Source organism: Cupressus sempervirens, chromosome 2 (assembly GCF_028749045.1).
Source record: "Cupressus sempervirens isolate cs-2001-9-10 chromosome 2, ASM2874904v1, whole genome shotgun sequence".
NCBI classification, from domain to species: domain Eukaryota; kingdom Viridiplantae; phylum Streptophyta; class Pinopsida; order Cupressales; family Cupressaceae; genus Cupressus; species Cupressus sempervirens.
This window is the reverse complement of record NC_143119.1, coordinates 756,503,685-756,792,042: the sequence shown is the minus strand read 5'-3', so window position 1 is coordinate 756,792,042 and position 288,358 is coordinate 756,503,685. Positions and strand designations below refer to the sequence as shown.

The 288,358-nt window shown below is 33.8% G+C and overlaps 1 protein-coding gene across 2 annotated transcripts; it reads right to left on the bottom strand.

The window, feature by feature from the left end:
* Positions 1-228,473: 228,473 nt before the first annotated feature.
* On the bottom strand, positions 228,474-230,634 carry LOC149575625 (cytochrome P450 71AU50-like). Of its 2 annotated transcripts, none has more exons than XM_089815389.1 (3): positions 230,084-230,634; positions 229,506-229,884; positions 228,474-229,269 (listed from the first exon to the last, which is right to left on the bottom strand). In XM_089815389.1, exons 1-3 carry the CDS (start codon positions 230,599-230,601, stop codon positions 228,652-228,654), a joined length of 1,515 nt encoding a protein of 504 aa, XP_089671515.1. In that variant the 5' UTR covers positions 230,602-230,634; the 3' UTR covers positions 228,474-228,651. The 2 variants fall into 2 exon arrangements, with proteins under 2 accessions (XP_089671515.1, XP_089671516.1); XM_089815390.1 differs by having other exon boundaries at positions 229,506-229,833.
* Between the last annotated feature and the right edge of the window lie 57,724 nt (positions 230,635-288,358).

Sequence of the window (288,358 nt, the reverse complement as noted above, 5' to 3'; positions counted from 1 at the left end):
TCCTGGAACTCGGTAACCATTGGTGACTCGGTAGATATAGTGTCACTCGGCAGAAACTAACTTCTTTGCTTATCGACTAAGCTTGCTTAAAGTTGAGTCCTTCTTTACTCAGTTAATACTGCTTCTGTCTTCACTCGGTTAATACTACACTTGGTTAATACTACACTCGGTTAACACTAAGTGCATTTTCACTCGGTTAACACTAAGTGCAACTTTACTCGGTTAACACTGCTTCCATCTTCACTCGGTTAACACTAAGTTCTTAATTAACCAACTGAACTCAGTTAATACTGAGTTCTATGTTAACCGACTAAACTCGGTTAATACTGAGTCCATCTGCTCGGTTTGAACTGTTGTCACCGACGCTCGGTTTGAACTGTTGTCACCGACGCTCGGTTTGAACTGAGTCTTCAACACTTGGTTTGAACTGTGTCTTCGATGCTCGGTTTGGACTGTGAGAAAAGTGTTGTCACTAATGGCAAATAAATTTATGCCAACAAGTGTGTGATTTCCTAATGGAGCATATTTTTGTCAGATTTGGGGTTCCTCAAAAGATAGTTTCAGATAATGCAACTTACTTTTCATTTAAAGAGATCTCCTTGTTCTTCTATGAACATGGCATATCATTAGCCCATTCTTTAGACTATTTCCCACAAGGGAATGGACAGGCAGAGCCCACCAACAAGAACTTGATAGCTATAACCAAAAAATTGGTATGTGACAATCCCCGAGACTGGCATAAGAAACTTTATGAAGTATTATGGGCTGATAGGATTACCCCAAAAAGAGCTATTGGTATGGATTCATTTAAATTGGTTTATGGGATTGGAGCTCAAGTATCACTGCCTCTGGAGCTGTCTGTTGCTAAACTGCAAACTGTTGTTGAGGATCAATTCTTTCAAAACTCAAAACTAACACGTTTCGTCTGAAGTATCCAGATGGAATGGTTTTTCCTTTTACTTATAATGGATAGGACTTGAAGTTAATCAAGTTCTAAGTTTTGAAGTCCCTTTTCATGTACATAACCTTTTGTTTTGTTTTCTATTTTCCTTTTTTGTCATTTTCCTTTGTGTTAGTTTAGGTTTGTTCGTGCTTCTAGTTTTCTGAGTTCTTTGTGTACTCTGCGTACATAGTCCCCAATCAAAGCCCCTATTAGTAGTCCTATGAGTCACCATTTTATTTCAAAGGTATTTCCTTTATTTTTGTTTCCCAACCATTTATTGAAGACTTTCCCTTGTCACTTCATGTATTCACCATCTTTCAAAGTGATGATTTGAAGCCCCTTTTGTCCTCGGTCAATATCTCTTCCCTCAAACCACTTAGAACCACTTTGAACCTCGGTTCAAAGTGTTCAAAGTAGTTCAACCAAAGGTTTTGTACTAACATTTTTTGTGGTAGGTGATATGCATCAACTTGGCAGAGTTTTCTTTTGAATTGCTTTGAACCACTTCGAACCTCGGTTCAAAGTAGTTCAAAGTTGTTCAACAACAAAGGTGTTTTGGCAATATTAAATTATAGTGTACGACATGCTATCATCTTGTAAGGAAGTTAATGGTCATGTCAGGGAATAATGAATGAAAGGAAATTTCTATTCCCAATGTGGAAAGTCATCATTATGGGGAAAGTGGGAAATCTTCAACTAGAAAAGGGAATGGATGTCGCATTAAAACTAATCATTATCAATAAATCTGAAAAGGAAATCATTAAATGGAAAGTTTATGCAACAAGGCTTTCGAATGTGTGAACGTTAACAAGGAGTGATGTGTTATTAATGCCTTATAATAAGCCTGTACTTTTGCATGTAAGTACTTTCCCTTTAAAACTTCCTCGGCTTTCTTTTTCCATTTCTCATGTGAAGAATTGAAAGTGTGGAGAAAAAGTTGTTAAGGGAAACAAAGAAAATTGTTAATTTTTCAATAGAATAGAAGTGAGAACTTAGAAATTCTTTTTTTTTCTAGAAAATCTCTGTATTTTCCAGTATATCTATTCGAAGCCTTGTTGTTTGATTAAGAATGAGGTCTCTATTGCATTTCTTCGATAATCTCTCAAGTTTAGAATGTAGAAAGCCAACCATTTGTGATATGAATTTGGAGGGGGTTAAGTTGTAGAATTTATAGGAAAATTTTCTCGAATATGCTAATGAGGTGAATGGGTGTACGGAAGTCCTAACTAGTGGGTTAATTTAGGCTATTGCTTTTCCCCCAGCCTTTGTTAGTCCTAAAGTTCTTCAAGTTTGTATTGATCACTATAATGTTAGAAGAAAGAGTATTGTTAGTAAAAATGGCAACATGATACTATTTTGTTTGTTGGCCTTACGGACCCCTGGTTCTCAAATATTGCATATTTTCTAACATATGGTGAATGTCCCCTAAACATGAGCTATAAGGAAAGGTAAAACCTCAGGTTAAAGGCTGCTAAGTATGTTATTTGAAATGGTGTTCTAAATAAGAGAGGAATTGATGGAACCTTTTAAAGGTGTGTGGATGCAGAAAAGCAAGAAAAATTATTAAAAGCATATCATTTGAAGGCTTGTGGAGGACATTTCTCATCCATAGTAACTGGTTTCAAGATCCTTGGGAATTGTTTCTATTGGCCAAGCATGTTCAAGGATTCTTATAAATTTGTAAAGAACTATGAGAAATGTCAACTTTTTACTGGTTGTCCTCAACTAGCAACACTACCTCTTAGGCTGGTCATTATTGATGAGCCCTTTCAGCAATGAGGTATCAATTTTGTTGGACCTTTAAATCCTCCATCAAGTGTTGGACATACATACATATTAATAGCAATGGATTATTTCACCAAATGGGTGAAGGCTATTCCAACTAAAAAGGCCAACTCCCAGGTAGTGTGTGATTTCCTGATGGAGCATATTTTTGTCAGATTCGGGGTTCCTCAAAAGATAGTTTCAGATAATGCAACCTACTTTTCATTTGAAGAGATATCCTTGTTCTTCTATGAACATGGCATATCATTAGCCCATTATTTAGACTATTTCCCACAAGGGAATGGACAGGCAGAGTCCACCAATAAGAACTTGATAACTATAACCATAAAATTGGTATTTGAAAATTCCTGAGACTGGCATAAGAAACTTTATGAAGCATTATGGGCTGATAGGATTACCCCAAAAAGAGCTATTGGTATGGCTTCATTTGAATTGGTGTATGGGATTGGAGCTCAAGTATCACTGCCTCTGGAGCTATCTGCTGCTAAATTGCAAACTGTTGTTGAGGATCAATTCTTTCAAAACTCAAAACTAACACGTTTCTTCTGAAGTATCCAAATGGAATGGTTCTGCCCTTTACTTATAAAGGATAGGACTTGAAGTTAATCAAGTTCTAAGTTTTTAAGTCCCTTGTCATGTACATAAACTTTTATTTTGTTTTCTATTTTCCTTTTTTGTCATTTTCCTCTATGTTAGTTTGGGTTTGTTCGTGCTTGTAGTTTTTTGGGATCTCTGTGTACACAGTCCCCAATCAAAGCCCCTCTTAGTAGTCCTATGAGTCACCATTTTATTTCTAAGGTCTTTCCTTTATTTTTTTTCCCAACCATTTATTGAAGTCTTTCCCTTATCACTTCATGTATTCACCATCTTTCGAAGTGATGATTTGAAGCCCCTTTTGTCCCCAATCAATATCTCTTCCCTTGAACCACTTTGAACCACTTTGAACCTCGGTTCCAAGTGTTCAAAGTAGTTCAACCAAAGGTTTTGTACTAACATTTTTTGTGGTAGGTGATATGCATCAACTTGGTAGAGTTTTCTTTTAAATTTCTTTGAACCACTTCGAACCTCAGTTCGAAGTAGTTCAAAGTTGTTCAACAACGGAGGTGTTTTGGAAATATTAAATTATAGTGTACGACATGCTATCATCTTGTAAGGAAGTTAATGGTCATGTCAAGGAATAATGAATGAAAGGAAATTTCTATTCCCAACGTGGAAAGTCATCATTATGGGGAAAGTGGGAAATCTTCCGCTAGAAAAGGGAATGGATGTCGCATTAAAACTAATCATTATCAATACATCTGAAAAGGAAATCATTAAATGGAAAGTTTATGCAACAAGGCTTTTGAATCTGTGAACATTAACAAGGAGTGATGTGTTATTAATGCCTTATAATAAGCTTGTACTTCTGCATGTAAGTACTTTCCCTTTAAAACTTCCTTAGCTTTCTTTTCCCATTTGTCATGTGAAGAACTGAAAGTGTGGAGAAAAAGTTGTTAAGGGAGACAAAGAAAATTGTTAATTTTTCAATAGAATATAGGTGAGAACTTAGAAATTCTTTTCTTTTCAGCAAATCTCTGTATTTTCTAGCTTATCTATTCGAAGCCTTGTTGTTTGATTAAGAATGAGGTTTGTATTGCATTTCTTCGGTAATCTCTCAAGTTTAGAATGTAGAAAGCCAGTCATTTGTGATAAGAATTTGGAGGGGGTTAAGTTGTAGAATTTATAGGCAAATTTTCTCGAATATGCTAATGAGGTGAATGGGTGTATGGAAGTCCTAACCAGTGGGTTAACTGAGGTTGCTGCTTTTCCCCTAGCCTTTGTTAGTCCTAAAGTTCTTCAAGTTTGTATTGATCACTATGATGTTAGAAGAAAGAGTATTGTAAGTAAAAATGGCAACATGATACTATTTTTTTTGTTGGCCTTACGGACCCCTGGTTCTCAAATATTGCATATTTTCTAACATATGGTGAATGTCCCCTAAACATGAGCTATAAGGAAAGGTGAAACCTCAGGTTAAAGGCTGCTAAGTATGTCATTTCAAATGGTGTTCTAAATAAGAGAGGAATTGATGGAAGCTTTTTAAGGTGTGTGGATGCAGAGCAGCAAGAAAAATTATTAAAGGCATATGAATTTAAGGCTCATGGAGGACATTTCTCATCCATAGTAACTAGTTTCAAGATCCTTGGGAATTGTTTCTATTGGCCAAGCATGTTCAAGGATTCTTATAAATTTGTAAAGAACTATGAGAAATGTCAACTTTTTACTAATTGTCCTCAACTAGCAACACTACCTCTTAGGCTGGTCATTATTGATGGGCCCTTTCAGCAATGAGGTATCAATTTTGTTGGACCTTTAAATCCTCCATAAAGTGCTGGACATACATACATATTAATAGCAATGGATTATTTCACCAAATGGGTGGAGGCTATTCCAACTAAAAAGGCCAACTCCCAGGTAGTGTGTGATTTCCTGATGGAGCATATTTTTGTCAGATTCAGGGTTCCTCAAAAGATAGTTTTAGATAATGCAACCTACTTTTCATTTGAAGAGATCTCCTTTTTCTTCTATGAACATGGCATATCATTAGCCCATTCTTTAGACTATTTCCCAAAAGGGAATGGACAGGCAGAGTCCACCAACAAGAACTTGATAGCTATAACCAAAAAATTGGTATCTGAAAATCCCCGAGACTGGCATAAGAAACTTTATGAAGCATTATGGGCTGACAGGATTAACCCAAAAAGAGCTATTGTTATGGCTTCATTTGAATTGGTGTATGGGATTGGAGCTTAAGTATCACTACCTCTGGAGCTATCTGCTGCTAAACTGCAAACTGTTTTTGAGGATCAATTCTTTCAAAACTCAAAACTTACACGTTTCCTCTGGAGTATCTAGATGGAACGGTTTGCCCTTTACTTATAATGGATAGGACTTGAATTTAATAAAGTTCTAAGTTTTGAAGTCCCTTTTCATGTACATAACCTTTTGTTTTGTTTTCTATTTTCCTTTTTTGTCATTTTCCTCTGCGTTAGTTTGGGTTTGTTCGTGCTTGTAGTTTTCTGATTTCTTTGTGTTCTCTGCGTACACAATCCCCGATCAAAGCCCCTCTTAGTAGTCCTATGAGTCACCATTTTATTTCAAAGGTCTTTCCTTTATTTTTTCCCCAACCATTTATTGAAGTCTTTCCCTTGTCACTTCACATATTCACCATCTTTCAAAGTGATGATTTGAAGCCCCTTTTGTCCCTGGTCAATATCTCTTCCCTCGAACCATTTTGAACCACTTTGAACCTTGGTTCAAAGTGTTCAAAGTAGTTCAACCAAAGGTTTTGTACTAACATTTTTTGTGGTAGGTGATATGCATCAACTTGGCAAATTCTTCTTTTGAATTGCTTTGAACCACTTCGAACCTCGATTTGAAGTAGTTCAAAGTTGTTCAACAATAGAGGTGTTTTGGAAATATTAAATTATAGTGTACGACACGCTATCATCTTGTAAGGAAGTTAATGGTCATGTCAGGGAATAATGAATGAAAGGAAATTTTTATTCCCAATGTGGAAAGTCATCATTATGGGGAAAGTGGGAAATCTTCAGCTAGAAAAGGGAATGAATGTCGCATTAAAACTAATCATTATCAATACATCTGAAAAGGAAATCATTAAATGGAAAGTTTATGCAACAAGGCTTTCGAATGTGTGAACGTTAACAAGGAGTGATGTGTTATTAATGCCTTATAATAAGCCTGTACTTTTGCATGCAAGTAATTTCCCTTTAAAACTTCCTCAGCTTTCTTTTTCCATTTGTCATGTGAAGAATTAAAAGTGTGGAGAAAAAGTTGTTAAGGGAGACAAAGAAAATTGTTAATTTTTCAATAGAATACAGGTGAGAACTTAGAAATTCTTTTTTTTTTTTCCAGCAAATCTCTATAATTTTCAGCATATCTATTCAAAGCCTTGTTGTTTGATTAAGAATGAGGTCTGTATTGCATTTCTTTGGTAATCTCTCAAGTTTAGAATGTAAAAAGCCAGTCATTTGTGATACAAATTTGGAGGGGGTTAAGTTGTAGAATTTATAGGCAAATTTTCTCGAATATGCTAATGAGGTGAATGGGTGTATGGAAGTCCTAACCAGTGGATTAATTGAGGCTGCTGCTTTTCCCCCAGCCTTTGTTAGTCCTGAAGTTCTTCAAGTTTGTATTGATCACTACGATGTTAGAAGAAAGAGTATTGTAAGTAAAAATGGCAACATGATACTATTTTTTTTGTTGGCCTTACAGACCCCTGGTTCTCAAATATTGCATATTTTATAACATATGGTGAATGTCCCCTAAACATGAGCTATAAAGAAAGGTGAAACCTCAGGTTAAAGGCTGCTAAGTATTCCATTTCAAATGGTGTTCTAAATAAGAGAGGAATTTATGGAACCTTTTTAAGGTGTGTGGATGCAGATCAGCAGGAAAAATTATTAAAGGCATATCATTTGAAGGCTTGTGGAGGACATTTCTCATCCATAGTAACTGGTTTCAAGATCCTTGGGAATTGTTTCTATTGGCCAAGCATGTTCAAGGATTCTTATAAATTTGTAAAGAACTGTGAGAAATGTCAACTTTTTACTGGTTGTCCTCAACTAGTAACACTACCTCTTAGGCTGGTCATTATTGATGAGCCCTTTCAGCAATGAGGTATCAATTTTGTTGGACCTTTAAATCCTCCATCAAGTGCTGGAAATACATACATATTAATAGCAATGGATTATTTCACCAAATGGGTGGAGGCTATTCCAACTAAAAAGGCCAACTCCCAGGTAGTGTGTGATTTCCTGATGGAGCATATTTTTGTCAGATTCAGGGTTCCTCAAAAGATAGTTTCAGATAATGCAACCTACTTTTCATTTGAAGATATCTCCTTGTTCTTCTATGAACATGGCATATCATTAGCCCATTCTTTAGACTATTTCCAACAAGGGAATGGACAGGCAAAGTCCACCAATAAGAACTTGATAGCTATAACCAAAAAATTGGTATCTGAAAATCCCCGAGACTGGCATAAGAAACTTTATGAAGCATTATGGGCTGATAGGATTACCCCAAAAAGAGCTATTGGTATGGCTCTATTTGAATTGGTGTATGGGATTGGAGCTCAAGTATCACTGCCTCTGGAGCTGTCTGTTGCTAAACTAAAAACTATTGTTGAGGATCAATTATTTCAAAATTGAAAACTAACACATTTCGTCTGAAGTATCTAGATGGAACGGTTCTACCCTTTACTTATAATGGGTAGGATTTGAAGTTAATCAAGTTCTAAGTTTTGAAGTCCCTTGTCATGTACATAACCTTTTTTTTTTTTTCTATTTTCCTTTTTTGTCATTTTCCTTTGTGTTAGTTTCGGTTTGTTCGTGCTTCTAGTTTTCTGAGTTCTCTGTGTACTCTGCATATATAGTCCCCAGTCAGAGCCCCTGTTAGTAGTCCTATGAGTCACCATTTTATTTCAAAGGTCTTTCCTTTATTTTTTTTCCCAACCATTTATTGAAGTCTTTCCCTTGTCACTTCACATATTCACCATCTTTCAAAGTGGTTATTTGAAGCCCCTTTTGTCCCCAGTCAATATCTCTTCCCTTGAACCACTTTGAACCTTGGTTCAAAGTAGTTCAAAGTAGTTCAGCCAAAGGTTTTGTACTAACAATTTTTTTGGTAGGTGATATGCATCAACTTGATAGAGTTTTCTTTTGAATTTCTTTGAACCACTTCGAACCTCAGTTCGTTCAAAGTTGTTTAACGATGAAGGTGTTTTGGCAATATTAAATTATAGTGTACGACACACTATCGTCCTGTAAGGTAGTTAATGGTCATGTCAGGGAATAATGAATGAAAGGACATTTCTATTCCCAATGTGGAAAGTCATCATTATGGGGAAAGTGGGAAATCTTCCGCTAGAAAATGGAATGGATGTTGCATTAAAACTAATCATTATCAATACATCTAAAAAGGAAATCATTAAATGGAAATTTTATGCAAGAAGGCTTTCAAAATTGTGAATGTTAACAAGGAGTGATGTGTCATTAATGCCTTATAATAAGCCTGTACTTCTGCATGTAAGTAATTTCCCTTTAAAACTTCCTCGGCTTTCTTTTTCCATTTGTCATGCGAAGAACTGAAAGTGTGGAGAAAAAGTTGTTAAGGGAGACAAAGAAAATTGTTAATTTTTCAGTAGAATATAGGTAAGAACTTAGCAATTCTTGTTTTTTTCAGCAAATCTCTATAGTTTCCAGCATATCTATTTGAAGCCTTGTTGTTTGATTAAGAATAAGGTCTGTATTGCATTTCTTTGGTAATGTCTCAAGTTTAGAATGTAGAAAGCCAGTCATTTGTGATATGAATTTGGAGGGGGTTAAGTTGGAGAATTTATAGGAAATTTTTTTTGAATATGCTAATGAGCTGAATGGGTGTATGGAAGTCCTAACCAATAGGTTAATTGAGGCTGCTACTTCCCCCCAGCCTTTGTTAGTCCTGAACTTCTTCAAGTTTGTATTGATCACTACGTTGTTAGAAGAAAGAGTATTGTAAGTAAAAATGGCAACACGATACTCTCAATTTCAAGAGACACTATTGCCTCTGTATTGTGTTTGCAATAGAATACCTTTACTAAATTTTCCCCTGTTCAAGCCTAGGTTGAATATCAAGAAACCCGAAATCAATTTTGCAATACCCTGGCTAGGAAATGGACCAAGACCACATGTATGGTAGAGGTTCTAGGCTATGCAAGGTTATCACAAAAGATCACTTTAAACCTCATATCCATGACCTTGTGGTATTATTGCACAAAGTGGAAGGTTCAACCGATGTGTTTCTTTTTGAAGAATGGATGTATAGGTACATAGAAATCATCTCAAAGGGTGAACAATGGATGGATTGGGTAGAGATTATTGCCACTTCACTGAAGTCTCAACTCAAACGTGCTAAGGAATCCCAAGAAGATTTTTATATGGATTCCTATTTAACTTACTACATTGCCTATACTTGTGATCTTACCCCTCTTCCTCATGGAGTATGGAGTGAAGAAATAACATTTTTTTAGTATTGTCCTCTACTACAGAAAGATAGAGTCTTGGAAGATTTTAGGAAAGTTCATGACCTATTAATGGAGAATGTTTATATGTCTCTGAAGGAAGTGCCAATGCCATGGTTGTTTCTTGAAGCCCAAAGATTAATTTAGTAATATGGAAGTCACTTCATAGAGTTCCCTAGGTTCACTTACTTGAGGATAGGTGGATTTGAAGAAGAACCTACAAAGTTGCCACAATATGCTTGTGATTATTTTGTTTTGGCCAAGATATGTGAGCAAATTTTCTCTATTATAAGGGATAATTTACTGCAAGAGGATTGGGCAACAACTTTTCCTATCAAGTTGGGTTTGTTGGTTTGTAGTAGCATGACCAATGCTTCTATTATTGGAAGTAATTTCCTTGGGTTCAATTTCAGCTCTTACCATAGCAGAAGGAACTTTAATAGTAAAGGGTATGCAGTCTAGATTCTTGGCCTTGAAGTTCACCTTTTGGCAACTCTACAGTTGGAAGACCTATGGCAAGATTGTAAGGATGAAGGAGAAGTTTTGAGAAAAGATCATTCAAGGCTGACTTTGCAGCAAATTAATTTCTTCAGATTGAAGTTCAAAATAGAGGGAGTGGTTGAAGATGGCTCGAATATAATTGAACCTGGCTGGGAAGAACCTAGTGAATTGGAGTCTCTGACAGTTGATTGGAATAAAGATGAGGAAGATGATATCAATCTAATGGCTAGATTTATACTTACCTTCATAGATGACTGGTTAAATAAAAAGAGAAAAGGAATTATCAATGAACCCTCTTCAAGGGTGGTTTCTTTTTCTAAACCATCTCCATTTGATGTCTCACTTTCTCCTGTTGCAGGCAGTATATTGGCTAAGGATAAATAGAAGAAGACATCCCTTCATTTGAAAACTATAGCTCCAAGGACTAGATCTTAGTCTAAATCTGAAGCCCTAAAGCAACATAAAGTTCAGAAGGAGAGAATGTTGACTCAAGGGTAGGATTCGAATGACAACCTCAATTCCTTAGATGGTGTGGATGGTGATGTTTAGTTCATCAAGGCTCCTAAGGTAGATTAGCCCAGATTCCTAACTCCTACTAGAGATGCCCATGTGGTGTCTATGAGCCCCGCTATTCCTTCTTAGCTATCTAACACAATTAGGAAGAAAAGAAATTTGTAGCCAGTGTCCACACCAGTGAAAGACATCATCACTAAATATGTGGCTAGGGGTTCAAAGGTAAAGAAGTTGAAGATAGATGCTCACCTTACCAAGGACCTAGTAACAAGAAAAATCAATGCTTAAATAGCTACCTACAAGAAGAAGAAGGAGTTTGAGGATATTGATGATGAAGGTTTCCAAATTACCTCTATTGAACTGGGGACCATTAATAGGTGCATCGGTAATAATTTCTTTAATTTCTCTACTGATCATATGTTGACACAATCTGAGAAGGATAACAAAGAGAAAAAGGAGCTTAAAAGCATGGTATCAACAATGGATACATATATATCAATTCCTTAATGAACCTTTGTGCATTGTCGATTGTTCAAGTTCTACAACCCTTTGATCCTAATTTGGCAAGAAGTCAACAATTGATGAAGCAAATGCAAAAAGGAAAGTTGTTAGCTAATGCTGTGAAGGATTGGGTGGAAATCATCATAAAAGAAGGTTATAAATTTATTTTATAATTTACTAATGTTTATGCTGAGGGAGAATCATTGTTGGCAGAGATCTAAACTTTGGTTCTAGCTTGGGAAACAGAGCTAGGTCGATGTCAAGCAGTTGTTTTTCAAGTGGCTGAAGTCAAGAGGTTCGAGGTCCTCAAGTTCCTAAATGAGAACCTAATGAAAAATGTAGATCCCTACATGTTGTTAATTATGAAGAACAACATGGGATGGAAGGAGTTAGTGTACAAGGAGACAATTAAAGAAGTGCAAGGCATAGAAAATAAAATTATTGAAATGCATGAAGAACTCCTTAAGGATATGATGGTATTTAATCCTATAGGGATCCTATAGTTCAATGATGGGAAAATGGATGCCAAAAAACTAATGAAGAGCTTTAATGAAGCCATGGAACAAATTAGAGATGGTGAATTTCCAAGTGCCAATGATTTCACTGTGTTGGCAAGTATTGAATTGATGTTGTGTCTCAACAAGAACCTGATGCTATGTCAGAGTTTAAAGATAATGGAATTCAAATGTCAAAAGGATGCATGTAGAGCATGATTGTTGAGCCTAAAGAATCCACACTCCCATAGGACGTAGGAGTTTATGAATACTTTCCAAAGCTAGAAGCTAGTACATTAGACTGTTGGCGAGGAGGAGAAAACTAGCGACACTGCTTGAACTGAACCGTTCCTTTTCGTTACTTTTTGGTGCTTGTTTTTAAACTACTATATTAATTTGTAACTATTTCTTGTTTTAACCAAAATGGATAGGTTTTGATGGAGGCCTTTTGGATTTGGATGAAAAAACTATAAATGTTGGAGGAAGTGAACTGGTTTAAGGTTGGCAATAGATAGTTAGAAAATAGATAGCTAGAAACTTTGATAAGTAGATACTTTTATATCATAATCAAAGGATAGTATATGGATATTTTTCTTTTAAATGACTAAGTGCATGTATAAGGTTTAACACACACACACACACACACACACACACACACACACACACACACACACACATATATATCATCTTGAATCCAACTTGGAAACTTGGTGTTCAAAGTGTATAGACCATTGTTACTTTATGAACATTGGTTTATTGGTTCAAGATATTTAATTGCTGTTCTACTATAAGTTCATTTCAATTAAGGTGTTTGGATGATTGATATCATTTTATGGTGTTATTCATTCTTCTAAAGTAGATTTTATGTATAAGTATATTCAAATGGATGTTTCTTTGAGATTTTTGAATTAATTTTTACCTCACTACCTAATAGTAGTCGAGACATCCTTACATGCTTTCAGTTAAAAGTACAAAAGATAATTCGTATTCATTACAAATCTAATAAGGGAGCTATACCTTTAAAAAATTTAGAGAGAAAGTCAAATAATATGAGATTATCTCAACTGTTGTAGACATTTTGTAATTTTTGAACCTTCAGTGTAGAGTAAATTTATTAAAATCATTGAAAGGACAATCTGTTCACTAACACAATTACAATTTTCCATTTGCAAAGAAAGATAATTTAAGTAGTTTTAGAGTTTTCAGTGTATACAAATTGTTATTTCAGAGCTTTGAGAATAGATTCGATACCCTTTTTGTAAGCATATTGTCAAGATGTCTGATAAAGAGGTGGGAGAATTTCAAGCATCTGATATAGGAGTTGTAGAGACTTCAACTTCTAAAGGTGGAAAAACAAGATAGAAGAAACCAAATAGGTTTGTAGAAGAATGAACAAAAATTTTCCCTGGTTCTTCCAATGCCAATGCTATAGATGATCACTCCTTTATCGATCTATATGCTCTTTGTAGAGATGTTGTGTGCCTTGGTGTTACTAGTTTTGAACTTTTTAAATACTTCTACCATAATAGGGAAAATAATATTCCTATGTGTAACCCATGGAAGAAGAAATTAGCCAAGTTGATATTTCCAAAAGTTTTTGTAGATGTAGACTTGATGAAGGCCCTATTTTATTCTACAATTTGGCCACTAAATCCTTTCATAGGAAAGATGCAACCATCCGCTGCACACTTGACCATGAGTCATTCATTAAAGCTTTTGGACTGGATGGAGCTATGAGCTAGCCTATAGATTTAAAGGATTTACATAAGAAATTTGAGGCAAATAGCAAGGCCTATACTAGGAAATCTATGCTACAACATAGTCCCATGGATTTGAAGAATGTGGGTGATTACCCAAAAAAGGTAGAAAAAATGATGCCATTAGAGAAGTTTAAAAATTATTTTGTAAAGATAGTATATAGTGTCCATAAGGTGGTTGGAAAGGATGGAACTAATGTGGTATATGGAGCTGAATTCATATTTTTTAGAGATGTATAGGAATCCTACCATTGTGGGGAGTATGATTATGTGAATTACATTCTAGAGATGATGAGAGAAAATATTGTCAGGGCTTAGAGTAGAGAACTAAAGGATTTCAAGTTCCATCATTATTCACTGATGATATACTTATCCTCTACAAGAATGTAGGATATCTATGCTCTAATTTCATTGACGACACTTTTGATGCAAATGGAGACCCACCAATTCAGTTGTGGACATGGGTATGGGATAGCAATTATCATTTTTCTGATTCTATTTCATTCTTTAATAATTTTAGTGTTGTAATAATGAGAATGTTAGATCCAGGTTACTTTAGGGAACCTGATATTTTTAAAGGCCTTTTGAGACTAGACCTACTTCCAGAAGGGAAAAGATTAAACCATAACTTGGGGGACATTTTATTATTCCCAACCTTTTCTTTTATGAGAGTTTATGGTTGTCCTTAGCCACCCCATATATTACCAAAGTTTATTCCTCCTAGATTTGGTATAATTGAATTCATATGGTAATTATTTATGGTTAATAGGGAGAATTTGGGACCCAAAGTGCATAAGGGAACTTTCTTGTGTAGGTGTTTGAGGGTTGGGGATTTTACAATTGGAAAAGAATCCCTAGATCAAATCCATTCTTATCTCCATCATTATAATTTGTCAACTAGTCCCTATAAAATGTATGACCCTGCCAACTGGATAAACATCACCCTTAAGGAGAGGAGAAATTATGTATTGCTTAGCACCAAGGAATTACCCCATGAGGATGTTATTCCAAACATAGATGCAAAAGGTGAGGCAACTGATAGACTAACAAAGCTAGATGATGTCTTGAGGGTGGAGAAAGAAATGTAGAGAGTAGATCCCCAAATTTTGGGAATTTACATGGATATTCCCTATCCTTAGAGGATCAAGAAGATGGTCATTGACCATGCTAAGAGTATGGAAAAGATGCCTGAAGGACTAATGGGAGAGGAAGATAGGATATTCCCTAATAGTCTTGAACCAGATGTGACCCTGGAAATAGGAGAATATGATATCCCTAAAGCATCATGGGTCACAAAGGGAAATAAGAGATAGAAGATTCTCTATATCCCTATAGAGGTAAAACATAGGACATTACAGATCTTACCTAGGAATAGTCAGTATTTTTCTAACTTAAGAAAAAATTATCTCCAAGATAGGATAAATGAAGCTAAGAATACACTCACTGACATGGAATTAGCAGCAACAAGGCTGGATGATATGATCATCCAAGCCCAAATTTTTTTTTTGGAAGATGATGAATTCATAAAATCTACTAAATTCAAGAGCTTTTTATATAAGATAAAACAAAGTGAGATGGTACTAAATATGAAACTAGGGGAATAAAATGAGAAAAAGCTAGAAGTGGTGGAAAAGCTACAAGCCTATGATCCTAAGAGTGAAGTTATGACTTTGGAGGAGGCTAGAGATCTTGTACAATACAGTGACATGTTGTTGGTGCCTAGATGGGAGTTAAAACAAGAATTTATGCTTGATCAAATAAGAAGGCAAGAAAATACCATTTCATATGAGGCATTTGGTGCAGATGAATTATAGAGAGGAACTAGTTTTAACATTGATACCAAATCTTTGGTAGTTTGGATTATGGCTCCTTCATCCAACAAGCCAAAATTAATGGATGTACAGAGCACTGAGCAAGGTAACATGATTATGTGGAATCTATAGGGAACCTTTGGCACAAATATTTCTAAAGCCATAAAGTGCTTTTCATTTATGAATGAAGCCAAGGTAGAGGAGATGGAGACTAGACTTTCAAAATCCATACATGATTACATAGATGTGAGAAAGCTTTATGAAGATGAGCTCAGAAAGAGCCTTATATACAAGGAAAGGATCATGGAGCTTGAGGCCAAGGTCCAAGCATTTGAAAATGAAGTTTCATCACTTAGAGAGCAACTTGTAAAGGTAGAATAGGTGGTTACTATAGAACATAGAGAACAACATGAAGATCAACAATAGCTAGCCAGGAACATAGCAGAGGCCTCAACACAAATAGAAGATTTGGGAGAAGAGGAAACATAAAAAACTAGGAGGGTGAGAATTGATGCTCAATCTACTTAGTAGGGAGGTGAGATAAGGACAACTATCCTTAGGAGTATGATGAGCCATAGAATTGAAATTTTGAAATAAAATGTCACAACAGGCTCATAGTTTTTATATTGCTTTACAAAGTACTGAGCAATTTTGTAAAGAGGCACTTACATGGCTATCACCCATGTTTAATCTTTGGGGGCCATATACTCAATTCTTGGAGAGGCTAATTGTACAAATGGCTAAAAGGACATATTTTCCTAACAAAATAATCACAGTGAAGGAAGGCCTAGAGATAGTAAAAGAATTGATTGGTTTCTTCACTGGGAAGTTACAAATTATACAAGGAAAGTTAAAGGTTTTATCTTAGGGAGTACAACCCTGTATACCATCAATTTTTGATGCTACTAGCATAGTAATAGGCTGGTAAGAATGGTGCAATTCTTTTGGTGCCATTTTAACTTAGGAGGCTACAATATCAATTTTTGAAGATGCCTCTGATATTCCCTACAATAAGTTAATCGTTTCCCTTTTTAAGGCAGAAATAGATCTGAATAAATTTATTGTTGAATAAAAAGTAGTTATGGATGCCAGGTGGACCAAAGCCACTCAAGATTTGTAAGAGGACAAAACTACATAGTGACCCACAAAAATGGAAATTTATGTTTGGGAGGTGGTAGGAGAGATTAAGGCTTTACCAATAGGAGGTAGTTGATATATTTCTCATGAAGGATAGTGAAGGACAAAGAGAAGAAAAATCAAAGGCATGATATAAAGGTTCACTTACTATCTCAACTACTTTTCTTTTTCTAATTGATATTTTGGAAGAATGTTCTACATACCTTTTTGTTCCCATCTTCCAAGTTTTTGTATCCATTCTTGTTTTGACATGTGTCCTCCTCTCATTTGTAGCTTGTTGCAATCCCATATATGGATTTCCAAGATGAAGAGTAGAGGTCAGTTGTGTGTAGAATTTTCTCATTGTCATATATTATTTCGTAGTCCGTCCATTTGTTTTGCAATTATATGAATGAGTTTAGTTATTGCAAACTTGAATATAAAAGAGTGAACATTTGGTACCCATGGCTGGTCTCTGAGTTATATTATGAGTTTATGTTAGCATTATAAAGATCTTAATAAGAAAGAATTTCCCTTAATTATCATTGTCTTTGAGTTTTGTCTCCTTTCTCATATATCCTTAATCTTAGGACTGAATGAACAAGTTTCATTTAGTTTTATGCAATTTACATAAGTTGTAGATCTCTTATTGATTGTTGCCAATTTAAAGAATTAGGTAATTGCTTTATGTAATGGATAAGGTTTAGGATTTGCAAAAGGGATATGATAAGAATGAAACTTAGAGTTTAACATTGGCAATTTTAATCATAAGTTGATTAAAAAGGTCAAAATCTGCTAATCTTTGACTCTATATCCCATTGGATAAGACATTGGTCCATTTAAAAGTTAAAGTCTATACTAATAGTTCACTTAATTATAGAATATTCATAACAAAAAATCAATTTACCATTTCATGTATCAAGAATTAAAAGTGCTGGTCATTATTTATTTGCATCTACTTTTTGGCTGTAGTTAGCTACTATGTTTACAAAGTTTATCAGAAAATCATAGAAGAATATTGACCATTTTTGCTATAGGGGATAGTCTGGAAGAAGAAGAGTATCAAATTAGCAAGATCAATTCCTAAAGTTTTCTTGCCTTGGCCTTGCAGAGCCTAAAGTTAAGTGAGTCCTAATAACTTTGTTAATATTGGCCCAGAACTAAGATTTAGCCTTGTTGAATATAGGATTTAGCTAATCCTTAGGATTGTCCCTATCTTATGCTTCCTAGTATTAGGTTTAGATTCACCTAATATGTTCCTTACCAGAAAGAACTCCAACAAGATCTTCTTTCTTTTCTGCATCCAAGGAATTGTCAACATCTCTTTTCTAATGTTGCACTCTTCTCTTCTATAACTCAACTTCTAATTCTTCACTTGCTTCTACAAATCAATGAATGCAAGTCGCAATTCCTCTTGATTTCTTTCTCTAATTTTCTCAAGTCTAGGAATCCTCATAATCTACCCAATCAAAAAAGTCATCTTCTTCCTTCTCTTCTCCATGTTCAAGTCTTTATAAGACTAATATTGTGTAACACAAGCACCTCATGCAAACTACCTCATAGTTGGTGATCTGTCTACATAATCAAGAACTCCTTCTTGACAAACTTCACCCAACACAAGGTTTTAGTGCAAACTGTCTCACATTTAGAGATCTATCTACACACTCAAGAACTCTAGATTTGATACCACTTGATGAAGGGTGCTCCCCTTAATACCATAAACACATAATAAAAATAGAGAAGCAACAACAAATGCAAGAACAAAATATGGACTTCTTATTTGTGCCACAAATGAAAAATTAAAGAATTCATAAGTACAATATGCTAACCCACATGGGTGCCTTCATTATAATAATCTACAAGAGTAAGCTGCGAACTACCACCTAGAGCTATCATAGACAATGTTCTAGCCTTTCTTAAATAAGCAATTTTATGCCACCTAGGAAGGTTCTAGATGCTCAAACTTAATAGCTAGGGCTGATAGACCCTAACAATACATATAGAACTAGTTAAATACATCTTTGAAAAATTATTTTAGATATTTCAATAGGCCAACTTTGGAAGTCCATAACTCTCTAACTGTTGCTTTGATTGGCTATTATAACCACTTTTCAGAAATACTAGCTCCTGATCTACATGTTTAGAATGGCGCAAGCATCCTTCTATCAAGTTTCCAGACCCCATCCAAGAACTCTAAGGCCTCCAATGGTGAGCCTAAAGATTTTTCTACAATTTTTTCCATAAAAATTTGGCAATAACTTCTCCAATACTTAAGCTAGAGAAATAAGATTTTTATGGTAGGAATATAACTCCAAAATAAACCTTCATGTAGAAAATGAGAACATTCCAAGTTCATATGAAAAACTTACTAAAAATAGCAAGTTCCAATAAATAGTAAGCATCCTGTCTACTAGTCCTTATTAAAATAGAAAAGACTAAAAAGGAAATAATTTTGTGTGGTGCAAGAGCCGTGATGCAAGATTGCTCTTACACCTAGGATACCCCTACATCAAACACCTAGGGTAATTTGAGAAGTGATTCCATCACGTCTCAAGTGTTTAGAGGAAAACCAAGATGGTGAACCTCCTTTGCTAGCCATGACGAATCCTCTACTAGAATCCCTTTCCATTTGTCTAGGTATTCCTCATAAGTTCCATTCCTTGTACTTTTTCTAACACAATTGTCTAGTATCTCCTCAATCTCCTTTATAGTTGAACTCGCTACTAGAATACTCCACTACACTTCTCCAACTTCATCTCCATCACCTCCTTCATAATAATTTTTCAAATTTGATATATTAAATACTGGTGAAATATTTAATTCATCAGGAAACTCTACTTTATAAGCAATTCTAGAATCATGCCTTTTCACTATCTTCCACAGTCCGAACTTCTTCATCTTCAACTTATTATATGTACCCACTAGAAAACACTCCTTTCTCAAATAAACCATGACTTCATCTCCAATTTGAAATTCCTAATACCTCCTTTTCACATCTACCTTAGCCTTATACTCTTTATGATGTGCTTCCTCACCTCCTCAAGGATGTTCTTTAAATGTCGAACAAATTCTTCTACTTCAGTACTACATATCTCTCCTTTATCCAACTACCACAATTCAAAAGCATTTCTTGGAATACTCCCATATACAATCTGGAATGGTGATTTACTAGTACTTCTATTGATAGAATTATTATATGAAAATTCCACCTATGATAAAATCATAACCCATCCTTTTGGCTTGTCTCCAGCCAAACATCTCAACAAGTTTCCCAAACTACAATTCACAACTTCTGTCTGTCCAATAATATGTGGATGATGTGATGAACTAAACTCCAAATCTATCTTCAACTTCTTCCATAATGTATGCCAGAAATACCCAACAAATTTGGTATCTTGATCAGAAATGATACTCTTTGGTAGACCATGTAGTCTCACCACTTCTCTGAAAAATAACTATGCTGCATGGATAACATCATTAGTCTTCTTGCAAGGAATAAAATGTGCCATCTTTGAAAACTTTCACCCACCACAAAAATAGAATCATGCCCTCACCGTGTCTTGGTAATCCAAGAACAAAATCCATGCTGAAATCCTCCCATGGTTTCTCTAGTATAGGTAATGGCTGATACAACCCTATATTCTACTTCACTCCTTTGACCATTTGACATACTCTACAACTCTATACAAACTTCTTCACATCTTGTTGCAACTATGGGCAGTAATAATTCTTAGCAAACAAAGCTATGGTTTTATCTCTGCCAAATTGTCTAACCAATCCTCCACTATGCATCTCCTTGATGAGATTCTCTGTCATTAAACTTTTGGGAATGCACAAATGGCTTCCTTTAAACAACATACTATCCTAAATCATGAAATCCAACCACTTTATCTTGTCAAGTATAACAGGTTCTATACAAGCTTTCCATGCTTCACCAAAATTAGGATCATCTAGATACAATGTACTGAGTTCCTTGGACCCAACCACCTCTATCTTACATCAGTATCCTTTTTCAGAGTGTAGGTATTTGCATGCCTATCATGTAGAACATGCCTGTCAAACTACCATGAACTACCCAACAACATATGCAATGTTTCCATAGGTATTATATCACAAAGCACCTAATTCTAGTAGCTTCCAATCTTGAACTTCACTAGGCACTACTTATTGACCATGACCTTGTGGTCATCCTATATTTGGGCAATATGATATGGACATGAGTGTTTCTACCCCTTCAGAATAAGTTTTGTGACCATCAATGATCACATTAAAACACTTATCTTCACATTTTCACCTTGTGCAAAATAAATTCCTCCTTTGATTAGGTTTATTCTCACCATTGAGAAAGACCCTTTTGTTAACTAAAACCTTTCCTCTTTCAACATCTTTAGAATGTATTTATTTATCATCTTCATCAATATGCACTACTATGTCCTAGCCTTAAGTTCTCCTTGCTAGCATAAATTCTTATGATATTCCTATGGGGGAGTATTCTAGGATTGATGGAGTAGTGAAGAGACATTTAGCATGACTATGTGTTGGATTCATGACTATGTTTGTCATTGATGTCAACATAATGAGAAAATTGACAGAGTAGAAGATATAGAAGGAGGTTGTATAGATCAAGTATTAAAGAGGAGGTTATGTGAGGTTAAGGATGTGTTATACAGTGTGTCCTAATTTAGTGTTCAAGTGCACATTCAAAAAATCAAAAATTGGTGAGAGTTATTTGTGATTTATAGAAGCCAATTTACAAACAGACTACTAGAGAAGTGGTTTCTGGTAATTGAATTATATCTCCTAACTGGGATAGAATTTGGATGAGTGAAGTTAGATAAAGACATAAGAAAACCTGATGATGATGTTAGTGAGTAGATGAAGTTTGAGGTCACATGTGTAAGAAGTTATGAAGACTATGAGCCAATAGTATTTTGAAATTATGAGAAAAGATGTAATGAATTGTATTATCTTATTGAGGTCCTATTGTCATTATTTGGGAAATCATCAAGAGCAACTCAATGAATTATTTTGAGGACTTGGTATAAATGAAGGCTTGGTTCCTTGTTTATAATAATGTGTGTAAGAGAATCATATTGAATTTGTGAAGATTGGTAGATGTGAATAATTGATCAAAGGAATCATAGTAATGAAAAGTTGGAGATCTAGTATTGATATTTGAGAATTTTTTTGGTGTGGCAGTAAAATAGTAAGAGGAAAAAGTAAGAGATTGAGTTACATTTCTATTATTATAAAAGGAATGATGCATAGGCTAGTTGGAAAATGAGTTTGATGGTCTTTTTCGCTAAAGCTATTTGGACAGTGGGTCCTTTTCCCTTCTTAAAATTGTAACAAGGTTGGAATCTCCTAACAAGGATTGATATGTACTAAATGCATTTCATTGGATTCTAATAGACTCCATCCTCTTACAAGGGTATTATATATTAGTACATAATTTTGTGGGTATCATCTCCATAGGGGTTTTATTTTTGATCAATGGTTTCCCTAGTTAACATATCTGGTGTTATTGTGTATGTGTATCTTTTGATGAATTCTTTTTATATTGATCACATGTTTTAAGTTTAATAAGGTTGATAAATATTGTATTGATTAGATAAATAATTTACCACCCCCCCCCCCCATCTTAGTTATCTTGGTGTAATTTAAATTTTAAAAATTGGTATTAGAGCATTAGGTCCTTAAAGGAAAAACTTATAAGCTTAAGGATATCAATGACAGGTCATTTTAGAAAAGAAAGTAAAAAGTTTGATGGAATTAACTATGATAGATGGAAAGAGAAGATGAAGACACATATTCTATGCATGGGTCTAGGATATTGGCTAATGAAAAATAATGGAAAGATAATAGTTGAAGAAAACAAGCTTGAAGAGTGTAGTGAAGATGATAAAGATATGTTCATGTGTAACATGCTATCTAGAGAAGTACATTTTTTTAGCTCTTTGGAATCTACTTTTGAAGGTGATGAGCATGCTAAGAGAATAATATTGCAAAATTGGATATGTTTATTTCAAGAGGCTAAAATGATGGAAGATGAATCCATAAGAATTTATATTGGCACAATATTAGAAATTATTATAGGAATCAAGTCTTGTAATGGAACTAAAGATGAAGATGAGATCATATGGAAGATATTGAAGACTTTGATAGCACCATTCAAGTAGAAAACATAGATGACTAAGCAAGTGATACCTTGTACTAAGAAAATTTCCAAAGAGACTATAAGAAATTAAAGTCCACCAATATAACGAAGAGGGGGGGGGGGGGGGGGAGGGGGGTGAATCAGTTATCCAACTACTATAAAAATTATCAACCTTGTTAATCCTTAGCCATACTAGCAACCATAACAAGATACTCATACACAATAATACAAGATATGTTAACTAGGGAAACACTTGATCAAAGAGAAAAACCTAATAGTGATGGTACCCACTATTGGTATCTCTAACCACTATTGTTTATTAGTGTGAAACACTTAGTCATTTACAAGGCAAAGTCAAATGGTCATCATTGTGACTGAGCTACTAAGCATTGTGGAAGCCAAGTAAGTTTATGGTCACCAAGTATTTTCTATATGAGCCGAGCTCAACAATGGCCAAGGAATTTTCAAGCATACAATTGCCAAGTTACATAGTGTGTGTCAAGCACAATACATGCTGAGAATAACAAGAGCACAATATAGGTTGAGCAATACAAATGCCTAGCATCAGAAAATAGTAAAGACTGAGCAATGCAGAGTTTACATAAAAGTCAAAAATAGAAAAAAAATTGAGGTAACTTTTTTTCCAAGCTAACATGGAAGGAACATTTAAATATTGTAGAGTTTGTTATAGAACATTTAAATGATGTGGATCACATATCTCTATGTTGTGTGATCAATGACTAAGATGGAGAGGCTATTATGGAAGGATCTAGAAAAATGTTTACAAAACTCTTTAAATAAAGAAGATATTAACCTGGATCAAAAGCATACAGAGTAAGAGAAAGAGTAGAGAGGTGTATGCATGTGAAAGATTGAGATTAGATCTGAAGTAAGTGAAAGGGTTATGTTATCAGTTAATAGAGCAAGTGACCTATTTGTAGTAGTGAAGTGAAAGGGAAAGAAAAGTTTATCAGATCATAGGAGAGGATCAGTTAGTAAGGAGAAGACTTGGAATCAGCTTATAGAGCATATCAAGAGTTAGGTATTGAACCAATTTTAATCAACTTGAATTAGGGTAAAACTCTTAATAGAGTAATCCGAATAGATCTTTTTAAGTCTCCTAATAGATTCATTACTTTTTTATAAGTGTTAAATCCTCTAACAAGGTGAGACCTAATAATCTCTTAAGATTTTAACCGGCCAGATCCCTCATAGGGTAGATCATATATTATGATAAAAAATTGTAACCATCATAGGTTAATTTTATTATTGCAATAGTGAAGATTTGTGGGTGTCATCCCCACCTCAGTTTTACCTTTACCTTGGAGGGTTTTTGGGTAACAATTATTGTGTTATGTATTAATTTTCATGCATGTGTTAGATTATATTTGTATGTTACAATAGATTTACATTAGAAGTTTTACATACACAAGTTTGATAATAGATGTGAATGAATTGATGGAAATTTTAAGTGCTTAAGATTCTAATTCACCCCCCCCTCATTATCTAGTTTATCCTATTTATAGCTCTATCAGTCAACAAGTGGTATTAGAGAATTGGTTCTCTAAGAGAAGCTTAATCACTTGGAGATGGAGGCTTTCAAATTGGACAAGGTTATTCTGAATTAGGTGATTGACTCCAACACATACTATAGAAACTTGAGAAGGCAAGACAAGATTTGAAAGATTCCCTAAAAAGGAGAATGGAAATTTCCATCCAAATAAATTTTTTTTCCTATGAAGAAGTTAAGACTGAAGGACTATTTTAACCAATCAATCCAAATGAAAAATCATTTTTTGATCTTAATGACAAGAAAAAACTCTTGAATGAAGAAGTAAGAGGACTAAAAAGAGAACATGAAATCCAATCAATAAAAATATGTGAAGTGATTGAAGAAAAGAAGAAAGATGAAGAAGACATGACTATGGATGAAGAAGACAAAAGGGTAATGGCTACTAGACTTGAGGAAAGGATATTATATCTATAGAGGATCACAAAAACTCAAGTAGACATGATAAATCAACTAATGCTTTCAAATCAATAATTGAATCACAAGGATGTGTAAATTGTAAATTTCAAATCATAGAAGGACATACTAAAGAATGAATTGAAAAATGAGAAAGAATCCATGAAGAGATTCAAAAAAAAAAGAGAGGCAATGAAGTACTTTGAAGAACTTATGAATTCATTTAGCTATTCTGATGGGCTAGGACATTGATGTACTAAGAAAGGAGAATCATCTAGGAATGAAGAACTTAGGAATGCAAAGTCAAAAAACAAACCAACATGATATCATAGTGGAAAATTTGGTCATACTACAATTATCTATTGAAGAAAATATGATATGAAAAATTCTAAACCTAAGTTTACTAGTTACTATTTTTACTACAAGAAAAAAGGACATCAAATACATAAGTGTAGGTCAAGACTAAGGAATACAACTGCTACACCTAAATTTGAAGGATACTACTATAACTGTCAGAAGTATGGGCATAGAGAATATGAATGCAAATCATAGAAAAAACCTTACTAGATAAATCAGAGGAAGAATTATGCACCTAAAAATGCATGTTCCAAATGTCACAAGTTTGGACATCTAAGAAAGAATTGTAAGACTCAAGTACACTCAAAAAATGAGACAAAAGATAAAGGCAATGACAAAGTGGACATTGATAAAATTAGGAAGGAAATGAATAAAAAATGGAAAAGGAAAGTAGAAAAAGGAAATAGTGGAGCAAATGGAGCTAAGGTCATCCAATCCAATGGAGAAGGTGATTACATCATCTCAAACTAAGAAAGAAAGGTATGTATGGAACTATATACTTAATTGATATATCATACATTAGTTTTTTACATATAAATGTTCCAAAAGTTCATATTAGCATATGCAAAGATGCATAAGAACAAATTTTTAAAAGACCGCTAAGTGTCGGTAAAATTGTCTATCTTGACTTAGCATTGCAACATAGATTGAGCACTTCAAAAGAGGAATGATAGAGACCAAATGGAATGAAGGAGATTGAGCTCTAAAATAAAGACCTAGTACAAAAGGCATAACTATTGATTGAGACAACTGGCTTCCACTTATCTAAGTACTCAACATTAATGGAGACCCTAAATTAATCAAAAGAAGGTATATAAAAAATTTCAAGGACATTATCTCATACCTTCCACATATATTTTTGAGAGTAAAGAGAAATTTGGAAATTTTAGTGACTAGCAAAGATTTCAAGAGTGATTTGGATGAAGAGGCATCAATGGGTGAAGATCTGTATTGTGCCAAGTATCTAGAGAAAAAATAACTTCAAACCCTAACCATGAACATGGAAGCTTCATCAACCACTAGAATGAGTCAAGAGGTTATTAAAATTCAACTGGTGAAGAGTGACGCTTGTCCTCTACCATAGTTTCATGCAATTCAAAAAATTGCAATGAAAGGATGCTCAGTGGGTGTGTTATCTTTGATACCACCTAAAGTCATTATGAAATTAGGGAATCTTATGAGAATTTTTGCAATGAAGGAATCTTGAAGGACAAATTCAAAGTTGTTGAAAGAAAAGGGTTAACTCATGCCCTAAAATTCTTAAGAAATTTCAAGATTGAATGGATTAAAGTCATTTCGAGAAGAATTCATGACATGAAGTACTAGTTATAGAATGGATCCATGGAGATTACAAAGAAAATGATACATAGGGCTACAAGCTATCCAACCCTAGACAAGAACAAAACCATGCATTTTTTGAGCTGTGAGGAAGTTTGGGCTAGCATTGGAGCCAAGTTGAAAGAATGTGGTCTATCCATCACAAAAATTTCTAATCCACTAATTGAGTTGATAGTGAGAGTAATTAATCAAAAATTCTATCAATCAAGAAGATTGAATAGTGTGCCATGTATGGCTATGGATCAAGCGTGGAAGTTAGTATTGAAAGATCATGAGTATGATCTTGCCGAGCTACAAAGGCTACAACTTGCAGAGAATTTGTCATCCATAAGAAAAGTGGAGATTTCAATGTGTAAGATTGGATCCCTCAATATGTATATTTTATTTTATATATAGAAGTATTTTCCTAATGTTGGTAATGTTATATGGGAGCAAGACAAACTAGTGACAATGCAAATTAATGAGTACATCACTCAATTGGGAGAGAATTTTGAGAATGTAATGGATACTTATTTTGATGAATTTAAGCAAAGGATGAAAATGAGAATGAGAATACTTAAAGAGCTGGTCATAAAGTATTACAATGACATATGTTTTCTTGTGGATACAGACAACACTTTTGTAAGGCAATAAAGCCAAGGAAGGCTTGGTTACAAAGTTTTGATTATGAGATAGATAGTGATGTAGTGAGTGCTAATATTGATGCACTAATAAAAAAAGAGATAGATGTTGAGGCTAAACATTTTGGTAGATATGAAGAAGATAAAGAAAGAGTAACTATAAATATTAATATAGCTTCCAAGGAAAAGAAAAGGAAAACAATGATAGAAGATTTAGAAGCTAAAATAGGCACCTTAGACAAGGGGAAAGAAACATTATAGTTGACACAAGGTCTTAGTGAAGATGAAGAAAAAGACAGTGGTGATGAGGAAGAAGGAGAAGAAGGTGATAAGGGAAAAACCCTAGTTTTTGTCATGCCATCAAGAAAGAAGGCTCAAGGAACCAAGAAGAAGATGATAGTGACACCCCTCTCTCCTCCAACACCAAACAAGCCAAGGACCAAGGTAACTGCTAGTGTTGAACAGACTGCAAAGTAGAAATTAGTAGAGTCTATAGAGCCCAGTGCCCTTAAAACCAAAAAAAGGAGATTGGTCAGAGGACCACCTAGGAGGCAATCTAAGTCTATTGATGAGTTATGTGCAAACATAAGAAGCTCCCCAAGTTTATCTAGTTTCATATTTGTAAAATATGATACACTATATAATGATGATAGAAATAAAATTGAGGAGGCTATGGTAGAGATGATCTCAAACTTCAAACTATCTCCTAGTGAAATAGAGAAGAAGATACCTCAAGATCTATATGATAGATTGAAGATAGGATGGGAAGATGCAAAGAAGGAAGGCGAAAAGATAAGGACTAACACATTAGTTAGAGTAAATCTTGATCTATCCTAAGAGAAATAGGATACATTTTTCGAGCACTATAGAAGCATATTTTTTCCAAAATATGGAATTTTCTTTATCTTACTAAAGAAAGAGGAAGATGTGAAACAAAAAAGTGAGTTTCTTTGGAAAAACATTTCTGGGTTATCAATAAAGAGGTCAAAGACAGACACTGTAAACATTGAAGATGATTACTGTAGTGAAGAAAGCTTAGGTGTGCTGAGTCCATAAGGAAACATGTCACCTATACATGTCAAGTAGTCAAGGCTCACAAGTATAGAGGTAGATGGTGAAGAGAAAGATACAAGTGTAAATATTAAGATTTTTTCAGCACATCATATTGAGGAAAGAAAAGAATCAAATAAAGTTGAACCAAGTGTGACTATTTATTTGTCAAGCACATATGTACAATCACAACTAAGTGGTGATGCTAGAATTAACAAAGGGAAGTTAAGTTCTGATAGGAGTGGGGTGAATCAAAACTTAAAACTTTTACCATTAAAACATTTCATCTTAATCCATCTTATAACATGACATGTAAATAAAATATGTAACCCTTCATCACATCCAAATAATGGAATAAATAAACACATAAAACATAAGATTTTGGTTACTTAGAAACCCTCCAAGGAGAAGGTAAAACTATGTTGGGGATGACACCCACAAATCTTCACTACTGCAGTTATAAAGTGTGGCCTATTATTATGGCTACAAAGTTTTGATCATAAACTATGTTCTACCCTATTAAAGGTCCACCTTGTTAAAGACTTACAAATACTATTAAGTCTCACCTTACTAAAGGATTTAAACTCACAATGAAGTAAGCACTCGGTTAAAAGATTTACAAAATCTTCTTAAGACTACTCTATTAAGAGATTTACTCTATATCACCTATAAGAATGTTTCAACACCTGATCCTTTAGTTAGCACCTTACTGCTTGATGTAAGATCTCCTCTTTACTGGTTATCTCTTCATCCTCCTAATTAGATCTATCTTCTCTAACCTTTCACTACTTGTCTCTATTCTTCTCAAACTAATTCTTTATTGTAAAACTCTCTCTAAGCCATTTTCTCCATGTTTCTTTCACACCAAATACTCTCCTTAGTATCCCCCTTTGCAATATATTTTACCCTTAGGGTTTAATTCTTTTATAAACATCATGGAGATGAAATTAGGCTAGAATCAATAATTGTAGTTCATCTATATAACCACCTAATGCTCCCATCAAACTGATTGGTTGCATGCATAGTATAGGGATGCATAATATGACTCCTTCCTTATTTTTTATAATAAAAAATTCATGTTCATGTTGTCCAAAAATTTTTTACATGGAATTTTGTGCAATTACAAACATCTATGACATAGACTGTCACTTGGCGTCAATAGGCTCTAATTCACAACCTTCATTATGCTCTATATATTGATATTTGACTTTTGAATGGCTCAAAACTCACTCTTTCTTGACACTTGAATCACTCAACATACTATTTTTTCTTGGCTCCTATTTTCTCAACACCTAAGTGAATCAGTCCACACTGACTTCTTGACACATACTAGTGCTTAGCACTAATTGTCATATTACTTGGCATGTATTGTCTGGAGACTTATGCTCTACATGCTTTGTTTGCTCAACTTGCACTATTCTTTGTTAGATAATGACTAAGTGTTTTGTCACTACAATCTCAAATGAAAACAAGATTAACAGGTGACACCCCTTCAACAACCCCTAAAGCAATGCTAAGCAACAACAATCCTTCACTAAGAAGGAAAATAGCAATAAAAGATGTTTCACCAAATATTAAAGTTAGTCTAGATGAAATAATTCAGATGCCATAATTAGATCTAGAAAATCTCACCTTGGAGCAAACAATTTTTTTGCAAGAAGTTTTGGCAAAGAAGAGAGATTAAGATGAAGCATGTACTGCATGATGTAAAGCATATTTTTGTTGATGTTTTTTAATTTCAAAATTTTGATGAAGATGCACCAATCATCAACCAACTTGTAAATCCATGCTTGAAATATGGAGACAAATGAGAAACTAATAGATTGGTTAGCAAGAAAATTTGAAAATATGGTTGTGGAAAAAGTTTCCATAACCATTGCTGAGTGGAAAGTGCAACTATAAGAGAGAGTATAGGTTATGATTGAGCTAATATAGAAGGTACAACATTTGTACACAATTTTTTAAGATGTGCCAAGATTCACCAATAATGTTCAGGCACAAATAAATTAAATTTAGGTTGAGATGAAGAGATCCAACAACATTATTTTTGAGTCAATAGGATCAAGTATTGGTCATTATAATAATCTACTAAATGCTCAAAGCACATTGGCCAAGCTTTAGCTAGCTAACAAAAATATGTGATCCAAATTGATCTCTATTCAGGCAATGATGATACCTCATTTTGAGGTCATGCAAAGAGAACTAAAAATAACCTAGGATCTTATCATATAAGATCATAATCTTTTAGTGGTTGATAATTTAATTGATTTGGATACATGATTATAGTTGCAAATTACTATTTTGGAGGTAGCAAGAACCACATCGGATCATGCATTGTCCATGATTACCAGAGTTCACAAGGAATTAATTGAGACATGTGAATTACTTCAACCTATTCAACCCTATCCACAATGACATATAATGTTAAAAAACAAGAGAGAATGTTATGTAAAGGGGGAAATAAAATGAGATGTCAAATAAAGGTAAATATAGAAATATAGATTTGAATAAAGGTGAAATGGATGTATCATTGTTTTTTACATTGTTTATTCATTATTCATTGGCATAAGTCATATGACTTGGGGGAGAACTCATTTATTAGACTATGTTGTAAAGATGTTAATATGACAAAGTGTTTTATCCACTATTGTCAAAGGGGGATATTATTGGTATCTCTAACCACTGTTGTCTATTAGTGTCAAACACTTAGTCATTTAAAAGGTAGAATTAGATGGTCATCACTGTGACTAAGCTACTCTATAGAGGATGATTCATGTACATAAGAAAGTATTTAACAAGCTCTATAGGAGCCGAGTAAGTTTATGGTCACCAAGTATATTCTATACAAGCCAAGCTCAACAACAACTAATAAAGTTTCAAGCATACAAGTGCTCAGTTACATAGTGTGTGCCGAGTGCAATAAATGTTGAGCATCAGAAGAGAATAATACAAGTTGAACAACAACAATGCTAAGCATCAGAAAACAATAAATATCAAGAAATTTAAAGTTTACATAAATGTATAAAAATGAAATAGAATCTGAGGTAACATGTTTTACAAGATGATAGGGAAGGAACATTTAAAGATTGTAGAGGTTTTTATAAAACATTTAAGTGATATGGATCACATATCTTTATGTTGTGCAATCAATGATTCAGATGGAGAGGCTATTACAGAAGGACCTAGAAAACTCTTTATGAAACTCTTTAAATATAGAAGATCTTAACCTAGATCAAAAGTATGCAAAGTAAGAGAAAGAATAGAGAGGTGTATGCATGTGAACAAGGAGTAACATACAAGTGAAGGATTGAGATCAGATTAGAAGTAAGTGAAAGGGTTCTGTTACCACTTAACATAGAAAGTGACCTATTCATATCAATGAAGTGAAAGGGAAAGAAAAGTTTATTAGATTAGAGAAGATGATTAGTTATCAAGTAGAAGACTTGAAATCAACTTATAGAGCATACCAAGAGTCAAGTACTGAATCATTTTTTAACTGACTTGAATCAAGGTTAAAATCTTAGTAGAATGATCTTAAAAGATCTTTTTAAATCTCCTATTAGAGTCCTTACTTTGTTGTAAGTGTTAAATCCTCTAACAAGGTGAGAGCTAGAAGTCTCTTAAGTTTTTAATAGGGAAGACTTCTCATAAGATAGATCATATATTATGATAAAAAAATTTAACCATCATAGGTTAACTTTATTAGTGTAGCAGTGAAGATTTGTGGGTGTTATTCCCACCTTAGTTCTACCTTCACCTTATAGGGTTTCTGGGTAACAAATATTCTGTTATGTGTTTCCAATATGATTGAGAAGGGGGGGGGGGGTATGAATTTTTTATCCAACTATTAAAATACTTATTGACCTTATTAACCTTTAAGCATGTGAACAATATAATGAACAACCATAACAAGATACTCATACACAATAACACTAGATATATTAACTAGGGAAACCCTTGATCAAAGGGAAAACCCCTATAGGGATGGTACCCACAGAATGATGTACAAATATAAATGTTCCTTGTTAGAGGATGGACTCTGTTAGGAGTTAATGAAATACATTCAGTACATATCAGTCCCTATTAGGAGAGTTTGAATACTTGTTAGGAGATTCCAACCCTATTAGGAGTTGTAGAAGGTAGGTGGACCCACTATCTAAACAACTTTAGGGGAAAGATTATTGTACTGATTGTCCAAATGATCTTTGTAATATTCCTTGTAGAATAATAGAAATTTATAGCTCCTTCTCTATCCTTTGACTAAACTTATCCTCTTCTAATCTTGATACCAGATCACCAAGTTCACATCCAATAATCCCTTGGTTTGCTTACTCACATTCACCAAATACTTTCACATTTCACTTGAATTCCACACTTCACCAAAAGGAAAATAACCTTCCTTTATACCATATCCTCAAAATGATTCCTTGAGTCAGCCTTGGGGATTTCCTAATTAATTAAAACAATACCTCTTTAAGATAATTAATTATTTTACAATTACACAACACTGTCAACTCACACCCTTTACAACTTCTCACACGTGTGACCTCAGACCTTGCACACTCACTAACATCATCATCATGATATCTACTATTACTATCTAACTACATGTATCATGATTCTATATCTATTAGGAGATACAAATCAAACATCATAAACTACTTCTCAGGGACTTTGTCGGTATACTATTCTCTATAAATAAAACATATCTTCTACTTGTCTTCAACTCTTTGTATGCACACTTAACCACTTTATCATCAAATAGTGTAGAAAATGTCCTTAACTACACATAACATGATCATAATTACTTTTTCTATATGGCCTCATTTTCTAACTACTACTTTGCCAGTCTTCACAGAAAATGTACTACATTGACATCAATGACAAACACAATAATGAATGCAACATGTAAATCTCCCCAAGTGCTCTAGAAATTCTTAGGATACTCCTAAAAAAGGAATACCATCAACATTTTAGTATGAATATTGATGATACTACATTGGGGGAGTATTCTAAGCATTGAAGAGTATTGATATGTTGCATTCATGATTGTATTTGTCATTGATGTCAATATAGCAATAATTCTATTAAGACTTAGTAGTTAGTAATCTTAAGATGCATAGGAGCTGAAGAAGTTTCAAATGATGCATAGTGGAGGACATGTTCCTAAGGTTTTCCTAATGACATGGTTTAAAGCACTAAGTCTGATTTGATGTTGTATGGAAGTTACACTTGTTTTACTAGAAGCAATGTAGAAACAAAGCGTTGGAAAATAGAGTTCTACTGATCTATCACTATGTTTCATTTGAGATGTAATTAAGGTGATGTATAGATATTTGTGATAGAGGCTGATTGTGTGGTGATGCCAGTGTGTGCATAAGATGTGGTTTCACATGTTTAAAGTTTTGTGTAGACTATGAACCAATAATGTTGTTACAATTGTGAATTAATTAATTATCTTATTTTAATTAATTGGGAAAGCCTCAAGGCTGACCCAAGGAATTATTATGAAAATATGGTATAAAGGAATTTTTTTTTTCCTTGTTTGTAAAGAGACTTGGATTTAGAAGATCAAATAGAATGCAAAGTATTAGTGTACAGTGCAAGAAGGAGCAAGATGCTTGCTAAATGCATGTAAGCGATCCAAGGGATCATTGGATGTGTAGTATGAGATTTGGTTACAAGATCTAAAGGAGTAGAAGTCTAGTTGACAGGATAGAAACAAAGGAAGAAAGTACATTTTAGTTCTATTATTCTACAAGGAATAATATAGTGGTCATTTAGATAGTGGGTTCTTTGATCTTAGCCTTGGGGCCAGTTGTCTTCCACAAATCCTAATAAGGTTGGCACAACTCTTAATAGGGTTGGAATCTCCTAATAGGGATTCAAAGTCTCCTAATAGGGACTTGTATGTATTGAATTTTGTAACAAACCCCTAATAAGGTCTATCCTCTAAAAAGGAATATTTAAATTAGTATATCATCTTATGGGTACCATCCCCACCAAGGTTTTCCCTCTGATCAAGGGTTACCCTAGTTAAAATATCTGGTGTTAATTGTGTATGAGTATGTTGCTATGGTTTTAATTTATATTAATCAAATGGTTAAATTTGTTTAAGGTAAATGTTTGTGATGATAGGTGGATAACTAATTCACCCCCTCTCTTAGTTATATCAGTAGACTTTATATTCTAAAAAATAGTATTAGAGCATCAGGTCCTTAAAGGTAAAGCTTAACAACTTTGGGGGATTAGTGGTCATTTATTTTAGAAAGAATGGTCCTAAGTCTGATAGAGGAAATTTCATCATCTAGAAGATAGAGCTTCTTGATGAGAGATTAGAATTGTGTACAAAATTGAGCATTGAGCTTCTGGATAGAGGCACAAGTCAAGATAGATCGAGATTGGAAGAAGACATAAAGGTATTGACCTACTTATAAAAAGGAGCCAGAAGGTATGGGAATTTTTTCTTGTTGGACATGTAATGAGTTTGGTCAATTTTGGTCTAGTTGTCCTAAAAGAGTAAGAAAATATAGAAAGAGTTTCTTTCTGATAAAGATGAAGATGTTAGAAATAGGGATTACTAAAAAGTGGGGTGAATTATTAATATAAGAACTTTAGCTACCAACTAGATATTATTACTTACTTTAAACCATGCATAACAAAGCAATAAAGTAATGTTGGATAGTAACAATAGCAATGCACAACAATAACTCATAACACCATATTTCATTAACTAGGGAATCCCTGGCCAGGTGAAAACCCCAATGGGGATGATACCCACTAGATAATATACTAATATATATGTTCCTTCTTAGAGGATGGACTCAGTTAGGAGTCAATAAGAAAGTTTAGTATAAGTACTCCCTGTTAGGAGATTCCAACCATGTTAGGAGTTGTGCCAACCCTGATAGGAGTTGTAGTATAATGTATGCAAGAAGATCCCATTGCCCAAACATGCAATTTCAACTACACGAAGAGCTCACTACTCAAACAAGTAATCTGCTATTATTTTCCTTCCTTGTCTGATCTTTGATCTTCAACTTGATCTTAGATCACTAGATAAAACTTTCCATATATAGCTTTAAGAAAAGTTCGCTCACTTCACAATCTTAAAAGATAACACTTTGCTTATACAATACAACAAGATTGCAAACCTTCTTATTGCAAGAAGTCCTTTGCATAAATACCATGCCTTTACAAAAATTACTACTAGGTTGGCTAAGAACAAAATTCAATTTTCCAAGTTAGAGTAAACATCTAGGATGTCAGCCTTGATTAGACAAGTAACTATTTTGTAAACAAAACAATTCTTTCCTTCAATACCATTGTCCTACATTATCAAAACATCATTATCTCTTATCTATATAGTCCATACAAAATTCTAAGGTTATACACATCATCACCAGCATGTATACTATCTCCATGTAACTTATCTTGTCATAATATGACATCTACAACAGGTTATAGACAAAACAATAAATTCTTGTAAACCAAATTCTATACTTAGACAATTTTTTGATTAGCAAACACTAAGTATCTTTATTTTAAAGGTTTCCTATCAAAATGTGCATCTTGTGTTTCCATAAATGACAAAAATTACATATCACAATCAACCAGTTGTCAACAATCTCCTCCTTTGGCATTGATGGCAAAAAAATAAGGAAAATTGGCTAAGTGACAAAAACAAAAGTAAATAACATATGAACATTACATTGATTACAACTTGTTCAAATTTACATATATGATCCCCCTTACAATATGCTTCATACTTCACATGTATTTCTTCTTATTATATCTCTCCCAACAATCTCATGTATACAATTTTCAAATGAATCTCTCCCCCTTTGACATCAATGACAAAGGTCAAAGTGTCAAGATTCTATCCAAAAACTGTTGTCCATCCTTATACTCAAATAATCTTCATACGATCATCAAAAATATTCTTCAAACTATCCATATCTTTGTTCCATGTCTCTTTGGTAGACTCATCTAATGTGAGAATTGCACATAATGCATATGATACAATCTCAACTACATTGATATCTGAATACAAAAAGTTCATATATGTGTCCTTGGCCTTGATAGATTCCTCTAGCTATTTCTCAACAAAAGATAGTTTCAAAGTAATGGATTCTTTGAAATTATATGTTCTCTTCAAAATCTTCTCTTTCTAAAGTTCTAGTTTCTTGATCTCATTATGAACACTAGTAACTTGACTCTCAATATCATCAACTTTGCTAGATGGGTGCTAGATTAGGTTGGATAAAAGCCTCTAGCTCATTTATCTTTATCTCTATCTGACTATTAATGTCTTTAGTTAGTTTGTATGATAAGGTACACTTAACATATAAATATTTCCCTTCTTGCTGACATTTTTGAAGTTCTTTTATGCATGTATTAAGATTCACTAAGTCATTCTTGATATTTTGGTAGATGCTGCTAAACAAATTAGCATCATGAGAAATTTGAGCCTTTACCTCTACAACATTCAACAAGTTTTTGAACTCTTCATCGAATGACTTTAGCACTGCTTATGCTCTCAATTTGAGATTTGACTTAGTATGTTGAACTACTAATGTTCTGTGTAGTCTATCAATCACTTCCATCAATGTTCTTTGTAAACTCTTAACTATATTATTCTTCTATATGAGTTTGGATAAGGATGAAATCAGATTAGTTTGATCATCATCATCAATAGCCAAACTTGCAAGAGAGAGTAGAGTAAATGAACTAGATGGTTTAGTCTCATCCTCCCTTTGTTTCTTTACTACTTTAGTTTTCCTCTCTTCCTCTTCTTTCCTTTCCTTTTTCTCTCTTTCTCTCTTCTCTTTTGACCTTTTCCTCTCTTCTTCCTCTATTTTATTTTTCTTTTCTTCTTCTACAATCCTTCTCTTTTCTTCATCTTCCTTTCTTTTCTTATCTTCGTCAAGAAATTTCTACTTGGCTTCTTCTATCTTCTACTTTTCAACTTCAAGCAGTCTCTTCTCTTCCTCAATTTGTTTCAACTTATCCTCAATATCTTCAGTATCAAGTACATTTGGTTTAGAACCACCAAATGTATTGGTATCACCAATGTTGAGAGTAACATTGGTTTGATCAATATTCATGGTATCACCACTTACTCATACTTCCAAGGTTCTAGTAGCTAGAGGAGATGTTGCCTATGACTCTTACAACATCTTACTAATAGTAGTTGTTGTCATCTTTCTCAATTTATCCTTCTCACCAGCCATGAATAAGAATAGCCTCAACTTATTCCTCAAGTAAGGTGTGAGGTTATTCAATAATCCTTTTATTTCATCTTCATCATGAATCTTACAAATGGTACTTAGCATAGACTTCTAAAGTGCAAGGTCTTCTTCTCTTCTAGGAGTCTTCTTATGTATAAGTCTCTCATAGACCTTTTGGTTCACTACTCCTTTGATATCCTTCATACTTAGATTGTTTGCAATGATATGTTTCATAGTAGATATATCAATTCGATCCTTCTCAAAGTTATTATATAGATCATGAAACTTGTTCATTTGAACACAATTTCCCTTATTTGCAATAACTATGTTAATCTTCTCAATCTTCAGGTTCCATGGTTGACAAGCTTTGCTCATTGCTTGCTTAGGTGGAGTCACCTTTTCTACTTTCTGCACTTGATTCAATTGTCAACAATGTTTTCTACCTTTTTCTAGGTCCAGTAGCCATCTGTTTGACTCTCTTTGTCTTTGTAGACACTACTTCAACTAATCTCCCTAATTTTCTCTTTTGTTCACTAGGTTGAATATCAGACACTGCTACATATGGAATTCTTTGTCCCGAAGATGTCTTAGCAATAGATACTATCAAGGGTTGTATGTTCAATACACCTTGTTTCATTGTTTGTCTCACAACCTTAGATTTACTCTTTCTCATTTTGGTCTCAGATAGTGCCTTCTTCATGATTGACTCAACCTTCTTGTGAGATGCTTTCTCCAAGGTTTCTTGATGAACATGTTGTTTAATCTCATCAAATGTGCTAAATATATATTTAGCTTTCTCTTTCTCTGAATTTAACAAAAAATAAATTTAATCAACTGTAACATCATCATTCAACTCATAGCTCAAGGGATCCAAAAATGTCTCTGAAGGTTCTATTGCTTGAATGTAAGTGTGATCTGTATTAAGTAGAATACATATATCCTCTTTGAATCTATCCATAGTTGTAGGTAAAGTTCTAAATATTTGTTTCATCTCATTTTGGAATGTTTTCATAATCAAATTACTATTGTCCAATATCTTGTCTGTAGGGTGCCTTCTACATACCTTTGCAATCTTCTCAATAGTGCATCTATCATTAATCATTATATCTGTTACTAATAAATTGGAAAATCTCTTAAGCACATGAAAGAATATGTGATTTATTAACGATTGGAATCTAAACACACTAATCTTTATTCTCTTAATCTTTTCAAGGTTTTTCGAGAGTTGCATTCTCAGTATTTCACTCAAATTTACTTGCTCTTTCTCAACACATATCTTATATGTTGCATATATAAATCTTGCTAAAAGTTGATCTATCTTAGAACTTGCACAAATTGAAAAAGCATTAGTTCTGCTAAGAAATCTTAGATCATCTTGCTTGATGGAGTTGATTACAATAGCCTTCCCATCGTATACTACCTTAGTGTAACTTTCTGCTTTCTTCTTAACCATCTTTTCACCTATAGGTACACTGCCTTGTATGTTAAGACCAGTTACCTCATGAATAAGGTTGACCAACATGTCTACTATATTATCTTGCATCCATAATTTTCCATCATGTATCCTACTCAATATGATTTGAGTCCATTCATCTATATCTAGCTCACGGTAGAAATGATACTTAAACAAGTCAAATTCCTTTAAATTTTCAAATGTGAGCCTCATAGTTATGTCCTAGTTAAAGACTATTTCCATATCTTTATTCACATATTCACTACCAATTGACTCAAACTTGCAATTCAAATAATTTTCTACATCTTCAAGGTAAACTACATTTTTTGGAGTGATAGACAATGCAAAGTTAGGGTTTCCATCATTAGGTTTTATGGAAACTATCTTAAACTTAGGTCTATCCTCATTCTCAACATTCTATACCACTGACATATCCATAATTCTTATCAACATAACTTTTACCAAGAAAATTTGTGGAAAAAATGATAAAATACCTCTTTTTGAAAATAGGGTTTGCTTCAAAATCACTCTAACAAGTTTCTTTTGAAAGTTCTTTGCTTTGAATGTGTTTGCAATGAAATAAAATCAAATTTTTACTCTATTTATGCATCAACTTGAGACTTGCATTAATTGCATATTTCATAAATATGAAAAAGCTATCATTTATGTTATGTAATTACATAACTATTTAGAAACATCTATCTGATCTTCAAATGTTACCCAAGGTTTATTGTAGCCTCCTTCTATCATGACAATCATCCTCAAGACTTTGCATCACAAAATTCTCTACAAAAACATACTTTTCATCTTTTGTTATAGGATTAGCCTTTACTACAATACCAATAACTCTTAATTTCATCATAACTTGTTTAGATGAGCTTTGAATTACAAGTGAGCTTAGGTACCAACAATATATAACTGGATACACCTTTTCCCAAATTTTCTACCTCTAATTTAGTCTCTAAATGAAGTTCTCAAATACTGATGCTGTGAGCAAGCTTAATTCAACTTAATTGAATCAAACTCAATAACTAATTTCATTCTTTCTATTTCATCATCGTCTAAATTTTCTTTTGAGAAATCAGTTTTTTTGGTGTTTTAAAACCATTGAATCAAAAAAATGCTCAATACCAAAATGATATCACTCACACAATCTAAGGATTAGCAAATTCCTATTAACAATTATATGTGCAAACCATTTGTACCCAAATTTGACAAAACCAAGGGTGGTTTTCTACTCTTTAGGCTCTGCAAAACTAGGGTGGATATACCTAAGGATGATTCAAGACTGGGAAACTTCATCTCAAATCCTCAAACACATGCATAATTCTTGACAATTTGATAAACACATCCCATATAATAGATTTGGCCAAAATTCTTCTATAGATCTGCATGTGTTCTCAGCAATAGTGGCTAACTGAAGCTAAAAAATTCCATGCAAAGAAGTACTGGCCAACTTTGAAGATCTTTAGGAAATAAAAGTAAATTTGATTATAATTCTACATTTAAGACCCATTCATGACATACTTCTCTGTCAACTAAATCAATTTTGACCAATGCCTAATCCATTAGGGTTCAGAGTCTACTACAAATCCTTAGATCTAATTTGTTACATTACAACAAATATTATCAGCAATTCTTATTAGAATTCATTATTCAAAACATCCTTCTTAATACTATAGCAACCTTATACAGTTCATCAAAGCTTTTACTTAATCCATTGAACTAATAGCAGTGGTGAATAGATATACAACCTAAATGGATTGCATTCAATTGCACAAGCCTTTACTCATACAATATCAAGATAACTAAGTAACTACAAGGAGACAAAATTCAAAAAGGATTGATATGGGGACAACTCATAATTTGTATTCATTTTCTTTGAAAATTGTATACATTTGTAGTAACTCAGAATGACCTTAGGAAGAAACACAAAGATCAGTCTATATTAATGCATTCTCAAGAACTAATAGAGATGATACATCATAAAACTTGCTCAAACAATGGACCAAAAAAAAACTAAGTATATCACCTAAGCATTAGAAAATTGGACCATTCTCTAGCCCTGGAATCTCACTTATATAGTGTGAGATGCAACAAGCTTCAGGCTAAGAGAAATTGACAAGTGTCCTTTACAAGAAATATTTACATACACCTATCACAAAATGTGAGTAACAGAAAGACTTATACATCAAACATTCTTTTTGTGGGCCCCTTTCTGTTACATCACTTGGAATAAAAAAAGTACAATGTTTTGATGCTTCTATCAATCTGATTCCTCAGAATAAATGACCATGAGGCTTGAAAGTGAGGTGTCCTCTTTAGTTACCTGCAAGTTTACTTTAACTTTGGGATTTTCTCTATCTTCATCATCAACTGTTAAAGTAACAGTTACACTTGCATCATCTTCTGCCTCATCATCTTCTAACATCTACTCTATAGACATGAATTTATCTTTCCACTCATTATAAGTAGTGTCATCTAGCCAATCAAAATTTAGAACCTCCCTTTTTACAATTATTAAAGAATTTGCAACTGCCTCTATATCAACAAGGTTTTTCCTGACATCTTTATAAAATAAGTATACTTTTACTAGCTCCTCATTTGTCCAGGCCCATAACAAATGACCAGTTTCATTAATGACTTTATTAATCCTTTCACAAAAGATCTCATCTAGCTCTTTCTTCCATTCTTCCTTTTCCTTCACTTTATCAATGGTCTTTAAAGCACAAGGGAATAAATCAAACTTCTCTGTAATATACTAGGAAAAACAAACAATTAATCTTTTTTGAAAGGAATCTTGTTTGTCATCAAAACCTTGCAATTTATTAAGCAAATCAAAGATCTATTCTATTTGACAACATGGTAGTTGAATGACGAATATACAAATAATAGTGATATCTTTATTTCTTTCTATCCATTTTTGCATAAGGGGTTTGAATGTAGCTTCATTTTTCTTCAATTCATCCCTGATGGTTGCAATCCCTGATAACATATCAAAAAATGATGGCCACTCAATCTTATCTACTAAATAAATTATACCCTGCCTTGTTTTCTCCTCAAACTGATTATTTAGTTCTACATGCAATGCATACAACTTATTCTTTTCTTCTTCAAATTCCTCTGTAGTGTAGAACTGTGGCCTTTCAGGGGTATCTAGTACCTCAACAATTGGAGTGGACTTGAAAGGTTCAATAGGTGGCCTGGGGGGTATACAATCTTGGGTCTGCTAGATTCTTCTACTTTTCTTTTCCTCAGTTGTTTCTCCATTTGAGATACTTCATTTTCTAATGATTGTATCTGCATACCCCTTTCCTCATACGCTTTCAAAACTTCTTCAAACCCATCATTGAGTTGGGAAAATCTATCTTCTTCTTGGCTAGATACAACACTACCAAATTTTAACATTTCTAAGGCCATTCCTATTATCTGTTTACTACCTACCTCACTAGCCCTAAAAACTGTCAATGTAGAGATTTCCTGCATCCTAGTCTTGTCTCTTTTTCCAATTGACCAAATAACAAGGGCTTGGTGGTCATCACTAAAATTGACTCCCCTATGAGCCTGTAATATCTCTTCCTCAGTCTTAAGCTGGACATCCTTTTGTTTCCTTACTGAATCAAAAAGTATGGCATTCACTATATCCCATTCTGGCAAAATAAGGACTCCTAACTGTCTAATTACTTGCCTACCGACCTCAAGGGTAAATTGAGAAAAATCATTCAAAAATTTAGACTTTACCTCCTCCTTAATAGAAAAGTCTGATTTATCAGGTTGTTCTAATTTTATCTTTTCACAAGTCTTCTCAAAATTTCCTATATTTATCCTCCACAAAAATTGAGCAAATGCCCTAGATTTCACAAAATTATCATCATTAATAAACCGCTTAGAGGCTTGGGCAACTATTGGATCAATTTCCTTACCTTGGTAAATAGCAACAGTTAAATTCAAGGAAGGTGTAGGTGGTTCTCATGGCTCACCAATCTCCAAATTTGTGGAGGTAACAATTACATCGCCCTCTCCACCAATTTGTCTAAGCTGTTGTCTTAGAGATGTTTCATCAGCAATTCTAATTGGAGACTGGCTTGGGGAATATTGCTCGATTTGAGAAGAAGACCCTTGCTCTAACTTTTGTCTTTTTGGAGCACTGGCTGCAGGTGGGCTTTTTGGCCTGGGTCTCTGCTAAGAGGAACCTATTGCACATTCTGGATCATTACATATCCTACCCTTTTTTGCAAAGTGTACTAACCTAGAGACACCACATTTCTATTGTTTATTCTCCTTTGCACTTCTGCAGCCTTGTCTAGCTAAGCCTTGTCATATGCATCCTTCTTCTCATTCATGGCTTGTATTATCACAAAAAAATTATTCATCAATGCCTGCATCTTGGCTCCCTAGTATTTCTTTTCTTTCAATGGATCACAATGGAGGTCAAAAGAATTAATGAATTCTAGGGTTTTGCTAAATACTATCCATTTCTCCTTTCTCAATTCTTGTTCTTACAAAGTAAAAACATTTCTAATCACATCCTCTGGATAGTAAACTTGTTGCAACATGAGGGAAGCTTTTATTCTCTCTCTTAAGAGGTCATAGAATCGTTCAGGATCAATAAACTTGGCATGAGATTCTGCCATCTTATATCTATCTAAGAACAAATTCAAATGCTTCCACCCTTTCCTTACAAAAACAAAATCATGCGCCATAGTAACAATTGGAAAAAATGTACCCTTCTTAGGCAACTCCCTCTCATCTATAGTGCCTATTCGGCATAACAACTCAGCTATTCCTATCTTCAATGGCAAATGAGGCTTTTCCAAAAAGCCATATACTCTTATTATTGTTTAAACATTATAGGGAATTATATCCCCCCAATTATGACAAACCAGTAGCCCTTTTGCATGGTCCTTGGGTCTGATCAATTCTAACAGTGCTTGTGGAATTCTAGGGCTATCTCCTCTCAAAAGAAATTTAAGCTTTGATGCAAAATATCTATCAAACCTCACATAACTAGCATCTATGGCTTTTGAGGTCATATCCACACTCCATAAATGTACTAGATTCCTCTCTCCATTCCTAGTTGTTTCCAACTCCATACCCTTAGAAAAGAAGGCAAGTTCCTTATACAAACATACATACATGAGCAATGAATACCAACAGAAAGGTTTATCCACTTTTCCCCATGCTATCCCCACCCAACCGTTGTGAATCTCTTTTGCGAGAAAAGTAGCAAAATCTAGAATAGTGCTCATCCCAAACTAAAGAGTTTGAGCCATTATAAGGACAATTGAGCCTGTGATTTTCTCGGCTTCATCCATTCCAAAAATCTTACAAAGAGAAACATATAATGCTTGAGCCTTAGTGTTAAAATGTCTTTTCAGTAATGGCTCGGGTGTGCTAGCAGTAATCATAGACAAGGTTCCAACTTTAGTAGCATGCTCCTGGAATGACCCTGTCCTCAGGTATATTCTTTGTGCATCATAACTTTCTTGCAAATCATCCATATCAATGGTTTCATGCACAACATGGTTAGGGTTAAGGTTAAAAACTTCACTGAGCAGCTCAGGGTAAACCCTAAAAAGATTCACTCCAGAATGATTCTTCACCCACCTTGTAATAAGATCATATTTCTTAGCTAGGTCATTCAATAGATCACTATCAAAGAAAAATGTAGGGATTTTTAATCTTCCAATGTCAAATTCTCAGACATTTCTCATGGGGGTATGTAAATTCCTTTCTGAAAACCATTTTTTGAACAATTGCAAACCTCCCATAGATACTTGGGTGTCTCTTACCCAGTTTTCCCTATCATAGAAACCCTCATTGACAACTACCCTAGGGTTCTTAGGAATGAGCTCCCTACCTTTAGTTATTTAATTTACTGATAAGAGAAATTATTCTAGGAAATCATCATGCACAACCCTCTTTAAATAATTAGTTTTTCCTAAGAAATCCTTTCATGGAGGCATTTTTAAAATTTCACACTCTTACAACAACAAATTTTGGATTTCTTATGGTTACAGGTTACTTACCTGCTAAATTTTCCCTTCTTTCTCTGCAAATTCCTTGAAACCCTTGAGAAATTCTATGCCCTAGCTCTAGAAATCTTTTTGCTTTGAGAAAATCTATGATTGTGTGCTTTAATAATGGTGATTTTCATATTATATAGTGCATTGAGGATGCATGAAGGAAAATTTGAGTCATATTAATTCCTGTAACCCTTAGTTTAGTGTTATATTTCAAACTTGAATTTGACCCATTGATATCTCAAAGATCATATGACTTTATTTCCAAAAGTAAAATGCCTTTAAAATTTTTAGAGCCATAGGCAAGCATCAAAAGGGCGCTTTCTCGCATTATTTAAAAACCTTGCATCTTCTTATTGCGGGAAAGCACTCTCCGTTGATCTTACTTAGATCAACAGTGAGTCTAAAGCCTTTTATTTGATGTCCCACTCAACTAGCTTGACCAATAGAATGTTATCTTTTAATCAACATCCTCTGACTAATCTGACTGTAGCATTTAAAGTTTTCATGCCCATGACATCACCACTTCCAACTCGACATACTTGTAATATTCCACCACTAAGCACACTTTACTTCATCTAACCTTTCTAGTATGGCATGACTCAGCATTCCTTTCAAGGCTCATTCCCACTTTACCACGCATCACAGAGGGGCTTGCTCGCATTATTTAAAAGTTGAGCAGTTCAATATTACGAGCAAGCCCTAACTGTTGACCTTGTTTAAATCTATGGTGATTAAAAATCTTGCACATCTGTATAACTAATCAGCTAGATGAACCAATGAGACACTTCCTTTATATTCCAACTCACTTGACAACTGCCATGGAAGACAAGCTATTATTATCTTCTGAGCAAGGTCAGCCCATGATATCACACTATGCCATGTGTCACTAAGGGGCTTGCCCGCATTGCTTAAAACTCATGTACTTCCATATTGTGGGCAAGCACCAGCCCTTGATTCTTGTTAAATCAATGATCAAAAAATTTGGATTACAAAGTATTAATATCATTAAAAGACCAACCAATGACATCATAGGAAATTCAAAACGTGCACGAGGAACACTGACAACTCTGCAAAATGTTTGATTGCTTCCGACAACTAAGAACTTTTGCAACACATTGAGGTTTGAACGTCATCAGGGGCTAAGTGTTTTAAAGGTGCTTGCTCATGTTATTTAAAGACCTTGTAGCTCCATATTGTGGGCAAGCCTCAACCATTGATCTCAAAAGGATCTACGATGCTCAAAAGAAATTGCAACTTGGACTTTTTAAAAATAAAATAATGCAATTAAGGAAAGCTTTATAAGGTTTATTAAAAAGATGAATAAAGGTATCTTTGAGCTAATAAACCTTAGCATAAGAGTGTCCCACCAAAATATATTTGAAATATTACTTTGTAAGGTTTTCAAAGGCTAGGGTAAAACAAGACAAGGCGTAAGGGTTTCTATGGTGAATTTCTTGCCTAGGGTTTTGACCTAATTCCCAAAATTTTAGGGTACACATTTAGAGTTTTTCACTGCTAAATATAACAAAACAATGGTAGTGAAAAACCAAGCTAATGAGTTCCTTTCATAAATGCTTCATTAAGTTCTTCTTGAAGTTCACTCAAAATGTTTCTATGTTCTTCATTGTAAGATTTAGAGTTCCTTTCACAGTTCCTTCTATCATTCCTTTTATTCCTAAAGTTTTTTCCATTATTTCTTTTATCTCCAAAGTTTCTATCCATTTTGTAGTACTTCACTATGTGTCTAAAGTTATTGCAATAATTGACATACAATTGCTCAGTTTCTAGGAGTTTGTTGATCATCAAGTGCATGACAATTTCAAACACTATGTCCTAAGTTGTTACACTTATAACACACAATCTGTCTTCTATCTTCATAAGATCTTCTTTCTCTTGATCTTCTTTCATTAGATCTTCTTCTATCTATAGGGTTAGTATATCTAGACATTCCACTATTTCTCCTAACATTATCATACTTAGGTTTCTTATAATTAATTGCATTATGACCCATACTATAACAATTATGACAATAAAAGTCCCTAACATGATTAAATGACCTATTAGTACAATCTCTTTTCATATAACCTATTTCATTACATAAAAAGCACTTACCTCTAAATTCATACTTGGTTGTCTTAGGAGTTTCCACTTTCTTTGGTTCATCCAAAATTTCAACTTCTTTGTTTTTCTCAACTTCTTTAGGTTTCTTAGAAGATTGACTGGATTCAATCTTGTCATTAGATTTGTCTTTTTCTTTCAGATTTGATCTAATCTCGAGCTTCTTCCCAGACATGTTAATTAGGTAACCAAGACTAGTCTTATCATACAAAAGTCTTTGTATAGACATTGAACCATCAAAATTTTCTCTACTAGAATAAAGTTTCTCAAGCTGCCGTTTACACTGTGTCAATTCACCTTTCACAATAGTATCAACTTTGTTAGGATCATTTCTCAAAGTCAACTTTAGATTTTTAATCTTTAACTCATGCTTCAAGATCTTGTACTTTGTCTTCAACTTTGAATAGTCATCATCACTAGTTCTAGATTCAGGCTTTGATTTCAGATGTTCAATCTTTTCCTTCAATTGACCAATTTATACTTTGGAGTCTTCATATCTATTTGTCAACTTATCTCTTTCTTTAGTAAGGAGATCAATTTGTTCAAGAGCTTCTTCAAGGTTCTTCATTAATGATTCTATATCCATAGGGATCTTACTTAAGCTGTTAAGCCTTTTCAAAGTAACTATACTCTGATACAAATTGTTAGAAATAGGGATTATTGAGGAGGGCGGGGGGGGGTGGGGGTGGTGAATCAATAATCTACAAACTTTAGCTGACAACTAGATAGTATTAGTTACTTTAAACCATGCATTAAAGAGAAATAAAGTAATGCTGAATAGTAATAATAGCAATGCATAAAGATAACTCATAACACCATTTTTTTAAAACTAGGGAAACCCTGGCCAAGGGAAAAACTCAGTGGGGATGATACCCACTAGATAATATAATGATATTTATGTTCCTTATTAGAGGATGGACCTAGTTAGGAGTCAATGAGAAAATTTAGTATAAGTAGTCTCTATTAGGAGACTTTGAATCCATGTTAGGAAATTCCAACCCTTTAGGAGTTTTGCCAACCTTGTTAGGAGTTGTAGTATAATGTATGAAAGAAGAGCCCACTACCCAAAAATGCAATTTTAACTACATGAAAAGCTCAGTGGTCAAACAAGTAATCTACTATTATTTTCCTTCCTTGTCTGATCTTTGATCTTCAACTCAATCTTGAATCACCACATGAAACTTTTCATATATAGCTTTCATAAAATTTTGCTCACTTCACAATCTTACAAGATAGCACTTCGCTTATATAATACACCAAGATTGCACACCTTCTTATCACAAGAAGTCCTTTTCATAAATACCATGCCTTTAAAAAATTATTGTTGGGTCAGCTAAGACCACAATTCACTTTTCCAAGTGAGAGTAAAATCTAGGATGTCAGCCCTAATTGGACAAGTAATTGTTTTGTAAACAAAACAATTCTTTCCTTCAATTCTGCTATCTTGTATCATCAAAACATGATTATCTCTATTTCATACAGTGTGTACAAACTTTCAAGGTTATACACATCATCACCAACATGTATAGTATATCTATTTAACTTTTCTTGTCATAATATGATGTCTACAATATGTTATAAGAAAAACAATACACTACTATAAACCAAATTCTATACTTAGACAATTTTCTTATTACCAAACACTAAATATCTTTATTTGCGAGGTTTCCTATCAACATGTACATCATGTGTTGCCATAAATGACAATAATTACATATCACAATTAGTCAATTTTCAATAGAAGAATTTAATGCAAGAATGGAAAGATTCTTGAATGATTATGATGATAAGGATAATGATCTTAAATTGGTCAAGAAAGAGGAAGTATTAGAAGTGATAAACTTGGTAACTATTATTGATGATTGTGAAGAAGAGGATGATTATAGATTTGTTAGACACAATGCTAAAGTTCTTTTAAAGACTAACAATGACTTGTAGAATTATATATCTATTGAGCATAGAGAAGAACAAAGATCTAAACCTAGGAAAGAGATCATAGTTGAAATGTCAACTCCTACTTCCATCAAAAACATGACAAAGAATTAGTCTCCAAAGTAGATAATTGGAAGCAAGGATAAAGATGCAATGAAAAGGAATAAAAGAAATAAGAAATTGTGTCTAATTTCTCAAGTGGAACCTAAGAGAATAGATGAGGAATGTAAAGATGATCACTGGATGCAAGCTATGAAAGAAGAACTAGATTAGATTGTGAAGAATGAGACATGGGAATTAGTTCCTAGACTTAAAGACAAGAATGTGATAGGAACCAAATGGGTATTTAGAAATAAGATGAATGAGAAAGGAGAAGTTGTGGGAAATAAGGCCATACTTTTTTGCAAAGGATACTCACAACAAGAAGGCATAGATTATGAAGAAATTTATGTACCTATGGCAAGAATGGAAGCAATAAGGATGTTCTTGGCTTATGCAACAATCAAGAATTTCAAGATTTATCAGATGGATGTCAAGGCATCTTTTCTTAATGGAGAACTTGAAGAAGAAGTCTTCATTGAGTAACCTAATTGATTCCCTCTGATAGAAGATAAGGATTTTGTATGCAGACTAAAAAAAGTAGTATACGGTCTGAAACAAGCACCTAGAACCTGGTATGCAATTTTGGACAGGTATTTATCAAAGCTTGGATTTATCAAAGGTACAATAGATGGTAATTTTTATTTGAGGAAAACTAATGATTGTCTATTTATCATTGTAATATTTGCGAATGACATAATATTTTGAGGAAATGATGAAGAAAGTGACAAGTTTGCTGAAGAGATGAAAAATAAATTTGAAATGAGCATGATAGGAGAAATGAAGTTTTTCCTAGGATTGTAGATTACATAGAACAAAGATGGAATATTTATTTCACAAAATAATTATACGAAAGATTTGTTGAAAATATTTGGTTTGGAAAGTTGCAAACCTATTGGTACACCCATGATAACTAGTCACAAGTTATCTAGTAAAGATGAGACACTTACAGTTGAGTAGAAAAAGTATAGATCTATGGTTGGAGGATTGTAATGTCTGACTCACACCAAACTAGATATAGAAAATGCAGTTAGAATTGTAGCAAGATTTCAAGCTAATCTTAAAGAGTATCGTTATGCAATAGAAAAAAGGATATTCAGATATTGGAAGGGAACATCTAATTATGGAATATGGTATGATAGATCAAGTAATTTCACCTTGTGCACATATATTGATGTGGATTGGGTAGGTAGTGTAGATGAAAGAAAGAGCACTAGTAGTGGAGCATTCTTTCTTGGAGGAAGATTGGTTTCTTGGTTGAGCAAGAAATAAGACTATATATCTCAAAGTATAGCTGAGGTAGAGTATGTTGCAATAGTAAATAATTGTAATCAAGTTAGATAGATGAAACAAATGTTGAAGGATATTGGAATTGAGTTTACAAAATATGTTATCATTTCCTATGATAATACAAGTATGGTAAGTATGTCAAAGAATCTAGTATTGCATTATAGAAAAAAGAACATATCCATAAAGTATTATGTTTTGAGAGAAAAGGTAGTAAAGAAGGAAATAAGGTTGGGGTATGTAAGCACTAAAGATAAGATTGTAGATATCTTTATGAACCCTTTTCTAATGATACTTTTACCTAAGAGGTATGCAAGGGGTTATGCCCCTATCTACTTCATAGTAGTTGATGCAAGGAGTGACTAGTCTAGTGGCATAGAGCACTATGGTTAGACTAGACTAAATGTTGATGCTTCCTGTATGGGGAATATCTGATATGTACCAAGTCATGAAGGACTCTAGGTATTTGGCATTAAAATATGTCTTTGGATACTCAGGCTGGTTGATAATTTTAGTAGCTAATTAGTAATTGGTATATAACAATTGGTATTATGATTGAAACCTTTGACATTGATGTTAATGGAGGAGAGATGTACATGAAAAACATATTAAGTGATTGTATATATGCAATGAGAAGAGAAGCACCTATTGAGATGGAAATGGGGGAGAGTTATCTCTTTAGGGAGATTTAGAAAGAATATGCAAGTGCACAAATGTAGCCAGAAAGTATTGTAAGTTATTTATTATGAACAACTACTGCTGATCCTAAAAGAAGAAGGAGAATAGTAAAACATTCCCTCAGGTTTCATATTGATGAAGAGGTTTTGAGAAGATGACACCAGTAGAGTACAATTTGGTATTCTTGGAACTTCGATGTTTTTCATCAACATTTCCATCAATGCTAAAGGGGGAGATTTTTACCATGAATTTTGATGATACTATATTGGGGGAGTATCCTTAGAATTTAAGAGTATTGATATATTGCATTCATGAGTGTATTTTTCATTGATATTAGCATAGTAGTAATTCTATTAAGATTGGAAGAATAGTAGTTAGTAACCTTAAGATGCACACGAGCTGAAGAAGTTTCAGACAATGCATAGTGGAGGACATGTTCTTGAGGTTTTTCTAATGATATGGTTTAAAGGAATAAGTTTGATTCAATGTTGTACGAAAGTTACACTTATTTTACTAGAAGCAGTGCAGAAACAAAGCATCAGAAAACAAAGTTCTGATGGTCTACCGCTATCTTTCATTTGACATGTAATGAAGGTGATGTGTAGATAATAGTGATAGAGGATGATCATGTGGTGATGTCAGTGTGTGCACAAGATATGGTCTAACATGGGTAAATTTTTGTATAGACTATGAGCCAACAATGTTGCTACAATTGTGAAATAATTATCTTATTTTAATTAATTGGGAAAGCCTCAAGGCCAACTTAAGGAATTATTATGAAGATATGTATAAAGGAAAGATGTTTTCCTTAATTATAAAGAGACTTGGATTTAGAAGATCAAATGGAATGCAAAGTATTAATGTATGGTGCACGAAGAAGTAGAAATTTTGGTGAATGTGTGTAAGTGATCCAAGGGATCATTGGATGCACGATATGGGATCTAGATTGAGGGGTCAGTCCAGAATGGAGATGGCATCAATTTTTCATCTATATGGGATGGGCCTAAGATATAACCCTTACCATACCATCAAGGCAACTTTCATCCCCCACCCGGTCCCACCCACCCAAGAAACCCCACTATTTTATGGTTCTATATCCACCCACGCCCCCATAGAATTGTAGGGTCAACAATCACCCCATATAATTGTAGGGCCACATAGAGGAAGATAGCTGGGGCATGATGTATATCTATACTAAAGATCAATTCATTCCCCTCCTCCCCACCTGGCCCCTACTATTATATTGTTGGAGTTTTACTAGTTGATAGGAAAGAGAAAGAGGGAGGAAGTACATTTTAGTTTCATTATTCTACAAGGAATAATACAAAGATCATTTGGACAAGGGGTTCTTTGATCTTAACCTTGAAGCTATTTGGGTAGTGTGTCTAGTAGTCTTCCACAACTCCTAATAGGGTTGGCACAAATCCTAATAGGGTTGGAATCTCCTAACAAGGATTCAAAGTCTCCTAATAGGGACTCATATGTACTGAATGTTGTAACAAACTCCTAACAGGGTCTATCCTCTAACATGGAATATTTATATTAGTACATCATCTTGTGGATGTCATCCCCACCCAAGTTTTCCCTCTAATCAAGGGATTCCCTAGTTAACATATTTGGTGTTAATTGTGTATGAGTATCTTGCTATGGTTTGGGTTTATATTAATCACATGGTTAAGTTTGTGATGATAGTTGGATAACTAATTTACAGGACTATAGGACTATATAATCTAACACAACATTCATGCTAACAAAAAATAGCTCTTCTCTTGAAACCAACATAGCCCTCTACAAATTCCTTCTCTCCAAGCTAGAGAAAAAAAAATGCTACTAGAAATAAAGTCATCATATTAAAATTCCTCCCAATGATAAACTATTTTTCCAACATCTTCATCAGATTCTTCTTCCTATAAATTTTTTACAAAAGCCCTAGCTCTCCCTCTACCATTCCTATTTATTTTTTTGGATCATTCTCTATATCTATAAATTCAATTTTAGAAGATTTGACATGTTGCATAGGAGAAATTAAACTATTTCAAAAAAAAACCCAACTATATATTTTTTGTGGGAAGATTGTTGGTGTAAACAAGTATTTACTATTTACACTTTACTTAAGTTTACTTAGGTTAATGAATTATTTTATTATTTTGCATTATTTTATTATTTATTTAGGTGAGACACTTAGGATTTTTTGTACTCTCATGAGTTGTCATGTTGACAACATAGAAGTATGCAACTCTATTTCAGCACATGGTGTCTACAACACTAGAGTTTGCATAATTCATTGAGATGTCATGTAGACAACACAATTATTTGCACTCCTAATTTAGCACATGTTGTCTACACCACTAATTTGTGTGCTGCACCATTGTAGGCTTATCCTCTCATCATTGCACTTAGTCCTGTGCTTAATGGAGGATAACCCATATCTGGTGGACATGTGCCTGGTTGTATGGTTTATCATGTTGCTAACTTCTATGCATTGTAGAAGCTCTCTAGAGGCCTTTATATACAGGCACTCCTAGTGTACTCTGATATGGCATATATGGCATATTGAATGAATATATTGTCATTGTGATCATACTCTCTCTTTGGTCTACTGTTGTGCTTTTGTTTGAGTTCCTTGGTCTTGGGTGAATTCTGGCCTTAGCCAAATTCTTACAAAGATAATATTTTTGATATTAATATCACCCAAAAAATAGGGGACTAGACCTCAATAGATTACCATGGTAAGACCATTAACATAATGAAACATAACAAAACATTACCAGCAACCCAATCTACCAAAAACATTAAAAACATATCATCCCAAACAGGGATCCCAGTCTTGATAGAAGTATACATATTCACATAATGACTAGTGGCACAACTAAAACCATTACTACAAAGCATAAAGTGACAATAAATAACAAAGTATCCATCAAGTTTTATACAAATATTCCACATCAAAAAACATCTACCAACATAGATACTATAGTAATTAGACCTTAGAAAACACTCACTAAGGTCTCCTAGCCTAAAAATAAAAGTATAAGATGGATATAACCAATAACAAAGTATCAAGAGAATAAAAATAAAAACACAAGGCCTAAGAATTTTCCTTCTTCATCCCTTAAATATCCACCATGAGCTTGGCCTAGATTTATCTACCAATAATCCATAGAGTTTGGTCAAAACCTCCACTCCAAGGTTGTTCTACTCATTCTCTTATTGAAACAATTGAAGAGTGGCATCGGCTGCATGGGAAAACTTGAGTGAAAATTGGGAGAGAGTGTTGAAGCTCTCACCCAAAGCTTCAAAATATTCCTTAGCATAGGGGAAGTCATTATCATTAGTGAGCCATATTTTTTCTTTCCTAGAAAAGGGACCACACTGATAGTCAAATCCACCATGTTCATAGTGAAACTAGCTACTACATGTGTTGTGTCCTAGCTAGCTTTTTTTTTTTTTTTTGTTCCTAGTCTCCTCTGATGATGAGTTGGTCTCGTTAGTCCCCATTTCATCAAGCTCATCATCCTTTTCTCCTCTCCTCTTTGATTTTTTAATCTTCCCTATCACTAGTTTCAAACTCCATTTCCTCATTAATTTCCCAATCCCTACATGAATTTTCTTTCATCCTAGCCCTTCTCTTTGCAAGTCTCGCTGACCTTCTCCTACCCCCTCATTTTCTTCCTCCAAATCAACTAGGTCAATTTCCTCACTCTTCTCAAATTTTGAATTTTTCTAGATCTTGTTCTTTTTAGGGTTTTCCAAGGGAGTGGATCATGGAGAGGATTTTAGAGTGGGGGTCATAGTGCAACCCCCACCATTTCTAGGTGGGTAGGTTGGGTCTTTGTTGTTAATAAAAGAGCAAGTATGGGTGAGGACCAGGTGAAAATTGTAGAGATAGAGGATTAAGCCTAGATGGAAAATGGTGTAACTTTTTCCTTTATTTTTCCTATCCCTAACATTAGTTGTAGTGGCCTCAAGGTCATGCTAGAGATATAGAAATCTCATTGTGGTGTCTAAAATTGTTAACTAGGGGGAAATGATAAAAATAGAAGACTCCAAACCTACCCTCTAAGGTGAGATATTTCATGAGGACAAGATGTACCTCATTCCACGGGGATGGGAGACTTTCTCTATTGAGCCCACCTCATAACCTCACCAACTTTTCATTTTTCTTGAAAAATTTGTTCATGTTGGCATTCTTTGTAACCTTAATAGCTTTCTATCATTTCCTTCTATCCATAGCCTCATCATTGTAATCATCTCTTCATTAACATGGAAAAAAATATCATTGATGGTAACTCTCCTATCTACCTAGGAATCAACGAAATGAACCAAAATATTATCATCATACCCAACCATGGATTTTGTGAAAGGAACTAGACTACCTTCACTAAGGTCCATCCATGTACAAGATTTTTTGGCATAGCCCTCAATCCTAGAGGGCTCAATTAGGACCATATCCCCCTTATTTCTAAACCTTGCTTAGAATTCTCTAAATTTTTTAAATTGCTAAGCTTGAGAATACCCTAAAATATTTTCAAAAGACTTAAGGAGAAAATTAACTCAAATTGGTTTGCAAGAAAATTTAAAGCTGAACCATAGTAATAATTATAAGACACATCTTCAAAAAATGCGTCCCTTCGACTATAGTTGACCATGTTTGTAGTTTTGTCCTTACCTTTCCCAAATAGTCACCTAAGCTTCTAGGAATCATACTTCAAAAATACATTTTAACATTTCTTAATTATGTAATAAATATTCATATTTTGATTTAAATTTAAATGATCTCCCAAAATCTCTGCCAACTTACATCCACCTTATTTCATAATTATCCCTTTGTACTCTTTCCAGTGGATACTATTAGTAATAAAATAATAATAGATTTTACCCATTTGATTGTTTAAAATCCAACTTGACATCATATCTCACCTTAATGAGATAGTCACCCTTAATAGCCAATAATTAAAAATTATTTTGAATTTGTTCATCAATCACTTTATATAGAAACTTGTTCATTTTCAATTAGAGTGTTGATCTCAACCAAGATTGCCTCTATTTGCTTTGAATAGTAATCACAAGCTTTCCATAGCATCTTCCACAACATTCTCCTCCCTTTAATTGTGTTTTAGTTCATCACTATTGATCTTAGCAAGGAGGTTCCATATGTCTCCCAAAATACCTCTTAGTGACCACCCAAGGGCATAGTTACCTTTAATCGACACCACTACCAAAAAAAATCTCCTTTAATGCTGACATGACTCCAACCTATATTTACAACCAACTTAAGTCCCTAGAATAGGGCCATCACTTTTGTGTCATTATTGGCTACATTTCTCAGGTTTCTAGCATAGGTCAAGAGCTATTACTAGTCAAATACCTAATGATTCCTCCTCTTAAAGTGCCCCCTTTCCTTGCCACACCATAAAAGTTGAGCTTGACCTTTGGGAGGTCTAGTGGCTTCCACTTAGTATTCCTTTTATTTTTAATAATTATCAATTTTTTAAACTATCTGTAGGAGGTTCAATTGAATAGGAATCTTGTCCTCATCTAACCATAGGGGGTCTTGTGCCATTTTCTAGTTACTAAACTCTAGGTTCTTCTTTAATAGTTTAACAATTGTTTCACCCAAAATACCTTATTAGCATGAATGTTTATGGTATTTCTTTAGGGGAGTATCCAAAGAATTTCCAAAGCATGTGGAGATTGCCAGCATGATTTACATGTTGCATTCATGATTGTGTTTGTCGCTGATGATAACATAGTATGGTTTCTATGAAGACTAGCATAATAGAAAATAGAAAACAAGGCAGTATGGATGATATATAGAAGATAAGGTCACAAAAAATTGAAGAAATATTCTATAGTGTGTCCTGATGACATGTACAAAAGTGTAAATAGAGAGTTGAAGACACACAAAAGATATGCTTGATTTATAGAGAGAAGTACATAGACATAGTTCTTAAGAAGAAGTTTCTAATGGTTGGATTAAATATCCTAACAAAGATAAAATCTTGTGCAAAGTTGTATAGCAACAAAAGATAGTCTAATGTTGAAATCAACAAGTGCGCAAGGTCTAGAGTCACATGGGTGAGAAGTTGTAAAGACTATGAGTGACAATTTCATGTAATCCTACAAGAATTAATTATCACAATGTGGCCCTATTATAATTAATTGAGAAATCCTCAAAGATGACTCAGGGAATAATTTTGAGGACTTGGTATAAAGGAAGCTATTTTCCTTGATTGTATGTATGCATTATGTTCAAGATAGTGAAACAAGAGAAGAGTGTTTTAATAGATTCGTGTAAGCAATCTAAGAGATAATTGGATGCAAATTTGGTAATATCATATGGAAATCAAAAGATGAAGAGAATTCTAATTGATAGGTCAGAGGAAGAGTAAGTAAAAGTAAAATTCATTTCTATTCTTTTGAAAGGAATAATACAAAGATTAGTTAAACAATGAGTTCAATGGTCTTTCTCCTGAAGCTTTTTTGATAGTGGGTCCATCTACGTTCTACAACTCCTAATAGGTTTGGCACAACTCCTAACAAGGTTGGAATCTCCTAACATGGATTTAAAGTTTCCTAATAGGGAGTGATATCTACTAAAGGTTTTTTTTGACTCCTAAAAGGGTCTATTGTCTAACAAGGAATATTTATATTAGTACATAATTTTGTGGTTACCATCCCCATCTGGGTTTTTCCTTTGATCAAGGGTTTCCCTAGTTAACATATCTAGTGTTATTGTGCATGAGTATCTTGTTAGGATTGTTGATTATATTGCTCATATGATTAAGGATTAGTAAGGCTGATAATTGTTTTAATAGTTGTATAATTGTTGTATAATTGATTCATCCCCCCTCTCTCTGTTATATTGGTGGACTTTACTTTCTAACAATTGGTATCAGAGTACATAAGGAATTATGATTGATTTCTCAAGTTGAACCTAAGAGTATAGATGAGACATGCAAGGATGATCATTGGACTCAAACAATGAAGGAAAAATTGGATCAATTTGTGAATAATGAAACATGGGAATTGGTTCCTAGGCTTAAAGACAAGAATGTTAGAAGAACTAAATTAGTATTCAGAAACAAGATGAATGAACAAGGTGAAGTTGTGAGAAATAAAGCTATATTGCAATGCAAAGGTGTTAGAAATAGGGAATGCTAAGAGGAGTTTTGGGTGGGGGGGGGGTGAATCAGTATTCTACAAACAACTAGATATTATTAATTACTTTGAATCATGCATAAGAAAGTAAACAAGTAATATTGAACAAAAATAATAACCATGCATAAAGAGAACTCATAATGCCATGTTTTGTTAATTAGGGAAACCATGGAAAAGGGAAAGCCCTAGTGTGGATGATACCCACTAGATAATATATTGATATATATGTTCCTTGTGAGAGGATAGACCCTACTGGGAGTTAATGAGAAAATTTAGTATAGAGAGTCCTTGTTAGGAGTCTTTGAAACCCTATTAGGAGTTATAGTATACTAGATGCAAGAAGAGCTCACTTCCCAAATAAGTAATTAGTCCTCAGGTCTATAGGTTTTGTAACTTCTTTCTTGACTGATCTCTAAACTCAACTCAATCTTAGATCACAAAATTAGGCTCTCAAAAAATTCACATATATCGCTTCACAAAAAGTTTGCATATCACTTATTACAATATAATTTCACACTTATTTTTGCAAGATGTCCTTTGCATAAATACCATGCCTTTTCACAAATTGCTACTAGGTCGGCTATGACCATAATATACTTTTCCAACTTAAAGTAAACATCTAGGATGTCAGCTCTAATTGGTCAAGTAATTATTTTGTAAAGAAAATAATTCCCTTATCTTTAATTCTATTGTTCTATTTCACTGGTAAAATGTGAATATCTATTTTTTGTACTATTTGTACTGATGTTCAAGGTTATAAATATCATCATAAACATGTATACTATATCGATCTAACTTTTCTAGTCATATTATGATGTCAAAAACATTTTACATATAAAACAATGTACTACTATAAACCAATTTCATACTTAGACAATTTTTTGAGTACCAAAAGCTAAGTATCTTTATTTCATAGTTTTACCACAAGTATTTACATCATGTGTTACTATTAATGATAATAATTACATCACTACATATAGCCAATTGTCAAAAATCTTACCCTTGGCATTAATGGCAACAAAGTAAGGAAAATTGGCTATGTGACAAAAACCTTAACAAAAACTTACAATACTTATCATCTATTACATTACACATTACATATGCTCAATTTCTTAATATCTCCCCCTTTGAATATAATTGCTACATACATAACTTGCTATATAATTTTTTTCTACAACTTTTGATGCAGGAGCATCCTGGATTGACATGTTATCTTGCTCATTTGTGTTCATTTTGCCAGTTCTTGCCAAGTTTTAGTCATTGTCAAGTTTCAACAATTGCTGAGTGCCAGTAATTTTGCAGTATAAGCCAAGTTGAAGTTATCCAATTTAATGTTAACACTTGGGTTAGCATATTACCCATCTCACTCTGCAGTGTGTGTTGAGTTCCACAGTGTGTGCTGAGCTATCTTTCATGTGCCAAGTTATCCAGTGTGTGTTGAGTGATCCTTCATGTGTTGAGTTTTCTTGTTGATGTTGAGCGTCAGCATTTTGGACATGTTTTCTATGTTTTTGACAAGAGAGAACTTGCAGGATTAATTTTGATTACAATTTTTATGATAAGATCTTGTCTTGGGATGTGTCTAGACCATTGTTGGGTTAGCCTTTCTATTATGTAATGATCTAGAATCTTCTATAAGTCATTTTGGCAAGTATAAATAGGGTGTTTAGGCTTAGAGTTAAGGTAGAACTAAAAAGTGATTTTGGAGAGAATTGGAAGTTTAGAAAGTTGGTGGCATATGTATTTGGAAGTACAAATTTGAAGTTGGATCTTGAATCTAGAATGTATTTTATATCTAATCATAACCTAGAAAGCCTTACAACTGGGCATGTATGCTGATTATTTCATGAATCAATAAAAGTATCTTGTTCTCTCTTTGTGGTGATATTCTCTTTATGTGTTTTCTTCTATTGTGTTTACTATGCAAGGTTGGTTTGGATTGCTAGGTGTGCCTTTGGCCTTAGCTATCTCTTTTCCTCCTTGTGCCAAGTGGTATCAGAGCTTGAGGTTCATCCTTGTGGAGATTGGATCATGTAGAACCTTATTTCAGATTTGGTTGTAGGGTTGTAGATCTACGAATTTGACCTATAACTTGCAGAGGGTTACAATCTTGTAGGAACCTAATTTGTAAAGATGGTTCAAGGTAGAGGAAATGCCAATAATACCATATTGGATACATTGAGACAAATTGCAGCTAGATTAGATATTGTGGAGACAACCTAGAGGAGAGTAGCACATCTTGATGATGTGAGTAATGATGATGTGGTAGCACTAAAACCTAATTTGGAACTTGAAGAAGATCAAGATGAGGAAAGATTGCTAAGAGTATTGCCTAGGGCACATTTGAAGCCTACTGTAGAAGTTGTTCCATATGATGGAAAGTTGGACACCAAAGTTGTGTTGGATTGGATCTTTGATATGGATAAGTTCTTTGAGTATGAAAATACTCCTAATAATAGGAAGGTGAAACTTGCAGTTACTAGGCTAAAAAGCCATACTTCACTATAGTGGGAGTGTTTGCAAACTAATAAACAAAGGAGAGGAAAGGAGAAGATCAAAATTTGGCAAAAAATGGTGAACAAGGTAAAGAACAAATTCCTTCTTGTTGATTACCAAGTTAGCTTGTTGAGAAAGGTGCACAATTTGAGACAAAAAGACATGATTGTGAAAGAGTGTACTAAGGAATCTTATAGATTGGAAATTAGATCTGGACATGTGCATGAAGGTGTTAAGAAAATAGTAAGATATCTAAATGGATTTAGATTTGGAATTCAAGATGAAATAAGTTTTGTGAAATTGAAAAGTGTAGAAGAAGCATATCAATATGCATTGAAAGCTAAGGAGATCTTTACAAAGAAGCATGAACAAAGACAAAGAGGTAGAGGTGGTAGATTCCAGAGAGGTAGAGGTAGATCTTATGGTGAAGGTGGAAGATCTAATAGTTGTGTGCAAGATAAAGAAAAATCTAAATGGAAGAATGATAACAAAGACAAGAATGAGTGGAAAGGTGGTAGTTGATACTGAGGAGGTACTCGTTCTTACCAAGGAAGAGATATTTCTTATTCTAGAGGTGCTTTTCATGGTAATTGTTTCAAATGTGGTAAAGAAGGGCATAGATCTTTTGAATATGGATCCTCTAAAAGTGGGCAAGGTAAGAAAAATGTTATGACTCAAGGAGACATTGAGAGTTCACGAAGTGGACTTGAGGCTAGAGAAAATTTGATGGTGAGAAGAACCTTATGTAATAAGGGAAGTGATAAGGAACCTATTCTTAGAAGAAGTATTTTCAAGACCAAATGTAAGATGGCTGGAAAATGCTACAAGGTGATCATTGGTAGTGGACAGTCTACAAATTTGGCATTAGAAGAGTTGGTTACAAAGTTGTAGTTGCGAGGTGATAAAAAGGAATTCAAGTGGACACATGGAGTTGATAAGAGTTTTGAGACTTTGACACAAAAGGTTAAGTTACTCTTTTTGGCTTTGCCTAATTTCAATAAGGTATTTCAAGTTGAATGTGATGCAAGTGGTAGTGCAATAGGAGCTGTATTGAGCCAAGAAGGTAAGCCTATTTATTTCTTTCATGATAAGTTGAAAGATGCTAAAAGGGAGTATTCTATGTATGATCGAGAGTTTTATGCTATTGTTCAAGCATTGAAGAAGTAGAGACATTATTTAATTCCTAAGGAGTTTATGTTGTATAATAATCATAAAGCTTTATAGTACTTGGAGTGTCAACTAAATTGAATTAGAGACATATGAAGTGGGTTGAATATTTGCAGAGTTTTACATTTGTGATTAAGCATAAGAGTGGAGTTACTAATAGAGTTGCTAATACATTGAGTAGAAGACATTCTTTGTTGACTAAAATGATAGTTGGAGTTCTTAGTTTTGATGAAATGAAAGAGTTGTATAATACAGATCTTGATTTTTCTAAGGCATAGAGAGAGTGAAGAGGAACAAATCTGATAGATCACATTGGTAAGTATGATGAATATTTCATTGAAGAAGGTATGTTGTTCAAAGGTATTTATTTGTGTATCCCTATAAGTTCTATGAGGTTGAATTTGATTAAGGAAAAGTATAGCAATGAATTAGTTGGACATTTTGGAATTGATAAGACATTGAGTTTGCTAAAGGAGAAGTATTATAGGCCACAAAAATATAAGGATGTTTAGAAATTTGTGAAGAGTTGTGCAATTTGTCAAGTGGAAAAAGGAGCAAGTCAGAATACTAGATTGTATACACCTATTTTTATTTCTGAGAAACCTTGTAGTGACATTAGTATTGATTTTGTTGTTGGATTGCCTTAAAAAAAGGAGTATGATTCTATATTTATTGTGGATAAATTTTCTAAAATGGCTCATTTTATACCTTGCAAGAAGATATCAGATGCTGAGAATGTTGATGAGCTTTTCTTGAAAGAGATTGTTAGATTGCATGGATTACCAAGAAGTATTATTTTTGATAGAGATAGTAAGTTTGTCAATTATTTTTGGAAGACTTTGTGGAAGAAGATGGGTACTGAATTGAAATTTAGTTTTACATTCCATCCATAGATTGATAAATAGATAGAGGTTATGAATAGAAGCTTGGGTAATTTTTTGAGATGCTTAGTTGGAGATAAAACACATAATTGGGAGATGGTATTGGCACAAGCTAAGTTTGCATATAATAATTCTATGAATAGGAGTATAGAGAAGACACCTTTTGAGATTTTTATTGGTATGATGCCTAGAGAAGTATTAGATTTAAGAGATGTTGTTGGTGAAGAAAAGAGAAGTGTTGTAGGAGAAGAATTTTCTGATTTTATGGAGTCTTTACATAAGGAAGTGAAGCTGAAATTGGAACAATATAATCAGAAGTACAAGGAGAATGCTGATAAGTCTAGAAGATATCATGTTTTTGAAATTGGTGATGAGGTGATGGTTCATTTAAAGAAAGGAAAATTTCCAATTGAAACATACTATAAGTTTAAGATGAAGAAGTTTGGACCTTGTAAGATCTTGAAGAAGTTTGACAGTGGAAATGCTTATGAAGTTGAGTTACCTAATGACATGGATATATCTCTTATATTCAATGTTACTGATATGTATAAATATCATGAGTTAGGTGATGAAGTTTCTATACCTGATGATTATCCTAAGAATAATATTGAATAGGTTGAACAAATATTAGATCAGAGAGTTGGTAAAAGCATAAGAGGAAAGTAATACTAGGAATATTTAGTGAAGTGGAAGAATAGACTAGTTGAATATGCTACATGGATTTCTTAATCTAAGTTGGATTTAGTTTAGGTTGTGACACTTGCATGATTTAATAGAATAATTTCTTTCTACCCTAGTTTTCTAAAGCAAGAGCATCATTGGTTGACATGTTATCCTGCTCATTTGTGTTTATTCTACCAACTATTGCCAAGTTACAATCATTGTCGAGTTTCAACAATTATTGAGTGCTAGTAATTTTATAGTATAAGCCAAGTTGAAGTTATCCCATGTCATGTAAACACTCAGGTTAGCATGTTATCCCATCTCACTCTACAGTGTGTGCTAAGTTTTCTTGTTAATGCCAAGTGTCAGCATTTTGGACAAGTTTTCTACATTTTTGACACGATCTAACTTGCAAGATTAATTCTAATCATGATGTTTATGATAAGATACTGTCTTGGGATGTGTCTAGACCATTTTTGGGTCAACCTTTCTATGATGTAATGATCTAAAATATTTTGTAAGCCATTTTGGTAAGTATAAATAGGTTGTTTAGGCTTAGAGTTATGGTAGAACTGAAAAGGATTTTGGAGAGAACTAGAAGTTTATAAAGTTGGTGGCATATGTGTCTAGAATTGAAAACTTGAAGTTGGATCTTGGATCTAGAATGTACTTTGTATCTGGCCATAACCCAGAAGGCCTTATAGCTAGGCATGTATGCTAATTATTTCATGAATCAATAAAAGTATCTTGTTCTCTCTCTATGGTGTTGTTCTCTTTGTGTATTTTCTTTCATAGTGTTTACAAGGTTAGTTTGGGTTGTTGGGCGTGCCTTTGGCCCTAGTTATTTCTTGCCCCCTTTGCATCAAATTCTCCCCCTTTGAGATCAATGAAAAAGGTTAGAAAATTAAAAAAAATATCAAAAAAAGGTTGTCTAACTGCTATCAAAACATTGTCTCACTGCCTTCTACTATTAAAATATTCATGCAACCATCAAGATTTGTTTTTAACTATCTATACCTTTCCCCCATGTATCTTTTATTTCTTTAGAATTAGTGATCATTGCCATAAGGCATATGATGCAATCTCAACTGCATTAAGGTTAGAGTAGGTGAAGTTTGCATAAGTGTCTTTGGCTTTGACACATTCTTCCAATTTTCTTTAATGATTGATATCTTTAGAGCAACAGACTCTCTGAATTTTAATAGTCTTCTTACAATTAGATCTTTTTCAAATTCTACTTTCATGATGTCGGAGTGTACACTGGCAACTTGTCCTTCCAACTCATCAATTCTACAAGAGGGTTATTGTACCTGATTGGTTAGAGCTTCCAGCTCACTTATCTTCCCTTGAGTATTTTAATACACATCTTTGATCGACATATGAAATAAATTATATTTGATGTATAGTACCTACTAACTTGTTGATATCTTCAAAGTTCCTTGATACAAGTATCAAGACTCAGGAAATTATTTTGAATGTTCTGACAAATGGTGCTGAAAAGATTAGTGTCATGTGAAATTTGAGCCTTAGGCTTAGCAACATTTAATAAGTTTGTAAATTCATCATCAAACAATTTCACAATTTCTTGTGCTCTCTATTCAAGATCTACTTTAGTGTGTTTGGTTGTGAGGGTGCTATGAAATCTATCAATCACCTCCATTAGTACTCTCTATAGAATTTTCACCTTCTTATTATTCTCAAACAATTTTTTCAAGGATTAGATCAAGTTAGATTGATTGTCATCATCACCAGTAAGGTTAGCAAGAGATATTGGAGAGAATGAGCTAGATGCCTTCACCTCATCTTCCTTTTTCTTCTTCTCTATTGCCTTCTTAGATCTTCTCTCTTCTTCTTCCTTCTCTTGTTTTCTTGTCTCTTTCTTCCTTTTCTCTTTATTTCTTCTCTTTTTCTTATTCTTTCCTCTTTTCATCTTCTTTTTGCTTCTTTTCTTCTTCAAGTAATTTCATCTTGGCTTCTTCAATCTTCTTCTTTTCTTCTTCTATTTGTCTTTTCTCTTCTTAAATTTATTTCAACTAATCCTAAATATCTTCAAAAAGAGACTCAGATTGATTGAATGGATCTTCATCAATGTTAGCAGTAACATTTTTCTAATCAATCTACATAGTATCACTACTTACTGATACTTTTGAGGTTTTCTCTGTAATAGAGGATTCTGCCTTTAGTTCACTCATCATTTGATTGATAGCTACTGTAGTTTTGCTTCTAATAACATTCTTTTATCCTCCCATGAATAGAAATGGCTTCATCTTACTTTGCAAGTAAGGTGCTAGTTTCTTCATCAATTTCTTGGTTTTATCTTCATTATCTATCTTACACATAGTTCTTAGAATTGACTTTTGAAGTTCCATGTCTTCTTCATGAATTGGTTTCTTATTTGCTATAAGTCTATCATAGACCTTTTGATTTATAAAGCCTTTAATGCTCTCAAGTTTCAAGTTATTTATAATCATATATCTCACAATGGAGATATCAATTTATTCCTTCTCATTGTCATTGTACAAATCATAAAACTTATTTATCTGTACAAAGTTTCCTTCATTAAAAATATCTATGTTAATCTTCTCTATCTTAGGTTTCAATGGTTGCCTTGTTTTACTTGATGGATTTTTAGAATTAGTAACTTTCTCTGGTTGTTTTTCTTTTGGTTCCTCTTCTTTTTCTTCATCACTCGAATTCTTAATTGTGAACAATGTATTTTTTCTCTTTTTAGGTCTAGTATCTTGTTGCTTGACTATATTTGACTATATTTTGGATTCACTTGGTTGTTTGGCTAATATAAAAAGTTATAGAATGCTCTATTTTGTAGGAGTTTTTGAAATAGAATCACCAGATGCTTGGCCAACTGATAGAGGTGTCACATGTACATCACACCTTGTTCACTAGTTTGTTTCATGCTAGAGATAGTTTGTCTTATTGCTTATGATTGTTCTTTTGACATACTGGCCTCTAATAGTGCTTTCTTCATTATAGATGTAATCTTCTTATGAGATGCCTTTTCTAATGATTTCTAGTAGGTTGATTGTGTTATCTCCTCATAATTTCTACATATGTATGATGCTTGATCAATATGTAATTTAAACAATAAATCAATATAACTAATAGCTATATAATCACTCAATTCATAACCTAGGGGCTCAAGAAATGCATCCCAAGGTTTTATTGTTTCAATATAGGTTAAGTCAGTATCCACCATAAAACATTTATCATTCTTGAATGTGTCAACAATTGCAGGGGTAATTCTATATCTCTATTTCATTTCATTCTAAAATGTTCTCATGATCAAATTTCCATTGTCCAAGATTTTCTCTATTGGATGCCTTTTGCATACATCTATTATCTTGTCCATAGTACATCTTTCACTTCTCATAATATCAGTAACTGATGAGAATGGAAATCTCTTAAGTACATGAAAGAAAATAGGATTAATTAGAGATTGAAATCCGAATACACCATTCTTGGTTCTCTTAATCCACTCTAAGTTTTCAATAAGTTGTACTCTCAAAATTTCACTCAAATTCACATGTTTTGTCTCAACACATATCTTATAAGCTACATAAATAAATCCTACTGATAACTCATCATTTTTAGAACTTGCACATAGAGAATATGCAATGATTCTACTCAAGAATCTTACATCATGTTGTTAGATGGAGTTGATCACCATTAGTTTACCATTGTAAACTGCCTTATTGTAATTTTCAACCTTCTTATTAACTGGTTTCTCACCAATAGGTATATTTCCTTGCTTTCTAAGACCAATTTCCTCATGAATAAGGTTGGCAGAGATGTCAACCATTGTATCTCCCATCCAAATCTTTCCATTATGGATTTTGCTAATATAATCTGTGTCCATTCCTTAGTATCAAGTTTGTAGTAGAAATGATATTTGACTAAGTCTAAGTCTTTTAGATGCTCACATCTAGGATTAATAGTCATATAATGGTTGAATTTTTTTTCTATATGTCTATTCATAAACTCACTTCCAATAGTTTCAAACTTACTACACAAATAGCTTCATACATCTTCCAATAAAACTATGTTGTTTAGAGTAATTGATAAGGCCAAATTAGGGTTTTCCTATAAGGGTTTCTTAGGAAAAATATTTAATTTAGGTCTCTCAATATTCTCAACATTCTAAACAAATGGCATATCCATGATTACACTAAAAATAAAATTTTCAAAGAATTTCTATGCGGAAAATGATAAAATACCTTTTATGGAGTAGGGTTTTGATTGAAATCAATTTGCCAAACTGCTTCTAGGAACTCTTAGTTTTTGAGATGATCGCAATTTAGAAATAATCAATTTCATACTCCTTTTATTCAATTATAACTTGCATTAATTACATAAACTGCTCAACAAAAAAAAGTTGTTGATTTCGTTCTGAAATCAAATATCTATTCAAGATCAACTGTTCGATCTTCAAATGCTATATGAGGTTCACCATAGCTTCCTTTCATCATGAAAATGCTCTAAAAAACTTCACTTCATGAATTTTTTTGTAGAAATATAGATTTCATCTTCTGTCACATAGTAAACTATCTCTATTATAACACTAGCTCTTATTTCCTTTGTAACTTGTTCCAATAAGCTCCACATTGCAACAAAGCTTAACTACAGTCCAAACATATTATAATAAATCTTCTCTCAACCTCACTATGAATAGCTTGATTTCTAAATAAAGTTTCCAATTCTAGTGCTATGAACAAACTTAATTCAACTTGGTTGAATCAAACTTGGTTGCTGACTTCAATTTCCCTGTCTTAGAATAAACTAACTTTTTTTTTGAAATATCTGATCCTTTTGCAAATGCCTCATTGAATTTTTATTGAAGTTCACTAACAACATTTGTTTATTCTTCATTGTATTTCTTAGTTCCAGAGTCACTCTCATGATTTCTTCTATCATTTCCAAAGTTTCTCCCATTATTGCTTCTATTTCTAAAGTTTCTTCCATGATTCCTTTTGTCATTTCCAAAGTTTCTTCCATTATTGTTTTTGTCCATTTTGTAGTATTTTTCTATATGTCTAAAGTTGTTGCATAATTGACATACTAGGGATTTTCTTCTAGGATTTTGCTAATCAATAGGTGCTTGGCAATTCCAAGTGATGTGTCCAAAGTTGTTACACTTATAACACATTATTTTCTTCGTTTCTTCATAAGGTCTACTTTCTCTTGATGTTCTTTCATTAGATCTTCTTCTATCTATAGGTTTATTATTTCTAGACATTCTACTATTTCTTCTATCATTATCATACTTAGATTTCCTACAATCAATTGCATTATTACCAATACCATGACAATTATAATAGTAAAATTTCATAGCATGATTAAATGATTTGTTTGTACAATCTCTTTTCATATGACCTATTTCATTACATGAAAAAATTTACCTCTAAATTCATACCTAGTTTCCTTAGGAGATTCCACTTGCTTAGGTTCATCCAATTTCATAGTTTCCTTCTCAATTTCTTTGGATTTATTAGAAGATTGACTAGATTCAATCTTATCATTAGATTTATCTTTCTCTTTCGGATTTGTTTTACTTTCACATTTCTTTGTAGACATGTTAAATAAGTAACCAAGACCAGTCTTATCATAAGTAGGTCTTTGTATTGATATTGATTCATTAAGCTTTTCTCTGCTAGTGTAAAGCCTTTCAAGCTGTTTCTTGCACTAAGTTAGTTCTCCTTTCACAATATTGTTGTACCTATGAAGTTCTTCATGATCTTCTTTGAATGTTTCAAATTTAGATGTCTTCTTTGCTAGAATCACTCTAAGACCTATATTTTTAGTCTTCAAATTAGATTCAATTTTTCTAGGATCATTCTTCAAAGTCAACTTTAGATTGGTAATTTCAATTCATGCTTCAAGATCTTGTACTCTATTTTTAGTTTTGAATAATCATCATCACTAGTTTAAGATTTAATAGATTTTGGTTTGGATTTGAGACGTTCAATCTTGTCCTTTAATTGTCCAATTTATACTTTGGAGTCTTCAAATCTATCTTTCAACTTATCCCTTTCTTTAGTAAGGAGATCAATTTGTTCAAGTGCCTCGTCAAGGTTCTTCATCAACTATTCTATATCTATATGGATCTTACTCAAGTTGTTAAGCCTCTTCTAAGTAATTGTGCTTTGATACCAATTGTTAGAAATAGGGAATACTTGGTGGGGGGAGGGGTGATTCAGTATTCTACAAAATTTTGTCACCAAATGGATATTATTAATTACTTTGAACCATGCATAAGAAATTGAACAAGTAATACTAAACATAAAAAATAACCATGCATAAAGAGATCTCGTAACACCATATTTTTTTAACTAGGGAAACCCTAGCCAAGGGAATTCGTTGGTGGGGGTGATACCCACTACATAATATACTAATATATATATATATTACTTGTTAGAGGATGGACCCTATTAGGAGTCAATGAGAAAATTTAGTATAGAGAGTCCCTATTGGGAGACTTTGAATCCCTGTTAGGAGATTCCATCCCTCTTAGGAGTTGTAGTACAATAGAGGCAAGAAGAGCTCACTGCCAAAGAAAGTAATTAGTTCTTAGGTATATAGGTGCTATAACTTCTTTCTTGACTAATCTTTTACCTTAGCTTGATCTTGGATCACAAAATTAGGTTCTCAAAAACTTCACATATATCACTTCACAAAAAGTTCATATATCACTTACTACAATACAATTGCATACTTCTTTTTACAAGATGTCCTTTCCATAAATACCATGCCTTTTCACAAATTTCTACTAGGTCAGCTAAGACCATAATATACTTTTCCAACTTAGAGTAAACATCTAGGATGTTAGCTCTAATTGGTCAAGCAATTATTTTGTAAATAAAATAATTTCTTTACTTTTAATTTCACTATTCTATTTCACTGAAAAAATATGAATATCTCTTTTATGTATTCTCTGTACTGATTTCCAAGGTTATACATATCATCATCAACATGTATACTATCTCCATCTAAATTTTCTAGTCATAATATTACATCAAAAATATTTTACATATAAAACAATGTACTATTGTAAACCAATTTCATACTTAGACAATTTTCTGACTACCAAAAGCTAAGTATCTTTATTTCTGAGATTTACCACAAGTATGCACATCATGTGTTGCCATTAATGGAAATAATTACATCACTACATATAGCCAATTATCAACAAAAAGTTATTCATAGTAGGAAGGAATAGATTATGAAGAAACATGTGCCCTTGTAGCCATAATGAAAGCAGTGAGAATGTTTTTGGCTTATGCAACAAGTAAGAATCTCAATGTGTATCAGATGGATGTCAAATCAACCTTTCTAAATGGAGAATTTGAAGGAGAATTTTACATTGAGAATCTTGAAGGATTCCCTTTGACATAAGAAAAGGATATGGTATGTAGATTGAAGAAAGCACTATATGGTCTAAAGAAATCACCTAGAACCTGGTATGCAAGGTTGGACAAATATTTTTCAAAATTAGGATTTGCTAAAGGTATGATAGATGCTAACTTATATTTGAAAGAAATTGAGAATGGTTTGCTGATAAATATTTTTTTTCTGATGATATAATTTTTGGAGGTAATGATGAAGCAAGTGATACATTTGCTGAAGAAATGAAGAATGAATTTGAGATGAGAATGATTAGTGAGATAAAAAAATTAATATGATTAAGGATTATAAAAAGTAGTGATTGTATTTTCATTTCACAAGCTAAGTATTTGAAAGACGTTGAAAATATTTGGCTTGGGAATTTGTAAGCCTATTGGTACATCGATGGTAACTAGTCACAAGTTATCTAGAAAATATGAGACACCTAGAATTGAGTAGAAGAACTTTAGATCAATGATTGGAGGTTTACAATATCAGACTCACACCAGATTGGTTATAAAAAATAAAGTTGGTATTGTATCTAGATTTCAAGATGATCCTAAGGAGTATCATTATGCAATAGTAAAAAGGATATTCAAATATTTGAAGGGTATACCTAGTTATGGTTTATGGTATGATAGATCAAGTGATTTCACTTTATGTGCTTATGCTGATGCAAAATGGGTAGACAATATGGATGATAGAAATAACACTAGTGGTGGAGTATTTTTCCTTGGAGGAAGATTGGTTTCTTACTTGAGCAAGAATCAAGATTGTATTTCATAGAGTATAGTAGAAGTAGAGTATGTAGGAGTAGCAAATAATCGTAATCATATCATGTGGGTGAAGTAGATGCTAAAGGACATTGGGATAGAGTTTTTAGAACCTATTATCATACATTGTGATAACACAAGTACAGTGAGTATGTCTAAGAATCCTATATTACATTCTAGGAATAAGTATATATCTATTAAGTATCATGTTTTGAGAGAGGAAGTTGTAGAGAAAGAACTCATATTGGTATATGTTAGTACAAAATATCAGATTGTAGATATATTTACAAAGTCTTTCCTAAAGATTCATTTGAGTACTTAAGAGGTATTCTTGGGGTTATGCCCCTAATTACTTCAGAGTAAATGTTGCAAAGATTACATCAGTCTAGTGGTACAGACCATTATTTTTTGACTAGATTGAATGCTAATGCTTCCTATATGGGTGAGCATCTAAGATGAGAATAGTCATGTAGGACTCTTGGCAGTTGGTCGAGAACATTTTCTTTAGACACTTGAGTCAATTGAAGACTTGGAGTAGATGATTGACTTAATGAAACCTTTGTCACTAATGTCAATTAGGGAGAGTATGCATGAAAATCATCTCCTATGTATGAATGGGGGAGATATCTCATGAATAGGGAAGAGTATGCATAAAGAAATATATCCTATCTATGAATGGATGAGAGATTGAGATCTCCTATGTATGAGTAAGAGAGTGTATTATGTATGTAAATAAGAAGATATAGTGTATGGGGGAGAAGTTGAGAGTAGTTCCTAAGAGTGAGAGTGTGAAATACTACTACTAATCCTAAAGAAAGAGATGAGTAGTGTTCTCGAGGATTTCAAATTTGATTGATGCAGAGGATTTGAAAGGATGCACAAAAAATAGTTGATTTAGTAGAGTGTTGTTTTGGTATTCTTTGAACTTAGATGTTTTTCATCTATATTACCATCAATTCCAAAGGGGGATATTTTTAGCATGTATGTTGATGGTGTTCCATTGGGGGAATATTGTAAGCATTTTCAAAGCATGTTCATTGATGACAACATAGTATCATTTTTGTGAAGGCAAGTAGAATAGTAGATAGAGAATGAGGTAGTATGGATGATATACATAAAATAAGGTCATGCACACTTGAGGAAATATTCTATAGTGTGTCTTGATGACATGTACGTAAGCACAAGCATAGAGTTGAAGACATGTAGAAGATATGCTTGATTTACAGAGAGTAGTACATGGACATAGTTCTTAAGAAGTAGTTTTGGATGGTTGGATTATATCTCCTAACATAGATATAATATTTATGTGTGAAGTTATACTATGATAGAAGAAATCCTTATGGTGACATCAACAAGTGTGCAAGGTCTAGAGTTGCATGGGTGAAGTTGTAAAGGTTGTAAGTCGATAGTGTTGTGTAATTGTAAAATAATTAATTATCTTAATGTGGTCCTATTATAACTAATATAGAAAGCCTTGAAGCCGACTCAAGGAATTATTTTGAGGACTTGGTATAAAGGAAGGTATTTTCCTTAATTTTATTTGTGTGTTGTATTCAAGATAGTATGAACAAGAGAAAAGTTTTTTGATAGATGCGTGTATGCAATCCAAGGGATTATTGGATGCAAATTAAGTAATCTAGTATCAAGATCAGAAGAAGAAGAGAAGTCCAATTGACAAGATAGAGGAAGAGGAATTAAAATTAAAGTTCATTTCTATTATTCTGCAAGGAATAATAAAAAGATTAGTTGGACAGTGAGTTCAATGATCTTGCCCCTAAAGTTGTTTGAATAGTGGGTCCATCTGACTTCTACAACTCTTAACAAGGATTCAATGTCTCCTAACAAGGATTGATATGTACTAAATTCTTTTATTGACTCCTAATAGGGCCCATCCTCTAACAAGGAATATTTATATTAGTACATCATTTTGTGGGTACCATCCCCACTGAGGTTTTCCCTTTAATCAATGGTTTCCCTAGTTAACATAGTTGGTGTTATTGTGTATGAATGTCTTGTTATGCTTGTTGATTATATTTCTCATACATGGTTAAGGATTAATAAGGTTGATTATTGTTTTAATAGTTGTATAAATAATTCATCCCCACCTCTCAAATATACTAGTGGACTTTACTTTCTAACATCTCCTTCTTATTCACCTCCCTAAAGATCTAGTTGTTCATTTCCTTCCAAATCCCCTAATAGAAGGAGATCCTAGTTTACAATAAATTTTATGCAAATCTAGTAGGAAGACCCATTCATCCTAGAGTTTCCTCAAAATAGACTACCATAGATAAAAATATGTTGTATACATTCCTCCTCTACCTTACATAGGTAACATCTATTAGAGATTTGAAATCCTCTTTTCCTCTAATTATCAATAGTAAGAATTTTCCCATGTAAAGTCATCCACCAGAAGTAGTTGATCTTAGGCATCAACTATCCATTCCAAACTTTTTTCCACTAAGGTGGGGTGGTGTAATTATCAAGTAACATACCATAATTAGATTTCACTAAAAAAGCCCCATCTAAGGTATGCTCCCAGTAAAACCTATCCTACTCTAGAATAAGGGTATTTTTATAAGACTCAAGGATCTTGTTAAGTTCAATGACTAAAGAGGTCAGGTTACCCAAAACTCCAACCAAAACATTTTTCCACTTCCTTTGTGCTAACACTTAGTCACTAATCCTTTCCCCAAAAAAATTTCTTTAATATTTTCTTCAACTAATATAGTTTAACATGGGAAAGAGGTTTCTCCTCTAGTGACTTACCCTCCCAAAATCTCACCCTATTCTCCCTCTCCACTAGTTACCTTAGTCCCTTTTTTGGATCTTACTATTTTTAATCACATTGTTCCAGATATTGTATCCCTGTGGCTAGTCATTCTCTAAAAAGTAATAAACAAACAAAGTATTTCCTAGGCACTTAGGAATCATTATATTTCACCAACTCACTCAATTCTCTATGAGCCTCCATCCCACTTTAGTAATGAGGGCTTTATTAAGGCCCATGATCCTTCACACCCAAACCCCTATTTAGCCTTGGCATTACATACTATTTCTCAATTTACCAAACTAATTTTGTTACTTTCCTCACTACCTTTCTATAAAAGATTCTTTGGAGTTTCTCTAACTTCTCCACCATGACATTGATATTTTTAATTAAGGATATAAACTACACTAGAACCCCTTGCAAAGAGGCCATGAGGAGTTGAAGCTTTCTAGGACTACTCAAAAGCTTTCCCTTCTAGTCCACAAGCTTTTTATATATCCTTTGAAGGTTTGTGTTTGAGAATTGATAACCCACTTCCTTCATAGTTAGCAGAAGGCCAAGGTAAGTTTCAAGGAGACCAATAGATTGACAACAAATAATGTTCTGTATCTACAAATGAATATTTTGATCATTGTTAAAGAAATAAATTTTACTTTTGCTGAAGATTATACGTTGTCATGAACTTTCAGCATAGTCATTCAACAAGTTTCTCCACATTATAGATTTCACTACTAAAGCATCAAAAGCTATTGTACAACCTCTAGGGGGATGGTGGTGGTAGCCTATAAACCAATAAGAGTTCTTGAATCAACCAGCTTAGAGAAGGACCTACCAAAGACATCAACAACCATGATAAAAAAGATAAGGGGAAATGGGGTCCCTTTGTCTAAGACCCCTGTAGGCCTTAAAGGATCCCCATGGCATACCATTAACAGTCACATACCATTAACAGTCACATCATAATTAATAGTTTCCAGCATAGTCTTGATCAATTCTACAACTTTATGATTAAACCCAATTCTGTCGAGAGCCAGATACAAAAATTCCTAGTTTGCCTTATCATACAGTATTGAACTGTCAAGTTTAAGAGCCATACCAAGATTGTACTTTTATCCATTGAGTGAATTAGCTCATGTGTGGTCACTAAAATATCCAGAATCTTCCTCCACAAGACAAACCCCTTACGTGAGATACCAATAAAGTTCTCTAGCAATAATTTAATTCTATTAATTGAAATCTTAGAGAAGATTTTGCATGCTATGTTGCATAAACTAATATGTCTAAAATTAGAAAGACTTCTAGGACCATTAACCTTTGAGAAAAGAGAAATAAAGGTTTTTATTGAGAATTCCTAGAAACTTACCAATTTTAAAGGAGTCTTTAGTAGCCCTTGTCAAATCCACCTTTACAAGCTCCCAAAAGTTCTAAAAAAAAGTCTAGAGAAATCACATGGTCTAGGGGATTTATAAGCCTTTATTGAAAAGACTAGTTTCTTGACTTTCTCCTCAAGCACTTGACTAGTGATGAGAGTATTTCTCTCCTCTCCTAACACTCTAGGGGGGTTGTGTAAAAGTTTATCTCTCTTTTTTGTATCCATATTCCTATTTGTGCCCTTATAAGCAACAATAAAATGTAAAACTACCCATTTCCCATCTCCTCTTGATCCAGTAGAGTACTATTGTTATTATCATGCATGGAGGTTATAGTATTTCTCCACTTGTGGTTAGAGTCTAACCTATGAAAAAAATAGTATTCCTATCACCCTCCATTAACCATTGTATCCTAGATCTTTGTTTTTAGTATATTTCATCTTTAGTAGTAACCTCCTTCCATTTGTTCCTATACACTTCTTCCTCCTTGATAGTTTTAGTAGAAAAATCCCACTCAGTCATAGACTTCTGAAGCTACTCCAATTCTATCTCAATTTATTCCTTCTTCTTAACAATATCCCCCAATGAGAGGCATTTTTTCTAACATTATCCAGTTTAGTAGTGAGCCTAAATATGTTGGTGCCTTCAATTTTGATCTTCCACCCTTCCTCCACACAATTTTTGAAATCAAGGTGTGATTACCACATAATCTCATATCTAAATGACCTTGGGCCATTGATGACACCATCCATATAGTTAAAAAATAGAGGTGCATTTTGAAACCATTTAGGGAGAGTAGTTAAGGTGGAGGAGAATAAATGTTTCCAATTAGTAGATGCCAACAATCTATCTATCTTGACTTGGATTAGCTCTTGACCTTTCTTGTTATTAGACTAGGAAAAAGGGGGCCTTGTATATCCACATCTATGAGATCATTTAGATTGATAAAGCCTACCAAGTCCTACATACTATTTGTGAAATCATTTAACCCTCTCATATTCTCTAAGGGGAAGAGAGGTAAATTAAAGTAACCTATATACGAAAACATCTTGCCCCTTACTAGTACATTTGGGGGTCATTTTCAACCAAATTTTTTTATGGCAAGCCAATCTAGCTTCTCATTTTTTAAAGAAAAATATGATCCTGATAATGTCAAAATTTTGATGGTAGTTAAGTTTAGCATCAAAATATTGATGTTTTTGGGGATATAAAAGAAAAGAAAAGAAAATTTAAACTTCATCTATTCTCATGGAAAAGTGTGAGTGGGAGGGAGGCTTCATGAAGATTTTTATAGCACCGTTGAAGGTAAGGGCTTTTAGAAAATAATTTGCAAGGCTTATCTTGTTTTTAACCAAGTTCATTTTTTCTCCATCTAGAACTCTTCTATTTTCTTAAGTGAATTCATCACATTATCTAGGAGGAAATTAATATATCATGATTTATGCTATTTGCAAGACCAAATTGAAGGTTCTATCCTTCTTATTTACCTGGCTATAAGTTGTGCCTAGCTTCTCAAAAATTAGATTTTCCCACAAACTAAAAATCCCATCAAGAGGTCTATTGAGTGAAATCACACTTGATAAGGAACCTAATTTCTATTATTCCTCCACATCTTTGGTGTCTTTACAGGTTTTTAGGTGTGAGGTTATAATCTTTGCAATTGCACTGTCAGTTATTCCAAATATTTTATTAGAATTCATTCACATAGAAATAGTCTCTACAAACTAGTCATTAGAGATACCATTGAATGAGATCAAATCTCTTTGGCATGTAAATATTACTAGAATACATTAAATTCCCAATAGTGATTGATTAGGGTTTCAAGACAAATAATGAAACTAATGATGGTTCACTAGACTCTAGGGATTGGTTATAAATTTACACAATATTTACATGAATGAAAAAATATAATAAGCTTGCAATTGGAAAAATCTATTAGACCATGGAATTTAAAGGAGACCATGAAATTTTTTAGACCCAAGACTAGAAAAGAGATAAATTTCTTTAAGAAAATTGGCCTTGAGGCTTGAAATGTACACTTACCCTAAAGCCTGAAAATTGATTCAACAAATGGAATGAGACACTGTTGTACCCTTAATATGGAATAAAATATTCTTCCAAGGCTGATGAACAAATCATCTTGAGCAAAGAGCATACATAGAAAACTCATCAAAAGGATTCATGAATTTCATTAAGGAAAAAATAAGTAATCCGACATAGGGCCATTTGGGCTAAAGAATAGCAGTCCAAACACATTTGATTTAAAAAAATGATGAAATCATATATTGCCCATGCTTGATTAGGAAGAGTAAAGCCTTGTACAAATTTTTAGTAGTCAATACCTTATTTTGAAAGAACAACTAGTAAAAGATATTTATTTTAGGAATTAGAGAGTAAATCCAAGATTTAGACCAAAATGAACTCTAAAAGTCTTTAAAATTCATAGATAAATAAGAGGAAACAAAGAACCTTCCATCAAAATTGTGATTGTAGAACATATTATCATTAAGACTTGTTCTAGTAAAATAGGAATTTGGATTTTAGTTAATAGGAGGAAGAGCAAGATTCATATCTTTAAGTATAATTTATTCATTGTTTCTCTAGTAGTTTCTAACTTCAATTCCTAGTAAATTCTTGCATTTTTCTCCATGTTGGATGAAGATAAGATCTTCAAAAATAGGATTATCCATAATCCAATTGTCATCCCTAAACTTGATCCTCCTTCCATTACCAATATTCCATCATTTTCCTTGCTTAACATGTTCTTATCTTTATGGATACTATTCTAGATTTGGTAGTCATTATTCCAAACATCTAAATAGAGGCAATCTTCATGGCTAAGAGCTGCAAAGACATACTTTTTCTTAATTAGAGAGTTCCATTCTTTTTTATCTTCAGATATTCTCTAAATTTTTTTAGAGAAAATATTTTTTTTAATCATTTTGATAGTGTTGATTCCAATACATCCCTTCTTCATTGGTTTGCAGGCATTTTCCTAAGACACTAACAGAATGTAACCTCCTCCTCTGTGTCTATCCAAATAAACTTCCCCTTGATTTTTTAGTTATATTAGCATACTTAGCAAGAATAGAGAAAAATATTAATGCATAAACATGCATATTTTGGTGAATAGACTTCAAAAGTTGGATTTTCCTGGCTTGACTTAAAAGGGCTCCTTTCTAACTAGTCAACTTGCTATTAATTTTGTCAATAATAAAATTCCAAAAAGAATTAAAAGGCTTGATCCCTAATGGGAGACTAATATGGAATAAGGAAAAAAAAATCAATATTACAATCAAGGATTTTAGATATTCTTTTTTGTCTTTCTAGATTATTGATAAAGAAAATGGAACTTTTGGTCCAATTGATAAGTTGGCCCATAGAGTTAAGTATAGGAAAAAGAGAAATCATGATTTTTTTTGCCTCTTTTACAAAATCCATTCGCATCATGATAGTGTCATCAAAATATTTCTTGTGGGAATAAGGAGAAAAATTAGAAAAATGTTGGAGACCCTAGATCTTTCCATCATGAACAAATCTTCAAACATGTCTGCCCAAAGGTTTCTCCATGATATAAAAAAGATAGGAGAAATGGTGTCACCATTTTTGATACTAAATGAACCTTTGAAGAAATTAGAAGAAATGCCATTCACCAAAAAAATAGTAGACAAAGTAGAAAATTTTTTTTAATGAGTTTCTGATTGAAACCAAAAACCTTTAAAACTTTGCACAAAAATCCCCAATCAAATCTATCGTAAGATTTTGACAGATCCAATCTCATTAAAAAAACTTGTTTGTTTGAGACTTCTAGTGAGTGGATGTTCTCATGGATAGTAATGATTGAATCCCAAATTTTTCTTCTAATAACAAAACCTAGTTTTTGGACATTGATAATTTTAGGGAGAAGAGCCAACAACATCAAAATTAGGACTTTAGAAATAATATTCTATAACAAGTTGCAAAGGATAATTGTGTTAAATCCATCCACAAAATTAGCTTTGGTTTATTCTAAATAAGGGAAATAAATATACAATTCATTCCTCTCGTAGAGGTTGAGTGCCAAAGAATTCTTTGACAAAATTAGAGACTTTCTTAGAAATAATATGCCAAAACTTATGGAAAAAGAGCATAGGAAAACCACCCAACCCAGGGGACTTCTCTCCTTCATCAATTACTTTGGAGGATATGATAGAACTAAAGATTTATTCAAAATATAATAAATTCTAGAAGGAAAAGAAGTGATAAGATCATTTTGATCAAGAAAGTTTCAATTATTGTCAATCGATAGAAGATTAGAGAAATACCCCACCATTTCTTCCTTGATATCTTGATCCTTATCTAGCTTTTCTCTATCATGATGAATTCTATTTATTCTATTTTTTATCTTATTCTTAAGATCTATCATATGGAAATATTTAGTATTTCTATCTTTGGCCTTCAACCAGTAGTCTATCAATTTTTTCCTTCAGAATATTTACTCTTTAGATGCTATATTGTGGTACTTGACTAGAATGTCATTCTTAGAATTTATTAGATGTTCATTGTATCTCTCTTCTTAAATATGATCTTACATAATTTTAAGATCATTTTGGTTTTCCACTTTCATTTAGAATATGTCTCCAAAGACTTCTTTTTTCCAATTTTTAATCCTTTCTTTTACATGTCCATGTTTCTTTTCCACTTTCAACATAGTGATGCCTTCAACTTTAATGCTTCACCATTCATGTATGCTTTTTTCAAGATTTAGATGATCCAAACACATTCTTTCAAAATTGAAGGGGTAGTTAACCTTTCTAGACAAAGGTTTTTCTACAAAGGGTAGAGGAAAGTGATATTATTATGCTATCTTGACATTGGTTTGAGATTTTATGGGCGAGAGATTTTTTTTGCATAGCTTGGTTGAAGTCCCTAACCACTCTTGGGTGTTTCCCTACATACATGATTAATGCTATCCACTCATATTGGTCACCATAGCACATATCCTTAGCCACTTCAATTTTGTAGTGCAATTTTTTTTGTGCATAATGGAACTATTTTTTTTTGGAGCCATATCTTGCATATACAACATTGTATTTTTGCATATGTGTAGGCATTGGAAAGCTAGTTCCACACATTACACAACCATATTAGTTTAATTTAAATTATTTTTGTTTGTTTATTTTGAATTCTACTTTTGATGCAAGTAATGGGTGTAATAAAACTATTTGGGATTCTAAGCCTTCAAACCTAAGACCCACATCAAAATGTTTCTTCCATCACCAAGATCATCCTTCCACATTGCTACTCACCCAATCTCAAGCACCCATGATCTATTTTTTGTCTTCTGCAACATTATTTGAAACTATTAGCATGCCAAGCATACTAGTTGCTTAGCCTCAAATGTTTCCAAAATATCCCAAGCAAGTGGGTGGTGGTAAAACAAGAACTACAATGGACATCTCCATCCTAATACCCTTTTACAAACCAATCATTAGGGCTTTCCACTATGGGAATTAGGAAGGAGGAGCTATTTCAGTTAAAACCCTAATTGTAGTCTAGGTTAACCAACATACCCAAATAAATTAAAATCAAACACAAAAAAATTATATTTGATATAAAATAATTATTACACTTAAAAATGATTAAAAACACAACTTTTTACCATAAACATAGCTACATATTGAACACTGCAAGAAAATCTCAGATTTCTATTTGTTGTCTGCACATCTCTTTCCCACCAAAACACTTGTTTATTTATTCCAAATTCCATACAACACATTAAATCCCTTTCCTAGGTTGAAGAAATTCATTTTATAGTTCAAACCTCTTGATCTTACAAATTCATTCCTATACGTTCAATCAAAACAATAAACTAACTATTGATCTTCCATTTTTGCAAGAAAAGTTGCAAGAAAAATTGCATGAGAACTTTTTTTTTTGCAATATTTCAAAACAAATGACTTTAAATGCCTACCAAATCTCAAAAAATCATGCAAGGATACTAAAAAACATGAAAATGAAGATTTTTGGTCAACTCATAGTGTTGACCAACTTTTGACTTGCCTATATGCCTTATTACAACATGCAAGAATTTTTTCTAAATGCATTCTAGGGATGCTTTGATATTGTATAAATGTCTTGTGTCATCTTGCAGCAATGAACTATCTTTGAATTTTGTTTCATTCTCCCTTAAGTTTCACTCAAAGTGATCATAGGCTAATGTTACTCTAGGAAGAACCTTAGAATCTCTAACCACATTCTCAACAATAAACTTAATTGATGCCAAGTGTTATTATACACCTTAATTAATAGAAGTTAATGGAAATGACATGGTCTAAGGAGGGCTGATCTTACCTCTCAAAAACTCATGGCTTCCATAAAAGGGCCATAGTAGTAATTGAGATTCTCAAGTTTCTCAAACTCCATTCTAGTAGTTCAGAAATCTAATTTGGAATTCAGAGGCATATGAGTTCCTTAAATGGTTTATGAAATCTTCTATTGAATGTTATTTGTGATCCATCTTCATAAGATAGCACTCTTAAGGAATTTATCATACACTTGAGATGGTAGTCCTTAATTTCAATTGGAGGCTACTCATTTCTTCCATGAAAATAGATGCCTTTTAAGCTTTTGAGTTTTTGCACAAAAATATATCACATTGTGATTGCGTATAACAAATGTATTTTTGATAAAATTAATAGAATGACATACAGATGTAATAGGCTTGTTGATTCTATCTCATTCCTCATTCATAGCTACTAAATGTAACCAAAGACACCTCAAATCAAATTTATAGGACCCCAAAATTGCCCATTCCCACATCTCCACATCAACTAAGGTCTTCTCTCCTAAAAGATAGTGACTCAACATCTCTTGACTCCACACTTAGGACAATCACTTAAATAATTCCCCTTGAAAATTTAGGGATATTCCTCTCATCAAATATACTCTAGAACATCCTTCTAGACCCTTTCCATATACTTTCCCATCTACTAAATCCATTAAACAAAAACTCTTAAAACAAATAACCAAGAATATACCTTCTTATTGTCTTCTAGATAGACCCGTACTTAGGGAGGTATAACTTTTGAATGAGAGAAAATATTCTCAATCAATCTAGTGAAGATGGGTGCAATTAGTTTCTCAAAAACATAATTAAATCTTAGGAAGATCCAATGATTCAATAGGGAGATATGGCCCCCACACTGAGGATCTATTTTCTAAAACAATGCTATTTTCTATTACTAGTTTGGAACATAACCGCCACCTTTGCTTTTGTTACCAGAAACTTCAAACATGATAGCCATATAACCATATGAAAATAAGGAAATAGAAGAATGAAACATCACTAACCAAAAATTGCTAACACAAAACATAAACTCCATTAACAAAAATTTCAATTAAATATTTTGCATGGCTCTCTGGCTATCACCAAAGAGCCTTCATTTTTTTTCCCTCTTTCTTGTCACTATGAGTTTCTCTTCATGCCTTTCTCTATATATCCCTTTTTGGTTACATATTTCTCTCTTTTAAAGAGATCCTAGGTAGTTATTGAAACCACCTTATATTTACCCAATGCAAATCTCTCATTATAATTTTAAATACATTTCAAGTGTTTTTTTAATACATTTCAGAACAATTACACCATTTCTTCACATGGTGTCATGAATCTAAAAAGGAGTCAAACATTTCAGCATTACAAAACTTGTCATAATGCACTAGGGTTGATGTTCTCACACATCATACTCCTAGGCCTAAAATATTTCCATGTCCCATGGAAATGTTGATACTTAGTTGGAACAAAGTTTTGTCTTCCCACACTTTGATTGTGTGCTCTGATGTTGTAGCTGACTCCCATCACAAAAGTGTAGATAGATTGCTCCCACAATGTTTCTTCTTGTCCACTTCACAATTCTACCTCTAGACCTCTCGCATAAGCCCTTGGACCAATCTCTATGGCCCCTGAAAAACTTCTTGTCTACCTTCCTAAAGCTTGTGGATTTCCACCATGTGACTATAATCTCCTTAACTCAAACAAACACTAAACTCCGCCCAAATCTTTCACTACTTTGATACCACTTTGATGTAATAGGATTTCTCATGCTCTCTTATTCCTCATTCATGGCTACTAAATGCAACTAGAGACACCTCAAATCAAATGGCTATTATGTTTGAAGTTTCTAGTAATAAAAGAAAAGGTGGCAGTTATATTCCAAACTAGTAATAGAAAATAGCATTGTTTTAGGTGTCTCTGGTACATGTAGTAGGTGTCTCCAGTTATATTTTAAAAACATTACTAACCAAAAACTGATAACATAAAACATAGACTCCATTAAAAGACATTGCAATTGCATATTTTGCATGGCTCTCTAGTTGTCGCTAGAAAGCCTGTATTCTTTTTCCCTCTTTCTTGTCACTATTGGTTTCTCTTCACCTTTCTCTATATATCCCTTTTTGATTACATATTTCTCTCTTTTAAAGAGATCCTAGGTAGTTATTGAAACCACCTTATATTTACCCGATGCAAATCTATCTTTCTAATTTTAAATACAATTCAAGTATTTTTTTAATAAATTTCAATACAATTATACCATTCCTTCACATGGTGTCATGAATCCAAAAAGGACTTGAAAACATTTCAACATTACAAAACTTGTCATAATGCACTAGGATTGAGGTGCTCTTGCATCACATATCTCTTCTTCTTTTAAAAAATATAATAATATCTAATAAGACTTATTCATGCCCCCTCGCCCCCACCCCCCAGTATTTCTTGATCCAAAACTGATCTTACCAAAAACATCTATACCTTTACTTGCATTTGTTGTAGCAACATATTTTGAGTGACAACATACATAAAAAAATAAATTTTGTTCACAATTAATGCCAATATATAATATTATTCAAAATCAATGCCAATATTTATATTGTATAATTCATTTGATTTTTTTAGATGCTATCTTTATTTAAGAGATAGTAATATTTAATTATTTTAGTACTATCAATTATATACAAGATACTACTAATGCTTGTATTTTTATATATAATATAATTTTATAGACCAAATATTTTCTTGTGAAGAAATACCATGCCTAACAATATGAAATAAGATGACAAGTGCTAGATTGTGGATCTAGTTCAAAAGAAATGGTGATGGAAAATGTTATTGTCCTTGTAAAAAATTCAAGGGCTTAAAGAATTGAAGAATTCCAATCACAATAGCTCAGAGACATTGTAGGCAACATGATTAGATTGAAGGAGGAAAGGATTTTTGTCCTTTGGTGAATGTGGATTATGAACTGGTGGAACATGGAGGTGTGAATATTGAAGCATAAGGTAAGCTCCCATGGAAGAAGATGATTCTAAGAGAGAGAACAGAATTGAAGATGTTGGTATTGGTGCAACTAATAATGGGCCAAAGAATACGATTGAAGAAGATGTTACTAGCACAACTGATGAAGATGATGATGAAGAGAACCTTGATATAACTACAATTGAAAAGGCATACAAGCCCCTATACCAAGGCTCCCAAATAACACTTCCCTCCATTGTATTCTTGTTGGTATGCTTCAAGGTTATAAATGGTATATCCAATATAGCAATCTCATGTATGCTAAGGTAAAATGTCATTTTTTTCATCCTCTATGTTACCGTACCATTAATGTTATTTATATTAACAATGTTTTTCCATAGGTTGATAGGTGAGTGTTTGTTACCACCATCAAACATTCTACCTCACTCTTATAGAGAATTATTGACCATTATGAAAGATATTGGAATGGAGTATCGAGCAATACATGCATGTACATCATATTATATATCATAAGCAACATGAATTTCAATAGAATACCCTAATTATCACATTAGTAGATATTAGTCAGATCAAATAACCAAAAAGGTGCCTTGCAAGGTTCTTCAGTACATTCCCATTATTCCATGTCTACAATGATTATTTTGGTGTACTAGCTTGGCACAATTTATAGACTACCATGCATGTAATAGAAGTCAAGATGATATTATGTGAATGCTTGTAGATGGTTCTACATTAAAGGACATAGAAGATAGGTGGCCAATATTCAAAGAAGAGCCTCATAATCTAAAGCTTTCTTTGGAAGCAAATGGTATCAATCCATTTGGAGAGATGAGATTTGTTTACTCGATTTGGCCTATTTTTGTTATTAACAATAACATTCCTCCTTGGATATCCATAAAGAGGGAGCACATAATGTTGGAAATTATTGTACTGAGTATTTTTCCATTTAATATTTATCTAAATTAATTTATAAACATAGTATTGAAATGGTCATAATAATTATATTTTGTTTAAGTTCATTCAACTAGGTAAGTACCAAGTGAAAGATATGAATGTATATATTGATCCCTTGATTGATGAGTTGTTGAAGTTATGGAATAGGGTCACTATATATGAAATCTCTAGACTAATTGGTGAAAGGAAATTTCAATTCCATACAATGCTTGTATGGACAATACCTAATGCCCCTAGACTAACACATTTTTGTGGTATGTAAAATTGTTAAATCATATTTTTGGTATGTAATAGTGCTAACACATTTTCATTGTATGTTTAAGTTGTGTGTGATAATTATAAATATGAATCTTGTAGTACACATGTCATCCAATTATACACGATCTTGTAGGTCTTCAAATAAAGGGAAAATTTGCATGTCCAATTTGTGGTCCAAAGATGAAATTTGATCATTCAAAAAGCTTAGGAAGGTAGGTGTTCAATGAGCATAGCTACTTTCTCCACAAAAATCATAAGTATTGAATTGTTGAAAAATATATTTTCAATGGGAAAGAAGAGACAACATCAAAGCCACAAAGAATGACACCTCACATGTGGAAGTTGGAATACAATAGAATGAATCATCAAGGTAATGTCATTCCATTTGATGTAGGTTTTTGTATGAAATTTAAATATGGATATTGTCTTTTGTTTACTAATGATATAATTGATGTTTTTGAAGGTCATCAAGGCATCAATGTGAAGCTTTCAAAAGAACTTAAAAGATATCCTAGATAATTTAGTAGGTTTTCATATTATGAGCACCTTCCAATCATGCATTTGTTTGATGTTATGCATAGTGGAAAGTGTTGGAATTTACAAGTGGGAAGAATGCTTTTGAGAGAGGGGGTTGAATCAAAAGTACCAAATTTTAAGTTATAAAACTTTTAACTAAAATCAATACATGCATAAAACATTTCTAAATAACATGAAAATAAAGGCATGCATGAAAATAGACAACACAATATTTGATCACCTAGAAATCCTCCAAAATGAGAAGGTAAAACTGGGGTGGGGATGACACCCACAACTTATCACTACAACAATATGTAACTTGTTAAGGTTACAAAGTCAATGGTCTACCCTATGAGAGGCCTACCTTGTTAAAGGCTTCAAACACTTTGTTAGAAGTGTACTTATCTAAAGAATTTACAAATATTCACATGGAATGTCACCCTGTTAAAGGATTTACAAAATGGCTGTTAAACCAACCTATCTTCATAGGATTTTCATTCTCCTAATAAAATGGCTAGAAGGTATAGTAGAATGTGTTGACCTGATAACTTATAATCCTTTATTGCTGATTTCAGATTGATGTTTAGTCCATTATGATCTGATCCTTCTTGATCTAATAAGATTCTATTTGAAGTGTTGATACTCTAGTTTGTTAACTAATACTGTGATGTTGTCCTTCCTCTAAGTCTTTTACACCCCTTTCACTTCCTTCAAACTTCACTAATATTCTCTCCTTGCATGCATTTTCTTCTCGCATACTTTCTCAAGCATTCCCATACATTACTAAATTATGGGGTTTTGACCTCCTTAAAAAGGTTTCATAACTTAGGGTTAGGTATGAATCTACGATTGAGATTCATCCATCTTTCTCACTCAATTCTTCCCATTTTTTTGATTGGTTGCATGTTGATTTTATAGGGAATCAAAAATTTTTGATCTTATCTTTCAAATCCTTCAAGATTCATCATATGTCAACTCAAAAATAGTTTACATCTTAGTTTGTGAGGTCACAAACTCTTATGTTGATTCTGTGTTACTCAACACTTACTAATTACTGATGCTCAACACATATAGAATTTTTGTTTTTCTCAGCACCTATAAAATTTTTGTCTTGCTCGACACCTATAGAAATTCTATCTTGCTTGGTACCTATAGTTTACTCAATAGTTGAAACTTGCTTGGAACTATCTATCTTCTTGGCATCTGAATGACTCAACACTTGATGAATTTATGGTTTGACACATACTATAACTCAACATCTATATTATACTTAACATCAACTTAAAAAATTTCTTAAGTGTGTTGACACTCAATTGTCAAAACCAATTTGAGACCAACAATCTCCCCATTTGACATGAGAATCAAAAACACTTAACTATACATGGTGAAGCTAATCTTTTTGAATATAATATACATATGTTCGGCATGTATACATAACTTCTAAAATTGTTCAAAAATTTTGCGAAGGAGTTTATACCTCAACATTTGTAACTCCCCCTAAGTTGATGTGCCATTGCTATATTTGCAACTTCTCATGCTGGATTTGTCTCATGTTGATTCTGATACTATTTATCTTTTCTTTGCCTTGTCATTCTTTCTATCTATACTATGTAATATCCCCATTTTAGTATATAAATTAATTATACATAAAGGGTATAATATTAATAATCGATAATTTATATAGAATAAATTATAATTATTCTAAGTTACAAATATAAAATGTTATATATTATACAATTATAAATATTAATTATATATATGAATATTATTATCTATATATATAATTAATATATACATATATATCAACTATTTTATGTACTATAGTATATGACATTATGCCTATATTAAAATAATATTATTATAAATAATTAAAGTAATTCATATATAATATATAATAATAAATAATTAATATAATAATATATAATCATATATTATTATAATTGTATATAATTGATATTAATATATTATTAATATGTAATCATATATAATTAATATTTGAATAGACACACCTCTATAAAATATATTGATATAGATATGGTATATCTCAGGCTAAGGTAATCAGCATACGAATTATTATCAAATTCATACATTTCAAGAGGAAATCATCTAATGCCCTGAAAGGGGACATTACAAGTGGTATCAGAGCATCTTTCCTGTCATCCTGTGGAAAGTATTTAGTACAAAATCATCAAAAATGTCCTTGCCAACCTAAGGGGATGAAGAAAGTAGATAATAAAGATTTGAGATCTTTTCAGAGTTTAGATAGTAGCACTGAAGTAGGGTTTGATATTGTGAAATAGAAGCAGCCAAGTCCTTTGTGTATCACGTTGAAGTTAGGGTGAAATATATAAAGCCCTTCTTTGTGAAGACCGACAAAGAAAATTTCAAAGCAGTTGTACACAACTTAACTAGCCAGGACTCTCCTGCAATTCTCAGCAATAATCTTCTTAATATTGATGTTCTGATCAATCCTCACTCAAACTCTCTTCCCATTGTTGAATATGATTTTTTGCAAGAAAGAGAGAATGTTAAGGAGATGCAAATTGAGGGTGAGAGTTTATATTGTATGCCAAGCTTTGTGGGATTCAAAATGGATGTTTTAGTGATGATTTAGGGTTTTAGAATTATAATGATGCATTTGAGCTTCCCCCATTGACCATATTAGACTTAGATATGTGGTGGGATTCTTCTCTCTATTCTAATTGAATGAGTTTCACCATGTGTTGGTTAAATCTCAAAAACATGGTAGAGAGAATGGGCAGCTTGTAGACATGGCGACATGGCAAAAATGGTATCATGGAATGAGAGATATAAGTTACCAAAATAAAGGCCATTCAGTAGCTAACATGAGCATACAACTTAGATAGGAAGAAAGAAAAAAAGGATAATAATCAAATAAAAAAGGTCAAATACCATACATCATGGCATGGTTTGATTCACCACTATGCGAAGCGACACATAATATTGAGAAGTAGTACGGAAGATAAAAGATAAGCAACTCTCACATTTATCATATGAATGGTGTATGAGCATATTTTATGATTGATGGTAGTTTGAAAAGGTATGTTGAAGGAAATAATATAAGGTATGCCTTATTCCCATCTTCTATTTCATTTACATCTAGAAATAGATATTAAAGAAGATAATAGCTAAAAATAAATGATATTGAGAACCGGGGATCAGACATGAAGCACCATGTCATTGAAAGAGGGAAAAGATTGGATAGTACATACTATTGTATAAAAAAGCAAGAAAGTGATCAAAATACTGGTCATCGATGCTATTAAAAGAAAATTCTAAGTCTAAAGGTGCACGACAATTTGGACAAACAATAGTTCAAGGTAGATGATAATTCACAGAGGTAAATAGAATAGAGATTAGAATGGAAGTTTGAAAAGAAAACAAAAAAAAAGAAGTCATAAACATTTCCGCCAAGTTGCGTGAAGATTCTATGCCAGAGGTACAATCGGATACCCATGATCTTTGTGTCAAATGTATGGCCAGATACCTACCATCTCTGCATAAAAGGGCTGGATGTCGGGTACTGATCGCAGTACATCAAAGGACGTTGGTAAATGAACTTTTAGGTATGAATAGTGTATATTTATTCCCAATTAAAATATATATTCATCCAATTCAATATTAAGGGATAGATGTGGTTAAATAAAAATTTATCAATGAAATTAAATAAAAAGCTTTTATATAAAGGAAAATACATTAAGTTGATAATCGAATTAATATTAATTTCTCTATTAAAGAAATATACATTGAAGTTGATAATTGAAAATTAATTTCTCTAATAAAAGAATATACATTTAAATTGATAATTGGATTAATATCAATTTATCTATTAAAGGAGTACATTATGAGAGCAATTGAATAGGTTAGTTTTTCTATTAAGGGAGATTTAGATTTGAAATGGCTAACCAAAGGATAAGTAGATTTCTCCCCATGCTTTAAATTGAAGGTTTAATAAATTCTAATGTTGTTAAGCAAAAATGATTAATTATCTTAGGTCATCATCTTCCAAGATAAGGTAAGGCCTACGATGGAATGGACTGGGGAATATCACGCAAGGTATCGGATAAAGCCTACAGGCATTGAGTAAGGCCTCGGTGATGGGACATCTTAGGGTACATCATACAAAGGCACCTTCTTGGAAATGATGGTTGGAGAGAGGTAATGATAATGAGGGAGAATGGTGAGGCCCAATAATTTGGGTAATAGGGCACCCCATTATGGTTTCTCCTCCTATAATTGAGTGATTAGATTAACTATCTCAAAGATTATGCTTGAAAAGACTTCTTATTGAAAAATAGTTGATAGAATCACCTTTAGATCATGATTCTCCAAGTCGACATAAGGCCTGCGGTGGAATGGATTGGGGGACATCATGCAAGGTATTGGATAAAGCCTACGGGTACTAGGTAAGGCCTCGGTGATGGGACATCTTAGGGTACATCATACAAAGGTGCCTTCTTGGAAATGATGATTGGAGGAAGGTAACAATAATGAGGTTGAATGATGAGGCCCACTGGTTGGGTAACAAGGCACCCTATTATGGTTCCTCCTCCCATATTGAGGAAATTGATAGAGTTAATAAATAGATTGAGACTATAAACACCTTTTCAGGGGATTGATTTATATATAATGTGTACTAATGATTTTTCTTGGTTGCAGGTTCACAATTAAGGAAATGCATGATGTGTGTCTTATGTGTTTGCATCGTGTTTGCTCTGTGTCTTCAACTATCTACATCGTGTCTACTTCATGTTTTCATGCTCTATCTACATCGTGTATGCTTCGTGTTTTGATTCAATGTATATTTAATAAATCTTTTTGGCCTTTTGAATGCAAGTACATTTTGTGTCTATGACAAAGTTTGTATGTGAATGATTTTGCTTGAGGACAAGCAAATTCGAGAGGGGATGGCTGTAATATCCCCATTTTAGTATATAAATTAATTATACATAAAGGGTATAATATTAATAATCGATAATTTATATAGAATAAATTATAATTATTCTAAGTTACAAATATAAAATGTTATATATTATACAATTATAAATATTAATTATATATATGAATATGTGAGTATTATTATCTATATATATAATTAATATATACATATTTATATCAACTATTTTATGTACTATAGTATATGACATTATGCCTATATTAAAATAATATTATTATAAATAATTAAAGTGATTCATATATAATATATAATAATAAATAATTAATATAATAGTATATATTCATATATTATTATAATTATATATAATTGATATTAATATATTATTAATATGTAATCATATATAATTAATATTTGAATAGACACACCTCTATAAAATATATTGATATAGATATGGTATATCTTAGGCTAAGGTAATCAGCATACGAATTATTATCAAATTCATACATTTCAAGAGGAAATCATCTAATGCCCTGAAAGGGGACATTACATACTGACTCCCCCTTTTACACATCTTCCCTTGCAATTATTCTTTTGGCTTTTCTATTTTCTAACCCTCAAAATTTATCTCCCCAAAATTTTAGTTTATCTCCCCCTTTTTTTATACTTATGTCAAAGGGGTCCATACATTAATTGAATATTTAGCCAAAAAGGATTTATTTACCTCCATTACTATCCTCAGAGCAACATCCTAGTTTTCTAATTCCAGTGATTTAAGTTGGATGGTTGTCTCTGCTACAAGGTGAACTATACCTTCCAATGTAGAAATATTGGAGTCTTTCTTTAACACATTTTCAGCATAGGTTAGTTCTTTTGGCAAAATTTCCATGTGTGGGGTTATGGCAGATTGAATTTGTATTAACTTGGCCTTGGTATTTTCCTCATCTACTATTAGCATAGCTAGTTCCTTCTGAGTGTGAAGCATATTTTGAAAATGATTCTCACTCTGAGTTGGATCTTTAGGTAGTTGCATAGTAGATATCTTTAGATTCCTCTCCAAGCTCATTATCCGCTAGCTGGTTTCTTGTGTGGAAATTGATGTGTCACACAATTTTGAGTACAATGAGAATATATTCTCAAGTAATACCTTTACCTTTTCAATCTTCTTGGCCAACTCAACTTGTGAAAGTGATATTTCACTTGATATTCTTTCATTCACCTTTTTTTGAAACCTCTTTTTAGACCATTCTAATAGTTTTACATTTGCATTAAGGTCTTCATTTTGTACCTGGTCCACTATACTGGATAGTTGCTCCATAATGGACTTAGTTTCATTAGGTACTTGCAAGCTAAATGCATCTAGAAAGATTTCTTTAATCTCAATTAATGCTTGCTTTTGTTTATACTCATTTCTAAGTATCTCTTGTTTCTTTTTCTTTTCTAGTGCCTCTTGCACTTCATTTATCTAATCAATATTCATATTTTCATAGTCATACTTTAGAATGACTATGTCCTCATCTAGTGCAGGGTCTCCATAGTGAAGTACCCTTGCAACCTTTTTAGAGCTTGAGCTTGGTGTTGAAATTTGAAGTGGTATTGCTTCAGTGCTTGGCTTTTGAGATGTTCTAGTTGGAGTCCCTATTGTAGGGAAATTTATCGATGTTTGTATTACCTCATGTTACTTCTCCTTAGGACTTTACTTGTTCTCTTTACACCTTTCTTTATCAATTATTGTGATCTATGGGGGTGCACCTTGTTCTTGTGCTATAGAGATAGAGGTATCCATCTATCCTGCTTTGTCCTTTATTAGCTCCTTGGCAGTTGTAGTGACTGGTACTATGGAGTCAACCTTTGTAGATGTGTCTACTGCTATTTGCACTATTGGTTATCCACTTGTAGCTATTGGGATATGAGAAGGTGGTTCTTGCAGATTCACCTTATCCCTTGTGAAGTCAGCTACAACTTTCTGTAGTTCTTCCACACTCACCAAGACTGGATTTGTACACAATTGAGCTTGTAGTGTAGTCTGGTGAAGAATCTTTTTAAGACCCTCGACAGTTAGTGGGTTTATGTTTTGACCAAAATTGTTAGGAACATCTTGTACAGTTACTATATCTACAGGTATGGGAGTTTCATGAAGAGAACTTGGTGGTGGCAATTGTGTGTTTTGTTCTTGTTGCCACTCCTCAGTAGTTGCCATATCATCTCTTTGTCTCTCCTTCTCCATTGTAACATCTGCCTTATCTTTTTCACCTTCTTCCTCCTTATCATTTTCCTCTTCTTTTTCATTGTTTCTTTCCTCAAAGGGATCTACTTCTCCTTCCTTCATAGTTGTGAGGCCATAAATTAATTTCCACATTTGAGTGGACTTTTTGACAACATCTTCAATTTTTTTCTATAGAATTATAAAGGCTCCATATTTGGGTGCAAATTTTCTCCCATGCTTCTTATTTTCCTTACTAATTTTCCCTTTGGTAAGTTCAAGCATTACTAGAGCCAATTTTGACTCTCTTATTTCTCAATGCCATTTATTTTCTAGAATTGAATATAACTCCTTAGGCATTGAATTGTCAAGTTCAAGTGGAGTATTTTTGAACTTTGCCATCATGGTGTAGATTGACTCTTCAACCATGTTCTATTCCTCTCTATTCAACTTACTAAAATCAATACTTTTTAAATTTGATAAGTCTATATTATCCCTAATGTTATCACATATGTTTTCTAAATCAGACTTAGTGGTGTGACTTACCACTCTGAATTGGCTATTTTCATCAGATTCTATTCTTACTTCATCTGATTCAGGGGCTGCAACATATTTTCTTCTCATCTTCTTCTTAGCTAGACCTTCCTATTCAGTGGCCTTTTTTCTTTCTCCTTAGCCTTCTTTGATGTGGCTCTTATACTAGCCCTTATGGTAGGCTTAGCAACTTTCTTGGGCTTGGCAGTTGGTTTGGTGGAGGCTTTTGTTTTCTTTGCCTCTAGCTTGGTATGTGCTTGGTTTCCTCTTCCTCCTTGGAACCTTCTACCTCTTCTACATCTTCTCCCATGCTTTGGGTCAAGGCAAGTGCCCCTTGATCCTACTCTTCTTCATCCTCATCATCCTCTTCATCATCCTCCTCACCTTTTTCAGTGCCTTTAGCAAATCTAGCCTTAAGCTTTTTCACCAATCTATACTTTTTCTTCAGGGTTTAAGCAATTTTCAACTCCATTTGAACTTTAGATTTTACAACATCAAAAGTGCCAAAAGGTTTTGCACTTTTATCAATATCTTCTGCTAGCAATGCTATGTTTACTACTATTGCCTCATCAATATTGATTTCATATCCAAGTGACCTTAGCCATCTCACCCTTGGTACTACTACTTGGATGTATGTAAAATCAATGTCAACTAAGAAAGAAATTTCATTAATATGTTGTTCAACAAGAGAGATAGGTATCCCAAGTCTCTATTTCATTGACTTAAGTCTTCAAAGTAGCTAGTCATTATAGTTTCAAAATTTTCCCCCATCCGTTCTATGTATTCATTCAACTGTACTGCTATTCAATTGTTAGTTTTCCAGCTTACCTTTCTAAAGGAAGGAAATTCATTCTATACATAAAAGAATATGCATATCAAAATTTCTCCAAATTTTCATTAAGGACCCTTGGACCTTCTTATGGCTCCCAAATTCTCCATAATCTATTGTAATTGCAATTCAGCTAGATCATAAGTATGATCCTTCTTAAAAAATTTGTATCCCATGTCAACTACTATACAAGGTACACTATTGAGTGAGCTTGACTAGTAGAATTTATGGGATATGACCCTAACAATAAATTCTATAAGAGGATCTTTGATGGTGTCAATAGTCATGCCTCTCTTGTTCCACTTTGCCACAATGTTCTTCTCTATGGCTTCTTTAGAATCACTCCTTAGGGTATTTGGCCATTCTAGGGTTAGGTACCTGGTTACTCTATATATAATTCTTTTAGACAATTTAATGGGTCCATCTTAAAACCATAGGCATCCATCATGGATTCTACTTAAAACAATTCTTATCCATTCAATTTTGAATACAGTGGGCAAATCTAGGGCACAGTTTAAGCCCTTCCTTTCAACAATTTGAAACTCTTCCTTCAATACCCCATTCTCACAAAGTTTTTCATATGCTTTCCAAATCTCCATGTCACCAATTGCACCTATTTTATAGTTATAACACCTTCTAACATCTTGCACCATCACAACTTTAGGTGGAATAATGGATAAAGCTCTGACAGGGTCATTTTTGTATGCAACTTCAAGAATTGTTCTGAAATCTAGTTGTTTAACTCTATTACTAACAAATTGAACCTCAAATGACTCCTTTTCCTAGGGTTTCCTAGAGCTAGATGCCATTTTTGAAAACTAAGGTTTTAAGACATAAAAATTACTTAACTATGTAGCTTGGCACTAGTGTAAATACCTTGAATTGATGAAATGATGCTGAATTTTGACTAGAATCTTCGCAAAATCATCAATCTCTACTTGGAAACTATTTCTACACTCTTCTTAATCTTTCTCTATGTTTGTGATGATGAAAAATGATTGAAAACTTGACCTTATACCCTTCATTTCATAGCATTTAATGCTTAGTGCATACACAACTATCCACTCAGCTCCTTATGCAATTCTATTTCACTTGGCTCCGTTGATTTTCCAACTCTCAACATACACTAGAGTTTCCCTTACTCAGCTTCAATAGGAATTTCCCTTCACTCAGCAGCAACTAATCACTCGACTTCCACTAGTTTTGTCAACAACTTGGGATATACTATGATTTCACTTGGCAACTGAAGATAACTTTTTGAGGGTAGACTTGCATATTTATTCATGCTAATCTAACCTTTTGAGTACTAATTTAGTCTTGGAACTAATGTATGATAAAACATTTAAATATCAATCCCACATACGTTTGTTTCCTTAGTTGGATGTAGTGTGACCACTTGACCTTTTAGGTGAAGTGATCCCTCCATTGGATGTGCTAATTTCATCTTTTCTTTTCCATGGTTCTATTCATTTCTCCTCTGATTTGTTTAACATCAACTTTTCCTTTTCCTTTGTTGAACTCAGAGTTGGGTGCCTTTAACCTAGTTGGGCAATACTTGCTAATGTGTCCAGTCTTTAGGCAATTGAAACAAGTGGTTTGACTCAACCATCTATTATAGTTGCCACTAAAGTGTGTTCTTATGTAGTTCTCAGGGATGTGTCCATATTCTTGACAGTAGTGATAACTTTGCCTAGTGTTGTAGTCCCAATTGTAGTGATTTCCATTACTATTTAAGTTTTTTGGTTGGTTTGGTGTCCACATAGGATTTGATCTACATTCAAAGGTTCTATGTCCATACTTTTTGCAATTGTAGTAGTGACCTTCAAATCTTGGTGTCCTAATGGTTCTAGTCCTATAGTCATATGCCCGATGACCTTGCTTATTGCACTTGTGGCAATCTCCCATTTTTTAGGTTTGTCATGCTGATTGATGTTCTTGCTCCTACATACATTAGAGGTATATCCCTTTTTACCAAAAAAATGACAAGTGGGTTTAGTGTTCTTACCTTTGTTATTTCTTTCTTTGGCAGTCTTAGATGACTCTCCTTCTTTAGTTTTGGTGTACCCTAGTCCTAAAGTGTCATTACTAGATCTTGGTGATTTTAGTTGCTATTAAAAGTACTTGATGGCTTCATTAGGTTTGTTGAAGCTTTTTGCAATTTCTTTTTCTCTTCTCAAGTCATTTTGCATCTTCAATGTGGAGATCTCAATATCCTTGACATTCAATTCATAATGGGCATTCATCATTTGGCTTAGGGTGTCTAGCTAAATGTTGGAAACTCATGCAAGCTCAATTGAATTTTTCTCTAGTATGTTGGCAAGGTTTTTTTTGTCATCTTCCATCATATATTTATCTTCAATAGCTCTCTTCTTTTGTTCAATCACTTCACAAAGCATCATGGCTTGTGATTCTTGTTCAATATTAAGAGTTGCAATCTCTTCCTCTTAAGCTCTATTCTTCTCCATTAGGTCTACAATTATTGCATCAAACTCCTTAGAATCTCCATTGGAAAACTCTTTTATGGTGTCAATCTCCTTGTACTATGTATCATTCTTGGCTATGGCAATTTCTTTTCTTCTCTTTAGGGATTTTCTCAATTCTTCCCTAGCTTCTTCCAGAGAATGTAAAATGAGATGTATTTCAATCTCTTGATTCTCTATAATCTTCCCAAGCTTGTAGACCTCCATTTCTAGATCTTTTCTTCAAGTTGTAGGGCTTCTCCTTGTAAGAACTTAGCTCTGATACCAATTGTTGGAATTTACAAGTAGGAAGAATACTTCTGGGGGGGGGGGTGAAGTAGAAGTACCAAACTTTAAGCTATAAAAATTTTAACTAAAATTAATACATGCATAAAAAAACTCTAAATAACATAAAAATAAAGGCATGCATGAAAATAGACAACACAATATTTGATCACCCAGAAACCCTCCAAAATGAGAAGGTAAAACTGAGGAGGGGATGACACCCACAACTTATCACTAAGTAATATTTAACTTGTTAAGGTTACAAAGTTTGACCATCATCAGTGATCTGCCCTATGAGAGGCCTACCCTATTAAAGGCTACAAACACTCAGTTAGAAGAGTACCTATCTAAAGGATTTGTAAACATTCACTTGGAATGTCACCCTATTAAAGGATTTACAAAATAGCTATTAAACTAACCTATCTTCATAGGATTTTCATTCTCCTAATACAATGGCTAGAAAGTATGGTAGAATGTGTTGACTTGATAACTTACAATCCTCAATTGCTAATTTCAAATTAATTTTTAGTCAATTCTAAATTGATCCTTCTTGATTTGATATGATTTTGTTTGAAGTGATGATACTTTGTTTTGTTAACTAATACTGCCATGTTGTCCTTCCTCTAAGTCTTTTACACCCTTTTTACTTCCTCCAAAATTTTCTAATATTCTCTCCTTGTATGCATTCTCTTCTCACATACTTTCTCAAGCATTCCCATATATTACTAAATTATGGGGTTTTGACTTCCTTAAAAAGCTATCATGACTTAGGGTTAAGTATGAATCTACAATTGAGATTCATCCATCTTTTCCACTCAATTCTTTCCACTTTTCTAATTGGTTGCATGTTAATTTCATAGGGAATAAAAAAGATTTGATCTTATCTTTTAAATCCTTCAAGATTCATCATATGTTAGCTCAAAAACTATTTACATCTTAGTTTGTGAGGGCACAAACTCTTATGATTCTTCTATGTTTCTTGAAACTTAATGATTATTGATGCTTGACACATATAGAAATTTTGTCTTTCTCGACACTTATAGAAATTTTATCTTGCTTGGCACCTATAGAAATTTTATCTTGCTCAACACCTATAGTTTACTTGGCAGTTGAAACTTGCTCAACACTATCTATCTGCTCAGCATCTGAATGACTCAGCACTTGATAAATTTCTGGCTCGACATATACTATAACTCAGCATCTATATTATACTTGGCATCAAATTAGAACATTTTAAGTGTGTTGACACTCAATTGTCAAAACCAATCTGAGACCAATAGAAAGAATGTAATGGAGATATTATGGAAAATATTGAATGGAAGGCATGACAAAGATGGTCAAAATTTGCAATGACATTGATGAATCCAATCATGCATTGAAGTTTTTCCTTGAATCAAATAGCAATAGAAATTAGATTAATACAAGTGTCATTTGTTGGTTATTAATTTAGCAATAAACTAATTGCATATATGAAGCCATAAAAAAAAATCCCCACAAAATTTGTTGCAAACATAAATAGTCCCATATCAAAGAAAAATGATATTGGGTTAGGGTTGAAAATGCATGATTAGCATACCTCTGTTAAGGTAAGTCATGTTCTTCTCTATTTACAATAAATTTGTAAAACATCATGTACTTTTGATTATTTTATTTTACAATATATTGAAAAGATCATTTTATTATTACTATAGTATGTTCTACCTCTATCTCTCCCACACAAATTGAACAACATGAGTGTCAAAAACATTATATGTAATCTCAGGAAATACATGATGTTGGAAGTGTTAATTGTTAGGTTTATTATATAGAAGTTTTATTAGTCTCATTAATATATTTTTTTGTGATGAATATCTTCTAGGTGATTTTCATCCAAAGAAATTGATAAAAAAGGACATAAAGAAATGGAAGAGAAAAATTCCTTAGCTTTTGTGTGAGATGCAAAAGTGTCTACCTTAAATTTTTTTCAATGCACATGAACACTACCTCATAAATCTAGATGAGAAGATCAAATTATGTGGACCTGTACCAACTAGGTCAATGTGAATGGTTGAGAGGTACTTGAAATTTTTGAAGGGCTTGGTTCAATAGAGAGCATGTCTTGAGGGTTCCATGGTTGAGGGGCATATTGTCTACTGGACCATAGTGTACATTAGTGAATCTCTTCCCAAATTTTCATCAAAGATCCATGTAGATCACATTTGGGATCCCAACTCCATTAACAGATTCAAAGGGGAGTTCTTGATGGGGAAAGGTAGATTGAGGATAGTGAGAGGTGATTATAAGATGTTATTATCGTTAATTAATTCTTATCTATCATCAATATAAGTTGTTTCATACTGGTCTAATTATTTTATACAATTGCTAATGAGTGAGATGCACTTCACTTGTATATTGAAAAAAATATTAATTAGATAATGGTGTGGATTGAACGATCTGAAAAAAATGGCCACTCATTAATATGGGAAGGTGTTGTTTCATTGGTTATAGAAGCTCATCGTAATGGAGATCCCAATGTTACTCCAATGGTAATTGATCTAGCAAATGGTTTAAGAGATGGAAATATATGTAAAATTTAATCTATTATGACCCATTTATTTAATATCAATTCATGGGTGGATGCATAATTTTGACATATTTGAAAAATAATAGGTTAAGCACCACAAAGCTAAGTATTATAATGATTGTAAATTTTGCATAATAACGGTGGATGAGACTAAGAGAACTTGTGATTCTAGGATAATTATAGTATTTGAGGTCACTAATATTGCATCTAGAAATGACATGCATCCTCAACAACCTTAAAACATATACTATGGCATTTTGGATGATATAATTGAGTGCGACTTTAATTCCTTCAAACTAGTTCTATTCGATGTCAAATGGTATAGGCTACAACTAAATCAAAATGATCTTGTTAGAATTGTTTTTAAACATGATAATGGATATATAATGATTAATACAAGGTCATTTGAGCCAGTTGGAAATGAGCCCTATGTTCTTCCAAGCCAATGTGAGCAAGTGGTTTACTTGGCATTCCACATAAAACGAGTTGGTCATTTGTCATTAGACATGATCCAAGAGGAAGATTGGTAAAGTATAAAGTGATTGAAGAAGATGATGTTCATGATGATGGTCATGGAATTGATAATGATGATGATGATGGTGGTGGTGGTGGCAAAAATGATGATGGTGGTGATGGTGATGATGATGAAGATGATGATGGTCATAGTGACAATCATAACATTGATGATGGTTATTCTTACGATTTGGATGATGATGGTGATAATGATGATGTTCATGATGATGCAATGGATGAAGAAGATGATCAATGACATGATCAATGGAAATGTATTAGGTGCTGATTAGGTTTAAATATTTGTTATGATGCTAAATTAATTACTTACAATATTTTTTTGTAGAGGTAACCAATTAAAAAATATGCAATGTTATGTTTTCTATAGTGTATTCATATTGGTCATGTTATTTTCTATGTAATTTGTTGCATAAGTATCATGTAATTTGTAAATAAATTAAGAAAAATGATTTACATATGCAGGAAACTATACACCTTTAACGAGGATTGTACAAAGTGACATTGATCTAGAGGTATATGTTTATTACATTCTTGCTGTCTCTTTACCTTCAAAATTAAATTTAGTAAAAACTTCATCAGTATTAGCATTATTTTATAGAAAAATATTTTGATCTAGCTATATTTCTCATTTTATGGGCTATAGGTACCAACAAATAGGTATTTGTCATATTTGTCTTCCTCAAGTGAGGGAAATGTGAGAATAGAAGAGGATAGTGAGACGTGGTAGATATACGAAAGAGAGACAAACTAGAGGTTAAAAGATTAGAAGAAAAATCAATAAATGCATGCACTTTTTCCTTTCTCAAGGGGGGACCTTATGTTCTTATGATGATACAAAGAGTGACATCAAGGTTCCCTTGAGGTACACACATCTTGAGAAGGAATGGGTATGTAAGGAATTACCTCCAATTAACATTGATTTTTGTGTTAATGAGAGGATATATCACATAGCTCATTCATCATTGCATGGTTTGGGTCTATTTTCCATGGATGGCATAAAGGTTAGTTATAAAAAAGTTGTTGAATTGATGGAGTATGTAGGACCTTGTTACAATTATAATAATCGGATATAGATAGTTCAATAAAAAAAAAGTATGCATAGGTATGCACTATCAACAAATTATCTAGAATGGAAAGAAAATGATCAAAGTAAAGGACTTGCTATCTACATTGATGGAAGACCAAAAGAAATAGGGAACATTGCAAGTTTTATAAATAGTATGCAACTAATTAGCAACCCAATTTCATTTTCGAGACACGTGAGGGAAATCATTTTTTTTATGTGCTATAAAATCAATAAGTTCAAGGGAAGAGTTGCCAATAGATTACAATCTGAATCACATAGATACAAAGAAAGTTATTATCATGGGACTTGTAAGTACTATATATATAATATTTAAACTAATTACTTCCAATTAGAACTCTAATATACAATATACCATTTTAATAATAAGTTTTTTTGCTAAGTAGACTATTCCTTTCATTATAATGATGTTTATATATATATTCTTTGTCATAGGGTGACATGGTCGATCCATTGGATGAAAAAGGTAGGGATGTTTCTCCCACCCCTTCTCCAACATAGGTAAACCTTCTATATAAAAAATTATGCAATTGTAATTTTAGAAAATGTCATATTATTATGTTACTTTTGTTAAGGTTTTGGACTTGTTTTGATTGTTTTAGTGATATTTTTGTCAGAATTTAATTCATAGGGAAAGGGAAAAGAACATATTATACAAAAGGAATTACTTGCTGATATGGTGAGCATAGTATTATGCGATGATGACATCACATATAGAAGTGGCCCTATAACCCCGTGTAAAAAGACCCTCAAGACCATCAATCTACAAATTCTTGGGCTTTTGATGGATCTAATCCAACAAAAGAGAAACATGCCACAAGAAATGAATTGTGTCATAGGGCACACTATCTAGAAGTAAGCAACAATGAGACTTTTTCTAGGAAAATAGTTTAATAAAGCTGTATGTTTTATACTAATTTATGGATCATGAACCACAATATGTATCTTTTGTTACAAGATTTTTTTAGACCACACTGATTTGTTCCACTTGACAAGGGTACCAATGTAGATCCTATAAGTATGTGATTTCAATTCTCAATCATTAGAAGGGACATTATTTTCTTCAAGATTATTATTGATAGTTTTATGTTATTGTTGTCATGTCTTTGCAATCTACATTTTAAAAAGACAATACTGTAATGCCCCCATTTGTGAGGTTACTTAATTTACTTTAGAACTCCCGATTATGATTTGGATCATACATGATAATGATAACTTGTAAATATTTTCATCATACATATATTTCATCTCTCATATATATATATGTTAATCCTTCTATGATCCCTCAATTCTCAATTGTAATGTATTTGATTCAATGATTCTATTTACCACCTCTTATTCAATCCCCTTCACTATTCACATTGAAGCTTTAAAAACCTAAATAAGTTTTATGAATCTCTCCTTTATCTTATAATTTAGTGTTGAATATATTATCATTCTATGATGTTTTAAAGATGGAATTGGCCTTGAGTAATTATTTCAAAAGCTGCAAAGAATGCCCCTTTTTATATTAGCTTTTTCATAGTCAATCATTGACACATATTTATTAGTACTTCATGCTCGATCAGTAGCCATCCATTGATATAATTGCTAGTTCACTCTTATCCTTTACTTAACCACTTGTATTCATTGTTTGATACTTAAGATTGATACAATCCATTATCCATACTCTATAATTGATAGTCATTCCTAATATGTTATCTTAGCTGTATGTGGAAAACTCATACATCTTTTCTAATTATAAATGTTGAATGTTTATGATGATATAGTATTAAATGTATAGCCTCTTGATCAATTCCATGTCCATGAGCTTGTTATGATTCTTACTAAATATGTGATGGGTGTTGATCAAACTGTTAGTTTAGTTGTTCGTGCCCTTTATAAGACTATTGTCCTATAGTACTAGTGGTGAACCTTTATATAAGTGTGACTCTCTCATCATGGTTCTACTGATGATCTATGTTTTACATAATAGTTGGTCTGAAACTTTCTATCATTGCCTCTGATATGATTTTGATGGCTACTGTGGTGTTCTTGTGATACTATTTCTACATAACAATATCATTAAAAACTTGTATCTATAACTTTAGTTTTGACTCAATCTAAGTGCCAAGTTTTCTCTAATAACTAAATGTCCATACATGTGACTATATTTTTGTATACTAAAGATGATGATGATATATATGTATCCAAAGATCTGTAAAAGATAATTCCTTCCTAAATCCTAACTATGTTCATTTCTGCTTACCCTCGACTTGATTATATTTATTTGGAATGACTCATGGGTGGAGAGTTTCTCTCGATAGCAATATCATTGTTATTTATTATTTATTATTAAATTCTATTGGAGGAAAATAGGGGACATGATAAATACATTGTATACATATGATTTTTTTTAGGTTCTAATGATTTCTATACACCTACTTCCATTAGGCCGGCTAGTGCTTTGAGATTGCTGACTATAGGATCAACAATAAGGAGTTTGCAAACATCCACACCTATTGTAACTAGAGTTGGTAAATCCTTGTTTTGCTACATTTTTATGTGTTAAATATGATAATATTTGTACTTTCTTTTTCATTTGAGTATAGTATTATATTGATTAACCTTGTGCAGGGATAGGTACACCTTCTCATGGTGATAGAACTAATACTAGTACTGGTGATAACTTACCAACCTTTCTTGGAGCAGCCTATGTTACTTCTACTAGACCATTGGAGATATCATTGTTGATGGCCAATAAATATATGATTCCCTTAAAATTTCCTTATTTTTTGGGTACTTAAAAACTATAATTATTTAGAGTGTAATTGTAGTTTACTTATTCGTAACTCATTTTTGACTAACGATCTTGTTATGATAATGCAGGAGATGATCTTTTTACTAATTTTTTTTTATGATTTAACATTGAAGATATTTGGGCCTACATTACATAAAAATTATGTAGCTTGATATAATTGGTTGCTACATTTTTCCATTCATCCATTTGTTGTAATATATTCAATGTACATAGTTTTTATCTAACGATTTTGTTTTTTGTTAAAAGGTGAAATGAGAAAATCCCTGAATTAAAAGATCAGCTCATAAGAACTATGGAGGAGTTCTTTGGTCAAAATATTTTGAATAGATCCAAAATCCTAAAAAGATCTTACAAACATCTAATGACTATGAGAGACCAATACAGAAAGCTCTAAAGCTCAAACCAAAGTATGAGCATCCTCCTATGGTGCTACAACTGGAGTGGAATGAAATTATTGAAGATGCAAAAGAAACGAGACTAAGAGATAAAGGAATTAAACCAACACCAAAAAAAAAGGTATCTTAGTATTAATATAATTATGCAAAAATTAGTGATCTCTAGTTATTCATTAAAATGTTTGACTTGATTACAATAACTGTAATAATATATCTAACATGTATAATATTCTATGTAAAATATATGCCTTTAAAAATGATTACAGTTATATATCCAACATGTATATGATTCTATGTTATATTAAAATGTATAATATAGGAATTTTTCAATGGTGGAAAGAAAATGTATCAATTAATTTTTATTCATACCCTTGAGTTTAGAATCTACTTGTAAGTAATTCCTATAAAACAAATGAGAATCATTGAAAGTGACATTTTATACACCACATCTTTGTAACCATGTAAAGCCAAAATATATCTCATCCATGATTAGCTTGATACTTCTACCAACATTACACCCACTCATTAATTAGCCATTCCATCATATACTCTAGGATAACAAAAATAAACATTGGACAACAATCCTATTTTATGCATGAATATCAGATCATTACTAAATATGTTACCAAGAGAAAATGAATCTACACATTCAAATTTTAATCACACACATACACATAAGAAATCATTCTTGTACCAAAGCTACTATATATTAACAAATTCAGATCATTTTAATAAATTGTCATGTTTCAAGACCTCACAATACTAGCTAATAATTACATATTTGTATAACATTTGAATTCCAAGAACCAAATATATATATATATATATATATATATATATATATATATATATATATATATATATATATATATATATATATATATATAAGGGTCCACCTCAAGTGGATCCCCATACAACCACCCTATTTCCCCATGTTTATCATGTCCCTATACAAGATTCAAATGCACAACATGTGGATTATCTTCTTTAGGAATTGGAATCAAATTAAACGATCACCTACAAGAGTTCTTTTCATGCATTTCATAGTGTCTAATATATTAGAGTGTCCATCATCAACAATAATATTCTATTGGATCATTAGAGAAGGGGAAGGCCACACTTTTCCATGATAAAGCTTCAACTAGGTAGAAATTGACTTCATTCATTCTGGCTTAAGGCATATAAAAAAGTAAAAATATAAAAACACATTTGAAATATATTGATTTAAATGTTTAGTGAGAAGACGTAAAAATATTGATTAATTTTGTTTAATAAAAGCATTAAATAGTAGACATAAGGATTTTGTTAGAAGTAATAGTTCACCAATATAACTGAGAGGGAGGGGGTGTGAATTAGCTATATAAAAATCTCAATTCAATTCTTCCTTTATCAACCAAATTAAATAGAAAACACAAATGCACACACACAAATACACTAGATATGTTGACTAGGGAAACCCTTGATCAGAGGGAAAACCCTAGTGGGAGTGATGCCCACAAAATAATGTACTAATATGAATATTCCTTGTTAGAGGATAGACCTTGTTAGGAGTCTATTACAATGCTTAGTAAAAAGAGTCCCTATTAGGAAACTTTGAATCCCTATTAGGAGATTCCAACCCTATTAGGAGTTGAAGAAGGCAGCTGAACCCACTGTCAAAATAGCTTTAGGATAAGATCAACGAACCCACTGTCCAATTGATCTCAATACTATTCCTTAGATAGAATAATAGATGTGGAAAATTTTCTTTTCTCTTCCTCTATATAGTACATTGGACTTGTTCACCTTCAAATCATGCAAAAAAATATAGAACTCATCAATAACCCTTAAGGTCACTTACACGCAATAGCAGATTACTTTGCTCTTCTACTTCACAATTCGCAAGTCTTCTCTATTTCTCAATCATAATAAAATGATATCTAGAAATTGGAAAGAATATTTCCTTTATATCATACTCAATTATTAATCTTTTGAGTCAGCTTCATACACTTAATATTCATTTGATTGGCTCCATATGAAATATATATTTAATTAAAGTTGTCGACTCATAGTTGCTTCAAAACTTTCACACGTACGACTTCCATACCTACACACTTGCTAATGTCATCAGTTTCCAGTGTACTCCCACTAGTTAACTACATAACCCTCCATTCCAAACATATAATATTATATTGATCATACAACAAAAACTATTTCCCTAATGCTCCATTTTCTATAGTTCTCTGTAAATCACTAATATCCTCTATACAATATCGATTTAGGTTCTATGCACTTGACCACATGTCAAATGCATGTTGTAGTACCTTTTTTTAATTGCACATAAGTAGATATGCAATATGGTGTTCTTAATTCATAAATCTTAGTCTATTGCTCTATCAGTTTTACTATGTTATCATCAATGACAAACACAGTCATAACACTATTTTGCATTGCTCCCCCATAGCATCAACATTCATGCTAACAATCTCCCCTTTTGGCATTGATGGCAACATAGATGAAAAAATCTAGTTCCAAGCATACCAATCAATCAAATCTTTCTTACTACTCCCCCATAGTGCAAGTTCACTTTAATGTAATCACTTTATTCTAATGTTTTCTCTCTCTCTCCCATTTTAATGTTTTTCATATCACTCACTCTCCCCCATTGACATAAATGTCAAAGGTAGTACAAAAATCAACCTATTAGCATGACCACAAGTTGGTCTATTGCTCTACAATTCTTTTATAAACACTATAAGTATCTAAAGATACTGTTGTATACCAATTACCTATTCCAAGAGTCCTTGATTGACTCTGTTCATCACAGATACTCCCCCATTGGAGAAGCATCAACATTCAATCCAGTCTAACAATGGTGTTGTGTACCCTAGATTGATGCACCTCTGCATCTTTTACTTTGAGCTAGGTAGAGGCATGATCCCAAGCATACCTCTCAGGTACTCAAATGTATCCTTTGGTAGGGCCTTTGTGAAAATGTCTATAATCTATTCCTTAGTACTGATGCTTTCCAATTTGATTTCTTTCTGTGCAACTTTTTCTTTTATCACATGATATTTTATAGCAATGTTCTTATTCTTAGAATGCAAAAAATGATTCTTAGACATGTTGACTGCACTTGTGTTATCATAGTAAATAATAACAGGTTTTGTGAATGTGATTCCAGTATCCTTCATCATCTTCTTCATCCATATGACTTGATTATAGTTATTTGCTATTGCAACATACTCTGCTTCTATAGTACTTTGAGAGGTACAATCTTGCTTCTTCTTGAGTCAAGAAACTAATCTTACTCCAAGGAAAAATGCTCCTTTGCTAGAGCTTTTACTATCATCCCTATCTCCTGCCCAATCAATATTTGTATAGGTGTAGAGAGTAAAGTCACTATTTTTATCATACTGAATACCATAATTTGATGTTCCTTCCAGATATCTAAATATACTTTTTACTACTACATAGTGATACTCCTTAGGATCAGCTTGAAATCTCGCCATAATTCCAACTGCATTAGCTATGTCTAGTCTATTAGGAGTTAGATACTATAATCCACCAACCATAGATCTGTACTTATTTTGTTCAACAATAGGTGTCTCATCTTTGCTTGGTAAGTTATGACTAGTTACCATAGGAGTTCCAAAAAGCTTGCAATTTTCTAAACCAAATCTTTTTAGTAAATCATTTAAGTACTTGGTTTGAGAAATAAAGACACCTTCTTTGTTCTGAACAATTTGTAGTCCCGAGAAAAATTTCATTTCACCTATCAAGCTCATTTCAAACTCATTCTTCATGTTTTTTGAGAATTTCTTACTAGCTTCATCATTTCCATCAAAAATGATGTCATCAACAAATATAATGATTATTAGCAAACCATCTTCTATTTTCTTCAAGTATAGGTTACCATCTGTTGTTCCTTTAGTAAATCCAAGCTTTGATAAGTATTTGTCCAACCTTGCATACTAGGTTCTTGGTGCTTATTTTAATCCATACAATGCTTTCTTTAGTCTGCAAACCATATCCTTTTCTTCTATTAAAGGAAAACCCTCTGGTTGCTCAATGTAAACTTCTTCTTCAAGTTCTCCATTTAAGAATGTTGACTTAACATCCATTTGATATACCTTAAAATTCTTATTTGCTGCATATGCTAGGAACATTCTAACTACTTCCATTCTTGCTATAGGTGCATATGTCTCATCATATTTAATTCCTTCTTGTAGAGAATAACGTTCACATATAAGTCTTGCTTTGTTTCTTATCACTTCTCCTTGTTCATTCATTTTATTTTTGAATACCCATTTCATGCCAATCACATTTTGTTCCTTTGGTCTAGGAACCAATTCCCATGTGTCATTCTTGAGTATCTATTGGAGTTCTTCCTCCATTTCTTTTATCTAGTGATCATCTTCGATTGCTTCATTTTCACTTCTTGGTTCTACTTGAGATAGTAGACATAGTTCTTCATTAATTCTACTTCTTGTCATCACCCCTTTTCCCTTACTACCTATTATTTGATCTGCAGGATGATTCTTTATCAAGCTCTTATCTGGAGTAGGAGTTATTGCTTCAATTCTTATCTTAGGCACTGCGCTTTTTTCTTCTCTCACATTTTCAATTTGCACATTATTGTGCAAGTCATTATTAGTCTTGAAAAGTATCTCATTACTTTTGTTAGCCATTCGAGAGTAATAATCTCCATCAGAGTTATAGTCCATTATCTTTTCCTTGGTACCAAACTTTTCATCAATTTTAACATTTGCACACTCTACTATAATTTTTTTTCTATAGTTAAAACATCTGTAGGCTTTACTTTTTAATGAATAGCAAAGAAACATACCTTCATTGCTCCTTGGATCAAACTTACCAATATTATAATCTCTTCTGATGTAAAATTTGCTTCCAAATATCTTGAAGTATTTGACTGATGGTAGATGACCAAACCATAATTCATAGGGTGTTTTGTCCATACCTTTTCTAATTTGTTCTTTATTCAGTGTGTATACTACTATATTGGTTGCTTCTCTCCAAAAGGTCTTTGGTAAATCATTCTCAAATAGCATGGCTCTTTCTGCTTTAGTAATTGATTTGTTTTTTCTTTTAGCAATCCCATTCTACTCAGTGTATCGGGTGAGGATAATTGTCTCTTGATGCCATGTTCTTCACAATAGATATTGAATTCTCTAGAGGTGAATTCTCCTCCTCTATCTAATCTTAAGCTTTTGATCTTAAGTCTAAATTCATTCTCAACTTTATTCTTAAATATCTTGAATTTCTCAAATGCTTCTTATTTCTCTTTAAGAAAAGCTACCCACATCATCCTAGTGAAATCATCAACAAAAATCATAAAGTACCTTTCTCCATAGAATCCTCTTGTTCTTGTAGGACCACTTAGATCTGTATGTACCAATTCCAATTTTTGTGTAGTACAAAACTACTTGCTAGGAAATGAGACTTTTTTTTGCTTAGCCAAAATGCATTCCTTACAAATAGTGTTAGTGGGCTTAGAGATTTTGGGCAAATCTCTCACAACAAGTGTATTACTGGCCTTCACAATGTTATCAAAGCTAATGCGACAAAATCTTTTGTGCCATAACCAAATTTTTTCAATCCTTGCTACTAAACATGTTATTTTAGTGGAGTTTAACTAAAATGCATTACCTTTAGTTTTTGTGCCAATACCAAGTAGTTTTCCTTCCTTGTTCTTGATAATGCATGTATCATTACCAAATTGTGGTTGATAGCCTTTGTCCATAAGCTGTCCAACACTCAACAAGTTATGCTTAAGTCCATCAAAAAAATAAACATCATCAGTATATGTTTTACCTTCAAGTGTTATAGATCCAAATCTTGTAATATGACAAACTACATTATTCCCTAGTCTGACAATTCCTCCATCATAGCTTCTGAATTTGACAAACTTGTTTATATCACTAGTCATGTGATGTGAACAACCACTATCAATGATCCAAGCTTTCTTTTCAACTTGTGAAATTAGCACACTTTCTTCTCTAATTTCTCTATCAAGATCATCCTCTTTTATAGCTACAAATCCTAATTGATCTTTACTTTTTCTTTGAACAGATTCTTCTTCATTTTCTTCTTCATTAATGTATAAAAAATTTCTAGATCTTCTAGATTTGAATCTACCCTTAAACTTCCTTTCTCTTTTAGGACACTTAGATACATAATGACCATATTCATTACAAGTCCAACATTTAAAAATGTTCTTACCATCCTTTTCTCTTTCCACAAGAAGAGCCACTCCTTCTTGGATCCTTTCTTCAATGGATTTGCTACTGCTAGCAATGTCTCCCTGTGTTTTTGTGCTCCTTGCTAAACTAGGTTTGATGTTTAATGCACTAAATACTATCTCAACTTTTTCCAATTCTCTAGACTATTTTAGATCAAATTCTGTAGCTCCCAATCTACCAAGCAATGTCTCTTTGGTGAAATTAGTAGTGCAAGGTATCATTAGTTGAATCATTTGTACTACTGACTTGAAAGGTGGTGTCACACTTTTCCAGATCTTCCATATTACTTCATCATCATATTTCTTTCCATCATGAGATGTGATTCCTACAACAATCTTAGATATTCTCCCAACATAGCTTCTTATAGATTCATCTTCCATCATTTTAGCATCTTGAAATGCATAATACAAGTTTTGCAATCAAACTCTTTTTGCACGTGTATCACCTTCATAATTAGGTTCTAAAGTTTTCCAAATTTCATGAGATGTTTTAAGTAGTTTTACTTGATTGTACTCACTTTCAATTAATGCTGATAGTATTGCTTCTCTTGTGCTTAAGTTGCACATAGACACTTCTCGTTGTTCTTCGGTGTAGGTTTCAAGATTCTCTTCTTCTGCAATGTTTTTGGATGTCTTGTTCACAAGCCAATATCTTGGTCCCATGCACAAGAGATGAATCTTCATTTTATCCTTCCAACTATCATAGTTTTTGCAATCAAATCTAGGACTTTCCTTTCTGAACATATTCGCCATGGATCTCCCAAAGTCGTTAAACTTTCTTTCAAGGACCCGATGCTCTGATACCAATTGTTAGAAGTAATAGTTCACCAATATAACTAAGAGGGGGGAGGGGGGTGAATCAGTTATATAAAAATCTCAATTCAATTCTTACTTTATCAACCAAAGTAAATAGAAAACATAAATGTGCACACACAAATACACCAGATATGTTGACTAGGGAAACCCTTAATTAGATGGAAAACCCCGGTGGGAGTGATGCCCATAGAATAATGTACTAATATGAATATTCTTTGTTAGAGGATAGACTCTGTTAGGAGTTTTCTACAGTGCTTAGTACAAAGAGTCCCTGTTAGGAGACTTTGAATCCCTGTTAGGAGTTAAAAAAGGCAACTGAACCCACTATCCAAATAGCTTCAAGATCATATCAATGAACCCACTATCCAATTGATCTTGGTATTATTCCTTCTAGAATAATAGATGTGGAACAATTTATTTTCTCTTCCTATTTCTATTATGTCAAAAAATTTCACCTTCAGATCATGCAAATAGATTTGAAACTCATCAGTAACCCTTAAGGTCACTTACCCACATTATCAGATTACTCTATTCTTCTACTTCACAATTCACAAGTCTTCTCTATTTCTCGATCATAATAAAATGATATCTAGAACTTGTAAGGCATCTTTCCTTTATACCATACTCAATTATTAATCTTTTGAGTCAAATTCATACACTTAACATTCATTTGAGTCAGCTTCATATGAAATACACATCTAATTAATGTTATTGGCTCATAGTTGCTTCCAAACTTTCACACATGCAACTTTCATACCTATGCACTTGCTGATGTTATCAGTTGCTAATCTACTTCCTCTAGTTAACTATGCAACCCTTCATTCCAAACATATAGTATTATATTGATCATACAATAGAAATTATTTCCCTAATGCTTTGTTTTATGCGATTCTCTATAAATCACTGATATCTTCTGTACGATGTCAATTTAGGTTTTGTACACTAGGCCACATGTAAAATACATGTTGTAGTACCTTCTATTAATTGCGCATAGGTAGATATGCAATGTGGTGTCCTTAATTCACAAATCTTAGTCTACTGCTCTATCAGTTTTACTATGTTGTCATCAATGACAAACACGGTCATAACACTATTCTACACCACTCCCCCATAGCATCAACATTCATGCTAATAGTTTTCTTAGTTATGAAAATGAGTGAACATTTCTCAAGAAAATAATGTGATTTTAGTTTATATGAAAATTTTAGAAAAAAATATTGTTGAGACAAACTAAATTGACCATAAAAATTAAGAAAAGTTCAAAATCATAAGCATTGCAATTTTCAACAAAATTTAATAGGCATGATAAAATATGACTAGTAAGAAGGTATGGAGTCCCACTTCCCTTACTGAAGTTGTCGTATTATCAACCAACAAAGGAAGATGCTTGAGGCTCTAAGAAAGTTCTTTGCTTGAGGCTCCAATACTAGATTTTTTTGAGCTTTCTGTTTTGGTAAATAATTGACACTAACAACATGCTTGAAGCATTAAGCACAAATTACAACATGCAATTTACACCATATTTGTACCACCCTAAAATCAACATAGTAGGGAAATAATGGCATGTTTATTTGGATTGTGGATTTTGGTAGATATTTTTAAAAGTGTGTTTGTGGATTTATATAATCTAACATATTTATAACATATTTCAAAGTTTACATATATGGGCTATAGGACACATCAAAGGTGACACAAGCTAGGAAAGAGAAGGTTGGTCAACACCATCTTGGCTTTGGTAAATATATGAAATTTCATATCAATTTTTAAATATAAAATTAAAAATAAGAAATACATTAATTATTGATGATATTATGCAAAAAATTCAAGGCATTGAATTCAATATAGCACTCATAGAAAAGGACAAACAAATTGGCTTCAATCAAGGCTATAAAGTAGTGGTTGCTCGTCACTGCACAGATTCAAGTGGCCAAACAAATGTAGAAGATTTTGGTGCACTGGCTCACACACAAGTAAATAGGCCTAATGAATAATAATAGTAATTTAGAACTTCATGAGAAATAATATATTTGATGTTAATTTTGAACAATGATAACAATGCACACATAACATTTCACTGGAGCCTACTACTCTCAGCACATATCTTACTCATGATGATGAAGACACAGAACCTACACATGATGAAGACCTTTATGCACATCACAATGATATATGTACATATTTGAAAATTAATCATGTAAGTATTAATACAATTTAGCATTTTAAGGGTAAAGGTACAAAGCTATGTCACCTTTCAAGTTGACTTATCAAAATGATTGAATTTGAGTATTTCTATCTAAAAATCAATTTTGTTCAAACATATGATCTAGATGAATTCATTCTAGCTAAGTTATATATGGTCTCACACTTTTCCAATTGGAAATATCTATTAAAAGCATGATTTATACTAGTTTGTATCTAATTGCTTAAAAAAAAATTATTTTAGATAATTAACGTTTTAATAACTCTTACTATTTTTTATCATTTTTCTAATAACTTATAAACACCATTTTATAGAGCTCAAAGTCAAGAATAATCTCATATAGAGTTTATAGTGTTTTAATTAGATATAGTAATAATTAGAAAAATCTATAAGCACATATTTTAACACTCGAAAAGTTGTCAATTTTGAGCAACAAAAAAATATTAAATCATATAAAAAAATTCAAAACTTATATGACGTTCTAGAGGAGAGATTCCTCTTCTAGAATGTATAATTTTTATTCCGGTCAAAATATATTTGTTTTGAAAAATGTGGAGGGAGATGATAACTATCAATTTTAGGTGAGTTGAAATTTGAATCATTATAAAAGAGAAAATATACGTCTAAAGCCAATTTTTATTTTTGAATGTTCTAGATATATATTTTATCTATAACATAGTTTAAGATCAAAGGGAAATACGTTTATTTCTTTGTGGTGAGAACTAGACCCCTAATTTTTAGCATTTTTCAGCAACTTAAAAATTATCTATAAAAATTATGAAAATATATCATTTATTATTCCAAATAATTTCAAAAAATTATAATCTTAAAATTAATCAATTTCTACACATTTCATTAGTTTACTTCATTTTCAAATTCTAAATAATAATACAAATTTTATATCATTGAAGGTGAACAATTATACTTTTGTTAGCCTTTTCCTTTACAAAAGGGTGACATAGGTTTGTGGTTTTACCTTTAGATTACAATTGGTGTAACCTTTATATGATAATTTTTGAGTATGCAAAGTGTGATGTTAGTGTTGAGCATGTTGAGGTTGGGGCTGAGCAAAATGTGATAGTAGACGATATGGCACTATCAGGTAAAGAAAAATCCCTATTATGTTATTTAGATTAATGAAATACTTATAAGATTAAAAAAAGTTTAAAACTAAACCCATTTATTTCTTATTGTAGGGGCGCATCAGCCTTGTCCTTGAAAAAAGAAGAGGAAGCCTCATGTTGTAAGATAAAAATCACAAGAGCCACAGGATACCGAAGATAGTTATGATGTGCCTATTAGCCTTTACCTTCAAAAAAAAAAAAAACAAAAGAAATGAATGTTAAAAACCTTATTTGATGATGAATGTTTTAATGGATTTTTATGAATGTTTCTTATTAATGAATTTTATGTCTTGTTATTGAATATTGTTATGTGATTATAATGAATGACATGTTCACAAATTATTGATGAATGTTTATAGGTATTAATGAATTATATTTCGTGCTAACGAATGTTATGTGAATATAATGATTGACATGTTCACAAACTATTGATGAATGTTTATATGTATTAATTAATTGTATGTCATATTAAAGAATTTTATGTGATTATAATGATTCAATGATATACTTCTAAAATGAATAAATGAATTATTTACTTAGTTTTTAATGTGGAATATAGAGTGATAATGGAGGAGAGAGGTCAAATGAACTTCCACCTTCATGTGGTTGGCCTTGTTAGGTAGAGAATATGAAAGGATTCTCAAAACCTAGTGAAGCTCAAACTAAACCTATCAAGTTGGGAGAAAACAAGACTTTTAGCTTGGAGGCAAGTGGCATCCTATAGTAGAGTGGGTTGAAAGTGAACTAGAGGCTTTTTGATTTGCGTTATGTGTTTCAAGGTCTCATATTAGATCTATGCTTTTAATACATGAGTGAGACAAACAATTCTGCATCAATTATCATGGGTTTTTGATTTGCTATGATTTGCTTTTTGAAATGCAGGTTAAAATTGATTTTGTCAACAATCTTCTAAACAATGCTAATGAAGACTTTTTAAGAAAGTTGTTTGAACCTTTTGGGAAGGTGTATTTTTTTCTTCGTTATTTATAATAAAATGAAAATTTAACACTGGTTAATTTCTCAGATGGTTGTTGAGATATTTGTGCATGATTGTAGTTAGAAATAGTTTTTATATCTAGAAAGAGTAATGTGTTTTTTGGCTTTGTTCATTTCTTTACATGTGTTGTAAATATAAAATTAGATGTCACAAAAATAATTTTTCATAAGTATGCTTTGTTCTTTTTTTGTGCCACACCTTGATTGATATAGAATTACAATATTTTTAACACATTTGAGCTCTGGTGTAGTCTTTTGACTTATTTTTTCACATTTTATAATGGTTATTATGCTTGGTTTCTTTGTTGAGTGCGGATGGTGCATATTTTATGGTTTGTTGCTAAATGGGTAGTATCTATTTTGTAATAGGACCTTGATTAAGAAATTAAAGAACTTGATGCAAAACTATTGATGGTCCTAATAAAGGTCCTAAGTTCAAGATAAAGGTTATTTTTAGAATTTCCATTCAAATAATTTTATTCTTGTGCACCCTTCCATTGAATATCACTTTTATTATTATGGATGATGAGTTTTCCAATGTACAATCACATAATTCATAATATTTTTCATTCAAATTATTTTCTAGAAGACTTTGGAGATGAAGAAGAAATAATTGAGACTGACAAGAAAACCAACATTGAGAAAGCAAGTAAATGAATCATTCAACTAATTGAGCAGGTCAATGTATCATTCAAATAATAGAGAAAGTAACTGTATCATTCAAATAATAAAGCATTTTTTAGATAATTTACACAATGTACAATAACACAATTCATAATTTGTTTCCATTCAATATGTTTGTTAGCAGAAGGCTCTGGAGGTGAAGATGCAATGATTGAGATTAATGTTAGTCCCAACATTGAACAACCAATCAAAAGAGATGAGGAAGTAGAAACCATCGAGAAATCATGTGAGTGTATCATTCAACCACACAATCCTCTTTAGGAGATGATTTATGTAATGTACTCATATACAATACATAATCCATTTTCATTCAAAATACTTGTTAGTAGAAAGGGCATCTCCAATCACACAAATAGTCATTCATGTTTGTGTATTACTGCATTCATGCCATGTACAATTACAAAAGGAGAAGGAAAATACAATCAAAGAAGATGAACAAGGTACATATTTAAAGTTCAACAAGCTAGTTTTGTTACATTAATTTTGTTTTCTAATGTTTTGTTTGTAATTCTCATCTATTTAAATAAAAAAGTTTATGTGATCTACGTGTTTCCAAATCTAGATCACTTATAATTTTCTTAATAAAATATATGTGAACTATATGGTAATCATTCACACATGCAACTATAAAATGTCTCCCCATTTTAAAAAGTTCAAGAAAATAACAAGTAGGCTAATAAATTTCTAATCCCTGATATACAAAAGCTCTATAATAATTTCTTGATAGTCATTGTAGGTGATCTAGTAGTACAAGAAGGAGAAGGTAGCAATGAATAGCATGCTTCGTTACTATTCAAGCATTCATATTTTGATTACGTTACCATTCATATTTTTATTTTAAGACCTCATTTAACTGTATTGTGTAATTTGTATGTTACATCACTATAAGCATTTTTTCCAAATCAAAGTCATCATTGTACATTTTGATGCATAGATTAGTATTTTAATCTACCATTATTGCATTTGTAAAACATTTTCTTTGTTGATTCATTATATTTTTATTTGGATCTTTTATTTCTATGTAATGTTTATTGTTTTAACTATATTTTGTCTATATTTACATTTGCTAGTCTAGGTTTGTTTCATAGGGCTACTAAATATTTTTGACTCGGAATTATTGGATCATAATAAAATTGAGGGAGTAAAAGAAGAAATAGTCAGATTGTAATAGTCCACCTTCAATCCATGTGATTTTTTGAAATAATTTTTTTAATTAGGTGTACATATATCAATATTAATGAAATGAATTTGTCTTAAACATATAGAGTTCTTCTATTCTATGACTGTTATCATAATTTTATGACCTGATTCATTAGAGAAACTTGATTACAGATTCTTCAACATTACTTGTAACTTTTTAATCAAATTTTTAGTCTCAAACTATTCATGATCCCTAGCCTCAAAAAAGTAAAGGAGATTGTGTGGTATAGAAAAAAATGACTTACCCTTGAATTGTCCAATACCTCATATACCATATTTTAAAATTGTAAATCTACGTTGTTCTCCACGTTGATAGAATGCTTTGCAACATAAGATTTGGCCCAAAACAAATTTGTCCATCACTATTTTATATTTTGGCTTCATTTCTTATCCTATTTTTGATGAACTAATTATATATAGGATGTGAAAGTCATATGAGCACAATGAGATTATTAAAATATAATGAGATTAAGTTGTGAGCAAGTTTTTCATCTTTCATCTTGATGTCTATCTTTCATGATGTGCTTATTTTTGAGATTCCAAAGTATAGTCATACTAATGATGTTATTAGCCTCATATACAATGAGGTTATTTGATTTAAAACCAAAACCTGTCATCGATATTTTTGACATGACCTTCCATCAATGGTATGACAAGCCCGTCAAATCATCTCTAGATGTAGTCAATATTTTGACACCTACTCTCATCAATGATATGATGAACCCATCTAATCTTCTCTAGTGAGAGTTGATATTTAGACATGGATTGGTGTTAATGGTATGAAAAGCTCGTTAAGTCATTTCTAGAGGTTGTTGATATTTTGAAATTTCAAAATAGTTTTTTGATGCAGCAATGCTAGATAGATGGGGATGATATTTGATGGAGAATCTCATCAAAAAAATCAATAGTGATGGAGTGCATCAAAATTTTGTCATAATTCTAGCAATGCTATTTTTTTGACGTTAAGGTATAAAACTTTTGACTACCACACATCAAAAAATAGGTCCAAATTTACTAGTGATAAAATTGGATAGGGTTTTCCAAGTATCACGTCACCCACACCTACTATTGGGAGCATCAATATTTAGAATACACTAGAACTTATTGTTATAAGAATTTTCAATGATAATATTTTCTTTAGTCCTTCCATAGGAGTCTCCCAAACATCACTTTAGGATTCCAAAGTGTTGCCACTCTTCTAGAAGCCCCATTAGCTTCATTATAACTAGCTATAGCCCTAGGTCATAGATTGTAAATGAATTTGAATAAAGAAACAAAATATATTTTAACCTCTTGAATAAGAAGAAGAACAATTCTTTAAAAATATATGGTTTTCTTTAGAGAAAATTTCTTTTGAGGGCCATTTAGACCCCTTACATTCCATGCAAGAAACTTCATTTCTTAGCTTTAGTAATACCATCCAAGTTTGATTTCTTACCATTTGTGATCTCCCATTCCATTTTCTTGGTTCTTTTACTCCTTCTAGGTGGTCTTTCCTATTTTACCTCCACTTTGACATCCACCTTTTTGCCTCCTCTACCTCTTCTTTTCTAAGCTTGTCAATCCCCTACATCACTCTCTTATTGTGAAGATGGTGTAGAGAATATATCACAAACCAAATAGTTTGTCAATTCTTTGAGTGGCAAACAGAACCACTCTATGGTCAAAGTGCACCTTGGGGGGGTTAGGCTATCCCTACACTTCTATGAAGAGGTACTAAAACCCATATCTCTTTCCCCCTTGTTGTCTAGCTCTTTTCCTATATCCAGGATCTCTCCTTCCTCCAAAATGGGGTTTGTTTTAGGACTTTCCTCTCCCATAATGCTGTTGGAGGTAGGTAGTAGATCATGAATCCCTTGTAAAATTAGGTAATGATCCATCTTATTTCCTTTCCCTTCCACTTGGATTTCCACTTCAATCTCCCCTTCTTCTTGTATACAAAGGTTGACACTAGAGACTTTCCCCAATCTCCTCCTATTGTGGACCCATAGGGGGATCTTTTTTACTTTCTTCCTTTGGGGATGGTGGTGGGATTCTTCCCTCTTAGAAACTTGGCCATTACTCCTCCCTTCCTCTTGGGATGGTAAAACATAAGATTTACCTTTTTGTAATTTCTCTGTGACAATCCACAGAGAATCCATCTTCTCCTTATCCTTATTTTTTTGGGCTTTGTAATATACCACCACATGACCAAACTTTCTACATTGTTGGAAATAAAAACCAACAATCTCATACACTAGTGGTTGTTGCATCTTCCCCCATTTGGTGTTCAAGACCACAAAGTTAAGAAGGGATTTATTGACTACAAAATTAACAAATAATCAAGCATACACCAACCTTTATTTTTGGATGGTAACAACATCCACCAAGATAAAATGTCCAAAAGAGTTCCCACACTACAACATTTGGGGTCAAATTGTGATGATAGTGTAATTTGTGTTGATTTTCCTTTTTTTTGTAATTGTCCTTGATGCCATTGTAATACCAATGTTGGAGTCATAATTATGATGCCCCATGACTATAAACAAAAAAAAGAAAATATGACATAAATAAATAACCATTTATTTTGATTATGGAGAGCTGCATCAAAAAGAGGGTTGAGAGCTCTGAATGAGGTTGGAGAGTTGTGAATGTTTCCATGCCCTTTGTTGCTATGATCTCTACATTTTTTTCTATGATCTCTACATTTCATTTCCATGCCCTTGGTTTGTGATTCCATTTCTGTGATCTTTGTAGTGTTGGAAATATAGGATAGGCTAGGTTACTAAGAGGGGAGGGGTGAATCAAGAACCAATAAAACTTAAACTTATTTCATCAATTAATCCTTCATATAATATTCTGATCTAATTGCATTCATGAAAGAATGAAAGCAATAAAACATTCATGACACTTTGGCAGAAGATATGGTGACCCAAAAACCTTCCAAAGAGAAAGTAAAATTGAGGTGGGGATGATACCCATAAGCTTTAGTACTATAGTATAAAGTTGGCTAGTTAAGGCTTACAAGTGATCACTTTTGATGATCTGCCCTATTAGGAGCAATAAGGACTTCTAGATCCACCTTGTGAAAGGATTTATAAAACATACAATGAAGTATACACTCGGTAAAGAGATTTGAAAAAGATTGTTAAGTCTACCCTATTAAAGGATTTAGTTGATACACCTATTAGGATGAACCAGTGGCTAATCTCTGATCTGTAACTCTGATTTTTTGGTAGAGATTCCTTTGAAATGTGAAGGTTACCTTGTTTTAATAGATAAATCTTTGCTATCCCTTATACTACTTGTAGCCTTCTTAATTCACACTTCTACTCTTTATATTCACTTGATATTCATTCCTTACTCATGTTTGGAGGTGATACAATAGATTACATATATATCAATCGAAATAATAATACATCAAAGTTAGCTACAACATAGATTTCCAATAAGATCACAAAGTCCACCCAACTGCTGGTACTTGGATTATGAAGAAAAACTTGGTGAGGTTCTAATACTTGACAACCATTTTAAACATGGCATTATCATGCACTTGATAGACATAGAAGCTTGTTTCATACTAATCACTTCCAAGTATCTTGAACTCAGTCAACACTTGTGTGACTTGGTGAACACTATGAAACTCAACATATAAATTGAATCACTTGGTTGACACACAATGTATTAGTCATCACTGACACTACAAGCTTGGTATAAATTGAATCACTCGGTTGACACTCCTTGGTTTAGTGAATACCAAATTTACATTACTGATATTGCAAGCTTGGTAGACACTGGAGACCATGGTAAACACTATGAAACTTGGTTAATATTATGAAGCTCAATTTGCACTATCACTGATCAACTCAATATATAATGTTTGGTGTGAATTGAATGTAGATTCTGTAACTTAGTAGCAACTCTAGAACTCAGTAACAACTATTTTACTTAGTAGTAACTATATTACTTGGCAGTAACTATAGTACTCGATTAACAGTACAAACTGAAAGATGAGCTTGACATTAGCCCAACCAATTGACTAAGTGTGAGTAAGTAATAAAAACTTGACCTTAATGCCAACAATCTCCCCCTTTGGCATTAGTGAAAAAAACACTTATAAATCCAAAACTAAAAGCTCAAAACTTCAAGTCCAAAACATTCTTTTATCTCCATCCTTTGTCTTCAACTAGGTAATATACTCTATTTTTGAGATTTTTCAAAATTGCTTTTGTAAAAAATGTTTTCTGATTATCTATACATGTATTTGTATAATACTGTGTTGCTCCCCCATATATATACCACATATATACACATATATTATACTTCTCCCAATACCGTTCATATATACATACATCTCATATAATACTTCTCCTAGTTTTTTACATAAATCCCTATGGTGTATACTACGTGTTAATCCCAAAATGTGGCAAAAAGTTAGAATGTACCTTCAAAATCAATGCCATTGTTTTGTCCCAATTTTCCTATAACACCTTGCTTGCATGTAATGTGATCTATACTTTTTTTGATAACTCCATGATGTGATCAGCTATGGAGAAGTTATTGCCATGGATGAGTGTCTTGGCATGTGTAATGTGTTTCTATAATGCATTCATGTTTGGAAGAATCATACCTTGGATGTCTACAAGTGTGGTCCTGATCTTGGCTTCTTCCCTCAATAATTCTTCCTATAAGTTTGTCAGATATATGATCTTTGAATAGTGAGAAGAACTATAGCTTGGGTCAAGTGACAACTAGTGTGCACTTGCCTTCAAGTCTTCATCTATCTGAGATAGTTCATCTTTCATTTCCTGAGTGAAAATAGATGTATCACACAACTTTATAAATAAAAAAGTTGCATTATTTGTAGAGGTTTCTAATGAATTGAGAGTAATATACAATTCTACTTGATTCATAGCAATTTGTAGTGCCACTTGTTCCAATACCTTGTTCTCAAATTTCCTCTCTGCTCTTTTCAGCAGCTTATCTTGTCCATTTAGATCTTAATTTAATTTCTTGAAAACTTTTGCTAATTGAACCATAACAAGTTGTGAATTATCAACCTTAATACTTAGTGCATCTACAAATATGTTCTTTACATCTTAAAGAACTTGGTTTTCTTTTTTTTTCTTTTGTCTAAGCTTCTATTGTTTAGCTCTCTTTTGCAATAGTTCACCCATGATGTTAATTTGATTAGGATTCAGAGAAGAGATATCTCAATTTGGGATAACTATATCCTCATCTAGATAAATATCTTCTTCTTTTCCTTTATCCTTATTTGAATTTGTAGTACTTCATTGAGACTTGTTCTCAACTATCCTTGTACTTGATACTAACACATTTGGAATTGTAACAATAGTAGAAATAGAGGGGCTAGCAACAAAAGTAGATATTGCACTCATAGTAGAAATACCTTGTTGCTATATAGAAAAATCTAATGATGGTGGCACTTTTTGCTCAATAGATGAAGTGTTGCTCAATTCAGTCAATATAGTACTTAGTTGAACATGTGCTAAGATTGGTTGGGTGCTTGGCATTGTAGTGGTTGTCACAACCAACTTAGTAGAAGCCCTCTCAGAGCTTCATGGCATTAAAGCTTTGCTCAAAGAATAAGGAAATGAGGCCATCACTACTACTACAATCTTTATTGGGTCAGTTTCCTCAATACTCTAAATCTTAGGGAACCTAAGATTCTTCTTTGTAGTTTCTTGTTCTTCCTCCTCATCATTTACATTTATATCTTCTATTTCTCTATCTTCTTCATAATTATTCTCATCATCTTTCTTGTCATCTTCATCATCCTTGTCACTAACATGAACAAAAAAATCACCTAGTTGATGACATTTGTAAACATTCTTCCATGTGGTAGGAGCTGTCTTCACCACCTATTCAATGTCATTTACCAATATCATACATGTGTTGAATCTAAGAGTAAGTTTTTCTTCATTTTTCTTCATGGATTCTTTCACCTCTTTGTCCCCAAGACTTAGCATGAGCTTCCTCAAAATCTGTTCAAATATGTCTTTTGTAGTCTTCTTAGCATGTTCCCATCTAGGCTTGATTACTTTCATAATCTCATTGGTAATTTGTTGTACAAGTTGATTAGGAGAATACCCCATTTACCCAATTTTTTCATCATCATGTCTTCAACCTTCTTTTTCTCATCTGCATTCTTGGTTTCATATCTGAGAGATTTGAAATTTTCCATTCCAGCTCCTCCTTTTATTTCCTTTAATTTTTCTTGAAATTTAGGTGGAGGCCTTTTGAAAATAATTTCCTTGGCATCCTCCTCACCTAACTTCAATTTCTTCCTTAATCTATATGTCCTTCTTGTGAATACTGTTGTAGATGACTTAGTAGGTCTGGTTATGATAACCTTACCTTTCTTCCTTTTAGGCTCTTCTTTCTTAGACTTTGTTTCTTCTTCTTCTTCTTCCACATAATCTCCTTTTACTTTAATCAATAGGAGAGTAAAACTTGCTTTCCTCAATTTTTCTATACTCTTCTTTCCTTTGTTAACTACTTGAGGAAGCTTAATTTCAAGATCTATTCTTTCTTTGGCTTCTTCATAAGTACCAAAATATGTGGCCTTGGGATCCATAGGTTCATTAAGTAGTACTTTAACAATGTCCTTGGTGTCATCAATATTAACCTCATAGTTTAGAGGCTTAACCCACACCACTTTAGGTTTGACTACTTGAATGTACACTTTATCACAGTCTACCATTAACAAATATCATTCTCATAGTCTTCTAAAAGTTTCTTTTGAACTATAAATTTGTTATTCATCTTTTCCTTGAATGAATCAAATATTTATCCATGATACTAACAAAGTTCTCATGCATCTTTTCTATATATTCATTAATGTGATATAACACTGGTACATCTTTTTTCCATATGACTAAACTTTTAGAAGGGAAGAATTTTTGCACATAGAAGAATAAAAAAGTTAAGAGTGAACCAAACTTACATGGATTATTTTTGGAAGATCTGATGCTCTCCATATTCTTGTTTAATTGATTTAACATTAACTTGACAAGGTTGAAGGACATGTTATTCTTCACTACCTTGAGAGCTAGATCAACTGCCTCACACAACACATTATTGAAATGATTGGAGTTGTAGATCTTATGAGCTATCACGTGTATTAAAAATTTTAATTCCATGTCTTTTACACAGCTAATATTCATTCCTCTTCCATCCCACTTGGCAAGAGTCTTGGTTTCTAGTTCTGCTCGACTTAGGTTTTTGGTAGTCTTGGCTTTGTTCAATATTTAGAGTCCTATGATTCTATGAATCATTTTCTTTATGATTTGAATAGGCTTCTCCAATCATAATTTCCCATTGTGTACATAGCTGAGGATAAACCTTATCCATTTTATATGAAAGTCTTGGGGCATGTGCAGAATATGTGTTAAACCCTTGGTCTCCAAATGTTGATTCTTAGGTTTCAACACATCATTCACACATAACTTCACTAGAGTCTCATCCATCTCTATGATTCTAAGCTCTTGTATTGAAAAGAAAAAATGTGAAAAAATATATTTAATGAGTAATAACTTGGCTAGAATTTGAGATTAAGCTCCAGTTGGGTCAAGTGCTTCTGCAATTGCTAGACTCAACTTCAAGTCTGGTGCTTTCCAATTGATTTCTCGAACCAACATCTCAGATCCTTTCCTAGTTTTTCTACTAGAAGATGCCATGCTTGATAGGATTTATGAAAAGAAAAAAACTTCAAGAAAAAAAAAACCAATCACTTGGGAGCACAGAAATTGAATTCAAAAAATTCTCGATGAAAAAATAAATTCAATTTCCTTCCTTTTAACAAATTTTCACTTTTCAATTTCCATAAATGCTTGGTATGTTCACTCATTCAGTGACAGATTGTCTTCCACTCAGTTCAAACTTAATGCTTAGTAGAGTCATTCATAGCTTAGTGAAATTATCATTATTCAATGTCCACACAATGTTTCAGTGTATCTTGACTTTGCGCTATAGGGTCTTGCAACCTAACCTAGCTCGGTAAGGTCTTGATTTTCTGCAATCACTTGGTGATCCCTTTTTATGTTGAATGTTGATATGGATATTTCCTTATTTTTGGCTAGAACTAATGTGAGATGTCTACTTCAAAATCTTAGCTCCAGTTACCCCTGTGGGAGTTCAAGTTGAAATGCTTGAGTCACCCAATCCTTGAGTGACATCTTCTTCATGAATCAAACTTATATTCTCAGAATATTTTGGCACCCATTTCTACTTCATCCACTTTATGATATTATTATCTCTTTCTTTCTTTTCATCTTCAATCCTTCCAGTGTTCATATAGTTCTTGGCAAGGTGTCCAAGCTCTATACAAATGAAACATCTTCTAGTGGTGTCTCTTTTCCTCATGTGATGTTTTACCCAATTTGCTCCAATGTGCCCAAATTCTCCAAAGTAGTGGCATCTACACCATGTGTTTTAGTTCCATACAAATATAGATTTCACAATCTATTCTACTATATTCAATATCTTGGTTTTGCATTCAAAAGATTTGTATCCTTGTTTTTTTCAATTGTGACATTTACATTCAAACTTAGGTTTCTCCTTGCATTCACTTGCTCTATGACCATGCTTATTGTAATTAAAACACTTTCCATTGAATTTTTCTTTACCATTACTCCAAAATTTTTTTTATGTATGACCTAACTTACCACAATGATTTCAAGTAGACCTTTGATTCTTTTGAACTCCTTGCTTAGATGATTCACCTTCTTTTGTGTATCCTATTCTTGCTTTTCTTTTGTTACACTAACTTTTCTCATCTAATTGATTCATGTCTTCTTGAGATTTCAACATTCTTTCATTGGTTTACTTTTTTGTATTTAGATCATTCTACAATCTTTCATCCTTTGATCTTAGATTCATGATTCCTTGATTTGCACTAGTGAGCTAATCAATGAAGTTTTCTTGTTGAAGGGTAGATGCTAAATTTCATTGTTCTTTTCTTCTATATCTTATTTGGCTTTGTCTTTTTCTTCCATGACTTCACATAATCTTACTAACTAAATTTTTTGTTCTCTTTTAAGCTTTTTGACTTCTTCTTGAAGATTGGATTTATTTTTTAATATATCTTTGATTGCTTCGTCAACTTTATTTAAATTTCTTTCTGGATAGATATCTTCAATTCTTTCCTCAATCTAGAGATTGCCATTCATTTGTACTACAAGATCTTGTCTTCTTTTCAATGATTGAGATAGTTTCTCCTTTTCTTTCTTTAGTTGTCCAATAGCCAATTCCAAATTCAGCTTTTCATTGTCAATAGCCTTATCTAGCCTGTATACCTTCATTGCCTCTAATCTTTGCTCAAGCTATTAAACTTCTTCTCTGAGAACCACAAATGCTCTAATAGAAATTTTTGGAAATATAGGATATGCTAGGTTATTGAGAGGGGAGGAGTGAATTAGGAACTAATAAAAATTTAACTTATTTCATCAATTAATCCTTCATATAATATTCTAATCTAATTGCATGTATGAAAGAATGAAAGTATTAAGAAATTAATAACACTTTGATAGAAGATATGGTGGCTCAAAAACCTTCCAAATAGAAAGTAAAATTGGGGTGGGTATGATGGTTTAGTACTATAGTATAAAATTGGCTGGTTAAGGCTTACAATTGGTCACTTTTGATGATTTGCCCTGTTAGGAGCGATAGGGGCTTCTAGGTCCACATTGTGAAAGGATATACAAAACATACAATGAAGTATGCACTCGATAAAGAGATTTGAAAAAGACTATTAAGTGTACCCTCTTAAACAATTTAGCTGATACACCTATTAGGATGAACTAGTGGCTAATCTCTGATCTACAACTCTAATTTGTTGGTATTGATTCCTTTGAAATGTGAAAATCACCTTGTTGTGATAGATAAATCTTTATTGTCCCTTATACTACTTGTAGCTTTCCTAATTCACACTTCTACTCTTTATATTTGCTTCATATTCATTTCTTAATCATATTTGGATGTGAAACAAAACATTACATATATATGAATCCAAATCATAATACATCAAAGTCGGCTACAACATGGATTTCCAATAAGATCAAAAAGTCAGCCCGATTGCTAGTACTTAGGTTTTGAAGACAAACTCAGTGAGATTTTGATACTTGAAAACCATAGTCAACACTCAACATCATCATACACTTGGTAGACATAGAAGCTTAGTTCATACTAATCACTTCTAAGTAGCTTGAACTCAGTCAACACTTATGTGACTTGGTGAACATTGTGAAACTCAACATATAAACTGAATCACTTGGTTAACACATGATGGCTCAATCAACACTAACATTGCAAGCTCAATATAATCTGAATCACTTGGTTAACACTCATTAGCTCAATCAACACTAGATTCACATCACTAATATTGTGATCTTGGTAGACATTGGAGACCATAGTTGATATTATGCAACTTAATCAATACTATTAAGCTCTTTTTGTATTATCACTAATGAACTTGGTAGATATTGTTCAGTGTGAACTAAATGTAGATTCTAAAACTTGATGGAAACTATAAAAGTTAGTAACAACTATTTTACTTGGTAGTAATTGTATTATTTAGTAGTAACTATAGCACTTAGTTAACACTAGAAACTAAAAGATGAGCTCGATAGTAGCTTAACTAGTTAACTAAGTGAGTCACTAATAAAAAAACTTGACCTTAATGTCAACATGTAGTTTTTTCCCATGCCCTTGCTCTACAATTTGGTCATTGTGCCCTTGTGATCTTTGCATTTTATTATTGTGCCCTTGCTCTATGATTTTGTTTCCATATTGTGCTATTTTGATCGTCATGCCCTTGCTCCATGATTTCATTTCTGTGTCATGCCATCTATCTATGATTTCATTGTCATGCCCTAGCTCTTCCATTTTCTTCAAAGGCTCTATAAATTTTCATTTCCTTTCCTTCTAAATAAGGATCTCTTTATATTTCTTTCTAAACATGTATATTTAGACATCTTTTTCAAGGTGCTTATTACATCTTAGCATAACAAAAAAAATTGATTCGTCTACATACATATTCTAGAATCCAAATAATAAAACAATAAAATTCACTCAACCTATGCTAAGTGACTTACCTCAAGATCCTCCACAAAAATAATGCAGAATAGGAAAAAAGGGTAGAGTTTGCAAGATATTTTACAACAACACATCATAGTAGATATTTTTAGAAAGAAATTAGCCATAACCTAGTAAATTGGGTCTACCTGCTGATTAGTTGGGTTGATTAAAAATTCCTATAGAACTGTCATCAAATTAGGTACAATAAAATAAACAATCAGCTATTCCTATCCAGAACGATCAAATATAGTTTTCCATGGTATTTTTGCAAGCCACATTATAGTATAGAATTTTTGCAAGCCACATTTTGTATGAACATTACTCATAAAACTAATCAATTCCAAAATTTTCAATCTCTTGAGGCATCTTGCCCAATTGTTCATGTGCTTGTCTATGCTTTCATATTGTGCATATTCTATGATCATTGTATTCTATGTAATTATCACTCCACTTTTTATCCATCTCATGAGATGACCTCTCTATCACTATTAAATTTAGGGCTAAATTTTGACACATAAAGGTCAAAATTGAGACCAGAGTTGGTCGAATTGGCGACTAAACTTGTTGTTGATCTTTTTTAGTCAATTTTTTGATGCAAACATTTTGCGTCAAAATTTTGACTTCATAAAGGTGGAGTTACCGACACGAATTTTCTCAATATCCTTAGTTCAACCTAAACTATTATTTTCCCATTTGCAGGTGTCACTGGTCAAAATTTTGATGTAAACCCCTTCACCTGTGACAGCCAAATGGCCAATTTTGCATCAAAATTGCAACCAACATCCACCGGTGTAATACATTTGATGTCAAAGGGAAGACATGTGCATCAAAATTTTGACCAACGCTAGGTAGAAATTCAGATGAGCTATGCCAATTATTGTAAAAGCTTTGCTCTCATAGGAGCCTTCTAAATTGCACAAAATTTGATTCTAAAGCATAATTTCTCAGTGCATGAGATTCAGGGTATCATGCACATTTCTACCTCCACACCATTGTTTCATTCATCAGATGATTTATTTCATACAAAACAATGGGAAGGAGGAAGAAATGTCACAATATCCTAAGTCTCCATTGAGCAATTATGCTTTACAACTCAAATTTTGTGTAGTTTAAAAGGCTCCTATGAGAGCAAAGCCTTTGCAATAATTGGCATAGCTTGTCCAAAATTTGGTTCTTAAGACACCATTGCTTGTGAAGACTGTAGGGAAAAATAAAATTAGGAAAGAATTATTTATCAAGAATGAAAGCCAATAATTTCACTTCAAATAGATAAATGTGACAAAAAAACTTACAGTCCCAATCACATCATCATAAGAGCACATATATAATTATAACTATAAATATGTCCACAACACACATAATTTACAAATATCCACAATTCAAATATTATCCCTTGATGTTTTCTTTAATGCAAAGTTTTAAGTCAACTATGTTATTGCCTTGGATGATGTAATACCAAACTATCATTAGGCTAAAGACTGTAGCAAGATTTACAAATGCAAGGAGAACTACCCAACCAAAGTAGAAAATGACATGAAAAGTTAACAATCTATCAATTAAAACCTCTAGATGAATTATTTCTAGCAATTGAACTGTATGTTATGAAAACAAAAATTGCCTTAAAATTGACACCTCACCAATTGTAGTTCATTTGCATCCATAATGGCTTCACAAAAGTTGAAAGCTTATGATTTGTCAAGAATACAAAAGGCACTCATAGTTCAATTGCATCAATAAAAGTAAAGTATTTTAGTTTCATGGTAAGGGAAAGAGACTATCATTATCAATTGTGGAGTTGTAGATAGGTAAGCGATAAACATAAAAAGGTAGTACAAGGCACCATTTTCCATGTTCTAATATGATGAACTACCTGTTGGATACAATTAAGTAATTGTGTATTGTCTTTGATGTTACACAAATTCCATATCAGTTATTAGACAGAGTCTACCGAGTTCTGTCGGTCGAGAAAATAGTTTACAGAGTCTACCGAGCTCAGTCGGTCAGTAAAGCCTTTTGCAGTGTATACCGAACATTCTTGTATGTCACACAGTGAGTTAGTGTTAACCGAGTTCACATGGTAAGCTAAGGAAAGTTTAGTTCTTACCAAGATCACTCGGGTATCAAAGGATTTTGTAGCGAACGGTTAGTGTTAACCGAGTTTGCACGGTAAGCTAAGGAAAGCTTAGTTTTCACCGAGCTCACTTGGTAGTCGAAGATAGCTTTTATCGAGTCTAGTCGGTTTCCAAAGGAAGTGGCAGGTTTACCGAATTCCCCGGTAATTGTAGTTTTTACCGAGTTCTGCTAGTTAACACAGGAAGCAGTTTTTTTTGTTCTGTATTAACCGAGCAACATCGGCCAGTGAAGAATTTTGTTTTGATTGTTAGTTCAAGCCGACTTTGGAATATGTTTTGTCAAGTTGGTTGGGCTGACCTGGTATTATGTATAGTATATAAAGAGGTGCTCAAGATGCGGAAAAGTGTGGAATAGAGAGTATACGGATAGTGCAAGGAAGTGCAATGAAGAGACTTGCATGTGCCTAAGCAGAGTTGAGCAAAGGGAAATCTTGGAGCTGCAAAGATATATTTAATCAGTAAGGATCTTGTGGAGCTAAACTGAGATCTGTATTCAACAAGATAAGTTGCATGTATTTTTAGATCATTCATTGTTGCTTTCTAACCATTGTAACAGTGATTCCAAAATCTCCTAACAGAGTTGGTTTAACAACCATTCCATAAGTCCTTTAACAGGGTGGCAATTCATTTGAATTGTTCTAAAGACCTCTTACAAGACCACTCCTAATAGGGTGATTAAATCCTCTAACAGGGTCACACCTAATAGTGTGTTTTGTAACCTTTAACAGGGTTGGCTACTAACAGGGCTCACTTCAGAAGAGTGAAAATTGGTGACTAGTTGCTGGTGGTTTTTCCCATATTGGGTTTCCACATAAATCTGGTGTCTACTGTGTTCATGATTGTTTTCTTTTGCATGGTTGCTTATTTCAGTAAATGCTTAATAAATTACCTAAACATCTATCCAGTTTTAAGCAGCAATTTATGTGTTTACCAAGTAGCAGCAGCAACTAAGTTTAAGGCATCTTTGGGACTATTGAATTTGTTTTTGTGGTAACTGATTCACCCCTCCCCTCTCAGTTACCCCATCTTCATTTTCCAACAATTGGTATCAGAGCTTTTGGTGCTTGCAGGAGGAGATTTCAAAGATCTAAGCTAAAGATCAAGATGTCTTACAAGAGGGAAATCTCAAGGCTTAACCGAAACAACTTCTTAGCATGGTAGGGATTAATGAGACTTCATCTAGCTTCCATTGGTGACACTGGTCTGAAATATCTTGATGAGAAATATGTAGAACCATCAGGTACATTATCAGTCAATGACATTGCTATAAAGAAGACTCATAACATTATGATGATTGATATTGCATCTGCCTTGAGTTATGAAGAGTTTGATGATGTCCAGGACTGCACTACTACCTATGAAATGTGGGAAAGACTGAAAGAGATCTATGGTGGAGATGACAATGTAAGAAGAGCCAAAGCTGAAAGTCTGAGAGGACAGTTCGATCAGATGAAAATGAAAGAAGATGAAAACACTGCCAAATATGTTGAAAGAATTAAAGCATGTGTCAGTGCTATCAAAGCTTCTGGAGGAAGTATTAGTGAAGAGAAAGTCATAAGTAAAGTTCTTAGAACTCTACTTCCAGTTTATGCCATCAGGGTATCAGCCATTCAAGAAAGAAGGTGTGAGGCCAATCACAAGATAAACCTAGAGGCCATAGTTGGAAGATTGACAGCATTTGAACTAGATAATTTTGATAATTATGTTCCAGCTGCAAAGAACATTGAGTCTGCATTTGAAGCCAAGCTTTCACTCAAGGACAAAGGCAAGAAGAAGAAGGAATCTCAGTCAGAGAGTGAAGATCAATCAGATCAGAGTTCTGACAGCAACCTTGAAGTAATTGAAGCTCTACTTGCAAGGAAATATTCAAGAGGAAGAAGTAAATATAGAGGTAAAGTACCCCTAATCTGCTTTTCATGTGAAGAAGTCGGTCATATTGCTGCAAGGTGTCCAAACAAGAAAGATAAAGATGAAAAGAAAGATAATAAATGGAACAGTAAGAAAGATCTCAAATCATTTAAGGATAAAAGTAAGAAATTATTTTTTATGGCTAAAGATTCTAATGATTCTAGTGATGAAGAAGAGGATGAGATTGTTTACATTGCTGTAAAAGATGAATCTGACAATGAAGAAATGGCACTCATCTCTCACATAAGTAAGAATGATACATGGATCATTGATAGTGGCTGCTCACATCATATGATTGGAGATAAAACAAAGTTTGATCAATTTGAAGAGTATGATGGTGGCAGTGTAAGATTTGGAAACAATGAACCTTGTTGCATCAAAGGAAAAGGAAGAATCACTCTAACCCAGGAACTTGTATGTGATAATGCTTATTGGGTAGAAGGCCTAAAGAAAAATTTGTTGAGTGTGGCACAGTTACTCAACAATGGACTCAAAGTAGAATTCATCCAAGGCAAAGCAAGACTGCTGAACGATAAAGGAAAGCTGATTGGATCTGGTACTCAAACTAAAGGTAACTTGTTCTATCTTGAACTTGATGAACATTCATGTTTTATTGCTCAAGTAGAAGAGAGTTGGTTATGGCATAAAAGGTTATGTCATGTGAATTTTGACAATTTGGTAAAGATAAGCAAATTCAAGAAAGTGAGAGGCATTCCCGATTTAAAGAAACCAGAGGTCGGTTTATGCAAGAATTGTCAAATTGGAAAGATGGGTAAGTCTAGTTTCAAAAGCAAAAATTATCAGTCTGAAGATTTATTAGAAATTGTGCATACTGACTTATGTGGACCTATTGAAACTGAAAGCTATACTGGTGAAAAATATTTTATTCTTTTTGTTGATGATTATTCAAGAATGATGACCGTCATGTACCTAAGGAACAAATCAGAAGCATTTGAAAAGTTCAAATGGTATTTGGCAAGAGTAGAAAAAGAAACAGGGAAAAGATTGAAATGCCTAAGGTCAGACAGAGGTGGTGAATTTATTTCATATGAATTCAACTTTTGTATTGAAAGAGGAATCAAAAGACAGGTTTCAACACTAGGTACTCCTGAACAAAATGGCATAGCTGAAAGAAGGAACAGATCCATCATGGATTGTGCAAGAACCTTGATGATAGAAAAGAATGTTGCTATCAAATACTAGAAGGAGGCTATCAGTACAGCAGTTCATACCTTAAATCAAGTACAGTTAAAAAAGGACTCATTCAAAACTCCCTATGAATTATGGTATGGCTATAAACCCAATGTAAGTTATCTAAAAGTATTTGGAAGCAAATGTTATATCTTGAAAGAATCTAGAAAAGGTAAATTTGATGTAAAAGGTGATGAAGGTATATTTCTTGGATACTCATGCAAGAGTAAAGCATATAGATGCTTGAACTTATCTACTCACAAAGTCATAGAAAGTATACATGTGAAAGTTGATGAGTTTGCAGAAAAGACTGAAGAAGAAAGCAGAAGAGAACCAGAAGATTACAAAAGATTCATCTTCAGTGAACTGGATATAATATCAACTGCATCTGAGAATCAGAAACCTTCTTCTACCGAGTCATCACTAACGGAGTTGCAGGAAACATCTACCGAGCCAACATCTACCGAGCCAATGTCTACCGAGTCAGAAAATACCGAGTTAGAGATTACCGAGCCAGAGGTAACCGAGCATGTGCATATCGAGCCAGTTGATACCGAGCCAGACCAAATTGAGCATGAAGGAGAAATGCAAGAAGATAATGACAAGATTCATCCAAAAGGAAAAGAACCTGTTCTAGCCAAATATGTCAGGAGACATCATTCAGCAGATCAGATCATTGAAAATAAATCTGAAGGAACCATCACAAGAAGTAAGTTGAAAGGTACTTGTTTACTTGCTGATTTTGAACTTAGAACTGTCAAAGATGCATTAGAAAATGATAATTGGATTGAAGCAATGAATGAAGAAATAGAGAAGATAGAGAAAAACAAGACATGGACTCTTGTACCCAGGCCTAAAGACAAAAATGTAATCGGTACAAAGTGGGTTTTCAGAAATAAGTTGGATGAAAATGGTAAAGTATCAAGAAACAAAGCTAGATTAGTGTGCAAAGGATATTCTCAAGAGGAAGGCATAGATTATGGAGAAACCTTTGCTCCCATTGCTAGATTGGAAGGTGTTAGAACTTTATTAGCATATGCTTCTTACAAAGGATTTAAAGTTTATCAGATGGATGTCAAGTCAGCATTTCTAAATGGCATACTGGATGAAGAGGTCTACATTGAACAACCTAAAGGTTTTATAGATCCAGATAAAAAGAACATGGTTTGCAAATTGCATAAGGCATTGTATGGTCTGAAACAAGCCCCTAGAGCATAGTATGAAAGATTGCATAGCTATCTTATTCAAATTGGATTTCAAAGAAATAATGATAATAGTAGTTTGTATATCAAGGAAGGACCAGAAAATAAGATTGTCCTGGCAGAAATATTTGTAGATGATACTATTTTCACAGGGAATGATGATCTTTGCAAAGAATTTTCAGAACAAATGAGCAAGGAATTTGAAATGTCAATGTTCAGTGAAATCAAATTCTTTGTTGGACTTCAAATTCAGTAGAACAAGAATGGCATCTACATCACTCAAGAAAAAAACATCAAAGAGATATTGAAAAAGTTTGGTATGGAAGACTGTAAACCAGTTGGAACTCCCATGTGTACTGGACTAAAACTTACCAAAGAAGATGATTCAAAGGAAATAGATCAGACATTGTACAGATCTATGATTGGAAAGTTGCAATATGTAGTTCATACTAGGCCAGATATTGCTCTTGCAGTTGGAATTGTGGTAAGATTTTCAGCCAAACCAAGAGAAAATCACATGATGGCAATCAAGAGGATAATGAGATATCTAAAAGGAACTAAAGATTATGGATTATGGTATAAATTTGGAGGAAACCTAGGCTTAAAAGTGTTTACTAATGCTGATTGGGCAGAAAACCTTGACGATAGAAAAAGCACAAGTGGAGGTGCATTCTTTCTTGGAAAGAGGTTGGTTTCTTGGACAAGCAAAAAGCAAAATTGTACATCTCAATCAACAGCAAAGGCAGAGTATGTTGTTGCAGTAGTAAACTGTTCTAATATTGTTTGGTTCAAGCAATTGCTACAAGGCATGAAGATGGAAATCAAGGAACCAGTTGTCATGTTTTGTGATAATACAAGTGCAATCAACATATCTAAGAATCCAATAATGCATTCTAAGACTAAGCACATTGCAATCAAGTATCACTTTGTCAGAGAATTGGTGCAGGACAAGGAAATCAGATTGGAATATGTCCATACAAAGGAACAGATTGCTGACATATTCACAAAGCCTTTACCTAAGGATGCATTTTTGTATCTTAGAGGTAAGTTAGGGGTCATTCCCCTATCTGAAGTTCACTAAAATTAAGTTTTAGTGATGCATCAGCTCTTACAAAATTGAACAATCATCAGCTGATGCAGCAAATCAAGGAAATATTGCATATGAATCAGTACTAAAGGTACAATGAAATTCATTGAAATTGGATTTTCTTTGGCATGTGTTGTCAAAGAGGGAGATTTTTACTGTCATATCTTTCCGAAAATTTGATTATGTAATTTCTTCACAGAGGGAGATTACTGTAAGAGGGAGAGTTCTCTATCTTAGAGGGAGAATTGTTAATTGTGTTGTGTTGCTGTAGACTTGCTTTCAAATTTCATTTCTGCTATGACATGTTGTGTTGCCATCAATGCCAAAGAGGGAGATTGTTGGATACAATTAAGTAAGTGTGTATTGTCTTTGATGTTACACAAATGCCATATCAGTTATCAGACAGAGTCTACCGAGTTCTGTCGGTCGGGAAAACAGTTTACAGAGTCTACCGAGCTCAGTCGGTCAGTAAAGCCTTTTGCAGTGTATACCGAGCGTTCCTGTATGTCACACGGTGAGTTAGTGTTAACCGAGTTCACACGGTAAGCTAAGGAAAGTTTAGTTCTTACCGAGATCACTCGGGTATCAAAGGATTTTGTAGCGAACGGTTAGTGTTAATCGAGTTTGCACGGTAAGCTAAGGAAAGCTTAGTTTTCACCGAGCTCACTCGATAGTCGAAGACAGCTTTTACCAAGTCTAGTCGGTTTCCAAAGGAAGTGGCAGGTTTACCGAATTCCTCGGTAATTGTAGTTTTTACCGAGTTCTATCAGTTAACACAGGAAGCAATTTTTTTGTTCTGTATTAACCGAGCAACGTCGGCCAGTGAAGAATTTTGTTTTGATTGTTAGTTCAAGCTGACTTTGGAATATGTTTTGTCAAGTTGGTTGGGCCGACCTAGTATTATGTATAGTATATAAAGAGGTGCTCAAGATGCGGAAAAGTGTGGAATAGAGAGTATACGGATAGTGCAAGGAAGTGCAAGGAAGAGACTTGCGTGTGCCTAAGCAGAGTTGAGCAGAGGGAAATCTTGGAGCTGCAAAGATATATTTAATCAGTAAGGATCTTGTGGAGCTAAACTGAGATCTGTATTCAGCAAGATAAGTTGCATGTATTTTCAGATCATTCATTGTTGCTTTCTAACCATTGTAACAGTGATTCCAAAATCTCCTAACAGAGTTGTTTTAATAGCCATTCCATAAATCTTTTAACAGGGTGGCAATTCATTTGAATTGTTCTAAAGACCTCTTACAAGGCCACTCCTAACAGGGTGATTAAATCCTCTAACAGGGTCACACCTAATAGTGTGTTTTCTAACCTTTAACAGGGTTGGCTCCTAACAAGGCTCACTTCGGAAGAGTGAAAATTGGTGAGTAATTGCTGGTGGTTTTTCCCATATTGGGTTTCCACGTAAATCTGGTGTCTACTGTGTTCATGATTGCTTTCTTTTGCATGGTTGCTTATTTCAGTAAATGCTTAATAAATTACTTAAACATCTATCCAGTTTTAAGCAGCAATTTATGTGTTTACCAAGTAGCAGCAACAACTAAGTTTAAGGCATCTTTGGGACTGTTGAATTTGTTTTTGTGGTAACCGATTCACCCCTCCCCTCTCATTTACCCCATCTTCATTTTCCAACACTACCTTGGAGCTAGTTCAAAACCTTGATTGCTTAATGTTGGATTTGTTCCAATGATACCATTATTTGGAGGAGGTTCCACACTCCACTTTCCTATTGATTCTGAAGGCAGAAACAGAGCATCTTCGCTAGCTGATCTCCTTTGTGAGCTTAATTGAAAGAGAATTCTTGATTGAAGAATGCTGAAGATAGTCATGATGTGCCTATTAGCTAAAGATAGTCACGATGTGCCTATTCCTAATAGGTACATGGTGATTGTCTTTGACATTCTCCTATGGCTCTTGTGGTTCTAATCTTATAACATGAGGCTTTCTCTTCTTTTTTCAAGCATAAGGCTGATGTGGCCTTGTAATAAGAAATAAATGGGTTTAATTTTGATTATGTCCAACACAAAGAAAACCAAAATGTAATAGCAATTTTTAATAAAAAAATGAACTATATAAACTTATAAAACTCATAATAATAATATGCCATAAACAAGAGCTAAATTTTGTGTAGACAAAGTCTGGACACATGAAGTCTACCTGATTGATCAAAACCAAATCACTACCAAGCCTTTTAACCACTCCTTAATAGCACTTTCTCTATCACCAAGTTTGTAGTAGCGTTTCTATTTATTTTTGGATCTAATGATAATATGGCATCTCCATCTAGAACTTTCTTTAGAGCCTGAAAGATTTATACATGAAGAGATCAAAAAATCAAAATCTATCATGAGAAATAGAGCTCCAACACTAATAGTTTATACAATCTATGAAATCAAAAAGTACTTGCATATAAACTGAAACTATAAGTTGGAGAAGTGAGAATAGAATTGCAGCCCAAATGCTTGAGAAGTAGTCAAATATGTTATATTTGTAAAATATACATGTTAAATTTAGAGTTTTAACTAAAACTGTACATTAAAATTTGTAAAATCAAATTTCTTTCTCCTTTATTTTTAACATGGTAATTTTTAAAAAATATAAAGCTCGTTGTCTTAAATCTGCACATTTACACATACCTAAATAAGGACTACATAACATTAATATTTAGTTTACACATTTATAATAAGGCTTTAGAATCTTTCAAACTAATGAAATCTTTGGGTATAAAGCTAAATTCCATGACTATTAAACAAATATATATTAAGTAGAAAGTTGGTTTTCATTGACATATAATAGGGAAACTACCATGTAGACTGGTATCATTGGTTGTAGCATCTAGGTATAGACTAAAGAACGGTAGGGCATTTTCTTTTTAGGGTATAGACTATATAAAAGAATATTTAAAGACCAACTTGTATCATAAGCACAAAGAGATGAATATCTTCTCTTAATTTCCAAGAACAACATATTTATCCTTGAAATTTAATTTAAAATAAAGACATTGATTACATTCTTCTAACTCATTGACAATTAGAAATGAAGAATGGATCATATACTTCTATTTCTTTATTTTCTCTCATTTGTCAATCTAAAATAAAATAATAGATAGAGAATATGTTCTTGATTTAAATTTAGAATGAAATGGTTGTAAGTATGCATTTCTACCACATGCAAATGATTTTGAGATACATACCTATGCAATCCAATCTCCCAAGGAATAGACAACACCACTTATCGCCATCTTTGCCAAAACAGGATTTCTCATAAAGTGATGTTAGAATAGTTACCAAAATGGTCATAAAATCTGTTGTTATAGTAAAAGAATACTTTAACTTAAGAGAAAAACTACACAATATTAAAACATGACATTGTGCTTTAAAAACTAAAAAGGTAATATAATGAAGAACTTTATTTGGACTTGCTAATTGGTTGTCACTATTAACTATAGGCTTATCTTTAAAGTTTGAGCTTCACTTGGTTTCAAGAATAGTTTAATATTCTCTACTAAATAGGGCCAACCACATGAAGGTGGAAGCTCACTCCCCCTCCCCCACAACATCACTCTAAATTCCCCATTAACATTTAATAACATTCATTCATTCATCCATTTTTGAAATATAACATTCAATCATTATAATCACATGATAACATTCATTAACACACAACATTCATGAATAACTCATTAACACGCAACATTCAAGAGTAAGTCATTCATGAATAATTCATTAACACCCAACATTAATGAATAATATTCATTAACAATATTCATTAACACAATATCCATTAACAATATTCAAGAGTAAGTCATTCATGAATAATCATTTCTTTTTGGCTTTCTTGCTTTTTTTTTTCATAAATTTTCTAAGAGGAATATCAATGTCCTCATCATCCCCCTCCTCTATTGGTTCTAATGTATGTCTCATCCTCATCCATTTAGGAACACAATAAGGCTGCTGCACTAAAGGGTTGTCTGCTACAATAACAAGTACTTCATGAGTTAAATTCACACCATTTTATATTAGTGAATTACGAGTTTTTATTTAAGTAAAAGAACTATAAATCAAAAAGAACAAAACATAGATTTTCTTTACCTAAATGTGCAACATGAGCTACCTACTAATCAGTCTGAACATCCTCTAGCACACATTCATCAACATGACATGATTGATCTATATCCTCTAAAATATACACAAAAAGATTACACCAAGTTCAATTAAAGATTTTAAATTGTATTAATAATTACATAATTAGTTTTAAATAGAAAATGAGCACCTCCATGGATAGTATGAGGCACATTAGGGGCTTCATGATGCGGCGTATGATTTGTGTCACGATTAACAGGCTGCATTGCAATGTCATGCACATTATTATTAAATAGATTGTTACTCAAGTATTCAATTTCTAATATTTTTTTTTGGCATATTTACCTATGCACATGATGTGGGAGACTGTTTGGTTTGGGAAATGGAAGCTTTCCATAGGCATTTAGCCATGACTACATAGCCTTGCTTGAAGGCAATTCTTTTGTGTTCTTTCGTGACCTCTAGATTAAAATCAGTGCCCTGCATTTTATTTTCATTTTATAAATATTTTTTCTTTGCAATTTCTACTTACAACTCATGCTTTGATTTTAGAATATCCCCCAGAGCCAAGTTTGTGCTGCCCAACCTTTTCTAGCCTAGCCTTTGTTGCCTTTGATGTGTCCTACAACCTATGAAAAGTTTGAAATATGTTAGATGATATAGATATAAAGATCAGTACTAATTAGTGCATTATTAAATTAATGTACTAATAGTTAATACTATTGCATACCCTTTTGGATTTGTTGGTGTACTTTCTTTTTGACCTTCCCCTTTGTCCTTTGCATCCAAAATGAACTCATTCCACTCCCTTACTGAAACAAAGGGAGGATGCTCATACTTTAGGTTTAGGATGAGACTCTTTCTATATGAGTCCCGCACAACCTTAAGATGTTTGCAAGCTGTTTGTAACAATTTCTTATGATCAAAAATATTACTACCAAACTAATGCTCTATATCTTCGATGAGCTCATCTTTTAATTTTTTATCTTGGAAGTTTCACCTTTTAAGAAAAAACACAAAATTGTTAGATATAGCTAGTATAAGAAAAGACCCGAATGAAAAGAAAAATGTTGCACCAATTAATGATATGAAAAAAAATAGTGGGATAAAATTAGTTCAATCATGATGTTCCACCTTGTACGTATGGTGGGCCCAAATCTTTGCAACGTGAGGGCATAAAGCCTCCTATAAAATGTATCGTTTCCTACAAAAAATGTCATGGGATAATTAATAGTAAGAACCATTAAAATGAATCATGCGAAGAATACTTTTCATAGTGAATAACATTATATTAAATATTCCACTCCACTCAAACTATTATTTTATGCAAAAAACTAAGTATACATTAGAAAGGAATTGAATTGTACCATAGCAAACTATAGAATCTAAATTGAAAGCCATTTTCCCCCCCTTTATAGTATACAATTGTGCAGTTGCTGATGTCAAACTCTACTAGTCAAACTAGTCATACTCTACTAGGGTTCTATTGCTGATGTCAAAATTTGGCCAAATTCGGCGTGCGAATTCTCCTCAACAAACCCACATTCTAAATATAGGACCTTGGCCATATTTGGACCAGGTCACACTGGACCTAGAATTTGGACTTCTAGGGAAGAATCTGGTGGCAATGTAGCTCTTTTATGAACATATGTAGGAATAAGTAATATGGTTCATTAATTTAGCTTTACACATGCTTTTTAAAAGTTTGTGTTTGATTAATTTGCTAAATTTTTCTAGAGATTTTGCAAAGTCTCAAGTTTTTAAAAAAAAATGGGTCTTTAGAGTAATTTGTCTAGTCTAAGTTTTTAGAGTATGATTGAAAATTTTGAACAACGCTAAGGATGTAGAAAAATTTACTGCAGTAACCAACATTAGACATAGCCCAACAAACATTTTCTTTCAGTCATTTCCATTACATACACAACATACCAAACTAAAAAATGTATTGTGACTACATTAATTAGTATACCTTGAAAAAAGTATAGTTCATAATATATATAGCTTGCCATGACCATCATTTTTTGTCATTCTTAACTGATGTTGTCATTGATCATACTTGGGATATTATGGAAAACAAATATTGTTAAAATAGATAGTGAAGCTTAAAGTGAGCACTCTAAAACTCTAATAGGCAATATCAATGATGTTGGAAATCATTGAAAATTGAACATTGAATATGAAAGAAGACTCCCACTTTTGGTTCTCTATAGAAAAATTCGTTAGTATCTTCTATAGTGTTAAAACATAATATTGAAATGTACCAAATGGCACATCTCAATGGTACACACACTTCCACTATTTAGATCATACAGTGCCAGTAGAAATATTTATATCAAATTTGGAACTCATAGATCCAAATCAAAAACATTAAGTTCAAAAACATTAAAATGCAAAATAGACTTTTAGAGGGTTGTGCCCTAGCATAATAGACTTGTTAAATATCAATAGATGAAATCATGAACTCTAAATTATGAGTGATATAAATGTGTAAGGTCCACACTAGTACCCTAATATGGATCTTGATGAAATAAAAATGATTAGGAGTTAATTAAGTTAGAATTAATATTTTTGTTACCAATTAGAGACTAAAGATGATTTTGGTTATTATAAGTGTAATACTCATTCAATAGCATTAGGTTGAATAGATAAGACCACATGAAAATGAGACTCAATATGTTCCAACTAAGAACTTGGTCATAAGATTCTAGGTATGACCCACCAGACAATTAGGAAATATAAATGAACATTCACTCTTGTAAGAAATAACAATGAATATAGATCAAATGATATCAAAACATAATGGTTGCACTCGTAGTTTGGTTTTAAAATATGATGACATAAACTAGAAACATTCAATGGCATGAGAAAATTAACCCTAGGGGCACACACACCTCATAATGAGATAAAAATGACATTGTTAGAAGTGTTACTTTGGTCAGTTGATTTGAAAAGGGTACTAGTAACATGTCTGCACAATAGTGATTTTCACTTATGACATGTCTACTAAGATCCATTTCACATGTTTTAATGATCTAATGGATATGACTTCGATGTTTCATTGTTACGATAGATAAGGATTCTGATGGTATTTAGAATAGAAATTTTGTTATGATTAGAAAGATTAATGTTATACATATCTTGATATTTCAATATTTTGAATATTCTATGGAAATGATTAGATGAAAGTTAATTGTATATGTTAATGCGGATTATGTGATATTGGATTATTTTGCACTTATCTGTACATATTTTTATATTATCTCATTGAGCTATTGATGTTTAAGTTGAGTGTGCAGGAAAGTTGAACCATGGAAATTATTCAGGGAAATAAGGTTCAAACCTATGTGAACATGATAAAGCCAAGGTGAATCTTTGGAAGATTCAAAACTTCATTGTAATGTGTTTATTTCGTAATGTGAATGTGCATGAGTGTTATAAGTTTAAAAATTATGATTAATTAGTGACATGTTATCGTGATGTGTAAAGTACTTAATATGTATGTGTCATTTGACACTTGTGTTGTTTATGTGTAAATGACATGTCATGTAGGATTTCGGGCTTGAAGTCACTTAACCTAAACTTAATCTCATTATGAAATTAAGTTAACCCACCTTGGAGAATGTTAGGATGAGTCACCTTTATGATGGATTCAAACTTTAGAGAGCCTAAAAGTGGTTCCCAATTGTTATTTTGGTGAAAATAAGTCACCCACATGGTAGTAGTATAGGTTGGGGGTCTAAATATAACCATAAGTTGGCCTAGGGGACTTAGGAGACCCTCTAAACTAGTCATTTTCAAGTCAATTCGAAAATTAGAGTGTTACATGACTTCTTGCATCATTCCACCACTTGGTTAAGTTCCTATTGGTAGAAAGGTACAAGGGTGTAAGAGGGGTAGGTGAGGATGGAAGTGGAGGTCTTTTTAGAGAGCTTGTGCCAAACTTAGGGGTTGTTCACCCACTCTCTAATTGTAGATATAGACAGGGTTTTGGAAGTAGCTTGAAAGCCAAGGAAGAAGGGATCTTCATCACCATTTCATAACCATAGCTTGGAAGGAGGTTAGTGCTTCATGCCATGTTTTCTTTCATTTCATGAAAGTTGAAGATGGAAATTTGTAAGAGTGTTTCTTTAGGATCTATGTGGTTGTATATGGTGCATGTTGTAAATGTTTGTGTATGTGAGTGAGCATGTTGAATCTATTTGCATTTGGTTTTGTTTTCTTGGATTGTGGTTGTGGATTGAATGTTGTGTTGGGTGTGAAGGCTTCACTCACCCTTGCGAGGGAAGATAAGCCTTGGGGTGAAGGGGTTAGTTGGTCTCAACATTGAAGTTGAGAAATCCTTCTCTTGGAGAGGGGATAGTTTTCATGGAGTATGGGCTCCATTGAAGCCATATTACTTTTTATTGTTTTATGGGAGGTATAAGTGAGGATATGTGAAGAGAAGTAAGTGTTGATAGCCTTGTTGAGGTATGTGTTATGGATAGCCTTGTTGTGGAATGCTTCTTGGAAGCCTTTTGAAATATTGCAATTGCAAGATATGTTGTTTCACAAGGATATGGCATTCTCCTCCTTGAAGAGCCCACCTTCACCCAATGTTTATGATTCCATTTGTGAATAATTGTGCAAGCTTTGGTTGGGGATTGTAAATGTTTTGTTAAATGTGGTATTCATGTTGGTTCTTGTGGCCGTGATGATGTTTGAATGGATCCCGGTTGAGCCTTGTTTCCCCTAGTGCGAGGGTGATCTCCTTGAGGCCTAGGTTGGGACGTGAGCCTCCATGGTTCATCATTTTATCTCTCATTTGTAGGTCCTTGTTGGATGGCCTTGTAAACTTGGAGCTCTTATTGTTTTTCCATGTATATAAGAGAAGAAGACATTATGGTGTTTGAGTTCAGATAGAACATGAGTACATCTCGATATGTGAATCTAAATGTGTTGTAAGAGTAATGTCATTGTTCATTTCAATTGTCAATTGGAAGGGTTAAGAGTATCCATGTATTGTGGAGGGTATCCCTTTGTGTATATTTGTGATACTTTGTTTCCACCACCTTTGTGTATCATGGGAGTATCATGGAAGAGAAATTTATTGTAATGATAATATTGTTCCAATGTCTTGAATATGAGTGTATTGAGGTGAAGAGTTAAGCATCCTAGTAGAATATGCATTCTGAGATAATGGAAATTATATTTGGCCTATAGTCATGTTATGATAGTCAATCAAGAATATTAAAATACTTGAAGGTTCTTAAGTTGCACACATAAGTTTTTTTTCAGGTTAAAATTGATATCATAGAAGAGTTGTAATGATTGGGAGATTATCTCATTTGTGTTATCTTACTGTTCAACTCCATCATATTATAGATATGAATAAATATTCAAATTGATCCTCTCAAGAGATAGTATTGATAGAAAGGATTATCCTTGTGGAATGCTATTATCATTTTAGTTCTATTGCATAATAGTTGTGAATGTACATTCAAATTGAAATCTGCATGAGAATATAATGTTAATCCTTATCTTTTAGAAAATGGTTTGTAAACTTCATAATGCATAAATAGGAACAATTCAGATAGTTTCATATAAACCCTTGTCATGAAATGTATATTCATTGCATTGAGTTTAATGTTTAAATGTTAAATGAAAATCATCAACCTAGACTATACAAGTATGAAGAGTACCTCCAAATTAGCATAGTAATAACCTATAAAGGATATTATGAACTTAGAGGTAGGAAATCAATAGAGAACAAGGAAGCATATTGTGTGAAGAAAATAGACTTTTTGTAGATGCAATTTCAACATTCTAGAATTTGTATGGGATGTGGAAATAATTCTTAGTTAATATAGTTGAATAAAATAACCCACCTACATAATAACATATGTCAGATTTTGAAGTGACATGGTATAGGACAGAGAAGCAAGATTATCTATTTAAAAAATAAATAAATTACAAAATAAACCATATCAACCGACTTGAAAGTAGGTGACCACAACTTATACTAAATCAAAATTATATATATATACATATATATATATATATATATATATATATATACATATATACATATATATATATGTATACATACATATATATATATATGTATACATATATATATATATGTATACATATATATATGTATATATGTATACATATATATATATGTATATATATATACATATATATACATATATATATATATAGATATATATATATATATATACATACATATATATACATATATATATATATATATATATATATAGATATATATATATATATACATATATATATATATATATATGTATATATATATATATAATAGTATGGAGGAGGAAGGGGACCACCCTTCCATCTACCCCTTTCGTGCCTCCTCAAGCTTCTAAGCGCTATAAATGCTGATCAACCCTAACAAAGTCAGCATGAAACTCTCCTATGTTATTGTGAAAGCTACCACCCTAGGAAAAAGGATCCTTGGTCGGCTGAAAGGAGTGGGCGTGCGTTTGGAGGAAGTTAGGTATTAAATGAGTTATATTTTATTTAAACATGCTTGAGTCACATCTAGGCAACCATGCCTAGGAAGGAGGAACAGGCATTGGAGAGGGCAACGACTACCCAGCTAGTTATTTCAACTGGCTGGGTATGCCATGCCACCCAAGCCCATACATACAAATTTGTTCTGTATTCTGCAAGAGTTTTTTTTGTTTTGCGTGCAATCAGAAGACTGTCTATTCGTTTCGTATTTTGGCAAAGATCATTGTATTACATGCAAAGAAAGAAAAGGTTAAAACATTTTTTCAATTGTTGAAGCAAAAGTAGTATTATTATTATGATTACACTTCATTCTTTCTAATAATTGATTTTTTAAAACAATATCTCAACATTTTTTTTGTCTTTAGAGTTTTAATTTTATAATAATAAGTAAAAATATGTAAGTTAATAATTTTAAAAATATATTATATACATTTGTTTAATAGTACAATTATTTTAATTTAAAATTTATATATGCTTTTAAAATATAAAATTATTTTTAATCTAAGAATTCACTTAGTTATGTTTTATGTTGTAATTTTTAACATTATAATATCTTTTTAACATATAATTTAACACATAATTTAAATAGAATAGTTTAAGTTAAAAACATTTTTTTTCAAAATTAAGAAAATGATATCAAAATTATAATTATATATTCAAAATAAATAAATAACAATATTAGAATAAGACTAATGTTTTTTTATCACATTTCTTATTTTTATTGTTAAAAAATAAATATTCAATGCTACATTTATTTCACCAAAAATTAATTTGGACCAATCAAAATAAAGATTTCATTTTTTACATTAAGGGGTAAGGGGATTAATGATTGATGTTGGGGATATGGAATCAAAAATCTAGAATATAGTAAATGTAGTTTGACATAGATATTATTTTATGGTGTAAGGTTATAGAGGTTAGAGGCTAGTGGCTAGGGGTTAGTGGTAGAGTTAGATAGAAGTTGTTTTAGGGTAGTATTAATAATGTTAAGGACAAACAAAATAATAAAAAATAAATAACAATATTGGTTTCATATTTAAGTTTAGAAAGGAATATTATTATTAAAAGAATAGTTTGTTAGCTAGGAAAGGATGGTAATTTATTTAATCATATCTTTTAATGTTTAGGAGAGGAGTTTGTAAGATAAGTAAGAGGAAGGTGTATAGTGGTTTAATTTGTAATATTAAAAAAATTGAGAAGTCTAAAGTGTGTAGATCATTTAAACTTTGATTTTAAGATATTAAATGTGAAAATAAAACAAAAAATAGATTAGAATGTAATTAAGCCGAACAAGTATGTTGTTTGGGTGTTATCACCTTAGTTGATATGGGTTAAGAAAGAAATTAAGTATGGGTTAGAGATTTAATGGGTAGTATTAGAAAATTTAAGGTATTGCTATTATTAAGGGATAAATTAAATCTTCACTAGGGTATTAATAATGTAATAAGAAATTAAGGTTGATAGGAGGCAATGGTGTATCAAATTAAGCATAGATTAGTAAGGTCAATTTTATCGATTACTGTTAAGATGAAGTAACTTTCAAGTTAGTGGGAGGTGTGAAATGAATTTACTCTATATTGTAAAGTAGATTTTTAAAAATTCATAGTATTTAATAAAGATTTATCAGTTAAGGTCCTTAATGGAAATAATAAGCGTAGATAAGGTTAAGAAGAATTGGTTATGTTAGGAAGTGCTCTTATTCTAAGATTGGCATAACAAGAGATATTGTAATATGAAGTTAAGGAGAGTTTTAGAAGGCATGTAGTAATTTATTCATATATTTAATTAACTAAAGGTTGACTAATCCAGGTTACTGTGGTTATAGCTTGGAGGGTTAGTAGAACTATTAAGTGATTTGCTAAGAAGTTGATCAATGAAATCTTATCATAAATTTTGTAGTAGTGGGCAAGATAAAATTGGTTGATAGGTAGTTAACACTATTAATTTTGGTAGAGGTAATAGTTAGTACATAGTATAACCTGAGATTTTCATAAGGGCTAAACACTAGTTATGTCTAGTCACTACTATCTAGTAACATTATTTAGGATCTCCATGTAGAGATGGTTAGGTTAGAAGGTCGTTATGTATAGGCATAATGTTACATATCATCCAATATAAATTATAAATATGCCAAGGGGTCATGCTCACACTTATGCATTTTAACACATTGCTAATGCACTTGATGAGGAATTAAAATGTGTATCTATATATATTCTTTCCTAAATCACATATTCTAAGGTATCCATGTTATTCCACTACTATATCAATTACATATAATCATCGTAGATTATGGATACAAACCTTTGTTTGACAAACTTTGAAGAGCAAATGATTGACCTCCTGTTGCCTAGTTGAAGTTGGGGCCAATTAATATGCTAGTGGAATGTTGACAACTAAATAAACTTATCATCTTAGATGAACCCTGATGTATAATTTCTTTTTTGAAAAAAAAGGTTATGTTTTGCCCTATAAGTTTTGGGCATGACAAAATGTACATGTTGCTTTTGGTCTCCCATCAATGTACTTGCAATATTACCATTTGAGAAATCCAAATTAAAACCATCATGGGTACTGAATTAAATACTTCATAGCTCAAATTGAATTACTAAACTAGAGAATTATTGGTATAGACAAAAGGTCATTGATAATTTAGATGATCCTACCAAACCCCTAATAAAAAGGAATTTCATAATAATTAAACAACTTGCAAAATATGACATACTAAAAAAGGTCATGAGGCATCACTCCACATGAAAAGCTCTTGCATTCACCACTTCCTATCATGTTTACGTCTTACAAGAAAATACTTATTACAATATAAAAAATAATTATTTAAAGTACTTGGAATCTTAAGACATTTTAAAGGCATTGATTCATCATTGTCAATCAACAATGATGTTTGCATAGCTCCCGTGCTAGAAACATGGGTAGCTCCAGGAAATGATGGTGAATTATCACCAATACATACACTATGATCTACATCTAGCAATGTAGGAGAGGGTGCATCTCCTACAACAAAAAAAAAATCCACTATGTGATGCACCCAAGATTAAAGTTCAAATTATCAACTCATAATTAAGATAAAACCAAGTATAGAAAAACAAGGATTTACCAACTGGACGTCCCCTTGTTGTCGACATTGTAGTCGGCAATCTCATATGGGCATTTGTCAACCTCATAGGAGTCTCTTGTACTAGATGACCTGAAAAAATACATTGTTAGCAAAGACATTTTGAAATAATAAAAGTAAGAGTTAAGAAGTTTTGAATGTTTGAAATAAAAAATTCCTTTTAACTTGTCAACTAAAAGATTATTTTACCAGTGGTAGTTAGAGCTCTGCTACTACTAGCCTCACCACGTTGTCCTTGACTCGGTTGTCGATCAATTGCCAAAAAATCCTGGATAACAAGAATTTAGTAGTTAAAGTTTCTTACAACTCTTTAAAAAATTGCATCAATAAAGTATTTTTGCACATATTACATATTTTACTTATCAACATAAAAGATTATAAAATATAAATCTTTATTGAATTTTTGTTATAACTAAAGATTCATTATTGCTTACTTCATAACGACAAGCTTGCACTCTCAAATTTGATAGCCTCTTCATCATCTCCTCAAGTGGACTATTTGGCTCATCCAAAATTTTCATTATTTCTAAATTAATTTTAAAATTTTTTTTCTTCAACATTATTGTTACATTGGGAGTTTTAGCAATATTTTCATTAGAAGGCATAGCTAGTGGCTCGGTACTTACTGCAAGTACTTTTCCCTTATCTTGAACATCAAATTGTGAGAGTAATATCAGTAAAACTATCATAAAAAACTCAAAAATCGTAAATAATATAACATTTTTCAACTATCTAATTTGCACAATTTCAATAAGGTTTACCCTCAATGAAGAAGGGGTAGGAGTAGCATCCTGGTGGTCGCTATCATCTGTTGGATCCATATCGTCATGTCATAAAGATTAAACATAAAAAATTCAGCTAACTGAAAGCAATATACAACAAAAAAAAACTTATTAACAAAATGGTATATAGTACTTACAACCCTCATGATAGTAACTTTGTTTGTATTTGTGCAATTTAAATGGTAATCTATTAGCAATTCTTCCCCTGCACTTATTGATTTTATTGCACAAACAAAAACTTCATTCCCCTCATGCGCCTCAAATATGTAATTGGGTTGCTTACTAGTTGAGAAAGGTCACGTACTATTTATAAAACTTGCAATATTACCTGTTTCTTTTGGTCTCCCATCAATGTACATAGCAAATCTTTTACTTTGATCATTTTCTTTCTATTTTACATAATTACTTGATAGCGCATACCTACGCATACTTTTTTTATATCAAACAATCTACATCCAATCATTGTTATTGTAACATGGACCGACATACTTGAACAATTCAAAAACTTTGTTGTAACATACCTTTATCCCATCCATCTCATTAACACAAAAATCTGTGTTAATTGGAGGTAGCTCATTGGGTACCCATTCTTTCTCAATGTGTGTGTACTGAAAGGGCACCTTGATGTCGCCTTTGGTCTCATCATCATAAGAACATGACCCCCCATTAGCAAGGAAAACTTGCATGCATTTATCAAATTTTTTCCTAATCTTTTGACCTCTAGTTGATCTCCTTATTTTAGCCATACTACATGTAGAGCTTTCATCTACCATTTCCTCATTTCCCTCATTCAATGTAGATAGATTTGACAAGTACCTATTTGGTGGGTCCTACAATCCATCAAATGGAAAGTGAAAGTGACAAATATAAAATATAGTAAGTTGAAAGTGATTATACAATTATATTTCTATATGGACCTTCTTTGTCTATATATACATTATATGATTATATAATATGTCTATTTATAACATATGTGCTCAATGATAAACAAGAAGAATATAAGAAAATTATGTCTATTTATTGACTTACACTTGTTGATCCATGTCACTGTGCATGATCCATGCCAAAGGGGTCAAATTTCTTACATAGGTTAATCATTTATCTTAAGTTAGCTAAAAATTACATGATACGTGTAAACATGAACAAATTTACCTTATATATGGAATGCAAGATTGTCAATAGAAGGGGTGACAATGTACTTGTAGTCAATTGACTGTTTACAAAAAGGGTGATAATCAGACACAATATAAACATTGGTAATTATAAATAACATATATTAAAATCATCAACACAATAAATATGTAATCAAATTTCCTACATATGTTAATCATTTATCTTAAGTTAGCTAAAAATTACATGATACACATATGCTACAAATAACTTAGAAGACAATAGGAACAATAGGAAACATTGTAAACATGAACAAATTTACCTTATAAATGGAATGCAAGATCATCAACAGAAGGGGTGATAATGTACCTATAGTCAATTGGTTGTTTACAAAAAGGGTGATAATCAAACACAATATAAATATTGGTAATTATAAATAACATATGTTGTAATCATTAGAAATAAACGCAATAAATATGTAATCAAATTTCCTACATATGTTAATCATTTATCTTAAGTTAGCTAAAAATTAAATGATACGTGTATCCTACAAATAACTTAGAAGACAACATGAACAATATGCAACATCATAAACAGGAACAAATTTACCTTATATATGGAATGCAAGATCATCAAAAAAAGGGGTGACGATGTTTGTAGTCATTGATTCTCTTCATCATCATCATCATCATCATCATCATCATCGCCATCATCACCATCATCATCGCCATCATTGCCATCATTATCACCATCATCACAATCATCATTGCCATCATCACCACCACCATCATCATCATCATCACCATCATCATCATCATCATCACCATCATCGTCATCACCATCATCTTGATCTTCATCATTTTCTTCTTCAATATCTTCTTCCATAAAATTATACTTTATCGACCTTCCTCTTGGATCATGTCTAACAAAAAATGACCAACCCTATTTATGTGGAACCTCTGAGTAAAACACTTGCTCACATTGGCTTGGAAGAACATAGGGCTCATCTCTAACTAGATCAAATGACCTTGTATTAATCATTGTAAATCCATTATCGTGTTGAATAACCATTCTATTTGGATCATTTTGATTTAGTCGTAACCTGTACCATTTGATGATGAATAGAAATACTTTTAAGGTGTTAAAGTCACACCAAATTATATCATCCAAGATTCCATAGTATTGATTTTGAGATTTTTGAGGATGTATGTCATTTCTAGATGATATATAGGTGACCTCGAAAACTAAAATTATCCTAGAATAACAAGTTTTCTTTGTGTCATCCAACTTTTTTATGTGAAATTTGTGGCCATGATAGTACATAGCTTTGTGGTGCTTGACTTGCAATTTTTGAAGTGTGTGTAAATTATTTGCATCATGAGTTAATAAAAAACATACGTTGAGTTATGATCATTAATAAGGGTGAACCCACAATACTGGGTACCACTTTTGGGGGACGAAGGAAATCGCGAAATGATGAAAAATTTGCATATAGAATTTTACGCATGTTCACCCGAACGAGCTAACTATGTTCACCTGAACATATAACCATGATATGTTCGCTCAAACATATTAAGTAAAAAAAAAGTTATGTTCGTGGGAACATACCTTGTTAATATGTTCGTGCGAACATATTTGTAACGGCGATTTTGCAATTAAAATTCCACTTTTTCGTTTGAAATCTTGATCTATATGGATTTTTTTAATGTTGGTGCAAACACAAATGATTATAAACGTTCGTGTGAACACGTTAAATTATATTTCTGGTAGTTAGATTATTTTTTCCATATGTTCGCACGATCATATTAGACAAGTTCGCGCGAACATTGTGTTCGTGCGAACGTATCAAATTACAAATTTTTTGTGTTGTTTTTTGGAGAAAAAATGAAATTGGCTCTTTTGACCCCTAAAATTGAGACAGAATGATCTCCTGTTGTAAAATAAAAAATGCCAATTTTTTCTACTCGGAACAAGCTTTCCAAGGACTATAATTGTAATACATATTATATTCATTAAGACTTTCAAATATGAGTTTAACTCATTATAGGTTCATTACTGATTTAGCATCAACCGACTTTGACACCTCAGGAAAATTAGTAAATTAGGTCAATTTGTTTATGAAAAATATGTAGGAACTAGCTTATTGAGATACCTTTCTATTAAAAAAAAAAGGTTTCTAATAAATTGACTTCAAATTATCTATGTCAAATGGAACGTATGTCTAAATTTGATTCGTGTCACTTCATTAACTATACAATATTCAATCAAAATGAATCAAACCAAATGCATCATCTAGATATTGATGTTAGGAATCTAACACCAAAAGAATTATGTCATTATCATTTCTAGAAAAAAAGTTATGTGTGTCAAACGGACTATCACTCTTTAAAAATATTGAATTTTATTATGTACGACTTTTGGAAAGAGATGAAAAAATTAACCTAAATAATTTTTTTTCAGATTAAAAAATATGGTTACAAATTAGGAATAGAGTACTCAAAATCATTAGTTTATGTCATCTTGAAATTATTTATATTTTTTGAGATATAGTCAGTTGAACATGACATTTGTTGCAAAAATATTGATTTTAATGTCAAAATTGGTCAAAAAGTGGAACCCATTATTGTGGGATCACCCATAAATTTTTACGTACCTCTCCACCTTTTAAACCCTTTACTAGATCAACTACCATCGGCATAACATTGGAATCTCCATTAGAATGAGCTTCTATAACCAATTAAGCAACACCTTCCCATGTTAATGAGCAACCATTTTTTTGACATTGTTCAATCCATTTTGTCATCCAATCAAGACTGTTCACAGTATACAAATGTATTACATCCCACTCTCGATCACCTGTTTAGAAAAAAAAACACTAATTATAAATAATTTATATTGAAGATTTATAAGAATTAATTAACTACAATAACATCTTAGATTTACCTCTCACTTTCCTTGATCTACCTTTGCCCATCAAGTACTCCCCTTCAAATTTGTTAATTGAGTTGGGATCCCAAATATGATCTACATGGATCTTTGCTACAAACTTAAGAAAATATTCACTAATGTACACCATGGTCTTGTATACCATATATCCCTCCACCATAAAACCCTCAGGATGTGCTCTTTGTCAAACCAAGTCTTTCAAAAATTTCAAGTGCCTCTCAACCATCCACACTGACCTGGTTGGTATAGGTCCACACAATTCAATCTCCTCAACTTGATGTATGAGGTAGTGTTTTTGTGCATTGAAAAAACTTGGAGGTAGACACTTTTACATTTCACACATAAGAAGAGGAATTTTTCTCTTCCAATATTTTATATCTTCTTTATTGATTTCTTTAGATGAAAACTACCTCATGTATTTTCCAAGATCATATATAACCTATTTGACATTGTTGGTGAAGTGGTGTGGGAGAGATAGAGGTAGAATGTATTGCAATATTTGTAAAATGATATTGTCAATATTTTATAAAAGAATTCAATTAAAACTACATGCATTATATAAATATATAGTGAATATAAAATGACATGTATTACCTTAATAAATGTATGCCAATCATGTGTTTTCAACCCTAGCCCAAATTCACTTTTCTTTGATATGAGATTGTTTATGTTCACAACAAATCCTATGGGAAATCATTTTTTTTATGACTTCTTTGATAGCATTGCTCTGCTGCTCTGACAATAACCAACTAAGGGCACTTGTATCAATCTGGTCTTCGTTGTTATTTGATCAAATGTCATTTTTCATTGCATGGTTGGATTCTTCAATGTCACTACAAGTTTTGACAATTTGGTCTTTGTCACGCCTTCCATCCAAGATTTTCCATAATGTCTCTATTACATTCTTTCCAATATGCATAGGATCAAAAAAATGCACAATTGGCAGTTGCTCATAGTACAACAACCTAGTAAATTTCATAGGATAAATTTTTAGTCCTTTTTTAAGTTGGTCATTGATGCCTTGACGACCTTCACAAACATCAATCACATCATCAGTAAACAAAACACAATATCAAAATATAAATTTGAAACAAAAACCATCAAGTGGAATGACATTACCTCGACAATTTATTTTATTGTATGCCAACTTCCATAGGTGAGGTGTCATTCACTATGGCTTTGATGTAGTCTCTTCTTTCTCATTAAAAAGATGTTTTTCGGTAATTTAGTACTTATGTTTTCTGTGCAGAAAGTGTCTATTCTCATCGAACACCTACTTTCTTAAACTTTTTGAATGATGAGATTTTGTCTTTGGACATCAAACTAGACATGCAAATTTTCCTTTTGTATAAAGACCTACAAGATCATGTATAATTGGATTAAACATGTTAACTTTGACATACCAAAAAAGAGGTGTTAAGAAGAGAAAATACCACAAAAATGTGTTAGCCTACAGGCATCGTGTATTGTCCATACAAGCATTGCATGAAATTGAAATTGTCTTTGTCTTATTGGTCTATAGATGTCATACATAGTAACCCCATTCCATAACACCATCAACTCGTCGATAAGGGGTTCAATATATACATTGATATCTTTAACTTAGTACTTACCTAGTTGAATGAACAAAAATATTACATAATTATTATGACCATTTTGATGGATTAGTAATAATAAATTAATTTAGATGACCACTAAATCAAAAAATACCTAGAATAATTAGTGTCAACATTATGTGCTCTTTCTTTATGGACAACCAAGGAGGTATGTTATTGTTGATAACAAAAATAGGCCACACCGAGTAAGTAGATCTCATCTCTCCAAAAGGATTGACACCATCTGCTACCAATGAAAGCTTGAGATTATGAGGTTCTTCTTTAAAGTGTGGCCATTTTTCCTCTATTTCCTTAAATGCTGAACCATATGTAGGCATTTTCATAATGTCATCTTGACTTCTATTGCATGCATGGTAATCCATGAATTGTGCCAAGCTATTGCACGTGAATAATTGCTGCAGATGTGGAATAATGACAATATGCCGAAGAACCTTGCAAGACACCTTTTTTGTTAATCGATCTGATTGATATCTACTAATATGACAAATAGGGTATTGTGTTGCAAATTCATGTTTTTTATGATATAAAAATATGATCATTTGGACATACATGTATTGTTTGATACTCCATTCCAATATCTTTCATGAAGGTAGATAATTCTCAGTACGAGCGAGGTAGAATGTTTGATGGTGGTAACAAACACTCACCTATCAACCTATGACCAAAAATATAAATTTTTAATTTAAGGAATATTAATTTCTACATGAACCCAATGTTAATTGTAAGGGAACTACAAGTAAAATAATGAAAGAAGATGGCATACCTTAATATACATGTCATTGCTACATTGGATAAACTATTTATAACCTTCAAGTTCACCAACAACAATATAGTGACAAGAAGAATTGTTTTGGAGCCTTCATATAGGGACTTGTGTGCCTTCCCAAGTATAGGTACATCAAGCTTTGAGTCAACAACATCATCATCATCATCATCATCTTGATCATTTTGATCATCTTGATCATCGTGATCATTTTGATCATCATGATCTTCATCATCATGGTCTTCTTCCATGGTATCATTACCTTCTATTTCAATATTCACACCTCCATGTTCCCTCATTTGGAAATCCACATTCTTTGAACTGCCATGGTCCATAACATGAAACTTAGGGATGTTGACCTATATGAAAATGATGACCTTATATTAACCATGACCATGATGTCATCATCAAATCATGTCTTATGTAATTTATAAACTATTAAAATACATACCAATGGACAATATTCATTTCCCCCTTCAATGTGACCATGTTGCCTACAATATTGCTCAACTGTTGTGATTAGATATCTTTGAGTCTTTAAGCCCTTACAAATTTTGCAAGGACAATAAAAATTTCCATCACTTTTTTTTTTAAAGTTAGACCACAGTCTAGCAATTGTCTCCCTATTTTTTTGTGCATTGATATCATCAGACATGGTCTTTCTTGAATGGAATGACTCATTGGTGGAAGAAGGATGATTTGTTTGCAACCTATAGATAGAGTAGTAAGAGGAAGACACATATAGAAATGAATACTAAAGTGAGACAAACAGAAAGAGTTATAGATAGAGAGATAGATTGATAAAGAGATAAAGAAATATTAATTATGAAAAGAAAAAAAATACTTAGTTGACCTTCCATAACCTTACCTCTACTTATTGCACTTACTACATACAAGCACTTCTTGAGAAAATGGGCACCAGCAGCCAAGAAGGGAATAGGAAAGTCCATTTGGCTCAAGAGGATGATGCACAAAGTGACCAAGGGGCAAGAGGAAATGCTGATCCAAAGAGAGGAGATTCTCTAATGTTCAATAGAACCCTACGGAAGACTATCACAGAGCAAGAACCTCCCCAAAGAAATACATTTTCCAGAACTCTCTGCAAGGTAAGAGGTAAGGTCTGCAAAGTTATTGTAGATTCTAGTTCAATTGATAATATAGCTTTAGTAGAAATGATAGAGAAGCTTGGATTGAAGAAGTTGCCTCATCCTAATCCTTATAAGGTTTCATGGCTAAATAAGGAGCAACAAGTCATAGTAAATGAATAAGTTCACGCTCAATTTCAAATAGGGGAGTACAAAGACAAGATTATCTATGATGTTGCAGAAATGGATGCTTGTCACCTATTATTAGGTAGGCCCTAGCAATTTGATGTCAATTCTAAGCCAAAAATGGGAAGGAATAAACTAAGAGACCACTACCAAAAGATAGGAAGGAGATCCAACATGCATCTAGTGTGATGATGGTTGGAGAGAAGGAGTTTTTGATGACCCTCAAGGTGAAAAACATCCCTTGCTTTGCCATAGTAGTAAAGCCAAAACTTGGAGAAAAAGGAAAGGAGTTAGGTCTGTGAACCAAGTAGGAGTTAGGACATGCTAGAGTGGGGTCAGCCCAAGATATTTTGGAATCTTCAAGAACCTAGTAAAGGGTATTTAGAAAGGTGAAAATAAACAAGTATTTTTAAAGCTACAAAGGAGGAATCGATAGCATTATAAATAATGAAGAAGAAACTTAAATCCATATGGCTTCACCTCTATTTACAATTTGACCTTTCTGCATGTGAAATATGACAATATACAAAAATTTTGGTTACATTTTCACTTTAAAAAGAACACCAAATATACCTTTTCTACAATATCTTCTTTAGATTCTTTGATATTAGATTCTTTAGAACTACAAGCGCTTGTGCAGAAAAAAGATGAGCTATACTAAGTAATTTTTGATGATATTTAAACAAATCAACTAGCAAAATTTTTTTTTATGAAATTCAGTTGCTTTATTATGTACTGAAGACTTGGCAAGATGTTCCCACTTCTATCTATAGAATGCCTATTTGCATGGTTGTTTGCAAATAGTCTGGTATGGTGCCACTTTTGAACAACAAAAAATGTCACTGGGGCTGGTAATTTGGCTCAAGAGATGCACAAGCCTATTGTCACAACAAAACTTTTAGTTCATATAGCATTTAGCTTTCTTCTTTAACAAAATCCAAAGAGAATACAAACAAACTAATGAGCCATGTCAATCTCAATTGAATAGCAAGTACTATAGTGAGTATTAGGAAATTGACCCTGCAAATAGAATCTAGTTCATAAAGTGGAACTTGGTAAAATTGTCCTTCACTTACACGATCTCTGAATAAATACCAAAGCTTTGCCAATTAGTTTAACATAGATTGGTGAACAAAAAATTCATAATAAAAATCAAGATTTTTTCCACACTTGTTCAAACCATATAATGAATGACAAAAAATGAATTGTATACGAGTCACTCCAAATTCTTAGCTTCAATATGCTTCATAGATGAGATTGCATTATATGGTTTGAACAAGATGTGGAAAAAAATGAAATGACCGAGTCACTCCAAATCCTTAGCTTTTAATACGCTTCATAGATGAGATTGATCATGACTCTGTTGATGATTTGGAGTGATAAGGATACAAATAGAGTGTATTTGCTTTGTAAGCTCATGGTTTTTAAGTCATTTTGAAGGTCACTATGTTGGAATAGTTAGAACCAAAGGAGTGTATGGAATAGTTAGAGCTTTAAGTAATATATGAGATCTAAAATCACTGGTAACATCAAACAACCACTTTGATATGGCTTAGAGAACCTAAAAATCCAAACATTATAGGGAAGCATCCAGCACAAACAAAGTATTTTTCACATAAGCATCCAACAAAAACAAAGTATTTTTTCACATACTTCGCATGGATGATAATTTTACAAACTTGGAGACAAATAAAGTTCACTTAACCTTGAATAAAACTAATATTTGTTCTTCAAAAGTAATGAAGATAGTAGAATACCCAAAAAAATTAACTTAGATTTGGTTGAATTTAACAAGAAGGTTCTAAAGACCATTCATTAGAGAAATCAATTCAAAGGTGATTTCTTGTTGCATATGATAAGAGAATTTCACTTTCTAAAAGAAATAGAATGCCTACTAACTCTGTGACACATTTTGATACAAAGAATTATAGTGACTAGTCAAAATATCAATATGTTCAATTTGGTATTATATGTCAAATTTTATAGTGCAACTTGACTTCAAAAGACATAGGTACTATCTTTAGTTTCGTAGCTTCTATTATTTAAGTAGACTTTGATGCAATGAAGCTTGAACTCTATTTTGAAAAGAAAAGAGTTGTTGATTATTTAACTTCCACCAGTGCCACTTATCCAATTTATATAAAAAGAATACCATCAATATTTGATAATAATTTCCACAATAAGTTGATGTAAAAAGAAGTAGAACGAAAGTATAGTAATAGTCCAAATTAAGTTGAAGAAAAATTTATGGTATTCATTGATTGTGAAGGTTATCAAAATCATATATTATAGTTCAAAATTTTTAAATAGAAGAAGATGTGGATGTTAATTTTAGTTCTAATCCAAGATATAGTTCTAGATATTTTTAACGGTTATATACATACTCTTGTCAAGAAATAAGGTTATTATTTTTTAAAATAACATTTAATCTTCAAAGTCTTTTTGTTTCAATAATCCACTTATCCAATGAGCAATCATATCATTAAAAGCTTCATTACAATGTTTATAAATGTCTTAAATTTTGTCAATTACAATCTTCGATAGAAAGAAAAGAAGTTACCAATTGCCTAGCCTGGATAATTTTGTTGAAGGAGATCTATGTTGTGGAACACTTCCAAGAAATGCAAGTTACACTTCAAAACAAACAAAGAAACACAAAGTCAGATGGTACTTTTTGCTTCTATAAATTCCATTTAATCCTAGTATTAACATAAAATAGAATGAGTTTAAATGAAATTGGCTTTAGAAACTATCATTAATTCTTGGAAACTTTTTGAAACATTTAAATTGAAACCCAAAGTAACATGAATATTTGGACTTAGTTATCAAACCTTATTTTAGTAGCATACTGAGGACTCCAAGAGCCTTATAGCAACCAAGGAGGGTGGAAGTAATCCACCATTGGTAAGAAATAAAGATTGCATGTGCATATAGCCTCAATCAGAGAGGATGATCTTAACAAGAACATCACATAAGAAATAAGATTAGATATTAGAAACAGCAATAAAAAACTTCAAACTGGCCATTATATCAAGCCATCATTTGGATAAAAAAGTGGATCATCACATATACAAAATTGATGAACATCAGAAATAGTGATGAGCATATTACTTTCAGATTGATTTAAAGTTCTATATTTGATTGATACAATATAGAAATAATATTCAACAATATAAAACCCTTCACCAATTAGTAGTAAATACTTTAAGAGATGATACCAAACCCTGCTGTAGCCCTAGGCTTCTTATAATTTTTGTTGATTTTTTTGTGTTTAGATCCAATTAGGGTTCAAATACACTTTTCTATTTTAGTGTTAGTTGTCACTCTAAGAATGATGTCATCGATACTTCCTGATATTGCAGTCAATATCATGAATCTCTCTTATCAGTGACTTGAAAACCTCACTTTTCTTTTATAGATGCCTGTTATGTTGCTGAATTTTACCTAAAAATGTTGTCCTTAAAATAAAAATTTTCTTGACATCTTACTTCTATTTGATCAATAATTGATTTTTGATATATTGAATAATTGCGATCTTATGACCTTTAATCCTCATAGATAGTATTCTTCCCCTTGCCCTTGGGAACTCAGCCCTTGCAACTTCAAGACTTTTTCCACACTAACCTCAATATTTATTAACCTACCCTATCACAAATCTCTCACCGAAGAACAATGTTGATGTTCTTTATTATCAAAACAAGTAGTTGATTACTCCTCCAAATAGTCTTTGAACCGAACATGATTTGAATATATACATATATTTGGACATCTTCTAGACTCCACATTCTTCTTTTGATACCCCTCACAATGCTTCCCTATTGTCTTGTATGGACAAATCCACATCTACTCACTCTTGTCTCCATCCTCTTAGTAGTAAGCTGATTTTCTTAGACCCTTCTTGCACCTTTTTCTCATGTTTCTTTGTGCATGACATCTCTCATCCTTGTGGATAGATATTATATACCTTTCCCCATATTATATCCCAAATGTTAGGTCTTATTGCATGTAAGATAATGTTAAAATACATTTTGTAATGTTTTTACTTAACCTATATTAAGGTTTTGACAATTCCTAGGAAAATGATTTGATCTTTGCAAATATCACAGGGTCTTAATCCCGGCAAATGCCAAAGCAATGGATATTCAATACTCCACCATCTATACTAGTGGATCTTTAGCAACACAATACAAAACTATGAAAAAAGAATTAGACTGTAAAAAATGTCAATATATAGGAATTATGCAGAAAATTCAATACTTTATTTGTTCAAAATAGGTTTACATTAATTCTCCTCATTTCATCAATCATTGAAAATTTTATAAACTTATACTAACTCCTAAAATTGACAACCAACCATAACTACCCCTAAACTGACCACAAACTACTTATTTTTTCAGTCTATTACATTATGTTTATGATGTCAAGTTGATAACAAATTAAATTTCCCTTGCATATGAATACTGGAAAATTATATCCAAATGATTGTTTCACAATATAAGGAACACATTTTGCTGACTATTTCTTAGTTTACCCCATCAACCCTCTATTAGCCTTTGTTAGATATATTTTGATTCAAATTACATTCATATGGCATTGATCACTATAATTACATTATAGAATGACCTTATAGGTCATATCAAACTATATTTTCTATTGGAACATCAAGTGATCCCATAATGTTCTTTTATCTCTCAAGTGCTTCTGCAACACAAGGAAAACATTTAAAATGAAAAATATAGTAGTGGAACACCAATGAAAGGAACAAAAAATATAGGCTAGTGAATAGAAGATTAGGAATGAATAGTGTAAAGTCTGATGAGTTGGAAAATAAAATAAATGAATTATAGGGAAGAAAATGATGCCAAAAGGATATATAATATTTTGACACTCATTAAGAATATTATTGTCTAAGAGAAATGCCAAGGATGATCTAGTTGCAACTAGAAAAAAAATGTCAGTTTAAGATGATACCTTGGTTGAACTAGATAAGAAAATTGCAAAGTTGAAAGTAATAGAGGATGAGTCAAATGCCAAGATAGAGACTTGAGTAGTGGACACACATTTAATATTCCTAGACATATTGAAGTAATTTTGTAAATTCTATCATTCAATTTCTTACAGCCAAGCACTGATGTCAGACCTTCGACTACTTTTAAATTCTCTTTCACCAAAACCGAACTGTATATGAAAGAGTAGGTAGGGTAGATGAAGAACTCACAAAAAGAAAAGATTTTGAACCATCACCATCTAATGCCCTCAATTTGCTATAAAACCCTCTTCCAATTTTATCAGCTTGAGAAGGAAAAGTGAAGGATGAAGTTAGACACATGGGTTGCCAGAACCCAATCATATTCACATTGCAGGGGAAACCCCTACTAGAGAAAGACTATACACTATCTCTGAAACATACAAAAAATAGCATCGTGTACTATATAAAATCTCCACTATTTTGTAATATCCAAGAAAATTATTAGCAGTTGGCTAAAAACCCAATTGATATAGACTAAAATTTTACTTGTTACAATGGTTGGCATCGAAGTCAGGTCCTATTAGACGCGTTCCTTTAAAGTGATGGTACTGGTGGCAAACCGGCATCACTGAAGCTTTTTTATTCTGGCAAAACACCTACATTTATATTATCCAACTCTTCAACGTGAATGCTAACACAAAGATTAATTTTCACTAGCCGAGTTTGGCCCTACACAATGTCATCTCAATTTTTAGTGAAGCTGGTCATCCTTGGTGAAGGCTATATATTAACATATGTGCCTAACACAAGTCCTCTCTTTTGGAACCCCCCTTGAAGACACTATGCCCTCATGTGAAATGTTGGAATACTCTGGAACCCTTGACATTGACTTGCTCAAATGAAATGTGATTTTGCCCTTTTTTTCTTTTTGTCTTTATGCTACCGTGTGCGTCACAATTAAGACCAAAATTTTTGGTCGCAATTGTGACCAACATGGGCATGTTGTAAAAAAAAAACAAAATTTTTCTTTATAAATCAACCAACCAACCCATTTAAAAGAGTTGGTCGAAATTAAGGGTTAAATGTACTAGTGTATTGACACATTGCAACAAATTATTCATGCCTCCCTTCACTATGGTGCCTTTGTAAGTTTTCTCCCTTCTATATGCGCATGATGTCCTCTAGTTCCAACATGATGCTTGCCAATGTTTGACTTTTGAATAAAAGTTTAGACAATCTTTTTAACAAATATCACGGTAGCATTCTATCAAATAGTTCATGTGCCTTGTTTATACTGCCCGATTAATGAGTTATCACTAAGAGGTGTTGTTAGAAAGAAGCTTCACATTTATTTTCATTCCTCACATATCATTTTGTGGATACTAGCTTCTTATCCATTTTCTATAGTCACCCTTGCATGTGGATTATTTTGAAGCTAATTTGTATTTTGTTAAAGCTCAATATTTTATGTCTTGGCTCAAACCTTTAGTTTAGAAATACAATTTGTGAGGAGGTTATTTAGAGACTTCAAATCTCCTCTGTTAAATATTTTGGCAATGTTCTATATGGGTTGTCATCAAAGAGGACAAGTCACAAAAGTTTTGAAAACTATCCAATAATTGTATAGGAATGTTCTTTGACCGTGGGCTAGAAATTGAATTATTTTGTCAAATGGTTCATATGCATTGTGATTCATGTTACATTCTTGTCAAGAAAAAACCTTTATAGATTTGAAACACCAAGTTCACATCAAGCATGACATACCAATCCCTAAAAATTATGTAGTGTGCTCTCAAGCTGGGAATATGATTTTTTGTTCTCTTGAACATTACCACAACTAATATCAAAGACTTATCATCTTCAAAACAACATGGAATAAGGTTAGACCAAGTAGCATCTATTAAAACCAATTTTGACTTTGAGTGGTAAATTTAATTGTGACGAATCTCCATTGAATACATTTGATAAAAAACTTGGAATCCCTCTTTATCAAATTGCAACTTTTCAAGCATTTGGTATATATGTGATTTCTCTCATATGGAAAATAAGGTATGCAAAGAAAGGTTAGGTGGTGTGAGTTGGAAATGGGGCATAGATCATGCCATAATTCTTAAGGCTCTAAATCTCCAACACCAAATTGGCACACATATGCAGAAATAGAATAGAGAGACACCATATGCCTTCACATGTGGTGGATATGAGTCATTTAGAGGTGGTATATAGTAGGCAAAATTATGAAACTTGGATTATATTATCACTTATATTCCTCAAAACTTCAAACTCATCAAACAATAAGCTTCGAATTCATTTGTGTATGATCACTAAATAAGATGAACCATGCACATTATCCCTTACCATGTAGAAAATTCAAATCATTGAGAGGTACATGTTGTTGGTTGGGGCACCAAAATCAAGGTCAAAATAATTTGAGATGGTTCATCTTTGAATGCTCCCAAGAATTTGCAGCAGCTATTCTCATTGCTAGAAGAATAACATTAGTGAAGAGTTGAGTGTAAGGAGTTGAAGAAGCAAGTTCTAATTCTATGTAAATGTGATTAGGAGGATATTTTTGTCAAAAATTGAAGTATCTCCAAAAATCCAATAATAAATGGTAGTTTAAAGTTCTCAAAATTTTGGATCCAACGCAATTTGAATGGATGAAAAAGGAGTTCATACGCAAAAGTTATAGCCAGTCAAAGTTTGGTCAAACCAAGTATAGAGGTCGTCAAAAGGTGAAAAAATAATCATCTCAAAAGTTGTCAACAATGGATTTCAAATTGAAGATCTCGTTGAGAGCTTTCTAGGGACGTTTGTTTTGTCAAAAATGGAGCTCATATGTGAAAGATATGCCCGATTGAAGTTTGAGATGATGAGGTGGAAAAAAAAAAAATTTAAAATAAAATAAAAATAAAAATAATAAAATTAATTATTAACAGTGCCAGGATTTGAACCCGTGACCACTGGCACTATATAATGCTATACTATATATATACTAAATATATCCAAACTTGATACAGAATGTTTAGCTATCAGTGAAGACAGTCTAATTTCTGATCTTTCCAAAGGAAGAGAGCATACTCTCTATGTCTTTCTGATATTACAAGCTTAACTACTGGACTTTACAAAGCTTCTTAGACTTATGGACTGATTTCACTTAGATTCAACTTATTTTGAGCATGGAGACTAAAACCCTTATATAAGAGAGGCGTCCTCCTGGGCAACTCAAACAAGTTTACAAAAATTTGAAATCCATCCATAGGAAAAGGACACTTGTCCAAATTTCTAGAAGCCTTATCACTAAGGAATCTCACATAGTAACTCCACTAAAGGGAAAAGGAGTGTGAACAGTAATGCGAGAAGACAAGACAATTATTACAAATGTCTTTTTGACACGAGAAGGTTAACTCGTGGTTACATTGTCAATGTAACCTAACCTCCTTTATACCATGGTAAGGTCCATGCTTAATTTTTATTCTTTGAGTATTAAGTAACTCAGATAAGTGACAACCCCACTTATTAGGTTAATATCTTCGACCTTTTGGAGATTCAACTTCAGGATCATAGCCTTCTTCTAAGCTAGATGTAGACATTTGATTTTCTTGAAGAATTCTTTCCAAGCAATTTTCAATGGATTCTTCCTTCCATAAAATGCTCTGATCTAGTCTAACAAATGCTGTAGGCTGACTAGTTCCTACACTGGCTATTTGTGGCAATGTTATGTATCTAGTAAAAATCTAGATAGGTTTTTGTTGGCTAACAAAATGATGGAGATTGTGAAGCTCTATGGTGTCACATTGCTCAGGCATTGGGCCATAATTATCAAAAATGAACTAATTAATGGGATTGGAAATATAAGAATGGAAAATTAGCTTATGCAAATAGCCAAAGTTTACCTCTGCTAGCATGAGAGCATGAGAGTGAGGATACAAACCTCAAAAATAATCTTCAATAGGATTATCCAATATCAGCCATCTTTGTTGGTGTGGAATGTGGGTACTACTAAGTATCCGAACTGGCCATTCAAAGGTTGTAGCACTGGTTGCTATGTGGTGAAGATATATTCTAATCTCATCATCAGCAGGTTGGAAAGGCATTTTTTGAATTACTGAATCTGTTAACAACCTTTGAGATGCTACAAAATGCCTATCTCTCTATTCTTGGTAATTTTTTTGCATCATTGAAAACTGATTGACTTCCCAAGGGACATGACTAATGAAAGTATAAACTTATTTTCTCTCCTAAATCATCCTAACATGATATTCTGGAGCTGGTACATGGTTGAATTCATGAAGGAGAACATTATACCTTTCATTATGCAGATGTTCATCTTCCTCTGTGGTTTGCGCTAATTGCTGGAAGACTTGATGCATGTGATCAAGTACATGTGTTTGATCATGTTCAACTTCAGTAACCAAATTTGGTTGTTGCACTTCTTTTTGTTTAGGATGAGATTTTCTAATACCTCGAGCATGATGCAACATTTGTTGTCTGTATTCTTCTTCCCTTCTTCCACAAACATTTTCTTCAAGAATAATTTGACATCTTTGTGCATAGGCTTCCCATGTTCTAAGTTCATCATAGACTCTGTAATGAAGATTCTAAAAAATATCTTGCTGACTATCTGCAATAGTATCATGAAGGTTAGGTTGCAAAACCTTGGCACCTTCAACCGTAATAACAGTTTGATTGAGGGTGTTTACATGACTAATTATTTCTGGACATCCCTCTTTGCTAAGAAATTTAGCTAACACATTCTTGGTGCCTTCAACATGTTCTGTTTCAAATTCAAAAATATCAAGAAATTGAGCCCATCTAAGAAGGCGAGCTTGAACAACTTTATTTTTTAATTCTTTTTTAAAGAATCTAGCCAAATTCTGCAAATCACTTCTAAGTACAAATTTTTGATCACCAATAAACAACTAATTTTTTTTGAAAGCATTTACAACAGCCAAAAGTTCTTTATGAGTGGTATGATAATTTAACTCAGAACCCTTGAAAGCTCCAAATTCAAACTTGACAATTTCTTCTCTTGATTTTCCATTAACTATGACAACTTCAAAGAGAATAGCTCCCCATGCCTCATTGCTTGCATCTATTTGTACAATCTTCTTTCCCTTGCCTGGAATATGAAGAGGTGATAACTGTTGGCATTTTTGCTTGATTTTGTTAATGGCTTCATTGTGTTGAGTGGTCCATGGAGGGGCATTTTTGCGAAGCAGCTTATTCAATTCTTTCCTTGCTATTGCAAAATTTTGGAAATATCCTGCAATGTAATATACCATACCCAAAAATCTTTGCGAACTCCTTTTATCCTTTACTTCAACATTTTGAATAGCCTTTAACAGGTGGTTTAGAGGGTACAACTTACCATTGGGTTCTATGCGTGTGCCAATAAAAATCAGACTTTCAGTGTGCCAGCTTAATTTTCTTTAAATTGCTTATAGGCAGCTCTTTGTTCATTATCATGTTGGCCTACAAACATTCTATACAAGGCTTCACAAACAACATTTACACCACTTGTGATTAAATATTCTTTGTATTCAACTGACAAAGAATCCCATGCAGAGCGGGCAATACTCATGAGTGCATTTAGAGCTTTTCTAATTGCTTGATCTTGAGAGATATTAGCTATATAAATAGCATTATCTATCCAAGTCCTAAATGCATAAATAGTAGCCTTATTATTAGTGGGATTAAATTCATCAAAGTTTACCAATAGTGGAACATTCTCAGAAAACACATGTACTTGATCATATGGTCCACCAGGCTCTTGTTTGACCATATTAACATTTTTCCACTTGCCTATCTTAGAATCAATTCTTGAAGCTTGGGCTTCGGTACATCAAGTGTGAGAGCTTTTCCTTTAAATTGACTTTTTAATCATGCAAGATGTTGGGAAGAGTCAGGGAAAACACATTTTAGAACCTGTTGTTGTGTTTGAGAATTGGTTGCAATAGCTTGTTCAATTTTGGTTGTGACTGTGGTTAAAGATTGGGAAAAACCATGGCTATCAGCCAACTATTGAGAGTGGATTTGAGTAGTGGTTTGATCTATGTGTGTAGTGGTTTGGGCCATAGTTTGTAGTTGGTGCATTTGACAGCTATTATTGGTCCACCATGCTTCAGCAGCAGTGGAAAAAGTAGCATAGTTTTGACAGATTATAGCAATATCAGCTTGCATGCTAGAATTGAGATGAACATTAAGGCAGGTTTCAAGTGTTTGAAGTTGAGCAAGAATAGCATGAAAATTGGAATTCATACTAGCTTTAGCTTTCTGATGAGAAAGTTTAGCTTGCAAGAACTTATGATGCATATCTTGTTGGACAAGCAAAGCCTTACGGATGCATAGATTAGCATAATTGAGCATTTTGGTTTGGGTAGTAGCATCAGGCTGAACAGAGGCAACAACATGATGAGGCCAAAAAGGGATGCTGAATTTATCATCAGGGGATTGCAAAATGAAATCATGAAAAGGTGGTACTTGTGGTTCAACAAAATGATCTTTAGAGAAAGAGGTTTTTTGACCAGACAAAATCATTCGAACATGAAAAATAGGTTGGACAAAAGGACAGTGATTACACTATAGGCTACCATCATCAAGTTAAGTAAATTAAGGATGTGGACAACTGGTAATCTGTTGGGTTAATGGATTGGAAACAAATTGCTTTTGTTCAAATGACTATTGACAAACAGTACAGAAAAGAGAGCCAGTAGGGTTTGGAATTACATTCTCATGGCAACAAACTAGTGGAGCCTTTTGACTCAAAGTGGATGCTGACCGCGGTAACTTAGATTCATGAGAAATCAACTGACTACTAGAGGTGGAGGAACTTGAAGGTTGGTTTTCATCAAAGGAAATTTGAGCTTCACTTGCTGTTTCATGAATACTAGCAATTGTGGTTAGATTACAGGTAGAATCCAATTGCTTTAAGCCTCAGACATCAATGATCCATTAATTGGGTACTTTAATATCTGTGAGATTAATCATACGTGACATTGTCAACTGGGCACCTTTGGATTTAGTTTGCCAGAGTAAAGAGTATCAGGCCTTAGACTTATCAGACTTGGGATCTTTGACTATGGCTACAGTAGTATTGAACAAATGACCATATAATGGAAAGAACAAAGCATGCATTCAAGATCTAGGCTTCATGTCCAAATATTGGGTACCAAACTAAAACATCAAAACCTTATCCAAATGATCATCAAGAAGGCTTATAGAAAAATTAGGGACTATATTAAAAGTAGTGGCTCTTGCAGCCATAGGGGCAAAAATTCCTCCCATAAGAATATCGGTATAACAGTTGTGCCTTACATCTAGCAAAGTCATAAACACAGTGGCAGGAATACCTTTTCGATACAGGGGTTCAACACTAGCAACAATACTACCTATATGCAGATACTTAAAACCATTTTTTTTGTTTGGCCTGTTTGACAAGACCTTGATATTCTTTGTTTGAAAGTAGATTGATGAAACTATGTGGCTGATCATTCTTAGCTACTACTTGCATTTCAATAAGCTTACAAATAGACTTTGACTTATAGGAAAGAAATCCTAAATCACCATAGATGTCATTCCATTTCTTGGATGGTAACTTGAATCATTCAAATGGAAGATCTAATTTACTTTAACCAGACTAAAAATCATCTTCATCGATATTTACATCATTTACTGTATCAAAAATAGAGCTAAGACTTACAAGTTGATCTTCTATATTATTGCTATCATTCGCAGTATTCTGGAATTTCGCCATCTTGTTTCATTCTGCAAAGCAATATAAATATGCTACCTTCCTGCCTCAAATACCTATCACACAACTGAGATAATGAGGATTTACTTCACATAATAACCAAAAAAAACAACAAAGAGATAGAATTTGATCCAGATAAGGAACTCAATAATTATGAAAGACAACTTTATTAAACCAAGCTCTGATACCAGATTTACAATGCTATACAATGCTATAAACATATTAGAGGAATGTTTTATTTATGGTTTAAAAAGGTGCTAATTTTAGTTAAAGGCTAGAGGTCAGTGCATGTGTTGGAACCACTGACCTTTCCTGTCACAATAACCTCTTTTTCCATCATGCCGCGTGAGTGGCTTTAATAATAATTTGCATGGTTTTTATTTAAATTTAAACCAATGCTGATTCCTCTTGCCCAATTAAGGGGATTTGTTGGAAACTAACCCTCCAAAAGAGGATAATGACAAATTTCTAAAATGACTAAGGCCTAATTTCAAAGGTGGACTATTGTGAAGGCCTATTATTAGATTTAATTTTTTTTGCCCTATTTTAGTCAAATTTTTTGTATAAAAAGAGGGGTTAGGGGCCTTTTCAAGGCATGTAAATTAAGGGAGAAATGAAGCAAATGGTGAGAGAGATTTTTTGTATTTGGAGACTTAGTGATTTTTCCTGCACATAGAGGAATTTTGCTGTGTGTACTTGAAGGGAATTGTCACAAATCATTTGTATTGATTTATTAGAGTTAATCGGATCGGTCTCCCTATTCGAGCTGGACCCAGAGATGTAGTCCTTCCTGAACGAACTCCAAAATCAAATGTGTTGTGTCTCTATCTCTCTTTCTATCATCTCATTTTGTGCTTTCTTATTTGCAATTACATTAATTTTTCTTTATTAAAGATTTAAAATTAACTTTATGTAATTGGTTAGCATTCTCTATAATAGTCCTAGATCCTAGAAATCAGATCAAAATGTCATAATCATGAGGCTCCCATAATATCCTCAATGTTGTCTACATGTTTCTGTCAATTAGTCTCTTTCTAAAGTTGCTCCTTCTCCTTTTCTTTCTAAAGCTGCTCCTTCTCCTTCACTCTCATGCCTTACATTTTGATTATCAAACTTCTACATATATGCCTCTACCTTATTTAAGATCAACTTCACATTATGTTGCAACTCTAGCATAGGTGTTTGATCATTGATAGCTTTCATTTCAGCATTTAAGTTTTCAATATTGGTCAACACCCTCACTTGTAGACATCTCATGTCAAGAAATATTTGTTCTATTTCAACAAAATTTTCTTGCTTCTACGCTAATAGTTTTTTAGGAAAATAATTTATTCCATTGTCTAGAAAGAAACTTAACACTCTAGTCTTCTTCCCACTTCCATGCCCTCTTAGTCTTGGGAGGGATGGATCCTGCTCCCCCTTTACCCCCCAACTGGAACTGGCCCCCATTTTTTTGAATTTTGATTTGGTTACTATGTTCTACATCAGGAGGACACTCCTATCTTAATGAAACCCTGTGTCATTCCCGACGAGTGTTCTTTTTTGGGCCCCAAACCCTTGGGTGGTCCCATGATGACTACTAGAAAAATGAAGGCTCCAAAGTCAAACTGGCTAGGGATTGTTGTTGGATCCAAGACTCCTACAGACTTTGGTGAGAAACTCACATTTTCTTTAGGATCCACTAGACCTCTAATTTCACTACCTGGTTTTGTGGTGGATTTGATTTCCTCAGGGTTTACCCTATGCCTTTTTGGAAAGTTTGTCTCATTCCAAACTAATATAGATATGGTTAGAAAATGGTGCTCAATGAAGTGGAAATTAATGGGTTTGATTTCCATTTCTGAAATGGCTAGCTCCCTCTTCTTGTTCAATTTCATAGTTGAAAAATATTGGGATTCAATCATGGTAGGATCATGGAACTTTGGAAAACACCAGTTGCTGCTAGAGAAATGGAAACTGAGGTTTAACATGGAGAGTGATCTCTACAGATATTCTTTGGTCTTGATATATTTTCCTAAGCTCCCTTTGAAATTCTAGGATGAGTGTGTATTAGATGGATTGGTAACTCCTTTGGATAGTTCATTAAAATGCATTCAATGACTAGCTGAAAGAATAAACTAGGTTTTGCTAGGATTTATGTGAATGTGTGTATGAACAAACCCTTACTTACTATGGTAGATCTGAAGTCTAAATGGAGTACTTGGTCACAACTGTTAATATATGAGAATGTTGCTCCCTTTTTCCAAAAAATGCAACATTTTTGGTCATTTGTTTGTGGATTTATTGAAGGGTGAGAAACTCAAGAGGAAATTATCCTCACCAGGTGTGGAGGTGGTTGAAAGCTCAAAAACAACTAAAATGGTTGCCACATCCAAAAACCACAATAATATGGAACCAATAAGTTTGACTAAAAGTTGCATGGAGAATCTTTAGAATTTGAAAGGAACCCCTAGTAAAATTGATGAGAAAGTTAGAACCCCTATGAAAGTGAATGATGATGGGTAGGGTGGGGAGACCATATGTGATTAGACTAACAAAATGGATGCTACTATACATGAAGAGGGGGAGATTGTTGATACATAGATCTTGCAACTACCTCATCTAGGTGGAAAATTACTAAACAAAGAAATGGTGACTAATCAAGTTGTTAACTCTTGCAACCCAACCCTTAACTTGAGGTTTGGCTCACCACTTAGAAATGGTACCCTAGTGGTCTCTCTACTAGGTATTGTTGAATTTTCCCCCCACCTCTGAGGGCCCAAGCCTCAAATTTCTTAGCAATGATGTTGAATGGATGGTCTTGAAGAGAAATAATAGGGGAGGAAATAGGGTTGATGGTGGATCAACCATGAGGATTCGGAGACCTTTTTTTAGGAACATCCATCAAAAGGAAATAGAAAAGGATATAGCATAGGGTAAACAAAAAACTCTAAAGGAAACCTAGAATAGTAAGAGATGAAGATCATATCTTGGAATGTGAGAGGGCTAAATAGACCCAAGAAGTAGTATGAAATCAAACAAAAGATCATTGAACTTAATACTACTATGATTCTTTTGTATGAAGCAAAAATTTCTAAGAAGGTTTTCTCGAAAGTGGCTAATTACATTTGGCTAGGCACTAAATTTTCTTATAGTGATGCTAATAGAGATTCTGGTGGCATTTCTACAATGTGGAATCTAGACAAGGCAATGAGTGTGGTTATCTTCGTCAATACCCATTTTGTTGTCACAAGCTTCACTACCCAAATTGGTAGTTGGAATTTGTTTAATTTCTATGCCCCCAACACTCATAATTATAGTCTTGTTGTCTAGAATGAGACTACTAGTGTGGCTAATTCCATTAGACAAGAAAATATTTTATGCATGGGGGACTTTAACACCCTGGTCTACCCTTTGGAGAAAATGGGGGTGCTTGGAGGACTTTTTGGGTAGTATGCAAGACTTGGAGGATTTGTTGAGAAGGAATGATTTGATTGATATTGATCATTAGGGCACTACCTTCACTTGGCCTAACAACAGATTGGGAAAAAAATTGATTCAAGTTAGGCTTGACAGGGCCATCATCTCTTCTAGATGGGACATCCTCCAACACATTTCCTTTAAGGTAGATCAAAGGACCATATCAAATCACTCTATACTATTTCTCTATTGGACACAAAGTCCAACTAGATGAAGGCCCTTCATGTATGAGATAAGGTGGCACTTGCATAAAGAGTTCATAAATTGTATTGCATGGTGGTGGAAGAATCTGATGGAATGTATGACCATGTTTCATATTAATAGAAAACTCGATAGAATCCAAAAAGAGGTGAGAGAATGGAGCAAATCCTTGTTTGGGAACATTTCCAAAGAAAATAATTATACTTAAAAGAAGTTGGAATATCTCCAAAATCATCTTGCACAAGGAAATGCTCATGTTGAGCAGCAACATGAGGAGTGGGAGTGTCAGGACAAATGGAAGATCCTCCTGAATCAGAAGGAAGTCTTTTGGAAATAGAGATCTAGGGTTCAATGGTTGGAGGAGGGTGATAGAAAGATGACTTTCTTCCATAGATCAGCCTCAAGAAGAAAAAAGAGAAAAATCATTGACCTATTGCTAGATGATAATGGCTTGAAAGTTACTAAAGTGGAAGAGATAGAAGGTAAAGCCAATTCCTATTTCTAGGAAATGTATAACCCCCCAACTGCCTAGGTCAATAGTAACTTGCAAAGTGATATCCTGAGGCTATTTTAGGTGGTGGTCAATGATTAGATGAATGAGTAAATGATGAGTAAGGTCAAGGAGGAGGAAGTTACAAAGGTTTTTTTTAGTATGAATCAGTACAAAGCCCTTGGTCCTTATGGGTTTCCTTTAGCTTTCTTTAAAGAATTTTGGGACATTGTTAAGTACAATGTGATCCACACTGCTCATGACTTTGTCAAAATGGGTAAATTGTTGAAGGAACTCAATCAAACTTTCATTGTTCATATCCTTAAGAGAGAGGACCCTAGTAGGCTTGAAGATTTTAGATCCATTAGCCTTTGCAACATAATTTATAAAGTTCTTGCTAAGGTCATGGTAAATCGTATCAAGCCCCTTCTCGATAAATTCATAGGCCCATACTAGAATAGTTTTATGCCAGGGAGGAAAATTCTTGATGTGGTAATAACCACTCATGAGGTAATTAATTCTATGGATAGGAGCAAGAACTTAGGTATGGCCCTTAAACTAGATATTTCCAAAGTTTATGATAAGGTTAGGAGGGAATTTATTTTTTCTATTCTCTCTAAGCTTGGCTTTAATGAGAATGTTACTATAATTATAAAAAATGTAGTGATCTCTGTTATGTTTTTGGTGCTTATTAATGGAGCTCCTAGAAAATTATTCTCTTCTTCCTAAGGTCTGTGTCAAGGTGACCCCCTATCTCCTTACTTATTCATCATTGTGGCAGAGGATTTAAGTAGAGATTTAGTTTCTATGACTAACTCTGGCAAAATTAAAGGTATTAAACTTTCTTCCTTATGCTCCCCGTAGATTATCCAACAATTTGTGGGTGATACATTCTTATTTGGTATCTCCTCTATCCATGAAGCCAGTGAGTGGAAAGACACCTTGAATTAGTATGCATTGGTCTCTAGTCAATGCATAAATTACTAGAAAAGGAAAGTGTATTTCTTTAATACTATTGCTAGTTTAAGAGAAAAGGTGACTGGAATTCTTGGTTACTAGGAGACATCTCTCCTAGACACTTATCTTGGTCTCCCACTCACAATTAAAGAAGTTCCCAATCAATATTGGAATGGCATAGTTGAACACTTTCAAATAAAGCTGGTGGACTAGAAAGGTAAAATTCTACGTAATGCAAGAAATCTCTAGCTTCTCTTAGCCTCCTTTTAGGGCATCCTAGTTTATTTCCTCTCCATCTTCAAAATCCTAGGTAGATTTAGAGACATTCTTGAGAAAATCCAACATAAAATTTTATGGTTTGGTACTGAAGAGAAATCTAGGATGATCTTGGTGAGCTAGGAGAAAGTTTGTCATCCTAAAGCACTTGGAGGATTGAATATAAGAAGAATAGGAAACTTGAATAAGGCCCTCCTAACCAAAATCAGATCGAAATTGGTGAATTCTTAGGGTAGTTGGTGCAATATTGTGATGGCTAAGTACCTTTTTAGGGTCTTCTTTCCATCACTTCCTTTGGGCACATGCTCTCCCCTAGGGTTCCAAAATTTAGACCAATTGATTAACACCCAAAACCTCTTGAAGATAGGTTATCACTAGATCATGGGGAATGGAAACTCAATTGACTTTTGGCAAGATCAATGGCTCCAAGAAAGCCCCCTTGTGCACACTAAGTTCCTACCTCTACATGTGATGTGTACTAGATTGTATGACTCTTTGACTCAAAGCTTTATCACCCCATATTGACAATGCATTAAATTTAAGAACCAAGAGCCTATGAGGACAGGTCTTGCCCTGGAACTGCAAGACCTTCTTTAGAATTATATGATCCCCTCACCTCAATGGAGGACTTGTTGGTTTGGAAACTTATCCCCTTGAGTGATTTAATAGTGAAGTCAACTTATCTTTGTTGTCTTGGGGGGGAGGTGGCCCAAGGAGATTGGAGAAAGGTCTGGTACCCTTAGATCCTACAAAAGATAAGCTTCTTCTCATGGATGAATTTTCATGGTTTTATCCTCACTGTGGATAACCTCCAAAGAAGAGGGTGTCAACTTGCTAACTATTGCATTTTATGTCTCTAGGATACAAAATGTATTCCACACCTTCTTATCCACTACCCTTTTTCCATGGAGCTATGGAGGGAGGTCCTTTCCTTATGGAAAGCCTAGTGGTGTGATGATGGAGAGTTGCAACAATTTGTTCACTAGGATGATCCATCTTCCCACCCTTACCTTAAAAATTGATGGTCTATACTTCCCCTATATGTTTCACAGAAAATCTAGAAGGAGTAGAATAATATAATTTTTTAGGGAACAAGCCATTACCATTTTGGGGATAGCCCAATAGGTTATTAGAATTCTAAAAGAATGTAGTGGGATCTAGCAGTGAAATCCCCCTTGAACCCCCCAAGTAGACTTGGTATTAAATGGACTTCTTCTTGGGATGTAGGCCTAATAGTGGCATAATTTGAAAATTCCAAAATCATGGCCAGAAAGAAGACAACATGGCACCCTCCCCCTAAAGCTTGGATCAAACTCAATTTTGATGGCTTAGCCATGATGGGTAGTACTATAGTGAGAGGTTTCTTTCACAATGGTATGGGAAATCTTGTGGTTGCCTATACTGGAAACTATGAAGGGGGCTTACAATGAAGTAGAAACCTTGGCACTTCTATGGGGTTTGAGAATTATGAGAACACACAGAATTAACAAGCTATCCATTAAGGGGGATTAAATGTTAATTATTAATACTATTAAGGGAGAGGGCCGAAGTAGCTAGTCGATCAAAGTGACAATTAATGAAATCTACAAGTTGATGGAAGAGTTCCATGAGATCCACATGGATCACATATATCATGAAGGGAATGGCATGGTAGATGAGATGGAAAAATTTGGCCATAGTGTCATGTGGTTAATTGAATGGGAGCATGTTAGATAGTTTCCATCATCAACTCAAGTTATGATATAAAGGGAGTGTACTTACAATAGAGCCATATGAATCATCAAATAGGTGGAAAACCTTCAATTATTTGTGTGGGTGGAAAGACAAGGCTCTTCATAAAGGGATCATTTGGAAAGATTTTATGAATATTTTCCTTAATGATTTGATTGTCATGAACTTTAAGTATTTCCAGAAAAGGATGCATAGGGTGGATTTGTTGAGATATAAAAAATGAATAATAGATGATTAAAAAGACAATTTTTTAAATTCCCACTCTGACTATAGTTGGTAACGATTTTTTACGGATGGAAAGGGATTGTTAAGACATAATGTTGAGGGTGGTTTTTTAGTTTTTGGGAAACCTTGTAGACTCATGATGGTTTTTCATTACCTTTTCCTTTTAATATTGGGTAAAATTTATTTAATATTTAGTGATTGCCAAACCTGCAACAAGGCTATGTCAGAAAATTCTGAAGAGTCGGTAGTTGAAGTGGTGGACAACATGGGCACTAGTGATCATATTAAACTTGTAGGAGTGGAGGATTGCATCTTTAAGAGAAAAGTGGTGATGGTTTATCTACAAAGGATGGATTATTACTATTTATGGAAGGGATGATGAAACATAATGAGAACATCTTTATGAAGTTCTTTAATTAATGGAATGACAAGAAAGTATCAGTCAATGGGATGGGTTTTTAGATCTCAAAGGAAGTAATTGTGAAGGTTGGAGGGTTTGTCCTAGAAGGAAAGAACTAGGAAAAGTAGGCCAAAGTAAATGAGGAAACTAGTCTATGATTTTTTTTCATATTTAAGGAAGAATTGGTGTGAATGCATTGTGGGTTTTCAATGGAAGACCTTCCTAAACCCTGGGATGTCATCTATTATGCTATTATGAGATAGATTACCCTTGAGGATCAGTTTCAAGTACTCTCTTATTACCATTTCACCTTTCTTAACCACTTCAAAAACTAGGATCATATTTCCTTTTCATTTCTTTTGTTGCATTCTATAGAATATTGTATCCATAAGGATAGAAGGAAAAAATAGGAGGATAAAACCTTTTATCTCATACACCAAGGGTTCATGAACAAACTATATATCTACCATCTTTCCCAAAACTCATCCCTTCTAGTCAACCCATTGGCTTTTTTCATCTCTTGAGTCTCATTGGACCCTATCCCTAGTCCAAGCCACACTAAAACCAAGAAAAACCCTAACACTAAGGTTAAAATTAGCCTCATTGATTCAGATAGCGACACTAGGAAGAGTAAGAAAAGTACCAAGAGAACTAGCAAATGCGTCAAACTAGAAAAATTCAAGTCCCCCCACCAAGAATGATTCTAGCTTTGAATCTACCAAAAGTGATGTTAAGCCTACCAAAAGGAAGAGACTATCCCGGGACATGAAGCCTATCCCCAACACCCCTAGCCCCTCTCACATTTTTGACACCCTCAAAGCTACCTAGGCTAGAAGTGGGGGGAAGACATCACCTCCCCTGGGAAAGATACTCCTAAAGGTGGTAGTAAAAAAGGAAAGCATAGCCATGACCAAATCCACATCAAGGCTAGAAAAGATAGGTTGAAGAAGTCAATAAGGGATCTAGAAGAAAATCACATTGATATCTACTAGAAATTTGACACTCTGGAAGAGTTCCCCACTAAAATCATGCATTCCACAACCACCACCCTTTACTTATGGGTTTATGGAAGAGGACTAATTGAAGATGCTCTTGGACAAACTTGTCAAGGTGGAGTGGGAGGAGGTGAACAAGGACATGCCTAAGGAGAAGAAGGATGAAGATCCTATAAAGGAGGGTAGCTAGCCCTAGGTCTATTTTTTTTTCTTTTTTGCTATTATGTTGTTGTTTACTATGAACTAGATACCCCATGGGGTTTTACATTATATGTTTATGTCAATATGTAGGACTTATAGTAGCAAGTTATTTGCATGTTGCTAGAATGTTTTTCAATTTTTTCTTTCTACAAGTTTCAAGATTGATGGTATTGTTAATTTGGCTATGGATATTGTATTTTTTTGAATCTTAAAGTTGGTATTGGTTAGATGACTAGGAGGTAACCTCTAGTTGAGTTTTCAGCCTTTTTGTACTTCAGGGTCAGCCCCCCATCCTTTTGGTTGCTATCTAATACTTCAAAAATAGTTCTTTAAGTGCATTTTCTTGTAAAACATTAATTTTCTTGAACAATTGTAAACTCTTAGAAAGTGCATTGTAGTTTTCATGTATGTATGTATGTATAATAATGAATAATAATAATATTTTCATGTATGTCAAAATAATAAGTAACATTACCATTGGATCATATAATAATGAAGTAATCAACCTAGTTAGTTAGTAACTAGACCAATTTAAATGGTGTTTCCAATGTCATAGTACCTACTAGAACACTTTCCTAGATTCTATCTAGTGGCTTCCATACTATCCTCTATGTTGTCTAGTTGTTGTTTCTGTTGTGCAGTCTCTTTCTACAGAAGCTCCTTCTCCATCTCTTTCTAAAGTCATTCCTTCTCCTTCACTCTCATGCCTTAAATTTTGATTACCAAAGTTCTCAATATCTACCTCTAATTTATCAAAATCAATTTCAGCATTCAAGTTTTCAAGATTGGTCAACACCCTCACTTGCAGAATTCTCATGTCATTCAATTTCTGTACTATTTCAACAACATTTTCTTGTAAAACATTAATTTTGTTGAACAATTGTAAACTCTTAGAAAGTGCATTGTTGTTTTTATGTATGTATGTATATATATATGTATGTATGCATGCATACATGTATGTATATGTGTGTGTGTGTGTGTGTGTGTGTGTGTGTGTGTGTGTTGGTGTATATATATATATTGTTAATCTTGTATTGGTTTTAACATATGAGTGCCAATACACTTAAGTCATTTTCTTAGTTCATGCCAAACAAGTAATGTATGCCAAGCATAAAATGATTGATAGGGTATGCTGAGTGAGATATATATATATATATAAATATAAATATATAAAAAATATATATGCTGAGTAACTAGTAAGTGTCAAGTCACCCAAGTGTCAAGTAGATAGTAAGTGCCGAGACATTCAAATGCCGAGTGATCAATGGATGTTGAGTCATTCAGAGGCCGAGTTACAACATTCAAGAGATAGTGGATTCTGAGCATTAAACACTTCAAGTGCCAAGAAAATAATTTTGGTCATAGTTTTTTGTAATGGAACGAACTTCTATGTAAACCATTTTTTAGCCGACATAAGAATTTTTTTCAGATTCTAGATGATAAGGACAAATCTATATTGAGGATTCCTATGTAGTACATGTAACCAATTACCTAAAGGAATATTTTAAGTGTCAAAATGAGTGAATCACAATCATTGATTCATACCTAACACTATGTCACCTAGGCCTTCTTAAGGAGGACAAAGCTTTAACATTGTATGGATGAAAAAAAGGTGGAATTTGAGAAGAGAGAAGTTTTTATGTGCAAACAAAGCATTCATGGTGGTGAAGGACTTGTGAATTGAGATACATTGTAGAATTAGTTAGAGGAGAATGAGAGGAAAGGAGTTAGAAGATAGAAGTGATACATCTAATTAGAGAGGATCAAGTATACATTAGGAAAGAGGTGATTTATTATCTAGTAGGAGAGTGCTAACTAAAGCATAATTGTTGATACATTCCAACAGGTGAATTAGTTAAATCCCTAAAAAAAGTAGTCCTAATAGGCTGTTGTAAATATTTTAACAAGGTGCTTACTTCATTGTAAGTTAAAGTCATTTAATAAAACACAATTCTAATAGGATTTTGAAATCTTTTAACAGTGTAAGATCTAACAATCTTGTAAGCCTTTAACAAGGCACACTTTTCATAGGGTATTATAATAAAAAATTGTAGCCTTCATTAGATACACTTTATTGTTGCAGTAGTTGAAATTTGTGGGTGTTATCCCCACCCTAGTTTTACCTTCTCATTGGAGGGTTTTTGGGTAACCAAATATCTTCTATCATACATGTGTTTATTTGCTTTCGTGCTATGGATGAGTATGTTTAGCTAGCTATTTCACTTGACATGCAAATTGTGAGATGGATGTGTGGTGAATGAATTTATGGTTAAATTTTTGAAGGACTAATTCAACCCTCCCCCTCTCAGAGTTTACCTTTCCTATTGTATTTCCAACAATGTGTATCAGAGCATTGGTTCTCTAGAAAGGAAAGCTTTGCAGCTTTGAGGAAAGATCTTGAAGATGGAAGTCTATAAGTTGGGAAAGACTATTGGGAATCAGAAAATCAAAATCCAACTTACCTTACATCAACTAAATGAAGCAAGAGATGAGTTGAAGCAATCATTGAAGGGAAGGAAAGAGATAGCTATTGAAGAGAATGACACACAATACCAAGAGATTAATCCTACTAAATAATTTGTAGATGAAAATACAAGTGAATTTGATGTAGTAGTTATAGATATGATGGAAAAGAATGGTGCCCTAATTGAAGAGGTCAAAAATCTTAATATAGAATAAGAAGTTCAATCAGTATTGATCTATGAGGTTATCAAGTAGAGAAATTAAGTTGAAGAAGAAAAAGTCACGATTAAAGATGAAAAAGGATACTGACAAACAGATTGGAAGAGAAGACATCAGAGGTGAATAGGATTGCTCACATACAACTAGAAACATTGAATCAAATTATGATTACCAATCATGAATTGAATGGGAAAAATATTGAAATCACAACATTGAAGTTGTAGAATGAACAACTGAGAAATGATCTAAAAAGAGAAAAATAATTTTCTAAAAGTTTCAACAGACCTAGTAAAGTCATCGAGTATTTTGAGCAATTGACAAGATCTCCTAGATCTAACAGTGATACTGCTAGATTGGGTTACACCAACATTGAAGAAAGAGAATCATCTAAAAGTGGTGAACAAAGAAGCAAAAAAGGTAAAAACTACAAACCCATTTGTCTTAATTGTTGAAAGATAGGCCATACAACAAATGTTTGTAGGAGAAACAATGAAAATCAAAACCCTAAGAATAAATTATTGGGTAACTGCCACAAGTGAAACAAAAAAGGACATTAGGCACATGAATGAAAGAGAAAGACATCAAGAACACGAAGATTTGAAGGTTACTAATACAAATATAAGAAGTATGGACATAGAACATATGCATGTAGATGAAAGTCTGATTGGTCATGAAACAAGCAAGCCTAGGTAAACCATACTGGCAGATCCTATAATTGGGATTACAACACAAGGTATAGTTATCACTATTGTCAAGAATATGGACATGTTGCTGAAAATTTAATTAGAACACATTTCATAAGTGACTATAAGAGATGGTTGAGTCAAACTACATGTTTAGTTATTTGAAGACTAGTCACATTAGTAGAAATAGTCTAACAAGGTCAAGAGCACCTAGCATCAAACTCGATAAAGGAAAAAGAAAGGTTGATGTTGAAGAAGTCAGCGTGCAGATGAACAATACATGGAGGAAGAAGGAAGATTGAAGCACATCAAGTTTAGATGGGGCCACTTCATCCAATGGATCAAGTGACCACACCACTCTGAACTAGGAAATTAAGAGGTATGTGAAGGACTAATATTTCAATGTTTAATTATACATCAGTTCCAAGGATTCAATTATGAAAAGATCATATATTCATGAAGTAAGATGCAAAGCATTGGTTAGGGGTAAAAGCACAAACTTGTGTCACCATTTTATAAAGGAAAAGGCTAACAAAAGTATAACTATTCATCTTCAATGACATAAAAATGGTAGTATTATTTAGAATTTGATAATGAAGTAAACTAATGAAATGTGTAGAAATGGATGAATTTTAGGATTAAATTTTTTAATAATTATTTAGAATAATAGTTGATATATTTTCTTAATTTTTAAAGACAATTTTTTACTTGATGAAAAACACTAAAAATTAGGGGTCTAGTTACCATCACAAAATAATATGGAAATAAACTTATTTCCCTTTGATTTTAGATTATGTTATAGGTAACATATATAGCTAGAACAATAAAAAATAAAAAATGGCTTTAGACCTATATTTTATCTTTTATAATGATTCAAAATTAACTCATCTGTTGATAGTTTTCATTTCCCACCACATTTTTGAAAACAAATCTTTTCTAACCAAAAGAAAAGTTATACATTGTTGAAGAGGACTCTCTTCTCTAGAACGTCATATGATTTTAAAATTTTTTCTATATGATTTAATATTTTTCCTTGCTCAAATTTGACATCTTCTTACGTGTTAAAATATGTACTTGTAGAATTTTAAAAGTAAAATAAACTATATCTAATTAAAATACTATAAAATCTATATGAGAATATTCTTTACTTTGAGCTCTATAAAATGGTATTTATATGTTATTAAAAAAATATCATAAAAAATAGTAAGAGTTATTGAAATGTTAGTTTTCTGAAATAATTTTATTTCTTTAGTAATTGGATACAAACTAGTATAATATGATATGCATTTGATAGACATTCCCAATTGGAAAAGTGTGACACCATATATAACTTAGCTAGAGTGAATTTTTCTACATCGTATGTTTGAATAAAATTGATTTATAGATAGAAATAATCAAATTTAGTTTTTTTGATAAGTAGGCCTAAAAGGTGACACAACTTTGTACTTTTACCCTTAGAAATTAGAAGAAATCTATAAGTTTTCATGTTGCTTCTGAGCATGAAAAGTTTCATTATGGTTGTTGAGTGAAGTTAGTTGTTGTCGGGCTATCAAAGGTGATAGTGTTGGCTAAGATTTTTGTGATTAGTAAGTGTAGTAGGAATTACTTGGAAGCTAAGTTAGTCAAAATTTCTATTAGAGCTGAGTTTACAGTTGTGTAAGCATTGAGCATTAGTTACAAATTTTTAAGGGCTATATGGTCAATTTTTTGCTCATTTGCAATTATTTAAGATTAAAGAGAGCACACAGAGCTGAAGGTGAATTGGAGAAATCAATTGAATTGTTTGTAACTGAACTCAATTGCTACTTGACACTAGTCATTAGATTTTTCAAGGTATTTATCATGTGTCGAGCTATGCTGTTTGAATTTATGCAAACCCTAGTTAGTTGTTATGGTGTCTAGCTCTTCTATTGTTGTGGTTAAGGAAGGAAAGGAAGTTTTGAATGTTTAAATGATAAGTAATGAGATCAAACAACCACTTTTCTAGGAAATTCCTGATATTACATATAAAGGAGACCCATTTGGTGTGTTATCTATGATACCACCACAAGTTTTGATGATACAAGATGTAAGATGTTTCTACACTTTTAAGGTTGGAAGCATTGGAGAGATGGAAATAAGATAGTTATATGGGAAACTATGTGAGAACTAAGTATTGAAAGAAGAATAAAAGGTTGCAGAGAGAAAAGGGTCAACCCATTCCCTAGATTTTCCAAACATGTTCAAGATAGAATAGATTAAGATTGTTCTTAGTAGAATTCATGACAATTCTGTATGGTTGGAGGATGGCCCTATAAAATTCACAAAGAAGATTATTGATAGAGTGATAAGGCATCCAACCCTAGATAGACCTAAGACATTGAGGAGTGATGCAAAAGAATAAATTGAGAAGAATATAGGGGCACTATGGAACAAGAGAGGGATGACTGAATAGACACAATTACTAATCCCCTAATTACATTTGCACTGAGAATTATTGCATATAAGTTCTTTTAATCCAACAGGTTAGTTAGTGTACCATGTATGGTTGTGGATTTGGGTTACAAGATAGTGAAGAAAGACCATTCTTATGACCTAGCCAAGCTACAACTCTAGTAGTTATCTGAAAATTGGGATCCATAAGGAAGACAATAAGTGCACAATGCAAATTTGGTTCAGTACTTGTTTGTATATCTTTCTATCCACAGAACACATTTCCCACATTTGAAAAAATAGCTTGGAAGACTAACATGTTAGTTATAGTGCAAATTGGTTTATTTATAAAGCAACTTGGAGATAATTTTGAGTCTGTGATGACTAGCTACTTTGAAGACTTTAAGAAGTCAATGAAACAAAGACAAAGGATTCCATTATAACTAATAGAGAAACATTTCAATGATGTTTTTTTTCTAGTTGATGTTGATTTCACATTTTTACAAGTTGATGTTCCAAAGGTGAGATGGCTTAGACCATTGCCTTATGAGATTAATGTTGATGAGGCATTTGCAACCATCACTACTTTACTAGCAGAGGAAGTAGATAAGTATGCTACTAGTTTTGGAAACTATGATGTAGCAAAGTCAAAGATAAAAATGGAATTGAAGACAACATCTATGTTGAAGAAGAAGAATAATATTGTAAAGAAACTCAGAGAAAAATTTGGTGAAGATGCAGAAGGAGATGAAGAAGAAGGAAAAAATGAAGATGATGAAGATACACCTACCCAAGAACCACTACCTCTTACATGGGGTCAAGGTGAGAACTAAGGAGAAGAAGAAGACAAAAATTATAAAGGTGCCAAGGGAGAAGAAGCCAATGGAGCAGTTGTTGCCATAGAAGAAAATAAGAGAAAATAAAAATAGCTAGGAACAAGAAAACCTATAAAGGTTGTGAAACTTCACAACAAAAGCACAAGAGCTACTACCAAAAAGACTCAAGAAGTTTAGAAGCCTAAAGGCAAGAAAGCTAGCACAACTACAAAAGAAGATGAACCTGAGAAGAAGCAAAGAAGGAAATATATTGCCCCAGATGAATCAATGAGGAGAGGACTGAGTCAGATGATAACATCCAATTCCAAGTGGTAAGTCATAGTCCCTCTTTATATTTGGACAACTTGTCTAAAAATATCAATAATAATGTTGATTTAAGTGTATTTACACATGTTGAGTTTGATAAATTTGGGAAGTTAGATATGGGTAAAGAAGAGGAGTCTATATATGCCATGATGGAAACTTTTAAGATGAATCCAATTGAGATTGCCAAATCTTTACCCAAGGACCTATATGATAGAGTTGAGTAAAGGTGGAAATATAGTCTCACAATAGAGAGAAACATTAGAGAGACTACTGGGTAACATGCATTTCATGGTGAGTGTGAGCAGTGGTTGAGGAGGTTTTCAAAATTTGAATTCAGGAAAGGGTGGGATCCCTCTGGTTTATTAGAATTAGATTCCTAGATTGGAGCATGGGCCGTAGAAGGGGGATGGTTAGGGTTCATGTATAGGGGACCTGTCTGAGAATGTTGATAGGGACCTAGATGGTTCCCTCAAGGAAGTGGTCAAGATTCCTTCGGACCCCAAAGATGGTTAGCTAGCTAAATGGTCATCCCTTTTCGAGATCAAGTCCTTATGTAAGTCTTATTTCCTACCTATTAAGATTCTTCTGGAGATGGAGAAAGGCTCTTGTGCCATTTCCATCCTAGAAGAAATCTTGGATCACAACATTCGATCCATGGCTTCTACCTTGATTGGAAAATTCCTGGGGCCTAGACTGAATATTGATGTTGTGAGGACTTTTATAAAGAAGAAATGAGCTCTTAAAGGTCATGTCTCAGTCGCGGCCATGGAAAAGGGATTTTTTTCTTTTTAATTCACCTACATGGAAGACCTTTCTTCCATTCTCAGCAAAGGTCAATAGGCTATTCATCATTCCACTTTGGTCCTCTAGAAGTTGTCCTCCAAGCTGAATCTGAATGACTCTTTTTTTGTTCAAGCCCCTGTGTGGGTTAGATTGCCTAAATTGCCTTTAGAAATCTAGAATGAAGACATTTTTGTGGGGCTAGCTAGGTCTTTTGGAGAACTTCTATCTATTGATCCAATCATTGCTTCCAAGAGACATCTCAACTATGCTCGCACCTGCATAAGGGTTAGAGAAGGAACAGACATGCCAGAAATTGTGGTCTTTCAATCAAAACTTGGGGTGCATGTCCAAAAAGTGATCTATGAAACTGTGCCTTTTTCTTGTTTCCTTTGTTTGAAGGCTGGCCATAAGGAAAATCAGTGCCTAAAGGCTATGAAGAAAAAAGTCAAAAAATTCAGGATCCTATTAAATTAGCCAAAGCAAAGAAGAAATCCAAGCCCTCTAGAACCTCTATCAAGGGAAAGAAAAAATTGATCTGGAGACGCAAACCTGCTAAGAAGATCAAGAACCAAGATGGCAAGGAGGCTAAGGGTAACACTGCCAGGCAGGATGGAGTCTAAGGCGATAAAAGTGGCAATAGGCCACACCACCCTGACTCTACTTCATAGAACGGTCTCCAAGGTAGTGCCCCAAAGGAGCCCCTAGTGGATGGCCATACCTGTGGCAGAAGATAATGTGATCTCTGAGAAGGAGTAGAATGTAGGAAGGTAGGAGATCCCCTAGGTGGAGATCTCAAGGGTCTCTAATTCAGACCCCCCAAATAATAGGGCTAATGATTCTTTAAGGGTGGTGGATTACAATCAATGTGACGAAGCTACCGGTGATGGGTTTGGTCAAATGGGAAACCTTGGTCCTTTGAAAAACCTAGTAGCATCCAATGGTCTAGGGACTAAGATCATAGAGCTCATTAACAAATCTTCTCCAGAAATGATCTCACAATGGGAAGATTGGATTGATAGTTACACTCAAGATAGTACCAATGGCTAGAGTCTGGTTAGAAAAAAGAAGAATAACTATTTCCACCCTCCTCTATCACCAGCAACAACCAAAAGTAGGGTTAAGTCTTATGTTGGTGGTAAACTCAAGTCTCTTGGAAGGAAAAACATGAACTAGCTACTGTAGGCAGAGGCCAAAAAGAACTGGGCGGATGGGAGCCAAAGAACCATTAAGGAATACTCTAGAAGTAAGAAATGAAGATCATTTCTTGGAATATAAGGGGCCTAAATGGGGCTCGCAAATAGGAGTTAGTTAGGAACATTATCAGAGACCAAAGACCAGATTTTTTATTGATTCAAGAAACCAAAATGAGAAAAGATGTGGTAGGCAAGATCTCCTTCAAAAAAAACATGAGTAGCGAGGCCACAGACTTGGAGGGAGCTTTAGGAGGGGTGTTGATTCTCTACAATAACAAGGCATTCATAAGAAATCAAAGAAGATTCTTCATATAGCTAATGCAGTGACAGAGATGCTATGAGGAGTTACTCTTGAGATCCTTCAATGGCATTAGATCTAAGTATGGTGATTGATAGGCTAAGCAGAATGAGCTATGAGACATGGAAGTCATGTTACTTTGTTGAATAGTTTACTACTAATATAATAAAAAATAGTAATAATTCAGTGCTGAATTGTATTGAAATTGAGGGACAGTGCTTGATAATGAGCACAAAGACACCTTTAAAGCAGAAATATGGACAATGTGATATGATTACATGATGGGAATAGTAGAGTGATGAAGCATATCCCTTCTTCAGAGATTTCTTGTGCAAAGCCAATTTTTGGAATCTTGAGTTGTCAGATTGTAAGCAAAGGGAGGGTGATTGTTGGACAAGCTTCTTCATCAGAGACTCCTCCAATGTCAACAATAATTGATTTATTTGGTTTTTCAAAGAAAATTCTTCTACCTAGTGTTAAGAGTGACAACTCTATACTACTCTCTAATAATGCATCACATGATACAAAGATCGATGGTGAGCTGATTGACAACATCAAAGAAGAAACTTCCAAGTTAATAAACATGGTTGAAATAGACCCATTGTTGAATAAAAATTGTGAACATCTTGAGTATTGATATTTATAGTATAAGAAAATAAGAGAGTTGATTGACAAATATGAAGGAGGATTGGAAGATTTTTCTAGGGGTTATGAGAAGATGAGATTTATTCATAGATGGATCTCCACCAAACAATAAAGATGGATCTCCACCAATTGCCCATGGATCTCATGTGAAGATACACATGTACGCTCCCTCTGGTCTAAAGAATGCAATTCCTACATAGATTAAGTTTGTTTTCCAAGCTCTAGGTGAGATTCCCTACAATGCAAATACTCTATGATCCGTCGCTTGAGGAAAAATATCAATTTAAGCATCCTCGACCAAAGTAGTGTAAATCCTTGCAAATTTATGAAGCACATGTTGGCATGAGCAGTACAAAACCTGAAATGAGAAAGAAATGAAAGATGGGTCATATCACTATTGTAGGATCCGCAATGAACCTGGTTAGAGCATGGATGAAGCTGATAATAGATGGGAAACTCACGATAGGAACTCAATGGCTGGTGGAACATCTTTAGTGTCAAATATAGGAGACAATGAATTAGCTTTTTAGATACAACTCAAGAAGCTTGTAGAAAACCTACAAGTTAACTCAATTGAAGTGCAAAGAGAAGCTATAGTAGAGTTGTGGTTCATTTCAAAAAAATGATTCAGGAAGGAGCTATGAGACCTTTGGTTGAAATTTTGCATTCTTGCGATCTGACAATCCAAGAAAATGTTGTTACAACTTTGTTGAACTTGTCCCTAATTGAGAATAATCAAAAGATGATTCCTGCTATAGGGGCTATTAATTTACTTCTATATGTGCTTAAGATTGGAAGCTCTCAGGCTAGAGAAAATGCTACTGCAACTTTGTATAGTATCTTAGCTATGGAAGTCCAATGTTTAGGATTGATATAAAGGAGATAAAAGTCTCATTCACCATTCACACATGAATCAACACCAAGTTCTATTTGGGGAATTGAAAATAGAGCATGGAGGTTGCGAGACTGGATGAACACTACGATAATGTCCATGGGTTGATAAGGAACAAAACAAGCTACCAATGGAGTAATGAACCCAAGCCAAGCTTCATAGCAGCCTGAGAAAATATATGAGGAAATGAAATATTGTATAAATAGGATTGTGGAGAAGGGCATTGTTCCAACATAGATATACAAAGAGTATGACGGCTTCAAAGAATGGAACCTCGGATGACTTCACGAGACCATCCCAAAATTGTTCAAGTTTTGGTAGAAAGAGGCAAAGACATTGACAAAGAAGGAAATGATTTGCCCAGTCTTGTATATGTTGCCCGAGAGAAGCCATGTGCTTTTTCATGGACCCTCAAACTGGGCACTAGTTTGCCTTTGTCCAATTTTCGCAAAGGTTGTATAGCATTACCAAAAATGATCTGTATGCCAGTCGTCTAAGGAGGTATTACAATTTACATTTCAAAGGAATGGATGAAGTTGAAGGTCCATTATATGTGGGCACCATATGCGTTCACCGTAGGGATGTCTTATGTGGGAGTCGGCCACACAAAAAAAAATTGCTCCAAATTTCATCAAAGAGCTTATTAGTTCATCAATTTTAAGCATGGAGAAAGAAAAAGAAGTTGCAAAGTACGACTATGAGAAGAACACCCAATGGGGCAAAAAGGTTGGCATGCTCTATGATTGTGTAGTGGAAGATGTCTTGACATGGTATTCTATACATTGTAGAGGATGAAAATCTGTTTTCTATTCTCCCAAGAGAGATGCTTTTCTAGGATGTGCACTTGTTAATCTGAATGATACTCTAACCCAACATAAAAGATGGGCAATGGGTCTATTGGAGATTTTTTCTAGCAAGCTTTGTCCCTTGACTTATGGGATTCACCATACAAAAATAGGACACCACATGTCTTGCAGCTTTTTCTTTCTATGGGCTCTATATTATTTTCCTTTAGTATGTTATGGATCAGTACTAGCCTTATCAATTCTCTCTAGGCTATCACTATTTCCTCAGATTTCAGATCCATGGATTCTCCTCTTTGTATTTTTATCAGTATCTGCATATGCATCCAGTGCTCTAGAATATATATGTTTGTGAGATGGCTTGATATTAATAACTCTATGAAATTAACTCTAGGCACTATCATTATAACATCAATATTGAAAATAAGAAGACACCCCAAGACCTTCATACGGATTCCTAGTTAGAAGCTTCACACCAGTTCTGAACACCAACATAGATGTATTAATTACACTCCATATACTAGTCCAACATTAAAGTTGGAAATGATCAAATTTAGAAGATTTAAAAAGAGAATCTAAAAAGACAAATAAGAAAAGGAGAATTAGAAAGAAACAGTTATGAAACCAATGGTCACCATGGGAGAACCAAAAGGTTGTGAAGGAAATTATTTATTGTCATGTTTTTCAAGGAATGGGAGGGGGGCAAATGGTTGATGTAACAAGACTTGATATTGCAAAGTCAATAAAGGGTGTTTTATGTCAATAATTTTGGTTCCAAGGAATTAATTAAATGGTTCTTTCTCTTAATCTGAGTTACAATAAGAAGGAAAGGATGTTTCATTCTTTTGTTGCAAGGATGTGAATAAACCTTAGTAGGATGTGTTTTGGGATGTTCAGAGAGGAACTAATTAGTTGTTGCTTCTATGTTTCTTTCTTTAAAGTTTGAATGTCTGGAAGTAAGGAAGGATGTTTCTTTCTTTTTGTTACGAAGATATGAATTAATTAGAGTAGGATGCACTTTGGGAGATTTAGGGAAGGACTCATTAGAAGCTCTTTATATTTCATTTACATTCCTATAGGTAGTTCTTGAGCATAAGAATTCATAGGATTTGTGAGTCTTATTGCTTGGTTTTAGATTAGATAGCTCACCTTGCTTGGATTAAGTCCTATTTAGGCTTAATTTGGTTTGCCTCTTCTACTCTTGATTTAAGAGCATACCACATGTTAGTTTAGAATCAAAACATAATTCTTTGAAAATAATCCACATAGGGAGTTGTACCTATAAATTTAGAGAAAAGCTGGTAATTAGAAGATGGCTTTTCAACTGTTGTAAGCAGATGTTGTTCAACATTCAGGCATTGAGAGTCATATTGTCACAAGGAACAAGAAGGAAAAATCTATTTACCAACACTAGGAAAAGATTCAACAAGATGGATATAATTATTAGAATTCTTTGGAGGAAAGGTCTATTCTCTCTGACCTTCATAACATCATCTCCAGGAAAGAACACTTTTGGAAACAAAGATCAAGAGTAAATTGGCTTAAAGAAGGGGACCAGAACATAAGGTTCTTCCACTTATCTACTTTAAAGCATAGGGCCACTAATAGGATTTACAGCATCAAGAAAGGTTAGTTTTTTTTATCTAAAGATAATGAGATAGTGGATGAAGCAGTGCAATTTTTCTCTTCTCTCCTTTCTAAGGATCACACTCTCTCAATGCTTGATCAAGAGGATATTATGTTGACTATTCCTTCTATTTTGCAAGCTCACCACAACTATATGTTGAAAGTTATCCCAACCGCAAAGGAAATTTTTCAAGCTCTCAATTCCATTTTGGGTGATAAGGCCCCTAGCCTGGATGGTTTTCCAACTTACTTTTTCCAAGTCTACTAGGAAGTGGTCAAAGGGTATGTTGTGAAGGCTGTGCAAGAATTCTTTGGGACTAGAAACCTTTTGAAAGAACTCAATACCACCTTTCTGGTTCTCATTCCAAAAATCTTGGGGGCAGATTCAATGGATAAGTTTAGGCCCATCAGTCTTTGCAATTCTTTCTAAAAAAAGATTCTTGACTCTATCATCATGGTGCACAAGGTGATTCACTCTCTTGAAGCTGGAGAGAGGGAAGGTTTCCTTCTCAAGCTCAATATGTCTAAAGCTTATGATAGGGTGGATTGGAATTTCTTGATGGTGGTCCTTCAAGCTTTTGGCTTTGATTCCCAGGTGTGTAAACTCATCTTTCAGCTTAACTCTTCCCCTTTCTTGTATGTTCTGATTAATGGCACCCCTTCAAATTTCTTCTTCCCTTCAAGAGGGCTAAGACAATGTGATCCTCTATTCTCTATTCTATTTATCATTTTGGTTGACTGTCTGCAAAGGCTTATTTTAAGAAAAAGACAAGATCAAAGTCTGCAAGGTCTCAAGTCTTCATCTGGTCATCTTTCTTTCACCCACCAGCAATTTGTGGGTGATACTATTTTGGGGGGTAATTGTTTAAGGACTTACTGAATACTTATACTAGGGCTTCTGGCTAGGCTATTAATTGGGATAAGAGTTTGGTCTATTTCATTAATACTCCATTGGAGAGACAGAGGAAAATTGCTCATATATTGGGAAGTGGCATTGGTACCCTTCTTGCAAGTTATCTTGGTATGCCTTTGGGGTCCAAACCTCTAGAATCTTTTTGGAACATCATCATTGATAGATTCAACAAGAAGTTAGCTAGCTAGAAAGGTGTGAATCTTAGCTAGGCTGGCAAATGCACTTTGGTGAAATTTATTTTCCAAAACCTCCCCACTTATGCCTTAAGCCTCTTTCAGATCCCATCTAAGCAAGCTAACATAATGGAGAAGATTCTGAGGGACTTTCTCTGGATAGGGGTTGAAGAGCACAAAAGATATCATCTTGTTGCCTGGGACCATATTTGCCTTCCCAAATGTTATGGGGGCCTTGGTATTAGAAAAAGTAGACATTTCAATAATGCCCTTTTAGCCAAATAGATTTGGTGCATTTTTCAGAGTTCTGGAGAATGGAGGGAAATTATGATTGAAAAGTACCTAAGAAGGTAGTCACTCATCCTTTTACTTCTTGAGGCCATATGGAATGGGATCCTAAAGGCTAAGGCCTTGGATAAGTCCAAAGCTAAATGGAAAATTGATAAAGGTGAGGAAATATTATTTTGGTAGGATGACTGGACGATCCAGGGACCACTTATTGATCACCCCATTTATGGTAGACAGGAAAAGCCATACATAAGAAGATATGGTCTGAAAGTAAGTGATTATAGAATAGGCAACAGATGGCAGGACTTGTCTATGATTTCCCCAAAACTTAATTCTTTGATGATTAGCCTAAATACTATTTTTATAAATAACAATGGGGATGAAGTCATTTGGGGAGGTAACTCGAATGGCCATTACTCTATCACCTTTGGATACTTTTCATTATGGGATAGAGTGGAGAAACCCATTTGGGCTAACGCATGGATCCTTGGCCTTACCCCAAAAATCAATATATTCTTTTGGATTTTGCTCCAAGACAAAATCCTTACTCTGGACAATTTAGCTAAGAGAGGCCAGATTATCCACAATAGGTGTAGTTTATGCAAGTAGGATTTGGAGTTGGTTAATCACCTTTTTATTCATTGCTCCTACTCCTCCAATTTTTGGAATCTCCTGACTCGGGACTTTGGGGTCAGCTGGTGCCCCCTAGTCAACATTCAAGAATTCTTCAACTAATGGAGGAGTTTACAAAAAGGTTTAATCACCCAAACTATGTGCTCCTGGTCCCTTCTGCACTTCTGCTGGGGTATTTGGAAAGAGTGGAATAACCAAATTTTTAGAGATAGGGAATCCCTGAGTTTGTCATTGCTGAGAAAATTGAAGGATCAATGAAGGAGAACTTTTTCACCACAAAGGAAGGAAATATTGAAGAAGGTGGGAACAATAGACAAAGGAATTTGGATAGGGATAGAAAGAAACAGGAGGCCAGGTGGTTTTTCCCCCCTAAAAAAATGGTATAAGGCCAATTTTGATGGGGCTGCTAAAGGGAACCTAGGCCCTGCTGGTAGTGGAGACATCATCAGAAATAGCTATTGTGGAGGAGTGGTGGCTTTTTCCTACCCGTTTGGACATTAGATGAACCATTTTGCTAAAGCCAGTGCTACCAGTCACATTGTTAAATTGGCCCTAGCTTCTAGGATAGAGAACTTGTGGTTAGAGGGGGACTCATTAAACATCATGAATTGTCTCAACGGTTACTCTACACCTTCTTGGACCATTGCAAATATGATAGAGGAATTAAAGTCTAACCTAGGCAAGTTCAAAAAGACTTATATCAGCCACATGTATAGGGAGGCCAACACAACAGCCGATTGGTTTGCTAACGAAGTGGTTGTCAATATTGTGAAGATGACATGGCATGTCGGTGATGTTTTTCTGGTAGTAGCAAATAATTTAATCCTACAAGATGCCATCCAAGGAAATACTAGTAAAATCCAAATTTAATAATGGAAAGATTTGCTAGATTGCACGTTAGAGTCGGAGTTAATAAAAATCATGCGAAACTCTTTCCAAAACATAATAGCGTGTATGTACGACATGCTTTGAGGGTTGTTTTGAATACTACCATTAATATTGGTATTTTTGAAAACATCTTCGAGTTTCGTAGTTTGGAGGAGGCTATGGTCTATAAGCATTCTATGAGTAGGTTGGATAAGCATTCTAAGAGTAGGAGGAGGCATACTCTATCAGAGGAAACCATGGTGGGGGAGAGAAATAGGAGGGAGCCGTCGGGAGAGGCAAAGAATTGGAAGGAGAAACTGAAGGTTTGGTATAAATTGGAAAAAGGTGGAATCACTAGATTCTTGGAGAAGCTCCATGAATTTCATGCGGGCATAACCAAGATTATGGTGGATTCCTAGAAAAATTGGAGAGTCAAAATAGATGGGGTCACCCACCATGTCAATGCAGAATTGATAGCTCAGATTGTTGAAATCCCTCTAGAAGGGAGTGATTTTTTAGGAGATAAGAAAATGTCGACAAACGCTGTCAAAGTCTTTTTGAAGGATGAAAAGGAGCTGAATAAGATTTTCAAGGTGGAGACGTATTACGAGATGGAATCAATCAAAAAGCTATGGAGGTATGTTCTTAGGATCATCATTGAATATATCTCCATGGACCCCTGATTTGATAGGATACGAATGCATCATTTTGTCTTTCTTAATCACTTTAGGCATGGTATCAAAATTTCTTTTCCTTTTTATCTCTTCACCTCCATGAGTAAGGGCATTGAGGGTATCAAGAGGAAACCAACCACTAACCTAGCTCTCCACAAGGGACTAATCCTCCTAGTTTATGAGTATCTAAAGTCTAAAACCAGGGGAAAATCCCTTGGTGATTGTTGGTGTGCTTTTGAGGATACAGGGAGCTCAAACTTCGAGGATGTGTAAAGGATAAAATCAAAAGAGGAGGACATTGTGTATGCACCCTAAAATGGTCGCCTAGACTATGGGCCCCATTATTTAATTTATCAATTATCAAATTTATTGAATCAATGGTTTGCAATATTTTATTAAATCAATTCAAATTAATTTCCTTGATCAAATTCAATTTATTTTATTTCTAAGGTTGATCATTTTATCCTAAGTCTTATTTAATTAAAAGAACTTGCTCTCTTTTAATTAAATAAAATAAGTCCCCATTTAATTAAAAGAAAGCCTCTTTTTTAATTAAATAGTTCATCTACATTTAATTAATTAAGAGAAAAACCTCTCTTTTAATTTAATTAAATATTTCCTATTTAATTAAAAGAACTTGCTTTCTTTTAATTAAATAAAATAAGTCTCCATTTAATTAAAAGAAAACCTCTCTTTTAATTAAATAATTCATCTACATTTAATTAATTAAGAGAAAAACCCCTCTTTTAATTTAATTAAATATTTCCTATTTAATTAAAAGAGCTTGCTCCCTTTTAATTAAATAAAATATCCCAGTTAAATCTCTTTTTGATGGAAAAAGAGTTAACACAAATAAAAAATTAAATAAATCTTTTATCTACACTTAATATGAGACTTATCTTCATCCTCTCTCCACTTTCTTCTCAACCACTCCATTTTTCTCATTGGTGGATCTTTATTTCACATGGATCATTATTTCTCCACCCTTGGTTAAATCTTTTTCCTCTCAATCTAGATCGTCCAATCTTCTTTATAAGTGAGAGCCCTCTCCTCATTTTTGAGAGACCCATTATTATGCTATTGTTATGTTGCAGGTTTAGAGAGTGATTTTTGAAGGAGGAGTTTTGAATATTAAAGCTTTTGTGGAGAACTTCTATCTTCTTGTCTCGTTCTCTCTTGCATGCATGGCTTCCATCATCATGATCTATACTTTGATTTTCATGTTAGCTTAGATCTTGCATTGATAGATTAGATCTTGCTTTCACATATTAGATCTACATTGTTATTTCTTTTCATAGATTAGATTTTATTTCTTGCATTGTTTTGCATTGTTATCATTTAGATTATTTTTTCATTTCCATTTGCATGCATATTAGATCATTGAATTTGTCGTTTCGTGGTGTACTTGCATGGGCACAAGCTAGGTTAGATTGAAGGCCTCCATTACAAACCCCTGCACTCCATGAATAGGGAGCTATGAGTCACCATTTGAGACTTCATTTTTGAGAAATCTTGAATATAATGACTCATAGAAGTTTTTCCACATTTTAGGAATATATTTTTGGCACCCACCATGGGGCAACCCACCTTTGCTTGCTGGATTTTATGCAGATTTGTTTGCAGACTCAAAAAAACTCTAGATTTGAAAGATTTGATCATATCTTTCAAACAGCTAAGTATTTTGATCTAATTTTTTTTTTTTTAAAGGTTTTGATATATCAGGGAAGCTTTGATCCAATTTTTATATTTTTTTGAAATATTTTCTATTTTTTATGATTTTTTCTTGATTTTTCATAAAAAATCATTTTCAGGAGTAAATTAGCATATTTTTTGAAAAAAATTATAGTTTCAGAAAGCTCTCTAAATTTTAAACAAATTTGGTTCTTTGTGTTTCAATTTTAGAGGTCATATCAGGGGTCAATAATTCGAGACTCAAAGAAACCCTAGATTTGAAAGATTTGATCATATCTTTCAACCAACTAGGTATTTTGATCTCAATTTTTTTTTGTAAGGTTTTGATACATCAAAAAAGCTTAAATCCAATTTTCAGATTTTTCTGAAACATTTTCAATATTTTATGATTTTTCATGAAAATTTATTTTTGGAAGAAAATTAATATATTTTTTGGCAAAATTTACAGTTTCGAAAAGCTCTCTGAATTTTAAACAAAGTTGGTTCTTTGTGTTTCAATTTTAGAGTCATATCAGGGGTCAATAATTCAAGACTCAAAGAAACCCTAGATTTGAAAGATTTGATCATATCTTTCAACTGGCTAGGTATTTTGATCTAAATATTTTTTGTAAGGTTTTGATACATCAAGAAGCTTCGATCCAATTTTCAGATTTTTCTAAAATATTTTTGATATTTTATGATTTTTCATTGATGTTTCATGAAAAATTATTTTTGGGAGTAAATTAACATATTTTTAAGAAAAATTTACAGTTTCGGAAAGATCTAAGAATTTTAAATAGAGTTGGTTCTTTGTGTTCTGATTTTAGAGGTCATATTAGGGGTCAATAATTCAATTTGCAAAAATTGGTCTGTTTTAACAAAATGACTCCCTATGGCACAAATTAAAAGATCATTTCAAAATTTTGACATTTTTGGAAAGCTTTCTAATTTTTGACTGGGGTCACTTTTTTGTATTTTGAGTTTTAGATCCGAGTTCATATCATATAGATCCGATCTTTATGACTAGGTCAAAAATTAATTGAAAAAAATGGCATTTAATGAATAGCTTGCACTTAATTTTTACAATGAATCAATGCATGATGTGAGCTTTCATTTGGGTTACTTGTTGATTATTATCACTCTTAAAAATCATATTTTTAGATCTAACTCTATTTTTGGATGAGTTGCATATCTTGTGTTTGCTTATTTTGTTTGTTGCTTTGTTTGTTGCAAGCGAGCGTTCAAGCGTAAACAAAAGGTACAACAAAGAAAATACGCATTGCAAGGATTACCAGGTATTTTGTTTGATCTCTAAAATATTTAGATTTGGGATTAAAATTAAACCTCTCATGTGTTTGGCTTGAGTGTTTTACATGCTTTCATAAAACACATTTCAATTGATGCTCTTAATGGGAAATGAATGAACATAGATTTGCTTTCATAGAAGTTTGTGTAAGTGAATGCTTGTGTTTAAACCTTAAGTAATTCTTGGTTCCAATATCAAATATCTAATTAAGTGATTGAGGGCATGGATTCATTCCTTGTTTACATAGGGAGTTGAATGCACCACTTTGTGGACTCACTCTATGTTTACTTGGAAAGTTAAATATTCTATTGTTCAACCCTTTTTCATTTGTGAGTAGTATTGATTAGTAGTCTTAGATTACTTGTGATTGATCTAGATTGCTATCTTGGGTTATTGGACTCGCTAATCCGTCGGCCCCTCATTTTTTCCCTGTGGTTGCAAGATCAGCGCCACATTAAGGGGGAGGGGTCTACAAGAAAGAAGCATTAATTGCTCCAATGGGAAACCCTTTTGTGCTTTTTGGAACTCACTTGTTTTCTAAGGTGTGGACTCACTTTGAGTTGGTGTGAAGAGTTAAATGTTCCACTTTTGGAATCAGTTTGAGTTTTTGTGAAGGGTTAAATGTTCCACTTTTGGACTTGCTTCACATTATCTTAAAGGGTTAAATGTTCCACTTTTGAACTCACTTCACATTTACTTGAAGAGTTAAGTGTTCCACCTTTAGTGTTCTAAATACTTTTGATAGTGAATTACTTAGTTTTTATTTCTAGGAGGCCTACTTGGGGATTTCATCACCCCTTGGGATGACCTCAACTCTTGTGTTTCAGCAGAGTATAAATATCGGGAGGTGAATCCAAAGACACCTTTCTTGGAAATTGATTTTGATATCACTCTTGGCTAATCCTCAAAGAACTTTATACCTTTGAGAAGTGAAGGAGGAGATTTGGGTTACCATCTCCCCCCAGCTGTGTGATTTTGGATTCTTTTCATCTACGAATTTGGGCCTCATGTACCTTGCATATATCGAGGACTCCTTTTAGAAAGCCACGTATATCCTTGTAGACAAATTGATAAGGTGTTGTTGTGTTCTAAGTGCCTACTAAAACATTGTCAAGAACATAGACAACTAGAACCTTTAAGGAGTAGAAATATTAAGTCACTATACTTGTTCATGCGCAAGGTTGCTTTGCCCCTTGCTCATTGTTTGAAGACTATTTGCTTGAAATCCATATTTTCTATCTTGTGTGCTTGGTTCATGATAAAGAATCTATTGATACATCTAGTTGGATATTTAAAACAAACAAAATCTAAGTTCTTGAGTTCAGACTTTACGATTGAATAACTTTGTTATCCCATTATTTCTAGTCTCCCTAGGTTGGTCCTATTTGGATTAGGCTACTTACTCCATTGTTAGAAGCCTTTTTGCACCTTAGGTTATTGTGCTTTGACCTCTTGAATTAGTAGTCATTGATTTCACAAGAGACCTTGTTTGGAGTTGGTGAGTTAGAAATTGTCCTTGTTGAGAAAGATATACACTTGGATCCTTTGATATTACACTTGGAGAGTCTTAGTAATCTCTTGTCCATTCACTTTCATAAAAAAATCAATTTTAATTATTTATAATTTGGGTAAATCATTCTCCTGGTCCATATGTGCTAGGGTATTCACCCAAATTTGTGAGCACCTCTATGGCAATGTTGGTTTATGCCTATTGCAAAATTCTATCTTATCACATCTCTTTTGGACAAGTTAGTGCTTTTAATATCCTAGTTTGGTACCAATGTTTCTTAGGGTTATCCTATCAATTAGTACCTTTTCTTTCATGCTAGTTACAACAAGATATCAATTAGATCAAGGAAAGCAACCTCAAGTTGTCTTTAAACAATTACCTTTAGTTCAAACTCATAGAAGACATAAGGGAAAGGAACCATTGTCTATTCAGTCACATGAGAGTATTCCAGAAGTTTTGTGTCACCCTAGTGGTGATCTTATTGAGTTGAGTACACCCTTAGCATCACCTCATTCAGCTATGGATATGAGTTTTACAAGAGCTCCATACAAGAAGAATCAAAGTAGTGAGTATAATGTTGACCTTTTGAGTGGTAATCCCACTCGTGGAAGTAGACCAACTTCACTCCTTATTGAGGATAGGTATTTGGATGCACATCAAAGGGAAGATAAAAGTAAACATTATGCATATCAAGAAGACGAAGCCCAACATGATGATCAAATTGGTGAGACTTCTAGTGCTCACGTGAATGCAACATTTACTGGTAACTTGTTTAGACAATCAAGACCATGTACACCACTCATGACACCTTTAGGTTATGCAAGTGGAAGACTCAAAGAAATTGATCATGAAAGAAAAGCCCTTCTAGAAGAACAAGCTAAGAAGGAAGAAGAATTTCAACGACTAGAGGAAGAAAGACAAGTTATTATTGAGATGGAAAGAAAATACTGTCAAGAAGAACAAGACTTTTTCAAGACTTCACAATTTGAAAATCAATTCAACAATGTGCACATTGGTGGTGGAAACAACTCTCCCCCATCTACCCCTCCCAAGACTCCACAAAGTGGGAGATATTTAAGAACATCTTCACAATCTCCTACTCGTAGAGGAACACAAACTTCAAGACATGATTATTATAGGAGACCAACATCTCCTAGAGTTTCAAGAAAATGTTCACAACAAGCTCAACATGGTTCACAATATGGAGGTGGTAGCTCCAAATTTGAATATAATTCTTATGATTTCATGGCTATACCACAAGATCCATATTTTCAGCAACGTATGGAAGCATATATGGACCAAAATAGAGATGCATGCTTTCAACATTTAATCAACAAGGGTGATAAGGTCCCTTACAACTTTGATGTGGATAAAAGGATTCAAAAGCATGATCCTTCCATGAAAGAAGAAATTTATGAATTGAAGAAACAAATTAAGAAAATATCGGCACCCAAGAGTTTTGTTTCATTTGATGCAATTTGTCCAAATCCTTTTGATAAGAGTATTGACATGAAAGATTTTCCTAGAAAAGTTGAGATCCCCCAATATGATAAATATGATGGAAATGGGGATCCAAATGATCATGTGCGTTAGTTCTATACTATGAGTTTTGAGTTTCATCATGAGGACTCATATCTTATGAGATTATTTCCAAGGAGTCTTAAGGCTCAAGCCATGGAATGGTTTACCAATATAACTCCTCCTATTAAGACATTCCCTAAGTTAATTCAAAGATTTGTTCAACACTTTTCATACAATCTTTCACGATCTGTCTCACTATTGGACTTATGTCACACAAAGAAAAATCAAGGAGAACCCTTTATTACTTTCTTGCAAAGATGGAGATGACAATGCTCTCATTATTCTAGGACTATTCTTGAGAAAGAAAAGATTGAAATCCTCATTAGTAATATGGTTCCTGAGATAAAGTATGAAGTTAAGAAGATGGTTTTTGAATCCTTTGATACCATGATTGAACCTGCATTTAGAATTGAGGATGTTTTGAGAGAGCAAGGTATTTTGACAAAAAATTGAAACAAAAACAATAATGGTCATAATAACAACAACAACAAGGATAAAGGAAAGAACATAAATTGGAATAAGAACAAACAAGTGATGATGTTGCTTCTGGATTCGATTGTGTAAGTTTTTGTGATGATAAAAAAACTTACACAATCGAATCCAGAAGCAACATCATCATTAACAATGGATTGTGGAAACTTGATATTATTAACAAACAAGTGGTCAATGATGGAGTTGTGGATTCCTCAAACCCTAAAGACCAAGCTGTTCTCCATTTGGCTAGTGCTAATCAATAGAGTAACAAACCAAGATATCAAGAAAGGTCTAAAGGAGAGAAACGTAACTTTACACAAGTAGGTGAGACATATGAAGAGATATTCACAAAGCTCCTTATGATCTTGTGCACCCTTATGATGCTACAAAGTTCTACATACCTGAAGTTAAGCCATGGTGGTGGGATGAGAAGGCTTACTGCAAGCTTCACAATGACATTGGACACAATATTGAAAAATGTGGGAGATTCAAGCATATTGTTCAAGATCTTATTGAGAATGCAAAACTTAAAATAGATGGACTAAATACCAATGCTGATCACACAACATTCAAAGAGCCTTTGCCCAAGTATGAGAAAGGGGAAGCTTCCCAACCTAAGAATGGTAGGGTTGCAATCAATTATACTTATACAAATGTAGAAAATGTTGTCAATATGCTTGAGGTTGTAGAAGAAAGTGTCAAAATGATGTAAGATAAAGATCCCAATGGTTATAATTTAAATTTGAACTCTCCTACCTTTGGAAAAAAACCTATTTTGGTGTTAAGGGGTGCTCACTCTAAAGAGTCATCTCAAGGTCCCCTTGTCATTAGAGGACCCAATTCAAACCAGTCAAGTAAACCTAAGCAAGTGTCTTCCCAAAGTCTCAATGTTGTTACACAAAGTCAAGATCCCCTTGTTATCAAAGGACCTAGTTCAAACCAACCAAGTAAGCCAAAAAAAGTGCAATACAAGAATGTTCCTTCAAAACCAGTGGTTAGTCCCAAGTCAAATTATAATCTTGTTGATCAATTGCAAAGAACTCCTGCTCAAATTTCAATCTTTGAGCTTTTAGAGCTATCTTCGAGACACAAGCAAGTCCTTGAGGATGCTTTGCGCATGGCAAACATTGCCAATAATTTAGACATTGATCAATTCCATAACATGGTTAATCATATTGCAAGCCCTCATTATCTTTCCTTTTCAGAGGAAGATGATAAATCTTTGAGCCATCCACACAATCTTGCCCTTAATATTGAAATAATGATACATAGGACCCATGTTAGGCGTGTGTTGATAGATGGGGGTGTTGGGCTTAATATTTGTTCTTTGAGTCTTTTAAAGATATTGGGTTATTCTGAACATGTTATTGATAGCAAAAGAAAGATTACTATCAAAGCTTATGATGAGGTAGAGAGAAGTTCAAAGGGGTTGGCTATCCTTCTTGTTAGGATTGGCCCAGTGGAAAAAGATGTTTTATTCCAAACAGTTGATGCTGGACCCCTTGCATACAACATTTTGCTTGGTAGACCATGGATTCATGATATGCAAGCAGTACCATCTACTTATGATCAGTGTGTTAAGTTTCCTTACAATGGAACAGAGATATGTATTCCTGGGGATAACACTTTGTCTATCAACTCAATTTCAGCAAGTGCTCATTTTCCCCTTAATAGACAAGCAGATGATTTTAATGTAGTTTTAGCTGATTGCAAGAAAAAGTTTAAGTCCATAGACCTTGGCATGGGGGGATATCAACTTAACTCCCTTGTTGCATTACCAGTTTCACCTAGGTCTTATGGTAAACCTTCACAAGATATGAAACCTTCCTCTTTAGCTATGAAATTATTTGACACATTTGTACAGTCATCAGTGCCTATTCAAGATGAGAAAGAAGATGTGGTTGTTAAAGATTGGATTTATAGAGAAGAGAAGTATATGCACAATGAAGATTTCACTCCTTCACCTAATGCTTATGGAAGAGGGTATTCTTTTGTTAAGAAAATGGGTTATCCTAGACATGGTCCTCTTAGTAATAGATTGGATGCTAGATCTGAACCCCTCGATCATCAACTTTTTGGATGCAAGTCTAAGAAGTCAGTCGGCCTAGGGTATGTGGATCATAGTAAGAATGTTGCTTCTATCCTTGATAAGTCAAATAGTGAAGAAGAACAAGAATACATACCTAATTTAGAAAACCAACAAGATATGTGTGAAGACTGGGTCCCTTCTACTAATCTCCTTTGGGGAGATTTAGATAATATAGTATCTCATGAGATAGTTGCCAATTTAGAACAAGAAAGTGTGACTTTTGATAGTATTGAAGCTTCCACATCTATACATCCCAAGCATTCATGGTGTAAGCATCCTAGTCGAGATTGTGAAACAAATTCCAATGAGTATGAGTGGGATTCTTTCTTAGAATCTTCCACAGTTAATATGGATGTTGATGTTGTTCATACATATAGTTCTCAACCTGAGTTATTTAATGAGTCACGTGTAGGACTAGAGGATTTGAACTCACATGTTGCCTTAGTGGATGATTCTTCACTTTTGAGGATGAATCTTGATTTGGATATTTTAGGAAGTTACTTGATAGACTTTGAATCTTCAATCACTATAGATATCATCCATATTCACAATCTTGAACCTGTCATTAATTTATCCCTTGTTCATCCTGACCTAATTGATTGGTCCCAACGCAACTAAGAACCTGAGATCTTAACATTTCAAAATGATTATGAAATAGCCTGTTATTTGAATGCCATTGAACCTATAGTCTCTTCCACCAGTGAACCAGCTACTAGTATGACAGAGCCAGATATCAAGTACCTTAGTCACAAAATAAAGAGAAAAGAAAAGAAAAAGAAAAGGAGTTCTGATGGTGAAAACCACTATGTGGCAGTGTTAGAACCAAAAAAAGTAAAAAGAAAGGATGTATCCAAGGGTGAAAACCTCTCTGAGGCACCTAAGGATGAGGTACTTGATTCTCTTCCTAGTTATTTTCAAGATAGATCTTCAATACTTATTGAACCAACACAAGCAGTCAATTTGGGTACGGATGAAGCTCCACAAATGCTACATTTGGCTTAGTCTTTGTCATCACAAGAAAAAGAAGCCTATACTAAATTCTTACAAGAAAAGAAGATTAATTTTGCATGGACTTATTCAGATATCCTAGGGTTGGACACTAATCTTATTATGCATCACTTATCCATAGCTCCAGGTGTTAAACCAGTTAAGCAAAAATTGAGAAAAATGCATCCTCGCATAGCTCTCTTAGTCAAGGCAGAATTAGAGAAACTTCTTGGTGCAAAATTCATAAGAGCTATTGCCTATGCTGAATGGATATCAAATATTGTACCAGTTTCAAAACATGACAAAACCATTCAAGTTTGCACAGATTTTAGAGATGTTAATAAAGGATGCCCAAAGGATGTTTTTCCACTTCCTAATATGACATGATATTGGATATGACTGCGGGTTATGAGATTTATTCCTTAATTGATGGTTTTTCTGGATATAATCAAATTAAGAGAGCTCCTAAAGACCAAGAAAAGACTACATTTACTTGTGCATGGGGTACCTATTGTTGGAATGTTATGCCTTTTGGATTAAAAAATGCAGGAGCTACCTATCAACGAGCTATGACAACTATTTTCCATGATATGATGCATAAAAACATGGAAGATTATGTGGATGACACCTTGGCCAAGTCTAAGAAAAGAGATACACACTTAGATGATTTAGAAGTCATTCTAGATCATATGGAACAATTTCAACTAAGGTTAAATCCTAAAAAGTGTGCATTTGGAGTCACCTTTGGAAAATTACTAGGATTCATTATTTTAGCAAAAGGGATAGAGGTGGATCCTGAAAAGGTTCAAGCAATTGTGGATATGCCACCTCCTAAAAACATTAGTCAAATGAGGAGTCTTCAAGGATGTCTTCAATCTATAAGGAGGTTTATTTCATAGTTGGTAGATAGAGCTCAACCTTTCAACAAAAACTTACATAAAGGAGTCAAATGTATATGGAATGATGAATGTCAACAGAGCATGGACTAGATCAAGTAATACTTGGCAAATCCTCCTATTTTAATGCCTGTTATCCCAGGGAAACCACTTATCCTATACATTTCAGCAACAAAATATACCTTGGGGTCATTATTAGCTCAAATTGATGAACATGGGAAAGAAAGAGCAATATATTACATTAGTAGTGTTCTTGTTTCATATGAGGTTAATTACACTAGTATTGAGAAAGCTTGCCCCGCAGTTGTGTTTGCTTCCCAAAAGTTGTGACATTATATGCTTGCACACACTATACACCTCATAGTAAAAATAGATCCACTCAAGTACTTACTATGTAAGGCTGCCCTCACAGGTAGACTTGCTAAACAGATGATGATCCTTTCAGAGTTTGACATAGAGTACATTGAGCGTAAAGCAATCAATGGATAAGCCATGGCAGATCAATTGGATGATTTCCCACTACAAGATGATGTAGCTATTCAAGTTGATTTCCCAAATGAGCACCTCATGTATATGACTGAAAGAACATGGAAGATGTTCTTTGATAGGTCCTTTATGCAAAGTGGTTTAGGAGCTGGTGTGTTGCTTTTTCTCCTCATGGGTACACAATTCCTAACTTTTACAAGCTATTATCTCCATGTACAAACAATATTGTTGAATATGAAGCTTTAACAAATGGACTTAAAATGGCCATAGAATGGAGAATTACAGAGTTACACATCTATGGAGATTATAGCTCATAATCAACCAAGTCAATGGCAATTGTCTAACAAAAAATGATAAATTTGTACCTTACAAGAAAATGGTTGATTCCTTGAGAATCTACTTCACATTCATCTCATTTCAAAAAATCCCTCGAATAGAAAATAAGGCAGCTAATGCTATGGCTACACTTGCTTCACTTCTTCAATTAGAGCAACATGAATCAAGATTTGAATTCCTGGTGGAAGAGCTACATCACCCTATCTATGATTCCTAAGAAAGTCATGTTATTTGTACCCTTGTTGGTCATGAGTCATCTCGTTATGCTACCATTTACTCATACATTCATGATGGAATTATACCTGAAACCTTTAATCGATCTGAATGTAGAAACCTTATTCGAAATGCCTCTTGTCATTCCCTTATCTCTGGTGATTTGTATAGGAAGGATCTAGATGGAACACTTCTTAGATGCTTATAAAAGGATGAATCTAATCAAGCGTTAGTTGACATCCATGAGGGTATTTGTGGGGGCCATTCTAATGGTCTTTCCATGGCTCGAAGATTGCTTAGGGCGGGATACTATTGGCCCACAATGCAGATTGATGCAGTAGCTTTTCCAAAGTCATGTGAAAAATGTCAAAAACATAGTAACCTGATACATACTCCAAGTAGGGAGCTCATTCCTTCTATTTCTCATTAGCCATTTCAGTGTTGGGCCTTTGATCTTGTTGAGAAAATTCATCCCAACTCATCATCTAGACACAATTTTATTATCACTACCATTGACTATTTCACTTAATGGGTAGAAGCTGTCCCACTTTCTGCTGCCTCAGGTATAGAAGTTTCTCTAGTTATTTTGAATCATATTATATGTAGATATGGAGTGCCTTCTAAGATTATCACTGATAATGGAGGTCAGTTAAAAAATAAGGACTTTAAGTAACTCTGTAAGAAGTTCGAGATAAAACAACATTAGTCCTCTATTTATTTCCCGTAAGGAAATGGTCAAGCAGAAGCATCAAACAAAACCATTCTTAAAATCTTGCATAGAATAGTTCATAAGAATGGTAGAGATTGGCATTTACAAATAAATCCAGCTTTGTGGGCCTATAGAACGAGTATTCGCACTCCTACTCGGGCTACTCCTTTTTCCCTTACATATGGTGTTGAAGCAGTGTTACCTTTAGAGGTTGAGATTCCTTCACTTATAAAATTTCTCTCAAAGGTCTAGTTTCAGATGAAGACTACCGTGCCATGAGACTTCAAAATTTAGAACTTCTAGATGAGAAACGACAAGCATCATTTAACCATATGAGGGTCTATCAAAAGCATATGTCAAAAGCATTTAACAAAAAGGTTCACCCTAGAGAGTTCCAAGTGGGAGATCTTTTCCTATGTGTGAATCATAAGAATCAATAGAATAGAGATCAAAAGGGTAAGTTTGAACCTAATTAGCTTGGACCTTACATTATCACATCAGCTTTTGGTTCTGGTGATTATTTACTATCTACAGTAGAGGGAGAGCAGCTCCTTGATCCTATAAATGTCTTGCACTTGAAGAAGTTCTATCCATAATGCCCATTCTGTCTAGGGACATCTTTGTATATATTTATTGATCCTGAAAAAATAAAATAAAAATTGATATATTTCAAAAATCCAAAAAAATGATATATTGTAAAAAAGTCTAAAAATTGAAAAATGTCCTTAAAAAATGATCTTCTTAGTGACAACCTAGCAATAGGCACTTTGATGTATCTCCAAAAAAATTATATATTCCAAAAATTCAAAAAAAATAAAAAAATAAAAAATTCAAAAACAAAAAAAAAAATAGAAAAAGTGCCTTGGTGAAAACTTGGAAACAGGTGCCTTGGTAGCAAAAATACAAAAAAATTATAAAAAGTCCTGGAAAAAAAAAAGAAAAAAGAAAAGAAAAAAAAAAGAAAAAGAACCCAAGTGGTGAAAACCTAGAAACAGGCGCTACTTGAGGCCTTTGCACCCCTATTTCTTAGCGCATGTCCTCGACACTTTCTCCATCATGCCTTGTCCTTGTTACCTTGGTTTGGAATTGGTCTTTGTCTAGGGGGCATAACTATGTTAGCTTTGGTCTCTTGGATGTGTTAGTCTTTAGGACACCTCGCAAATGGTGTTTTTCAACACCCATTAACTTCAAGTGTTTTTCAATACTTATTGGTTTGGTCTTACCCAATTTTTTCATGTGATCTTACCTACTTGCAAGCATTTGATCCTTATCCTCAGAACTCAGTATCAATTAACACACTTAAATTTTAAACACAACACTTACTTCTTGACTTATGTCATGATCTTTTCTTTGTGTGCTGACTGTTATTGACTTTTCTTGAGTGTCCTTGTCTAATACATCTCTCTGTGATGCATAGCTAGAGGACTTGGGGCATGGGGCATATTTTTATTTATTTTTTGCTTGTGGGTGTGGTCCTAAACTCTAGAGTTTCTCTTGTTGTTCTCTTGAAACACTTAGGAGATTTGAGGCATCATCCTTGATTTTTTTTGCACAACCATTCTTATGGTCATCTTGGCATCTATACCTTGATGCGAGCATGTTTTTGCTACATTAAATTGGGTAAGCTAACAACGAAGTCATCTTGACCTTTATGTCTTTGATGCTTATGTTAGAATCTTTCCACATTACAATCCGATATAAATTACATTCATATCTTCATAGTTGCTCTTGTGACTAGTGATGATTATGTAATTTTTTTGATGTCCATTAATAATGACCCAATGATAAAAATAAGTTCTTTTACATTCTCTAATGAATGATGAACACAAAAATCCTATGTTATAGTTGCTCTTTTGCAAGTACACCATTGTATTTTCATGTAGCTTGCATTATTAGACTTCATATTAGTTTGCATTTTTAGGCTGCATTACGAGTTTGAGAGGGTTCTCCCTTCATCTTTATTGTGGACTTTTAATCAACTGTGGTCATGTTTTGATCTTCATTTCCTTATCTTCTTTCGTGATCTCAATCGAAATTTCTATCTTAAACAGTTGGTTGATTTTGGGTATTTTCTTTTCTTCCTTCTGTTTCTTTCCATATCTTCCAAACTCCTATCTTCCATTTTCTTTTTCCCCCACTTTTTTCTTCTAAATCACCTTTGGGGCATAATATTTCTTGCTTGATCTACCTTAGTTCTGTGATTCTTATATCTTTCATCTTATATCAAGAACTTTATCTTTTGTTTGATTTGATCAAATTTACCAATTTTTTGTTTCTCCTCTATCTCATTTCGATTTCGATCACGAGGGGGTAGTAATTATCAACTTCAATCCTTGATTCAGATTTATCAATTTTATCCTTGACATTTTCAAGTCAAAATTTATTTGCATTGTTTGTCCTGACGTGTTCTTGAATTGACCACACATCTGAGTTGTTTTGTGATCCCAAATTGACCTCACACTTCAATTTCTTTCTTTGACTACATATATTCCCAAATTGATCACACATTAGTCAAAGAGGGGCAAATGTATGCACCCTAAAATGGTTGCCTAGACTATGGGCCCCACTATTTAATTTATCAATTATCAAATTTCTTGAATCAATGGTTTGCAATATTTTATTAAATAAATTTCTTTGATCAAATTCAATTTTTTTTTATTTCTAAGGTTGATCATTTTATCCTAAGTCTTATTTAATTAAAAGAACTTGCTCTCTTTTAATTAAATAATTCATCTACATTTAATTAATTAAGAGAAAAATCTCTCTTTTAATTTAATTAAATATTTCCTATTTAATTAAAAGAATTTTCTCTCTTTTAATTAAATTAAATAAGTCTCCATTTAATTAAAAGAAAACCTCTCTTTTAATTAAATAATTCATCTACATTTAATTAATTAAGAGAAAAACCCTTCTTTTAATTTAATTAAATATTTCCTATTTAATTAAAAGAACTTGCTCCCTTTTAATTAAATAAAATATCCCACTTAAATCTCTTTTTGATGAAAAAAGAGTTAAAACAAATAAAAAATTAAATAAATCTTTTATCTACACTTAATATGGGACTTATCTTCATCCTCTCTCCACTTTCTTCTCAACCACTCCACTTTTTTCATTGGTGGATCTTTATTTCACATGGATCATTATTTCTCCACCCTTGATTAAATCTTTTTCCTCTCAATCTAGATCATCCAATCTTCTTTATAAGGGAGAGCCCTCTCCTCATTTTTGAGACACCCATTATTAAGCTATTGTTATGTTGCAGGTTTAGAGAGTGATTTTTGAAGGAGTTTTGAATATTAAAGCTTTTGTGGAGAACTTCTATCTTCTTGTATCATTCTCTCTTGCATGCATGGCTTCCATCATCATTATCCATACTTTGATTTTCATGTTAGCTTAGATCTTGCATTGATAGATTAGATCTTGCTTTCATAGATTAGATCTACATTGTTATTTCTTTTCATAGATTAGATTTCATTTCTTGCATTGTTTTGCATTGTTATGATTTAGATTAGTTTTTCATTTCCATTTGCATGCATATTAGATCATTGAATCTCTTGTTTCGTGGTGTACTTTCATGGGCACAAACTAGGTTAGACTGAGGGCATCCATTACAAACCCCTGCACTCCATGAATAGGGAGCTATGAGTTTTCATTCGAGACCTCATTTTTGAAAAATCTTGAATATAATGACTCATAGAAGTGAGCCCACATTTTAGGCATACACATTGTTCTCTCCAAACCTAGGGAAGAAAGGAAAACCTCTACCCAAATTCCCTACAGAAATAGCCCCAGAGGTCTACCCCCCATCCCCTCCATGCCTGAGCCACAGGACAAGGAGGAGGATAATGATAATGATGAGGATATTGACTTGGAGGAAGAGGAAAAAGGGGAGGAGGATGAGGAGGAGAAGAAGGGGAGGGAAAGTGAAAAGGAGGAGGAGGATTCAGTAGACGTGTCAGGGAATCCTAAGAAAAGGAAAGCAAATGAGACTCTTGAAACCAAAGACCAAATTCCTGTGATTCCAAGCCTTGGCCCCACTTCCTCCCCATCTATTTTGGGAAAAGAGAGTGGGGAGGTGATATCAAAAAATATGAGGTCTTGGAGGAATTTTAATTTGAATAAAGCCAAATTGGGGATTTTCAGGGAGCTATTGAATATTCAAGTGATGGAGGACATTGATGGCAAAACCCTCTATGATGATCTCATTGATCCTAGTCTGATCATGATATTTGATTATGTGAGGGAAATTGGGTTTAACCTATTGAACAATGCAAAGAACAACATGATAGATAACTTTCAGTCTATCAAATGGTTATTTCATGAAATTGAAGAACTTAAAAGGAGAAGAAGCTAGGAAGGAAACCAAATTATCGATCATGACTAGGAACACAATGAAGAGGAAAAAAGCTAGGATGGAAGTCAACGACTCTTCAACATCTAAGAACATAGGGTAGGCCAGTAGGAAAGAATCACCAAGGTTGAACAAAGAGTCCAAAGGATGGAGTTCTTTAATCAAAACCTAGCAAATTAGGTGATCACCACTTTGAATGCTCTAAATGAGAACATTAATAGTCTGGGTGAATCACTGATTAGTGCTAGATTCGACAAGGATAAGATGGAGAAGACCAGCTTGGAAACTGGGTAGGTAGAGGATGATCTGAAAGAAACCAGGGATCAGGTGGAGGCTTAGAACTAGGACTAGGAGGATGCGGACAACATAAAGACCAATGAAGCTGTAGAGACCCTACAGGTTCTTGATAGAGAGAATTAATAGTTAGTGCTTTTTTGTTGTCTCGTACTTTCCTTATGTAGCTAGTTTTTTCTTGTTCTAGTTTAGCTAGTTTTTTGTTTCCTGGCCGTGGGCCTATTATTTTGGGTTGGCTTTTGTTAAGCAGTTTTGTTGATGCTATATTTTTCTGAATATTTCTATATTTAATATGTTGTAAAAACTTTTGGGTTTCAGGATCCCTATAAAACCTATTTTACTTAATCAAAAACATTAGAGAGACTACACTTTCAAGAGTGATGCTAGACTTGGAAAAATTTGAGATGAAAAAAGCTACTAACAAGTATAAGGGAAGATTTGCTCCAAAGTACCAAGCTTTTAACATTTTATAGAACAAGATTGAAGGTTTTATTCAACAGAGCACACAAATATGGCAGATGATCTATGGGTTGACAACACAAAAGGATATTGAGTAGGAACCTGAGTAAGTAGGTGAAGAAAAAGAAGAGGAAGAGGTAGTTGAAGTAATAAATGAAGAATTTGTAATGGAAGTACATGGAGAAGGCACTACAAAGGCCACAACTAAGGAAGAGAAACAACAAGACCAAAGTGTACCAGAAGTACACATGTCGAGTGCTAGTCCACAAGAAGATATTGTAAAGGTTAAGGATGTGTCTTACACCACCATTCAAAAAATAAATCCCCTAATAGAGGAGGACATGCATAAAAATATTGACTAATTCCACCACCAAGGCACAACTATGCAACCATCCTATGTTGAGAAGTGTGGAATAGATTGATAAGGAAGAATTGGCATCTACAACCTAGAGAAAACACAAGCATTATCCATTACCCCACCTCAATCCATAAAGGTGCAACCCACAATGTCCATTGTAGTACATACAAAAGGAAGGAAAAAATGTCCTCACATATCAACACCAAGGTACAAAAGGTTTCAATACCTACAATTACAATAATTGAGAAAGAAGGAACACTAGTCCAAATAGGCCAGGAAGCTAGTTCTGCACCTATACCCACAAGGTGGAGTAAAAATAAAAGAAAAGGAGAAGGATAGGAATGAAGATTTAGTCTTGACTAAAAAACTAGAGGAAGTGATAGCAATGTAATCATTGGTCACATTACCATACATTGCTACTCCTACTCCTAGTCAAGCACTTCACAGGCCGAGTAGTGAAGCTACACCATTACAAGCATCAAGGCCAAATCCTAGCACATATAAGGTTGATGAGGTGACATCCTATGGTGACATAAACTTATATGAGGTGATTGAGTTGCAAAAGTATGATCTTGCAACAATCACAGTAGAGAAAATGAGCATATTGCAAGATTCTATGGCAAGGAAGAAACACCAAGAACTGGTCAAAAGGAAGCATAGGTAGAAATAAGTACTTCATAACATCAAGGACATATTTCTTGATGCATTTAGCCTAACTGCACCAGATGAAGCCAATCCAATCATTGAGCAGTTGGCAAATATTGTGGAAAAGATCAATGATGAAGACCTAGATTCCAATGTGAAATTACTTGAATGGCCTAAGAAGAAATTTCAAACAAAGCTCGATGAACAAATATCTAGTGCCATTGCACTACACTAGGTTGAGTTAGCAACCAAGATTGAGGGTGTGAAGAAGATGTTGAAGAATATTTTCTATCTTCATACCAAGTTTTGTGATGTTTCCCTATTCACACAAGAAATGTAGAGACATATTCAACATCTGGAGGGAGATTTGAAGGAAATAGGTAAAATTTTACAACAATATCCTAGTTAAAGTCGGTCCCATTTCAGGAATTTATTATTAGCACAAGGTTAGTTAGCAACTTTACATGATCAAGATGCAAATATTAGGGCTACATTGATCAACATCTAGTCCATGTTAACCCCTCACATGGAGGTGTTATACAAGAAACTAGCCTATACAAAGACATTTTTGAAGAAAGATCCCCATCTTTCTACACATAAAGGCTTAGTCACCCTCACTACTAAGTTAGACATATAGATAAAATATATGGAGGTAGCATGTGACAACTGGGATGCATCATTGAAGATAATGGTGGAGGTCCATAAATATTTCTTGGACAAATATAAAATTCATGTACAACCCATGACATAAGTGTCAAAATGGGGAGAATGAATGAAGGGGGAGAGAATGAAGAAAAGGGGAGAATGAACTAAAGGAGAGAATAATTTTTGAAGAGACTAAACAAAAATAGAAATAGAGTCTATAGAAACAGAGTGATCTACTCAGTAGGAGTATTCAGTTTCAAATTTAGAATGGAATAATCAACTTAAAGGGAGTTATTGAATTTTGAGGCATAACAGATAAGTCATAAGTTTTGCAAAATTTTGAAGTTCTAAAATTTTGTATAGATATTATCTTAGTTATTCTCAAGCTCTAAGGATATTCATGCATGACCAAGTGTTTTTGCCACTCATGTCAAAGGGGGAGATTGTTAATCTAAGATTGGTTTTGACAAATGAGTGACAAATCACTTAAGTCATTTTCTTAGTTCATTCCGAACAAGTAACATATGTTGAGCATAAGATGTCAAATAGTGTATACTGAGTGAGATATATATAGTAGATGTCAGGTAACTAGTAAGTGTTGAGTCACTCAAGTACTGAGCAGATACTAAGTGCTGAGTCATTTAGATGTCGAGTGATCAATGGATGCTGAGTCATTTAGAGGCCAAGTTACAACATTGAAGAAAAAGTGTATGCCCAGTATCAAACACTTCAAGTGTTGAATAAATAGTCTTGGACATAGTTATTTGTGATGGGATAATCTTCTATATAAACCATTTTTGAGCTGACTTAAGAATTGTTTTGTGATTCTAGACGATAAGGATGAATCTATATTGAGAATCCCTTGTAGTACATGCAACCAATCAATTTAAGGGATGTTTTAAGTGGAAAAATGGGTGAATCACAATCATTGATTCATACCTAACCCTAAGTCACCTAGGCCTTCTTAAGGAGGACAAAACTTAAACATTGTATGGATGAAAAAAAGACTGGAATGCGAGAAGAGAGATGTTTGCATGCACAAATAGAGCATTCATGGTGGCTAAGGAATTGTGAATTGAGATACATTGAATAATTAGTTAGAGGAGAAAAAGAGGAAAGGAGTTAGAGGATATAAGTGATACATCTAATTAGAGACAATCGATTATACATAAGGAAATAGGTGATCTATTATCTAGTAGCAAATTGCTAACCAAAGGATCATTGCTGATACATTCTAGTAGGTGAATCAGTTAAATCTCTTAACAAAGTAGTCCTAACAAGCTATTGTAAATCCTTTAACAAGATTCTTACTTCATTGTAAGTTAATGTCCTTTAATCACACACACTTCTAATAGGGTGTTGAAATCCTTTAAGGTAAGATCTAACAATCTTGTAAGCCTTTAAGAGGGTAGACCTTTCATAGGGTATGATGAGGCTAATTATTGCTTCTATTTCATGGTAGTTTTTAAACACTTTGTTAATAATCTATTTCATTTTCATCAAGACATTTGTGAACTTATGTTTACCTAAACCAATGATTAACCTATGGGTAGATAGTATATCATCTTTTGCCAATATCATATATATGATGCAGTATTTCATATAATTATCAAAATGTGTGTTGTTATATTTGAATTTAATTTGAAAATACTTATTTGCAATTATCTTTGCATTATAACTAACCTATTAGAAATGAAGCTGAAGATGGTTAGAAGAATTCAAAGATGAATGTTGAAGACAACAAACAACATTCAAGGAGAAAAGAACATTGAGGTGTAGCCATGGTGGAGAAAAGTCATAACAGTACCAAAGGACACAACAACAAGTATGGAGGAGCTATGAAGACTTATTGCATTCTTTGCATTTATTATTATGGCAAGTGGTTTTTTAGACTTTATTAATTCTACCTTGAGCTGTTATCTCTTCTTCCCATCTTGAGTTGTTATTTTCCTTCTTTCTCTCTTGCAAATTTATAGCTAGGTTATTTACTTTTCTGTTTCAGAATAAGTGTCAATCTCCTATATATAGGGATCAGACCAAGTGTGTTGGTTTAGTTAGAGAAGAAAGTTTATGAGAACAGACTATTAACTTTTTGCAGTGAGTTGTTTTTACAGTTCTATGTGTTGTTTCTATTTAAGGAATTTCTGAAATGTAATGAAATAGTTTTTGGTTTCTAGTTTAGTTGAAGCCAACCAAGGGGGCCCACTTGGGAGGTGGATTAGATTAGGAATGTATAGATTTATTTCTAAGCATTTTTAGTATTGCAAGTAGAAGTTGTAAGTTCCTTCCTGTAGCATCAAACTACATGAATGTTCCTGCAACATCTATGAGAACAATTATAGTAGATGAACTGAGTTGAAATATCTGTTAGCCTTTCATTGTATTTCCAGTATTCATAGAGTTAAGTGTGTTTGTTTCTTGCAGCAATAGTATAAGTTCTTTTCCTTGCATTTTACTTTCTTGCAACATAAGCATAGTGACTCATTAAGAGACCTAGTGCACATACTGTGCCAACCATTTCAAGTATACATCCCTAGTTTGACAAGATTAAATGCACCTCATAGTGGGAAAAATAATCCTTATATTGAATACCCTAAGCATGGCCTAGAGCATGATTATTATATACCTATTGTGAGGCAGATCATTTTTGGCATCGTTGTCGGGGATGGTGTCAAGCTAGGAGCATTTTTGAGTCATAGTTCTTGGACAAAGTTTTTTTAGAAATTTCTTGTTTTGAAGCTTCCTTCACCAGTGTGAAGAGTTCAATTGCATGAATCAAAGAGGAAGACGACGAGATGAATATGGTAGATTTCTTCCATGAGAGTCTGTTAATTTGAATGAAGAAATTGAAGAAGAAGAAGTTGAGTTTCCTTTTGAGGATGCATGCCTTATTTTTCCTATAGCATCATCTTCAAGAGCAAAACCAATAGATACAAGTGGTCCTCAACCTTTTATTGAAGTTTTGGCCAATTTTCTTGATAATACTACTTTAAATCCACCATTTGTTAATCATCTAGTACCCAATGTTCCTTTTCAGCAGAAACCTCATAATCTAATACCTCTAGTAATGACACAACCTACTTTTCCATTTTCTTTTCCAAGCCTCATAAATACTAGTAATCTCAAGAATATTCCTACAACTACTCTTCCAAAGTTCTATGGCCTTGCAACCAAAGACCCTAATACTTTCTTGTTTGAATTTGACATACTTTGTCATAGTTTTGACTACAACACTAATGCCCATAAGCTCAAATTGTTTCCAGCAACATTGAAAGAATCAACTCTATGATGGTTCATGGGCTCAGGAGCCAATGCAGCAGGAACTTAGAATGAAATGCAAACTCTATTTTTGGATAAATATAAAGAGTATTGCAAAGCATCTGGCTCAAGAGGAGATGATGTCTTTAGGATATCATAGAAGGGAGGTTTGGGAAAGAACACAAGGATTTTATTATACCTTCAAGAGTGGCAGGAAAGGAAGGGCAGAAGTGGGAGAATTCAGGTCACTGACTAGGAAATGCCATGCTTGAGGACAAGCATCAGTTTACCAGGGGGCAAATGATGAGGCTAATTATTGCCTCTATTTCATGATAGTTTTTAAACACTTTGTTAATACTCTGTTTCATTTTCATCAAGACATTTGTGAACTTATGTTTACCTAAGCCAATGATTAACCTATGGGTAGATAGTATGTCATATTTTGCCAATATCATATATATGATGTAGTATTTCATATAATTATCAAAATGTGTGTTCTTATATTTGAATTTAATTTGAAAATGCTTATTTACAATTATCTTTGCATTATAACTAACTTGTTAGCAATCAAGCTAAAGATGATTGGAAGAATTCAAAGATGAATGTTGAAGATAGCTAATAGCAGTTAAGGAGAAAGAAGCATTGAGGTGTAGCCACTGTGGAGAAAAGTCATAACGGTACCAAAGGACACAATAGTGAGTATGGAGGAGCTATGAAGACTTACTACATTCTTTGCATTTATTATTATGGCAAGTGGTTGTTTAGACTTTATTATTCCTACCTTGAGCCATTATCTCTTCTTCCTGCCTTGAGTTATCATTTTCCTTCTCTCTCCTGTGGATTTATAGCTAGGTTGTTTACTTTTCTATTTCAAAATAAGCATCGATCTCCAATATATAGGGATCATACCAAGTGCATTAGTTTAGTTAGAGAAGAGAGTTTATGAGAACAAACTATGAACTTTTTGCAGTGAGTTGTTTTTATAGTTCTATGTGTTGTTTCTATGTAATGAATTTTTGAAATGTAATGAAATAGTTTTTGGTTTCTATCCTATGTTAGTAGTTTAGTTGAAGCCAACCAAGGGAGCCCTCTTGGGAGGTAGATTAGATTTGGATAGTATAGATTTATTTCTAAGCATTTTTAGTATTGCAAGTAGAAGTTGTAAGTTCCTTCCTGTAGCATAATACTATGTGAATGTTCCTGTAGCATTTGTGAGAACAATTATAGTAGATGAACTGAGTTGGAATATCTATTAGCCTTTCATTGTATTTCCAGTATTCATAGAGTTAAGTGTATTAGTTTCTTGCAGCAATAGTGTAAGTTCTTTTCCTTGCATTTTACTTTCCTACAACATAAGCATAGTGACTCATTAAGAGACCTAGTACACATATTGTGCTGACCATTTCAAGTATATGTCCCTAGGTCAACAAGATTAAATACACCACATAGTGGGAAAAATAATCCTTATATTGAATACATTATTCCGAAGCATGACCTAGAGAATGATTATTATATACTTATTGTGAGGTGGATCATGGTAGATCATAGTTTATTATCAAACATTGTAGCCTACGTTGGATACACTTTATTAATGTAGTAGTGGAGATTTGTGGGTGTCATCCTCATCCCAGTCTTACCATCTTATTGGAGGGTTTTTGGGTAACCAAATATCTTGTGTCGGTGGGTGCCAAAAATGTATATGTGAGATTGGGGGCCTCTAATCCTCACATACACTTCAACATAGTCCTTACTTGTCTTAGAATAAACATTGGATTGTTTATCCGAAAGATTCAATAGAATGACCTGTTGCCTTCTAACTAGAAGGATTTGGCCTATTTTCTCCCAGACGAAGAGGTAGGCAACCAAACCTTTTAGTGTGAAGGATTTTATGTAGCTATATGATAATGCAATTAATCTAGATGAAAGATGTGAGTGTTAATCTAGAAATAAGAAAAAACATTTAATCTACACGTATGCATTGTATTAAACTAAATGATATTGATGCTAAGAAAGAAAAGCTATGATAACATAAAATAAGTGAGTATGCAATTTGACAGAGATTCGATGCAATTCAAATTCCAACCTCTGTAATGAGGGATTAGAAACCTCTTAAATAGAATTCCCAAAATCCATCAATGGTCAAGATTAATTGGGATGAATGGTCGAGATTAGAAATAAGATTCAGTTAGAATGGAAAGTTTCCTTATGAAAAGGAAGTTAACTGATTTCTTTTGAGTGGAATAAAGAATTAACTAATTTCTTTCCTTTTTTGATTTCAATAAACTAAGAGTTTCCATTTCTAAACCGAAGAGAGAATATTGGAGAAGATATTTGATTTAAGGAAATTAAATAACCTCATAATTGAGTATTCTAGATTGAATGATAAAATTTAACAATTAGAATGAGAATATTTAATTAAATCAAATAATTTTAATTCCTTTGTACATTAGCTAAAGAAGTAATTTAATTTAATTAAAGTATAAACACTTCTAATTAAATTTAATCAATTGGTTTAATGTAGCTAATCTGAGTCAATATTTTAGGAATTAAATGAGTAATATGATTAATGTGGATTAGGGTTTCCTACATTTGACAATTAAGTCAAGTAGTGAAAATTAGAATAAGAATTGTCTATTAAAATAGGACTTTAGTGTTGATCAAAATAGACCAGAATTGGTTGTCATGGCAATGAGCCAATTTTGGGGTATTACAGGTAGATCATAGTTTATGATCAAACATTGTAACCTACATTGGATACACTTTATTAATGCAATAGTGGATATTTGTGGGTGTCATCCCCAACCCAATCTTACTGTCTCATTGGAGGGTTTTTGGGTAACCAAATACCTTGTGTCATACATGTGTTGAATGTTATTTTCTTTCATGCTATGGATGAATATGTTTAGCTAGCTACTTCAGTTTACATGCAAATTGTGAGATGGATGTGTGGTGAATGAATTCATGGTTAAAGTTTTGAAGGACTGATTCACCCCCCTCCCCCCTCTGAGTTTACTTTTCCTATTGTATTTCCAACATATATTTATGTATGTATATACATATATGTACATATGTATATGTATATATGAGTATATATACATACATACATATATACACACATATCTATGTGTCTATGTATGTATGTATGTATATATACAGAGATGTTGTGGATTGTGGATTATGGATTATAAACAAAAAAGAAAAGAAAAAATGGCATTAATCATTCCCCATTTTTTTTTCAATTGATTATGGAGAGTTGCACATGAAAGAGGGTGGAGAACTCTAAACGAGGGTGGAGAGCTCTGAACGTTGGTGGAGATCAGTGGAGATCTAGGATTTTTTTGTCGTGGCCTTGTGATCTTTGTATATGCATGCATGTATATGCATATATATATACATACATACATACATACATACATATGTATGTGTATATATGTGTATATGTGTTGACATTAAGTCAAGTTTCTTATTAGTGAAAACACTTATTTAGATTTTGTATGGTTACTAAGCTCATTAGATAGTCTATAGTGTTTTCCATATAATTCAGTAGCCACCAAGCATCATAGTTCTTACCAAGTAGTTCAGTGGTTACCAAACTTCGCAGCTTCTATCGAGTCATCAGTTCATGTGAAACAAAGTCATTGTAAATTGAATGATGAGATGATTAGTGTTTACCAAGTTTAGGTATTGTAAATGTGGAATTCAGTTTCTACCAAGTTGCTAGTGTAGACTGATTTTGAGACTACTCTGAGATGATTAGTATGGATTGAGCTTTCACTTCTACTAAATGCATGACGATGTCGAGTAATGAAAGTGGATGCTGTGTATCAAAACTTCACCAAGTTAGTCTTCAGAACCTGAGTATCTTCATTTGAGCTAACTTTTTAATATTGGTGTTAACTTGTATATTGGTCGACTTTGTAATTTTGTAAATTGGATATCCAAAAGACATGGATAGATAGATGTGTGTACGCATGAATGAGAAACAAGAGAAAAGAATATGCAAGAAGCATGTGAATGTGAATCAACATAAAGTATATTGTAAGGCCATATCAACAAAGGATCAATAGAGTCATATCTATCACATTAAAAGTGATCAGTACTTCAAAGAATCTCTATCAAAAAATTAGTTTTAAGTCAAAGATCTATTGTTTCATCCTAATAGGTGAATCAACTCGAAAATTTTCTAACAAGGTAGACTTAACAGTCTTTTGTCAAATCTCTTTACCAAGTGCATACTTCATTATATGTTTCTAAATCCTCTAACAAGGTGGACCTAGTAGTTCTAATTGCTCCTAACAGGGCAGATCATCAAAAATGATCATTGTAAGCCTTAATAGGCCAACTTTATGTTGCAGTATTGAAGTTTTGTGGGTATCATCCCCACCCTAGTTTTACTTTCTATTTGGAAGGTTTCTGGATCACCAAAGAATTGTGTTCATGTGTCATGAATGTTTATGCTTTCAGTTTCTAATGAATGCAATTAGATCTAATTTAATTGGGTTATTACAATTAAGGTCTGAATTTGATAAAGTTTTAAGGTTATTGATTCACCCCTCCCCTCTTAGTAACCTAGCATAGTGTAATAATCAAAGTGGGTGTATGATGGCAAAGAGTTGTATTAGGTGAGTAAACCTTACTAGTGGTTATAGGAATACAACTACATCAAAACAATTAGAAACCATAACTACATATTTGTTAGAGTGAGTAGTTCAAGGGTCTTGATCCCATGGATACACATATGTAGGTAACCTGGTAGGCAGAGTATCCATCCAGTGTGTAGATTCCTTGGATAGTTAGTTAGCACTTAACTATTTTAAGACATTATATGTAACAAGTAAAAAATAGTTTGATAAAAAACCTTGACAAATTCACTATTTCCTTTTAGATACATTCTAATCCACCATGAACCAACAAGAAGTTAACTTTGAATAACTTAAGAAATAGTACCACCAAAAAATGAGTGGCCCATACAGTTTTCAAACATAATTTCTTACTACATGATGTGCATTTAAGGTAAAAATGAAGTACATTATTGCTATTAATCACACAACCTTCTAATTATTTTCAAAATGGTGAGCCCAGAAATATTGTTTGGCCAATTTACAAATAGAAATCTATTTTGAAATATAGTTTTTATATTTCTCTGAATTCATTCCAGTATGTCCATAGTTTTTATTTTCACTACCGTGGTCATGATCATATTATCTTCTTTCCTTCATTTTTTCGATACCCTCTCAAATGATTCATTGTCTGAATCTCTTTTCTTAGGGACTTTAGTCACATATTTTATGCCTTTATCACTATGATTCATTGTCCTAGTTGCTGATTATCTAGGTTGATTACAAATTCTTATAGAAATGTCATTAGATTAGGCATGATAAAACGAACAACTAGCTTTTCCTAGCTAACAGAACTTTCTTATTATTGTCTTTCTCATGCTTTTTACCTATCACTATCAACATCTCTACCCCAATTACTTCTTTCTCCCATTGTCTCAACCCTTCTATGCTTTGTATCTTTTACAAAGGTATTCATGTGATGCTTATCAGTTCTACGATTAGAAAAATTCTTTTCCATATCTCTGTTCTTGTATTTTCCCTCTGCATCATACATAACATCATTGTGTTTGGTGTCTCCATAAATCTCATTCCTCTGATTAGAACCTTTTGTAGAATTTCTATTATATTTCTATGAATTCATTCTAGTATGTCCATAGCTTTTATTTTCACTATCGTGGTCATGATCACATCTTCTCATTTTCTCCCTATTTTCTAATACCCTCTCAAATGATTCATTATCTAAATCTCTTTTCTCAGGGACTTTAGTCATAGATTTTATGCCTTGGTCACTGTGATTCATTAGTCTAGTTTATGATTAGAGAGGTTTATTATGAATTCCTATAGAATTGTCATTAGATTAGGTACAATAAAATGAACAATCAGCTGCTCCCAGTTAGTAGGATCAATCCAATAACTTTAAATTTTGCAATCATAATAGAAAAAAAAGGAATGTGTGATGTTGTAGAGAGTTCTTTCCTAACAAATCTATTTCTAAAATTCAACTTTGGTTATGAAAATTATTAGAAGACTGCAATGCTCTTATCCCTATAATTAGTTTTCCTGTTATTTTTATCTTTTGAGAGAGATCGAATGATTTTCGTTTGATAGTCACAAGAATCCATCTCTATTGTGACAAATAGGTTTGATGGCTAGTCATTAGGCCCACAACATAGCTGTTGCATAGACATTGCATGTGCGATGACATCTCCAACATAAAGTCATCATAGTTGTGACGGTATATTGACCTATTTGGCATTAATTCATGAAAGCTTTATGCATCACAATTTTAATGGAAGCCCTTGTCATTGCAATTTGTGACGACAAAATTCTAACGCCCTTTCGATGGGAGATCATCTCAATTGCAATGGCCTACCATCACAATTTGAACCCAAAAGTAGTATTGCCAATCCAACATAAGATTTTAGAGGAAAACAAGGGACCACACCCAGATTGGGGCAAGTCTATTCAATTTCGAAGCTGGGTCAAAACCTGGATGCCATTTAATAATAACCAAACAATACTTCCCATAGTACCAAGTTCTCAAGAGGACCGTAGCCAAATTGACCTTAGCTATAAATTTGAAAAAGGATAACTGACTAGGCATAGTCGTAACACTAACACAACCCTTCAATCTCCATTTCTATAGAACCCACTTCCGAACCATCTCAATAGAAGGCTTGAAGGCAATAAAAAGTCCCACTAAGTAGAGCTATAGGGACAATGAAATGTTTTCCACAATACTGTCAACGAGGAATATTTTCATCCCATCCACATTGAGAAAAATCTTAGGATCCTCTAAAGGGTGAAGGGGAGTGGATTTTCCAATTAGAACCCCTTTACAATCACCCGCCTTGAAAAAAGTCACATGTTCTTTCCCACTACAATTAAAGTCCTTTCCCAAGAATGAAAAATTATCCTTAATAATAATCTCCAGTGGGGTCATTTTTCACATAGTCAACCCTCTAGAGGGAAGTGAGACTTTCTCCACCTCATATTGAGGCCCCGACGAAGACTTTATCATAAGCTACATATCTGGGTAGACTAGTGGCTTGGGGTTAGATTATGGCCCATCCTTACAGGCTATGCACATAAAAATTTCAAACCCAATGTGGAGAGGGAAAGCTGTAGAGCTAAACTTTTCAAATAAAGTATTGGAAAATATAATGTATCTTTTAGACTAATTATATATGATTTTAATCTATAACAAGTTTTTAATTGTCAATTGAAAACATTTTAGAAATTCATCACCATATAACCAAGGTTTATTTTTACTCTTAATCATTTCACTATATAGTACTTGTGTTTCCAAATATATTATAAGCCTAAAATCAAAGAAAAATTGAAGCTTTAAGTTTCAGATTTAATAGAATGGTGACCTCTATAAAATGTGTACAAATTCTATAAAGAAATAGGTATGAATCTCTAAATGTATTATAGTTCTTTTTAGATCACATACTCATTTATAAATAGGCATCCATTTCTATTATAAATATTATATAGTATAATTTATTTATTTCTTTTTTTTATCCTCGATATTACAAAAAGTGGCTAAAGGCTAAATTTTTAATGTATATTTATATTTGATTTTATAATAATTATAGAAAACCATTTTTTAGAGATTTCTATTAATAAAGAATTGAAAAAATTATCAAGGCCTAATTCATTTTCCAAGACAATCTAAAAATTATGGGATGAAATAAGTCAACAAGAAAATGGAAGCTTATGACAACTAAATTAATTGAAAAGTATTGATTAAAAGATGAAAAATAACAAAGAGATAGAAGATCTATGAGTAAACCAAACAAAAATGACAAGCAATGGACATTATCTATTTTTCCTTAAGATTTAGTTTTATTGTCGACATATCAATACGTAGATGCACAAAACTTTTGAAAAGTGTATTATTGGACATTTTGGGAAGCAAGATGCTGAAAACAAAAGAAACTTAAAATAGTTTCTTTCAAAGATTAGATCCTTTTGATAAAACACGAATAGTAATCATGACAACCCATCTAGAAAGACAATGACATGGAGGTGAAGAAATGAAGTGATGCCTCTCAATCTAGTAGATTATATATGTGTTTATGTTCTTTCAAACAAATAATTAAAATATATAAATTTTACAAAAAGTGTCCATATAAATTGAACCTTACAAATAAATCTTTCTAATAGATGTAAAAAAAAATAAATAAATAGATAAAATAATTATAAATTTATTTATTTTAAAATTAGACATATGTAGTTGTTGATCCTATATTTTGATATCTTTGTATAAATTCTAATTATACTTTTCTATTTTTTTTTTATTTAGAAGAAAATCATTTTTAATAGAAATGTAAAAACAAATAACCATATGACTTTTACAAAAAAATTACATATATATATATATATAATAATTATATTGTAAACAAGAAGTGTTCAATAACTTTAAATAAATGAAATTATTTTAAATAAATGTTATAAATTAAGAAGAAATTTATAATTATTTATAACATTTTTCTCATATAATTCCTTTTATATATAAATTTCTTATATTAAGAGGTATAAGGTCCTCCACACAAGAGACAAATGAATAGTTTTGTATCTTATAATGTACATCTACTCATATTCATAATAGCTATAAAAATATCTATAATATAAGGATGAAGAATATGTCGAGGACATGTACATAGTGGCATCTCTAGTAATACCACTTAGAAGTCCAATTTAGGATAAGTCTACATCAAAGAGTTCATATTGAGAAGTTTCTTCCTCTATGCGTAATTTTAATAAGAGAAGTAATATCATATTTTTTTGCATGGGGTGGGAATAGCAAATAGATTTTGTGTTCTTGGTGTGGACAACCCAAACTGCTCTGTCATATCTAAATCATTTGGGTACATTCCATCTGGAAGTCTCCAATGGAAGCAGTGTAATAGATTGGCCAATGCAAGCTCCACAACAGTAAACCCTAGAAGTTGTCCAGGGCATCCCCTCCTCCCTGATCCAAATGGTAGAACCTCAAAATGTTGTCCTTTGACGTCTATGGGGTTTCCAACAAATCTCTCTGGCTTGAACGTGTCCGGCTCCTTCCATATTGTAGGATCTCTTGCAATGGCCCAAATATTCACTATAACACGACACTTACTTGGAATATCATAACCAAGAATAATGCAGTCATCCATGCATTCATGTGGAATAAGAAGAGGCACTGGCGGATGGAGTCTCAATGTTTCCTTTACCACAGCCATCAAGTACTCTAGTTGTGGAAGATCTGACTCCTTTACATATGTGCGTTGAGGTCCGACCACCCTATCTAACTCTTCTTGTACTTTGATTGCAATTGAAGGGTTCAATAATATTTCAGACATTGCCCATTCCAATGCAACTGTTGAAGTATCACTTCCAGCAACCAAAACATCCTATGAATATAAGATTAAATTAGAAATCCATAACAAATGTTCATATATACAAATTACTATCATATAGAATTCCAAAAATCAAATAATGTCCGCACTAGGATGGCTTAAACATCACACACTAAGCTTCATTCAAACATTAAAAGTGTTAAATAGTCAAAGTTGACTTGTATTTTCCAAGCTTAATTTTCTTCTTAGTGTGTGATGTTTAAGGGTGGTCGTCTGCACTATCAACTTACAAAGATGACAGCCTTGACAGTTTCTCGTGTAACTTTCATCTCGTCCCCATCACCAAGGTGCGTGAGGGCAAGCAATTCATGGACGAAATCAGAATGAAAATCATCATCATCTCCATGCAAGCCATCCAACTCATGCTCACGTAGAACCTTCTCAATAAATGCATCGAAAGTCTTGTGCGCCTCCCTCTGCCGACGAACAAGGCCTTGCAAGTCCATCCATTGCAGCCAAGGAATAAAATCTCCCACATTGAAAGCCCCACTCAGGAAGAAAACTTCCTGAATCATGTCCTTGAAACCTCTGTTATCAATCTCCTTTTCCTCATACTTCCTTCCAAATGCCATGCGACAGTTCATATTGTTCGTAAGCGTCCCAACAAGTCTATTAAGAAAACCCTTAAACATCACATACTAAGAGAAAAATTGAAGTTCAAAAAACTGAAGTTTATTTTAACTATCTAATACTTCTAGCATAAGAATCAAATGATGTTAAAGGTTTGACATACCTACTAACATTAACGGTCGTCAATATTAACTTAGAAATCAAGCCTTAATGTGAGATGTTTAAACATCGAACCTACCTACTAACATTAACAGCAGTGGATCCAGAGTTGCGAAAGAGTTCGTCAACCATGGCAAACGTCTCGCTTTCTCTGACGTGCCTGAATGATTCAATCCGGCGGGGGCTGAGCAGGCGAGTGGTGAAGATCTTACGCAGCTGCCGCCAATATGAGCCGTACGATGAGAATGCAACGCCCTTGGAGCCGTACACCACCTCGTACCCGAAGCTCATCGGCGGCCTCCCGGCAAAACTTAGGTCATGGGCTTTCAGAAACTGCCTTGCCGCTTCTGGGGACGAAGCCACAACGGTTGGCACTGAGCCAAGCTGCAACGTCATTATTTCCCCATACTTTTGCGAAAGCGCTCGCAGGCTTCGATGGGGGAGGTTTCCTAGCATGTGTAGGTTTCCTATCACTGGTAACCCCCTTTGCCCTGGTGGTAGATTGAGGATCTTGCTTTGTTTCTTCAATGCCCATGAGCATAAGAATAATATTAAGGCTGCTAAGCTCATGACGCTTACTATCAAGCTCTCCTCCATATTGGTTTCTATCTAGGTGACTATTTTGTGCTTGATTTCATTCTAGCAAAGATGGGTATTTATTGAGGGAAGGAGATTTGTATCGTTGATTGTGCTTGATCTAGTCAAGCTAGCAAAGTAGGATATTTATTGAGGAAAGGAGGTTTCTATTGGAGTCTAGTAGGATATTTATTTGATGGTTTAGGTGTCCATGATATTGACTAGAGCTCTTTCTTGCCTTCTTCAATGTCTATGAGCATAAGAATAATATTAAGGCTGCTATGCTCATGACGCTTACTATCAAACTCTCCTCCATATTGGTTTCTATCTAGGTGACTATATTGTGCTTGATTTCATTCTAGCAAAGATGGGTATTTATTGAGGGAAGGAGATTTGTATCGTTGATTGTGCTTGATCTAGTCAAAGCTAGCAAAGTAGGATATTTATTGAGGAGAGGAGGTTTCTATCGTGGAGTCTAGCAAAGTAGGATATTTATTTGATGGTTTAGGTGTCCATGATATTGACTAGAGCTCTTTCTTGCCTTCTTCAATGCCCATGAGCATAAGAATAATATTAAGGCTGCTACGCTCATGACGCTTACTATCAAACTCTCCTCCATATTGGTTTCTATCTAGGTGACTATATTGTGCTTGATTTCATTCTAGCAAAGATGGGTATTTATTGAGGGAAGGAGATTTGTATCATTGATTGTGCTTGATCTAGTCAAAGCTAGCAAAGTAGGATATTTATTGAGGAGAGGAGGTTTCTATCGTGGAGTCTAGCAAAGTAGGATATTTATTTGATGGTTTAGGTGTCCATGATATTGACTAGAGCTCTTTCTTGCCTTCTAAGGTAGGGTAATGAGAATTGACATTAGGTTCAAGGTAGTGGAGAATTTGTAGGAAAGTTGTGTCAGCTTATCTTGTTTTATGAATTGATTGGTGTTAATCTTTACTTGTTGGGAAGGGTTTGTCAATCAGATTTTGTTCATAAAGGTGGCATTGATTAATGCTACTTCATACTTATCACTTGTTTGTCTTTACTTATTGGGAGGGTTTGTCGATCAAATTTTGTTCATAAAAGTGACATTGATAAATGCTACCCCATAATTATCACTTTACAATGTCGGAGTCACACACTCATCTTTCCTGAACTCTTTAAGAACCTTCCAACTTCATGTAAACCAAGGGCCCATTAAGAAATGTATATTTTATTAAGTGATAATTTATTTGAAAACACATTAACCAGGAGATGAGCATCTAGTCTTGTACTATGCCAACTTGTTCACAGGCACGTGAATACAAGATGTAGACTAAAGATTTGACATTAAACACTAGTTGAAGATTTTATTTTCTAATTTAAGGCCGTTGCTTTCCACGATTGTATTGTTGCAGTGTTTTGATTTATTGTAATGTTTTCTTATCATGACTTTTTGCTTTATAAATTCTTTAATCAGGTGGGCTTTTTTGTTTTTGAAAACTTATAAGGGGTTAATGAAGACGCGGTCATGTCAAAGGCCTTGCTGAAATCTACTAGTTGCAGAAAATGACCTATATGATATCAGCTAATTGATTATTCTCTTCGTATTTTCTATTGTATAGAATCTGCCAGGAGACATATCACTTCAGAACTATATATACTATCTGATTGTTAGTGCACGATTGATAATTTTCCTGTGCAAAAATAGTAACCTATCAATTTTTTATGTAAAAAGAACGGACTAGTAATAACTTTTGTCTGATTTCTATATAGGTGTTCTTGATATTATAACTATAACTGAGATTCATCAATCTATCTAACAAACTAATGAGCAAAAAAATTCTGGTATTTGTACACAAACATGTCAATAGAAATCATCGCGAACACCCATACTCATTTACTTTTTTTTCATTTTTAAGTTTTCTTGGTTGTTGATTAAAGTACTATAATCGCTGTAGGGGAGTCTTAGTGGCAGGTATTGAATGACTCGCACTCTACGAATTCTACAAAGAGCTCCGTAAATGAAGGAAAGTTGAAAGCCTATTAACTTTAAACTCTTCACTCACCTAACTTATAAGTACATGAAATCAGCCTAAACAACTACTGAATCATTTCCCTATATACTGTTTAATTGATTAAATAACTACTGAATCATTTCCCTCTATAATATCTAATTGATTGTACTCTGTATTTTCTATTGTATAGAATCTGCCAGCAGATACAGATGTATCACTTCAGAACTATAGTGCCAAGAGTGAAAATCTTCCTTTGTAAAAATACTAGTAACCTATCAATTTCTTTTGTAGCAATCAAGAACGGACTAGTAATAACTTTTGTCTGATTTTTATATAGTTGTTGTTGATATTAAAACTATAACAGAGATTCCTCAATTTATCCTATAAACAAACGAGTAATGTAAATTGGTTGAGTAAAACTAATTGAGCCAGTTGAGAAGGTTTGCTTGGTAGAACAAAACATATCGAAGAGCCTGTAAGATAAAATTTTTTTTTAATGAATATCAGTTTTCTAAAGTTATATATTATCGATAGGCCATTTTAAAATAGGCTTCTGATCTACCCAGGAGCGAAAACAGAATTATTTACTGGCTGAAGTTTCAAAACGTTACATGCAACTACACAATAATTGAAGTATCTTAATAGAAAATATTTCAACGCAGTTACAATGAGAGTGGTAGGAATCAGCTGCTTTGAAAGCATCACATCTACTCTGGTTGAAGGCGTCATATTGCAATCTCTACAATAAATGCAAAGATTGTCGAACTACCCAAAATTGTTATCATGTGGAACGTGTTTTCTTATGGAGTGAATGGGCTGATTTTTTCAACCTACGTTTGAGAGTGAAGGCGTAGAAGACCATTTGTTTTCATCCTAAATACTTTGTTATTTTGAAAGCATTCACCAATCACAATATTCTATTATTGTCATATTAAAAATATCACAATTTAATTAAATTTTGTGCAATAAAATTTTATTTATTTCAAATGTCACAATATTCTATTATTGTCATATTAAAAAATCATAATTTAATTTGTTAAATTTTGTGCAATAACATTTTATTTATTTCAAATGTGATTAGTTGACATGAAATAGTATTATAGGAATGCTTGTCTAGGAGCATCCTCCATATTGTAGTGTTTTCGTCTACATTTTAGTGCTATTAATTGTAATAGAAGCCAAAATTAATTGACCTTTTTACGAGAAGAATGTGAATAGCCTTTTTATGAGAAGAATGTGAATTTAGTGACTATATCATTTATAATGATTAAATTCTATGATTTTAATTTTTTCTCTAATTTTTTATTTATTCAAGGAAATATTTAGAAGTTAAAAACTTGTTCAATAAATAGATAAAATAAGTATTTTTAATTTTAAGTGACTTAGTAAAATGAATTCTCTTTCAAATAATTAAAATATATTCTTGAATTTTATATAATGTAAATGTTTAATATCTTTTTTTTTTGTATTATATATAAGGAGATAAAAAAAGAAGAAGGATACAATAGTATCAATTAAGAGTACAAAAAAAGAGGGCTAGCCTCACCGCGAACTCAAAGTAAAGTGCATATAGACAAAGTTTAGAGAAACAAAGACACTAATGTAAAACATCATGATAGGTATCCACCCAAGCAATCCAACCCAATGGGCCCTCCATTCAAACAATATATTTTCGCTCGTGGAATTGGGTCAGCATGAATATCTCGTCCCTCTTGGACTTGATGTTCTTCCTGATCTCTTGATTGAGTTTCTTGCAGGTTTGTTCAAACATCTGGAGGTCATCAAAATTCCTCCTCCATTCAAAACCATGTGTCAGCTCTTAGACAAAGAAGATGGCATGACCATCCCTCAAGAATCTTCTTAGCTTATCCTTTTCCATCATCATCATCGTATAAAGGTGGATAATTTTTTTTTAAAAGTGATCTTTTGAAAAAACTCAGTAAGAACTCTAGGATTGCTTTGATACATTTTGATCCAGAGGATATTTTCACTAAAATTTGAAGTATTCCCAAAACTCCAATAATTAGTACCATGTTGAAGTCCTCAAAATTTTGAGTGCAACGCAATTTGAATGGATGAAAAAGGAGTCTATATGCTCAAGTTATGGCCAATCAAAGGTTGGTCAAACCTTGGGTCAAAGGTTGTTGTTAGAAGGGAAAAATTTTGAACTCTCCAAAATTGGTCGAATTTGGCATCAAATAGAAGGTCTCATCGAGAGCTTTCTGATGATGTTCATTTTGTCAAAGACGGAGCTTGGACACAAAAGTTATGTTCAGTCAAAGTTTTCCAAGGAAAAGGTTGACTAGTGATGTGGCATGTCTGTACTAATGATGTCAGCATGGTGTCAGCGAGTGACATGGTAGTTTATAATGACAACACATGTCATGACATGGCAAAAATAATGTGGTACCATGTGTATGGAAAGGAAGCCCACATGGCACCGTGGCGTCATCAGTTCGCAGCTGACATGGAGACACATGGTAGGGTAGTTTGCATGTCCACATGGCACAAAATTCCACGTCAGCAATGTGGAAGCCTAGAAAAAAGTTTGGTAAGAAATAGGATTGTAGGAACCCCTGACCACCAACCTCCAAGATATGGCCGATAGCCGTTGGGCAACTGGTGTTTGTTACAACCTCCTTAACAAAGTTTCTATTTAAAGTTTGAAACATCCACCATCATTAAAACGCCGCTGGTGGGGTTGGAACCCCTAACTGGCTAGCATTCCAAAAAGGTACCTACCACTGCACCCTGTGCGTGTTAATAACATGTATGGATCAACCTATATTTAACTTATAACTAAACTACCGCCCACCTTATATTATAAGGTTTATGTAGTTTTTTGGGTTATTTTGTTAGGCCAAATTTGGTTAAAGGCCAAATTTATAAATTGGCAAAGGGGTATTTCGAGAAGGAATATTTGTTAACAAGCCTATTATTAAATTATTTTGTTTTAGCCTTTTTAGGCCATTTTTATGTATAAAAGGGGGCTAGGAGGCCATTTTCAAAACATTGTGAAAATTATTGAGATTATTCAATCTTTGAGAGAAATTAGAAGGATGACTTATTGCTAAGGAGGAGAGAGAAAACTCTAGAGGACATATTTTTCAGCCTCGTACATTAGAGCAGTGTAATGCCGATGTACTTGAAGGGGTTGCTTTGTAACACATTGTAATTGATTTTTGGAGTTAATCGGATTGGTCCACTAGTTGGAGTAGTACCCGGAGATGTAGTCTGGATAGGGCGAACTCCAATATCAAATTGTGTTGTGTCTCTTATCTCTCATTTCTTTTCTATCAATTAATTATGTGTTCTTTGTTTCTACATTTTCAATTACGTTAATTTGCATCAGTAAAAGCATTAAAATAACTTTATTTAATTGGTTAGAATTCCTCTATATTAGTCCTAGATTCTTGTTCTTTGTAAATTCAATGGTTTCAAATACATAGCCACGCATTTACTTCTTGAATCGAGAAACTATATCTGATTGTTGGGATTAAGTCATAAAACTTGTAGATCCTAAATCAAATCAAGTTTGGTATTAGAGCCTGTTTTGCAAAGAAATTGCAAGTGGTAAATGTTAACCAGGTTGAGGTTAAAACAAGGAGAAGGTGAACTTGAAAAGTTCAATCCAAAAATTGGAAAAAGAAGGACTTTTCCTTGACCAAAGATGGAATCTGAATAGAATCTTCTTGAGTTTGATGCAGAAGCCTTCTAGAGAGCTTTTGTGGAATTAAAGGCTTTGGTGGACATTCTTCTTCAAGAAAGGCTTGAATGACAATTGAGTAAAGAAGATAAAGCGAAGACGAAGGAGGAAGCAAAATCCTCATAAAAAGAAGTGAAAGGTAAAGGAGTGGGAGGTGGTAGTGACCCTCTTGAACCTCCATCTTTTTTTTCATCATCTTCTTCTTCTCTATCCACTTCTTTTAAAAGGAAACATTTTGTGAAGACACCCTTGTTAAAACTAGATGCTAAGTTTGATTTGCCTCTATATAATGGTGAATTGGATGTAGAGAAACTAGATAATTGGCTTAAGCAGATTGAAGTGTACTGTACGGTTCAAAATATTTTGGATAATTCTTCCAAAATCTAGCTAGCTACTCTCAAAATGGGAGGCACTGCATTAGTCTAGTGGGAGACAAAGATCTAGGATGATCTTGCTACACAAAAAAAAATCATTTCATCTTGGTATGAATTTACTTCTGCTTTGAAGAAACAATTTTATCCTTCAGGTTATAGGCAACAAGCCATTACAAATTGGCAAAATCTAAAACAAGGTAAAGGGTAGTCTGTGCAAGATTATACACAGGTGTTTAGGAAGAAGGCTTTAACTCTTGGAATTCATATTTACATGCAAGATACTTTATTAAAGTATATAGGTGGAATGCATTCGTATTTGAAGCATACAATATTGATGTTTAGTCCTTCTAACTTTGATGAAGTATGTGTTGAAGCAACTCACATTGAAGCAAGTGGAGGAAACACAAGTTTCTATTCAAAGAAGGACTTTGTTCCTCCTGAAGAACATAAGAAGGGCAAGAAAGTAGCCACAGTGAAGAAATAGGAAGGTGACAAGCCTACTTGTTCACAATGTTGGAAGAAAGGACATGGAGAAGAAAAGTGTTGGAAATTACATCTTGAATTGAAACCAAAGTGGTTTAACAAGGATCAAAAGGGAAAGCATAAGTCTACAACTATTGTTTAGGATCTTGGATCGGATTCTAGTGATGAGACAACAATATCGGCTATGGGTATGAAAAGTAAAGCATTTGTTGATTCTACCATTGATGTTTCATATGCTTCCACTTCCAAAAGTCATGTTGTTCCCGAAGATAGTAAGATGTGTGAACTTTTTCATATAAGGGTGATTTCAAAGAACACTAAAATTGACACATTGATAGATAGTGGGTCCCAAGTTAATTTGATATTAGAAGAAGTTGTTAAACAGTTGCGATTGGAAACTAAGCCACATAAGAGGCCTTATCCATTAGGTTGGGTGTGCAATGATAACATATTGTGAGTCACTAAGCAATGTAAGTTAAGATTTGCAATAACATCTAAGTTCATAGATGAGGTTGAATTTGATGTGGTTCCACTTAATATCTATGGGATTGTGTTGGGTAGTCCATACTTATATGATAGGAAAGCTATCTTCTATAGGGAACATAACAAGTATCATTTGTTTAAAAATGGAATTGAATACATTATAAGAGCTCATTGCGTGCAGAATAAAGGATCAAATGTAAACAGAGCGCATTTGGAAATGATTGTAAATGCAAGCAGTAAAATGACTCTCATCTCTGCAACAGCTAGTGAGGATTAGGTGCAAGAAGAATCAAGTCTTCAGCTAGTCATGGTAAAAGAGGATTTGAAAGGTTCATTATCTAATGATGTTTCTATACGAGAGGTCCAAAATGATGAGACTTTTTTCCATTTCATTAGTTATTTCAGTTTTGTTGCTTCTATTTCTACTAGTTGGTACTATGTGGGTGATAGATGTAACAATGAACATTGGTGGATATATGGTTGATTGTATGAGCAGTGCTCTTTCATTCTTCATAATGTTTGTGACGGTTTAGATATTTAGAATTGTAGCAGTTTGTACAGGTGATACTAGACAAGTGAGGCAAACATGCCCTCATTTTATGTAAAAATAAACTTTCATAGTCCAAAAGCTTCTTTTCAGTGGGGAGGCTTGATCTAGAGGATATTTTCACTAAAATTTGAAGTATCTCCAAAACTCCAATAATTAGTACCATGTTGAAGTCCTCAAAATTTCGAGTCCAACACAACTTGAACGAACAAAAAAGGAGCTTGTATGCTCAAGTTATGGCCAATAAAATGTTGGTCAAACCTTGGGTCAAATGCCATTGTTAGAAAGGAAAAAATTTGAACTCTCCAAAACTGGTCCAATTTGGCATCAAATCAAAGGTGTCATCGAGAGCTTCCAATGACATTCATTTTGTCAAAAACACAGCTCAGATGCAAAAGTTATGCTCAGTCAAAGTTTGCTAGGGAAAAGGTTGACCAGTGATGTTGCATGTGCATACAGATGATGTCAACATGGTGTCAGTGAGTGACATGGCTATTTATAACAACAACACATGTCGTGATGTGGCAAAAAAACTATGGTGCCACGTGTATGGCAAGGATGCCCACGTGGCACCATAGCATCATCAGTTCGCAGCTAGCATGGAGACATGTGGTAGGGTAGTTTGCATATCCATGTGGCACACAAAATTCCATGTCAACAATGTGGAAGCCTAAAAAAATTTTTGGTAAGAAACAGGGTTGGTAGGGGTTGAACTCTCGACCACTAACCTCCAAGATGTGGCTAATAGGCATTGGACCGCCGGTGTCTATTACAACCTCCTTAACAAAGTTTCAATTTAAAGTTTGAAACAACCATCATCATTATTAAAATGCCGCTGGTGGGGTTGGAACCCCCAATCGACTGGCATGCCAAAAGTGGTACCAACTATTGTGCCCCACATGTCATTAATAACATGTATGACTTAACTTATATTTAACTTATAGCTAAACAGCTGTCCACCTTATACTATAAGGTTTATGTAGTTTTTTTGGGTTATTTTGTTAGGCCAAATTTTGTTAAAGGCCAAATTTATAAATTGGCAAAGGGGTATTTTGAGAAGGAATATTTGTTAACAAGCCCATTATTAAATTATTTTGTCTTAGCCTAATTAAGGTAATTTTTATGTATAAAAGGGGGGTAGGAGGCCATTTTCAAAACATAAAGATTATGAAAATTATTGAGGTTATTCAATCTTTGAGAGGAATCAGAAGGATGACTTATTGCAAAGGAGGAGAGAGAAAATTCTAAAGGACATATTTTTCAGTCCCGTTCATCACAGCAGTGTAATGTTGATGTACATGAAGGGGTTGATTTGTAACACATTGTAATTGATTTTTGGAGTTAATCAAATTGGTATGCCAGTTGGAGCACGACTCGAAGACATATTCTAGATAGGACGAACTTTGATATCAAATTGTGTTGTGCCTCTTATCTCTCATCTCTTTTTTGTTAGTTGATTATGTGTTGTTCTTTTCTACATTTTGAATTATGCTAATTTACTTCAGTAAAAGAATTAAAATAACTTCACATAATTGGTTAGAATTCCTCTGTATCAGTCCTCGATTCTTCTTCTTTGTAAATTCAATGGTTTCAAATACATAGCCATGCATTTACTACTTGGATCGGGAAAGTATATCTAATTGTTGGGATTAAGTCATAAAACTTGTAGATCCTAAATTTGATCAAGTTTGGTATTAGAGCCTATTTTGTAGAGAAATTGCAGGTGGTGAACGTTAACCAGGTTCAGGTTAAAACAAGGATAAGGTGAACTTGAAAAGTTTAATCCAAAAATTGGAAAAAGAAGGACTTTGCCTTGGCTAGAGATGACATTCGAACAGAATCTATTCGAGTTTGATACAAAAGTCTTCCAAAGAGCTTTTGTGGAATTAGAGGCTTTGGTGGACATTCTTCTTCAAGAAAGGCTTGAACAACAATTGAGAAAAGAAAATAAAGCTAAGAAGGAGGAAGAAAAATCCTCATCAAAAGAAGTGAAAGGTAAAGGAGTAGGAGGTGGTAGTGACCCTCCTAAATCTCCATCTCTATCTTCATCTTCTTCATCATCTTCTTCTTCTCTATCTACTTCTTCTAAAAAGAAACATTATGTGAAGACACCCTTGTTAAAACTAGATGTTAAGTTTGATTTTCCTATATATAATGATGAATTGGATATAGAGAAACTAGATAATTGGCTTCAGCGGATTGAAGTGTATTGTGGGTTTCAAAATATTTTGGATGATTCTTCCAAAATCTAGATAGATACTCTCAAAATGGGAGGCACTGCATTAGTCTAGTGGGAGACGAAGATCCAGTATGATCTTTCTACACATGGTAAAACCATTTCATCTTGGTATGAATTTACTCGTGCTTTGAAGAAACAATTTTATCCTTTGGGTTATTTGCAACAAGCCATTAGGGACTGGCAAAATCTAAAACAAGGTAAAGGGTAGTCTGTGCAAGATTATACATAGGTGTTTAGGAAGAAGGCTTTAACTCTTGGAATTCCTCTTTACATGCAAGATAATTTATTAAAGTATATAGGTGGAATGCATTCATATTTGAAGCATACATTACTGATGTTTAGTCCTTCTAACTTTGATGAAGTATGTGTTCAAGCAACTCATATTGAAGCAGGTGGAGGAAACACAAGTTTTTGTTCAAAGAATGAATTTGTTCCTACCGAAGGACACAAGAAGGACAAGAAAGTAGCCACAATGAAGAAAGAGGAAGGTGAAAAGCCTACTTGTTCACATTTTTAGAAGAAAGGACATGTAGAAGAAAAGTGTTGGAAATTACATCCTGAATTGAAACCAAAGTGGTTTAAGAAGGATCAAAGGGAAAGAAAAAGTCTACAGCTATTGTTTAGGATCTTGGATTAGATTCTGGTGATGAGACAACAATATAGGCTATGGGTTTGAAAGGTAAAGCTTTTGTTGATTCTAATATTGATGTTTCATATGCTTCAACTTTCAAAAGGCATGTTGTTCCTGAAGATAGTAAGAGGTGTGAACTTTTTCATATAAAGGTGATTTCAAAGAACACTAAAATTGACACATTGATAGATAGTGGGTTCCAAGTTCATTTGATATCAGAAGAAGTTGTTAAATAGTTGGGATTGGAAACTAAGCCATATAAGAGACCTTATCCATTAGGCTGGGTGTGCAATGATAACAAATTGTGAGTTACTAAGCAATGTAAGTCAAGATTTGCAATAACATCTAAGTTCATAGATGAGGTTGAATTTTATGTGGTTCCACTTGATATTTGTGGGATTGTGTTGGGTAGTCCATACTTATATCATAGGAAAGCTATCTTCTACAAGGAACATAACAAGTATCATTTGTTTAAAAATGGAATTGAATACATTATAAGAGCTCATTGCATGAAGAATAAAGGATAAAATGTAAACATAGGACATTTGAAAATGATTGTGAATGCAAGCAGTAAACTGACTCTCATGTCTACAGGAACTAGTGAGGATCAGGTGCAAGTAGAATCAAGTCTTCAACCAGTCATGGTAAAAGAGGATTTGAAAGGTTCATTATCTAATGATGTTTCTGTATGAGAGGTCCAAAATGATGAGACTTTTTCCATTCCATTAGTTATTTCAGTTTTGTTGCTTCTATTTCTACTAGTTGGTACTATGTGGGTGATGGATGTAACAATGACCACTAGTGGATATATGGTTGATTGTATTAGCAATACTATTTCCTTCTTCATAATGTGTGTGATGGTTCAAATATTCAAAATTCCAGCAGTTTGTATAGGTGATACTGGACAATTGAGGCAAACATGCCCTCATTTTATGTAATAATAAACTTTTAGAGGTTTGAAAGCTTTTTTTCAATGGGGAGGCTTGATTTGGAGGATATTTTCACTGAAATTTGAAGCATCTCCAAAACTCCAATAATCAGTACCATGTTGAAGTCCTTGAAATTCTAAGTCTAATGTAACTTGAGCATACGAAAAAGGAGTTTGTATGCTCAAGTTATGGCCAATCAAAGGTTGGTCAAACCTTGGGTCAAAGGCCATTGTCAGAAAGGTGAAATTTTGAGCTCTCCAAAATTGGTCAAATTTGGCATCAAATTGAAGGTCTCATCGAGATCTTTTTGAGGACATTCGTTTTGTCAAAAATGGAGCTCAGACGTAAAAGTTATGTTCAATCAAAGTTTGCTAGGGAAAAGGTTGACTGGTGACATGACATGTCTACACAGATGATGTCACCATGGTGTCAATGAGTGACATGGTAGTTTATAATGACAACACGTGTTGTAACATGGCAAAAAAATTATGGTGCATGTGTATGGCAAGGAAGCCCATGTGGCACTATGGGGTCATCAGTTCACAACTAACATGGAGACACATGTTAGGGTAGTTTGCATGTCCATGTGGCATGCAAAATTCCATGTTAGCAATGTGGAAGCCTAAGAAAAAGTTTGGTAAGAAACAAGGTTGGCGGGGGTCAAAACCCAACTACCAACCTCCAAGACATGGCTGATAGCCGTTGGGCTGTCGGTGTCTATTACAACCTCAACAAAGTTTCTATTTAAAGTTTAAAATAGCTACTATCATTATTAAAATGCCCTTGGTGGGGTTGGAACCCCCAATCAAGTGGCATGCCAAAAGGGGTACCAACCGTTACACCTCGCACGCAGTTAATAACATGTATGGCTTAGCCTATACTTAAGTTATAACTAAATTGTCGCCCACCATATATTATAAGGTTTATGTAGTTTTTTTTGGTTATTTTGTTAGGCCAAATTTGGTTAAAGTCCAAATTTATAAATTGGCAAATAGGTATTTCAAGAAGGAATATTTGCCAACAAGCCTATTATTAAATTATTTTTTCTTAGCCTAATTTAGGTTGTTTTTATGTATAAAAGGGGGTAGGAGGCCATTTTCAAAACATGAAGATTATGAAAATTATTGAGATTATTCAATCTTTGAGAGGAATTAGAAGGATGACTTATTGCTAAGGAGGAGAGAGAAAATTTTGGAGGACATATTTTTTAGTCCTGTATATGAGAGCAGTGTAATGCTGATGTACTTGAAGGGGTTGATTTGTAACACACTGTAATTGATTTTTAGAGTTAATTGGGTTGGTCCACCAGTTGGAGCAAGACCTGTCTACCCATTTCAGGAAGCCTACAGAGGCTACAAAAATCATTTATAGAATCATCTTTTCTGATAGGGAGGCATAGCCAACCATTTAAAACACTTAATTTTAGGTTCAACAATACCTTTCCAAAGAATATTGAAATACTTCTTCCAAGCACAAGCATCAAGGGAGGAGTACCAAACAAAATTAACATGATCAATAATATTATCATTATGCCCAATGATATTATAATTTTTTTTTTCTTTGAGTTTGGAGATAATAACACCATTCGATTATTAGTCTATTACATGGAGCGGAATGGGGAGTGGAGCGTCGGGAATGGGATTTTGAATTAGCAGCTAGGCAAGAATCAAGAGAACACGGGCGTTGGGGGGCAATCTACAACTGCAGGGCAGGAATCAGAGGTGAATGATGCAAGCACCTCAAAGGATGGGGACCCACAAAAGTTGCTGCCTCACCCAGGTGAGAAGATTCCTCCCCTTCACTTGGGTGGTGGGCCGCCTGGGACCTGGGGGTGCTGGTCGAACTTATTTGGAGTCAAACCATCAGGTAAGTCGGCATTCCTGAAAGTCATTGATAAATCAGACAAGGAGAAGGGTATCTTTGCTTTGGAAGTTCCTCGAGAAATTATAGACCACAATATTCTCAATATGGCGAATACTCTGGTGGGAAAATATATAGGGCCAAGGCCCAACATTGATGTTGTGAGGGTTTTTACTAGAAACAAATGGGATTTAAAGGGGCATGTAGAGGTGACAGCAATGGCTAAAGGTTTCATGAATTTTGAGTTTTCTTGCTCGAAAGACTTTTCCAGAATCCTGTGCATAGGGAATTGGTCTCTGGGGAGATCTACTTTAATCTTGTAGAAATGGTCTTCCAATCTAGACTTGAATAATGATTTCCTATCCAAGGCTCCAATTTGGATTAGACTCCCAAAATTGCCCATGGAATACTGGCATGAGGACGTCTTTGATGGCATTTCCAGGTCTTTTGGAGAGCTTCTTTCCATTGATCCTGTAATGGCAGCTAACAAGAGACTTACCTATGCAAGGATATGTGTAGGAGTGATCGAAGGACAGCATATGCCTCCAGTTATAGAATTTCAATCTCGATTGGGAAGAAAAATCCAAAAGATTGACTATGAAAGTGTGCCTTTTGCGTGCTTCCATTGTAAGAAGGCAGACCACAAGGCTGGATTCTACCCACTATTCAAAGGAAAGGGAATGGGGGGAAAGGGCCACCCTTAAGGTGGGAAGAAAGTTTCTCATGTTCCCAAAAAGATTTGGAAGAAGAAAGAAATGCAAGTCAAGAAAAATGGAGAGGCTGAAGGAAAAGCTAATGATTCTGTTCCTGATCTCTAAGCTAAACCCCGGGACCTCCAGGTTGTAGTGGAAGCATTGGAAGGAGAAGAGAAAGAGACAACTAAGGACAAAACCAACCCTTCCCATATGAAGGAAACCAAGGATAATCTCGAAGAGGCAAGTATTATGGAGTCTCAAATCCCTGAGAGTTCTGAGGAGGTTGATTCAAACCTTTCCTCAATCCTGGACTCTATGGAGGAACAAAAGGAAGGGGAACCAATGTCTCAAAACTCCACAAACTCGGTTAGTAGGGAACCCCCTATGATAGTGAATAGAATCTTAGAATGGATGTCTGCTTCAACATTGGAACAACTAGCCAGGCTAGATGCTTTGTTTGATTTATGTAAAGAAGAAGAAGAGCCACCCTGGATAGAAGTCAGAAGAAGAAAGAAGAAGAATAGTCGGGACCCCTCTCCTACCTAGAAGCAAGGCCAAGGCAGATCTTGGTCATAAAACCAACCCGGTGGGAAGGAAAAACAAGAATGAAATCAGGAAGGAGGAAGCAAGAAGAAACATCATGGATGGAATGCGGCGCACCATCCAGGAAGCCTGCTCATCAATTAAAGCATGGAGATCCTCTGATGGAATATTCATGGACTCAATAGAATCCACAAGCAAGAAGTTGTAAGGAATATGATAAGTTATCAAAGGCCTGATATATTTCTTATTCAGGAAACGAAAATGAAGAAATAAAATCTGGAAAATATTAGATTCAATAGCAACATGAATGGAATTGCCTCAAATTTAGAAGGAGCATCTGGAGGGCTGCTACTATTATTCAATAATAGACATTTCAATATTGTGCCCGAGTATGATGAGGATAACATCCTCTTCTGTAGAGTTCAACATTTGCAAACTAATGATTACTGGTTTTTAGTGAACATTTATGCTCCCAACAACAAGAGAGATAGAAAAAATTACTAGGTCAAAGTTGGAAAGTTTGTGCAAGCCAGTGACATTAAGAAAGGCATAATCCTGGGAGACTTCAACTCTCCACTGGAGGACAAGGAGAAGATGGGAGGATTGCCCCTGGATTGGGAAAGTAAGCAGGATCTTTCCAATTTCATCAATGACCTAGCCCTAATGGATTTGGAGCTCTCTGGGGGTACCTTTACCTGGTCTAACAAGAGAGCTGGTCAAGACTGCATTCAGGTCAAATTAGACAGAGCTTTAATCTCCCTGGATTGGTTGCACTCTTTTAGCTGTAGATTATCTCTACTTCCTAGAGTTGGTTCTGACCACTCCCCCATTTCTCTTTCGGTGTCCCCTCTTGAGCCCAAGAGAAATTGCCCTTTTAGGTTCAAGAAACTGTGGACTACTCACCCTGACCTATTGGATAATGTCAAAAGATGGTGGGGGATTAGTGTTGATGGCTCAACCATGTTTAGAGTCACTAGAAAGCTCAGCAATGTGAAGAGGATGGTAAAAATTTGGAACAAGTTTGATTTTGGCCATATTTTCCATGACGAGGAGGAGTTGTTAGACAATCTATCTATTATCCAAGATAGTATACAGAAGGAAGGATATAATGAGAGTAATAGGGAGGCTGAGCTGTTGATCCTATTAGATCTTCATAACATCATCAACAGGGAGGAAAAGTTCTAGAGGCAAAAATATTGTATCACATGGCTTAAGGATGGAGATCGAAACACAAAGTTCTTTCATCTCTCCACCCTAAATCATAGGGCTAACAATAGGATCTCTGGAATCAGGAAGGGGCAGGTGTTGTTGTCTGAAGATCCAGTTATCTTAGTTGAAGCGATCTCCTTCTTCTCTTCTCTTCTCTCCGAGGACCCCCTGCTTTCCAAGGTGGACCAAGAGGATATCATCTCTTGTATTCCTTAGATTATTCAACCCCACCAAAATAAACTTCTCTATGCTATTCCTAATGCTTTGGAAGTTAAAGAGGCCCTTTTTTCCCTACCTGGTGACAAATCTCCTAGTCCAAATGGGTTTCCCACCTTTTTCTTCCAAATGTACTGGCCGATGGTCATGAGGGATATGGTTAAGGCAATTCAGGAGATCTTCAGAGCTAGAAGTATTCTTAAGGAGATAAATTCTACCTTCTTGGTTCTCATCCCTAAATCCCCAGAGGCTGACTCTTTCAACAAGTTTAGGCCTATCAGTTTGTGCAACTCTCTCTACAAGATCATCTCTAAAGTTCTCACTTCCAGAATGCTTAAAATCCTACATCTGATCATATCACAACAACAATCTGGCTTTGTTCCTGGGAGACAAATCTTGGACTCGATGCTGATGGTTCATGAGGTTATTCATTCTTTAGAAGCTTCCAAGCGAGAAGGTATCAAATTGGATCTTTTGAAAACCTATGATCGGGTGGACTGGTCCTTTCTTGGGAAGGTCCTTCAAGCCTTTAGTTTTGATAATAAAGTGTGTAAACTCATTTCTCAATTGGTGTCTACCTCCTCTCTTGCTGTTCTGATTAATGGAGCCCCCTCTGACTTCTTTAAACCTTCTAGAGGTCAGGCAGGGAGACCCCCTCTCTCCTATCCTCTTTATTATTTTAGCTGAATGCATTGGGAGGCTTATTGAACGTAAAAAGTCTGAAGGAAGTCTTAAAGGGATTAAGCCTTCTTTGAGAAATGTCCCCTTCACTCACCAGAAATTTGTGGATGACACTATAATGGGGGGGGGGGGGAGCTTCTGTGAAAGAAGCTAAGACTTTGAGAGGTTCTTGATACTTACTCCAGAGGGACTGGACAGCTGATTAATTGGAACAAAAGCTCAACCTTCTTTGTTAACACCCCTGAAGTTAGACAAAGAGAAATTGCTAGAATCCTTGGTTGTGGGGTGGGCTCTCTCCCTTCATCCTATCTAGGGCTCCCCTTGGGCTCCTCTCCCCCTGACTCTTTTTGGAATGGTATTCTGGATAGATTCAACAAGAAGATGGTTAGATGGAAAGGTGCCTCTCTCAGCCAGGCTCGAAAATGTTTACTGGTCAAATCCACTCTTCAGAACCTTCCCATTTATGCTCTGAGCCTTTTTGGAATTCCTGTGAAATTTGCAGAGAAAATGGAGAAAATCCAAAGAGACTTTCTATGGACTGGACTTGAAGGAAAGAAAAGGTACCCTCTTGTTGCCTGGGAGAAGGTCTACCTCCCTAAGAGGTATGGTGGTCTGGGCATCAGAAAGCTTACCCATCTCAATAAGGCGCTTCTTGCAAAACAAATATGGCGAATCTTCAATAACACTGGTGAATGGAGAGACATTCTGGAAAATAAATACCTCAGAAGACCCTCTCTTCATTTTACTTTATTCAATGAGGACATCCCTAAAGGGTTGACTATTTGGAATGGTATCCTGAAGGCCAGGGACCTAGCTAAGGCAAGGGTCTCTTGGAAACTAGGCAATGGGGAGGATATTCAGTTTTCATCTGACAGGTGGTTATGTTAAGGCCCACTTTCTAAAAACCCAGTATTTGAGAGATGGGTGCAAGAATGCATGGAGCTATATGGGTTTAAAGTAAGCAATTATAGGGTTGGTCAGGAATGGAGAGACCTTTCCCTCATTTTCGAGGATTTGAAACCAATAATGACTATGCTAAACTCTTCGATCCCTAGTAATAATAAGGATGAGCTGGTTTAGAGGGATAATCCCAATGGAAGTTATTCTGTTGCTTCTGGCTACAACTCTCTCTGGGGTTTAAAGGAGAAACCCCCTTGGGAGAATGCCTAGCTCATGGGCCACACTCCAAAGATCAACATATTTTATTGGTTGGCCCTTCAGAACAAAATCCTAACACAAGATAATCTCATGAAGAGAGGCCATGTTATGCCCAACAGATGTCCACTCTGTAAAAACCAGTCTGAGTCAAGAAATCATATCTTCATTCAATATGACTTTACTAGGGAGGTGTGGAGTTCTCTTAATCAGGAAATGGAGATTCTTTGGTGCTGGCCAAATAACCTTATCAACTTTTTCAATCATTGGAAAAGCCTTTGTAAAATTGCAGGCCGGTAGGATAATTATGCCTTGTTTTTGCCTCACTTTTGCTGGAGCATCTGGAAGGAAAGGAACAACAGAATTTTTAGGGACAAAGAGGAGCCGACAATAATTTTGGGAAGGAAGATTTTGAAAAACATAAAAGAAAACTTTCAAGTGATGAAGGAGGGGGGAGTTGATATAGGGGACAGGAAGACAATTAAAGAAAAAGATAGGAATCCCAAAAGAGAGGATGCCAGATGGATTCTACTCCCGAAAGGATGGTCAAAAGCCAACTTCAATGGCACTTCTAAGGGAAACCATGGCCCCTCTAGAAGTGGTAGAATTATAAGAAACAATTTTGGGGAGGGAATTGCAGCCTTTGCTCTCTCGCTTGGAACCCAGACCAACCATTTGGCCGAAGCCAGAGCCGCGTGCAGTGTGGTAAAGCTGGCTTTTGAAGCCAGCGTTTCCAAACTTTGGCTTGAAGGGGACTCAAAAACATAATTAACAATATTAATGGAATCTTCCCCTCCTTGTGGTCAATTGCAAATATAATTGATGAGACACGTGCCACCCTCACAAAATTTGAGAAGGTCCACATCACTCATGCATTTAGAGAGGCAAATCCAGTTGCTGACTGGTTTGCTAACAAAGGGGTGGGAGCAGACAAAGAGATGACCTGGCATTTCAAAAAAGATTTTTTGATGGAGGTTAAGTCACTAATCGAGCTAGAGAAAATCCACGAAAGTATGGGTCAATCTAACTATTATCATGTTTAATAAAGAATGATTGGATGTTGGCACAAGCCATAATAAGTTTCTTGGTTTTCGTAATCTCAAGGGATTTTTTTCGTCATTTCAACACGTTTGGAGGATCGTTATCATTTTCACTTGCTATTGTATTAGAGAGGCGAATGATCATGAACCCAATAATAGAAATAGAGCCAAAATCTTGGCTGGAAAAAAATTGCAGAGATTGGGCTCATGAGAATAGTTGAAGAAAAAATGAATGTCATGACTAGAGAATAGAGCAGAAAGGAGCCGGTGGGTGAAGTGGAGAAGTGGAAGAATATGGGAAAAGTTTGGAAAAAACTAGAAAAGGGCAGGGTTGTGAATTTTTTCAAGAAACTCCATGGTTTTGACCTTGAGGTCACCAGCAGCATGGTGAACTCGTGGAACAATAGCAAGGTCAAGGTGAACGGGGTTTCTTTCCAAATCACAGAGGAGGTGGTTGTGGAGGTCACTGGTATCCCTATGGATGGTTTCAAATTCTACAGGGATAAGAAACTTTCATCCAATGTAGTCAAGGAGTTCGTGAAAAATTCTGCAGAGATGAACAAGCTAGTAAAGAAAGAGTCTTTCTATGTGACAGAGACTATAAAGAAGTTCTAGAGGTATGTTTTATATGTCCTCATTGATTATGTTACCCTGGACCCTAGGTTTGATTGGGTCAGAACTCACCATTTTGTGATTTTAAATCATTTTCTCCATAAGAGAAGAATTTCCATTCCCTTTTACCTTCTCACTTCTATGAACAAGGCAATCTCTAGTTTCAAGAAGAAAGCCACTGTTAACCCTGCTTTGCATGAGGGATTATTGCTCCTCATCCATGAGTATTTCAAAGATCATTCTATATGCAATAACCCTCCTCAAGTTGAGGATGTTGACAAAGGTAGCTCCAGCTTTTCTTTAGACTCTGATGACATTGAGAGCATTAGCTCGGAGGAGGAGAATGTTACCTTAGGAAATAATAAAAAAGGTCAAGACATGAAGCAGTCCACAGCTACAACTTCCAGTAGGAAAAGCCCTAGGGATCACAGCCAAGCTCAAGCAAAAGAGAGTTATGCTAAGGAGGAGGAGGAAATGGATACGGAAGATTCTGACAAAATGTCAGAGGAGGAGTTGGAAGAGGAGAAACCTGGGAAAAAATGGAAGAGGGAGGTAGTGAGAGTTGAGGAGACTAGAAATTAGAGGACAGATGCTATTCCTCTTCCCCTCTCCCCTGTCCAGTCTCAGCCTCCTTCGGAGGAAAAAATGAATGTCATCACTGGTGAGAATGAGGGGGAAGTGCAGGTCAATAATAGAAGAAAGGCTTGGAAAAATTTCAATGTGAGGACTGCTACTATGGGGATTTTTAGGGAAGTTATGAACCCTCAGATCTTGCTGGACAACCTAGACCAGTCTAGGCTCAATGATCTCATAGACCCAGCTATCCTGGCCATTTTAGACAACGCAAGGGAGACTAGAATGAACCTTCTGAATAATGCCCGCAGTAGTATGATTGACAACTTCAGATCAATCAAATGGCTCTTCCATGAGCTGGAGGAAGTTAGAGAAAGGGTATCCCAAATGGAAAGTACTAAGAATAAGACAGGTATTGACAGCCAGGAGGACCAGGATAATAGAGAAAGCTTAAATGAAAGGAGATTTAGAAATCTTGAAAACTACAACCACAACTTGGCAAGTTAGATGATTTCTCTCCTGAGTTCGATGAATGAAAACATCGAATCCCTTGCTGGTAAACTTAAGGATAGGGGATTTCTGGTGGAGGAGGGAGGACAGAACAGGGATAAGGCCAGGCTGGATGATGACAAGGCCATAATCAGTATGTTCACTAGTATGGATTAGGACATGGAGAAGGTCCAGGATCAAATGGCAAAGGAGCAACAAAAGATAGTCGAGGCAGCTCAAACTATGCAGGAAATGGAGAAGATAACTAAAGACTAGTTTTCTTGTCTTTTGTATTTTCATCTTTCTGGCTTTTGGCTTTTGGACAGGCTTTCTGTAGTCTATTTTAGTTTGTTTGTTTTCTGGCCTTTCTGTGGGCCTTTGTTTTGGGCTGGGCCTTCGGGCTTTTTTTCAGCTATTGGACCTTTGTTTTGGCTAGGCTTCTTTTGCTTATTATCAGCCTTGTTTTTTGTAAAACTTTTGGGTTTTAGGATCCCTTAAAACCTATTTATCTTATCAAAAACACCATTCAGTTATTTTCATTTTAAGTATCTATGAGAGTACATGACAATTAGTGGGTAGGTCCCTGGTAGCCCTAACAATCATGTTGTAGGTGTTCTTTTGAGAGTCAAAAATATTAAACCTATTCTTGAGCTCATCCTAGTTGATAAGCCTATTATGTTAAAAAAGGTCATCAAGATGAGAGATGCCCCTCTTAGACCACAATTTAGGAGAGCATCCTTGGGAGATGATGAGGGGTTTTCTAGTTAGATGTAAGTTCTACCAAATGGATCATTCTCCATATAGATGGTTAACATAAGAAAATCCTTGTTGGTGATAAACAACCTAACATGGTCATAGGATTTCCATATGGATCTAAAAATAATAGATCCATGAACTTTAACTGAAAAATTACCAACAATAAAATCACAAAAGGGAGGATTTATCCAAGATTTAGCTTTTTTTTGGAGTTCCTCTTTCAATATTATGCCTAACAAGCACTTTCCATGGATCGTTACCATCCAAAGAGTGAAAGATCCATTTTACGGAAAGAGTAGTACCTTGAATTCTAAGATCTTTGAGCCAAAGCCCTCGAAGGAGTTTATTAGTATGACACTAGTCCCACTTGACTACATGCATCTTGTTATTGCCTCTACCATCAAAACAAAGAAAGTTCCTTATGGCCTTTTAGATTTGAAACATTTGATAATTACTGAACATCCAAGCAAAGGAGTAATAGATGCTATAGGAAGACAGAATCTTCTAGTAGACTTGAACCCTACCCGTTAGGGATAAAGATCTTTTATGCCACTTATTTAACTTCTTATCAACTTTTTCTTTGATCCAGGACATGTCTCTAAGAGAAGGTTCAACATAGAAGAGGATGCCAAAGTATTTAGCAATTTTATGATGCCCACCCCATTAGAAGTTTTATTGATTGAACCATTTAGAAGGCTGCTCCTCCCAACCAAGGAAAATGGATTTAGCTTAGGATATATGAGCACCAGAGATAACACAAAACATATTGAGCTTGGTTTGAAGGGCTTCAATGTTATTAGCACTAGCTTCAAAGAAAATAATATTATCCTCAACAAATTGGCAATTAATCAACTTGTCATTATTGGGGAGATAAAGGCCTCTAATATTAGGCTATAGAGAGTCATCTCTAAGGATATAGTAGAGGGCTTCAAAGGCTATGAAAAAAAGAGTAGGAGCCAATGGAAAACCTTATCTAATGGATTGAGCAAGGGGGAAGGGATTCGAAAGGGAACCATTAAAATCCACTTGAGAAGAGGCATCACTAAGAAAAACATGAACATAGTTACAAAATGGAGCAGGAAAACCAAAGGTCTCAAGCATCATGAGGATAAAATTCCATTCAACCCTATTATAAGATTTTTCAAAATTGAGGAGTAGCATCACAAAGTTCTAGTGAGATTAGTTAGCCCAGTCCATGGCTTCCCAGCTGGTGATAAAAGTTTCAAGAATATATCAACCTTTGATGAAGCCAGTTTGGGTAGCACAAATAAATTTGGGCAAGATATTCACAAGCCCGAGAGCTAGGACCTTGGCCAAAATATTATAAGAAACATTTAGGAGCATAATAGGCCTCCAATTTTCAATAAGGGCTTTATCCTCATCTTTGGGAAGAAGTTTAATGATGCCACTATTAATACAGGGGCCAAGAGACCAACTAACTAGAGCTTCCAAATAAATATCTTGAAGATCCTTATAGATCCAACTAATTTTATCTTTATAAAATTCCATAGGAGGCCATCTAGTCCAAGGTCCTTGTCATTATTAAAAGCCTTAATATCTTTTTTCAATTTCATTCAAAGATATGTCCTCAGATAAAATAGCAACATTAGCATTGTCTAACCTATTAGGGAAAAGAAGTTTACACTTGGTCCTAAGTTTAGTAGCATCTTTAGAATCCTTAGAGGTTAAAAGATTCTTATAGTAGTCGGCAAAGGCTTTATTAATGGTATCAGGGTCTGAAGTGTCCTAGTTGTTAATTAAGATCCTATCAATGGATTCATGAGACTGGTTATGCTTAATAAGATTGAAAAAGAGCTTAGAGCCACTGTCTCCATCTTAGATCCAATAGGCGTGGGATCTTACCTTAGCACAATGAATCTTAATTTGTTGATGTTTTTATTAGAGCATTCTTAGTAGAGATCACCTAGGAAACAAGGACAATATTGGAGGGATTATTTTCAATGTTATTGTCCACCTCTTGGAGATTAGAGGAGAGATGCATTTCAATAAACCTGTAGTCTTTGGCTTTCTTTTGACCAATAGTCTTAAGCAAGCATTGCCAAGCTAGAAGATTCATCTTCCATTTATAAATCTAGGAACAATTAGGGGAGTTGAATTTATTGATATGATGAATAATTTGAATGGTAGCAAGGACATCATCATCATGAAGAAGACTAGTATTTAGAATAAACTTGGAATTGAGAGTTCTAATGTAGATAGGAGTATTGATGATTCTAATGCAGGCAGAGATAGGGTGATGATCAGAGAGCCTAGTGGACTTAATGAGGATAGTATTGTTCTACTTTTTGGGGGGAAGGAGAAAAATTATTGTTTCCATAAAATTAGTCAATTCTAGAGTATATCTAGGAGGGGAAATGCTGGAAATTACACTAGGTATACCATATCCTGGGCTTAGTAGTCTTATTGCTAGCAAGGGGGTCAAAAAGAAGTTTACCATTAAGCATCTTGTTCTAGTGAGGCTTCTCATTATCTTTCCAAGAAAATGGATTACCGCCAGCTTTAACTTGTTGGGATTCCACCATGTTGAAGTCTCCTCCAATAAGCTAGGGTATATTAGGTAGGGCAACCAACTAGTTCCAATGGTAAATGATATCCTTAGAGTCATTAGGGGCATAAATAGAGCATATGCCAAAGATGCAATTGTTATGATTGATAGTGATCCAAACAACTCATTGACAGGGAGAGGTTCCATTGTCCATAAAAAAGCTTCCCCATTTGGGATTGACAAGAAGGGAAATTCCACTCCTGCCTGTAGCATGCATAGTACAAAATTTTAATGCTTTTTTCTAGATAAAATTAAGATTAATCTCAAGCATGAAATTGACAAATTTTATTTCTTGCAGCATAAGAAAATCAATAGAATTATAGGAGTCTAAAAAAATATTCATAATATATTTCCTATCTAGGGACTCCATACCCCTCACATTCCATGAAATGCAATTTACAAGGAAACAATAGAAGGTTTAGGGAACGTCACAACAACCTCAATAGTTGAGGTCATAAGTCTATTATGCTCAAATTTTCTTACCACAAGATTTGTTCTTGGAGCCTAATGGCACCCCCTCCACTTTGAAACTAGTGTGTTGAGTTTAGAGTCATCCTTATTTTCAGATTGACAATCCATTTCCATTGAAGGTGTACCGGAGAGAATGTTAACAGCTAGAATAATTTCAAAGGAGTGGTCATTACTGAGTTCTTTAAAAACTTTTATTGGGGGCTTTCGAGAGGGACCAGAGATAGTGTGTCTACTAGAGTTGTTAGAGCAAACAATGTCAAGAACAAGGGAACTAGGCAGGTTTGCACATATCAGTTCTAAACTAGGAGAAACAACATGATCATTTTGTGGAGGGTTATTCAAAAAGGAGGGGTCAACTATTTAATAGGTTCATTGGTAATGACCTTTCTTCTTCATTTCTTCGGAATGGTTTGGAAGCCATTGTTCAAAATAACTTTATCTATAGACATATCAAAAGAAGGGAGAGGAACTTGAAGGATAGGGAAAGTGGGAGGTTGTGCAAGGATTTAAATTGGAAAGTCTTTTGAAATTAGGAGATACTACATATTTTACATTATTTGTGTAAGGTATTATTTAGAAGTTGTTGCAAATGTCAATCTCTGATTCAATAACAGAGGTTTATGGTTTAAGCTAAATTATTGTGTATAATCATTTAAATTTACCTTTATTTATGTATTTGTTTAGATTGAAGGAATCGTATTAATAGAAGAGATTGAAGGATTACAAAAAGAACTTGCAAAAGCTCAACTTGACATAACAAAATCAAATGATGATAGTTTAATATTTGAAATGTTTATAAAGATATGTAATATGGTCGTAGGCTAGTACTATTGTATTCACTTTGTTTGTGAATTAGTTTAAAATCAATCAACCAATGATATCCTGAATAAAAATCATCTAAGTAAAAATATATACACATATTAAAAAAAAAATTTGTCATTATTCAAAATTTAAATTTATAACTTATCTTAGGCAATAAACTATTTATGATTAATAATGAATGAAAATTCACAAGAGACATATTTTTTTTCTTTTCTCTACTTAGTGAATGCAAAATGCATATATAAAATATATGTTTTGTTCTAATAAAATATTTAAACTATTTTGTATAATTATAGTATTTATTTCAATTTTAAATTTGCCCATACTTATACTAATATTTATTTAATGTATTAGAATTTTAATATATATCTTTCCCAAATATAATACTATTGTAGATTTTCCCCCAAAATTATTATAAAGATATAATATTATAATAAAAATATTAAATTTATTATTTAAATTCTAATTTATAGTTAATATAAACTATAACAGTATGTGGCACTTGTTATTGATATGTTTATTTTTTAAGAGAGTTTTATATTTGTATTTATGTTTTTCTTTTGAAACTAATTTGATTTAGGTATTGAAGATTTTGTTAAACAATGTGAGAGATTAAAAAAATTCTTTATCATCATTTTGTTCTGAAGTGGTATATCTATTTTTAGTGGTTTTTTAATTTAGTTATTATTTTTAGTGTAGATTGATTTTTGTAACATGTATGAAGGTTAAGAAAGGAAGGTTCAAAGAACATAGAAATTATTTCTTTCAAAATAAAAAATATAAATAAAATAAATAAAGATAATTAAATGTACAAATAATATGATAAGAAATAAGATAATTGATTATAAAATAATTAAAATAAATCTATTTTTTGATGATATTCAATATAAGACATTACATAGATAAATGATTATTATGGTTTTTTAAGATTGTTTAAACATTTTATTATTATAAATAATTATATACTATAGTTGACTAATTAATTTGCAATGAGCCTCAATTAAGATAATAATGTAATACATATATAAATCAATTCATCATTAAATAATAAATATTGATGTTAAATATTATTAGAATTTAATCTTAAAGTTTAGATGTTATAGATTAATTGTCAAATTTTGTTAATACTTGAATGTAAATCAAATTATTATTATCAAGTATATGAATAATTTTTTAATTGTAACTAGTGTTATTGTTCCTTTAACAATACTTTAATTATTTTCTAGACTATAAAAACTAATGACTAGTACATGTCACTATGTGGAACTTGTTTAAATATGTGCTCATTTTGTACTCATTTTAGGCATCTATGTAATCAATGGTGTGTTGTGTCAATCAAAGTTGACTTTAAGCCCCCATATTTATAATAATATTTAAATATTGTTTGAGTGGAATATGGTTTGTCTCTAGTGTTAGAAACTACAATTGGAATGATTATTATGTTGTCACTAATGTCAAACCTTACTAGTAAGACATTTGCTAAAAACATAGAGTTCCATATCAGTTGATTGATGAAGATGATTTGAAAAGAGAGATAAAAAGGTAAACTAGTAAAGTTGTTAAGTAAAGAGGAGTAAGGATGATGGAATTACAATGGGAATTTTATTAGTTAGTATTTGACAAGATAATGTGTTATTTGATCATTATATTAAGCATAGAAGAAATATGACTTGAAGTGTAGAAGTGATGTTTGTTGGAAGACAAGAAGTTGAGTAAAATAATAAGCCTAACCAAGTGTCAGGTTACTAGGTCAATGAAGAAGTTGAAGTAGAAGATTAAGGAACTTAAATTATAGTCAAGAAGAATAGTATTAACTGAGTAATGGTAGAGACCAAACAAGATGAAGAGAAATCTTAAGTAATGACTAAGAGAAATATTAGTTGAGTGAGCTAGTTTAAGCTGAGTGAGATAGATTAATAGTGACTGAGCTACACAATGATGACTAATAGCGATGACCAAGTGTCAAAAAATGAATAGTTTATGAAAGAATCAATATTTGAGGCCGATATAGTTGAATTTACAAATTGGTCAAAATGTGTAAAAGACAAGGATTGATGAGATAGCATATTTAATGCATGAATTAATTTTGTTAAGTGATCTAAGGTGAGGATTCAATGAGAAGTTTTAATAAGTTTCAAGAAAGAAGTAGAATGACTAAACGAGGCAAAAATTCAATAAATCTAATCAAACTCTAAGCTCTACAGTTATGTTTGAGAAGCAAATGATTAAACCTATCTATTTAAGGAGGCATAAGAGCTGATTTGTGGTTATTGGACCAAAAAAATTATGGAGAAGATGTCAAGAACAAAGTTTCAGAGGAAGAATGAGAAGTTGGTGAAGTGATTTTGTTTGAAGAGTTGCCAAGAAGATCAAAGATGAAGAATGCGACGAAGTCCAATCAATGAACCAAGAATAAACTAAATAAAGGTTTGAATTTACAAGAGTGAGTTGTATTTTATTAGATCAACCTAGCTAATACTTTCTAATTATTGTGGTAGTAAAACCCTTTAATCAAGGTTGACCTAATAGTCATATTATAAATCCTTTAATCAAGGTGACATTCTAATTGGATATTTAAAAGACCTCTAATAAGGTCACTCCTAATAGGGTGATAAAATCCTTTAACAATATCAAATCTAACAATGTTTTTTCATAACCTTTAATAGGGTTGGCTCCTAACCAAGCTCACTTCAGAAGAGTGAAAAATGGTAGCATTTTTCTTGGTGTTTTTTCCCAAATTGGATTTCCACATTAAATCCTGGTGTCATACTTGTGTGAATTTTGTTTACATGTTTCAGGCTATTTACTATTATATATTTCTATTATTTGACATATAGTAAATAGAAAGCTAAGTGATGATATGTGTAAGAATTTGGTATAGCTCTGATACCAAATTAAGAATTTTTGTAAGGTAATAATTCAACACCAAGATCAAGAAGCTCAATAGATAGCACAAGAGATACTAATGATGATCAAATAATAATAGATATTTGATGATTGGATAATTGGATATTTGATGATTTGATGAATACATCATGGAAGTGCCTGTACATAAAGGCAACTAGAATGAATAGGAATCAGCAAAGAGATAAACATCACAAATAAGCACATGCCCACCAAGAGTGGATTATCCTCCATTGAGAACAAGAGTTTGTGTGATGATGAGAGGATAACTTTTCATAGGTGTATCTCATAAAGAGATGTTGTAGAAACCATGTGCTCAAATAAGTTGCTAACTACTATATTGTCAACAAGACAACTCATATGTCTATTCATATTCCTAAGTGTCTACATGAAAACTAATATAAAAATGCATTATCCTAAGTAAACTTAAGTAAAGTGTAATAATAATTAATTATTTACACTAACACCCCCTTAAGTGCAACCTAGGGGAATGCAGTTAAGCTTACAAAGCTAAATTCAAGATGCAATGTGGGTCCCAACTATTAGGCCATGTTAGGTACCCATGTACAAATGCAATCCAATCTCTCTCAAAATAGAGAAAGAGGGAAAACCTCATGGGAAAAACCTCCTCCAAAAAGAGAGATGAAGAAATACAAGATGCATGCAAGGATGGAGTAATCAAGACCCCCTAGTATGACATGCATCATGCATGTACAAGAATATATCCCCTATAAGAAAAAATACATAATGGTATCCCCCCATATTTAATAATCTCCTACAATGATGTCATGAAGAGAAAAAAGTATCGAATGCCTAAAAATGACATTTCTCCCTTTAGGAAGAAGATATACCAAGTATAGGTGCAAGTATACTTCCCATTGTGGATAGGAAGATGGATGAGGAATCCATATGTAGTATGCTATGGATACTACCTCTGAAGTCTACTTATATGTTGACAAGTCCTTGATGAATGTAGATGCCACAAGCCAATCTGGTGGATGCCCAAAAGAAGGTGGAAAACAAGGTAACATGTCCATGTATGAAAGTGAGTCAAACTCCAAAGACAAGGAATCATCCTTATAGGAAGATATGGGAAGAGAAGCAATGTAGCCTCCCCTTAATGATGAATACACACTCATGAAAGAAGCTCCACCATGAAAACTGAATGATGTTCCTCCTTGTAGGAAGAAGTGGTGTCATAGGTGGAGTAGAGACTGCTCCCCAACTAGTAGGAAGAATCCTCAAAAGATATGATGTCTGAGGAAACTAGAATACAATCTCCAAAGACCAATATGTCTCCTTTGAAGTAAAAGAGTCCTCCTCCAACTACTAAAAAGAAGTGTTCACAATCATGTTAGTCTCAAAAGAATGTTCAAGTGGTTGAGGGTTAGAGTGTTCCCTCACAACAAGTGAAGAAGAATTCTCCTCAACAAAGAGAATATGGATGTCATTAATAATGTCTCCCACATCTTCAATGTAAGACTCCACAAACAACACTAAAATTTTTAGAAGGAAGTCATCTCATGAAGCTAAAATATGAAGACATGGTGTTTCTTGTTGCACTAAATCAAGAGCATCTGTGACTAGAATTGGATCAATAGAAGCCATAGGAGCATCATGAGGTATGATCTCAACTGGAGTTATAGGAACCACAACTAGAGTGACTAGAGGTAGAATTTCCTCTAGTAATGGAGGGACTTGTGGATCTCCATATGCTTCCCAAAGACACATCCAAACATCATGAGGACTACTTTCCTTACTAAAAGGAGCAAAAGATTCCTTACTCATACTATTATGCATAAAATGAAGAAGAAGAGAAAGATGTTCCCAATTAGTATTAGGTGGAAATATCTTCGAATATAGATAAGGAAAAACTTTCTTGTGTTCTCTTAGATGATCAATCATCAAAGCACTCCATTTCTAATAGTTCTTTTTTGCCAATTTGAATCTTAAGCCAAACTGACACTTTTGACATGACTTCATGAGATCAAATAATGTATGCACCCCCAAAATGCAAAAAATAAATCAAAGAAACCCCCCTAATGCATGATTTGACACTTTATATTTAGTGTGATTACAATAACCACTTGCCAATTTAGGGCCTAAGTGGACTTCTAATTTTGTTGGTTACAACAATAAATATGAAGCTATATTAGACTCAACAAAATAAGAAACAAGACCTCTCAAGGATTAATTAATTACAAGTGCCAATAGGCCAAAATGTGACCAAAATTTGAAAGTACCATGTCTACTTAGAATTATTTTTGAAAATAACCTCTATAATTATTTTTCTTGAATCACCACCGTCACACTTCCAAAACTCAAATGACTCTAGATTTCACCTTAGATGTCTAATTTTGATGAAACAAAAGTCGATTTGGGGGTTTTTTACTTTCTAAATATGATGCCAATATTTGATTTGCACTAGCAAGCTCCAATTTTGACTTGCAAAAAACTCTCTAATGGCTATGCAATGAAGCTCTTGTGGCTTTGGTACCATGTAAGAAATTTCTATAGCTCTGATACCATGTTAGAATTTTCCTAAGGCATTAATTCAACACCAAGATCAAGAAGCTCAATAGATAGCACAAGAGAGACTAATGATGATGAAATGATAATGGATATCTGATGATTTGATGAATACATCATGGGCATGTGCGCCAAGTTTTGGTGCCAAAAATATGACACCTAATGTTTTATTTGTGATTTTTCAAAGTGCATATGCACTATATAACATGCACGCACTTTGGCTTGGGCTCCACAAGCCTTAGGCTTATGGAGCACAAGCCAAAGTGTGTGTGTGCACACTTTGAAAAATCAAAAATTTTTATAAATGGGCTCCAAACCCGTAGCCCATTTTATCATTTCATTTGGCTTTTGCATTTCTCCCAAATAGCACTCACGCGGATTGAAGAAGTTGAAGAATTTTGTCACCTGCCTCCTCAAAATGCCTCCTTGTCTCCAAAGTTCAAGATTGGGATTGTGTAATATGCTTTCTCCTCTTATTTTTGCGTTGTTTTGTAAGTTTTTACATTGTTTTGTAGGTTTTTTCAATTTTTCTTTAAATTTGTTTATTTATTTAGATTGCAATTGGTTTCTTATTAGGAAATGTATATAATCAACCACCAAATCCCTAGTCAGATCAAAAAAATTAAAACAAAAACCCTCCACAACAAGAGCAAGAAATTTCACAATCTACACCAATTGGAAGACCTCCTCCTAGCACCCAATACAACATTATGAATTAAATAGAAAGAGGGAAAAATGAATTAGAAGCACTCATTGATAGTTTGAAAGCTTGTGGACAAACCATCTGATGAGAGCACAATTGACATCCTCCCTCGAGTCCATTATGACCCATGTAGCTTCTTTTAGTAGTCAGTTGGATATTTTGCATTGTACGAGGGATGATCAAAGAATATATTATACAAACAAATTATCATATCAAGATGTAAAAAAAAAGAAATAGAAAAAGGTAGCATTTGTGCTTTGTTTAAAAGGCATGGTGAACAAAATACTATTAGACATACAACTAAAAGGTTTCCCATCCATTGGTGCATACATGATGGTATTAGAAATAACTTTTGGGATAGATGGTGGATGGTCTTTGATGTCCCTCCCTGCAATAATCATGAGGTTCTAATGTATTTCTTAAAGCAATTGTATTGTGAATTTGTCCTTGGGGAGATCCCTAATTATTTTGATACATTAGAATTTTAGGGTAGAGGTGGCATGTTATCATTTGAGAGGCCAGGGACATGTCATGGCCCTAATGTAGTTAGGGTACCTATTGTCAAGACACAGGGTGAGCATGTGATTATTCCTTCAGTTGTGAAGGAACATGTAGAGACCAACAGTCTAAGGACTATTAATGCTTTGATATAGATCCTCATTCATTGCATGAGTCCATTAGTTGAGGAGGAGCCTTTTGTGCATCACAATCACATGTGCACATCATGTGGATCCTTATGCACATTTGGCAGTCATGCTAGAGATAGTATGGATGATGGGCTAGTCACTGATCAGTTCACGAGTCAGACATTTGGCATTAGCACATAGGTAAATTAAAATTATAATAATCTAATTTGATCACATTTTTTATGTATAGTAAATGACTAATTAATTAGTATGTATTGACATTATTCAAAATTTAGGGTAAGAGTGTTGCTAGCCCTAGTACAGATCCCCCAGCCCCATTTTTCATCCTATCAACAAGCCAAGAGGTATGTATCAATTTAATCATTTAAATTAATACATATATGTAGTAAGTAATCATATGAAGGATTGACAAAAAAAATTTTATGCATGTGCATTAGTTCTCTACTGGACCATCAACATTCACAAGGGACTCCAAGCCTAGGCGTGATATGAGCTTTGTAGAGGTACATTTGTTTAATGTTAATTTAATTCATTTGATTATATTTGTTTTATGTTTCATGTTATATGTAAATTTTATTATATGACATGCAATTGTTGACATTTGAGACTCCTCCTCATCTTTGCTAGTCCATTGATCATGGAGTTGTTGCAAAAATGGCTAGTTCAAAGCCATTGACTAAGGTATGAAAGAATTTTCTTAGTTTTAGTTGTTGTTTATAATAGTTAGTATTAAATTTTTTAATGTTATTTATAAGTGATTATATTGATTCAATTGTTGTAGGGCCTTGTCACACCCAATCATCCGCAAGCCTTTGAGGTGGACATACCGAGTGACTATTTGATAGCGGTAAGAAAATAATTAATTTTGTGTGTACATATATTTGATTTCAATGTATAATAATTATTGATTCATATCTACTTTTTTTGTATCAGCTTGAGTTAGAGAAAATCATAAACAAGATGATGAGCGAGTGTGTGAGGAAGACCCCATCATCTCCATCATCTCCCTCCACATGATGACTGAAGATCTCTAGGGATTTGTTTCCTTCACCTCATGAGAAGGAGAAGATATAGTTGATAGACACACATGTATAGGCATTAGTGGACATATATGTTAGATTTTACATCAGTGGACATATTCAATATACATTTGATGTATTTATGACATTTTATATTTGATGTATGACATATATTTGATGCATGACATTATTGGTTAATATATGATATGTTTGTTCATGTATGACATTATTGGTTATCATAATATATTATGTGTTCGTTAATGTATGACATTATTGGTTATCATTTTATATTATATGTTTGTTCATGTATGACATTATTGGTTATCATAATATATTATATGTTCATTCATGTATGATATTATTGGTTATCATAATATATTATGTGTTTGTTCATGTATGACATTATTGGTTATCATAATATATTATATGTTTGTTCATGTGTGACATTATTTCTTATGATAATATATATCTTGTTTATATTATTTATGTTTTAAGTACATTTCATGTATTTCATTTCAATATAAATTGCATCCAAAATGATGCAGAGCGCTCACACCAAAAGCTAGTGGATTCCCAGCAATAACACTTTTAAGGAAACCTACCTTTCCCACCTTTGCAACTGTCTTTAAATACTCTTTCCAACTTGGTTACAAAATTGAAAAAACTTCTACCCAACTTTAGAAAACTACTTGATCACTTTCCCTATTCAAGACTTGGGAAGCAAAAAGGGAAAAATGAGCAAATTTGAGAAATGAATCATAATCAACTTCTTGCTTCAAACTAACATCATAGACACTTCAAGGAACACCTAATAACTATCTCACAAACTTGAGTCTATAATCTATTCAATCCTTCTAAGAGATTCTTGAACATCCTATGAGTGAAAACAATCTTCCAACATCCTATGATAGTATTTTTTTTGCAACAACATGTAATTTGTTGATTTTTGAACAACTCTTCACAAAGGGAAGTGATTATGTTTCAAACCCATGAAATGACTATTAAGAAAACCAAGAAGATCCTTAACATCTTCCACTAACTCCATTTAGTAATAACATGTAGCTATATAAGGTGTAATGACTCTCAAAACACTTACTGTCAACTTATTAACAAAAGCAACAAATAAAGAGAAATCGTTAGGACTAAGGCAACTTGGGTTTATAGGTGACCTCAAGTTCCTTGACGTTACAAAAAAGGATTACCTTATTACCATAATAAAATAACATGTTCAAAATGATGTGTATAATCACCCCTTTACCTTCTATCATGAGTCTCCATCATTGGATGAGATGACATATCTAGTTGCCATAGTCAAAGATTGCTGCCCTATGGCATTTAGTGACTCTTAGGGATGATTTGGTTCGGAATGCCTAAGAATTTTTAAGTGCTCAATGGGATGAGAGGAGCTTGGGGCTAGTGTTTAACTAGCCATTCAAAGCTAATAGAATAGACAGTTCGATCCCATGATAAAAGGTGAGAGAGATTTGGTAGTTGGCAATTTTGTACTGGCCAACACTACAAGTTTCAACATCACTCGAGATGGCATTGCAAACTTAAAATGGAATAAGATCTCTAAAAAGTGAGAGAGATTATTGTAGGTCTCTACAACATGGTCCTATAGCACCTAGAATCACATGCATACCTCACACAAGCTCTGAGATATGCCCCATCAAAGATCACTACCCTATGGCATTTAGTGACTCTTAGGGATGTTTTAATTCGTGTTCCCAATAACATTTGAGTGCTCAATGAGCTAGGACAAGCTTGGGGATAGTGTTTACCTAGCCACCTAGAGCTAATGGAATAGATAGTTCGATCCCATGACAAAAGGTGAGAGAGATTTGTCAGTTGAAATTTTTTTACTAGCCAACGCTACAAGTTTCAGCATCACCTGAGATGGTGTCGCAAAATAAAAATTGAATAACATCTCCAAAAAGTGAGAGAAGTTATTGTAGGTCTTCATAACACAGTTCTATAGCACCTAGAATCTTATGCATACCTCGCACAAGCTTTGAGATATGCCCCATCAAAGAATTCTACCCTATGGCATTTAGTGACTCTTAGGGACATTCTGGTTTGGCATGCCCGATAATGTGTGAGCACTTAATGAGACAAAATGAGCTTAGGGATAGTGTTTACCAAGCCACTTGGAGCTAATAGTATAGACAATTTGATTTGATGATGGAAGGTGAGAGAGATTTGGCAATTGGCAATTTTGTAATAGCCAACACTACAAGTTTTAGCATCACTCGAGATGGTGTCACAAAATTAAAATAGAATAAGATCTCCAAAAAAAGAGAGAGGTTATTGAAGGTCTCTATGACACAGTCCTATAACACCTAGAATCACATCCATACCTCACACAAGCTCTGAGATATTCCCTATCAAAGATCACTACCCTATTGCATTTAGTAACTCTTAGGGATGTTTTTGTTTGACATGCCTGATAATGTTCGAGCACTCAACATGATAGGAGGAGTTTGGGGCTAGTGTTTACCCAACCACTTTGAGCTAACAAAATAGGCAGTTCAATCCTATGACGAAAGGTGGGAGAGAATTAATAGTTGACAATTTTTTACTAGCCAACACTACAAGTTTTAGCATCACCCGAGATGGCATTGCAAAATCAAAATGGAATAAGATCTCCAAAAAGCAAGAGAGATTAGTGTAGGTCTTCACAACGCAGTCCTATAGCACCTAGAATAACATCCATACCTTGCATGAGCTCTGAGATGTTGGTGTTTTTCAACTACTAAGCAATAAAATGCTCAATACCAAGATAATGAAAACAAAAAAAATCTAAAGGTCACTTACTTCCTATAAACAATTAAGTGTGTGATGCAAGAGCATCCTAGGTGTAAGGGCAATCTTGCATCACCCAAAAATATTTTATTTTCAATCTTTTCTATTTTAATAAGGACTAGTAGATAGGGTGGTTACTATTTATGGGAACTTGCTATTTTTCGTAATTTTTTCATATGAGCTCAAAATATTCTCATTTTTTATAGGAAGGTTCATTTTAGAGATATAAGCCTACCATAAAAATCACATTGCTCTAGCTTAAGTATCAGAGAAGTTATTGCAGATTTTTGGTGGCAAAATTTGTAAGAAAATCTTCAAGTTCACCATTGGAGGGCTTAGAGTGCCTAGATGAGGTTTGAAAACTTGATAGGAGGGCACTAGCATAGTTTTGAGCCTATAGATCAGAAGCTGGCATTTCTAAAAAGTAATTATAATAGCCAATCAGAGCAATAGTTTGTGAGTTATGGCCTTCCAAAGTTGGGTTACCAAAATTTCTAAAATAATTTGTCAAAGATGTGTTTGGTCAACTCTATGTGTATTGTTAGGGTCTATCGGCCCTAGGTATTAAGTTTGAGCATCTAGAACCTTCTTGAGTGGCATAAAATTGCCTATTTAAGAAAAGTCTCAACATTGTTTAGGACAACTCTAGGTGATAGTTCGCAGAACTGTCTTGCAGATTATTGTAATGAGGGTGCCCATTTGGGTTAGCATATTGTAATTGAGAATTATGTAATTTTGCATTTGTGGTGATAATAAGAAGTCCATATTTTATTTCTCACATATGTTATTGTTTCCTTGTTTTTGTCATGAGTTTATGGTATTAAGGAGAGTCCCCTACATGAAGTGGTATTAGAGCTAGAGTTCTTGAGTGTGTGGATAGATCATCAACTATGAGGTAGTTCACATGAGGACTATGGTTTGGGTCGAGCATGTAAAGAGATCACTAATTGTGAGGCAATTTTCACTAGGGTTTCAATAGAAGTGCAAAAATGCCTCCTTGAAGAGAGTGTGGCAGAAGACTTGCAATTGTTACACCTAAGGGTTTTTGAACCCTCCAAAGATAACTGCAAGAATTGAAAGAACAAATGTGTAGAGGAATGAATCTTCCCATAAGAGATGAAAGCGAAGATGAGGATGAAGTAGAAGAAAATGCTGAAGAAGAGGCATTTGTCAACCTTTTTGGAAGAGAGGCTTTTTAGGGCCATCTCCAAGATTGGAAAAAGACCTAAGTTTGAGGTTCCCACATTTTCAAGAAATCTTAACCCAAAAGAGCTGTTTGATAGGATCAATGAGATAGAGGAGTACTTTGAGTATGAAGATATTGAGAATCTAGATAGGGTCAAGTTTGTAAAGGAAAAAATAAAGGGACATGCAAAGATCTAGTGGCAAGAGGTTCAGTTGGAGCAAAATAGAAAGGGAAAGGACAAAATCACCAGATGGGATCAAATGATAGCTAAAATGAAGTGATAATTCATTCCTATGGATTATGAGCTTGATCTATTGAAAAAGATGCAAGGAATGAAGCAACTGGGAAAATCTATTCAAGAGTATACCAAAGAGTTCTACCGAGTTCTCATTAGAACTGGCCATGTAGAAGCTGATAAGGAGAAAGTTGCCCATTATCTTAATGGGTCAAGACCTAGCATTCAGAATGAGTTAAGTCTAGTTCAAATGAATAGTATTGAGGAGGCATAATAGTTTTCCCTAAGAGTTGAGGAGAAATTGAGCAAGAAATTTGACAATAAGAATAATGGAAGAGGTCATTGTGGAAGATCTGGCAGACGATCTTATGGAGGTCATAATGATGACCAAAAGAACAAGGATGAGGCTAGAAGTAGCAATCAAAACCAGAGGGTAAAAAATTTCAATTGTTTCCATGATTAGAACAATAGAGATCATAGAGGAAGAGGTAGAGGACAAGGATATAGAAGAGGAGGCTTCCATGGGAAATGTTTTCATTGTGGAGAAGAAGGGCATAGAGCATTTGAATGTACCTAGTGTTAAGGAAGGATACATCAAAGAACTAAAGGTCAGGCAAGAGTTGCACATGCTGATGAAGATTCCAGATCCTCACATTCTAAAGATGCTAAAAGAGGAGAAGTCTTAGTTAACAGAAGAGTCTTGCTGAGTGATGAGAATGAACCTGATCAAAGGAGTTTGTTTTGAACAAGGTGTAGATGTGAAGATAAGTGTTGTGATGTGATCATTGATGGTGGAAGTACTAATAATCTAGTGTCAAAAATGATCATCACTAAGTTGAAGCTAAAGAGGTAGAAGCATCCGCATCCATACCGTATTGCTTGGGTGCAAGATGACCACAAGGTTATGGTTAGTGAGCAATGCTCAATGAAGTTCAAGATTGGGAGCTATGAGGATGAGGTACTATGTGATATCATACCTATGGACATATGTCATATGTTGTTGGGTAGGCCATGGTAGTTTGACATGCATGTTGTACATGATGGGCAAGAAAATACCCACACTCTAACTAAGGATGGAGTGAAAAATAAGTTGAACCCGTTGAAGGATAAAGAAGAAAAGGTATGTAGTACTACCAAAACATGTTTTGTTAATAGAAAAGAGTTTCTTAAAGGTATGAAACATGAGCATATGTGTTTTTCTATAATTCCTAAAGATAGTAAAGAAGTAGAGGAGGCACCTATAGATGTTATAGATATGTTGGAAGATTTTCCTAATATTGTATCAGATAATGTACCTGATGGATTGCCCCCAATGAGGAAGATTAGTCACCAGATGGATTTGGTTCCAAGAGCCAGTTTTCCAAACAAGGTAGCACATAGAATGACAGTAGTAGAAAGTGAAGAGTTGAATAGGCAAGTTCATGAGTTATTGTAGAAGGGGTTCATTTGAGAGAGACTGAGTCCATGTGTTGTACCGGCAGCATTAGCACCAAAGAAGAATGGAGAATGGAGGATGTGCATAGATTCTCATGCTATCAACAAGATCACCATCAAGTATAGATTTCATTTGCCGAGGATGGATGATATTATGGACTATTTGAGTGGAGCTTAGTATTTTGCAAAGATAGATTTGAAAATTGGGTACCATCAAATTCGTATCAAAGAAGGTGATGAGTGGAAGCCTATTTTCAAAACAAGGGAAGGACTGTATGAGTGGTTAGTCATGCCTTTTGTGCTAACCAATGCACCAAGCACTTTCATGAGGCTCATCAATGAGGTACTAAAGGAGTTTCTAGGTAAGTTTATAATTGTTTACCTAGATGATATTTTGATCTTTAGTAAGACAATGGAGGAGCATTTGATTCATTCATAAGGTGTTTGATAAGTTGAGGGAAGAAAATTTGTTGATAAACTTGAAGAAGTGTATTTTTGTAAAGGAGTTGTTGTACCCTGAATTTGTAGTCTAAGGAGAAGGTCTGAAAATGGACCCAAAGAAAGTGAAGGCTATCCTTGAATAGCCTACTCCAAGGAGTATGAAAGAGGTAAGATCTTTTCATAGACTGGCTACATTTTATAGAAAGTGCATAAGAAGTTTTAGCAGTATTTGTGGACCCTTCACTAAAACAGTGAGGGGGTAGGAAAGAGTTTAAGTGGACTGTAGGAGTAGATAATAGTTTCAATCTATTGAAATAGAAATTTAATGCATTATTTAATTATTATTTAGGTAAGACACTTAGGAGTTTGTGTACTCTCTTTGAGTTACATAGCTCTAATTATGCACATGGTGTCTACAGCATAGGAGTATGCATCATTCACTAAGTTGTCATGATGACAACACAGTTATTCACACTCCTCATTTAGCACATGTTATCTACAACATTGATTTGCGTGCTACACTATTGTAGGCTTATCCTCACATCATCACACTTAATCTCGTGCTCGATGGAGGATAACCCATATCTAGTGGACATGTGCCTAGTTGTATGGCTTATCATGATGCTGACTTCTATGCATTCTAGAAGCTCTCCTGAGGCCTTTATATTTGAGCACTCCTAGTGTATTCTCAACTAGTTATTGAATGAATATCATCATTTTGATCATACTCTGTCTATTTTGGTCTACTGTGTGCTTGTGTTGAGTTCTTTAGTTCTTGGGTGAATTTTGGCCTAAGCCAAATTCTTACATGGTATCAGAGCTAAGGGAGATTCTCATCACATAGCCATTCAAGACTGTTCATACTTCAGCACCTCAACATGAATCTAGAGGATCTGTGAAAATTAGGAGTGTCTAGAGCAAGATATGACCTCACTGTTGCATCTAAAGTGTCGATTCAGTGAAGATTGAGTATAAATTTTCCTATATTGGGTGAAAGTTGATCGTGAGGCAAATTTTTTTTGCAAATTGAAACCTGGAGGCCCTGATTTGCAGTTTGGGTATGGTCATTTTTAGATCTAATTAATTCATTTTCTAGATCTGAATAATTTTTATCTCTATAATTCTAGTGTATTTTTTCGAAATTATTGAATTTTTTCGGAGGTATTTTTGGAATTATTGGCTAGTCAGAAATTTTTTTGGCCAAACCAGGTAGTGACACCCCAACTCGGCTCTCTATTTGGTGAAGTGGAATTATTATTACTGTAGGGTATTTATTCTTATTGTGGGTACTGCTATTCTCAGGCCGTACTCTATGATTTCTCTACAAAATCTAACTTTTCGACTGGACAACACGCCTAACCATTTTTGATAGGGAAGTCTACACCACCAAAAGGCCAATTCAAACTCGATGGCTGTGCCAAAATTTCCCGCTGGGGGGGACCAAAAGCCAATTGTTGCCTTTGAATTTGTTTTTGTGGGCTCATACTTTTAAACAGCGCATTGAGCGCATATCCCACGAATGTGGGATATTACAAAACCTACTTCTGATATTTTCTCAGATCTCCAAAGTTGGCATAGGGATACAGTCGACATTTTTTAAACAAATTTTGGCAAATGCATTTGGTAATCTGGGACTCGGCAACCACTCAGTGCACAGTCCTTTGGACATGCAGCAAAATTTTCCATTTCCCACGTCTGCGCTGTCAGTCCAATCAGCCCTGCCGTGACAGTCACCACATCGACAGCCATGTGGGCACCACAACAACATCTAAGTTAGTGCCAATACGTGGTCCACATCATGCCAACCTGAAGATTCAACAATCCACGTAGACAAATGTATAGCCCTGTAAGCGGGCATGTCATCAATTTGTGTACAGTCTGTACAATGATGACATCATCATGACATATTTTTGACATCATCAAAGGACAAGGAGATGTTGATGTCATCTTTTAAGAAGCCTAAAATTGATAGTTGTCTGATTGTCATTCTATGGAAAAATTGAACTGCTGTGACGGCCCTAAGACCATCAAATTTAACCCCACAATTCGCTGATGCAACCCCTCTCCAGATTCATTTTCAATTTTGTAGTTCGACTTTGGGAGGCCATAACTTGGACATCCGAACTCCAAATAAGGTGCAATTTTTTTTGAAATTGGGTAGAATTTTCTTATTTTTTTAGTGGTGTAGCTATTTTCTAGTTTTGGTGCACAAATTGTTCAAAAATTGTGTTTTTGTGACTGTACCTGGATAATCCTACATTTTGCAACTTCAAACGCTCCATACGAGCACATCTGGAGTTTAAAATAGGTTCTATTTTTTTGAAAGTGTGTTATACAAAAGTGTCACTTTCAGCAATAGGGCCTTTCTTTGCTTTGTAATGCTTCAAAATTGTAGCACATTATAAAGTTTTAGATTTGTACTCCATTAAGAGGTTGTAACAAAAAAAATTAGAAGTCCACAAAGGCCAAAATTGGCAAGTGGCCCATTGTAATCACACTACAGATAAAGTACCCAAAGCATCTATTTTGGGGGGGTTTCTTGATTTAGTGAAAAGGGGGTGTTCTTGGTGTTGTGTTCTCTCTTTTTTGCACTTTTCTTTCATTATTCTGCATTATGGGAAACTTTCAATTTCCTAAATTAACTCCTCATAACTATGCTTCATGGTCAATCAAAATGTTGTATCACTTAATGTATAATGGAGTTTCACAATATGTAGATGGTACTCTTTCTAAACTAGCACGTGATAATGTATCAACAAGTGAAATTTTAGATTGGGTAGCAGTGGATAGGAAAACCCTAGGTGATATATGTTTTGAGGTAGATGATAAGATCATGTATCAAATCAAGAAGTGTACTACATCCAGGGAAGCTTAGGATACCCTCTGTTAGAAAGGTTAATCTTTCCTTGGATATATTAATTGGGATACTCCAAGGGTCCCTAAATATAGTTTGTCCTCTTGTACACATGTGGAGGACATGTCATTGTTTGTCCTTTATTCCACATGTAAGGACAACTCTTGTTTATTTCTTTATTTAGTTTATCCTCCTTAAGAGGATTGTGACACTTTGCACACACCTATTATGAATGTGGCATTCATAGAAATGGGAGTTACAAATGCAACTCCTTTCTCATCTCTATATAAGAGATGCTCCTCCTTCTTTCTTCTTCACTCTTAGCATTTGATGTTATTGTATTGAGCTACTTTTGCTCCAACACTCTCTCTCTCTCTTCTCTAGGCATTTGCCTTCATTCATAATACTCACAAGGGGTTTTCTTTGCTTTCCCCTTATAAATCCTTGTCTCCATTGTTGAACCATCTTGGTGTATGCTCTTGGAGTTTGCTTATCTTATGGTAACATTGTTTCACACTTAACTTACTTGGATTATTTCTCGTTCCTTGCTCAATATTATTTCTTACATGGTATCAGAGCTTGGCTATCTAATCCTTGTTTTAAGTTTTGTGTTGAAGGTTGCCATTCATTGGAGCACACCTTATTTGGAGACATTATTGAGAGAAGAAGTTTGTGTTGTGATTTTAGCTCATTTTAACATATCTTGTGTATGCAGGTTTCATATTAATTTTTTTTACTAACCCTCTTTGGAAGGCTTGCCGCCAAAGGGTTTTCTTATAAAATTTCAATTTTTTTTTCTTGTTTTGGAAGGCATGCCGCCAAAACAAGAAGTATTACATGAGTTAAGTTTTCAATAAGTCTATAATTTTCTTACTCCTTTAAAAAAAAAAATTTCCTATATTGTTTTTCTTCATACTATAATCTATATTGGTGTGGTTAAATTTTTTTTTTTCATACTATACTATTATCATTTCTTACTATTATAATTTCCTTGGTTAATCTTTCTTACATTTACATGTCTTAATCGCGCGTAGCGCAAATCTTCTTATTTCAATTTTTTGTGGGCGGTCACGCCACCTGTGCACCACCCGCGCGCTGTTGCATGCCATCAGTGCCGCTGCGCGCCGCTGCATGCCATCAGCACCGCCGCGTGCCCTCAGCACCACCGCGCAAACATTAGTGCCGCCGCGCGCCACCTGCGCCCAGCCCCTGCATCCACTGCCGCGCACGGAAAACTCCATTTTTTTTTGAAAAACTTGCAATTCCACCGCAGGCCCACCGCTCCCACTGCCCCCTTCACACCTGTCATTTCGGACCACGGGCCGTTAGCAGTCTGCACGACCCGACATAAACCCTTTGGCGCGGCCTGCGTTCAGGCCACGCGTCACCCGCCGCCTGCGCAGCCACGCGATCCGCTCCGCTCCATTCTTATCCATTATCATTTAAACCACGCTTTTTTTTTTGAAACCTCCGCTCAGTTTGTTAGCCCTTTCCCCGACCTTTCTTAAAATCTTTTTTAATTTTTTTTCCAAGGGACCTTAAAAAAAAGATTATTTACAAAAACAAAAAAGGAATTGTTCATTTAAAAAAAAAAAAAAAAAAAAACCAAATCAATACACATTTTTTCATTTTATAATTTTTTTTACTCTAATTTTTTAAAAAATATATATATATTATTAATTTTATATATAAAAAGACATCATTTTTTTAATTTGATTTCAAATTAAGGAATTTTTTTTTTTAAAAAGGAATTTTTTTTTGTAATCATGTCAACCTTAATTCCAGAAATAAAACATAATTATTCTAATTATCATTCTTAGAAAACTCATATCTCATTTATTTTTCGTTTTAAACACCTCTTCGAACTAGCCACTGATCCTTCTCTTGAACCTGGTTCAGCGGCTACCCAAGACGAGAAAGATACTTGGAAATCTAAAAATGAAGAAGCTTTAGGGTTAATTGGTATTTCTATTATTCCAGATTTATATGTGTTAATTGCTCACTATTCTAAACCTCATGATGCATGGTCCATCTTGCAAACCAAGTATGACAGTGGAGATGAATACCGCAAAATACAGTTGCAGGATCAACTTGAAGATCTTAGGTATGCAGATTTTAAAAGTATGGATGAATTTCTCTTAAAATTTGATTCTCTTAAAAGCCAAATTATTGCCTTAGGTGTTCAATTAGAGGACATTCGTTTAATTCATCTTATTCTTAAAAAGTGTCTTCCTAGACAGTTTCAACAGTTTATAACTAATATTCATGCACAACTTGCTATTCCTACTTTAACTTCTCAGTTAACTTATGTTATTTTTCAAACTTTATTAAGACAAGAAGAAGCTAAGCTAATTCAGTTTGGTACCCTTAAATCAACTGAACATGCATTTGTGTCTAAAAATTCAAATAATAATTTTCGTTCTAATAATAATAATAACAACAACAAACAATATAATACTAATTCAAATAATTCCAACAATAAATTTCATGCGAAATATAACAATAATAACAATCATCATAATAACACTCGTAATATTAATACTCAAAGGAATCATTCCAATTCCAAACCTCATTGTTCTTATTGTGGCAAAGATGGTCATATTGTCAATAACTGTTTTAAAAAGCAAAATGATAAAAAACCTATGAATACTAGTAACAATAATCAAAACTCAAATCATAAAAAAGGTAACTCTACTGGTTTTAATCCTCGTCATGCTTTTACTTGTAGCTTTAATCTTTGTAGACCTTTAGAATGGATTGTTGATAGTGGTGCATCACAACATGTAACTTCTCATAAAGAAATTTTTGATTCTTTACAACCTGATATTGCTAACATTCCTATTCAGTTAGCTAATAATCAGACTTGTAAAGTTGAAGGATTAGGTGATGTTACTATTCCTAATGGTAAATTGCATGATGTTTTATATGTACCTAACTTGAAAACTAATCTGCTTTCTGTTTCATAGTTATGTGAGGACTATAAAGTTGAATTCTACAAAGATACATGTTATATCATAGATCCTCAAACTCTAAAAGTGATTTCTTATGCTAAAATGGATAATGACAATTTATTTAAATTCCATGAATTTGCTACTTCACGATATTCACTACATACTTCTATTGATTTCAATATATGGCATGAAAGACTTGGCCATTTAAATTCCGATTATATTACTTTCATGCAAAAGCATAATATGGTTGATGGCTTGCCTCATATTATTCCTTCCAAGATTGCCTGTACAGGTTGTATGAGTGGTAAGATGCATAGGGAGCCCTTTCCAAGTGGAAAATCATGGCGGGCAACTCATAAGTTGCATCTTGTCCATCGTGATCTTTTGGGCCCCATGGAGAATAACTCCATCCAAGGTTCTCGGTATGCACTTACCTTTGTTGATGATTTTTCTAGACGAACTTGGATCTATTTTTTGCATAGCAAGGATCAAGTTCTTGATATATTTATTGAATTTCAGTTATATGTTGAACAAAAATCTAGTTTTAAACTTAAAATTCTTAGAACTGATAATGGAAAGGAATATGTGAATAATGCTTTTCATTCTTATTTGAAATCATGTGGCATTAAACACGAGCTTACTATTCCTTATACACCACAACAAAATGGTGTGGTGGAAAGAAAGCATCAGACCATTGTTGAAATGGCTAGAAGCATGTTGCATGCTAAGAATCTGCATTATAAATTTTGGGTTGAAGCCATGTTTTGTGCAACTTATATTCTTAATCGGACTCCTACCAAAGCTCTCAAGGTTATCACTCCAGAAGAGGCTTGGTCTGGTAGGAAACCTAATTTACATCATTTACAGATTTTTGGTTCTATTGCTTATGTTCATACTCCTAAATAGAAAAGGCATAAATTAGATGCTAAGTCATCTCCTTATATGTTTGTTGGTTATGATGAAAACACTAAAGGTTATCGTGTTTATGATTCTACTACTAAAAAAGTTCAAGTTGCTAGAGATGTTTGTATTCCAGAAAATGGAGTCCATGATTTCTCTACTACACATGATGCAGAATTCAGTGCAACTAAAATTGTGCTGGTGGAGGACCAACCTCCTCTTAACCCTACTCCTCCTCTTAACCCTTCAAATCAAGTACCACCTATTATTTCTGCACCTACAACTCATGATATTCAAGTAGATACTAATGATGCTTTTATTGCTAATGATTCTTCCTCTAGTGATAATTCCATTACAACTAAACGTAAACCTAAATTGGCTCAAAACTTAATCAATGAAGGTGATGATTACATTTCTAGATCTGGTGGAATTAAACATAGAAGAATTAATTATTGTAATTATGCTTTGATGACTACTATTATGAATTCTAATGATCCTAAGTCTTTTGATCAAGCTAACTCTCACCCTCATTGGCAGAAAGCCATGCAAGAGGAATATGATTCTTTAATTGCTAATCAAACTTGGGACTTAGTCAAATTACCTCATGGCAAGAATATAGTTTCATGTAAATGGTTATACAAAACAAAATTGAATACTAATAATGAAATTAGTAAATTTAAGGCTAGACTAGTTGCTAGAGGTTTTTCACAAATTGAAGGATTAGACTATAATGAAACTTTTGCTCCTGTTGCTAAAATGCCTACTATCAAATTAGTTCTTGCTTTAGAATCTAAAATGAATCGGCCCATTCATAAAATGGATGTTAAAAGTGCCTTCTTAAATGGTGATTTACATGAAGAAATCTATATGGCTCAACCTCCTGGATTTGTTAAGAAAGGTAGTGAAAATCTGGTTTATAAATTGAACAAATCTATTTATGGTCTTAAACAATCACCTAGAGAATGGTATTCTAAAATTAATTCTTTCTTTATTTCTCAAGGTTTTGCTAGAAGTCAGAATGATCCAAATTTGTATATTAAAAATACTAACGATGACATTATTATTGTTATTGTTTATGTCGATGATCTAATACTCACTTCTAGTTCAGACGCTTTGATTTCTGATATCAAATTCCAACTTAAACATAAATTTCAGATGACTGATTTAGGTATCTTACATTACTTCTTAGGTATACAAATTTTCCAAACTCCTAAAGGTATCTTTCTTTCTCAAAGCAAGTATGCTTATGATCTTTTAGAAAAATTTAAGATGAATGACTCTAACCATGTTTCAATTCCATGTGAATTAGGAACTAAATTAATGAATGATATGAATACTCCTTTTGTTGATGAAACTTTTTATAGACAGTTGGTAGGAAGTTTAAATTATTTAACTCTTACTAGACCTGATATTGCTTATAGTGTTGGTTTAGTTTCTCGATTTATGTCTAAACCTCAACAAACTCATTTTAAAGTTGCTAAACGCATCTTAAGGTACATTAAAGGAACCATTAATGTGGGATTATTTTATGATGCAAATTCTAAATTTATTTTACATGGCTATATTGACTCCGATCTAGGTGGAGATCCCAATGATGGGAAGTCCACTTGTGGTTATTGTTTCTTTGTTGGTTCAAGTGCAATTTCTTGGAAAAGAAAAAAAGAACACTCTATTTCCCTTTGCTCAACTGAAGCTGAATAAAAAGGTTGTACCAATGTAGCTAAGGAAGCTTTATGGATTAGAAGACTTCTTGATGATTTGGGTCTACCTCAACAATCACCTACACCTATACATTGTGACAATCAAAGCGTTATTGCCTTGGCAAAGAATCCAGTTTATCATGCACGAACCAAACATATTTCACTTCAACATCACTTCATTCGAGAACAAGTTGAAGACAAGAAAATTATTCCTCTTTATTGTAAAGGAGAAGATCAAGTGGCTGATATTTTAACCAAACCACTTTCTAAAGAGAGATTTCAGTTCCATTGTAAAAATTTGGGTTTACAACCCGTTGATGTAAACTCCCCAAGTAAAGATTAAGGGGGGGTGTTAGAAAGGTTAATCTTTCCTTGGATATATTAATTGGGATACTCCAAGGGTCCCTAAATATAGTTTTTCCTCTTGTACACATGTGGATGACATGTCATTGTTTTTCCTTTATTCCACATGTAAGGACAACTCTTGTTTATTTCTTTATTTAGTTTATCCTCCTTAAGAGGATTGTGACACTTTGCACACACCTATTATGAATGTGGCATTCATAGAAATGGGAGTTACAAATGCAACTCCTTTCTCATCTCTATATAAGAGATGCTCCTCCTTCTTTCTTCTTCACTCTTAGCACTTGATGTTATTGTATTGAGCTACTTTTGCTCCAACACTCTCTCTCTCTCTTCTCTAGGCATTTTCCTTCATTCATAATACTCACAAGGGGTTTTCTTTTCTTTCCCCTTATAAATCCTTGTCTCCATTGTTGAACCATCTTGGTGTATGCTCTTGGAGTTTTCTTATCTTATGGTAACATTGTTTCACACTTAACTTACTTGGATTATTTCTCGTTCCTTGCTCAATATTATTTCTTACACCCTCAAAAGCCTATATGGTAAAGTGTCTAAAGAGGATGTTTTCAAAATTGAAGATAAGCTTGTTTCCTTAGATCCTAAGTCATATAACTCAATATAGGACTTCATTATTAAGGTGAATGAACTAAGGACAAAGCTTACTAATTGTGGGAGTTCTATCAAAGATGATAGACTAATCTATCTCATCCATAACAAGCTGCCATCGAAGTATTCCACATTTGTATCTTCTTTTAACACATCAAAGACTACCTTAGGGTCTACCTACAAGAAATTCACTTTTGATAAATATGCAAAATTATTCGATCATGAAGAAAAGAAGTTGAAATCAATGGGGATTCTCAAATCACCTCAGTCCAAAGCATTGGTGGCCAACAATGAGGGTTCTTAAAATTCAGCTAGACAATCTTCAAATAAAGGAAAGGGTAAGAAGAAGTGGAAGAAAGACAAATCTGAGGATACAGAAAAGAAAACACCACAATCAAATCAACAAGGCAAGTCCTCTAATTCCAACAAGAAAGGGGATAATAATAAGGAGAAGAAGAAGTGTGCTTATTGCAAGAAATCAGGTCATCAAGAGCATGAGTGTTATCTTAAAAAGATTGATGAATTGACCAACATCATGAAGAAACATAATGTTCCATTGCCTAATGCTTATAAGGATAAAGGGTTATCTTTAGATTCAAAGGGAAAAGGGCAAGAATTCATGGCTAATTCCAACTCTTCAAAGGAATGGATATTTGACTCAAGTGCCTCATATCACATGGGTTTTTCAAAGGAGGATTTTTCTTCAATGAAGCAGTCCAAGGTACTGCACATCTTCATGGAGAATGATAGCAAAATGGAAGTTGAAGGAAGAGGAAACATGGAAGTGGAAAATGGAGAGTTTCAAGAGGTTCTCTATGTTCCAAACCTAAGTTCAAATCTCCTCTCAATCTACCAAATCACTCACCTTGGAGTGGACATAGATTTGAGTTCTTTCCAGACTTGGTTCAGGTGCATAGTCTCAGAGATGATTCCTTGGTTGTAGTGAGGAAAGTGAATGATCACAAGAGGTTGTACTCTTTCTCTCATTTTGTACCCAAGTCTCCTTCAAAGGCCTTGTTATCATAATAAAATTCAAACATGCAATCATGGCATGAGCGGTATGGTCATCTTGACTACCACTACCTTTAGCAACTTTGCAAATACCACATGGTGAAAGGTCTACCTCAAATCAACTTTTCTAAGGGTGAATGTTTAATAGATTCAGTGGATATGCATCCAGAGGGGAAGTTACAAAGAGAGAAGTCTTCAAGAGCACTAGGTGTTCTACAGATGGTTCACATGGTATTAGCAGATCCTTTTGCATTAAGATAGGGTTGCTACATACTCACCTTAGTTGATGACTTTTCAAGGTTCACTTGGGTCTATTTTCTACATAGTAAGAATGAAGCGTTGGACACATTTCTGGCCTTCAAGGCTCACGTAGAACAAAAATCCAAGAAAGCCATCAAAGTACTTCGAATTGATAAGGGAAGCATGGATGTGAACAAAAAACTTAAGAACTTTTGTAGATATGAGGGAATTGATCTTCAAACTCCACTAGCATTCAGTCTACATAAGATAGATGTTGCAACATTGAGGATTAGGACTCTCAAATCTATGGCTAGTTGCATGATTCATGCCAAGTCTCTAGATCCATCATTAGAAGTTGAAGCAATCTCAAGTGCCACTCACATTCTTAATCGTTCTCCTCATCTAGCCTTAGATGGAAAAACTCCTTTTGAGGCATGGTGCGGTAGAAAACCTATTGTGACACCCTTCAAAATCTTCGATTGTCCTGCATGGGCAAAGAGATCTTCCAAGGGATGCAAGGCACAGTCACCTCAACCTTGTACTTTCATTGGTTATGAAGATGGTGTTAAGGCATATGGACTTCTAGATCTAGAAACTCATCAGATATTTGTGGAGAAGGATGTACATTTTGAGGAAAGTTCTCCAAGCTTGTCCTCTACTCGTCTTCGCACATCATACAGTGTGGATACTAATAGTGATTTCAATGATAGTGCTTCAACAAATTCAAACATGTGGGGTTCTATCGACAGTTGTAGTGAGAGGTCACTTCATTAGTTTAGTCCATATGCATACATAGCCACAGTGATAGGTCCAGAATAGTAGGGTACATCAAGTCTTCCTGATACAAGTTCAATGACAGGTTTGGGGGACAGTATTCATGATCTGCCTCTTCTTCATGATGCAGAATTACCTTCTTCAGTTTTCATGAGGGTTCCATCTGACTCTCTTGTTCATTCTCTACATGATCAATCCTCATAGTTTGAAGTGATTATGGATACTTGTGATCAGAAGTTGCAGTAGGGTTCTTCATTAGTTGCAGAGACAGACAATTCTTTGGGACAAGTTCTTTACCCAATTGAGTAGGTTTCAGAGACATAGCTTATTCATGGGATTCCTTTCACATACAGCGGAAGCATCTCATTTGTACCTTTGGCTTTGTTTCTTCCTAAGGGGAAGAACACCATTATGCAGTCTTGGATCAGCTTCTTCATTGGAGCAGTCACTATTTGACATTCTTCTTTTGGGGGGGGGGGGATCCCATCCTGTCTCTCTTCCTCTTCTCATCATTCTCTTATGTATATACTAGATGTATGTCACAATGGTGGGGTCTTGATTACTCCATCCATCCATGTATCCTATTTATCTCTCTTTTTGGGGGAGGTTTTTTCCAATGAGGTTTTCCTTCTTTCCTCGCTTTATGGGAGATTGCATCTTCATTATGTACATGGGTACCTAACATGGCCTAGTAGCTAGGACCCATCCTGCATTTCATCCTAGATTTCGTAAGCTTAAGGGGGGGTGTTGGTGTAAATAAGTATTTACTTATTACACTTACTTAAGTTTTACTTAGGTTAATGCATTATTTAATTATTTTGCATTATTTTATTATTATTTTAGGTGGGACACTTAGGAGTTTGTGTACTCTCATTGAGTTACGCAACTCTAATTATGCACATGGTGTCTACAACATAGGAGTATGCATCATTCACTGAGTTGTCATGATGACAACATAGTTATCCACACTCCTCATTCAGCACATGTTGCCTACACCACTGATTTACATGCTACACCATTGTAGGCTTATCCTCACATCATCGCACTTAATCCCATGCTCAATGGAGGATAACCCATATTTGGTGGACATGTGCCTAGTTGTATGACTTATCGTGATGCTAACTTCTATGCATTCTAGAAGCTCTCTTGAGGCCTTTATATTTAGGTACTCCTAGTGTACTCTCAACCAGTTATTGAATGAATATCATCATTCTAATCATACTCTATCTATTTTGGTCTATTGTGTGCTTGTGTTGAGTTCTTTAGTTCTTGGGTGAATTCTGGCCTAAGCCAAATTCTTATAAAAGTGGGTTGAGTTTTTGCAGAGTTATACATTTGTTTTGAAACACAAAAGTGGGAAGTCTAACAAAGTTGTAGATTTTCTTAGTAGAAGACAACTTTTGCTAACATAAATGTAGATAGAGATGGTTGGGTTCAAGGAAGTTAGTACATTGTATCTAGATGATTTTGATTTTAGTGAAGCATGGAAGGCTTGTACAGAACCTATTACACTTGATAGGACAAAATGGTTGGATTTTATGATCCAAGATAATATGTTGTTCAAAGGAAGCTAGTTGTACATTCTAAGAAGTTCAATGAGAGAGAACCTCATCAAGGAGAAGCATAGCGAAAGATTGGCTAGACTTTTTGGTAGAGATAAAACTATAGCTTTGCTTGCTAAAATTAATTATTGGCCACAGTTACAACAAGATGTGAAAAAGTTTGTACACAATTGTCAAGTATGTCAAATGGCGAAAGGAGTGAAGCAGAATATAGGGTTGTATTAGCCATTACCTATACCAAACAAGCCATGGGAGGATTCCAACATGAATTTTGTTCTTGGAATACCGAGGATACAATGTGGGCATGATTCTATTTTTGTGGTGGCTGACAAGTTTTCAAAGATGGCACATTTTATTCCTTGCAATAATACTAGTGATGTTGCTCATGTAGCAGATTTGTTTTTCAGAGAAGTGGTGAGATTACATGGTCTACCAAAGAGTATAGTTTCAAATAGAGATACCAAATTTGTTGGGTATTTTTGACATACATTATGGAAGAAGTTGAAGATAGAAGCTATGAATTACAATTTGGGAAACTTGCTAAGATGCTTGGCTGGAGATAAACCAAAACAATAGGATACGATTTTACCACAAGCAGAATTTGCAAATAATAATTTAGTCAATAGGAGTACTGGTAATTCACTATTCCAGATTGTATATGGGAGTAGTCCTAGAAATGTTTCTGAATTGAGGAAGTTGGATAAGGGAGAGATAAGTAGTGCTGAAGTAGAAGATTTTGCTAAACATTTGAAGAACATCCATGAGGAGGTGAGGAAGTGTTACCTAATCATGAAGTATTTCAATTTTTGAACCTGTTAATCCCATGGTTATGTGTGAAACACATCCCATTTTAATCATTGGAATGGTCATTTTATCTCTGAGTTTTTATGAGTTTCTGAATCTTCATGTCTTTGGCTCATTCCAAGCTCCGCTTGGCACTTGAAATTTTCAAAATTTGACTTCTGAGCCTCAAGTTATCACAGGTTAATGGAGAGACTCAAATTACACATTTTCAAGTTTATCATTAACCATTAACCTCTCAAACAAGTTAATGATAACTTTCAAATTGCACATTTGGAGTAGGTTAATTAACCTCTCCAAAAATGCGCATTTCTTAACCTCTTCAAGATGGTTATTAACTTGTTTGAAAATTTCTCTAACCTGTTTGACATTCCTCATGAGAAGTCTGAGATGTAAATGGAGGGGGGGGGGGGGGGCGGGCGCATTAGCAATAACAATGAAAACAAATCAGATGGAGTTCCTGATAATTCACCATGTGCAAAGAGAGATGTTTTAATTTGAGTAAACAATGTGGAAGCTTCTTAGAGGCTCAAATTAAGTTTTTCTATTGTTGTATGCTAAATACCAGCCTAGCTATACAATATGGCATTGAGGGTGATATATGTGACATTGATAAAGATCCCTTATATAATGAAATAATATTATTGATAAATGCTTATACAACTACTTCAAGGGAACTCCTTTGGAAATCTTTGATATATGTTTTGCATCTTGTTGGTTAAAACTTAAAAAATAAAAATACTTATCTACCTCTACCATTCTCACACATAGCCTGCATAATCTTGATGATAAAGCCAATCATTCAAATCCATTGCTCTTAGGAAATTGAGAAAAACAATATGCTAGGAGGTTTCTTGCCTTGATAATAACTTCTGTATCGTGTCACAAAACTACAGATTTCTCTTCACAAAGTCAAGAGTAAGAATGTTTTTGAAGAAGCAATAAAAGTGCATCACCTCATTCAATACATTTTCAACCCATGATTTTTCCTTGTTGGAATTGTTCTCAAACTACGGCTTTCCTTCACAAGTGCAAAATGTTTCAAAGTTTGGTAAGCCATATGAGGCCACGGTATGTATATTGATCTTGAGGAACATTGTCTAACATGACCAACTAACATAATCAAGACGTCACCTTGTGTCTCCTAGCCTCATGTCATGTTTTTGAACCATTTTTATGGCTAATCAGCAGTGGCAACACACACATATATATATATATATATATATATATATAAACTTGCTATATATATAAGCGGCCAAATAGTAGTATATATTTAACATTGTTTTATATCAATGAACAAAGTGACTCCTATGGCATATGCACCAACTTATCAACATATATAATGGAACCTATTAAGGTGGTCATTCTCTCGAGTTTCTCCTATTGAGGACGATTTAGAGGTGAAAACTGATGCTTTTGCTCATAGGATGATGCATAGTTTTCACTGTCACTACCATCATTCCATCTAAGGAGTATTTTAAAAGAGGATTAAGATTTGGAATGCAGCAAGGGTTAATATCTTTATAGTTTTCTTGTGAACTACCAATATAATTGTTGAATTAATGCATATTAAATGCATTAAATTTTAAATGGAAAAGAAACCTGATTGATACAAGATAGTGGCTACTTTGAATAGAAGAGAATTTAAAAGGTTCATTTTCAAATCCTTGGACACGTTATGGAAGATGTAAGCATACATGAGGTTGCTCTTGACTTGTTTGACATAATGCCAAAATAAAAAGGTGGTGAACATGAACAGAACATATAGAGTGTTAGCGAAGTGTTTGACAAAATGAAATACTAGTTCTTGACCTGTAGCTTTGGAAGCTTCACTCATTAAGTCATCCAAATTTAGATCAGCATCCTCATTTTCTTTGGAATTTGGCATATTTGAGAAAAGGATTGGAAATCAAACCATGAAGTATAAGTATCAAAGGCCAGATTATGCTCCTATTTTCAAAAGTACGCTTCCAGATATCAGTGATACCATTTTAGGAACTGTCTGCCTTCAAGACTTCTGGTCATCTCTTGTGAATGAAGAAAGGACCCCATTAACCAGAAAGATATTAGAAAGTGGCTTGGATCAAGCCAGTGGGCATCCCATTTTAGTACAGTGGCTAGACTTAGTATTGGAGTGCATGAAGGCTTATCATCCCAACACTAGAGAAGTTATTTCATTGAACAATGAAGTAATTGTCCATCTAGACCTTGACTCTATTGCTGCTATTTTCTGATTGCCTACTAGGACGCAAGATGCCAGCATCAATCTAAGAACTGCCAAGGAGTATTTTACTAAAAATCAAACCCAATGTTTAAATACTATGGTGAGGTCATGGTTCTTGCAACCAAGAAGAGAAAAATCTCAATTAGGCAAATCCATTCATAGATTGTTACTAAAAGAAGACATAGCAAACATGGTAACTCTATTGAGAAGGATAATTGGTCTTTGGGATTCGTATGAGTTCAAAGGTTGGATGTTCCTATTTATTAATATGGTCTGTGAAGGAAAATAATATATTGATTGGCCTAAAATTATTAGCGACTCACTACATAGATAGCTCATGGGACTTCAAGAAAATGACTACTTTTATATGACTTCATATCTTTTCTATGCTATTGCAAGTACCAAAAGTTGGCCAGGACTTAACCAATAGGGTATTTATGATGATACGACCCTCATTTATAATCATCTTCCTCAAATTCAATATGATAATAGCCTACACCATTTTAGAAGAGTGAATGATGCATTCACAATGCTAACTATAAGGGAGATTCAAGGGAATATTGGACTCAAAATTTCACCGAAAGCAGTGATAAAAGTATAAAAATATGGAAGTGTTTTCATACAATTCCCAAAGTTTACTTATATTAGGTTAGATACCTATGATGTGTGTCCACTGATGCTACCTAGATTTGTTGATGATAAATTGGTCTTGATTGAAATGTGCAGGCAAATTAGTCAAATCAATAAACTTTGCAGGAACATGAGGATAGATGAAATACCTTTTCCTATCGACATCAGATATTATAGTTTTGATACTACATCAGATGTTAGGAACATTAAAAGATCTATTGCCACAATAAATTTGCATCCTTACACGATGTGTTTCCCTTATGATAGTAAGGGCTATGCAGTGAATGAATTAAAGTTAAATCCCAGTATTGCTCACTTCCCGGCTCTAGAAGACTTTTGGGAGGACTGTGAAAATGATTTTGAAGTCAAGAAGAGAGATTGGATGTAGCTTACAGTATGACAAGTGATAGACTTCAAGTTGGACATTAATGTGACAAGTGTTGATGATGATGAGGTTTCTTTGGTCGATCCTTACTATTATGAGAAAATTGAATTGCTAGATATCCTTCCTATTGATTGGTCAATTCATGAATTAAAATTTTGAAGGAGAGATCTGCCTATGTTCTTAAAAGGACAAGAGACTAGATTAGTAATGTCAAAGCCGAAAAAGAAACTGGTGAATTTCAAAATAAAGAGAGGAGAAATAATAAAGGGGAATCATCTCAGATGGCAATAGAGGCAACTTCTAGTGAGAAGATGCAACAACTGGATATAGGAGCTCAAGATCGAGATGAAGATCTGAATCAGTTGGATAATTTTATAGTCAAAAGAAAAAGGATGAGAATGAAAGGTAGAATGAATCAGGAAGGAAATGAGCCTAATATGAAGGATCAAGGAATTCCCCAAGCTATTGAACCACACATTCCCATTACATCATCTCATGATGTAGCACTCCCTCATTTGAGTTTCTCTCCTCCTAAGATATCATTAATAGACATCACATAACTGGATAATCAATTATCTAATTCAGAAGATTTAATGATGATTGCTAAAAATATAATAGGCAATGTACCAATTTCAAATAATATGCATTCATGGTTCCAGAACGGTCTTTAGAAGAAGAAGAAAGTTGTTCAAATGAACTCGCCTCCATTTGATGTGATCTCTAGTATTCTTCAGAAGCCTCCTAAGGTGAAAAAGACCAAGGTGATGTCCAGATTAGCTATTGATGAAACTTCATGCAATTTATGTGTGGAATTAGCCAAGCCTATAATTGAAAAGAGTGTTGATGAAGTATCCAAATCAGATTTCATTCTAAATAAGGTTGATCTTGGTCCTTCTAATGCAAAAAGAGATTTTCAAAATTTTGAAGTCACTGCTGCCTAGATGTTGCAAAGGGAAAAGAAAGAGAAAAGAACCAAGGAGCAACTCAAGGAACAAGTTCAGATGCTAGTAACTTATATCAATTCAATTAGTGATTCCTCCAATGCCCAAGCATTGGTTACTTCACCAATTTTAGTAGGCCCTGATGGTATTTTAGATCATACTATTGTTGAAAGAATAGACAAACACAAGTCACATAGTATGATGATCAAAGCTTGGATAAACAGGATGATAGAGGATGCTTCAAAACTTATAACTAGAGTGAAGGAGATATATGGAAAATCCATTAGACAAATATAGGAAATTTCTAAAGAGATGGAAAAAAACAAAGAATAGAAATCCACCTTGCAAAAAGTAGTTGATGAATTAAAAGAAATGGCCAAGTTAGATACAAGCGTCTTACTTCTTGAAAAAATTATTGCTGATCCAAGTGATAACCAAACATGTATCTAGAGTAAAAGTATTGGTTGGAAGGTGATAAACATTAGCAAAGGGATCACTGAGTTTGAAAAGCTAATAGCTTCTTTGGAGCAGCTAAAAATAAAAGGTACAAATGAATTAATCTATACTATCATAGGTGGGGCACCAGTAAGTGACCTTCAACATGTTGATTGTTAGTTTCTCCTTGATTCCTTCAGTGTTCAAATTCATTTAGAAATAGAGAACCATGTATCTAATGCTAAAACTATGATGAAGCTCATCCTGGTTGTAGTCACTCTGGGAGATTGTAACATTTCAGCCTATCAAAAAGAGTTAGAAGAAATTCAACATAGATACTTCACAACCAAACTTAGGATGGAAAATGTGTTCATTTTGAACTATGAATCAATGATGATCATCCTGGATGCTTACAAGGCTTTCCAAG

Coding starts and splice junctions, on each gene's coding strand:
- LOC149575625 (XM_089815389.1), bottom strand. CDS start 230,601: ATGGAGGAGAGCTTGATAGTAAGCGTCATGAGCTTAGCAGCCTTAATA. Junction 229,885..230,083: donor ACTGCTGTTAATGTTAGTAG/GTAGGTTCGATG, acceptor TTTTCTTAATAG/ACTTGTTGGGACGCTTACGA. Junction 229,270..229,505: donor CTGTCAAGGCTGTCATCTTT/GTAAGTTGATAG, acceptor TTATATTCATAG/GATGTTTTGGTTGCTGGAAG.